This window comes from Erinaceus europaeus, chromosome X, assembly GCF_950295315.1.
Source record: "Erinaceus europaeus chromosome X, mEriEur2.1, whole genome shotgun sequence".
Lineage (NCBI taxonomy): Eukaryota > Metazoa > Chordata > Mammalia > Eulipotyphla > Erinaceidae > Erinaceus > Erinaceus europaeus.
The window spans coordinates 84,849,589-85,093,381 of record NC_080185.1 but is presented as its reverse complement, the minus strand read 5'-3'; the positions used below and the strand labels follow the sequence as shown (position 1 = coordinate 85,093,381).

Below are 243,793 nucleotides of genomic sequence, written 5' to 3'. Positions count from 1 at the left end.
TTGTGAATTAAAATATAAAGAAACTTAGTGAAATCTTAGTGACTATCATGGCTTATTTACAAGTATATAAAATAATTCAAATTTTCCCCAATAAAGAAATAAATAAAAAAAAATAATTCAAATTTTGTTGAAACTATGCATCATGAAGTAACACACAAGTCAGTTTGTTCATCCAGCATAATATATATTGCTGATTTTTCAAATGTGCTAAATTACATTTTGTAAATGAAGAACCAGATTATTGTAGTGACTATGACAGTATTTTAATAAGGAAACATATTCACTTTTACACAGTTTTTATTTTCTGTTTCAAAACGAGATTTCCAGGAAATAAAACACTTACAGTGGTTGGGTACAAATGAAATAAAAATCACAGCTTCAAAGAACTAAAATCAGACAACTGCTTAAAAGCTTACAAAATAAAGTTAATGTCAAGAGGGCTAAAATTAAATTTAACATCTTATATAATGGTATATTCCCCAATTAAGAAAGAAGAGTTCACGTACACAACTTCATTGTAAAGAAGTGGCTGAAATTCTGCATACTTTATAGTAAATTATGCATGAAAGTTTATTAATTTCATAAACTTCCTGAGTGGCTCCCATGCTGCACTAGGTCCACATGCTTAATATTCATATCAAACAAATTACAGCTTTAAGTGATTGAGCATGACAGACCTTGAACAACTGCACTTTCTGATCACTTTCCTGCTGAGGGTTTGTTCTGGACCACGAAACTCAATCTGAAATCTTAAGATATAGTAGAAACAAAATATAATTTTAAAAAAGAAAGACCACAAGTGCACAGTTAAGAGTTTTACACTGTCCCATTTCTCTCAGACCCCAGTTTCTCTCTTCCCTCTTGCTTGACTTCTAGACTTTTTTTTCTTTTTTATATGCTATTATTATTTTCTTTTTTTTTTTTTTAGAATTAAAAGAAAATCTCCCAGAATGGAAGCTATTGGTACCACACTCTTACATCAATCTCAGTTGAAAATAACTTCAGTGTAACCTAATTACTCTCTCAGGCCCCTACCTATGTTAGTTGTCAAAATTTATATTTATTCTTACACACAACAAACTATTTCCAGGGTAACCTAAAAGCATTTGTCTTTAAAAACTTTCATACTAATTTCCCTTCAAAATATTTGACCAAGATTGAGTGTTACCATTTATAGTTTAACTTTTCTTAAAATTCTAATTCCAGAAATTACATCTACCAAACCAATGACCAATGGACCTATGGTCCATTCCTCCCTTTCTGGTTCATCTTCTAAACAAGGGGGAGGTGAAGGTGTCTTCAATGTATTGATACTACAGAATGAAAAGAAAATCCATTTATTCTAGAAAATGTCCTGCACATTACCTCAAATATCTCACATATTACTGAACCAAACAGAAGAGCTGAATCCCAAAGTGATAACAAGTAAACCTCAGGAATGTACTGGTTTATGTTGCCTGAAATAAAATATTTACTGACATTAACTATTCTGTAGTGGTACATAGTAAACGTGTGAAACAAGGAACATGTGGTTTACAAACATTTGCTGAGTTCTGTGGAAAGAAAGGAATACATTATTTCCATCATTTAGAAAAGACAGTAAGTAAAGTTAATGCCTCCATAAACTTAAGAGATTGGATAGTTACCATCAACTACATTTCAACCAAAAGCATATAACTATCTTAAGTAACAAAATATCATTGCAAATACCTAGCAGTATGCTTATATGCTGAATCACAGGTCATTGCTGTAGGATTTGTCAAAGAGTTCACTGTGGTAGTTAAAGCAATTTCAACCCATAGCCCTTTAGGCACATAGAGGAGAAATGCATCTCTAATACAAGATGCAAAACAACAGGCACTAGACTGTCTAAATTAAATACTTTCTTACAGACTGTTTTACAACTAACTCCTACAATTATATCCTTATATTGCCACCAGATGGATTCATTTTTTTCTGTTCTCCACCCCCAAAACCCCCCAAACTATTTCATAGAGGCACATGGCTCTCATCACCTAAACACATATTGGTAGAAGAGTGATGATGCCTCTCATCTCAAACACATGATTAGCACTGGGGCAAGGAGGCCGGCTAGATTTATAACCTGAAAGAATATGGAGAATCAAGGCAAAAAAAAAGTGTCACAGTCAGTATTCACTTGTGCACCCCAAAACAGCACTGAAAACGAGGTAGATAAATAAAAGTAATTGGGCTAGAATTAAACCTGGGGCTCTAAAAAAGACAAGTCTCATCATAATGTACATAACACTTCACACTCAGTCAAAAATCACAGCAGAAAAGTGCCTTTTAAACTTTCACATATAATTTTGCTGTCGAACCATTAGAATCATGCTAGATATAAAACTGGCAAGAAAATGATGAAAAATGAATATTTGTTATATTATAGCAAATTACCTTAGAGATTCAAGATTGCTACAAATATACATAGGGTTATTTTCATTAGATTTACACCAATACTGGTTTCATATTCTTATGATGTTACACCCAAATCCACAAACATAGCAGCAGGTACTTCATGATGAAATGATCACATTGCCACATATGGAGAAAATGTACTATTCATCAGACTTGCACTTTGAGAAGTAAATATTGTGGTTGAACATACAAACTATTTCCGAATGAACTCTACAATCAATTATTTATTACAATGTTTTTCTCTTCTACAACAAGGACAATGAAAATGACAGTTTTGTGTTATGTTAAGAAATGGGTAGAAGGTCCTTTGTTATATAGTAAGTTCTTTGTTAAATAAAAAGGGAATTTCTGAACATTACCTCAAGAATTAATTATATGGGATGGGAAAGTACCTCAGTAAGGATGAAAACAGCGCTTTTTATAAGATCTAGCAAAATTATAAAATAATGCAAAACCCCGAGATAGAAAACGAGCCAATATTTACAAAGTGACTATAATCTGAATTAAACATGTAATGGGAAAATAAATTAAAACCACAGTAATGTAAATAATACTATTTTCTTCATTTCTGCACAAACTCACATTCTTCTGTATTTTTAAACTTATACATATTATATATACATAATGTATATGTAACATATATGTTAACCCAACTACTGCAGTCAGCATGAAGACAGCAGTATACCACTCACAATCTTCAAACTTTAGAAGACTACTTCTCTTTCCAGCAAAAAATCTGAAAAGATTTTAAATATTACAAGGCACTGCAAAAGTCTGCAGGCAAACAAATGGTGTATTATACATAAAAAAAAGTGGTGGCAAATGTGGGTCATAAGTAAAGCAGCTGTTATTAAAAGTAATTGTATGTGTCATCTATGGAGCTTATTTTCATCCTGGGGCACACTATTTAAAAAGACTGTGAGAAAAGAAGGGATCTTAAAACCTGTAGTATTTTAACTTTATAAGACTCAATGTAACTCAAAGCAACTAATATTGAAAAGCAAGCAGTTTCAGAGAGATGAATTTTAAAAACACTGCAGTGCAAGCATTTGCATTACACTAAAGTCCTAAATTCAATTTCAAACCAATACTGTAAAATAAATCTAAAGAATCTGTATATAATATCTAAAAAAAAAAAACCTCATCCAAATCAGAGTGTGTTTTGTAAAAAGAAACTGTGAGTCTTTAAACAGCAGTTTCAAAATGCTGTCGTAGATACTCCACATGATAATGACATAATCTTTGTGATGGTGAGTGTGATCCTCAGGTAAGCAAGATAACACTTTTTTTTTTTGTTTTTATTTTTGGAAAAAGGGTACTTGTATGTTATAGACTGCAAAAAAAAAAAAGATATACTCATTACATTTTCCTCATATGAGAATCTCATGGAGCACAATTTTTAGAGGACTGTGGGGAAAAATCTTAACAAATGTTGGGAAATAGTTTATAATGTTTACCAGTTGATAGAATTTATTACTATGTAAATGTGTACAAGAAATGACTTTGAAATCTTCAGAGTAGAAATTATTTAAGCATATATACGTAGTTATCAATAAATATCACTTAAGAATGTTCTTTGAGTTTCAAAGACTGTAACCAGCCTTTTAAGATTATTAGAGTTAACTATCTTGAAACCCAAAATGCATTTAGACATTGCCTCCCTTCCTCATAAAACTGGATAAAACCCAGTAAAGTGCAACTTGACAGTGGTCACTCTTGGAATCTAAAGTGGATGCCAAAATCTTCTAAGTTCTAAAAACATCTAAAATGCTATTGGTACTATCAAGAAATTATAACAAGTAAAACAATGACAATAAAGAAAGCTAAGGGCAACTTTAATAGTATACTTGAAGGTCCTACTATCTCACTGCAGTACAGTATATAGCCCACATCTCTTAGAACCCTGTAAAGCCAGTGTTTCATATGTAAGTCTCAAAACCTACAAAACCTACTGTGTCAAGTAAATTTCACTCCAGAAGAATGGATCAACAGAGGTGTAACTTGAATCCTCTTTGTTAGTAATACAAAGATTCACCCCCACATGAGATTCATATCAGTTGCAATATATCCCTTGCAAAAGAATGCAAACTGAACCAACGCCTCTCAGATGCTCATAAGACAATGTGCACATGAGAAACAAAGAGATAGCTGCCTTGAATTACTATCAAATTCTATAGCAGCTACATTATCTGCAGAATCAAGGAACTGTTACAGTTCTGTTTGTTTATTTTTTTTTTCCTTTCTCTCCGCCTCACCTAAAACAAGGCTTCACTCCTACTGCTGTGACGACGGGAAGAAAATCACATTAAAAAGGGTTCATGTTCTACACTGGTTGAAAATCTAATTTTATACACCAAAGCATTTCCTAAAGCAAGTTACCCTGCCTTCTGTGAAAGGTAAACCTAAGATAAACATGTGAAGACTCCCATAAGGCTCTAGCTTTTTGAGGGGGTCCTACTTTGTCCATGTTTGGGATTATCAACTTAAACAGTTTTTTATACGTTTTAAAGAAAACTATCATTTAACTGCAAATAGCAGCAGTAAAAAATAGGGGCTTTTCAGTAATGCATGGAAAGTGTTCTGGAAATGGTAATGCTCAACTTGAGCTTATTAAAGCAGTATTTTTTTTTTAAATCAAGTATCAAAGAGGATAGGATTTGAAGTGAAAAAGCATTCGGTGTGCAGTATTCTATGTACAAACTGCACAGAATAATTAGCTATATCAAATACCACATTGGAACACAAAAAAGTGGAAAGTAAATACAAATGAGGAAAAATATGGTAAAACTAATAAAGTTTAATATAGTAGGTGTCCTAAAAAAAATCCTCCCTTTCCTTCATCATCTACTCTGTTTCATTTGGGACCAGGAGGGATTGTGGATGGATTCTGTACTGGTGAAGCTGGAAATGCCTGCAAATTCATCCCTGGCTGAAATGGTCCCCCAGATTGAGTAGGAATTACTACGGATGGTTGTGGTGTTCCTGAAATTCCTGCCCACTGTACTGGATATCCTGGGGCCCCCACAGCATTATACTGACAAACATGGGGTATTCCATACGATGATAATGGCCCAGGAAATGAAGGATGTGGGAGTCCTTGTGGCAAAGAAGTTTGGACAGCTCCACGAATTTGGGTCAGAGAAGAAATCCATGGTGATGTGTAGCCCATAGTAGACGGAGAATTCTAGTGAAAACAAAAATAAAAACAAAACATCAGTTTATTTGGTAAATTATTTTATCCATCCAAACGCCTTACTATTCTTTTTTTAATATTTATTTATTTTCCCTTTTGTTGCTCTTGTTGTTTTTTTATTGTTGTTGTTACTGATGTCATTGTTGTTAGATGGGACAGAGAGAAATGGAGAGAGGAGGGGAACAGAGAGGGGGAGAGAAAGATAGACATCTGTAGACCTGCTTCACCGCCTATGAAGCGACCCTCCTGCAGATGGGGAGCTGGGGGCACGTCTCACTATCTTTTTGGCTTACTATACCCACTATTAATTACTACTTTGATTACATTTTACCACTCCTGGCCATTGCCAGGGCTTCAGCTCTCTAGCCCAACGTGTGTGTGTGTGTGTGTGTGTGTGTGTGTGTGTGAGAGAGAGAGAGAGAGAGAGAGAGAGACAGAGACAGAGAGACAGAGACAGAATAGGAATGATAAGACAGGACCGTAGACGCCTCCTCCAACGTGGTGGAGGCTGTGTTTGAACCTGAGTTATATGTATGGCAAAGCAAGCACACTATCCAAGAGAACTATTTTTCTGACCCCTTACTACATATTCATTTTTTAGAAATAAAGAACATGATTTATTGTGGCAATAAGGAAAGCTACCATAGATATTAAGTGCTCAATAAAGTTATATATATTGCCTCCAGGGTTATCACTAGGGATCAGTGCCTGAAGAATGAATCCGCCACTCCTAGTAGCCTTTTTTTTTTCTTATTTGATAGCACAGAGAGAAATAATGAGACAGAGAAGGAGAGAGACACCTGCAGTAATTTCTTCACCACTCATAATGCTTCCCCCAGCAGATGAGGAGTGGGAGCTTGAACCCAGATCCTTGGGCATGATAATGTGTGCTTAACTAGGTATGCCACCTCCTAGCCCCCTTTTTCTTTTATTTTCAAAAAGGCACTTTAAAAATTAGTTTATTTACATGAGACCAGAGCATTGTTCAGCTCTGGCATATGGTGGTGCTAGAGATCAGACCATGCAAGTCTTACCTTATCTTCCCAGCCATGGAGTGTGATATTTCTGCTTTATCAAGACAATTATACTCTTTATGGTATTGAGAAGAAATATTCCTGCTTCTTAGCATATCATATTGTGAATATGCAGATTACTAAGTCTATATACATGCTTCATGAGTGGCAAAGCAATGCTCCAGGTTTCTCTCTCTCTCTCTCCCCTCCCCACTCCTTGTCAATTTATCTCTGTCTCTATCAACAATAACAGCAACAAAAAATAATAAAGGAAGAAATTGCCTGTAAGGAGTAGTGGACTCCTTATGAAGGTACAAATACAAAGTCTCAGGGATAACTGGTGGGAAAAAAAAAAAAGACAATGTCTCTTGAGGTTAAAAAGAGAAAACATGGGAGTCGGGCGGTAGTGCAGCCTGTTAAGCACAGGTGGTGCAAAGCGCAAGGGCTGGCGTAAGGATGCCAGTTCAAGTCCCCGGCTCCCTACCTTCAGGAGAGTCACTTCCCAAGTGGTGAATCAGGTCTGCAGGTGTCTATCTTTCTCTCCCCCTCTCTGTCTTCCCCTCCTCTCTCTATTTCTCTCTGTCCTATCCAACAACCATGACAACAATAACTACAACAATGAAACAACAAGGGCAACAAAAGGGAATAAATAAATTTTGTAAAAAGAGAAAACATTTATTTAAAGGTTAAGGGGCTAGGACATGGCTTAGTGAGTAGAACACCCAGTTCCCACATGCATGAAGTAGTAGTTTTGATCCTCAGCACCATGTGGGACAATAACATCAACACAAAGGGAACTCCATGGATGGAGGAGTGGTGTTCTAATAGCCTTTCCTTTTCTTTCCCCCCATTTGTCTTTTCTCTCTCCTCTCCAAGTATATAGAATAAAATTTTAAAAATGTAACAAGAAGATCATTCAGAATATCAGGTACTTAGCTGGTGCCAGGCCCACATAAAATTCAACAAAATCCTGTTCATATTATTTTCATTCTGATAAAAGTAAAATTAATACGTCTCTTTTAAAAATAGCACATGTAGGGGTTCGGGCAGTAGCACAGTGGGTTAAGTGCACATGGCGCTAAGTACAAGGACTGGCATAGGATCCTGGTTCGAGCCCCTGGCTTCCCACCTGGGAGTCGTTCCGCAAGCAGTGAAATAGGTCTGCAGGTGTCTTTCTCTCTGTCTTCCCCTCCTCTCTCCATTTCTTTCTGTCCTATCCAACAATGATGGCATAAAAACAACAATAAAACAACAAGGGCAATAAAAGGGAAAAAAACAAATTTAAAAAAATTTTAAAAGAATTGAGCAGACAGAGGATCTAGTGGGGATTGTATTGTTATATGGAAAACTGGGAAATGCTATGCATGTACAAACTATTGTATTTACTGTTGAATGTAAAACATTAATTCCCCAATAAAGAAATTAAAAAAATAAAAGAATTGAGCAAAGGCAAGAGTCAAAATATTTTAAAAAATAGCACATGTAGCCTGACTACATATTTATGTTAGTTTTGTGTATCCATATATGAAGGCCTAAGAAGATAGCTGGAATGTATATATTTTAGGGTAATTTTATTTATTTATTTATTTATTTATTTATTTATTTATTTATTTATTACTGGAGAACTGCTCAGCTCTGGTTTATGGTGGTATGGGGGATTGAACCTGAGACTTTGGAGCCTCAGGCATGAGAATCTCTTTGCATGACCATTATGCTATCTACCCCCACCTGAGGGTAATGTTTTTTAAATTTCATTTTATACATTAAATTTTATAATGTGCAATGATTTTCATTATTCTTTTTATTCAGGCAATGCTAATTTACAAGACTGGATATTTTTAGGGATATAGCTTCATTTTTCTTCATATTGTGTATTAGTTACCACATCATGTGCCTAATGAAAATACTTATTTTACAAAAATAACAATACAATTCTCTCTTAGAACACACTGTCTGCTCATGTTTCAAAATGCAGTTACTGCTTCATCTTTCTTCAGATTGTGTACTAGTTACCACACCATGTTTCTAATGAATATAGTTATTTTATAAAAATAACAATGTGATTCTCTCCTAGAACACACTGTCTGCTCATGTTTCAAAATGCAGTTACTGCTTCATTTATCTTAGACTGTGTGCTAGTTACCACACCATGTGCCTAATGAATATATTTTACAAAAAATAACAATACGATTCTTTCTTAGAACACACTTTCTGCTCATGTTTCAAAATGTAGTTACTGATAAACTGGAATACTAGCCAGAAACCTAGTCTTGACACTTCTCACTGTCATTTTATTACTTAAAGATTTTTCAGAATCTGTTTTGCTCATCAGACCCAATGCTGAGCAGAAGATTTGCATACTGTAAAGGAGACCTGGAACACAATTGTGACAAAATTTTCTTTTTTTTTTTTTTTTCCTCCAGGGTTATTGCTGGGCTCGGTGCCTGCACCATAAATCCACCGCTCCTAGAGGCCATTTTTCCCCCTTTTTGTTGCCCTAGTTGTTGCAGCCTCGTTGCGGTTATTATTGCCATTGTTGACGTTGCTTTTATTGTTGGATAGGACAGAGAGAAATGGAGAGAGGAGGGGAAGACAGAGAGAGAGGGGAGAGAAAGATAGACACCTGCAGACCTGCTTCACCGCCCGTGAAGCGACTCCCCTGCAGGTGGGGAGCCGGGGGCTCCAACCGGGATCCTTAAGCTGGTCCCTGAGCTTTGCGCCACATGCACTTAACCCACTGCGCCACCGTCCGACTCCCTGTGACAAAATTTTCAAAGGCTATCCAACAAAAACATGCGAGAACATTAACTTTTACTTTACTCATACTTCATTTTCTTTTTTTTAAAAAAATTTTTTAAATTTATTTTTATTTATTCATTCCCTTTTGTTGCCCTTGTTGTTTTATTGTTGTAGTTATTATTGATGTCGTTGTTGTTGGATAGGACAGAGAGAAACGGAGAGAGGAGGGGAAGACAGAGAGGGGTAGAGAAAGACAGACACCTGCAGACCCGCTTCACCGCCTGTGAAGGGACCTGCCTGCAGGTGGGGAGCCGGGGGCTCGAACCGGGATCCTGATGCCGGTCCTGGAGCTTAGCGCCACCTGCCCTTAACCCGCTGTGCTACAGCCTGACTCCCCATACTTCATTTTCTACTTACTCTTTCTCCAAATACCCTCCATTATATAAATAAACCACCTTGTTGCTAATTAACAAAGGCCTCATTCATCACGGAGAACAGCTCAGTGACAGCACATAAATACATTCATGCTATGAATTTGCTTTTAGCTTTTATAATGGTGATGCTATCTATGTATAAATCAGTGCCAACAGTAAGAATACACAGTCTTTAAGCAGATGCCTTTACTGCTTACTAGTTTGGAAAGTCTGCCTAGATTTTCCAAACTAGTCTTTTAATATTGACAATAATCACGTCTTTTTTTAAAAAAAAATTTATATTTATTTTTTTATTTACTTATTCCCTTTTGTTGCCATTGTTTTTTTTTTGTTATAGTTTTTATTGTTATTGATATCGTTGTTGTTGGATAGGACAGAGAGAAACGGAGAGAGATGGGGAAGACAGAGAGGAGGAGGGAAAGACAGACACCTGCAGATCTGCTTCACCGCTTGTGAAGTGACGCCCCTGCAGGTGGGGAGCCAGGGGCTCGAACCGGGATCCTTAAGTCGGTCCTTGCGCTTCACGCCACCTGCACTTAACCCACTGCACTACCGCCTGACTCCCTATAATCACGTCTTTTAATATTGACAATAACTACATTTTCAGACTTTAAATACATACACACACAAACATAACACACAGGCATATATTTGTTAATTTTGAGACTTCAGAATCTAAATCCTGAATCACACTGAAATAGATTTGTTCTTTTTATAAAATACATACTGTAAAAATTCAAAGATAGAAAGGTACAAATAAAATAAGGCATAAATTCCACTATTCAGCAAACTGTTAGTGACTTCTCTGATTTTTACGTACATATTTCAAATTTACATACATTTGTATTGATATTATATATACTTTCTTTTTTTTTTTTTTCCTCCAGGGTTATTGCTGGGCTCGGTGCCTGCACCATGAATCCACCACTCCTGGAGGCCTTTTTTCCCCCTTTTTGTTGCCCTAGTTGTTGCAGCCTCGTTGCGGTTATTATTGCCATTGTTGGATAGGACAGAGAGAAATGGAGAGAGGAGGGGAAGACAGAGAGAGAGAGAGGAGAGAAAGATAGACACCTGCAGGCCTGCTTCACCGCCCGTGAAGCGACTCCTCTGCAGGTGGGGAGCCGGGGGCTCGAACCGGGATCCTTACGCCGGTCCCTGCGCTCTGCGCCGTGTGCGCTTAACCCACTGCGCCACCGCCCGACTCCCTATATATACTTTCTTATAAGCTGGCTTTCTTCCCATTCCAGAATGTATTGTGGACATATTTCTACATTTCAGTTACATGCATACCTAGTTAAGGACATATAAAGTTAACTAGGTGGAGGGGGTAGATAGCATAATGGTTATGCAAAGAGACTCTCATGCCTGAGGCTCCAAAGTCCCAGGTTCAATCTCCTACACCGCCATAAGCCAGAGCTAATCAGTGCTCTGGTAAAAAAAAAAAAAAAAAAAGGAAGGAAGAAAGAAAGGAAGAAAAAAAGTAATAATAGGGGCCGGGTGGTGGCGCACCTGGTTGAGCGCACATGTTATATTGCTCAAGGACCCAGGTTCAAGCCCCCAGTTCCCACTTGCAGGGGGAAAGCTTCACAAGTGATGAAGCAGTGCTGCTGGTGTCTCTCTGTCTCTCACTCTATCTCTTCCTTCCCTTTCAATTTCTGACTTGTCTCTATCCAGTAAATAAAGAAAAAATTTAAAAAGTAATAATAAAAGAACAACAAAAATATTAAAAAATTAACTAGGTATCTCATCCATAAACTTAAGATTTATGTTTATAATACTCAAGAGTTTTAAAATTCTGTTTCAATTTGAACAAGTATCTCATCTTACTTGTTCCAAGAATATTGATGCATGTGAGATATCTTTTCCTCAAAACTCAATTTTTTCCCTCAAATAAAACTCAAATTATTTTAACAACCACATTAGTAAACTGGTGCTTACTCCACATGCTTTCTGCTTTTTAAAAAAAATTTTATCTTTATTTATTTATTGGATATAAACAGACAGAAATCAAGAGGAAAAGGGGAATAGAAAGGAAGAGAGACAGACATGTGCAGCACTGCTTCACCACTTGTGAAGCTTTCCCCCTACAGGTATGCTTCCTGTTTTGATACCTGTTATTTTGTATTTCAAGTACATTAGTCTAAAACAAGTTTTTTTTTTCAAACCAAATTTTAATGGAATGAAGTCATGTCCATTCATCTGTGGCTATATTTGCACTACAATGACAGTGTTTCAATAGCATAGCTTCCAAGAATTAGCTTGCTGACCATAGTCTAACAAGTAATTTTCTAAGAGCCAGGGAGATGGCTTAGCTTTACAGCACCGAGCATGCATTACTGAGGGCTCTAGGCTTGATAACCATAACAAGCATAAGGCAGAGCTAAGTGGTACGCTGATGTATATGTCTGTCTCCTCTGTGTATCATAAAAATAAAATAATTCACTCAAAGATATAATGAATTGAAACCAAGATAAAAGTCTCAAGGTTCTCAAATCCCTCGTGTAAGCTAAGAGAATTATTTTTATTATTTTAGTTATCAGAAATAAAGGTGGTGGGGAACAAGCTACTTACTTCATGTACTTTATTCCAATTGTCTGTCTCCACTTTGTGTTGACTCTGTTTAAGTTGGTTTAAACTTGGCTTAACAAGAGAACTTCCTACTGTTTCCTTTGTCCAGTCATCTACCAGCTTGTGTAAGTCATCTGTGAACATTCCTTTTTTACTAGCTGGAGACTGCTGACATGATGCTGCATTACTCTCCACATGCACAGGATCTGCAAATAAAAATAAGGAAACCATCAAGAGGAATTATAGCTGATAAAGAAGCACTCTTATTTGGTTAACAGTATAGTTAACAGAAAAGCATATGGGATACAGATACTGTAATCAGACACCGTATTTTTCTGGGATACTCTTGGTTTGAAGTTGTTGTACTGGAGTTATTACAAGTAATACCCCTATCGCCATCACACATTTTCTCCTGCTTGAATAGCAAATTATATGGTCATCTTAGGTATAAGTCAAGTATAATAAATAGTATCTTTTTTTAAATGCATTAGTGATTTAATAATGGCTTATAAAACTATGAGATTTAAGGGGTATAGTTACACCTACCATCAAAGTTCTGTGCCCAACCCCACCACCACCACCCACATCCAAAAATAACCAACATATTTCTTTTTTTTTTTTTTTCTCCAGGGTTATTGCTGGGCTCGGTGCCTGCACCATGAATCCACTGCTCCTGGAGGCCATTTTTCCCCCTTTTGTTGCCCTTGTTGTTGTAGCCACGTTGTGGTTACTATTATCGCCATTGTTGATGTTGTTCATTGTTGGATAGGACAGAGATAAATGGAGAGAGGAGGGGAAGACAGAGAGGGGGAGAGAAAGACACCTGCAGACCTGCTTCACCACCTGTGAAGCGACTCCCCCACAGGTGGGGAGCCGGGGGCTCGAACTGGGATCCGTACGCCAGTCCCTGCACTTTGTGCCACATGCACTTAACCCACTGTGCCACCGCCGGACCCCCAACCAACATATTTCTTACAAAGTGCAAAGTAATATTCCATTAAATATATCTTCCACAACTTTTTAAAAGTTGTGATTAATAGTAAGTTATAAGATTGTAAGATTACAGTGTGTAGTTCTTTTAAAAAATATTTATTTATTCCCTTTTGTTGCCCTTATTGTTCTATTGTTGTAGATATAATTGTTGTTATTGTTGTTGATGTCATTGTTGTTGGGTAGGACAGAGAGAAATGGAGAGAGGAGGGGAAGACAGAGAGGGTGAGAGAAAGACACCTGCAGACCTGCTTCACCGCTTATTTATTGGTTGTAGACAGACAGAAACTGAGAGGGAAGAGGAAGGTAGAAGGGGAGGGAGAAAGAGAATCACCCACAGTATTGCTTCACTGCTTGTGAAACTTTCCCCCTGCATGTGGAGACCAGGAGCTTGGATTCTTTGGACACTGTAATGTGTGTGTGTTTAACTGGGTGTGCCACCAACTGATCCCTGATCCTGTCTGTTGATAGTTTTATGATGATGTGTCTTAGTGTAGTCTGTTTTGGATTCAGAAATTTGGTTGTTCTTTCAACTTCCTGTATGTCTCTGTTCTGAATATTGTCCAGATGTGAAAAATTTTCTGCTGTGATTTCTCTGAATATGGTCTCAGCTCCCATTTCCTCTCTTCTCCCTCTGGCAATCCTGTAAAACTCATATTTGTTTTTCTGTTTCATAGACAGCTGCTTAATTTTTCCTAAGCCTTTCTTTTCCATTCTTCAAATTCAAAGAATGTATTCACTGTATCCTCCAGTTCTAATATTCTCTCCTCTGTTTAACTAACCCTACTTCCTAGATTTGTCATTTGAGTGTGATATATATCAAGTATTCTGTGGATCCTGTGATAGTGTTTGGAATGTTTCTTGTATATTTTCTATTGCTTTACTGAGAAAATCACTCAAGTTGTGGATGTTTCTCTATCCTTGGTTGAGATTCTTAAATTAGTCATCATAAATTTTTCTAAATTACTTATCTCATAAGTCCTCCAGTTCTCTATATTTCTGAGTTTTTTTTAGCCATTCTTTCCAAGGCTTCAGCACCAGTCTTGTTTTGAGCAGTCAAAGTTTTCCCATAGTTTCTGCATTTAGCTAGGCGTGTGTGTGTCTACTATTGTTGACCCTGCAAGTGGCACTGTGTCTAGAGTGCTGTATTCCATTTCAGCTGGTATATTGAGGTGGGGGGAGTTTCACTATATTGATACTTGAGAGGTACATGACCTGTACTCAGAACTTCTATGGGGGGCCAGGCAGTGGCGCACCAGGTAAAGCGCACATAGTGTGAAGCACAGAGACCGGTGTAAAGGATCACAGTTCAAGCCCTTGGCTCCCCAACTGTAGACGGATCACTTCACAAGTGGTGAAGCAAGTCTGCAGGTGTCTATCTTTCTCTCTCTGTCTTCCTCTCCTGTCACAAATTTATCTCTGTCCTATACAATGGCAACAACAACAATAACAAAATTTTAAAAAAAGGCCACCAGGAGCAGTGGATTCATGGTGCAGGCACTGAGCCCTGGAGGCATATATATATGTGCTAGCCATATAGAAACTGTTATTTGTTTTCATGTGTACTCCTGGAAGCACAGCTCATTTTCTCAACCACTGTCTGGGCACAATATTCTGAGAATCTCCCTGGGGGTGGGAAGAATGGTATGATTTCACTGTCATTTCACATTTGAGTTAGTTCTCTGGAAAACTGGTGAGTCTCTTTGAGCAATACAGCATGTGATTCCCCTGAGGTCAGGGCTTAAGAGCCCAAAGATTTTCAGCTCTGCCACAATACTGTGCTGTACTGCATAACTATTCAGATTGTGCTGGCAGCTGGCAAACATACTTTTTTCCAAACTGGGACCCTCCTGTTTACTTTTTCTGTTCACTGGCCATATGTACACGAACCCACTATCAGCTATATAGTTTCTTTAGAAGTCTGAACTATAGTTTGATGAGACTTGGTGTGCTCTTTTGCTGGATTTCTACTTGTTTCACAGAGCTAGGAGGAATTTGTTGCTACTCCATGTTTGACTCCAGAAGTCAATACACTTTGTTATTAGCAAAACTAGTATTAATCCTCAATGTGCCAGTGCCCATGTTCAGTGAATAAGAGATTACAGAAGCTAGACGTTCTACAGTCTGCACCCCATAAAAATTTTTGGTCCAATGATCAGGCGGTGGCACACCTGGTTAAGTGTACACACTACAGTGCACAAGGACCCAGGTTCAAGCCCATGGTTCCATCTGCAGGTAAAAAGCTTCATGAGTGATGAAATAGAATAGTAGGTGAATTTCTATCCCCCCTTTCATTTTCTCTCTGTCTCTATCCAATAATAAATACATAAAAATTTAAAAAACTGGCTTTTATTTAAATAAATAGAATTTTGGTCCATACACCCAGAGGGGTAAATGTTAGCGAAAAATGAGCAGAGGGCTCTGAACTCCAATTCCATCAGGACACAGAGAGAGAAGAGGAGAGGGGAAAAAAAAGGACAATAGGTGTGACCTGGACTGGGTTTGGTGTATTGTACCCAAGTTAAAAGACTCTGGGGTGAGGGCAGCTTTCTGATTTACCATATGGGGGTCAGGGTGGGGAACAGTCCTTGGGTGATGGGAGTGTTGTGAAAGTGTACTCTTATTAACTTACGGTCTTTTTTTTTTCCTTTTTTTTTTTTTTTTTTTACCAGAGCACTGCTCATCTCTGATTCATGCTGGTGTGGGGGATTGAACCTGGGACTTTGGAACCTCGGGCATGAGTGTCTCTTTGCATAACCATTATGCTATCTACCCTCGCCCAAATTTAGAGTCTTACTTATAAATCACAATTGATTCAATAATCCAAGGGTAAATACATTGTGTATTTCAAGATCTATGACTGCCTATAATTTAATCTAAGTATATATTTATTTTTTTAAATATTTATTCCCTTTTGTTGCCCTTGTTTTATTGTTGTAGTTACTATTATTGTCATCATTGTTTGGATAGGACAGAGAGAAATGGAGAGAGGAGAGGAAGACAGAGGGGGAGAGAAAGAAAGACACCTGCAGACTTGCTTCACTGCTTGTGAAGCGACGACTCCCCTGCAGGTGGGGAGCCGAAGGCTCGAACCGGGATCCTTATGTCGGCCCTTGCACTAAGTATATATTTCTTTATTTTAAGTGTTTAATGTATAAAGTCTGTAAAATGATTGAATTCAAATCTCGGGCTTAAATTGTTTAAGCAGATTGAAATATAAGGTTTGTTTTTGTTGTTGATTTTTTTTTTAACATTAAGTTACCTACAATTTAGACCTGATAGATCAGGATTATTTGGGATTATTTGGTGCTGCCACTAACTAAAATATCATTGTCAGTAGATATCATTAAATGAAAAAGCATGATGTGGTCAAGCATAGTAAGGTAAATCCCAACCATGGAATTCTCAAAGAAAAACAAGCCCCCAACTAACTTGATTTTTATAATAACTATCTATTGCCTTTTTAAAATCCCAAGACTATAAGGAACCTTCCCCACTCTCTTTATTTTATTTTATTTTTACTAGAGCACTGATCACTTCTTGCTAATGGTGGTACCGGGGAATAAACCTGGGACTTTAGAGCCTCAGGCTTGAGAGTCTCTTTGCATAACCATTATGCTATCTACCCGCACCCATTCTTTTTTTTTTTAATTTTTTTTATTTAAGAAAGGATTAGTGAACAAAAACATAAGGTAGGAGGGGTACAACTCCACACAATTCCCACCACCCAATCCCCATAACCCACCCCCTCCCATGGTAGCTTTCCCATTCTCTAGCCCTCTGGGAGCATGGACCCAGGGTCGTTGAGGGTTGCAGAAGGTAGAAGGTCTGGCTTCTGTAATTGCTTCTCCGCTGAACATGGGCACCCATTCTTTTTAAGAGCAATCTGGGGGTATGGATTGACCTGCCAACGATATTTTAGATAGGGGGAGGGAAAGATAGACACCTGCAGACCTGCTTCACCGCTTGTGAAGCGACTTCCCTGCAGGTGGGGAGTCAGGGGCTGGAACCGGGATCCTTTCGCTGGTCCTTGCACTTTGTACCATGTGCGCTTAACCCGCTGCACTACCGCCCGATTCCCAGGAGCCAGACTTTTCATCTTCCGTACCCCATAAAGAATTTTGTTCCATATTCCCAGAGGGGTAAATGTTAGGGGAAGATGATCAAAATGCTCTGAACTCAAATTCTATCAGGACCCAAAGAGAGAAGGGGTGGGGAAAAGGACACTAAAAAATAGTAGGTGGACCTTAGAAAGGAAGAATATGCAGGACCACAGCAAAAATGGGCAACAGGGGGCTGGGTGGTGGCACACTCATTTGAGTGCACATGTCACAGTGTGCAAGGGCTCAGGTTCGAGCCCCCACTACCCACCTGCAGGGGAGAAGTTTCATGAGTGGTGAAGTAGTGTTGCAGGTGTCTCTCTGTATCTCTCTCTCTCTCTCTCTCTCTCATTCCCTTCCCTCTTGATTTCTGGCTGTCTCTATCCAATAAATAAAATACAGATAATTAAAAAGAATAACAAAAATAACCAACACTCTGAAGGGTGTCACTTGAGGAAGACTGATCCTGAAATTATTGCAGCCTAGAATGTTCCTAGCTGTGTCCATGGAATTGAGCTCAGACTGACAGGGATGCAGAGGTTACACAGGCTTTGTGCTAAATATGAATAGACATAGGCCCTAGGTTAGATCATTGGGGTTCACAGTTCATGGTATTTATATACTTTTCACATATTTTGGAGCTTCTCTCTGCCCTGACCCAGCTTTCTAGTCTTATTCCCAACTCTGACATCATCTTCCCAGACAGTACTCTTATCGCTCCTACATGTTAGCTATCAGACTCAGGCAAAAAATAGTAAAGTCATGGACTCCTTAGAATATACCTAAAATAGGGCAGGGGTAGAGAGCATAATGGTTATGCAAACAGACTGTCATGCCTGAGGCTTCGAAGTCCCAGGTTCAATCCCCTGCACCACCATAAACCAGAGCTGATCAGTGCTCTGGCAAAAAAAAAAAAAAAACCTAAAATAGACTTCCTAGCTTCTTCCAACATGAATACCCCAAATCTCATTTCCTATATTCTCACCTTTAAGTTCTTGATTATTAAACAAATGGTTCTGCTTTATATCTTAATGCTTTTCAGCCACCAAGGTGAAGATGCTAATACTAGGTTACCTCATCACATGGGGATCCTAATCAGGGAATCACTGGCTTTGCCTATTGATACTACAAGCCTAGGCCTCTAACAGATTCCTCTCTTAAATATTACTGGTAACTTTCACCAGAAGTGTCATCATATGCCCTTTTGTGGGCCTCTCCAGGACCTTACCCTCACTATACACTAGCAGTGGTAAAGACTGTCCCACTCTCCAAAGGGAGGCCACTCTCATCCTACTCTGCCACTCTAATAAGACTGATTCTGTAATGAGTGCAGCCTAGAAGGTTCCCAGCAGTGACCATGGACTGTGAGCTCAGACTGACAGGGACTTGGAGGTTTTTTATTTTTATTTTTATTTATAAAAAGGAAACATTGACAAAACCATAGGTTAAGGAGGTTTTTGTAGACACCTGTGCTAAATTGAATATATATGGTCCCTGGGTGAGGTCAGATCAATGCGGCTAATAATTGTATATATATATATATATATATATATATATATGTGTGTGTGTGTGTGTGTGTGTGTGTGTGTGTGTGTGTGTGTGCACGTGCGCGCGTGTGTGTGCGTGTGTATGTGTTTGTTTCAAATTTGGGAGATACTCTTAGGCCTAATCTGGCTTTCAAGTCCTACTCTCCACTCTTGACATCATCCTATACCAGACAATATACCAGTCCATCTTCACGTTAGCTATCAAGCTCAAGCAAAAATTATTGAAGTCCTGGGCCCCTAGGAACATACCTAAAATAGACATCCTAGTTCCTCCCCACCACCACAGGGTCCCTATTCTCATCTGCTCTACTCTTATTACTATTTAGTTTTAGTTTATTAAACATTTTGTCCTGCTTAATATCTTTTTTAAAAATTATCTTTATTTACTTATTGGATGGAGACAGCCAAAAATTGAGAAGAAAGGGGGAGATAGAGAGAGGGAGAGAGACAGAGAGACACCTGCAGCCCTGCTTCACCACTTATGAAGCTTCCCCTCTGCAGGGACTGAGGGCTCAAACCTGGGTCCTTGCACACTATAACATGTATGCTCAGCTAGGTGCACCACCGCCCAGCCCCTCCTGCTTAATATCTTACTGCCTTTCAGCCACCAAGGTACAAATGCTACTATGATTTCATACTGACCTCCCTGGTCAGATGACCTCGCCAACATGTCCTGGAAGCGCACCTTTCCAGATCCTTAACTGACTAGTGAAAGATAGAAACAGACTGGGGATATAGACTGATTTGCCAATGTCCATATGCAGTAGAGGAGCAATTACAGAAGTCAGGACTCCTTCCTTCTGCACGCCGAAAATAATTATGGTCCATACCCCCCAGAGGGGGAAAAGATAGGGGAAAATGACCAGAGGGCTCTGGACCTCAATTCCACTGGGAGATGAAACAACTGTCACAAGAAATCTTTGTTTTTATTCTATCACTGAAAATGAGGTAAATCTGGAAAACACCAGAGAAAGTCAGGAACTGTTTCTGCTTATCTGAGAAAGACGAAAAAGGAATGACATTAAGAAGTAGGATTAGTTCTGACTTAGAAAGTAAGTGAAGGCAAGACCACAGAAAAAATGGGCAAAAAATATAGATAGATGATAGATATAGATATAGAGTCAACCCATATCTGTGACCTTGGGAGAACTATTGCAATTTATGCTGGTAGATTATGGAGACACAAACTCTGGTGGTGGGAATGGTGTGGAATTAAATCCCTATTATCTTATAATTTTGTAAATCACTAATAAAAATTGAAAAAACTTATAAAAATAACAACGGGATGCCAATTTACACCTATGAAAATGTCATACACCAGAAAAGACAAAAACTGCAATTGTTGGAGAGCTGTGGAAGGAAAAAAAATCTCCTACCTTGGTAGTGGGAATGTAAATTGGTTCAAACCTTGTAGAAAACAGTATGGAGATTTCTCAGAACACCAGAAATGTATCTAACAATTTGTCCCCTGGGTATATACCCAAAGACAACAAAGACACCTATCCAAAAAGACTTTTATGCACACCTGTTTTCATAACAGCACAATTTGTAATAGCCCACATTTGGAAGCATACTAAATTATGAAAATTTTGGTGTATATATACACAATGGACACTGTAAGAAAATGATGTCATCTCCTTGGCCATATCTTGGACAGAACTTGAAGTTATGATGAGTGAAATAGTCATGATTAATTCAGAGATTGCTTATATGAATTTATGATTCTTTATGAATATAATACTACTGAAAACTAGATTTAAATAATAAAGAGATACTTAGTATGGAAATAGCTTGGGATTTTAGTGATAATTAATGGGAACATATTCACAGATACAAAAGAGTTTTATAAAAATATTTTCTTGGGAGTCTGTTGGTAGCTCAGTGGGTTAAGTGCGCGTGGCACAAAGCGCAAGGACCACCGTTAAGAATCCCGGTTCCAGCCCCCAGCTCCCCACCTGCAGGGGAGTCACTTCACAGGCGGTGAAGCAGGCCTGCAGGTCTGTATATTTCTCTCCCCCTCTCTGTCTTCCCCTTCTCTCTCTATTTCTCTCTGTCCTATCGAACAATGACAACGTCAACAATAATAAGTACAACAAGAAAAATAAGGACAAAAAAGGAAATAAATAAATATTTTGAAAATATATCATTTTCTTTTATTTATTTATTTTTCTTTTGACAAGACACTGCACAGCTCTGATTTATGAGTGCTGGAGATTGAATCTGGGACCTAAGAGCCTCAGGCATGAAAGTCTTTTGCATAACCATTATACACTCTCCCTAGCCCTAACATTTTCTTTTTCTTTTATTTTATTTTATTTATTTCAGATAGAGACAGAAGTTGAGAGGGGAGGGGGAGATAGATAGGCAGACAGACAGAATGATACCTGCAGCACTGTTTCACTACTTGTGAAGCTTCCCCCCTGCAGGTGAGGATGAGGGACTTAAACCTGGGTCCTTGTGTACTGCAATGTGTGGACTCTACAAGGTGCATCTGGCCCCTGAAAATAACATTTTCTTTTCTTTTCTTTTCTTTTCTTTTTCTTTTCTTTTCTTTTCTTTTCTTCCTTCCTTTTTTTTTTTTTTTTTTGCCTCCAGGGTTATTGCTGGGGCTCAGTGCCTGCACTATGAATCCCTGCTCCTGGAAGCCATTTTCCCCCCTTTTGTTGCTTTTGTTTTTGTAGCCTTGTTGTGGTTATTATTGTTGTTGTTGATGTCATTCGTTGTTGGATAGGACAGAGAGAAATGGAGAGAGGAAGGGAAGACAGAGAGGGGGAGAGAAAGGTAGACACCTGCAGACCTGCTTCACCACCTGTGAAGTGACTCCCCTACAGGTGGGGAGCCGGATCCTTATGCTGGTCCTTGCGCTTTGCGCGTGTGCTTAACCCAGCTGAGCTACCGCCTGACCCCGTGAAAATAACATTTTCTAATCTGGGATAAGCATAATGTACAGATCTTTTTGAAATTCTTATTTTTTCTGTTACCTCCAAATTCTAATGAGAAATGATTGACACACATAACTGCATATATAATATGCATGTATATACAACGGATAGGTGAAAAAATATATCCTTCATGTGACAACAGTAGAATTGCTATTTTCTTTTTCTATTTTTTGATAGGAGAGAGAAATTGAAGGGAAGGAGAAGGAGAGGGAGAAAGACACATTCAGCATTTGCTTTACTGCTCATGAAGTTTACCCCCTGCAAGGGAGGAGTGGGAGCTCAAACCTGGGCCCTTGCTTATGGTAACAAGTGTACTAAACTGGGTGCACCACCACCAGATTAGCACTGCACATATATTTTTAAGGGACAGAGACAGAGGGAGAGAAAACACAGCATCAAAGCTTCCTTCAGTACTCCCATGGGGTTCAGACCTGGTTCTCAGGCTTAGTAAAGCAAGGGCCTTCCCTGGTAAGCTATCTTGCCAAATTCTCTCTCTCTTTCCTTCCTTCCTTCCTTCCTTCCTTCCTTCCTTCCTTCCTTCCTTCCTTCCTTCCTTCCTTCCTTCCTTCCTTTCCTCCTTTTCTCTCTCCTCCCCCCCCAGTAAATAAAAACTCAAAGATACACAAAGTAAGTCAATGATAAAAATATCAACTTTTCACACTACCATCTGCACACATTCATCCAATTTTCTGGCAAATCCAGTGAGAAGACTAATAGTACAATAAAGTTGTGGGATACTTTGGAACTAAAGGCTGATTTGTATTTTTTGCTCTGGAAAAATGGCAACCACCAGAAGTAAAGAGAAGATAGCAAGCAATATACACATTATTTAGGCCAGCATTTTTTGCCTACTTAGCTTTTTTAAAAAAAATAGTATTTTTTCTCAGTTTCTAAAACATTTGTTCCACAGAGCTAAAATTAAATAGGCAGTCATTAATATTTCAGCACATTTTTGCATGAAGGTATTTTTGCACCAATACCAAGATTCTTCAGGTGTACAGCTCTCATGAAACAGCTAATCCTCAACAACTAATTGTCAATCAACAACAGGCGTTGCACTGGTGACACAAGAAACATCAGCTAATGGGAGAAGCAATTAATAAGCAAATACAAGTATTCACATGAAATAGGCTTAGGCAAGACTTCATCTAAGCAGACAACAGCTAGATGTACAAACATATCTCTTCCAAAATTGACAAAAAAACAATATACCATATGAAAAGGAAATGTTATTTAATGTTATTCAACTTTTGGGTGAGCAAAATACTTCCATCTTAATAGCATGCCTTATTTACAATGCATACAACCTAGGTTCAAGCCTGGTTACCACTACATTAAGGAAAGCTTAAGTGCTGTGGTATATCCCCTATCTCCCATCACCCTGCCTCTCTATCAGAAAAAGAAAGACCAGAGCAGTGAAGACCTGGCAACAACAACATAAAAAATTTTGAATGTACAAAGGGAAGGTTGAAACAAAATGTTTGTACTACTTTTTTTTTTTCTTTTACCATAAGCTCTGGCTTACGGTAGTGTGGGGGATTGAACCTGGGACCTTAGAGCCTCAGGCATGAGATAATGCTATCTCCCCCACTCTTTACTACAATTATATTACAGTGTTGTGTGTACTACTTTGGAAATAGGAAATAAAAGTTGTAATCTGCATAGGAGTTTTCCAACATCATTCTGATCAATTGACTCAGTTTCCATAGTGATAGGTCCTAAAGACAGAGTTGGGGAGAACTGCCCCATTTCCCACACTCAGTCTGTCAGAGTCTGCTCTTTTGCCAATCCGCAGAGCACTTGCAAACTCAAACTTCCTGTTATTACCTAGGTTTGGGCCACCTCTCTGTTTTAGTCTCAGCCAGGCAGATACGACTGCAAATCTAGTCACTGCCCAGGTCCACTCAAACAAAGACCACTGGGTCTGGTCCTCACAGATCATCAAACATAATGGAAAGGCAGAGGAAATAATTCACACTAATAGACAAAAACAGTTTCAATAATACCCAGAACTCAACATAACAATGCAAGCTTCTTAACAATAACTCAAGCTTCTTAACAATAACTCAACATAACAATGCAGGCTTCCCTGGACTGAAGACCCCACCAATGAGTCCCGGAGCTCAGCTTCCCCAGAGACCCACCCTACTAGGGAAAGAGAGAGGCAGACTGGGAGTATGGACCGACCAGTCAACGCCCATGTTCAGCGGGGAAGCAATTACAGAAGCCAGACCTTCCACCTTCTACAACCCACAATGACCCTGGGTCCATGCTCCCAGAGGGATAGAGAGTGGGAAAGCTATCAGGGGAGGGGGTGGGATATGGAGATTGGGTGGTGGGAATTGTGTGGAGTTGTACCCCTCCTACCCTATGGTTTTATTAATTAATCCTTTCTTAAATAAAATTTTAAAAATTCAGGGGCCGAGTTGTAGCACACCGGCTTAACTGCACATAGTACAAAGTACAAGGACCCAGGCAACGATCCTGGTTCCAGCCCCAAGCTACCTACCTGCAGGGGGGTCGCTTTGCAAGCATTGAAGCAGGGCTGCAGGTGTCTATTATTCTCTCACCCTCTGTATCTCCCCCATCTCTCTTAATTTCTCTCTGTCCTAACCAATAAAATGGGAAAAAAATGGCCTCCAGGAGCAGTGGATTCGCAGTTCTGGCACCAAGTCCCAGCGATAACCCTGGGGGCAAAAAAAAAAAAAAAAAAAAAGAAAGAAAGAAAAACTTCAAAGCTATGGTGGTAATGATGCGCATCAAAATAAAGAAATGTAGAAAAAAACTTCAACAAAGTCAGAGAAAGTATGATAGTGGTCACATAAATCAGAAAAATCAGAAAATGTTATAGAAATCATAATGCTAAAGAATAAGGTTATATGAACTAAAAATTATAATTGAGTGGGACATTTGCATAAAAACAGAAACCAAAGGTAAAAGTTTAAAACAGGTTTGAAGAATCCAATCCAGGGCCAGGTGGTGGAGCACTTGGTTGAGCATACATGTTATAGTGCGCAAGGACCCAGGTTCAAGTCCCCAGTCCCCACCTGCAGAGGGAAAACTTCACGAGTGGTGATGAAGGGTTGCAGGTGTCTCTCTGTCTCTCTCCCTACCCTGTTGATTTCTGGTTGTCTCTATCCAATAAATAAAGATAATAAAAAATTAAAAAACAATAAGAATACATAAAAAGTATCCAATCCCAAACACCAGCAACAAAATAAAACACAGATGAATTTAATAGAGTTACCACTGGGGTGAAAAAGGAGAAGAAAGGGATAAATCTTTTATTTATTTATTTTAAGATTTTATTTATTTATTAATGAGAAAGACGGGATGAGAGAGAGAAAGAACCAGACATCCCTTTGGTACATGTGCTGCTAGGGATTCAACTCAGGATTCCATGCTTTGCTTGTGAGTCCAATGCTTTATGCATTGTGCCATCTCCCGGACCATGGGATAAATCTTTTATTTGAAGAAATAATAGCTGACAATATCTCTATATTGAAGAAGGCCCTCAGATTCAGGAAGTTTTAAGACTTCTAGAAATACAAATCTAAACATAAACTCACCACGGCACATAATAAAAATGACTAAGACCAAAGAGGAAATATTAAAAACAGCTAGAGAAAAAGCAAAGAAAATTCATCTATAATGGAACTCTTAGTACTATCATCAGATTTCTATTTAGAAAATCTAGATACCAGAAAGGATTTAGCAATACATAGTCAAAATCTTTAATGGAAAATACATTCACCCAAGAACATTCAATCCAGCTAGGTTACCAACCAGGTTTGGGGGAATTTCTGACAAGCAACAATTAAAATACACTAACACAAAACTCATCCTGTAAGAAATAATAGGGGCTGGGTATGTGGCACACACAGTTTGAACACACATGTCCCATACATAAAGACCTGGGTTCATATCCTTGGTCCTCTCCTTAAGGGGGAAAGATTCACAAGTGGTGAAACACGGTTATAAGTTCCTCTCTGTCTTTTACCCTATCCTCTTCTTTCCTCCTTTTCTCCTTTCAGAGACAGAGAATTCTGTCTCTGACGTAAAAAAAAAAAAAAAAAAAAAAAGCGCCTTTTTTTTTTTTTTTTTTTGCCTCCAGGGTTATTGCTGGGGTTCAGTGCCTGCACTATGAACCCACTACTCCTGGAGGCCATTTACCCCTTTTGTTGCCCTTGTTTTATTGTTGTTGTTGTTATTATTGCTGTTACTGCTCTCACTATTGTTGGATAGGACAGAGAGAAATAGAGAGAGGAGGGTAAGACAGAGAGGAGGAGAGAAAGATAAAAGACACCTGTAGATCACTTCACCACTTGTGAAGTGACCCCCTGCAGGTGGGGAACCAGGGACTCGCATCCAGATACTTAAACCAGTTCTTGCGCTTGGCGCCATGTGCGCTTAACATGCAGTGCTATTGCCCGGCAGCCCCAAAAAGACACTTTTTGAATTAGGTACCATAAAGTACTTAATCAAATAGCTTTTACTCACATCTATATATCCTCCTCCCCTACTTCCTATTTCACTTCCCTCAATCACTCCAAGGCTAATCTTGTCAGACAAGGTAAGGACTACAATAGTTGGATAAGGGCAAGAGACTGGCATACTTTAATGATGGCTCTTTTGGTCATTACCAGGCCACCCCATCATCCAGGGCCCTAGTGAGGGAATCCTGGGATTCCCACATAGACATGCTAGGCCTAGACCTCTAACAGATCCCTCTCTCCATGGTCACTGATCATCTCCATCAGGAACAACATAGTGGACCCTCTTGTGGGCCTCTACGGGATCTTGCCTTTACTGTGGTCTCTAAAGGGAGGTTGGGTCAACATACTTTGTCACTCGAGGAAGAGCGGTCCTGCAAAGAGTACAGCCTAGAATGTTCCTAGCTGTGAGTACAGAATGCAAGTTCATCAGACTTACAGGGATGCAGAGGTTACACAGGCTCCTTTGCTGAATATGGGCTCCAGATAAAATCTATTGGGTTTACAATTAACAGTACTTATATACTTTTACCATAATTGGGAGCTCTTCTCTGCCCCGATCCAGCTTTCTAGTCCTATGTCCGACTCTGACACCATCTCCCCAGACAATACCTTTAGCCCATCTGCATGTTAGCTGTTGGGCTCAGGGAAAAATTAGTAAAGTCATAGGCCCCTTGGAATACTAGCTTTTTCTAAAATGGAGACACCAAATCTCATCTGCTATAGTCTTACCTTTAGATTCCTGGTTATTAAACATTTTTTCTGCTTTATATATTTTTCTTATATTTATTTATTTAATCCCTTTTGTTGCCCTTGTTGTTTAATTGTTGTAGTTATTATTGTTGCTGTCATTGTTGGATAGGAAAAAGAAAAATGGAAAGAGGAGGGGAAGACAGAGGAGGAGAGAAAGACACACTGCTTATGAAGCGACTCCCCTGCAGGGGGGGGGAGCCGGGGGCTCAAACTGGGATCTTTACGACAGTCCTTGCACTTTATGCCACCTGTGCTCAACCCACTGTGCTACCGCCTGGCTCCCCTGCTTTATATCTTAATGCCTTTTCAGCCACCAAGTTGCAGATGCTACCATGACTCCAACCTGACTGCACTGGACAGATGATCTCACTAATGTATTCTGGAACCCCACTTCTCCTGCCCCCTGCCCCACTAGGGAAAGATAGAAACAGGCTGGGAGTATGGATTGACCTGCCAACACCCATGTCCAGTGAAGAAGCAATTATAGAAGTCAGACCTTCCACTTTCTGCATCCGATAATGATACTGAGTCCTTGCTCCCAGTGGGATAAAGAACAGTAAAACTTCCAATGTAGGAAATACGATACAGAACTCTGGTGATGGGATTTGTGTGGAATTGTACCCCTCTTATTCTATGGTTTGTCAATCATTATTAAATCAATTAAAAAGCAAATAAATTAAAATTATTTAAAAAGAAACAATATAGGGTCTTATATAAAAGGTAAGTGCTTAATATTCTTTCTCACATAAATAAACAAATCAAGGGAAAACAAGTAAGGTCAAATAATGGCAGGATATTGGTACTTGCATGGGCAGGGTGTGTGTGTGTGTGCAAGTGCGATATAGTAACTCATTTTCAAGAGGTGAGAATTTGTACCTCTAAGACATAGTCTTATAAACCAAGGTGAACTCAAAAAAGAAATGAAACTATTATTCAAAAAATTAAAATGGGGCTAGTGAAATAGCTCAATTGGATTGTGCTCTGCTTTGCTATGTGTGAGGCCTAGGGACCCAGGTTCAAACCCCTGGTCTCCAGCTGCAGGGGCAAAGCTTCACGAGTGGTGAAGCAGGGCTGCAGGTGTCTCTCTGTCTTTCTCCCTCTCTATCTCCAACTTCCTCTCAGTCTCTCTATCCTATAATGAATAAATAAAAAGATTTCAAAGTATTAAATATATATATATATAAATATATTCCAAAATGGCCACATGAAGACAGATCTATTGTTGGCCTGTTTTGGAAATCTAGCAGCTGCCAAACTTGGCTCTCCTGACAAACTAGTTAAAGCAGCAATGAATCACCTAAAAACATAACCAATTTATACCTGTGACTTCTTTTTAAAATTTTATTTATAAAATGGAAATATTGACAAGACCATATGATAAGAAGGGTACAATTTCACACAATTCCCACCACCAGAACTCCGTATCCTATTCCCTCCCTTGATAGCTTTCCTATTCTTTAATCCTCTGCTAGTATGGAACCAGGGTCATTATAGGGTGAAGAAGGTGAAAGGTCTGGCTCTGTAATCACTTCCCTGCTGAACATGGGTGTTGACGGGTCGATCCTTATCCCCAGCCTCTCTTCCCTAGTGGGGCAGAGCTCTGGGGAGGTAGGGCTCCAGAACACATTGGTGGGGTTGTCTGCCCTGGGAAGTCCAGTTGGCATTATGGTAGCATCCGGGAACTGGTGGCTGAAAAAGAGTTAAAATAGTAATCAGAGCAACGTGTTGACTAATCATGAACCTAAAGACTGGGTGGAATATTGCAGATGAAGATCTGTGGTCTCTGTTTCAGAAAAAACTAATAGGTCTATTTTAGGTATATTCAAGGGGCCTATGGCCCTACTATTTTTTGCCTGTGCCTGACATCTAATATGCAGATGACCTAAGTTATTGTCGGGGGGAGATGGTATCATAGTTTGCAAAAGAACCAGAAAGCTGGATCAGGGAGGACAGTAGCTCCCAAATATGGGAAAAATATATAAATATTGTTGACTGTAAACCCCATCGATTTGATATGTAGCCTATAGTCAGTACAGGAACCCAAGTAACCTCTGAATCCCTGTAGGTCTGAGCTCACATTCTATGGTCACGGCTAGGAACATTTCAGGCTGCACCAATTTCAGGACCCATCATCCTCGGGTGTTAGGCAGAGTATGCTATCCAACTTCCCTTTGGAGAATGGCACACTCCCCACCCTTGTTGATCCACATTGAGGATCAGGTTCTATAAGGGCCCATTGAGGGATCCATTGTGTTGTTCCTGGTAGAGATGACCAGTAACAGTGGAGAGAGGGATCTGTTAGAGGTCTAGGCCCATCATGTCTATGTGGGAATCTCAGGACTCACTGCCTAGGGCCCCAGGTGATGGGTTGGCCTGATAGTGACTAAAGAGTCATCATTAAAGTATTCCAGTCTCTTCCCCTTATTCAGCTTTTGTAGTCTTTACTTTGTCTGACAAGGTTAGCTTTGGAGTGATTGTGGGAAGTGTAATAGAAGGTAGATGAGGAGGTCTAAGTATATAGGTCTAAGTAGAAACTTTTTCATTAAGTACTTTATGGTGTCTTTTTAGGTCTTTCTGTTTCCTTGCTACATTTAATGACTCACTGCAAATTACTGTGCATTTTTGCTTTAAGGTATATGTTTTTTCCCCAACTTCTGGATACAAGTACATATGCCCTATCTAATGGACCCTGGTCTATATCTAGATTTTGAGGTTTGTTATGAAGTGTACCACCTGAAATAGAACTAAGGAGTCCTATGAACTAGGAGAGGTCTCATCAGAATAATGAAGCTGGTGGCTTGATATTCTATGCCTATGCCAGACGTCTTTGGATACAGTCCAAAGTAAAACATGCCGAGATGGTACTGGTTGCATTGATTGGGCTGGGATCAGTACATGCAGTATCAGTTGGCATGAATTGGGAGAAGCATGCAGGAAAGTGAGTCTCACTCTAGAGGTTTCTGGACTGAGAGAAATATGGGCTTTATAGAGAAAAGGGGAGGTTTCTGCTGTCTTAGGGTTTAAGAAGGCAATAGAAAGTGGAAGGTCAGGCTTCTGTAATTGCTTCCCCACTGAACATGGGTGTTGACAGGTCGATCCACACTCTCAGCATGTCTCTTTCCTTAATGGAGCGGGGCTATGGGGAAGTGGGCTCCAGGACACATTGGTGGGGCCATCTGCTTCCACCTTCTGCACCCCACAGTGACCCTGGGTCCATATTCCTAGAGGGATAAAGAATAGGAAAGCTGGGAGTCGGGCGGTAGTGCAGCGGGTTGAGTGTATGTGGCACGAAGCGCAAAGACTGGCATAAGGATCCCGGTTCCAGCCCCCGGCTCCCCACCTGCAGGGGAGTCACTTCACAAGTGGTGAAGCAGGTCTGCAGGTGTCTGTCTTTCTCTCCTCTCTGTCTTACCCTCCTCTCTCCATTTCTCTCTGTCTTATCCAACAACAATGACATCAATAACAACTACAACAATAAAACAACAAGGGCAACAAAAGGGAATAAGTAAATAAATAAATATAAATAAAGAATAGGAAAGCTATCAGGGGAGGGGATGGGATACGGAGTTCTGGTGGGGGAACTGTATGGAGTTGTACCCCTCTTATCCTATGGTTTTGTCAGTGTTTCCTATTTATAAATAAAAAAAAGAAGGCAATAGATAGTTATAGCTATAACCAAATCATTTGGCAATTGGGTTAACTTTGAAAATCCCATTGTTAGGATTTATTGTAGCATACAAGACCTCACCTGTGACTTCTTAAGAAAATCAGTTAGTTCTCCCCAGAGCCATATACAAATTTAATGCAATACCAATCAAAGTTCCACCAAGCTTCTTTAAGAGAATAGAACAAACACTACAATCATTTATCTGGAACCTGAAAACACCTAGAATTGCCAAAACCATCTTAAGGAAAAGAAACAGAAATGGAGGCATTGGGAGTCGGGCTGTAGCACAGCAGGTTAAGCGCAGGTGGCGCAAAGCACAAGGACCGGCATAAGGATCCTGGTTCGAACCCCAGCTCCCCACCAGCAGGGGAGTCGCTTCACAGGCGGTGAAGCAGGTCTGCAGGTGTCTATCTTTCTCTCCTCCTCTCTGTCTTCCCCTCCTCTCTCCATTTCTCTCTGTCCTATCCAACAACGACGACAACAACAATAATAACTACAACAATAAAACAACAAGGGCAACAAAAGGGAATAAATAAATAAAATAAAATTTAAAAAAATATTTAAAAAAAAAGAAATGGAGGCATCACACTCCCAGACCTTAAACTATATTATAAAGCCATCATCATCAAAACAGCATGGTACTGGAACAAAAATAGGCACACAGACCAGTGGAACAGAATTGAAAGCCCAGAAGTAAATCCCAACACCTATGGGCATCTAATCTTTGATAAGGGGGCCCAAAGGATTAAATGGAAAAAGGAGGCTCTCTTCAAGAAATGGTGCTGGGAAAACTGGGTTGAAACATGCAGAAGAATGAAATTGAACCACTTTATCTCACCAGAAACAAAAATCAACTCCAAATGAATCAAAGACCTAGATGTCAGACCAGAAACAATCAAATACTTAGAGGAAAACATTGGTAAAACACTTTCCCACATACACCTCAAGGACATCTTTGATGAATCAAACCCAATTGCAAGGAAGACTAAAGCAGAAACAAACCAATAGGACTACATCAAATTTAAAAGCTTCTGCACATCCAAAGAAACTATTAAACAAACAGAGAGACGCCTCACAGAATGGGAGAAGATCTTCACATGCCAGACATCAGACAAGAAACTAATCACCAAAATATATAAAGAGCTCAGCAAACTTAGCACCAAAAAAGCAAATGACCCCATCCAAAAATGGGCAGAGGATATGAACAAAACATTCACCTCAGAGGAGATCCAAAAGGCTAACAAACATATGAAAAACTGCTCTAGGTCACTGATTGTCAGAGAAATGCAAATTAAGACAACACTAAGATACCACCTCACTCCTGTAAGAATGGCATACATCAAAAAGGACAGCAACAACAAATGCTGGAGAGGCTGTGGGGACAGAGGAACCCTTTTACATTGCTGGTGGGAATGTAAATTGGTACAGCCTCTGTGGAGAGCAGTCTGGAAAACTCTCAGAAGGCTAGAAATGGACCTTCCATATGATCCAGTAATTCCTCTCCTGGGGTTATACCCCAAGGACTCCATAACAACCAACCAAAAAGAGGTGTGTACTCCTATGTTCATAGCAGCACAATTCATAATAGCTAAAACCTGGAAGCAACCCAGGTGCCCAACAACAGATGAGTGGCTGAGAAACCTGTGGTATATATACACAATGGAATACTACGCAGCTATCAAAAACAATGAACCCACCTTCTCTGACCCATCTTGGACAGAGCTAGAAGGAATTATGTTAAGTGAACTAAGTCAGAAAGATAAAGATGAGTATGGGATGATCCCACTCATCAACAGAAGTTGATTAAGAAGATCTGAAAGGGAAACTAAAAGCAGGACCTGATCAAATTGTAAGTAGGGCACCAAAGTAAAAACCCAGTGGTGAGGGGTAGACATGCAGCTTCCTGGGCCAGTGGGGGGTGGGAGTGGGCGGGAGGGATGGGTCACAGTCCTTTGGTGGTGGGAATGGTGTTTATGCACACTCCTAGAAAAATGTAGACATATAAATCAGTAGTTAATTAATATGAGAGGGGGAAAATCAATTGTATGTCTCAAAGTTTCTCAAAACACAAACTGAATCCTTTTAATATATAGGCTGTGTATTTGATATGCGGACTCTCTCAAAAGCCCAGACCAAGTAGATTAGAAGCATCCAATAGCACAACTATATACAAGATACTGGATACTGTACAGCAAACCATCACAAAAGGACTTTTCAAAGTTAACCCAATTACCAAATAATGTGATGATAACATTAACTATTGATTGTCTTTTTGAACCCTAAGACAGCAGGAACCTCACATCTCCACTATAGAGCCCCTACTTCCCCCAGTCCTGGAACCCTTGGATAGGGCCCACTTTCCCGTATGCATCTCCCAATCCAAACCAAATAATATTGCATCTGCCGATCACAACCTAACCAATGCAACGATTGCCACCTCAACATGCTTCACCTCAGACTATGTCCAGAGACTTCACGTGTGGAATGACAACCCTTCAGCTTCATTACTCGGGTGAGACCTTTCCTTTTATAGTACACTCTAATTTCATCTCAGGTAGTTCACTTTCTAACAAAGTCCCATAACCTAGATATACATCAGTTTCTGTGAGAGAGAGCTTATGTGCACACGTATCCATAAACTACTGCAAAATATATACCTGAAAGCAGAAGTACACTAGAGTTTGCAGTGAGTACCCCCCTAATACTTCCTCTCCACTATTCCAAGCTTGGGATCCATGATTGCTCAACAAATTGTTTGGCTTCGTATGTTAACTCTCTTTTCAGTCACCAGGTTCCAGATGCCACCAGGATGCTGGCCAGGCTTCCCTGGATTGAAGACCCCACCAATGTGTCCTGGAGCTCAGCTTCCCAGAGACACACCTTACTAAGGAAAGAGAGAGGCAGACTGGGAGTATGGACCGACCAGTCAACGCCCATGTTCAGCGGGGAAGCAATTACAGAAGCCAGACCTTCTACCTTCTGCAACCCTCAACGACCCTGGGTCCATGCTCCCAGAGGGCTAGAGAATGGGAAAGCTATCATGGGAGGGTGTGGGTTATGGAGATTGGGTGGTGGGAATTGTGTGGAGTTGTACCCTTCCTACCTTATGTTTTTGTTCATTAATCCTTTCTTAAATAAATAATTAAAAAAAAAAAAGAAAATCAGTTAGGGGAGTTGCAGGTGCAAAGTGCAAGGAGTGGCGTAAGAACCCAGGTTCGAGCCCCCAGCTCCCCCCTGGCAGGGGAGTCGCTTCATAAGTGGTGAAGCAGGTCTGCAAGTGTCTCTCTTTCTCTCTCCCTCTCTGTCTTCCCCTCCTCTCTCCATTTCTCTCTGTCCTATCTAACAACTACGACATCAATAACAACAACAATAATAACTACAACAACAATAAAAAACAACAAGGGCAACAAAAGGGAAAATAAATAAAAATATAAAAAAAACAAAGGGCAACACAAGGGAATAAATAAATAAATAAATAAATAAATAAATAAATAAAATCTTTTAAAAAAGAAGATCAGTTAGGCACAAGTGGGTGCAGGTATTTGTGATCAGTGAATGGCAAAGGAAGGAAAAGTAAGATTCTTAAGAAATAAGCAAGATTTAAGAAACCATGCTTAGTAACAACTGTGCCATTTTGGTAATTACACACCAGAGCACATTTCTGTTGGCTGGAAGGCAGGGAATTCCTGGGAGCTTAACCTGTGAACCCAGGGATACACAAGTACTTAAGGGAAAGGCCTAGCTGAACACTAAAGCCATGTGGGCTGTTCCGGCCCCAACATTTTGCAAGGGAAACAAGTTCTTCTTGTTCTCTGAGAATTCAGGAGAAATAAAGTGTCTCATGTTGTTACACCATAGAGGCTGGAAACATGGCAGTGAGACCCTTTATTGACATTACAAGTACTAAACTGGCCTGGTGACAAGAATTTCTCCTCTGCCACCCCCCATCACAATATAAACAGAGAAATCCAACACAATAGCCACAGTGCCACATGTTGGCTCAATAACAAAAGCCAAGCTAAATGCATAAGCTTAGAAGCATCCAAACAGTGTTGTATGACTATAAATGGCCAAACAGACACAGAGTTGGAGAAAAAAAAGATATAATTCAGAAAATTCATCATGAAGGTACTTCAAGAAACAAAACTTGACATTTAAACACAAATTCTATAATGTAGAGATTATTTAACCCAACGGTTATAAAAACAGAGGTTAAAAAAAAAGCTCCACACAAAGGTGCAGGGTGTGGAGAGCACTTTGAATGCAGTACAGGCTTAGGTAACAGGTATGGGAAGTAGACTAAATCAGACTGAGGAGGGAATATTAATGCTAGGAGGCACAACCACAACATCTGGTGAATTTAAAGCTCTGGAAGAGTGAAAGTTTAGGAAAAATGAAGCAATTCTCTGTGTAATAGCAGACTTCATCATAAAGATATATGTGAGACTTATGAGGAAGAGAGAGAGAGAGAGAGGAGCTGAGAATATATTCAAAGAAATGATAGCAGACAGTTTTCCATACTTTGACAATGTTCAAAACATAGACATTCAGCAAGCTGAATGAAAAAGCTCCTAATTTCAAAAGACCAATGCACACCAATATTCATAGCAGCAAAGTTTGTAATAGTCTAAAACTGGAAGCAACTCAGATACTCAATGGCAGATGAATGGCAAAGAAACTGTTAAAAATGATGAGGTAAGCTCCTTTGCAATATTGTGGTAAGAACTTGAAGATATGTTGAGTGAGATAAGCCAGAAAGATAAAGACCAATACCAATGATATCAGATTATAGGTGTAACATAGGAATAAAGGACAGTAAGTAAGGACATAAAGTGACATTTGAACTGGGTGTGGCATATTGCACCAAAGCAAAAGACAATGGGAAAGAAACAATTAAGGGACACTGGGGTCATGGTGTGTCTCCTAAACACCAATCAAGGGAATATGAGAGGCTGTTCCTATATGTTAAAGACTATATTGTAAACCACTAATCCCCCCCAATAAAATAAAATAAATCAAGAATGAGAGACAGAAAATTACAACCAAATATGGGGAGATACAAAGAGTGATATGTAAAGATTTTGAACATATCTCTAAATAAATTGAACTACTTAAATGCAATGGATTCATTCATAGAATCATACCACCTGCCAAGCTTAACCCAAGAGAAGTAAATAACTTGAATAGGCCAATCTCTAGTATCAAAATGGAATTAGTAATGCAAAATCTTTGTAAGGCCCAGATGGCTTTACTAACAAATTCTATAATTTACCAGAGCACTGCTCTCACCTCTGGTTCATGGTGGTGTGGGGGGACTGAAATTGGGACTTTGGAGCCTCAGGCATGAAAGACTCTTTGCATAACCATTATGCCATCTACTTCTACTCAAGACTTTCAAAGAAGAACTAGCATCAAATATGGACATATCTGGGCCCTGGGTCAAATTGATAGGGTAAACAATTTTATGTATATTTTCCTTCTAGTTTAGGAGCTATTCTCTGCCCTAATCCAACTTTCTAGCCCTATTCTAAACTTTCATCAGACAGTATTTTAGTCCACCTCCATGTTAGCTAGCAATCTCAAGCAAAAATTACTTAAGTTATAGGCCCTTAGAAACATACCTAAAATAGACTTCGTAGCTTCCTTTCACCCTAAGATCCCTTATTCTCATCTGCTCTATATCTTACTGCCTTTTAGCCAGCAAGTTGCAGATGTTGACTTTTCTGGGGTGATGACCTCATTAATGTGTCCTGGAACCGTACCTCTCCACAGCTCTACTCCATTTGGGGTAGATAGAAACAGACTGGGTGTATGGACCAACCTGCCAATGTCGATGTCCAGGAGAGAAACAATTACAGAAGCCAGAACTCCCACCTTATGCACCCCATAAAGAATTTTGGTCTAGGGCTGGCTGATGCTGCACCTGGTTAAGCACACATATTACAATGCACAAGGACCCATGTTCAAGCCCCCAGTCCCCACCTGCAGGGGGAGAGCTTAGCAAGTGGTGAAGCAGTACTGCAGGTCTCTCTCTCTCTTCCCTCTTGTTTTCCAACTGTCTATATGCAATAAATAAATTAAGATAAAAATAAAACAATTTAAAAAATGTTGGTCTATATTCCCAGAGGGGAAGAAGTGATAAGGAAAGGGGAAGATGACCAAATGGCTCTGAACTCCAATTCCATCAGGAACCAGGGGTAAAATAGGAAAAGAAGGACACTTGGAAGTAGTAATAGGTGTAGATGTGACTTACAAAGGAAAAGGATGCAGGACACCAAAAAAATGTGCAAATATGCATAAGTATAGATGAGTAGTTACAGAAATAAGAATTAACCCGTATCTATGACCTTTGGAAAACTACCGATGTTTCCAATGGAGAGAATGGGACACAGAACTCTAGTGGTTGGAATGGTGTGGTACTACACCCCTGTTATCACATAGTTTTGCAAATCAATATTAAATCACCAATATTTAAAAAAAAAAAGAATAAGAAGGGGAGTTGGGCAGTAGCACAGCGGGTTAAGTGCAGGTGGCACAAAGCGCATAGGACCAGCATAAGGATCCCGGTTCGAGCCCCTGGCTCCCCACCTGCAAGGGAGTTTCTCTCCCCCCTCTGTCTTCCCCTCCCTCTCTCTATTTTTCTCTGTCCTATCCAACAACGATGACATCAATAACAACAACAACAATAAAACAAGGGCAACAATAATGGAATAAATAAATATTAAAAATAAATAAAAAGAATAAGAAAGGAGGAGGAAGAAGAAGGCGGAGGAGGCAAAGGAGGAGGAAGAAGACAGAGGAGGAAGAGGAGAAGGAGGAGGAGGAGAACTAGTATGGATTCTCCTCAAACTTTTCCAGAAAATTGAAGAGGAGAAACCACTCCCAAATGCATTCTATGAGGCTAGCATCACTCTGTAAAAGACTATGAAAAGATAAAACTATAGACCTATATCATTGATGAGCACTGATGCAAAGATCCTCAATAAAATCTTGGCAAATTTATCCAACAATAATCAATAGAATAATTTACTGAGGTCAAGTAGGATTCATCGCTGAGAAATTGGGATGGTTCAACATCTGAAAGTCAATCAATGTAATCTAATCTACCATTTCAACAAAAAGTAAGATAAAAATCACATGGTCATATCAATTGATGCTGAAAAGGCATTTGACAAGCTCTAGCATTCATTTTTGACAAAGCTTCTCCAGAAATTGGGGATAGTACAATTCCTCAACATAATAAAGACAATTTATGACAGATTCATAGCTAACATGATTCCCCTACCACCACCAAACCAATTTTCAGCTCTGGCTTATGGTGGGGCAGGGGGTTGAACCTGGGACTTTGGAGACTCAGGTAAGAGAGTCTCTTTGCATATTGCTAACAGAATTCTTAATGGGAAAATGCTGAAAGCTTTCCCCCAAAAGTCAGGATCCAGACTAGGATTTTCACTACCACCACCTTTATTCAACATAGTCCTTGATGTCATCACCACTGAATCAGACAAGAAAGAGATATCAAAGGTATACATATTGGAAAAGAAGAAAAATTACCACTATGTGCTGATGACATGATAATATACCTAGAGAACCCTAATACTCCACCAAAATTTACTAGAAATAATAAATCATGCAATGTAGAGAATACAAAATCAATATACCTAAGTCTATTAAAAACTAGGGGACAATAGTGAATAGATGTCAGTACATGGTAAGACGGGCTCTACATATTTATTAATTCATAGAGCTAGACAGAATGCATGAAATAGCTATCTGATAATTCTGAATAGTAAGTACTATCAGGTGACTAGGGAATAAGGTGGAAATACAAAGCAATATTAAAATGACAATGTTTTTTGTTTTTTTTTTTTACCATTTTCCCTCTCTGATAGCCCACAGTTAACCTAGTAGTAACCAGGGCTTGAGCCTCAAAATTATGTGTGACCATAAAGTATTAAATCTAATAGTTTTTACTTAGACCTAAACACCCTCCTCACTTAATTCCTATTTCATTTTCCTCAATCACTTCAAGGCTAACCTTGTCAGATAAAGTGTGGACTACAAAAGCTGGATAAAGGCAAGAGACCATCATATTTTATTATTTTAATATTTATTTATTACCTATTGTTGCCCTTGTTGTTTTATTGTTGTAGTTATTATTGTTGGTTTTATTGATGTCATTGTTGTTGGATAGGACAAAGAGAAATGGAGAGAGGAGGGGAAGACAGAGAGGGAGAGAGAAAGACAAACACTTGCAGACCTGCTTCACTGCTCGTGAAGCGACTCCCCTGCAGGTGGGGAGCCAGGGGCTAGAACCAGGATTCTTATATTGGTCCTTGCTTTTTGCGCCACCTGCACTTAACCCGCTGTACTGCTGCCCGACTCCCAAGACCGACATATTTTAATGATGGCTCTCTTGGTCACTACCAGACCATCCCATCATCCTGGGCTCTAGTTAGGGAATCCTGGGATTCCCACACAGATATGATGGGTCTAGACCTCTAACAGATCCCTCTCTCCACCATCAATGGTCATCTCCATCAGGAACATCATAAACCCTCTTGAGGGTCTCTACAGGACCTTGCCCTCAATGTGGAACAATAGAACAAAGTAGGGACTGCCCCACTCTCCAAAAGGAGGCTGGGTCAATATACTCTGCCACTCGAGGAAGATGGGTCCTAAAATGAGTGTAGCCTAGAATGTTCTTAACTATGACCATGGAATATGAACTCAGAAGTTACACAGGCTCTGGTGCTAAATATAGGCCCCAGATCAAATCAATGGGATTTACAGTTAACAATATTTATATATTTTTCCCATATTTGGGAGCTACTCTCTTCCCTGATCCAGCTTTTTATTCCTTTTTCCAACTATGACACCGTATCCCCAGACAATAACTTGGGTCCACCTGCATATTAGATATCAGGTTCAGGCAAAAACTAGTAAAGTCATAGGCCACCTGGAATACGCCCAAAATTAAATCACTTATAATCTTAGACCAGGGAGACCAGAAGCAACCAGTTTTGTCAGTAGATAAGATACAGTTATTTGTAAATAACATTAAATGATATAAATCATGGTAAGGTCTTGTATGGTACAATGTAGTTCTATGGCTATCTTTCAGGACAAATATTGTGGTTTTTATGGGAGCTCAGACTGACAGGGATACAGAAGTTACACAGACTCCTGTGCTGAACATGAACAGACATGGGTCCTAGGTCAGATTGATGGTGTTTACAGCTAATGGTATTTATTTACTTTTCCCATATTTGGGAGCTACTCTTCTCTCTGATCCAGCTTTCTAGTTCTATGTCCAACTCTGACATCATTTCCCCAGACAGTACCTTTATCCCACCTGCATGTTAGCTGTTGGACTTGGGCAAAAATTAGCCAGGTCATCGGCCCCTTGGAATATATCTAAAATAGACTTCCCAGTTTTTTCTAAAATGGAGACCCCAAATATCATCTCCTATTAAACAATTAGCAGATTAGGTTCCTGATTTTTAAACAATTTGTTCTGCTTTGTATCTTTTTTTCCCGATTTTTTTTTTGATAAGACAGAGAGAAGTTGAGAGGGGAGGGAAAGATAAAGAGGGAGAGATAAGACACCTGCAAACTTACTTCACTGCTTGTGAAGTGACTCCCTGCAGGTGGGGAGCCTGGGGCTGGAACCGGGATCTTTGTGCGAGTCCTTGAGCTTAACCCGGTGCACCACCACCTCCTCCTCCCCCCCCCACCCCCCGCTTTATATCTTAATGCCTTTAAGCCATCAAGTTGCAGATGCTTCCATGACAGCAACCTAACTTCTCTGGGAAGAAGACCTCACCCATGTGTCCTGGAACCTCACCTCTCCAGAGCCGTGCCCCACTATGGAAAGATAGAAACAGGTTGGTAGTATGGATCGACCTGCCAGCACCCAGCAGAGAAGCAAATACAGAAGGCAGACCTCCAATCTTCTGCACTCCATAATGATTCTGGGTCCATACTCCCCGAGGAATAAAGAATAGGAAAGCTTCCAATAGAGGGAATGGGATGTGGAATTCTGGTAGTGGAAATTGTGCCCCTCTTATCCAACAAACTTGTCTATCATTGTTAAATCAATAAAAATAAAAACATAATTAAAAATTGTGTGTGAGTGTCACAGCACTGGGTTAAGCTTCTGCTGTGTTGTTTCTCCTTTCCTTTCTATCTTTCTACCTGAATGAAATACCCCAGCCTTTAAACACCTGCAAGAGTTCTGGCTTTGGAAAAACAAAACAAAAACAAATCACAAACTACAAGAATTCATCCAGCAGGAAATGTACAACCTGTATAATCCTACAACTGTTATTAAAGAACCTGAAATTGTAGTTGACAACCTCTCCAAAAGAAATGTCTAGATGGTTTCATTGGAAAATTCTTCTAGTTATCAAAGGAATAAGTAATAATAATTTAGTATAAATTCTTCTCTAAATAAAAGATAATAAAAATTAAAAAGAAAAAGAAGAATTTCAAAAAACACAAAGTGAGGAATCTCAGGTGTGAGAGGATCTTTGCATAACCATTAACTCTTAAAACAATAAAAACATAGAAAAAAGAGGGTTGGGTGGTGGCATACTGGGTAGAGTATACACATCACCATGTGCAAGGGCCCAGATTCAAGCCCCTCATTCCCACCTACAGGTGGATGCTTCAGGAGCACATAAGCAATGCTGCAGTTGTCTCTCTTGATCTCTCCTACTTTATTTCCTCTTTCCCTCTCAAGTCTGCTCTGCCTCTATCAAATGGGAAAAATATGGATAAAACTAAAAGCAATCATTTCATAAGCCGGAAAAAACTAAAAGCAATCATTTCATAAGCTGGACAAAACTAAAAGCAATCATTTCATAAGCTGGACAAATATCCAAAGATAGAGAAAGAAAATAACAAAATAATTTATCCAACAAACACTACTAGTGGTCTGTGACATTTTAACTTGTGGCAATTTTCATTCCCTTTTTCTCTACAGCTCCGTAGCCAAAAGCTATGAGCACTACAGAAAATTAAGAGACCAGACAGGTGTTTTTTGAACACCTTTAAATAAATAAATCATCCTCAGAGGACTGCGGATATTTTGTCTAAACATGCAAGTACCCTTGAAAAAAAAATCTGTTCTCACAGTGTGGTGCATATTTGATTATACTCAGTTCTCAGCTCAGTTAGGGATGTGTGTGTGTGCGCGCGCGTGTTGATGTGAGAGCGGTGGTTAGTGTATTGCTAACATACTAAGAAGAATGATGACTTGCTATCAGAAGCCTAAGCTTCTAAGTTGAGGCAAACAAAACTCCAGTGCCCTCTGGTGGAAGGAGAGATGTTCTGGCACCCATCTTGGGGAGATGTGGAATTCACAACAACCCTGTGAATCAACATTTTCTCAAAAATAATAATAAGGTGATAGGGAGAGAGAGAGAAGAGAGAGGAGAGAAAGAGAGAGACAGAGAGATATGAGAATTTCAAAAGAACTCTAGGAGAACTAGATGACTATAGGTAACTTTGGAAATCTCTGACATATTCCTATGACTATAAATGTCTGGTATACCCAGGAAAGTCCTGAGAGAAAAGAAGGTACCAATCCTTCACTTATGGTTGAATTTGAGTTTTTGCAAAATCAGTTTAAAAAATCAAATAGATAGATTAACATTTGAAGGTGTGCCTTCTCAAGATTCCCTTAGGAAAAACATTCACACAAGAGATTTAATGAAATCTTCTGACCAATCTTTACTTCATTATTAACTGTAAAGAAGTAGACATGAATTTTAGGATAACAGATTTTTTTAAAAAAGCTAACAAAGTGGGTTTGGGAAATAGCTCAATTTGTAGAGTACACAAGTTACCATGTACAAGGACCCAGGTTTGAGTCTCTGGTTACCACACACGGAAGCATCATATAAAGGAGAAATTTCACAAGCACTGAAGTGATGCTGTGTTTACCTCACCTCTGTCTTTCCATATCTATATCTGGAAAGAAGGGGCAAAAAAGATTCTACTGGGATCAGTGGAATTATATTCAGCTAAGCCCTGGTAGGGAAAAAATACTAGCAAAGAACTCAATGATCATACACTGCAGGGAACACAGAATTAATACAGAAAAATCATTAGAAAAGCAAAAATCTAAGGAGTCAAACAAGATTATGCTATTTACCCCCATCTTGTACATGACAATCTGAAAGATTTGCTAACGATTTGCTAAAGATTTTTTCATTTTGGATTATTCACGAGCAGTGAATAATCCAAAATGAAAAAAAAACACACTTAAAGCATCAAAGTGAATAAAATATTTTAGTTGTTAGCTTTTGTTTTTAATAACTAGTTGTTTTGCCATCAGGGATCCACTAGGGCTTCATGCCTACACAATTCCACCACTCCTAATAATTTTCTTTTTTCTTTTTCCATATAAAGGGTGAATGACAAAGAAGAGATATACAGAAGGAGAGATGCCACAGCACTTGTGAAGTTTTTCCCTTAGATGGTGCTTCCATGTGGTGGTGGTGGTGGGGATTTTCACACATGGTACAGTGCATACTCCCAGGGCAGATGACCCCACCATGTGTCCTGGAGCCCCACCTCCCAGGATCCCTGCCCCACTAGGGAAAGAAAGAGACAGCTGAGAGTAGGGATCAACCTGTTCATTGTGGAAGCAATTACAGAAGCCAGACCTTCTATCTTCTGCACCCCATAATGAACCTGGGCCCATGTTACCCAAGGGTGAAAGAATAGGAAAGCTATCAGGGGAGGGAATAGGATATGGAGTTCCAGTGTCAGGAATTGCACGGAATTGTGCCCCTCTTAGCCTATGGTCTTGTCAGTGTTTCTATTTTATAAATAAAAACTTTAAAAAATGCAAATGGCAGAGAATATTCAAATTCGATAGACATACTTTCCAGTTTCCAAACATAATAAAAAGCTAAAGTAATCAAGCCATAGAGAGATTCATATAGGACAGGATAAAGAGATCAATGAAATAGAATTAAGAGTCTATAAGATATTCTTCCATCTATGATTTATTAATTATTATTATTTTTAACCAGAGCACTGTTCAGCTCTGGAGGTGCTGGTGGTGTGGGGACTGAATTTAGGGCTTTGAAACCCCAGACCCCAAATTTCTTTGCGTAACCATTATGCTATCTCCCTGCCTCAACTGATTTTTGATAATGGTCTCAAGACCATTCAGTGGGGGAAAGAATAGTCTCTTCAACAAACTGTGAAGAGACTATGTGTTTTGTGCTGGGACAAAGATACGTCCATACCTAAACCATTAAAACCCCTCTCTTAATAAAGATATTTTTAAAAGAAATGAAACTACAGAATAAAATCAGAAGAAAATGTAACTTTATGACTTTAGAGCAGAATTTTAGACATGATACCAAAAGCACAAGGAATTAAAGGAAATATAGCTTAGATTTCATGAAAATTCAAAACCTTAAAGCTTCAAAGGACACTATGAAGAAAGTAAAAAGACAATTCAAGGGGTCAGACAGTGGTATATCCAGTTAAGTGCACACATTACAGTGCACAAAGACCCAGGCTCAAGCCCCTGATCCCCACCTGCTGGAGAAAGCTTCATAGTTGGTGATGCAGTGCTGCAGTTATCTTTCTCTCCCCCTATCCCGCACTCCCCTGTCACTTTCTCTCTGCCTCTATCCAATAATAAAAAAGACAACTCAAGGTGAGATTATTTACAATGGTATGAAATTGGAGATTATTATGCTAAGTGAAATAAGAAAAAAAAGGTAACTACCAGGTCGTTTCACTCACATATGTAATATAAATCACTAAAACAACAAACTTGCTAACAAATATCAACGTCTCTTGAGACTGAAACATGGTGCTTATCAAAGGGAGGAGGAAGGAGGAAACTAGGAGGAAGGACATAGGCATTTTTGTGGTGACTGAAGTCAATTGTACACATATGTGTGTGTATGTGTATACATGTATAAGTGAGAGGACATACTCCTACAATCTTAAAAATATATAAGCCATTCATCAATAAACATTTTAATATGCAAGCCTAGAATGGGAGAAAATATTTGCAAAATTCATATCTAGTGAGGGCCTAGTACTAATGATAAACACCTATAATTCAAATTTCCCTTCATCTGCCTAATATTTGCTCTTGTCTTTCTTTTTTAAAATATTATTTATTTATTCCCTTTTGTTGCCCTTGTTGTTTTATTGTTGTAGTTATTATTGTTGTTGTTATTGATGTCGTCGTTTTTGGATAGGGCAGAGAGAAATGGAGAGAAGAGGGAAGACAGAGAAGGGGAAAGAAAGACACCTGCAGACCTGCTTCACCGCCTGTGAAGCGACTCCCCAGCAGGTGGGGAGTCGGGGGCTCGAATCGGGATCCTTATGCTGGTCCTTGCGCTTTGTGCCATGTAAGCTTAACCTGCTGCTATACTGCCTGACCCCCTGTCTTTTTTCTTATGACCACGATAGTGGGGCTGAAAGTATACCTCATTCTGCCTTTAATTCAATTTTTCTAATAACTAATTTTATAAAGCATATTTCCATATGCTTATTTAGCATCCATGTAATGTTTTGAAAATGTCTATTAAACTCCTTTGACTGTTTTAAAGTTGAGCTATTTATTTTTGAGCTTTTGTTTTTTAGATGTTGAACACATATATAGTGCAATAAGAATATAAACTTATGTAACTCCTTCAGAAAACAGACTTGTAATTCTCAAAAGATTCAACAGATTTCTTGTGTAATACATGATTTCTCTCCTGTATATCTACTGAAGAGAAAACACAAATGATCACAGAAGCGTTATATGTATCTAGTGCAAATTGAAAAATTAAACCATATGTACAAATACTGATGAATGGATAAGTAAAATATATATTTATACAATGTTATATTACTTGGAATACTTTATTCTACCCTACCACCCCGAGTATGTTTGCTCTTTATTACAGATGTGAATTTTTTTTTTTTGCCTCCATGGTTATTGCTGGGGCTCAGTGCTTGCAATAGGAATCCACTGTTCCTAGAGGCTATTTTTTCCCTTTTGTTGCCCTTGTTTTTTATCATAGCTACTGCTGTATTATTATTGTTGTCATTGCTGTCATTGTTGTTGGATAGGACAGAGAGAAATGGAGAGAGGAGGGGGAGAGAAGGACAGACGTCTGCAGACCTACTTTATCGCTTGTGAAGCGACTTCCCTGCAGGTGGGGAGCTGGGGGCTCGAACCAGGATCCTTACGCCCATCCTTGTGCTTCATGCCATGCGTGCTTAACCCGCTGCGCTACCGCCCGGCCCCCAGATGTGAATTTCTTAATGAAATAGACTTAATGAATAGACTGACCCTATATTTTTTTCACCTACCCAGTTCTGTGTAGTTTACTTACTGCCATTCTATTTTTGTTGTTGTTGTTGTTATTTAGTTCTTCTGTGATTTTCTTGTTTCTTTTCCCATTTGCCTCTGCCTGCCATTTTCTGTGGATGGTCTCTTGTTTTTGTCTGCTGTTATTTTCTGCTCCATATTTTGTTTTGTGGTTACCATTAAGTTGTACTCAACTTACTATATGCAAAACAAACTTTGAAAAATCATTTTATTGTAGAAATATTGATTCACATGTTTTTTGCCACAGAGGAGCAGATTCATCTCTATAAAATGGTGAAACAGACTTTTAAAAGATGGTCTTATCTAACTGTCATTTGATTGAAAGCTTTCTATCCATTCTGTCCTTTCATACTTTCTTATTGTCTTGTATAAATGTTGCTTATGTTTCTGGTTTTATTTCATTGTCACCTTGCTCAGGGTTTGTGTTTCCTTTATTTTTGTGGAGCTTCTTACAAAAATCATTATAAGGCAGGTTTGGTAGTGATAAACTCCATTAGCATTTGAGTGCCTATTAAAGTCTTTATCTCCTTCTCATATTAGAATAATTTTGCAAGGGAAAGTATTCCTAGCTGGCATTTCTTAACTTTAAGCACTTTGAATACATCATTCCTTTCTCTTCCAGCCTTTAGTATGTCTGCTGTATGTATAATCTAATATTGCTGCCTTATATGTCACTTTCTTCTTTTTTCTAGTAGTCTCAGTATTTTTCTTTGTCATTGGCCTTTAATAATCTTTTAGTGATTTGTCTTGGTGTAGGTAACTTCTGATTAATGAATTTGAGTATTCTCTCCATTTCTTGAATTTACATGTTCTAATAATTTATTTTTTTCTTTTTTTGCCACCAGGGTTATTGAAAGGGCTTCCTCTGTGCCTGTGTGTCTCCACTGCTCCAGGCAGCTATATTATTCCCCTTGAGACATATAAGAAACAGAGAAAAGGTGACATAATAGTCCTGCTCCACTACTTGTGTTATCCCCCTTAACCCCCACAGGTGCTGCCATGCTGTGGCCTGAGATTCAAACCTGGATCATTGAACATGTGTGCCCTACTGGGTTAGCCATATGTTAGCTACCTTATTTCTTTAAAAATGGTTTCTGTTTCTCTCCCCTCCCCCCCCGAATCCTATTACCTGTTTACTTTTCTGGTGGAATCTGATATTCTTCCTAGTTGTTTTATTTCCTAAACCTTATTTCTATATCTTCTTGCTTTGAAGGTTGTGGTCATTTTATCTTTTAATCCTAATATTTTCTCCTGCCTAAGTCTATTTCCCAAGCTTTCCAACTGAGCCTAAATCCCATTCAGAGCACTATTCTGTTTATTGAAGAACTCAAGAGTTTTGGTATGTTTTCATTAACCTGATTCTGTATATTGAGAATTTTAAATTTGTTTAAGAAAGAAAACCCTGAAGACTCCACCAAAAAAAACCACTGGTAGAAACAATAAATAAATTCAGTAAAGTGACAGTATACAAAATCAGTATGTATAAATATGTGACATTTCTATATACAAACAATGAATTAAAGGAAAGAAAAATCAAGGGAGCAATTCCATTTACAATTGCACCAAGAAAAGATAAAAGTATTTTGGAGTAAATATGATGACAGAGATGAAAGACTTTTAGACATAAACATACAGAAAGCTGAGCAAATACCCAAGTTCCTGAATCCAAAGTGATCTACACTAAGACACAGCATAGTAAAACTATCCAAAAGCAAGGACAAGGAAAAAATATTGTAGGCTGTTAGGAAAAGGAAGAAACTGACAGGTTTTGATCAGTTTCTCATCACAAACCCTAGAAGCAATGAGGGAACAGAATGATATATTCAAGATATTCAAAGATAAGATTTTTCATGTTATGAATACTTTATCCTGTCAGATTATCCTTCAAATATGAAGGAGAACTAAAGATTGTCTTTATCAACCAGAAGCTAAAGGAATTCACAATCACCAATCTTGCTTTGAAAGAATTGCTGAAAGGAGTCCCACTAGAAAAGAAGAGGCAAAGAAATTCAAATTCTAAGTGAAGTGAATAGTGGTAGAATAGAATTGGAAACACAAACAACAACAACAAAAAGTAAAACAAAATGGACAGAGCAATATACAGTCTAATGTTGGTGAATTAAGACCAATGTAAAAGTGACTGTCATAGATATTATCAGTTAGACACAACACATGGTAATCACAAAACAAAATATAGAACAGACCCATAGGAAGCATAAATACAGTAGATGATGTAATCATAGGAAACCATCCATATAAAATGATGGATAGAAGTAAACAGGCAAAAACAACAAGGGCAACACAAGGGAAATAAATAAAAAATAATAAAAAACCAGTAAACAGGCAAAAAAAAAAAAGAAGAAGAAGAAGAAGAAGAAAAAAAAACTTTTGTTTTGATCTCAAGAAAGTAGGGCCCAGAATCAGAAGAGAAGCTGATATGTAATATGTTTAAGGTATGGTCACTGTTGGCCTTATCTGATATGATTTTAAAAAGTGGTTTCCTATATGCTATATGTTGCTTTAAATATAGATTTAAATAAATAAGCAAAAGGTTTTAAATAGCTATGTAGAGTATGATGAAAATATTTTAAGAGCAGCAAAAATATTAGTATTAATGTAAAATTAATATAATATTAATACAATAGCTATTAATATAATATTGTGACAGTAAATATTTCATTATAATTCTAAAGCAAACACATTTAAAATACTAATTGCTAAAAAAGGAGGACTGGCAAAATAGCTTGCTTATTACACTACTTTGCTTATGTGCATGATTCAGGTTCAAGCACACCCTCCACTACATTAAAGGAGGTTTCAGTGTTGTGGCCTATTAGCAACCTTTCTTTTCCTTCCTCCTTTCCATCCTTCCTTCCTTCCTTCCTTCCTTCCTTCCTTCCAGAAAGTAAGACAGGGACTGGTAAGATAGCTCACCAAGAAGGGACCCTGATTGCCATGTCCTTGGTTCAGATTCATACCTCTAGCACAATATATGAGAATACTATATAGCATTGGGGATGAGCTTCTGTGAAATGGTATTTCTCCCTCTTTATCTATGTATATCTCCCTGAAAAAGTTGACCAAGAGTGGTGAGATTGCACATAAGGTGCCAAATATATATGTACATCTATATATCTATACCCATATCTATACCATCTATGTGTCTATATATGTATAAAAAGAAAAAATATGAAATGATTTTAAGTTCATTATTATTAGTACTATTATAAGTATCAATATCAGTACTATTATTTTGCTGTTGCTGAGTATTTGCCACTCTTGGCTGACTTTTTCAGATACAGAGACAGAAAAAGAAAGAAATACAGTATAAAAGTTTCTCCAGTGCAGTGGTGGCTGGAATTGAACCTGGGCTGTACAAAGCAGAACAAGCACCTTAAGTAAACTACCCTCCTGGTCCTAGTTCATTATAATTTCAGTACTCTTACAGAAATTTAAAAATCAAAATCAGTACCACCCTATCTGTAATACAAGAAAACAAAGTGGAAAAGAGACATTAACTGGCATTCTAAAAAGAATAAACTATCTTTAGCTATTCATAAATAGCATGAGGCTACATTATTAGACTAAATGTGCTGTAAAGAAATGTGACAGCAGATAAAGTGAGGACTACAAAAAGTAGATAAAAGCAAGAGACCAGAACACTTTAATGATGGGCCTTTTGGTCACTACCAGGTCACCCATCATCTGGTGCCCTAGTCAGGAAATACTGGGATTCCCACATAGAAATGATGGGCCTAGACCACTAACAGATCCCTCTCTATACTATCACTGGGCATCTCCCTTAGGAACAGTTATCATAAACCCTCTTATGGGCCTCTATAGGACCTTGCCCTCAATCCAGAACAACAATGGTAGAAACTGCTCCACTCTCTGAAGGGAGGTTGGGTCAACATACTCTGTCACTCATGGAAGACTGGTCCTGAAATGAGTGCAGCCTAGAATGTTCCTAGCTATGACCATGGAATGCGAGTTCAGACTGGTGGGAATGCAGAAGTTGCAAAGGCTAAATATGGATAGACATGGGTCCTAGGTCAGATCAATGGAGTTTATAGTTAGCGGTACTTAGATACTTTTCCCATATTTGAGAGCTACTCTGCCCTGATCCAGCTTTCTGGTCCTATTACCAACTTTGACACCACCTTCGTAGTCTACCTGCATCTTAGTTATTGGGCTCATAAAAACATTGTAAAGTCATGGTCATGACTTCCTAGCTTCTTCCAACATGAAGACCCCAAATCTCATCTGGTATACTTCTTCCTTTAGGTTTCTTACTAAACAATTTGTTCAGCTTTATGTCTTAATGATTTTCAGCCACTAAGTTGTAGATGCTACTGTGATGTCAACCTGACTTTAAAGGGTAGACAACTTCACCAATGACTCCCGGAACTCCACTTTCCCAGGGCCCTAACCCACTAGGGAAAGATAAGGTCAGGCTGAGTGAATGGATCGACCGGTCAATGCCCATGTCCTGTGAGAAAGCAATTATAGAAGCCAAACCTCCCACCTTCTGCACCCCATAAAGATCTTTGGTTCATATTCCCAGAGGGGTAAAGAATAGGGAAGCTTCCAATAGAGGGGATGGGATGTGAAATTCTGGAGGTGAGAATTGTACTCCTCTTATCCCACAATCTTCTCAATCATTATTAAATCACTAATAAAAAAAGAAATATGACATTTAGGGGGCCAGGCTGAGGTACACCCGGTTAAGTGCACATAAGTACTAAGCACAATGACCCACACAAGGATTCAAGCCCCTGACCTGAAAGGGGGAAGCTTCATAAGCAGTGAAACAGGTCTGTAGGTGCCTATCTTTCTCTCTCCTTTTCTATCTCCCTCTGCCCTCTCAATTTCTCTCTGTCCTGTCCAATAAAATGAAAAAAATTTGGCCACTGAGAGCCAAGTGCTGGCACAGAGCCCTAGCAATAACCCTGAAGGCAAAATAAAACAATATTAATTGTATATATAATACTAATGATATATATATATGACATTTAGAGTTGAAAAATAGCTTGCCTAGTAGAGAATGGACCTTGCTGTATGTGAGGCACTGGGTTTAAACCTTGGCACTACATGGGAGTATCATGGATGGTAAAGTTGTCTACTGTGATGTCTTTTCTCTCTATCTCCCCCTCAACTCTCTCCTTTTCTCAAAAAAAAATTGCACTGGGGAGGCTGCTCAGCGATATTGCCAATGCATGAGAGCTTGACTTTATTTGCCAGTACTACAAGTTAGGGGGAAAAAAGGTAAAATTAGTAAGCTAGGTGATGAGAATAACGTATTATACCCTTCCTGGACTTTAGTTCCAAATACATGTTCTGACCAAAAACAAACAAACAAACAAAAAACAGAAAAAAATCCTTCTACAATGTCAAAAAGGAAACCTACCAAATGGGAGAAAATATTTGACCATCACAGGTCTGACAGCGAGTTAATATAAAGAATATAGAAATAAATCATACACCTTGGGGCTGGGCATTGGCACACTTGGCTGAGTATACATGTTACCATGCAAAAGGACCCTGGCTCAAACACCTGGCTCCCACCTCCAGAGGGAAGTTTCATCAGTAGTGAAGTTAATGCTGCAGGTGTCTCTCCTCCACCCCCAATTTCTCTGTGCTATGAAATAAAATAAAACAAAGAAGAAAAAATGGCTGTCAGGAGAGGTGGATTTGTAGTGCAGGTACTGAGCCTCAGCAATAACCCTTGTGGCAATAAAAAAAAAGAAAGAAAACATACACCTCAGCAACGATAAAAATGAGTGAACAAATCAATTAAGAAGTGGGCAAACGTTAAAAGATATGAAGAGACAGTTCTATAAGGAAGACATACAGATGATTCACAGATACATAAAACAAAAAATCCAACTTAACTTGGTATTAGAGATAATGCAATTTAAAAACACAGTGGATACCACTTCACATCAGTGAAACTGCCTATATCAAAGAGATTGTGGCAAATGTTGTTTAGTACATTGAAGTAAAGGAACTTTGGCACACTTCTGGTGGCAGTGTAAATTCACAGGTCCTGTGGAAAATGGTATAAGAGTCCTTAAAAATGGAAATACTTCATGATCCTGTAATTCCACTCATATATATATGTATATATCCTATCCTCATGAAAATACTAATTCAAAAGGATTTATCACTCCTATATTTATAGGTGTACTATTCATAATAGCCAATGTACAAAGTTCACCCAAAGTACATCAACAAAGTACTGAACAAAGAAATAATGGCATAGTGGGTTAAGCTCAGGTAGTGCAAAGTGCAAGGACCAGTGTAAGGATCCCAGTTTGAGCCTCCGGCTCCGTACCTGAAGGGGGTTCACTTCACAAGTGGTGAAGCAGGTCTGCAGGTGCCTGTGTTTCGCTCTCCTTCTCTATCTACCCTCCTTTAATTTGTCTCTGTCCTATCCAAAAAATTGAAACAATGGCCACAAGAGTAGTGGATTCATGGTGCAGGCACCAAGCCCCAGTGATAACCCTGTTTGCGAAAGAAAGAAAGAAAGAGAGAGAGAGAGAGAGAGAGAGAGAGGGAGAAAGAAAGAAAGAAAGAAAGGAAGGAAGGAAGGAAGGAAGGAAGGAAGGAAGGAAGGAAGGAAGGAAGGAAAGGAAGGAAGGGAGGGATATATACTCACTGAAATACCACTTGGCCATCATAAAATATAACACTGCCATTTGGGACAAAGTGCATGGAAATCAAAATACAGTTTTTATTATTCTCATAAATAATAGAGATCTCTTAAATCAGATAAAATAAGATTAACTTTTTTAGCAACTAACTGTAAATATTATGCCAGCATTTCCCATGGACTACAAACATTCCAAAACCACTTTATTTGGGGTACTAAAATTGGACTTCCAGTGTTCTGTTTAAGTGACAATGCAAAACACACTTGATCTGTTTTCCATGATCTATCATCTAACCTTATTATTGTTACATAAAAGAACATTTGAAACCAAAAAATTAGAAAGAATGTTAAAATAAGGGATATTTCTTTTTTTTTTTCCCTCCAGGGTTATTGCTGGGCTCAGTGACTGCACCACGAATCCACCGTTCCTGGAGACCATTTTTCCCCCCTTTTTGTTGCCCTTGTTGTTGTAGCCTCGTTGTGGTTATTATTATTGCTATTGTTTATGTTGTTCATTGTTGGATAGGACAGAGAGAAATGGAGAGAGGAGGGGAAGGCAGGGAGAGGGAGAGAAAGATAGACACCTGCAGACCTGCTTCACTGCCTGTGAAGCGACTCCCCTGCAGGTGGGGAGCCGGGGGCTCGAATCGGAATCCTTACGCCAGTCCCTGCGCTTTGTGCCAGCCACATGCGCTTAACCCACTGGGCCACCACCCGACCCCCGGTATATTTCTTTATTCACAACTTTAAAAGCAAACTATATCATTCATTTTCTAATTTTGCTTATCCTTGATAACAGTTTTTAAACCACTTTTATGATTAATTTACCTGTAGCAGCTGTGCTATTGTCCACATGTGTCAGAGACTGAGGACGACTGCGAAGTTTACTTTTGAAAGACCTTGGTCTACGTGGTGATGCAGGTGGCAGAGGAATCTCTGATGATAAGGTTTTATTATCTTTAAGTGCCCGAAGGCGTTCGTAGAGCTCCTGTAGCTCCTTATTCTGCTGGGTTTGAAGATTTACCACTTCCTGAATGTGTCTGAATGAAAATCATACAGAAAATATTTTAGTGACATTGGGACCATAAAGATGACCCAATAAACTATACTACTACAAGTAAAGTTTAACAAGGTAAACAGTAATTTCACAATCTTTTAGTCATAAATACTTTGCACTTTTTGAGACAGAGACGGACAAAGAGAGAAAGAGGGAAAAACAACACAACGCTAAACCTTCCTCCAAGTAGGAGCCAGACTGAAACTTGTTTTGTGTACAAGGCAAAGCAGGTACACTATCCAAGTAAGTTATTTGCCATTCCTAATTTTACAACCTTAAAATGTGAAATTCCTTTTCAGTATAGCATTGAACTAATTAGATCCAAAGAGCAAGCTGAATGAGTAAATAAAAACAAATTTCTAAAAACTTCAATATAGTGAAAGACACTAAAATTTAAAGTTATGTAGTATTAATAATGCACTTTTATTTATTATATTTTTGCAAGTATAAACTGGAAGAATAATTCATATGAAAAATATATAGCTCCCAAAAATTAACAAGAAAAAAAGAAGCACCATATGAAAAAATGGGAAAGATTATTAAAAGACAAGAAGAGGAAATTCACATAGCAAATGCATAAAAATAATTTGTACAACTTTATTATTAAGAGAAAACAACTATTTTTTAACTCATTGAATAGACTCAAAACTAAAAGGATCAATAATATTGCAAAATTTGAAAACAGACATTTTCACTTTTTTTGGTTTTCTGTGTAAAATGCTATAACTACACTGTATTGTCATCAATTTTTTAAATATTTATTTATTTTTCCTTTTGTTGCCCTTGTTGTTTATTATTGTTGTAGTTATTATTGCTGCTGCTGTTGTCATCACTGTTGGATTGGACAGACAGAAATGGAGAGAGGAGGGGAAGACAGAGAAGGGGAGAGAAAGATAAGAATAAGACACCTGCAGACATGTTTCACTGCTTGTGAAGCGACTCCCCTGCAGGTGGGGAGCCGGGAGCTCGAACTGGGATTCTTATGCCGATCCTTGCGCTTCGCGCCATGTGCGCTTAACCCGCTGTGCTACCGCCCGACTCCCTATTGTCATCAATTTTAGCTGTGTCTAAAGCAGAATCAATTTACTTATTTATTTTAGATTTTTATTGGGGGATTAATGGTTTACAATCAACAGTAAATACAGTTGTTGGTACATGTGCAGAATTTCTCAGTTTTCTGCAAAGCACTCTAACCCCCACCTGTTAGCCCATAAACCCCACTTTTAGGCATCTATTCAACAAAAATACTAACACACATATGTAAAAATATAAAGATATGCAGTTCAACATTGCTTACATATGTAAAATGTGGGCTAAAACTGAAATACCCAGTAAGAAGGGAGCAAATAAGGAGCCTAGTGGTAGCGCAGTGAGTTAAGCGCATGTGGCACAAAGCGCAAGGACTGGACCGGCATAAGGATCCCGGTTCAAGCCCCTGGCTCCCCACCTGATGGGGAGTCGCTTCACAGGCAGTGAAGCAGGTGTCTATCTTTTTCTCCCCCTCTCTGTCTTCCCCTCCTCTCTCCATTTCTCACTGTTCTAACAACATCAACAACAATAACTACAAAAACAATGAAAAATAACAAGGGCAACAAAAGGGAAAATAAACAAATACAAAAAATTAAAAAAGGGAGCAAATAAAAAATTTAAAAGGAAAGCATAAGTAAAGTTTAAATGGCTACATATATCCCAATGTATATAAATTTATGTGAACATAAATTATAGTTAACACAACTCAAAATAGTCAAAAAACATGTATATGCTTTTATAAAAAGCAAAAGACATATATGCATAAAATATGACAAGTAAGATATATACCAAATGGTTCAGTGATGGCCTCTGAAAAATAGGGTAAGGGCATAAGAGACAGAATATAATTATTTATTTTTTACTGTTGTATTATTTTAATTTATAATAATATATTTTATCTTTGTTCTAGTTGCTAGCACTCAGTTCCTAAAATAAACTCTCATAATTTCTTGAGCAATAAAGAGCAATGGAATAATGTTATAATTTTGGTCCACCCTCAAATAGCTCTAAAGTAATAAAGGTGAAAGGGGTGTCTTGTTATTCATAACAAACTCCTTTAAATCACACCAGAGTTGTTAAAGAAGTGATAAGGATAGGGATAAGTTGCTAGAGCAGCCAATCACCTGGTTAGGAGGTGGCAACTTGCAGTATCTTTCTTCCCACATTTGGAGATGGTTGAAGGGCTAGAGACTGAAGTAATCAACTATCACTAGTGATTTAATCCAACAGGCCTGTCAAAATGAAGCCTCCATAAAAATTCCAGAACTACAGTGTTCAGGGTTTAGACAGTGGAGTGCTTGATGCTTATTAAACACATGGTGGTGCTGAAGAGTAGTAGTACTGAGAAGGCACAGCTCAGAAGCTCTATGGTTCTTCTCCTCCCTTTACTTTGCTACTTGGTCACTCCTCTGTTAAATCCTTTTATAATAAGCCAGCAATCTAGTAGGTAAACTGCTTTCCTGAGTTCTGCAAGCTGCTCTAGCAAATTATTCAAACCTATACTTGGTTGGCACCTGAAGAAAATTTTGTGGACTTGAGTACTATCACTCTGAGACATTTGGTGCTATGCATTTTTTCAAATATACAAAACTTTCAATTACTAAAACACCACAGGTATTAAACTATTAATCAAATACTTAGTCTGACAAGACCTAGAGAGTCAGATTTGCAACAAAAGAGAAAAAGTCCTTACTTTTCTCGTAATCTGTGAAGCTCTACCTTCAAGTCCTCATCCTCTATTTCTGACTCATCATCACTACTCATTGGAGAAGATGGGGAATAGAAGAGTGAACTTTGTGTTTGGGCACAGCCTTGCTCTTTACCAGGTGGTAAACACTGATCATTCTCTTGATGAGTCTTTGCCACTGACTTCCCTCTGACAGAGAAAGTGGCTGAAAATTTACTGTCAGAGCCATGCTGTTTTCCAATATTAAGTTTCTCTTTCTCTTTAAGGAACAGCTCAGATCCAGATTGCATATTTCTTGTGGCTGATTTTTCTTCCGGTTCCTTCTCTGGGGTGATTGATGATGCACTGGTACCACACACTGTGCTGAAAGGTAGGGAGTCACCTTTCTTGGGAATTCTTTTATCTTCATTAAAGGTTTTATGCAGAGCTTGTATCATCTGAGAAGAAAATAAAATCTGTGGACTATGTGCGGCTGGTTCCATTTCTACCAACTGAGATTTTGCAGTTTCAGTAAAACCTAGAACTTCTTCACTAGAATGGCTTGCCATTTCATTGAATTCTGGCACATGCTCTATTCCAATAGATGTCGCTTTCATTGACTGTTGCTGAGGAACTGTAATCACCTGAGATACAAAAAGACAAAGGTGGTTACTAACAAATAAGTAAATACACAAATAAATAAAGTTACTGGGATGGGAAAATAGCATAATGGTTATGCAAAGAGACTCTCCTGCTTGAGGTTCACCAGTCCCAGAATCAATCCCTCGTACCACCATAAGCCAGAGCTGAGCAGTGCTCCAATAAAAAGTTTTTTAAAAAAAACTAACAAAAAAGGTTATACAGTAGACAAGAGGATGTCTACTGTGGTGTACATGTATTAATAATAACAAAAGTTAGAAGTCACATCTGTACTATGCACATTCAAAGTTTTTTTTTGCCTCCAAGATTATAGCTGGGGTTTGGTTCCTGCACTATGAATCCACTGGTCCTGAAGGCTATTTTTTCCCTTTCGTTGCTCCTGGTGATTATCATTGTTGTTCTTCTTCTTATTGTTGTTATTGGATAGGACAGAGAGAAATTTAAAGAGGCGGGGAAGACAGAGGAGGAGAGAAAGATAGACACCCGCAGACCTACTTTACTGCCTGTGAAGTGATCCCCCTGCAAGTGGGGAGCTGGGGGCTTGAACCAGGATATTTACACTAGTCCCTGTGCTTCCTGCCATGTGCGCTTAACCTGCTGCACTACTGCTTGGACCCCTATTCAAAGTCTTTAAATTGGGTCTTCTGGGTGAAGACAATCACTTCATATTACTAAAAAAAAAAATTCCATATTTGAAAAAAAATCCACAATCAAAGTTACCAGAATCTAAAGGATGTGAAATTAGATTTTTAAGAAATATAATACAACTGCCCACCAAAATGATTACCCTCAAGGGGCAATGTGCTAGGTCACCAAGTAGATCATGTTTCTTTCCATGTATGACAGCCAGAGTTTGCACTCCAGTACCACATGCGAGTATCACAGATGGTAGAGCAGTGCTATAATATTAGTGTTCTCTTTCTTCATATCTCTCTCTCTCTCTCTCTCTCTCTCTCTCTATGTCTCTCTCCCCCTTAATGTCTTCCCCTCTGTGTTTCTTTCAAAAGAATAAGAAAATAGAAAAATTGGGCAGGAGGCTGTTGAGCAGTCATCACTCATGCACCAGGCCTGAAGTATATTCTCTGAGTAACAGTAACAAAATAAAAATAGATTTCTATGCTATTCGAGCTACTAAAATGTTCATTTGCTTAGACTCACATTTACTGGGATGCTTCAAAAGGTGAAGATATAGTATAATGATCTACACTGGAAACAAGTGTCATCTATAGACCATAATCTTCAATGCTGTTACCTTTAATAATGCCATTGTACATAAGGATTCAACCAAAGACACAAACCTGGAACCGACCCTGCTGAAAAGATCCACTCATTGATTTGCATCCAGATAAAGCCCTATTATCAGTTGTGGACTGTCCTGTCAGAGGAATGGGATCAGGAGCAACTGCCAACCTTATATCTTCTGTTTCCACCACAAGTTTGCCAAATTGTAAGCAGAAAAGAGAACATTGTTAAGACTAAATTTGTTTACATTACCAAATATGAAGAGAAGTAGAAAAACTTAACTCCTACTAAATAATTAAAAAAGTATTTCTGTAATAAGCAACATTGCAGAAGTCCCTAATTCTATATCAGCATGGCAAGATTTATTCTGAGACATAGTATGTATATGAAATGAATAACTATAAAATAAAATTAGTTACAAAAGGAAAATAAAATGGCAATGGCATTAATGGGACATGTCATATACATGAGCTAGGTGAAAAAAAAGTGGTAAGATATGTACATGAATAACAAAAAAAACAGAAGGAAATAAAAATGATGTTACCTAGTCTATGTCCCTCACTGTAAGCACACTACCTTGACGGACTTTTGATCTCTTGAAAAAGCTGGTTGACTGCCGTAGCCTGTATGCCCAGCTTTTTAATTTGCGACTCCAGGATTTCTTGCTAATAGGACTTTTGAGACTAGGACAAGTAAAGCTTAGGCCAAAATATCCACCTCCTGTCTGCAGATGAATGGCTCCATGGCTTGACACAGCAGCATGATAAGCCTCTGGATCTCCTGGAAGTGAAGCATCTGTGGACATCTCCTGATGGAGACAAAATAGGAAAATAAAAGGTAAGTTAGGTGAGGTGCAGCAGATATTATAACATTAGTTTTCTGTATGAACTTTTTGGTAAAGAAAGATAAGTGCTATAGGGATTGGGAGGTGGCGTACTTGGTAAAGTACACATGTGACCAAGCACAAAGATCTGGGTTATTGTTCCTTGCACTCCACCTGCAGGGGGTCTGCTTCATAAGTGGTGAAGCAGGTCTGTAGGTGCCTATCTTTCTCATCCTCTATCTCCCTGTTCTCTCTCAATGTCTCTCTGTCCTATCTAGAAAAATAAAAAAAAAAGGAAAGAAAGAAAGAAATGGCTGTTGGGAGCATGAGATTCATAGTGCTGGCACCATACCCCACCTAATAGCCCTGGTGGCAATAGAAGAAAAAAAAAAAGAATGTTACACTGGTAATACATCAAACTAAACCTGACGTATTCCATTAATAGGTTAATTGTTACTGAAAGTAACAGAGATCCAAAAGGCATATAGATTGGAAAGGAAAAAAAAATAAAACTATCACTATTTGCTGATGTCATGGTAATATACCTAGAGAACCCCAAAGACTTCACCAAAAAACTTCTAGAAATAATCAATAAATTCAACAAAGTATTAGGGTACAAAATTAATACACAAAATCTGTGACATTTCTCTATAAAAGAAGGCATAATAGGAAATGGACATAAAATAATTAATCATTGGGGTGAATCTTATGAAGGAGGCCAAAGGACTCTTACAGGGAAAACTATAGGACAATGTTAATGAAAAATAGAGACTGTCACACAAATAAAACAACATGCCTTGTTTCTAGATGGGAATAATAAATATTATTAAGGGTGGTGGTAGATAGCATAATGGTTATACAAAGAGACTCTCATCCTGAGGCTTCAAAGTCCCAGGTTCAATCCCCCACACCACCATAAGCCAGAGCTGAGCAGTGCTCTGGTAATAAATAAATAAATAAATAAATAAATAAATAAATAAATATTATTAAAATAGCCATTCTACCAAAAGCGATCTATATTTTCCATGCTAACCATATAAAGATCCCAATAGCATTTTTCAAGGAAACTACAACTTTTTCAAAAATTCATTTGGAGCTACAAAAACAAACAAAAATGAGTAGCTATAATTATTCTGACAAAAAAGAGGAAAAATCGAAGTATGCGCTCCAACTTCAGATTATATTACAAAGCAATAGTAATTAAAACAGCATGGTACTAGACTAAAAACGGACACTTGCTCAATGGAGCAGAATCAAAAGCTCAGAAATGAGCCTACACAGATATAGCCACCTAATATATGACAAAGAGGACAAAAACCACTCAATGGGGTAAAGAAGGTCCCATCAACAAATGGTACTGGGAAAATTGGATAGCCACATGTAGAGAAGTGAAACTAGAGCACCAACCTAATACTATATACCACAATCAAATCAAAATGAATCAAAGAACTGGATATTAGACCAGAAACTCTAAAGTTTATAGAAGAAAACCTTGGTGAAAAATTGCCTCCTCTTTATATCAAAGATGTATTTGAAGGCTCAACCCCATGGGAATGGGAAATGAATATAATAAATAAATGGGTTACATGAAACTAAAAACCTTCCACACATCAACAGCAAGCTACATAAGGCTAAGAAGGTAAACAAGTAAACAGGAAAATGTATTTACAATCCAACAAATGACTGATATCAAACATCTATAAAGAACTGGTACAGATCTACTGACACAAAGAAAATAAACATAACCCAGTAAAACATGGGCCAAAGACTAAACAGTTCTCTAAAGAAGTGATACACAAGATCCACAGACATATGGAAGAATGTTCCATTAGAGATGATGCAAATTAAAACTGCACTGAGATTCCATCTCAATTTTTTTTTTTTTTTTACCAGAACGCTAATCAGCTCTTGGCTTATGGTGCAGGAGACTGAACCTGGGACTTTGGAGCCTCAGGCATAACTATTATGCTATTTCCCCCACCCCCATGTCACACTTTTGAGAATAGCCTACATGAGCAAAACAGGAAATGGCAGGTTGTGTAGAAAAAGGAACTCTGCTACATTGCTAGTTGGAATGCAAACTGGTGCAAGCCCCTTTGAAAGACTGTTTGGACAGTCCCTAAATAAAAATGGAATGAACTTATGATTTAGCAATCTCACTCTTATGCAAAGGACACTCCAATACTAATTTGAAGGGACATAAGCATTCCTATGCTCACTGCAGCATTATACACAATAGCCAAAGATTGGAAGCAGCCTAAATGCCCATGGACAGATGACTGGCTAAAGAAATTATGGGATATATACTTCATGGAACACCACTGTGCAGTCAGAAAAGATGATTTTGTGTCTTTGGGACAAAATAGATGGAATTGAAGGTTAGTGAAATAAGTAGAGATAAAAGAAATCACTAGGTGATTTCACTCATATGTGAAATATAGAGAAATAATACACATGTGAACTTGCAAAACAGAACAAAACAAAACAGAAGCAAGCTAACTGTTCTAAAACTTGGGAGATGGGAGAGTGGGGACACAGAACTATGGTGGTCCGTGCAGTGTGGAACCATTCCCCTATAATATTTTTTTATTTATAAAAAGGAAACACTGACAAAATCATAGAATAAGAGGGGCACAACTCCACACACAATTACCACCACCAAAACTCCATATCTAAAATAGGCCTACTAACTATCTACAAAATGGAGACCCCCCTACCCTGACTCTTCATCTGCAATATTCCAGCCTTTAGGTTCATGATTAGTCAACAATTTGTTTGGCTTTATATGTTATCTTTCTTTTCAGCCACCAGATTCCAGATGCTAGCATGATGCCAACCAGACTTCCCTGGACAGACAACCCCACCAATATGTCCTAGAGCTCTGATTCCCCAGAATCCTGCCCACTAGGGAAAGAGAGGCAGGCTGGGAGTATGGATCAACCTGTCAATGCCCATGTTCAGCGGGGAAGCAATTACAGAAGCCAGACCTTCCACCTTCTGCATCCCACAATGACCTTGGGTCCATACTCCAAGAGGGCTAAAGAATAGAAAAGCGATCAAGGGAGGGGCAGGATATGGAGTTCTCCCATAATATTTTAATTTTGTAAACCATCATTAAATAACTAGTAAAATGTTATACTAATAAGAATAAAATAATGTTACACACACAAAGAGAATACTTCTACTTGTAATAAGTGAAAGGAGAATAGCAAATGGTGCTGCTTTATTAACTGGATATCCATATATAAAAGAATGATGCTGGGGGGGGGGAGACAGCTCAGCTTGTTACAGCACCAATTTGTATGCCTAAGATCCTAAAGGTCACAGGTTCAAACCTGGACACCATATCATGCCAGAGCTGTGTAGTGCTCTCATCCTCTCTCTTTCTCCCTCTTCCCTCATTCTCACCTATCAATAATATATATATTTATTATATATATATATGGTAGAGAAAGGAGAGAGTTAAAAGTATTTCCTTTCACTAAGCTTCCTTCAATGTGGTGGGGACCAGGCAGCAAATTATCCAAGAAAGCTATTTTGCTAGTCCAAAAATAATTGTTTAAAAAAAGTGAATCTGTACTCTTAATTGCCATATACACATATAACTTAAAATTGTACTACCATTGTACTTAGTCAGTCAAATGTGAAGTAAAGTAAAACCTTCTTGGGTAAGCCAAGAAGAACAAAAACAACAAACTAGTCACCCAGACAATTTAATCAAATATATTACTCATGGTAGCATTTCAGGGGAGAAGAAAAATAGATCAAGGACATCAGAAACAACAGCAGGTATGTATAATTTCAATGTAATTAAAATTATTACTCTTAGATACATCTCAGGGGGGAAGAATTTAAGGACATCAGCAATGGCAGCAGGTACACATGATTCAGCTTAAAAATTGATAACTTGGATCAAAATAATTCATTTGATCTTGTCACTAAGGTCTCCCTTAAGTAACAGTTAAATGACAAAGAACTACATTTCACTTTTATGGGATTAATAATCTTATGTAATCAATGAATAGCCCATATCATATAAATGCTGTTTATAGATTTTAATTCTTCAGCCTATAAACACAACTAATTAGGATGTGTATAGAAAATTAAAAAAAGAGGAAAGGGAAAATATAATAAGTTCTCACCCTTTATAGCAATGAATCAGTAGGTATTACCTAAAATTACTAAATAAAAACAGATGAATAAGTATCTTTTTTATAAGCTATAAATAGTAATGGCCACAAAAATTAAAACGGTGCCATAATAAAACAGTGTTTGGAGAGTAAGAGTAGTGTTGGGAGGGTGTTAGTACAACAATTTTCTATCCTGAACTGATTTTGTATTTATACATTAACTGCATAATTTAAAATAACCAGTTCATGAAAAATTTAATATTTAAATTATATCTACTCAATGAAATATTATGTTGTTGCTCTAAAAACTCAAGTAGAACTATGTAACTATATGGATACTCTCCACATGAAGGGAGAAATGCAGAATTTATGTATATAAAGAAGTACATGTCTATAAATACATAATATGTATATATTTGTAAATATACTATATATGCTGCAAAATGAGAAAATCAAATTATAGATCAATATGTATATAGCATAATCTTACTTTCAGAAATAAAATGTCATATGTATACAAGTATATTTGTGTAGGCTTAAGAAAATAAGAGCACCACCAATAGTGGACTGTGACCAGAAACTTCAGGTGTGGAATGACAAGCTTCATCACTCAGGTTAGACCTTTCCTTTCATAGTATTCTCTAATTCCATCCCAGGTGTTCCACTCCCCAGTAAAGTCCCCAAACCTAGATATAGTCCAGGTCCCCTGAGATGGAGCATAGGTTCACCTGTGCCCATAAACTAGGGGAAAAATATATACCTGAAAGCAGAAGTACACAAGAGCATGCAGGGAATACCCCCCCCAATACTTCATCTGCACTATTCCAGTCTTTAGGTCCATGATTGCTCAACAATTTGTTTGGCTTTGTATGTTAACTCTCTTTTCAGCCACCAGGTTCCGGATGCCAGCAAGATGCTGACCAGACTTCCCTGGACAGACGACCCCATCAATGTGTACTGGAGCTCCACTTCCTCAGAGCCCCACCCTACTAGGGAAAGAGAGAGGCAGACTGGGAGTATGGATCGACCAGTCAATGCCCATGTTCAGTGGGGAAGCAATTACAGAAGCTAGACCTTCCACCCTCTACAACCCACAATGACCCTGGATCCATACTCCCAGAGAGATAGAGAATGGGAAGGCTATCAGGAGAGGGGATGGGATATGGAGATCGGGTTATGGGAATTGTGCAGAATTGTAACCCTCTTATTCTATGGTTTTGTTAATGTCTCCTTTCTTAAATAAAAAAAAAGAAAAAAAAAGAAAATAAGAGCACCACCAATAGTGGATAGGAATGAGATAGTGTGATCACTTTGAAAAGCTAGAAAAGACAAATTAAATTCCTACATGATACAACTTTTGAACATACTATGAGGTTTTGTGTGAATTTTCTTTTTTTAAATTTTTTATTACTTTATTTATTAGATAGTCAAAAATCAAAAGGGAGGGGAAGATAGAAAGGAAGAGAGGAAGAGAGAGACAGAGAGACACCTGCGGCCCTGCTTTACCACTTGTGAAGATTTCCCCCTGCAGGTGGGGACTGGGGGCTTGAACCTGGGTCCTTGTGCACTGTAATGTGTACATTCAACCAGGTGCACCACCACCAGGCCCTTACTTTTATTTTCTTTCATTTGTTTTTCAAGTAAGTTAAACCCAAGGTTAAATTAAAACCATGAATTAGAAAAGGAAACTTAGCAGCCATTCTTAATTCTTTTCACCCATTATAAGTTAGTCAAGTTAGTCCAGTCTGTCATGAATACAAATATAGACATGCCCGGCAATTCCCTAGTGAATTCACTAGAGGGCTCTCTTACCAAAGAAAATTCTGTTGTCTCTACTGAGATGTTCTGAGGCCCTACATGGTCTTCATACACTCTTGTGGCTTCAGAGTATTATGACACATACAATTTCATTTCAAAATAGACTCTTAGAAAGAACAACATTTTTTTTTTTAAAAAAAAGGTAAATAAAAGATAAGGAATTGGTTAGAAAGAAGAATACTTACATGCAAACATAATTCACTGGGTACAGAAGTTATCATATTCAGGTCTCTTTTGAAGACTGATACATTAGCAGGCTGACTTACAGCCACACCGGACAGAATCTGAGAGCCTGTCTGTTGAAAATTAGGGGACTGTGCAGGACTATCTTGAATTCCACAATGACTGACAGCTAAGACGTCTGGCACCGGAAAGGAGAGGGTCTCTTCAGTAGAAGAAGAAAATGGAGAGTCTATGCTTTGGATATCCTTGTGACTCTCAGGAAAGATGCTAGATACACTATGTTCTTGATAGAGCAAGTTTCTTAATTTTTCATCCAGAGTTTTAATTCTGTTGTCTGTGAACTCCACTTTTGGAGGTCTTTCTCCATCTGATTCTAGGATAGTACTGGGTAGAAGAGTAGTTGATTCAAGGCATGGGGTCTTAATGGAAGTGACTGTCTTAGGAGAACTTACTTCATTGTCCACTGTGGTTTCTCCTTCTTGGGAAATAAACTCTGCATCCATAGTTGTATGCTTCACTGATAAGGACTGAGGCTTTTGATCAGACATAAATGCCACAGTTGTAATAGAGTTACTAGCAATTTGTGTTGACTCTCCAGGAGAAGCCATAGGTATATCAGCCTGACTGGCAGTTTGATGACATGGATACATAGGTAGGAATATGCCTGCTTGGTTGCTGAGTCCCTCACATTCAACTGGAACAACATGAATTGAAGTAGCAGTATAACTGGAACTACAAGCAGCTGATGACATTATCTGCCTGTCATCTTCCATTTGATAAAGTAGAGCTGGCTGCTTAGTTTCTTTACCAGCATAATCAGAAATCTTACCATCAACTACATCCTTTTGTTCCGATTTAGAGGTGAAAACTGTTTGTTGGCATGGAGCATTTTCTAGATTGAGCAGTGGATCCTGTGCTATTTCTTTATTACTTGTTTTTCTTGCACCTGAAATAATAACAAAGAATGGCTAAGAAGATATTAATAAGTGCATGCAAGGACTAATACCCAAGCACAAAAGGACCTGGAGCAAGAGGCAAACATGAACCTTTGTGAAAGTACTTTAGTAATTAAGACTCAAAAATACACATAAGTCAACCTTCCAAGGTAAAAAGACCAGCCAGCCAACCAACCAACCAACCAACCAACCAACCAACCAACCAACCAACCAACCAACGAAACAAACAAAGAAACCACTTCTCCCTATAAATATTAAATTCAAAATGGCTTCAGTTATACCCTCAAATTCTCATCAAAATGCTTATGAGGAACAGCTCTCCAGGAAGGGTTTATGCCTTCCCATGCTCATGGTACAAGACTCAATTCTGGTAACACCTGGAAAGTGTCATAGCACCAAGTGAAGCTCTGGCACTAAGGTTTTCCCCTCTCACTCTGTTTCTCTATATAAATGAAAAGGTTAACCAGAAATGGAGAAATCATGCATGTGGGAGGTCTCTACTTTGCAAAAGAAAGAAAGAAAGAGAGGGAGGGAGGGAAAGAGAAGGAAGAAAGGATGGAAAGAAAGAAGAAGGAAGTGAAAAGCTTATGAGAATTTTCATAAGAATGAAATACTCATGAGAATTACATCCCCATCCTCCACCTCTAGATAAGGCTGGCAGAGATTGAAAGCTTACTAGAAAGTGGATGTAGTCCAGGAACCAGAGTCATAGATTGCTGATGAGGAGGAGGAGACTGAGACTCACGGCTTCTTATTGTTTGATTGATACAGAATCGCCACCGACCAACTGGTGATGACTGAGTAACAGATTCATCTATAGAATGAATTAGAAAAATTAATACATTAAGCAAGTATCAAAATGTTTATCTCATTAAGTAAAGAAACCAAGTTAGTGTGTAAGAGATATGTCAGCAGGTAGAGTGCACGCCTTACCATGCATGGGGCCCTGCAGTCACTTCCTAGAACCACATGAGAGCACCTCAGGCAGCATCAAGAGAGATCTATGAATGGTATAGTGATGCTTTAGTGTTTTTCTTTCTCTCTCTCTTTCTAATGATATAGAATTATAATAAAAAAGAAACCAGATCAAAATACCATTTTACCTAATGACTTATGAAAAAACTAAGATGGTGAGGGTAGATAACATAATGTCTATGCAAAGAGACTCTCTGGCCTTTGTCCCAGATTCAATCCTTTGCACTACCACAAACCAGAGCTCTGGTAACAAAATACTTTAATAGAAAGATTCTAGTGGGCCCCTGCACCCCCAACCCTGCAGGGAGAAAACTTTACAAGTGTTGAAGCAGGGCTGCAGGTGTCTCTCTGTATATCTCCTTCTCTATTTCTTCTTCCCCTCTCAACTTCTTTCTGTCTCTTAGAAACAGAAAAAAAAAGACTTTTGGGGGTTGGGCAGTGAAAAATCTGGTTGAACACACATGTTACAATGTGCAAAAATCAAAGTTCAAGACCCCAGACCCCACCTGCAGGGGAGAAGCTTCACAAGCTATGAAATAGTACTGCAGGTGTCTCTCTATCTCTCTCTTTCGTCTCGGTTTCTGTCTCTATTAAAATAAGTAAATAGGGCCCACTTTCCCGTATGCCTCTCCCAATCCATATCAAATAATATTGCATCCGCCGATCACAACCTAACCAATGCAACGATTGCCACCTCAACATGCTTCACCTCTGACTGTGTCCAGAGACTTCATGTGTGGAATGACAACACTTCAGCTTCATTACTCGGGTGAGACCTTTCCTTTTATAGTACACTCTAATTTCATCTCAGGTGGTTCACTTTCTAACAAAGTCCCAAAACCTAGATATACACCAGTTTCTGTGAGAGAGAGCTTATGTTCACACGTATCCATAAACTACTGCAAAATATATACATGAAAGCAGAAGTACACTAGAGTTTGCAGTGAGTACCCCCTTAACACTTCCCCTCCACTATTCCAACCTGTGGATCCATGATTGCTCAACAATTTGTTTGGCTTTGTATGTTAACTCTCTTTTCAGCCACCAGGTGCCAGATGCCATCAGGATGCCGGCCAGGCTTCCCTGGACTGAAGACCCCACCAATATGTCCTGGAGCTCCGCTTCCCCAGAGACCCACCCTACTAGGGAAAGAGAGAGGCAGACTGGGAGTATGGACCGACCAGTCAACGCCCATGTTCAGCGGGGAAGCAATTACAGAAGCCAGACCTTCTACCTTCTGCAACCCACAATGACCCTGGGTCCATGCTCCCAGAGGGATAGAGAATGGGAAAGCTATCAGGGGAAGGGGTGGGATATGGAGATTGGGTGGTGCGAATTGTGTGGAGTTGTACCCCTCCTACCCTATGGTTTTGTTAATTAATCCTTTCTTAAATAAAAAAAGAATATATTCTTAAATAAAAAATAAGTAAATAGGGGGGAGATAGTATAGCATAATGGTTATACCAACAGACCCTCATGCCTGAGGCTCCAAAGTCCCAGGTTCAATCTCTCACAATACCATAAGCCAGAGCTGAACAGTGCTCTGGTGTCTCTCATTATATTTATCTCTCTCTATCTCTCAAAAATAAAATATTAAAAATAAATATAAAAAGTAAAATTTCAGATTTCACTGAAAAAAGCATTAATAGCAATTAAAAGATACTTTGGGGGGAGTGGGAAGGCCTTTTTTTTTTTTTATTAAAACCTACATCTCCTGTATCCTGGTAATAGTGATATTTAAACTCATATGAGTATTAAAAGTTGTAAATATACACACATACCTAAAGTTAATTTATTATACGGTAACTTAAAAATAAAGTATAATAAACACCTATGACTTTATTGTTAACTTTGTAAATGTACTCAATTGAGTAATTCTTATAAAACCTTCAACCTACATTGTCAGTCAGAAATTTGCTCAGGCTCCTATTTTTTCTTTATTTTTTATTGGGAGGTAATGGTTTACAGAATAGTTGTTGGCACATGGATATAATTTCTTTTCCTTTCTTTTTTTTGTGCGGGGTTATCATTACTGGGGCTCGGTGCTGTGGGACTACGGATTTACTGTTCCTGGTGGTTATTTATGCCCTTTTATTGGATAAGACAAAGAAAAATTGAAAGGGGGAGAGGGAGATAGAGAAAGAAAGAGAAAGACAGACACCTGCAGACCGATTTCACCACTTATGAAGTGACCCTCCTGCAGGTGGGGCACCGGGGGCTCAAACTGGGATCCTTGAGCTGGTCCTTGTACTTCATACATATGCTCTTAACCTGGTGTGCCACCACCCGGTCCCCCATGAGTATAATTTCTCGTTTCACTAAGATAGTTGTCTACAAAACACTCTCAGCCTCATATTAGGTCCATCATTGTATACCAGCACCTGAAAGTCCCCCTCCTCCCCCTCTCCTAGTGCTCCTCCCCCAGAGTCCTTTGCTTTCCCACAGATTAGTAAAAATAAATTTTCCAGGATTTTAGATTACTAGAAAAAAATTTTAAATCAGCCTAAGTTTTACTTTATGTTTCTTCTATCTGTTTTTGTTTCTAAAGTTCTGTACATAATGCACACACACACACACACACAGACAAAAACTCCAAATGGATCAAAGGTCTGGATGATACACCAGAAACCATAAAATATTTAGAGAAAAACATTGGCAGAACTCTTTTTTGATTTATGTTTTACAGGCATATAAAATGACTCAAATTCATTTGCAAGGATAACAAAAGTAGACTTCTGTTAACAAGAAAAGGAGGACAACCTTGAAATATTAATGTAGTCAAATCCTAACAAAGTCAAATGAAATTCCAGGGTAACAATATTTAACTCCATGACTCCCATGCCACAACTTAGCCATGCATGGTACCAGGGGAGCTCTTCACAAATAGTGGGGCAGTGTAATGATAACTCATCTCAACAATAATAACTGCACAATAAAACAAGGGCAACAAAAGGGAATAAATAAATAAATATTTAAAAATTAAACCTTTTAAAAAAGTAGTAGAAATAAAAGATGAATGAATGATACTAAACTGTTTTACCAACAGTTGTGTACTGTTTAACTATTCCCACAGGTTAGGAAAAATACATTTTCCAGGATTTTAGATTACTAGAAAAAAATAATAAAAATTTCATAAGAGAGGGAGAAAGGGAGAGAGGGAGAGGGGGAGAGGGGGAGAGGGAGAGAGGGAGAGAGGGAGAGAGGGAGAGAGGGAGAGAGGGAGAGAGGGAGCGAGAGAGAGAGACCAAAGCACTACTATGGCATATGAAATGCCAGGGATCTAGCCTGGGACCTCACTCAAGGAAGCCCTGAACTCATCCTTTTGAGCCATTTCCGTAGTCACGAGGCAAACTTAGAGCATAAAGATTTTAGTTAAGCAGTTTTACCCATTTCATTCCAGGTTTAAAAAAATCGTTAGTTAAGTAAATCTATTAAGGATCACCAGTAATCTGACTGCTTTTCCGATGACATATCATGTGGCAATATAGAAATAAATCAGTCAGATAAATAACCAACACTTGGGGGAAAAATGAACATTTTTTTCATTTAATAGTACTGGGCTATAAAGTCCTCTCAAAGTCTGGAAAACCTACATTCATTAACATTTTTTCAGTTCTCCTTACTGACTAACAACTTTCCCAATGAAGGTGTATAAATTGAAGCTTACAAATGTTTTGATTCAAAAAGTGAGGTGGCTCAATGATAGGATGTCTGCCTTGTTTGCGTAATTTCCTAGGTTGATCCTTAGCATCATATAAGAGCAGTAGATAAAAAGTTTTCACTGTGTTAGAAAAAGAAAAAGTGGATAATTTTATTAAATATACTTACTGCTCGTCTGCGTAGATGCACAATATATTTGACCTTGTTCAGAAGATCCTGTCTGAATTAAAAATGAATAGATAAATAAAGAAGTTCTTCATACATATGCAAAGAGACCTGTTTGCTAAATTATTATTCTTACTTGGTTACTGCTGGATTCAACAGAAATAGAGTCAATTCCAATGGGTCTTTCTGCAGTAGAATGGATATGAAGGATTTCCTGGGCTTGACCTACAATAGTCTTCAATTCTTCTACAAATTTTTCTTTCTCACTTTCCAGGACAAAGTTATCTTCAACCTGCCCAAGAGTAAAAATAAAACTATTCAAGGCAATCAGTTTAGTTTCTTTAGAATTATAATATTCCATTAATAGTGATTATCTTTGAAATTAAAATTTAAATATTTAAATCTAAATGCCAAAACAGAAGTAGTGAAAATCAGCAATAAAATGCCACATAATACCAGTACATTAGTCTATTTTGATATCACTAATATTTGATAGACTAGTATCATCTATCGGAGAAGCCAGAATTGAAAAAAAAAAAGGCATTCTAGAAACTTACTGTAAGACATAACTGAAGTGTAGTTTATGTTTAAAACTGGGCTGGGAGAAGGAACAAGATAGCTGAATAGAGAGGTTTTGTGTTTACCACCTCCAAGTATCAATAACAAAGCTACAAGAATGCAAGGAAAATTCAGCATAGAAATAGATTTTCCACAGCAAAGGGAAAATATTTTTTCAATATTCAAGAAGTAGAGGGGAGCAGTTGGTGGTGCACTCGATTAAGCACACATATCACCATGTGCAAAGATCAGGGCTCAAGTCCCCACTCTCCACCTGCAAGGGGGACGCTTCATGAATGGTGAAACAGTGTGCAGGTGTCTCTCTGTCTCTTTCCCTCTCTATATCCCCATTCCCTCTCAATTTCTCTTTTTTAAATTTTTATTTATTTATTTTTGGTTAGAGACAGAGAGATATTGAGAGGGGTGGGGGAGACAGAGAGGGAAAGACACAGAGAGACACTTAAAGACCTGCTTCAGTACTTGAGAAACTTTCCCCCTGAAGGTAGGGACCAGGGTCTTGATCCTGGGTCCTTGCACCCTAATGTGTGCCCTTAGCCACCACTTGGCCCACTAAATTTCTCTGTCCTGTCAAATAAAAATAAAATCAAAAGCAAAAAATATGGAAAAATGGCTACCAGAAGCAGAGGATTCTTAGTGCTGGCACTGAGCCCCAGCAATAACCCTGATGGAAACAAAAACAAAAACAAAGAGATATACACTCTCCCAAGCATAAAAAACAAAGTTCCTCTACAAAAGAAAAAAAACTTTAGTATGAAGTGAACTACGAAGTTTGAAACATTAATCTAGCAAGCAGGGGTCAGGCAATACCAAATGCCACTTCTCTTTCCCTTCCCTTTCCTCACAGCTCCCCCACAATCCATGCCTTTCCCTTCTTCCCCAGAGCCCTTTGCTTTGGTGCAATAAACCAAACACAGACAATGTTTTACTTTATATACTCTTCCTTTTCTCTCCTTCTTTTCTTTCTTTTTTAAAAAGAAACATTATTATTTATTTTTTTAAACTAAAAATATTTATTTGTTCCCTTTTGTTGCCCTTGTTGTTTTATTGTTGTAGTTATAATTGATGTCGTTGTTGTTGGATAGGACAGAGAAATGGTGAGAGGAGGGGAAGATAGGAGGAAAGAAAGAAATGGAGAGAAGAGGGAAGACAGAGAAGGGGAAAGAAAGACAGACACCTGCAGACCTGCTTCACCGCCTGTGAAGCGACTCCCCTGCAAGTGGGGTGCCGGGGGCTCTAACAGGGATCCTTACGCAGGTCCTTGCACTTCGCGCCACATGCGCTTAACCTGCTGCTACCCCCCATCCCCGAAACATTATTATTTTTATTTTTCCCTTTTGTTGTCCTTGTTTATCATCGTTGTTGTTGGTATTGCTGTTGTTGTTGTTGGATATGACAGAAAGAAATGGAGAGAGGAGGGGAAGACAGAAAGGAGGAAAGAAAGACACCTGCAGACCTGCTTCATCGCCTGTGAAGTGAACCCCCTGCAGGTGGGGACCGGGGGCTCTAACATGGATCCTGATGCCAGTCCATGAGCTTTCTGCCATGTGTGCTTATTCCGCTGCACCACCTCCTGGCTCCCTTTTTTCTTTCTTTTCTCTCTCTCTCTCTCTCTCTCTCTCTCTCTCTCTCTCTTTTTCTCCCTTCCTTTCTTCCTGGCTCCCTCTTTTCATTCTTTCCTTCTTTCTTTTTCCCTTCCCTTCCCTCCCCTCCCCTCCCCTCCCCTTTCCTTTGCCACCAGAGTAATCACTAGGGCTTGGTACCAGCACAACAGATCCACTTCTCCCAAAAACCTTATTTCGTTTTTTTCCCTTTCTGTTTTTATTAGAAAGAACAGGAAGAAATTGAGAAAGGAGGGTGAGATAGGGAGGGAGGGAGGGCAAGCCTGCAACACTGCTTCACTGTTTGTGAAGCTTCCCTCCCTGCAGGTAGAGAGTAGGGGTTTGAATCGTGGCCATTAGGCACGGTAACATATGTGCTCAACAGAGTGCATCACTGTCCCATTGCATCCTTGTTTCTTAAGTTTCTGGGGCACCAGGAGGTGGTACAGTGCCCATGCAAGGATCCAGGTTCTAGCCCCCAACTCCCCACTTACAGTTGGGGGACACTTCACACACAGTGAAGCAGGTCTGCAGGTGTCTCTCTCTTTCTCTCCCTCTCTATCTCCTCTTCCTCTCTCAATTTCTCTATGTTCTATCCAATAAAATGGGAAAAAATGGCCACCAGGAGCAGTGAATTCGTAGTATAGGCATTGAGCTACAGTGATAATCCTGGATGCAAAAAAAAAAAAGTTTCACCTATAAGTAAGGTCACCTGCTATTCAAGCTTCGCTCTCTGATTTATTTCACTTAGCATGACTCCTTCAAGCTCCATCCAACATGGAACAAAGCAGATGACTTCAACATTTTAACAGCTGAGTAAAATTCCAGAATAAAAATGAATTGCTAATCCATACCATGTGCAAAAGGTATTTTAAAGACTTGATTATAAAATATAAATAAAGTAAACAGAAAGAAATATAGACAATACTCTTCATAATAATTCCTCAGTAGTATCTCTAGAAATTTGATTCTAAACTCAGGGAAAACTAAAGTACAAGTAAAGAAATGGGGCTACATCAAATTAGAAATCTACTGCAAGTAAACTTATCACTGAAATTTCACATAAAGAGAGACAAAGAGAGAGAGAGAGATGTATTGGCAAGCGTGGAGAAAAATAACTCCTTGTACAATGTTGGTGGGAATGCAAATAGTCATCTGGGAGGAAAAGGGAGGGAGGACAGAACAAAAAATAAAGGAAGGTAAACAGGCATAGCCTCTATAGAAGAGCATGGAAGTTTCTCAAGATAGATCTAATATATTATCTAGAAATCCCAATCGTGAGTAACTAAGAGCTGGAAATATTATAAAAACACTTACTTGGCAAGAGAATGAATAAAGAAGATGTGGAGTATATGAAATGGAATACTATTTGGTTATAAAAGACAAAAATTGTTATTTACAGAAACATGAATGAAACTAGAAGGAATTATGCTAAGTAAAATAAGTCAGAGGAGAAAAGACAGATACTAGATGATTTTACTCATATGTGGGATATAAAGAAATGAAACAAAGAAACAAGAAAATTAAATTATTAGACTCTGACTATAAAACTGAGCATACTGGAGGGGAGATGAGATGAAAACAATGGGTTGAGAGGTTCTAATGAATTATGTGGAGGGTTATTGGTATTTTGGTGGCAGATATAGTATGTTAACATATATATATATATATATTTTTTCCTCCAGGGTTGTTGCTGGGCTCCGTGCCTACACCGCTCCTGGAGGCCTTTTTTTCCCCCTTTTGTTGTCCTTGTTGTAGCCTTGTTGTGGTTATTATTATTGCCATTGTTGATGTTGTTCATTGTTGGATAGGACAGAGAGAAATGGAGAGAGGAGGGGAAGACAGAGAGGGGGAGAGAAAGACAGACACCTGCAGACCTGCTTCACCGCCCGACCCCCGTTAACATATATTTTAAGAAGTTTGAACCTGTACTTCTAAAACATATGTACATGTAAACAAAAGTTACCTCATTTAAAAAAAAACTTGGTTTAGTGACTTACCATATAATCTACAATATCTTCTGGTGCATCACCATCAACATCAAACTTAAATGTAACCATCTTATTGTTGTGTGTCTCCAGCTGACACTCCACCATGTTGTCTCCAGAAGTTGATACCTGTACATAAATATTTTGCCAGTGGTAAGAATTGGTTTTAGTCTTCTTTGCAATGGATGCAGGGAATGTCTAGATGAGCTCACATGATATGTGGAATATATGGTTTAAATTGTTCAGAATCTGAAAAGATTCTGCTTTTCCCTTGTTGAAATATTACCCAAAGAGTCATTCTATAATGAATCTCAGACTACAGTTACCTATGGGAAAAAAAACAAATGTAATTCTGTGGAAAAGAAACTGGAACATATTTTGCTTTTACCAGAAAGTAATGAAATGATCTAAATGTTGTCATTCATTTCTAAAAATTTCATAATGACACAAATTGACCCTTCAAGCAAAAGAAAACACAACTAAAGAAAAGGCAAACTCCATCCTCGAAGGGAGGATGGACAACATACTCTATGCTACACCTGAGGAAGATGGGTCGATATTGGGGCAGCTTAGAATGTTCCTACTCATGACCAAAGAATGTGAGCTCAGATCTACAGGGATGCAGAGGTCACATAGACCCCTAAGCTGAATATGGACCCCAGATCAGATCACATCAAATCGATGGGGTTTACAGTCAACAATATTTATACCCTTTCCCCATATTAGGGAGCTACTCTATTCCCTGATCCAGATTTCTGGTCCTTTTTCCAACCATGACATCATCTCACCAGATAATAGCTTGGATCCACCTGCATATCAGATTTCAGGCTCAGGGGAAAAAAGAAAAAGAAAAAAAACTAGTATAGCCACAGGCCCTTTGTAATATAACTAAAACATACCTACTAGCTATGTACAAAATGGAGGACCCCCCAAATCTTCATCTGCACTACTCCAGCCTTTAGGTCCATGATTAGTCAACAATTTGTTTGGCTTTTTATGTTAACTATCTTTTCAACCACCAGGTTCCAGATGCTAGCATGATGCCAACCAGACTTCCCTAGACAGACAACCCCACCAATGTGTCCTGGAGCTCTGCTTCCCTAGAGCCCTTCCCCACTAGGGAAAGAGAGAGACAGGCTGGGAGTATGGATCGACCTGTCAATGCCTATGTTCAGTGGGGAAGCAATTACAGAAGCCAGACCTTCCACCTTCTGCATCCCACGATGACCTTGCGTCCATACTCCCAGAGGGTTAAAGAATAGGAAAGCTATCAGAGGAGGGGATGGGATACAGAGTTCTGGTGGTGATAACTGTGTGGAGTTGTACCCTTCTTATCCTACGGTTTAGTCTAATGTTTCCTTTTTATAAATAAAAAAAAATTTTAAAAAGGCAAACAGCAAAATTTTCTGGACAAAAATATAGTAACGTATGTTTTGACACGTCATTATTTCTTTGCTAATTCTAGTTCTAGAATCCTACCATAGTAATCAGGAACACATATAAAGATTTATGTCCAAAGATATTTACTATAGACAAATGGAGATGAATAGACAGACATAGAAAATTAGAAAAAGGACAGAAAGGCAGAAAGAAAGAAAATAATCAAATAATTATAGCATTATACATGAGACTATATAATGTATCCATTTAAATATATGTAATTAAAATCACTTAGTAGGAAGTATGAGTATGATTAAGCAGGTAGAAAATTCAACAAAAGAGCACACCAAATCTCATCAAGCAAGAACTTCTGGAAAAAATGTTTAGCCAAAGTTTGAATAAATATGTATGAGTAGATAGTGGGCACAGAAAGGAAGAGAGAATTTTCCAGTGTTGAAACCACAGTTCTTGTAATCTGCTGTTGCTATCTTGGTGAACACAGTACCAGGGCTCTTAATCCCTGCCCTCAGAAAATACCTCAAGGGAGACAGGACATTGAAATTCTCAAAATGTCCCACTGATGTGTAGAGAAGTTATCAAGGAAGTGGAACATATAGAGTCAATATATTGTATCTTCCCCTACCAAGGGAGAATTGCAGAATTGGAGCAGACACAGGTGGCAGCAGGCTAGTAAAGTCTGCCTTGCTGAATTAACTACAAAGTGGAAAATGGCTCTTACCTGGCTGGTTCACAGATATCTGGGTGCCAGCTAAAAGATTCCTCTAAGATGCTATATATCTTAGCAGAGCTAGGAGTCACAATGGATACACCTCCCCACCATGCCCATTACATATAAACTAAAGGGATGTCCAGAAATATAGATAGTGCCACCTGCTGGCTCAACAATAGAAATGATGGAACATTATCACCACATCAAAAGTAATAGCAGACATAAAGAAACAAAGGACACAGAAGAATTCTACAGAAGGACTTATCAGTGAAAGAATTCATAAAATTCATTGTGAAGGCAATTCAAGAATCTTAACATACTGAGACATCTTGAAGAACTTAAAGATAACTCACTAAGGAAACAGAAAACATGAAAGAAAATTTTCTAGACAGTTACGGGATGTGAAGGATACTTTGAATGTATTTCAGGATCATTGGAAAGCCTGGGAAGTAGACTTAACTATGCAGGAAATAATACTATGATTAGAGGACAAAATGAACATATCCTATGAATTCAGAATTAATGGAGAAAAAAGATTTAGAAAAAATGAAGCAACTACTTAAGAAATATTAGACTCCATTAACATTAGACAAGTGAATGGCAGTTATTGGAATTCACAGAGACAAGTGAAAGAAGGGAGAAGTGACCATGTTCAAGTAAATCATAACAGAAAAATTTCCATACCTGGGAAATGTTCATAAAATAAACATTAAATGAAAGAACGCTCAAATTCTTCAATCTAAAATAGACCACTAATAAGAAAAATGATCAAAAACAAAGATATTACAGGCTGCTAGAGAAATGAAGAAATGACATATAAATGCAAGGTTATCAGACTTTTATTATAAATTCTAGGAGCAAGAAGAGATTGGAAGGAGGTATTTGTACTAAGGCATAATAATTGCCACTTAAAAATACTCTTCCCGGGAGTCAGGCAGTAGCGCAGCAGGTTAAGCACAGGTGGTATAAAGTGCAAGAACTTGTCTAAGGATCCTGATTCGAGCCCCCAGCTCCCCATCTGCAGGGAAGTTGCTTTACAAGCGGTGAAGCAGGTCTGCAGGTGTCTATCTTTCTCTCCCCCTCTCTGTCTTCCCCTTCTCTGTCCATTTATGTCTGTCATATCCAACAACAATGACATCAACAACATCAATAAAAAAACAAGGGCAAGAAAAGGGAATAAATAAATATATAAAAAATACTCTGCCCTGCAAAATTATGATTCAAAGAAACGGAAAAATAAATGTCTTCTTAAAAACACAAAAGCTAAAGGAATTTGTTACCATATATCCTACCTTACAAGAATTACTGAGAGGAGTCCCAGAATAAAAATACAGAAAAAAATTCTGAGCAAGATCAATATAAAATACAAGCAAAAAAATTACTATTGCTGGGAATGCAAATTGGTACAGTTATTATAGAAAACAATATGGAGGGGGCTGGGCGGTAGCACAGTGGGTTAAGCACATGTGGAGCCAAGCGCAAGGACCAGTATAAGGATCCTAGTATGAGTCCCTGGCTCCCCACCTGCACGGGAGTCACTTTACAGGCAGTGAAGCAGGTGTGCAGGTGTCTATCTTTCTCTCGCTCTCTCTCTGTCTTCCCCTCCTCTCTCCATTTCTCTCTGTCCTATCCAACAACAACAACAACAACACTAATAACAAAAATAGTAATAACCACAACAATGATAAAACAACAAGGGCAACAAAAGGGGAAAGAATGGCCTCAAGGAGTAGGGGATTTGTGGTACAGGCACTGAGCCCCAGCAATAACCCTACAGGAAAAAAAAAAGAAAACAATATGCAGAGACCTTAGACCTTAAACACATGAAAATGGAAATACCTTGTGATATAGCAATACTACTTACTCCTAAATATAAACCCAAAGGGCATAAAAACACGAATTTGAAGAAATATATGTTTTCCTATATTTTTAGCTGCATTGTTCACAATAGTCAAGAAACAGAAGTAAACTAAATGCCCACTAATAGATGACAAAATAAAGAAGTTATTGGATATATATTTATTAGAATAGCATTCTGCAATTAAAAATGATACTATATCCTTTGGGGGAAAATGAATGAAACTGGAGGTGATTATGCTTTGAGAAGTAAGTAAGAAGGTAAAAGATAACTACCTAATGGTTTCACTTATAAGTGAAACACAGGGAATTGAAACACATGAACCTGGAAAAAAAAGGAGTAGCCAAACTAAGCTGTTGTAATAACTATGGAGTTACTGAGGGAGAAGGCACAGGATTTTGGTGATTGGTACACATAAGTAATCTTTTTTTTTTAGATTTATTATTGGATAGAAACAGAAAGAAATTGAGAGAGGAGGGGGAGATAGAGAAGGAGAGAAACAGAGACACCTGCAGCCCTACTTCACCACTTGTGAAACTTTCCCCTGCAGGTGGGGACCAGGGGCTTGAAGCTGGGTCCTTGTGCACTTTAATGTGAGCACTTGGTTAAGTGCACCACCGCCTGCCCCCCCAGATAAGTAATCTTACAGTTTTGTAAACCATAACTAAATCATAATTAATACAAATATTAAATTAATTTAAAAGAAAAAAAGACCTAGTGATACAGGAAAAAATAAAGTATATACTAATTTCTTAAAGATAGAATATAAAATTATATACATATTTAAATATTCATCTACAGCTTCTATCATATTAGTTAGATATATGCACTTTAAAGAATAATGGTGGTGGGTCAGTGGTGGTGCATCTGGTTGAGTGCACATGTTACAATGTGCAAGGACCTGGGCTTGATCCTCCAGTTCCCACCTGCAGGGGGAAAGCTCTATGAGTGGTGAAGCAGTGTTGCAGGTATCTCTTTGTTTCTCTTCCTCTCTACCTCCCCATTCCTTCTTGATTTCTGGCTGTAATTATCCAACAAATAAATAAATCTATTAAAATTATTTTAAAAGTTATAAAAAAGAATGATGTGAGTTCATTGTCACTTGCTAATTAAATGTCTTTAGGCAAATTATTATTTATCAAGACATTTTTATTTGTTATTAATAGTAGTTTACAAGATTGTAAGATTACAGGATACAGTTCCAAACTGCACCTACCACCAAAGTTATTGATGTGTGTCCGCATCAATAACCACCATAGTTCTTTTTTTAATTGTTGTAGTTATTATTGTCGTCGTTGTAGGATAGGAAAGAGAGAAATGGAGAGAGGAGGGGAAGACAGAGAAGGAGAGAGAAAGATAGACACCTGCAGACCTGCTTCACCGCTTGTGAAGCAACCCCCGGCAGGTGGGGAGCCAGGGGCTCAAACCAGGATCCTTTGTCGGTCCTTGCGCTTTGCGCCATGTATGCTTAACCCGCTGCACTACCACCTGACTCCCACCACCACAGTTCTTACAAAGTCATAGAAAGTTTATTTGCTTTTGTTTCATTTTTAAAAAATATATATATTTATTTATTTTCCCTTTTTGTTGCCCTTGTTGTTTCAACATTGTTGTGGTTATTGATGTCGTAGTTGTTGGATAGGACACAGAGAAATGGAGGGAAGAGGGGAAGACAGAGAGGGAGAGAGGAAGACAGACATCCGTAGACCTGCTTCACCGCTTGTGAATAGACATCCCTGCAGGTAGGAAGCCGGGACTCGAACCGGGATCCTTCGCGGGTCCTTGTGCTTTGTGCCACATGTGCTTAACCTGCTGTGCCACAGCCGACTCCCTCATTTTTTATTTTCGCAAGTTCATGTTCATCAGTTCTTGTGCATCTGAATTTCACATATGAGTGAAAACATCTTGTAGTTGTTTTTCTTTTTTTTTTTGTAGTTGTTTTTCATCTCCTTACTTATTTCAGTAAGAAATATCACTTCCCGTTCCATCCATTTTTTAAAATTCTTTATTGAGGAATTAATGTTTTACATTCAACAGTAAATACAATAGTTTGTACATGCATAACATTCCCCAGTTTCCCATTTAACAATACAACCCCACTATGTCATTTATCATCCTTCATGGATCTGTATTCTCCCCACCCACCCACCCCAGAGTCTTTTACTTGGGTACAATACGCCAATTCCATTTCAGGTTCTACTTGTGTTTCCTTTTCTGACCTTGTTTTTCAACTTCTGCCTGAGAGTGAGATAATCCCATATTCAGCCTTCTGTTTCTGACTTATTTCACTCAACATGATTTTTTCAAGGTCCATCCAAGATCGGCTGAAAATGGTGAAGTCACCATTTTTTACGGCTGAGTAGTATTCCATTGTGTATATATACCAGGTTTTCGTTATTACAAATTGTGCTGCCAAGAACATATGTGTACACAGATCTTTTTGTATGGATGTGTTGAGTTCCTTAGGATATATCCCCAGGAGAGGAATTGCAGGATCGTAGGGTAGGTCCATTTCTAGCTTTCTGAGAGTTCTCCAGACTGTTCTCCACAGAGGTTGGACCAATTTACATTCCCACCAGCAGTTCAGGAGGGTTCCTTTGACCCCACACCCTCTCCAGCATTTGCTGCTGTTACCTTTTCTGATGTATGACATTCTCACAGGAGTGAAGTGATATCTCATTGTTGTCTTGATTTGCATTTCTCTGACAATCAGAGACTTGGAGCATTTTTTCATGTGTTTCTCAGCCTTTTGGATCTCTTCCGTGGTGAATATTCTGTCCAAGTCCTCCCCCCATTTTTGGATGGGGTTATTTGTTGTCTTGTTGTTGAGTCTGGCAAGCTCTTTATATATGTTGGTTATTAAACTCTTGTCTGATGTATGGCATGTAAAGATCTTCTCCCATTCTGTGAGGGGTCTCTTGGTTTGGGTAGTGGTTTCTTTTGCTGTGAAGAAGCTTTTTAATTTGATGTAGTCCCATTGGTTTATACTTGCTTTAGTCTTCTTTGTAATTGGATTCGTTTCATTGAAAATGTCTTTAAAATTTATGTGGAAAAAAGTTCTGCCAATATTTTCCTCTAAGTATTTGATAGTTTGTGGTCTAACATCCAAGTCCTTGATCCACTTGGAATTTACTTTTGTATTTGGTGAAATACAGTGGTTGAGTTTCATTCTTTTGCATGTTTCAACCCATTGTTTCTAACACCACTTGTTGAAGAGACTCTGCATTCCCCCATGTAATAGTCTGGGCCCCTTTGTCAAAGATTAGATGTCCATAGGTGTGGGGCTCATTTCTGAACTCTCAATTCTATTCCACTGGTCAGTGTGTCTATTCATGTTCCAGTACCAAGCACTTTTGATGACAATGGCCCTATAATACAGTTTGAGATCTGGGAGTGTGATGCCTCTGGTTCTGTTCTTTTTTCTCAAGATTTTTTTTGGCAATTCTAGGTCTTTTCTGGTTCCAGATAAACATTTGTAGCATTTGTTCTATTCTCCTAAAAATGTGCTTGGGATCTTGATGGGGATAGCATTAAATTTGTAGGTGGCTCTGGGTAATATATTCATTTTGATGATGTTAATTCTTCCAACCCATGAACATGGAATATCTTTCCACTTCTTTGTGTCTTTTTCAATTGCTTTGAGTAGTGACTCATAATTTTCAGTATACAAGTCTTTCACTTCTTTGGTTAGGTTTACTCCTAGATATTTTATTGTTTTTGTTGCTATAGTAAAAGGAATTGATTTCTGGATTTCAATTTCTTCTAACTTAGTGTTTGCATAAAGGAATGCCACTGACTTTTGAATGTTAATTTTGTAGCCTGACACCTTACTGTATTGCCTGATGATTTCCAAAAGCTTCTTGCTGGATTCCTTAGGTTTTTCCATGTATACTATCATGTCATCTGCAAATAAGGAGAGTTTGACTTCTTCTCTTCCAATCTCTATGCCTTTAATTCCTTGGTCCTGCCTGATTGCTATGGCAAGAACTTCCAACACTATGTTGAATAGTAATGGTGATAGTGGGCAGCCCTGTCTAGTACCTGATCTGAGGGGAAATGCTTCCAGTTTTTCACCATTGAGTATGATGTTGGCTGTAGGTTTGCTATATATAGACTCCACTATCTTCAGGAATTTTCCATCTATTCCCATTTTTTGTAGTGTTTTGACCATAAAGGGATGTTGTATTTTGTCAAAGGCTTTCTCTGCATCTATTGATATGACCATGTGGTTTTTGGTCTTGCTTTTGTTGATGTGGTGGATCATATTGATTGATTTACATATATTAAACCAACCTTGCATGCCTGGGATAAACTCCACTTGGTCATGATGAGCAATCTTTTTGATATACTGCTGTTTCCGGTTGGCTAGAATTTTGTTCAATATTTTTGCATCTATGTTCATCAGAGATATTGGTCTGTAGTTTTCTTTTTTGGTTATGCCCCTGTCTGCTTTTGGTATCAGGGTGATATTGGCTTCATAGAAGCTGGCAGGGAGTATTCCAGTGTCTTCAATCTTCTGGAAGACTTTTAAAAGTAGAGGTATTAGTTCTTCTTTGAAGGTTTTGTAGAATTCATTTGTAAAACCATCTGGTCCAGGACTTTTATTTTTGGGGAGATTTTTGATAACTGTTTCAATTTCAGTAGCTGTGATGGGCCTGTTCATGTTATCCACTTCCTCTTTACTTGGTTTTTGAAGTTGGTAGGTATCTAGGAAATCGTCCATTTCTTCCAGGTTCTCTAGCTTGGTGGCATATAGTTGTTCATAGAAGCCTCGCATGATATGTTGAATTTATGCAGTGTCTGCTGTGATATCTCCTCTTTCATTTACTATCCGATTTATTTGGGTCTTCTCCCTTTTTTGTTTTGTGAGTCTGGCTAAAGGTTTGTCGATTTTGTTTACTCTTTCGAAGAACCAACATTTACTTTCGTTGATCTTTTTTATGGTTTTCCTATACTCAATGTTATTTATTTCTGCCCTAACTTTAGTAATTTCTGTCCTTTTGGTTTCTTTAGGGTTCCTTTGTTGTTCTTCTAGGTCTTTAAGGTGTGCAATCAGGCTGTTTATTTGTGCTTTTTCTTGTTTCCTAATGTGTGCTTGTATAGCTATGAACTTCCCTCTTAGGACTGCTTTAACTGTGTCCCAAATAGTTTGATAGCTTGTGTCTTCATTTTCATTGAACTCTCGAAACATTTTGATTTCTTCCTTGATTTCCTCTTTGACCCACAAGTTGTTAAGAAGTATACTGTTGAGCTTCCACATTTTGGGACTGTTACTAATCTTTTGTTAATTGTTAAGTGTTAGTTTAATTCCACTGTGGTATGAGAAGATGCTTGGGATGATTTCAGTGCTCTTGAATTGGCTGATGCTGTCTTTGTGGCCTAACATATGGTCTACCCTTGAGAATGATCCATGTGGATTTGAGTAAAATGTGTATTCCAGTTTCTTGGGATGAATGACTCTGAAAATGTCCAATAGCTCTAGTTTATCTATCTCTTCATTTAGCTCCCTTATGTCTTTACTGATTTTCTGCCTGGATGATCTGTCAAGTTGAGAGAGTGGGGTGTTGAAGTCCCCTACTATGATTGTGTTACTGTTAATATATTGCTGTAGCTCTTTCAGTAGAAGTTTGATGTATTTAGATGGCTTCTCATTGGGTGCATAGATGTTAATAATTGTTAAGTCCTCTTGATTGATCCTCTGAGCATTAAGTAGTGTCCATTCCTATCTTTTTTAATCTTATCTATTTTAAAGTCTATCATGTCAGATATGAGAATAGCTGTTCCTGCCCTTTTTTGTGGGCCATTGGCTTGTATGATAGTTTCCCATCCTTTCACTTTAAGTCTGTGTTTGTCTTGTTGAGTTTGGTGGGTTTCTTATAGACAGCATATTGTTGGGTTGTGTTTTCTGATCCATCTTCCTACTCTGTGTCTTTTAATAGGTGAATTCAGGCCATTGACATTTATTGATACCAAAGATTGAAGATATTTTAACGCCATTCTTGTAGAGTTTTAGAGTGTTTTGATATATGTCCTATTTGTGGTGGTCTGGTTGTTTATAGGAGACCTTTCAGAACTTCTTTCAGGGCAGGCTTGGTGATGGTTGCTTCCTTCAACTGTTGCTTGTCTGAGAAGGTTTTGATGCCTCCCTCTAGTCTGAATGACAGTCTAGCAGGATATAGTATTCTTGGCTGAAAGCCTTTCTCATTGAGCACTTGATAGATATCTTGCCATTCTCTTCTGGCCTGTAGTGTTTGTATGGAGAAGTCTGCTGCTAATCTTATGGGTTTTCCTTTGTAAGTGACTCTTTGTTTTTCTCTTGCAGCCTTGAGGATCCTTTCTTTATCCTTATTCCTTTCCATTCTAAGTATGACATATCTTGGTGTCTTTAGGTCTGGGTTAATTCTGTTTGGGACCCTCTGGGCTTCTTGAATCTTTATGTCTTTGATGTTGTCTAGAGTAGAGAAGTTTTCATCTATTATGGCCTGGAAAATGCTTTCTTCCTCTCCTTCTCTTTCTTCCTCTGGTATGCCAATAATGCGTAGATTGTTTCTTTTGAAGTCATCCCATAGGACTCTGTTGTTGTTTTCAGCATCTCTTAATCTCTTTTTGAGATCTCTTACTTCTTTTTTATTTGTCTCTAACTCATCCTCGATCTTGCTAATTCTGTCTTCAGCCTCATAGATTCTATTCTCTCTTCCCTCTACTGTTTTCTGGAGTTCATCTATTTTGTTGCCTTGCTCTGATACTGTTTTAGCTTGTTCAACTAGTTGCCTTCTTAGCTCAGCGATTTCAGCTTTCACCTCTCTAATAACCATGAGATAATTAGTATTTTCTTCCATATTCTCATTTGTTGTTCCTGCATTTTGATTACAATTTTTTTCAAATTCTTTACTTACTCCTGTTATTATTACTCCTGTTATTATAATATTTTTATACTTTTTCCATACTTGGAAGCTCCTCTCTGCCCTGATACAGCTTTCGAGTGTTATTTCCAACCATGTCATCATCTCCCCAGATAATACCTTGGGTCTCCCTGCATGTTAGCTCTCAGACTCAGGCCAAAACTAGCAAGGAACATTCTAGGCTGCACTCATTTTAGGACCTGTCTTCCTCGAGTGGCAAAGTGTTTTGACCCAACCTCCCTTTGGAGAATGGGGCAGTCCTTACCAATATTGACCCACACTGAGGGAAAGGTCCTGTAGGGGCCCACAAGAAGGTCCACTATGTTGTTCCTAATGGAGATGACCAGTGACAATGGAGAGAGGGATCTGGGAAGACATTTATAAAAATCACTATTTTAAGTTGTTTTCACTTTTTTTCTGTTTCATTTTTTTTTCATGGGCCCCCTGGAATATCTTTTTTCAAAATGGAGACCCTCAAATCTTCATCTGCAATATTCTTGCCTTTAGGTTTATGATTAGTCAGCATTTTGTTCTGCTTAATAATTTAACTCTTTTTTAGCCACCAGGTTCCAGATGCTACCATGATGCCAGCCTGACTTCCTGGGGCAGATGATTCTACCAATGTACCCTGGATCCCCACCTCTTCAGAGCCCTGACCCACTAGGGAAAGATATAAACAGGCTGGGAGTATGGATCAATCTGCCAAGCCAACACCCATGTCTGGCAGAGAAGTAATTACAGAAGCCAGGCCTCCCACCTTCTGCACCCCATAATGATCCTGGGTCCATGCTCCCAGAGGGATAAAGAATAGGAAAGCTTCTAATGGAGGGGATGGGTTACAGAACTCTGGTGGTGGGAATTTTACCCCTCTTATGCTGCGGTCTTGTAGATCATTATTAAATAAGTAATAAAAATAAATAAAATAAAATAAAAAATACCCCCGTCTTTCTAGAGTTCACCAATTATTATCTGACATTCATACCAGAAAAATATATTTTTTCTTTTTTAAAAATTATTTATTTATTTATTATTGGATAGAGACAGAGAGAAATTGAGATAGAGAGGGCAAGATATAGAGAGACACCTCTGCTTCACCACTTGTGAGACACCTGTAGCCTTGCTTCACCACCTGCTTCACACTTCCCTACAGGTGGGGACCAGGGGTTTGAACCTGGGTTCTTGTACACTATAATCGTGTGCATAACCAGGTGCAAGGCCCTGAGAAAATATTTTTTACAAGACTATTACTGTCACAGGCATACAGTTTCACATGTCTCCCACATAACTGCCAGAACATCTAACCCAATACTTAATTTCCACCTCTCCCTGACTCTTTTTCACTGTCCTTCTGTCTTCCCCATTTTGAATGAAGAATTCTGAAGTACTCTATACCACTCTGTAAACCTCTATGCTTCTGTAAGATTTTTTTCCCCATCAGTATTATCACTTGAGCTTGGTGTCTGCATGAACTTAATTGCCACTGTTTTTCTTTTACAAACCCAGGTACTGCTCAGCTCTGGCTTATGGTGTACCTGAAGACTGAACCACGGAACTGGCATGGATGTCTTTCTGCATAATGATTATTCTATCTGCCCAGCTCTGTCTTTTTTTTTTTTAATAGAGGGTGAGAGATAGAAAGAAATAGGAAGAGAAGTATAGATACCTTCAGCACTGCTCCACTGCTCATGCAGCTTTCTCCTTATAGGTAGGGAGCAGGGACCGAACCGAGTCCTTGTGCATGATAATGCATGTGTTCTACAGAGTGAGGCAATACCCAGTCCCCTCCACAGGCATTTTGAGCCAACTCATATTTATACACTGACCTGAAGGACAGTAAGTTGGAATTTGGTTCCCTTTTCTGGTCGAGGACAAGATGTTCTTCTCTGTTTGATCCGATCTTGTTTGCCATTTCCATTTGGGTTATCAGTCACATTGGTGTTTTCCTTCACAGTTGTTATATCATGATTCAAACTAGGAATAGAAAAGTAACTCCTATTAAATTCTCCAGAGTAGTTGTTATTATGTGATTCTCAATATTCAATACTTAATCCAAATCAAAATTAACACTTAGCATTCTTTTTCTATTTTGTAATTATTATGTTTTACCAAAGCACTTAGCTCTGGCTGATTGTGGTTGGGGTGATTGAACCTGGGATTTTGGAGCCTCAGACATGAGAATCTGTTTGCATAACCATTATGCTATCTTCTCGCCCAACAGCTAACATTCTTACTGGTGAGCTATCTCCTGGCTCCCAAGAAAGATACTGTACAAATTAATTTTATGTAAAATTCTTTATGGGGGCCAGGTGGTGGTGCACCGGGCTGAACGCACATGTTACAATGCAGACCCAGGTTCAAGCCCCAGGTCCACACTTGGAGGGAAGAGGCTTCTTGAGTGGAGAAGCAGGTTTGCAGGTGTCTGTCTCTTTCCCTCTCTATCACACCCTTCCTTCTGTTTCTGGCTGTCTCTATCTAATAAATAGATAAATATAATAATAAAAAAATAAAATTCTTTATGATGTACATATGGGAAATAATTTGCATAAATTGAACATCTTGTTATATAAAAAAGACATAAGAGTCTAACCAATAGGGTTATATCATTTGAATTTAAGGTTTACACAAGATGGCAGAATTTAAATCTCAATGTTCTTCCTTTAAGTAAAACTAAAAAAAAAAAAAAGGAAACAATACAGTTAGATAATCACAGAAAAGTAATGAAGGGTGAAAAGATGAATACAGATTGGCTAGGAATCCCAGAACTTGAAAGAAAATACTGTAGTTTGGTATCTCTGAATCAACCAGTGTGACAAAATTTGAAGATCATCACCAAGATCTGATCCTAGCATCTCATTATCCAGTTCTGAATCCCAGCCCCCAAATAAAGGCAACCATGCTCAATGTGACCCCCGGCCCAGATTCAGGTAGGGCACACCACTAGGAGAATATAACTTGGAGTGCTGACCTGGATCAGCAGGAATAAAGAAGTACTTGCCAAACTTGGTCCCTACGTGGGTTCGAGTGGTGAGAGCTGAATCAGACAACTCAGAATAGTGCTGTAAAAGCTCTGAAAATTATGCTGTCATTACAATCACACACCATAAAAGCAGACCAGGTGGCTAAGAAAAAGATATCCAGAAGAAAAAAAAATCCTACTTGGAGCTTGAACAAATCATGTTAAGTGAGATCAGCCAGAAAAAGAAGGAAGAATATGGGATGATCTCACATAGACAGAAGTTGACAAATAAGGACAGAAGGGAAAACACAAAGCAGAAATTGGATTGGAGTTGGTATACTGCACCAAAGCAAAAGATTCTGGGGTGGGGGAGAAGGTTCAGGTCCTGAAGCATAATGGCAGAGGAGGACCTAATGAGGGTTGAATTGTTACATGGAAAACTGGGAAATGTTACACATAAAATACAATGTTACATAAAATACAAACTACTGTATTTTACTGTTGACTGTAAACCATTAGTCCCCCAATAAAGAAATTTTTTAAAAAAATCCTGCCATACTGAAGCCAGGAAAATGACATACTAATTGTGAAAAGATAATTAGTCAAAGATGCCAATGCTAAAATGAATTAAATGTTGGAATTATCTCAAATAATACTAAAATAAAGTGGAAAATTATGAGGATATAGTATAGAGACAATATATCAAACATTCATGCATTAGGTACAGAGATCCCAGGTTTGGTATCTGGCACTACCATATGTTAGAGCTGAGCAGTGATTATTAAAGTAAACACACCTTTTTTGAAGACAAAAATCTCACAAGAACTAAAAGCAAAATTACTTAAGTAATGAAGGATAATCAGGAATTAAAAACCAATGGAATGCATACAGTATCAGAATAAGAAGTGCAAAAGAAAGTGCACTTGAAGATAAAACAGAAATATACCCAATCTGAACAATAGAGAAAAACATTATTGTGGGACTATAAAATTATAACATAATATATCTAGTTGCAGTTTATTTAAGTCAGCTGCTATTTTGCTCTAAATTACATTATTTTCATTTTTTACCCCTTTAAAGGTTTTCTTTAAAACAGATTATAAAAATTAGAAGAAATAATTAATAACTGTATAGTGCATATAATCCTTACTAACAAAAAAGTACAAATAATACTATTTTATTTAGTACACACAAATAAAAGAACAAAGAAACAAATTTCTCTAGTCATAACACACCAATCATCTAGTTAATGCAAATATTTCAATATATCCTTATAGTTTTAAGGTATTAATTTGAAATTCTCACCTTCTACCTAACTCTGGCTTTGGAACAGTTGATTGCTGTTCACCTCCAATAGGCTTGGATACAGGCTGTAATTAGTACAGAGATGAAACTTGTTATAACAATAATATTTAAGCTAAGAATATAATTTTCAGCTATTTAAAAAACATGATTTTTACATTTCACTTTTTGGATTCCTCACAAGCATATTTACACCTATTATTGATACTACTATCAATTATCAAGAAAAATAGAGCATAGTAGTATTCTTATTCATGAATATTTTTCATGAAAATTATAGTAATGATATGTAGCTTTACTTTTCAACATTGAATAGTGTTATTTATTTATTTATTTATAAAATGGAAATATTGGAAAAAACCATGGGATAAGAGGGGTACAATTCCATATAATTTCCACGACCAGAACTCCATATCCAATCCCTTTCCTTGAAAGCTTTCCTATTCTTTGTCCTTCTGGGAGTATTAATAGTGATATCAATGATTTAAATCATTGTTTTGTCTCTCTCTTTTTTTTTCTTCTTCTTCCTCTCACTTTTTTTTCACTAAACTGACATCTAAACTGATGAAGTGAAGTATCCAGTAGCTGTAATATTACCTTTTATGAGAAGAGTGTAAGGTCTCAGTGATAACTCTGTTGGAAAAACATTTCATTTCCTTTGCTTTAATTTGGAAACACAGTCAAAAGTCTAGGGAAAAAATATCTAGGGAGTTGGGTGGTAGTGCAGTGGGTTAAGCGCACATGGCGTGAAGCACAAGGACCGGAATAAGAATCCCGGTTCGAGCCCCCTGCTCTCCACCTGCAGGGGTGTCACTTCACAAGCAATGAAGCAGGTCTGCAGGTGTCTCTCTTTCTCTCCCCCTCTGTCTTCCCCTCCTCTCTCCAATTCTCTTTGTCCTATCCAACAACGATGACAACAACAAAAGCAACAATAATTACAATAATAAAAAATAAAACAAGGGCAACAAAAGGGAAATAAATAAATAAAATTTAAAAAATCTAGCAATTCTATTTCTAGAAACGTATCAAGGGACCGGGTGGTGCCGCACTTGGTTGAGTGCACATGTTACAACGTGCAAGGACCTGGATTCAAGCCCCCAGTCCCCACCTGCAGGGGGAAAACTTTGTGAGTGGTGAAGTAGTGTCACAGGTGTCTCTCTCCACCTCTATCACCCCCTTCCCTCTTGATTTCTGGCTATCTCTATCCAGTAAGTAAATAAAGAGAATAAAACAAAAATAGAAAAAAACAGTGTATCCCAAGGACATAACTAGGAGTGTATTCAAATATTCAGTTAGAGAATTTTCATTACAGAGAAGGGAAAGAGTATTATAGTTATGCAAAGTGACTTTCACACCTGAGGTTCCTAAGCGCCAGATTCAATCCTCAGCACCACCATAAGGCAGAGCTAAGTAAGGCTCTGGCATATATTAATTAGTTAATTAAGAAAAATGTGAATTATCAGGTCTCAAATCTAGTAAATTCAGATACAGCTCTTATTTAATATACAATGCTGCAGTAAGAAGAAGAAGAATGCTGCAGTACTTTCATTTTACAAAAGTGAAAATAAAGCAATTTGTCAAATGTGAAAGTTATCAGGAATAATATCTATTTATAAATGTTAGTGTTGAAACCAATACTTATATTTTTAAATAGATCTTAATTTGAATCTATCATATACACAGACAGATTAACCAACAATAACCCCGTTAATAATTACAGGTTGTTATAAAATATATCTCCAGGTTACTATCACAGCAAGTATATTGTTTCTCTTTAATTAATACATAGGATTTGCCTCCAGATTTATACATTAAGATACTGTATCATTGCTCCATCCTTCTGGACATCAATATAATTCTACCTTAAAATGTTTTAATACAAACATTTGTTAGTTGAATATGTATTATTGATTCTTGCATGTATAAAACTGAAGCCTCTTTGCCAAAACATTTGCTCTTAACAGTCTAAAGTGTAATCAAAGACCTAATTATCAAATCCATATTTTGAATGCCTACAGGGAACAGTGGAGCTGTGTAGGCACTGAGCCCCATAACCTTGCCATACCTTGGTGGCAAAAAGTGAAAAAAAAATGCAAAGATGGAAATACCCACCGTGGCCATCATTAAGAGAAGTATAGCTAAATATGCTGTCTTATTAATGTGAAATATGAGCAATTAAATAAAATCAAGTAAATAACACAGACATATTTCCAGGGCATACAACTGAGCAAAAACAGTACAAAGTGAGAGTATGATAGGATCTTTACTATGTAATTTAAAAACAACTAAAACCAAGCTAAAAGCAGAATTATCTACAGTGTAAAGGTACACATCTGTGTATGTAACTACACTGAACAAGATCTGAAAGGTTATATATCAAACTGATAACAGAATGGACAAGGAAATGAGGATATATATATATATATATATATATATATATTATTTATTTATTTATTTATCACAGCACTGCTCAGCTCTGGTTTATGGTGGTGTGGGGGATTAAACCTGGGACTTTGGAGCCTCAGGCATGACAGTCTCTTTGCATAACCATTATTCTACTCCTGCCCCATACAAACACTATTTTGAGTAGGAATTTAATTGAATATAGAATGCTGAGTTTTCCAAAAGCTGAAAATGAAACTATCTAAACAGATGTTTCATTAAACCACAATTCCATCAGAAAAGAAAGAATTCTTTACCACTAAAATTATTAATTCACTAGTACTAACTAATCACACAACAGGCAGTAAGGAATGCTGACCTTAGCAATAAAAACCAGAATCAGTGCTTTTCTAAATTGTTTAGAAACATAGTATTAGCTATAGTAGGCAGATATCTCAAGATTCACTTCCTCTTTTCTATTTAGCTTAGTCCATTGCTACATGGAGAAATAAGATGAGGAACTAAGAAACAGGTTAAACACACAAATTATAATATGTGCTTATGAGAGGGAAAACGGTGTGAACTGTGAAGCAGTGCTGCAGGTATCTCTATTTCTCTTTCCCTCTCTATCTTCCCCTTCTCTCTCAATTTATTTGTTTCTATCAAATAAATAAGTAAATAAACATTTTTAAATTACTGAATGAACATATATAAAAGGATAGGAAGCCCAACCAGAGGAAAAGAATTGTACTCCAGAGGCAAACTGCCAGCAAACCCAGGCCCAAATAGATCAACCCTTGAAGTTAACACTTTCAGATACATATTCTAAGTGAATGTCAGTGGCCGGAACTCAGCAATCAAAAGGCATAGTGCAGTGCTTGGGTCAGGAAAGAAGCTCTAATTCTGCTGCTTTCAGGAGAACACTGTGTTTCAATGGCAAACATGGATTCAGAGAAAAGGTTGAAAAAACATACTAATAGTACCTAAAATAGGGACGGTCACAATGGTATCAGACAAAATAGGCTTCATGCTAAAGAAAGGAACAATACAGTCACTATGTAACAATGACAGGGATATATCTATCATCAACATATATATGACAAATGAAGGAACATCAAACTATATAAAGTAAGTATTAAGTGACTTGGGGAGAGGCAGTGAGAGAAATATAATAAATAATTGGGGATTTTAACACCCATACCAGTAGATCAATTAGGGAGAATGATCAACAAGGTAACAAATATTAAATGAAAAGTTAGATCAAATGGGCTTACCTGACATTTATTTACAGGGCACTTTTACCCCTACCCCCCCCCAAAAAAAAAAAGAGGGTGGTGGTGAAGTGGTGGACTCTCAAGCATGAGAAGCTGATTTTTCCAACATCACAAGTGCCAGAGTGATGTTCTCATCTTCTCTCTTTCTCTCTCTCTCTCTCTATCTCTCCCTCTTTGCCTGCAGGGTAATTGCTGAGGCTCCATGCCTACACTACGAATTCACTGCTCCTGGAGGCTATTTTTCCCATTTTGTTGCCCTTGTTGTTGTGCTTGTTGTGTAGTTGTTATTGTTGTCATAGCTGTTGTTGTTGTTGGATAGAACAGAAAGAAATGGAGAGAGGAGGGAAAGACAGAGAGGAGGAGAGAAAGACAGACACCTGCAGACCTGCTTCACTGCTTGGGAAGTGACCTCCTGCAGGTGGGGAGCCAGGGGCTCGAATCGGGATCCTTACACTGGCCCTTGCGCTTTTGCACCATGTGCGCTTAACCCAACTCTCCTCTCTCTTTGTTATAAGTAAGTAAACAATTATTTAAAAAAAAATCAATATAAGAAGTTTAAGTTATGTGCAAAAATTTTCTGAAATGGATGAAGCACTAAAACTTAGAAGCAAAAACTTAAAGCCTAGACAAAAGCATATAGAATCTGCATGACACTGAATTAGGAAATGGCTTCTTAGATAAAACAATGTAAGCACAGAAAACATAGAAGAATACTTTTGCCATATTTTATATTCATTTTATTTATATTTAAAAAATCAACAGTCCAAAATTACATGCTCCTACTCCTCTAGCATTAATGAGGGATGATGAACACAATGACAGAGGATTTAATTTGCATTACTCTCTCACCAAAATATACAAAGAGCTAAGCAAGCTTAGCAACAAAAAATCAAATGACCCCATCCAAAAATGGGCAGAGGATATGAACAAAACATTCACTTCAGAGGAGATACAAAAGGCTAACAAACATGAAAAATGCAAATAAAGACAACATTGAGATACCACCTCACTCCTGTGAGAATGGCATATATCAAAAAGGACAGCAGCAACAAATGCTGGAGAGGCAGTGGGGACAGAGGAACCCTTCTGCACTGATGGTGGGAATGGAAACTGGTCCATCCTCTGTGGAGAGCAGTCTGGAAACCTCTCACAAGGCTAGACATGGACCTACCATATGACCCAGTAATTCCTCTCTTGGGGATATACTCCAAGGACTCCATAACAACCAACCAAAAAGATATCTGTACACCTATGTTCATAGCAGCACAATTCATAATAGCTAAAACCTGGAAGTAACCCAGGTGCCCAACAACAGATGAGTGGCTGAGAAAGCTGTGGTATATATACACAATGGAATACTATGCAGCTATCAAGAACAATGAACCCACCTTCTCTGACCCATCTTGGACAGAGCTAGAAGGAATTATGTTAAGTGAGCTAAGTCAGAAAGATAAAGATGAGTATGGGATGATCCCACTCATCAACAGAAGTTGAGTAAGAAGATCTGAAAGGGAAACTAAAAGCAGGACCTGACTAAATTGTAAGTAGGGCACCAAAGTAAAAACCCTGTGGTGAGGGGTAGACATGCAGCTTCCTGGGCCAGTGGGGAGTGGGAGTGGGTGGGAGGGGTGGGTCACAGACTTTTGTTGGTGGGAATGGTGTTTATGTACACTCCTAGTAAAGTATAGTCATATAAATCAGTAGTTAATTAATATGAGAGGGGGAAAATTAATTGTATGTCTCGAAGTTTTTAAAACACAGACTGAGTCTTATATACACAATGGAATACTACTCAGCTGTAAAAAATGGTGACTTCACCATTTTCTTGGATGGACCTTGAAAAATTCATGTTAAGTGAAATAAGTCAGAAACAGAAGGATGAATATGGGATGATCTCACTCCCAGGCAGAAGTTGAAAAATAAGATCAGAAGAAAAAAAAAAAAACACAAGTAGAACCTGAAATGGAATTGGCGTATCACACCAAAGTAAAAGGAAGGTCCAAGAAGGATGACAGAGGACCTAGTGGGGGTTGTATTCTTGTATGGGAAACTGGGAAATGTTATGCATGTACAAACTATTGTATTTACTGTTGAATGTAAAACATTAATTCCCCAATAAAGAAATAAAAAAAAAGAATAGCACAGTTGGTTGAAGAAACTTCATTTGCAAAGATCTCTATTAAGACTTGATCATTGCTCTCAGGCAAAAGCATGCTCTCACATCATAGTGGATTATAAATTTATGCCTTTATTATAAAGGAAATTTTATAAAACAGATAATAATTGAGGAAATTCCTGTTTAGAAAATAACTAGAAACTTCTTACAGTATAACCCATTTTTATATAAAAATCCCAAAGCATTTCACAGGACAAATTCAATAAATTTAGTATTTAAAAATATCTAAAACAGAAAGTAAGATTTAAGGAAAAAGAATAAACTGAACTCTCATTCCATCCATTATATAATTCAGTCAAATCCTCCATCCAACCTTATTAGATCACAGTGAAGCCTTAAGTTCTTTCTCTAGTTCTTAGAAGACAGCTATTTTACAAATAAGTCAGATGGTGTAATGATTAAGTATACAACCATCACAGCTAGGTAGTCTATGTTCAAAGCATGAGCTTCCCAATAAAACACTGGCAAAAATGCTTAACCTCTCTGATCTCAATTTTCTCACCAGTAACACAGGGGTAATGAAAGCTACTATTCACAGGATAATTGTTAGGGCAATATACCAAAAACAGAACAGTGTTGGAACTTAGGAATAAGTCAGCAGTATTAACTATTATAATATAAACATTTTATTATAAATAAATAATATAAGAGAAGTAAGGCTCCTAATCATTTTGGACCAACAGCTACAATAGCTTCCTCACTATTCTTTAAATACGACAGTCATACTTCTTTTAGGGACTTTGCACCAATTATTCCTTCATGGAATTTATACTGTATACTCACTCACTTTATTTTTTTAATTTTTAAAATTTATTTATTGCGCCGCCCCGTCATGACCACCAGAGAGACTGACAAAGTCATCTCCTCTGGACCTGCATTCAGACTTCAAAGAAGCTGGGCAGAAGGATGGGAATGGGTCGACGCATTCTTCCCCCGTTATTGCTACAAACAATTATACTGTCACAATTGATTAATAATGCTTTGGCAGTGCCTGGTGGAAATGGAGAGTCAGAAGCACCCCCTCTCCCTTACACAGGAGCATATTTGAAAGTTACATTATTGAATGTGGAGAAGGTGGGTCAGCATAGACGGACAAATCAAGTCATGTTATGACTTGCCCCTCATAGAAACAATACAGAGATTGAGGCCTCCCAGGTACAAGTTGACATATTGAAACAAAAGAAAGATTAATAGTTAAACTGTACCAGACCTAGATGAGCAGTGGTCCACGACTAGGCAAAGATCTGTACGCCCCCATAGAAGATTAATGGTAGAGATAGCCCTCAGCAAAAGTCTAAAACAATTCTGGGTATGACCTCCCCTGGGAACAGAACAATACAAAGTATTGTACCCATTCTTTACAGTTATGGGGGAATAACATGTAGCCTGCCAAAGCCACAAGACTATTGTTACTTCTTTATGAGCTGGTTGCTTAGACAACCTGAATGTAACCTGAAAAAAGTATAAAAGCTAATGCAGTTTCACTATTAAAACGAGTCCAGATTCACCCTCCAATAGAGTGTGGTGTCTATCTGTTCTCCCTCACTGACTCCTGACCCACCTGGGAGGTTGCCTTCAAGACCCCTGACCCTCCTGCTGCTTGTCCACTGAGTGGTCTGCGGCAATTTATGAGAAAGATAGGAGGAGAGAGAAAGAACCAGACATCACTCTGGCACATGTGCTGCTGGGGATCGAACTAAGGACCTCATGCTTGAGAGTCCAAAGCTTCATCACTGTGCCACCTCCCGGACCACGACTCCCTCACTTTCTGCAACTGTTTACTTAAATGTCACTTCTGAACTTGGGGAACAGCTCAGCAATAGAGCACAGGCCTTGTAAGTATTAGTTCCCTTGTTCAATCCTAAGTAAGGCATATGTCAGAACTGTGGGGTACTCTGGACTCTCTCTCTCATAGTTAGCTACATTGATATTTGTTAAATGAGCTCCAATATTATCACCATTATTTCTAAAAATTTAATATATTTCCTCCAAATTCATGTACCATATTGCAATTTACTTAAAGAAAGATTTAATTTCCCATGAGAGAGCTTCAAGTTGAGGGAAGGAGTGATAGGGAGGGAGGGAGACAGGGAAGGAGGAAGAGAGAAAATGAGAGAGAGAGAGAGAGAAAGAGAGAGAGGCTACCAATCTAGTGCTTGTAGCACTGGGGATAGAACCAGGAGCCTCAAGCATTCAAATCAAACTCCACTTTACGAGTCAAGAAGCCCCCATACCTATGAACATCAAATATTTGATAAAGGGGCCCAAATTATTAAATGGAGGAAGCAGGCTCTCTTCAATAAATGGTGCTGGGAAAACTGGGTTGAAACATGCAGAAGAATGAAATTGAACCACTTTATCTCACTAGAAACAAAAGACAACTCCAAATGGACCAAAGACTGGATGGTAGACCAGAAACTTAAATACTTAGAGGAAAGCATTGGTGTAACAGTGCCTGTCTAAACATCAAGGACATTTTCAATGATACAAACCCAATTGCTAGGAAGACTAAAACAAAAAATAATCAATGGGACTACATCAAATTGAAAAGCTTCTGCACAGCAATAGAAACTATCACCCAAACAAAAAGACCCCTCACAGAAAGGGAGAAGACCTTCACATCAGACAAAAAACTAATAGCAAAAATATATAAAGAGCTCACCAAATTTAGCAATAAAAAAGCAAATGATTCCATCCAAAAATGGGCAGAGGATATGAATAGAATATTCACTACAGAAGAGATCCAAAAGGCTAACAAACATAAAAAATTTCTCCAGGTCACTGCTTGTCAGAGAAATGCAAATAAAGACAACATTGAAATACCACCTGTGAGAATGTCATATACAAAAATAACAGCAGCAAAATAAATGCTAAAATACACTTATCATCAACTGGTCCAATTCCTTTACTTTATAGATAAAGAAACTTCAGAAAGATCTGAATCAAGGCCAATGTGTAAGAGAAGAAGTAGTAACTGACTCCCAGTTCAGTGTCACTTCTATAATTGCTAACAATCTCCTTGAATGTTGAATATTACACAAAAAACACAATCATTCACAAATTTACCCCCAGGAGGAATTATCTTTGGGATTTCTTGGCTTTCAGTGTACTTTGTATGGTCAAAATGCTGCTGTACCTGCAACACAGATTTGCTCTGAAAGTCAGTGGAAGACTTTGCTGCTGGCAGCAAGTATTTGTGCAAAGGAGGTGCACTCTGGACCAGGGCTGTAGGAACCTTTGGAATATCTGGCAGTAGCTGAATTTGATTGGGCAAATGAGGTATCTGTTGTTGGAAAGCAGCATTTTGACCATACAAAGTACACTGCTGATTTATGTTATCTTTTTGATCAAATGAGTTGTTTGCTGATGCTGAAGGAATACTGAGTAAGATGCCTGGCTTGCCTTTAGATATGACTGTGAAAGTTGTACTAAAAAGTGGAGGGTCTGTGTCTGGGCCTTTGAGAAGGCCTGTGAATGAAGGACATTTGTGTAGGGTGTTGAGGCTGTTTGTGTACAGCCCACTGAGATATGCTAGTTGACTGTCCTTTTACATGCTGCTGCCCAAAACTGACATCTGCTTGGAATGTAGCTGCTAAATACTGGCCATCAAATAAAGGCTTAGTAGAATTTGTATCTACGGTTAATGTTGGGGTCTGCTTGGCCCCGATCTAGGCCCAGCAGACATTCTGTAAGTCTGGCTCGAGTTTCGCTGATGGTCACTAACTTCCTCAGAGTGACACAGCATTTCCTATAGGCCGTGCCTAAATTCACCTCTGCACTCCAGCTGATGATGCGTAAAGAGCATAGGCCCCACTGACGGTGACGCCACCTCACACCACCTCTAACGTCATCTCACCCTACCTTTCCATCCCTGCCTCTTCCCCCTGCCTATAAAAAATGGCCTTTTCCTCAATAAAGCGAGTCACTGCCTTGACAGAACTCCCAACTTGGTGTGGTGTCTTTTCTCAAGTCGTCGACACTCTCCCTCCCGCTCAGCCCCAGAAGGGGGGTCCGGCTGGTCCAGATCTCCCTCCTCGCGACTACCTGTCGGGGAGAACCCCGACAGGTTGATATTAATTTTTTTGTTCTAATGTTGAGGGATCACTGCCTTGGGGTTGTGCTAAGTATACCTGTTTCTCAGAAGTTTGTGCTATACAAGGTGGGGCTGAGTACAATTCTTGATTTGCTGACCTCTTAACATGTACTTGTTTGTTACCAGGAAGGATTATTGTGCATATCTGTTGGGTTATAAAGGTTCCCAGTTCAGTTGTCTGAAAGGTATAAGCAGTTTATCCTAAATAAATTATATGTTCAAAAAACAGTGCCAGGTAAGAAAGCTGCTCCATAGGTTGCACAGGGAAAATTGTTTCAATTATATATGCTGGCTGTTATGGAAATGTGACTCAATTGGAGGTTGTGCTAGATAAGTAGGCAGTCCATGGGCTAAGGGATAAATAAGAGAACTGTGTGGACGATAGAATAGGATAAGAAGTCTTTATTAAATAGGTTGGCTGTGATGCTGTTGGATGTAGTGTGAAGAGGATGCTACAGAACTGGCACTGAATAAACAAGTTGTGTTGGACTTTGGATTTGGTAAATTGATTGTGGTGGGTAAGAAGCTTGTTCCTGGAGACACAACACAAAGGACAGCTGTTTAGGAGACCTTCAGTGTGAGAGATGGCAGTTCTGAAGGTAGTCCTTTGTAAGTGTGTTGATTAGAATAAGATGACAGCTCCAGGGGTGAATCACACTTCTAATCAATCTTTAGTTGATACTGGCTTGCAAGAGTTTCAGACTTGTGCAGGATATAATCCTGTTGAACAGTTTTTCGAGGTGGTGCCATAATGTTAGGTTGTGAAATTAGTGGCTGTTGTGGAATTGAGACTTGGAAAGTCATTTTATTCAAATATACTACCTGGCTTTGTGGCACTGAAGAACCTGGAATTACAGACTCTTGATATACCACTAGGTATGGTTTTGATACTAAATGCATCTTTTGTGAACACTGATAGTACCCTGAATGCCCTCCAATGGTATTAGAAGAGAGCTGAGTTATACCAGCAGCATCCTGTGTGCTGCTCACAGATTGAGAAGACTGATTATATAAAACTTGAGGGTGATTAACCAGTAATAAATTGGAAGTCTGACTGTTATCTGATGATTTGGCCAATGCCTGAATCCATTTCTAGGGCCAGACTCAAACTGAAGGCCAACTGTGGGATTCTGGGAAGTTATTTGTGCAGCAGGCAATGTCTAAGAAGAAACTGCAGAAAAAATGGTGTGGAACTCCAATAACTGACAAGTGTAAAGTCACAGGTTAGAATGAAGTCTGTCCATCTGCTTCAAAGGTCAGCTGCAAGGTGGTGCTAGTGCACAGAAAATTCAAACTGCATAAAACAATGGTGTGGAATTACGATAACTGACAAGTTTGAAGTCACAGCTTAGAGTGGTGTCTGCCCATCTGCTTCAAAGGTCGGCTGCAAGGTGGTGCTAGTGCACAGAAAATTCAAATTATATATGTATAGACCATACCCATTTTAATGGGACTGTCCCAGACAGAGTAATAGACCTAGAAATGTTATATTCTAAAACTTTTAGCAAGTTATCACAAGGTAGCTAGTGTAGCATTAATTAGTCCTATAGATACCCTAATCCCATGATTAAATGCTAACTGAATACACTAGGCAGCTGAGACCAGTACCAGCAATAAACAGCTCATGACTTCTCATTTATTTGCACTTAGCACATAACTCATTCAAACCCTGTCAGAAATTCAGAGTAACTGAATCCAGCACTTTCATATACCAGGCAGTGGAAGTCCCAACAGAAAGCCAGAAAGAATTCAATAGCATAAATAAAATGAATTTAATAATTATCTCAAGAGGAGAGAATCAGCTATAATAAATATATCCTAGAAGTTGAACTACACATGCACTCAAAACAGGATTCTAAAGGTCAAAGTGTATACTTAAACACTTTCTACATGTTAGGTGAAAAGGGCAGGCTACAAAATAGTATGTATCTAATACACAACTAGGCACATTAACAAAATTATATGTGTTATTTATGTATGTTAAAGAACAGACAAAACTACAAACTATACATGGAAATGAAAAACTAAATAGTTTCATTAATTTGGACCAATTGTAGATTGTTACAGGCTTCCTAGGATTTAGCATTCCTATTTATTCTACCAAAATCAAAAGTTTCTTGGGGAAGCATCCCAGCTCTTCTCATTGTTGGTTAATAAATCTTTCATATTGTTAACCTAAATTTTTACTTAGATATAAAGGTTCTCTTTAATTTACACATACACACACCCTAGATGGAAATTTTCAGTTCTGTATGATATTGATATTAATCCTTTCAAAATTGCTTGAAATTAAATGTTCTCACAACCACTGGCCACCTACTTTTCAGAGAACTGTCCTAGAATTGTTCATACATTGAAAGTAGCAAACATTGTTCTTCAAATTGGTAATGTGAGTAAAAGGCTTCTCTTCACCACCAGTGGCTTTTTACTTCTTTGTATATTTTAAGTTGCCATGTTGAAAGGATGTGGTCTTGAGAAGTAGACATTTATTTGGAATTAAAAAAAAATTGTAACTGCTTTAATGCTTTTTGCAACAGTGCTTCCTTGATTATTTGGGACCAAGAGAAACAATGCCTAGGTCCATACCTTCAGTCAAGGAGACTTTTGGTTTTTGTGTCTGCTATTGTTTTCCTTGAGCTCTCAAAGACCTGTGGCAAGCTATAAAAAAATTTGCCCAGGAATTAGGGAGACAGCATCTTTAGTAGACTCTAGAGGTTCCGGGTTCAGAGCAGTGAGGCAGAACAGTGCATTGGTTTTTCAAAAGTTGCCTGTTTCTAATTGTATCAACTTGTGCACTGTTGTCTAATAATGCAGTACTTTGAATAACTTCCTAGTTCTTGAGCAGTCATTGCCTGTATATGCTCAGTTCCTCCCTGTGTTCCTTCCATGAGCTCATCTGACAAGTATATAAAGCTGTTTGTCTTCCCTCTCTCTGTGTCAGTGTTCCAATTCATCCCAATGGTTTCTGAAATTACAGTAGACTTCCACAAGACTCACTAGCTCACTAGTTATTCTTAAAGCATTTTTGGTAGATTCGGCCTTCTTAGGATACTTGGTGTCACCTTTTTAACTTGAAAGCTGGTCCCTTCCCTGACGCTGTTAATTTCTTTCTTTCTTCCTTTCTTTCTTTCTTTCTTTCTTTCTTTCTTTCTTTCTTTCTTTCTTTCTTTCTTTCTCTCTTTCTCTCTTTCTCTCTTTCTTTCTCTTTCTTCTTCTTTTTTTTTTTGAAAACTTGATGCTGTTTCAGCTGAAAACTGGCAAGACAGTTATTAAGCAGTTGAGGGGAACTATTAAAGAACCTGAAGAGTAATTGCAACCAGCACTGGAAAATTGGAACTTTCAGTTATTTCTGTATCAGTTGAACTTTTGTGCTCTTTTCCCTGTGTATGCGGTGGTTCTCTTTTTCTCCAATAAAACTTTTATTTAAAAAAATTAAATAAATAGTCTCTAGCTGGAGGGAAAATAGGTGACGTTCATTGACTTCATAATTTTTTTGGAAGCACATTGTTAGATTTACATAAGTATACTTCTGTAGTTGACTCTAAGTTATTTGGTGTACCCATTCAACACACTATGTAGTATAGACTTAGAAAGATATACATTGGGAGGCGGAGCTATGAGCAGCAGATCGCTTTCTCTCCTCTCCTCTCCTCTCCTCTCCTCTCCTCTCCTCTCCTCTCCTCTCCTCTCCTCTCCTCTCCTCTCCTCTCCTCTCCTCTCCTCTCCTCTCCTCTCCTCTCCCGGATCAACTAGGAATACCAAAGGAGACCACCCGGACCGAAACAAGACAGGACTAGAATGACCACAGGAACCCAGTAAATCACCCATGAGTACAAACACGCGTGGCTGGTGACAGAGGGGAGAGAGGGGCCTAAGGAGAGATTAAGTGACTGCTAACAGTTCAACAGTTTATCAGTGGAGACACCACCTCCAGTCTGCTCCACAACAAGGGGACAGCTGAAGGGAGGAAAGGACTCCCCAGAGACTCACCAAGTACAACTCTGAGTCTCCATTGCTACTACCCTCAGAATCTGGAGCAGCAACAGGGAGGGACACCAGGGGACAGAGATCTAACCGGGAAACTCAGGAGAAGACCTATACCTCTGTGGCATAGCTGAGGGGCTGTGAAAGTCTCTTTGCATAACCACTGGATTATCTCTGCCACACCCTGCTTTATCTCTTGGTCAGGAGTCAGTGATTAAGCTAAGAAGCCTATTGATAGTTAAAAAGCCCTCAAGCTTCCACAACCTACAGGGAAGAAAAAAAAAAAGAGGCTTTGAAAAAACAGGGATTGAAAAAACTGTTAACTTCCACCACCGTAAACCCTTTAATTAAATTACTTAGATACAAGTCAATCCAGGCAATAGTAATCAATAATTTGAAAAGTACTGATAAAGGAAACTCATAACATAATATATAAAATGGTTAAAACAACAAGAAAAAATATTGGAGAATCCAACCAGGACAAGAGTCCAGCTAAAAGTCCTCCAGAGGGTGAAGCACAAAACAACGAGTTCAACATCCAAACAATAGCTAAGGAAATAATAACAGGAGTGAGTAAAGAATTTGAAAAAATTGTAATCAGAAATGCAGGAACAACAAATGAGAATATGGAAGAAAATACTAATTATCTCATGGTTATTAGAGAGCTGAAAGCTGAAATCGCTGAGCTAAGAAGGCAACTAGCTGAACAAGCTAAAACAGTATCAGAGCAGGGCAACAAAATAGATGAACTCCAGGAAGCAGTAGAGGACAGAGAGAATAGAATCTATGAGGCTGAAAACAGAATTAGCAAGATCGAGGATGAGTTAGAGACAACTAAAAAAGAAGTAAGAGATCTCAAAAAGAGATTAAGAGATGCTGAAAACAACAACAGAGTCCTATGGGATGACTTCAAAAGAAACAATATACGCATTATTGGTTTACCAGAGGAAGAAAGAGAAGGAGAGGAAGAAAGCATTTTCCAGGCCATAATAGCTGAAAATTTCTCTAGTCTAGACAACACCAAAGACATAAAGATTCAAGAAGCCCAGAGGGTCCCAAACAGAATTAACCCAGACCTAAAGACACCAAGACATGTCATACTTAGAATGGAAAGGAATAAGGATAAAGAAAGGATCCTCAAGGCTGCAAGAGAAAAACAAAGAGTCACCTACAAAGGAAAACCCATAAGATTAGCAGCAGACTTCTCCATACAAACACTACAGGCCAGAAGAGAATGGCAAGATATCTATCGAGTGCTCAATGAGAAAGGCTTTCAGCCAAGAATACTGTATCCTGCTAGACTGTCATTCAGACTAGAGGGAGGCATCAAAACCTTCTCAGACAAGCAACAGTTGAAGGAAGCAACCATCACCAAGCCTGCCCTGAAAGAAGTTCTGAAAGGTCTCCTATAAACAACCAGACCACCACAAATAGGACATATATCAAAACACTCTAAAACTCTACAAGAATGGCGTTAAAATATCTTCAATCTTTGGTATCAATAAATGTCAATGGCCTGAATTCACCTATTAAAAGACACAGAGTAGGAAGATGGATCAGAAAACACAACCCAACAATATGCTGTCTATAAGAAACCCACCAAACTCAACAAGACAAACACAGACTTAAAGTGAAAGGATGGGAAACTATCATACAAGCCAATGGCCCACAAAAAAGGGCAGGAACAGCTATTCTCATATCTGACATGATAGACTTTAAAATAGATAAGATTAAAAAAGATAGGAATGGACACTACTTAATGCTCAGAGGATCAGTCAATCAAGAGGACTTAACAATTATTAACATCTATGCACCCAATGAGAAGCCATCTAAATACATCAAACTTCTACTGAAAGAGCTACAGCAATATATTAACAGTAACACAATCATAGTAGGGGACTTCAACACCCCACTCTCTCAACTTGACAGATCATCCAGGCAGAAAATCAGTAAAGACATAAGGGAGCCAAATGAAGAGATAGATAAACTAGAACTATTGGACATTTTCAGAGTCATTCATCCCAAGAAACTGGAATACACATTTTACTCAAATCCACATGGATCATTCTCAAGGATAGACCATATGTTAGGCCACAGGATAGCATCAGCCAATTCAAGAGCACTGAAATCATCCCAAGCATCTTCTCATACCACAGTGGAATTAAACTAACACTTAACAATCAACAAAAGATTAGTAACAGTCCCAAAATGTGGAAGCTCAACAGTACACTTCTTAACAACTCGTGGGTCAAAGAGGAAATCAAAATGTTTCGAGAGTTCAATGAAAATGAAGACACAAGCTATCAAACTATTTGGGACACAGCTAAAGCAGTCCTAAGAGGGAAGTTCATAGCTATACAAGCACACATTAGGAAACAGGAAAAGGCACAAATAAACAGCCTGATTGCACATCTTAAAGACCTAGAAGAAGAACAACAAAGGAATCCTAAAGCAACGAGAAGGACGGAAATCACTAAAGTTAGGGCAGAAATAAATAACATTGAGAATAGGAAAACCATACAAAAGATCAATGAAAGTAAATGTTGGTTCTTCGAAAGAGTAAACAAAATCGACAAACCTTTAGCCAGACTCACAAAACAAAAAAGGGAGAAGACCCAAATAAATTGGATAGTAAATGAAAGAGGAGATATCACAACAGACACTGCATAAATTCAACATATCATGCGAGGCTTCTATGAACAACTATATGCCACCAAGCTAGAGAACCTGGAAGAAATGAATGATTTCCTAGATACCTACCAACTTCCAAAACTAAGTAAAGAGGAAGCGGATAACATGAACAGGCCCATCACAGCTAATGAAATTGAAACAGTTATCAAAAATCTTCCCCAAAATAAAAGTCCTGGACCAGATGGTTTTACAAATAAATTCTACAAAACTTTCAAAGAAGAACTAATACCTCTAGTTTTAAAAGTCTTCCAGAAGATTGAAGACACTGGAATACTCCCTGCCAGCTTCTATGAAGCCAACATCACCCTGATACCAAAAGCAGACAGGGACACAACCAAAAAAGAAAACTACAGACCAATATCTCTGATGAACATAGATGCAAAAATATTGAACAAAATTCTAGCCAACCGGATATAGCAGTATATCAAAAAGATTGTTCATCATGACCAAGTTGGGTTTATCCCAGGCATGCAAGGTTGGTTTAATATACGTAAATCAATCAGTGTGATCCACCACATCAACAAAAGCAAGACCAAAAACCACATGGTCGTATCAATAGATGCAGAGAAAGAAAGCCTTTGACAAAATACAACATCCCTTTATGATCAAAACACTACAAAAAATGGGAATAGATGGAAAATTCCTGAAGATAGTGGAGTCTATATATAGCAAACCTACAGCCAACATCATACTCAATGGTGAAAAACTGGAAGCATTTCACCTTAGATCAGGTACTAGACAGGGCTGCCCACTATCACCATTATTATTCAACATAGTGTTGGAAGTTCTTGCCATAGCAATCAGGCAGGACCAAGGAATTAAAGGCATAGAGATTGGAAGAGAAGAAGTCAAACTCTCCTTATTTGCAGATGACATGATAGTATACATGGAAAAACCTAAGGAATCCAGCAAGAAGCTTTTGGAAATCATCAGGCAATACAGTAAGGTGTCAGGCTACAAAATTAACATTCAAAAGTCAGTGGCATTCCTCTATGCAAACACTAAGTTAGAAGAAATTGAAATCCAGAAATCAATTCCTTTTACTATAGCAACAAAAACAATAAAATATCTAGGAGTAAACCTAACCAAAGAAGTGAAAGACTTGTATACTGAAAATTATGAGTCACTACTCAAAGCAATTGAAAAAGACACAAAGAAGTGGAAAGATATTCCATGTTCATGGGTTGGAAGAATTAACATCATCAAAATGAATATATTACCCAGAGCCATCTACAAATTTAATGCTATCCCCATCAATATCCCAAGCACATTTTTTAGGAGAATAGAAAAATTGCTACAAATGTTTATCTAGAACCAGAATAGACCTAGAATTGCCAAAACAATCTTGAGAAAAAAGAACAGAACCAGAGGCATCACACTCCCAGATCTCAAACTGTATTATAGGGCCATTGTCATCAAAACTGCTTGGTACTGGAATATGAACAGACACACTGACCAGTGGAATAGAATTGAGAGTCCAGAAACGAGCCCCACACCTATGGACATCTAATCTTTGACAAAGGGGCCCAGACTATTACATGGGGGAATGCAGAGTCTCTTCAACAAATGGTGTTGGAAACAATGGGTTGAAACATGCAGAAGAATGAAACTCAACCACTGTATTTCACCAAATACAAAAGTAAATTCCAAGTGGATCAAGGACTTGGATGTTAGACCACAAACTATCAAATACTTAGAGGAAAATATTGGCAGAACTTTTTTCCACATAAATTTTAAAGACATTTTCAATGAAACGAATCCAATTACAAAGAAGACTAAAGCAAGTATAAACCTATGGGACTACATCAAATTAAAAAGCTTCTTCACAGCAAAAGAAACCACTACCCAAACCAAGAGACCCCTCACAGAATGGGAGAAGATCTTTACATGCCATACATCAGACAAGAGTTTAATAACCAACATATATAAAGAGCTTGCCAGACTCAACAACAAGACAACAAATAACCCCATCCAAAAATGGGGGGAGGACTTGGACAGAATATTCACCACGGAAGAGATCCAAAAGGCTGAGAAACACATGAAAAAATGCTCCAAGTCTCTGATTGTCAGAGAAATGCAAATCAAGACAACAATGAGATATCACTTTACTCCTGTGAGAATGTCATACATCAGAAAAGGTAACAGCAGCAAATGCTGGAGAGGGTGTGGGGTCAAAGGAACCCTCCTGAACTGCTGGTGGGAATGTAAATTGGTCCAACCTCTGTGGAGAACAGTCTGGAGAACTCTCAGAAAGCTAGAAATGGACCTACCCTACGATCCTGCAATTCCTCTCCTGGGGATATATCCTAAGGAACCCAACACATCGATCCAAAAAGATCTGTGTACACATATGTTCTTGGCAGCACAATTTGTAATAGCCAAAACCTGGAAGCAACCCAGGTGTCCAACAACAGATGAGTGGCTGAGCAAGTTGTGGTATATATACTCAATGGAATACTACTCAGCTGTAAAAAAATGGTGACTTCACCGTTTTCAGCCGATCTTGGATGGACCTTGAAAAAATCATGTTGAGTGAAATAAGTCAGAAACAGAAGGCTGAATATGGGATGATCTCACTCTCAGGCCGAAGTTGAAAAACAAGATTAGAAAATAAAACATAAGTAGAACCTGAAACGGAATTGGTGTATTGCACCAAAGTAAACGACTCTGGGGTGGGTGGGTGGGGAGAATACAGGTCCATGAAAGATGATGAATGACATAGTGGGGGTTGTATTGTTAAATGGGAATCTGGGGAATGTTATGCATGTACAAACTAATGTATTTACTGTTGAATGTAAAACATTAATTCCCCGAAAAAAAAAAAAGATATACATTAAACCACACCATGAGTTTAATTCTGGATATGCACTATATTATCTGTAAATACTAACTAAATACTTGGATTATCAACTGTATCAGATTAAGTCTACATCTATCAGATTGTAAATGGACCTGGCACTTGTCAAGTATATCTATACAGTTACCTAGAAAACTTGGAGTTCCTTGAGAATAAGTCTCAAATATTCTTTTACTTTATATCCCCAGAGAATGTAATCACTAAAAGTTTGTTGATTAATTTCTTAAAAGAAACAGATGGTCAAGATAATTACTAAAGCGTATACAGGGGATGACTAGGAACTCAAACCATCCCACTACCCAAAGGAAAATCCACACAGGAGACTGTGGGGTTGGAGAAAGAAAGCAGGATCATAAGTGGTCTTGGAGGTTGTACAGTCAATAAAGTATTAGACTCTCAAACATGAGGTCCAGAGTTCAATTCCCAGCAGTACATGTACTAGAGTGATGTCTGATTTCTCTCTGTCTCTCCTCCTATCTTTTTTATTAATAAATAAATAAAATCTTAAAAAAAGGAAACAGGATAATATTAAGGAACTGTCCAATTTTGTGATCTGAGTTTATAGCTTATGGAACCAAGATATAGTCTTGATATACAAGCTGACATAAATATTCTTTGTTCAGAGTAAGAAATTAACTATACCAAAAATACACCTCATATATCTTAGAACAATAAATATAAAATTAAAAAGTAAAGAATTAAAATGCAAGTAAAAATAAAACTGTAAGTCTCCAAAATACTATTTCTAAATTTATTACGGGGCCGGTGATGGTGCACCTAGTTAAGCGCACACATTACAGTGCGCAAGGACCCAGGCTCAAGCCCCTGGTCCCCACCTGCAGGGGGAAAGCTTCACAAGTGGTGAAGCAGGACTGCAGGTGTCTGTTTCTCTCCCTCTCTACCTTCCCCTCCTCATTCAATTTCTGTCTCTATCCAACAATAAATAAATAAAATAAAAGATTTTTAAAAAGCATATATATATATATGGAAATGTTATACATGTACAAACTATTGTATTTTACTGTTGACTATAAACCATTAATACCCCCCCAATAAAAAAAAGCATATATTACTACATTCAAACCAGAGTGGAAAAGTTTGATACAAAGAACAAACCATCATCACCAAGAAAAAGAAAGCAGAGTTCTAAATAAATTATGGATATAATGAGATCTCAGTTTCTTTTCCCTTTATGATTATCAGTATATTAAGGTTCTAGTTATACAATGATAGGAACATCCTCAAGACAAATTCCTTAAATGAAGAAAGACATCGACAGTTTTACTTTACAAAAGCTGATGAATTTATAAAAGATAACCTTGTATTCCAGAAAATATGGCAGGCAGTATTAAATGTTTAAGTGAGTAGAGTCTCTTGAATGTATCTTACCATTACCTGTGAGAACTTCTGGACAGTTATTGGAGAAACCTGGGATTGTGGTACAACTGGAGATCCAACAGCATGTACAGGCAAAACAGTGGACTGACCTTGAACCAATGGCAAAATTGGGGGCTGAGTTAAATTTGGCTGCTGCTTCTGCAACTGTTAAATAAGAAAAAAGATTAAAGATATAATCTCTCCTATGTACAGTAAGTAGATTTATTATATATTGTTAAAATAGAACAGTTCATCTCACCCCTGAAATCTGCTGGTAATGTCCAACTAGTGGCTGGGATGGATAAATTTGCCCTGAAACATTTACTTCGGTCTGTGGGATGTTAGAAACCATCTGAGAGTCCATGATCTGGTCTAATGAATAGCCTGTATTAGGCTGATTTGATGTATCTGATTGCAGAACTGACCCGGCTCCTACCTCGGCCAAATTATCACCTATGGCAAAGAAAATAAGGAGCAGGAAAAACTAAAAAGCACAAAGTTCAAATGGCATAGAAAATTCTATTTCCTATATTTTTATTATTGTTCTGACAACCTAAGACACCTTACATAAAATATACATACAACAGAATAAAAAAATAAATAAAACTCTACACAGTGATTTTATTATATAACTAAATTTTTCTTATTAAATGTAATCTAGTAACAAAGTGCATAAAATCAATTACTTTTGCTGGATATTTCATATATACTTCTAGATAATCTATATTTGACATTAAGTTTTTAGTAAAATCATATTTAGTCAAAATTCTAGTAGATTTATTTGCATTCTCCTAGTACCTGGCTGAAAAATGTAACTGTCCTTTCCTGCATACTTCTTCCAATTCATACCAACTGATATTGCTCCTGCTGATCTCAACCTAATCAATGCAAGCAGTACCATCTCAGCATGTTTCACTTCGGACTGCATCCAGAGATGTCAGGTATGAAATGTGAACGTACCAGCTTCATCACTCTGGTGAGACCGTTTCGAGCTTATAGGACTCCTTAAATTCATTGTGGGGGGTACACTTCTTAACAAATCTCAAAATCTAGATATAGACCAGCGTCCATGAGATGGGGCATAAGTGGTGAAGCAGGTCTGCAGGTATCTATCCTTCTCTCTTCCTTTCTGTCTTCCCCTCCTCTCTCCATTTCTCCCTGTCCTATCCAACAATGATGACATCAGTAACAACAATAACTACAACAACAATAACTACAACAACAATAAAACAGCAAGGGCAACAAAAGGGAAAATAAATAATAAAAAATAAAAATAAAAAGGCTATTTTATTGCTTTCTTGAATAAAATAAAATGCCATATTATAATATTTATTAAACTATACAAATCTAGTACACTGCTTATATCACTTTATCTAACTAACAGTTTCTCAACTGAGAAATAGAGAATACTTTTGGTGTATTTCACCAAGTAAAATACTCTGTGTGTGTGTGTGGGGGGGGTACAGGTCCGAAAAGGATGGCAGAGGACCTAGTGAGGATTGTATTGTTATGTGGAAAAGTGAGAAATTTTATGCATGTAACAACTACTGTATTTACTGTCGAATGTAAAGCATTAATCCCCCAATAAAGAAATTAAAAAGAAAAAAGAAATAGAGAATGTTTTGCTCCCTTCAGGAGTTTGTAAAGGGGATGACAGATAACAGAATGCTTTCAAAATATGAACATTCTATCAAAGATAAAGCAATATAAATACATTCAGTTGTTCATATAAAATAATATTACCTGTAACAGAAGAGCAATGATGTGTTTTTTTTTGTAATTGTTGTTGAACATACTGATCAACTTCAGTTTCTTCACATTCAGCCCCAGTCTGCTGAGGAGGAGCAGAGGACAAAGTTATATTTTGGTGCTGAGGGAGCACATTCCCAATAGGCTTGCACTGGGAATTCCTGCGCTCTTCTGGACAGCCAGTTGGCTTCTTCTCCCTTGTCTTTATTATCAGAGTGACACGATCTCTAATGGACTTAGCAACAGCTTTAGAATCACTTTCATGGAAGAATCCAGATTTGACCTGCAAATAAAACAAAAAAGGTAAAATATATCTTTAACATTAAAGATTTTAACTTCTTTTACTAGCAGTTATTTCCTACCCCCAAATTCCAAATGCTTTTAAGTAACATTTAAACTGTCTTTACTGCCTTTCTTAATCAGTCACACATCAATGTCAGTCTTTAACCAAAATAAAGAAAACAATAATATTACAAAGCATTGTTGAAATATTTTAAACAACAGCAAAACCCCCAAAATGATATTTCAGCAAGGCAGTTTTATTACAAATAATTTCAGTGCCATTAATTATGTTTGTTTGTTTATTTATTTATTTATTTATTTTGCCTCCAGGGTTATTGCCGGGGCTCGGTGCCTGCATCACCAATCCACTGTTCCTGGAGGCCATTTTTTCCCTTTTGTTACCCTGGTTGTTTTACCACTGTTGTGGTTATTATTATCGTTGTTATTGATGTTGTTGCTGTTGGATAGGAGAGAGAGAAATGGAGAGAGGAGGGGAAGACAGAGAGGGGGAGAGAAAGACAGACACCTGCAGACCTGCTTCACCGCCTATGAAGCGACTCCCCTGCAGGTGGGGAGCCGGGGGCTTGAACCAGGATCCTTCCGCTGGTCCTTGTGCTGTGCACCCTGTGCGCTTAACCCACTGCGCTACCGCCTGACCCCCATAAGTTTTATTTTTTTATTATTTTAATTTTTTTTAAAATATTTATTTTATTTATTCCCTTTTGTTGCCCTTGTTGTTTTATTGTTGTAGTTATTATTGTTGTTGTCATTGTTGGATAGGACAGAGAGAAATGGAGAGAGGAGGGGAAGACAGAGAGGAGGAGAGAAAGATAGACACCTGCAGACCTGCTTCACCGCCTGTGAAGCGACTCCCCTGCAGGTGGGGAGCTGGGGTTCAAACTGGGATCCTTATTCCGGTCCTTGTGCTTTGCGCCACCTGCGCTTAACCCGTTGTGCTACAGCCCGACTCCCAAGTTTTATTTTTTTATGAGAGAGGGAAAGAAAGTCACATGCAGTGCAGGAAATCAAACCTGAAGTTTCAAATATGCAGAGTGTGTGATCTACAGCTAAGCACTTTGCGAATCACTGGCATTAAGTTTTACGAAAAAAATTTTTTAAATTCCTCATTAAGTGATGTTTAAGGTATACAACAGTGTAGTAACTAAGTTAACAAGAGAGGGGGTAAAAGTTAGTTTAAAATTAGGCAGAAATGAGCTGAGGCAAAATTCCTAAAGAAGCATATGTTTCTCTGGAGGAAATAGAGGAAGTGTCACAAAACCAGGCAAACTCTGACTGGGATTAAAATATAAAGGAAAGAAATTATGACCCAGTAATTTCTCTTCTAGGGGTATATCCTAAGAACTCTATAACATCCAACCAAAAAGATATGTGTACACCTATGTTCATAGCAGCACAATTCGTAATAGCTAAAACCTGGAAGCAATCCAGATGCCCAACAACAGATGAATGGCTGAGAAAGCTGTGGTATATACACAGTGGAATACTATGCAGCTATTAAGAACAATGAACCCATCTTCTCTGACCCACCTTTGATGGAGCTAGAAGGAATTATGTTAAGTGAGCTAAGTCAGAAAGACAAAGATGAGTATGGGATGATCCCATACTCTTAAACAGAAGTTGAGAGGAAGAACAGAAAGGGAAACTCAAAGCAGAATCTGACTGAGTGTGGAGTATGGAACCAAATTAAAAATCTTTGGGTAGAGGGTTAGGGTAGATGTTCAGCTTCATTGGTGTGGGGAGAGGGGCAGGGAGAGGGACACAGACCTGTGGTGGTGGGAATGGTGTTAATATACACTCCTATTAACTTATAGTCTCACAAATCACTATTTAATTAATATGAGAGGGGAAAATGGATAAAATATCTTGAACTTTTTGATGCACAGACCATAGCTCTGAGTATATGTTCCTTTAAGCACTTAAAACTTCAAATTGAGTTGAGCACACATGTTACGGTGCTCAGGCACCCAGGTTTGAGCCCCCAGTCCTCACCTGCAGGGGGAAAGCTTAGCAAGTGGTGAAGCAGTGCTGCAGGTGTCTCTCTGTCTCTCTCCCTCTCTATCATTCCCTTCCCTCTTGATGTCTGGCTGTCTCTGTCCAATAAATAAATAAAGATAATGCATAAAAATTTTTAAAAACTCCAAAAAAACCCTTCAAATTGGTAATCAGATTGAATTTTAACAGTGGGCTCAAATTGTTAATCCATTTCTAATAATGACTTGTCCTTTGAAATATTAAATCACCTATAATCTTAGACCAGGGAGAACAGAAGCAACAGATGGCGTTAAGATATAGCTATATATAAATAGCATAAAAGGACATAAATTATGATGAGGTCTTGTGTGATACAGAAAATCCTAACAATGGGATTTTCTAAGTTAACCCAATTGCCAAGTAATTTGGTTATAGCAATAACTATCTATTGCCCTCTTAAACCCTAAGATAGCAGGAACCTCCCCTTTTCTCTATAAAGCCTATACATCTCCAAGTCCTGGAACCTCTATGGTGGGGCTCACTTTCCTGCACGCTTCTTTCAAGTCATTCCATCCGATACTGCATCAGCTGACCCCAAATCAAGCAATACATCCAGTACCACCTCGGCATGTTTTACTTCGAATTATGTGCAGATGTCAGGTGTGAAATGCCAACCCTTCAGTTCCATTACTCTGCTGAGAACTTTCCTAGCTCATATGACTCCTTAATTCCATTTCGGGTGATGCACTTCTTAACAATACCTCAAAAGCTAGATATAGACCAGGGTCCATGAGATAGGGCATATGTACTTGTATCTAGAAGTTGGGGGAAAAACATATACCTTAAGGCAAAAGTACACAATAGTTTGCAGTGAATCAATAAATAAAGCAGGCAAGTAGAAAGACCTAAAAAGACACCATAAAGTACCTAATGAAATAGTTTTCACTTAGATCTAGATACCCTCCTCAGTCACTTCCTATTACATGTCCCCCAATCACTCCAAAGCTAATCTTGTCAGGCAAAGTAAGGACTACAAAAGCTGAATCAGGGCAAAAGACTGGAATACTTTAATGATGACTCTTTAGTCACTACCAGGTCACCCCCATCACCTGGGGCCTTAGTCAAGGAGTCCTGGAATTTCTACACAGACATGATGGGCCTAAACCTCTAACAGATTCCTCTCTCCACTGTCACTGGTCATCTCCACCAGGAACAACATAATGGACCCCTCTGTGGGCCCCTGTAGGACCTTGCCCTCAAATTGAATCAACAATGATGGGGACTGTTCCGTTCTTTGAAGGGAGATTGGACAACATACTCTACTACTCGAGAAAGATGGGTCCTGAAAGAGTGCATCCTGGAATGTTCCTAGCCATGACCACAGAATATGAGCTTAGAACTACAGGGATTCAGAGGTTATATAGGTTTTTGTGCTGAATAGGGGCCCCATATCAAATCGATGGGGTTTACAGTTAACACTATTTATATACTTTTCCCATATTTGTGAGCTACTCTCTTCCCTGATCCAGCTTTCTAGTCCTTTTTCCAGCTATGACACCATCTCCTCCCCAGACAATAGCTTGGGTCCACCTGCATGTTGGCTGTCAGGCTCAGGCAAAAACAGGTAAAGTAATGGGACCCTTGGAATATACCTAAAATAGATCTACTAGCTTTTTCCAAAACGGAAACCCCAAATCTTCATCTGCAATATTCTAGCTTTATATCTTAACTCTTTTTCAGCCACCAGTTTACAGATGCCAACCGGACTTGCTTGGGCAGATGACCCCAAAAACATCCCTGCCTCTCCAGAGCCCTGTCCCACTAGGGAAAGAAAGAGACAGGCTGGGAGTATGGATCGACTTGTCAATACCATGTTCAGTGGGGAAGCAATTACAGAAGCCAGACCTTCCACCTTCTGCACCCCATAATGATCCTGGGGTCCATACTCCTAGAGGAATAAAGAATAGGATGGCTATCAGGGGAGAAGATTGGATATGGATTTCTTGTTCTGTGGAATTGTACCCCTCTTATCCTATGATCTTGTCAATATTTCCATTTTATAAATAAAAATTTAAAAACAAAATGGAAAGGAGAGGTCTAGCAGTGTGGCCATGATGAAACAGTCACCTCAAATTCTGCTTGCCTAACAAAATAGCACACCAAACCTTATCAGACTACAGTTATGATTTCTGGAAAAAACATCATCAGGCTAAAAATGGGCATAAGCATGGCCAGCGGATAGAGAAGGGGAAAAAAGAAATATGTCAGGGCTGAATACACAGTACTACCAGAAACTAGTGTCATCTTGGAAGCCATCAGGTGGGATTCAGGAAAGTGAAGAGATTGTGGCTCTTTGTCCCGAATCCAGGGAATATCCCAAGAGCATTATGATATTAAGCTTCTCACAAAGATTCTAGTAAATGGGGGGGGGGGGGAAGAAAGCTACTCAACAACTGGCAGCTGAGTCATATAGACAGAGTCTGACCAGGTCTGTCATCACCCAAAAGAGAGCTATAGGAGATATTCAAGGTATCTATCCAAAGGACACAAAACCATTGACCTGAATAGAACTACATATATTTACATTCATGACACTTGTATTTGTAAAATTCAAGATTTGGAAACAATCCAAATGTCAAAAAACAGGTAAGTGATTACGTAAGTTGTGCTAAATATATGCAATATATACTACTTGTAATAAATGATGCAATAGTTACAGTGAAACACAGACTAGTTGTGGTGTATTGTAATAGATCCAAAGGTTTTAAAGTTGGAATATAGGAAGGAATTGATATTGATTGGAGACCCAGATGACTAGGGAGATGTCAATTGGTGATAGGGATAATATGCAGGTATCTATGATGGGGAGATAAACTTGTGATAATCTCTCTTTTGCAAATTATTATCTCAATAAAACAATTTAAAATATAGATTCATAGAAGAAAATAATATGAAAGTGATAGAATCATAGAGAAAAAACACCATATCACAACTCCTTGCACTCAATTCTTTCATCCACTTGCCACCATCTTTCCATGCTGCCCTAATGGTGCATATGAATGTCCTGGCTGATGCTGCAAGATCATCAACAATGCTAAAAAGAGAGGCAAATGCTAGGTTATTATGTGATTGTGCTCTAAAGTCATTGTCCAGTTTCTAATTGTGCTGATGAACTATTGGTGAATTTGAAGTCATTGACAATGATAGAGCGGAGAAAATTACAAACTTCATCAGAAGATTAAACAAGTGTGGAGTGATCAGCCACAGATTTGATGTGCAACTCAAAAGATTTAAAAATGGCTTAATAACCTGTTCCCATCCCATCTGTTTGGTTTCATTGTACTGACAACCTCAGCTGGCATCATGGATCATGAAGAAGACAAAATACATAGGAGGAAAAAACCTGGGATTTTTGTATATGGTTTAAATGATGGCCTATTCTCCTTTTTTTTTTTTTTTTCTTTTTAACATGTGGCTAGCCAGTTTTGCCAATACATTTGTTAAAGAAACTTTCTTGGGGATGAGTAGTGGCGCACCTGATGAGTGCACATGTTACAATGTACAAGGGGCCAGTTTCAAGTCCTGGGTCCCCACCTGCAGTACAGAAACTTCACAAGTTGTGAAGAGGTACTTCAGGTGTCTCTCTGTCTCACTCCCTCTCTACCTCTCCCTTTCTCCCAATTTCTGGCTATCTCTATCCTATAAATAATAACAAAAATAAATATTTTAAAAAGAAACTTTAATTTCTCAATTATACAAAAAATGGGATGAGGAGCACTTAAAAATAAAAATGTTCTCAGCAGAAAAGCATTTATAGAAGCCAGACCTTCCACCTTCTGTACCTCATAAAGAATTTTGGCCCATACTCCCAGAGGAATAAAGAATAGGGAATCTTGCAGAGGAGGGGATGGAATACAAAATTATAGTGCAGGGAATTCTATGGAATTATACACCTATTATCCTACAATCTTGTTAATCATTATTAAATCACTAATAAAATTTAAAAATAAATTTAAAAAATTTTAAACAACTGTCTTGTAAATCATCATATCTCTAATAAAACAGTAAAAACTCAAAGTAAAAAATAATTAAAACTGCCTACTGGACAAAAATAGTTAAAAAATTTTTAAAAAGAGGGAAACTCTCATGATCTTGCAATACCACACCTATGAATATATCCAAACAGACACAAGAACACTAACTTAAAAGTATGTGTACATTCTCTACAAAAATCAAAATATGGAGTCAATCTAAATACCCATCAAGATACAAATGGATAAGGAATTTTGACTATGCTCTTTTCAGCATCACATTTACAAAAACTGTAGTATTAAGAGTTTAGTTTAGCTTGGTCTATGCACAAGGATAACAAGCAAATTTGCAAACAATTCTATATATATTTCCTAAAAGTTATCATATATATATAGTTTCATTTATATTTTCTGGTTTGTTAATATTTACTTATTGCTACATTTCTGCTTTATGTTGAATAACAGAATAGTTTTTAGTATTCTAGTTTGTATCATCTGTTGTGTTTATAATGGTACTTTTATAAATTTAGTGGATACTTAGTCCATCAAGAATGAATATTATTACCGATACATGCACATTTAAATCTCTAATATATATTTTCTTTTTTTAAATAAATATTTTATATTTGGCTCTTCTGGCTTGCTATTGTTCATTTACTGCTACATTTGTTTTATATTGGGTTAACAAAATTGTTTTTAATATATATATGTATATATATATATATATACACATACATACATATATATATATTCCGCCACCCCCATCTTATCAAAGCACTGCTCAGCACTCAGGCTTCTAGTGGTGTGGGAGGTTGAACCTGAATATATATTTCTTAAACATTATCAAACATATCATATATATGACATACATGTGCTGTAAAATACTACTCTTCCGTTAAAAATTGACATGGTGTAATTCAGAATAAAACTATTTCATTAGGTACTTCATGGTATCTTTTTAGGTCTTTTTACTTGCTTGATGCATTTATTGACACACTGCAAACTACTGCACTTTTGCTTTAAGGTATATATTTGGCCCTAATTTATGGATACATGTGCACATATGCCCTATCTCATGGGACTTGGTCTATATCTAGGTATCCCCACCTCCCAAAGATAACCACCATAATTTTCATAAGTCTTACAGTTTGCTTGCTTCTGTTTTGTTTTAATTTTTTGGCAAGTTCATATAAATCAGATCTCTAGCTTCTACCTATGAGTGAAAATATCTGGTACTTGACTTTCATCTCTTTACTTATTACTAAGCATAATTACCTCCAGTTCCATCCATTTTGTCCCAAAGGACAAAATGTCTTTTTTTTAATTGCAGCTTAGTATTTCATAGAATATATATGCTGTATCTTCTTTACCTAGTTATCTGATGATGGGCAATTAGGATGATTCCACTTTTTCTAGCCCCTCTATTTCACTTTATCCCCCCCTCCTCTCAATTTCTTTCTATCCTATCTAAGAAAATAAAAGTGTGGGGGGGGAATGGCCACCAGGAGTGATGGATTTGCAGTGCTAGCACTAAGCCCCAGTGATAACCGCAGCAGCTATAGAAACAAATAGGAAAAAAGAAAGTCTGTCCAGGGTAGGGTAGATAGGATAATGATTATAGAAAAAAAATTGTATGCCTGAAATTTCAAAGTCTCAGGTTCAATCTAGTCACAACACCATAAACCAGAGCTAAGCAGTGCTCTGGTTAAAAAAAAAAAAAGTCCAAATTAAAAGTTTTCCCAGCAAAGAATAAAATAAAAATATGAAGGCAGAGATGGAAGATACACATCTGCCAAGTAAGAAGCCCTAAACTGGGGAAATAGATTGCAAATAGAAAGATACTTCAATGGGGGTCAGGTGGTAGCACAGTGGGTTAAGCGCACGTGGTGCAAAGTGCAAGGACTGGCATAAGGATCCCGGTTCGAGCCCCTGGCTCCCCACCTGAAGGGAGATGCTTCTCAGGTGGTGAAGCAGGTCTGCAGGTGTCTTTCTCTCCCCCTCTCTGTCTTCCCCTCCTCTCTCCATTTCTCTCTGTCCTATCCAACAACAACATCAACAACAACAATAATAATAACTACAACAACAAAACAAGGGCAACAAAAGGAAACATAAATAATAAAAAAAGATACTTCAAAAGTAGAGAACTTTACCATAAAGAATGGCACAGTTTTCTACAATTCCAGAATTATACTGGGTTGTTAGAAAAGTCATGACATATTTTTCTTCTTCTTCTTCTCCTTCTCCTCCTCCTTTTTAAAAAAAATTTTTTTAAATATTTATTTATTTTCCCTTTTGTTGCCCTTGTTGTTTAACATTGTTGTGGTTATTGATGTCATCGTTGTTGGCTAGGATAGAGAGAAATGGAGAGAGGAGGGGAAGACAGAGAGGAGGAGAGAAAGATAGACACCTGCAGACCTGCTTCACAGCCTGTGAAGCGACTCCCTTGCAGGTGGGGAGCCGGGGGCTCGAACCGGGATCCTTACGCTGGTCCTTGCGTTTTGCGCCATGTGCGCTTAACCCGCTGCACTACCGCCCGACTCCCTCTCCTTTTTTTTTTTTTTTTTTTTTTTTTTGTCTCTAAGGTTATCACTGGGGCTCGGTGCCTGCACTACAAATCCACTGTTCCTGGAGGCCTTTTTTTCCCTTTTCTTGCCCTTGTTGTTATTACTGTTGCTGTCATTGATGTTGGAATAGGACAGAGAGAAATGGAGAGAGGAGGGGAAGACAGAGAGGGGAAGAGAAAGATAGACACCTGCAGACCGGCTTCACCACTTGTGAAACGACCCCCCTGTAGGTGGGGAGCTGGGGACTTGGACCAGGATCTTTACGCTAGTCCTTGCGATTCACCATGTGCACTTAACCCACTGTGCTATTGCCCAGCCACCATGACATATTTTTATGCAAAAATCTATCATGACTTTTACAATAACCCAATAGTTAAAGGCATAATAGAAGGCGTAAAACTATAAGATTTACCTGGGTCCATACTCCCAGAGTGATAAAGAATAGAAAAGCGTCCAATGGAAGGGATGGGATATGAAACTCTGGTTGAGGTAATTGTGTGGAATTGGTACTCCTCTTATGCTATGGTCTTGTTGATCATTATTAAATCAATAATATAAAAAATAACTATATTTAAATATTTAAAATAGTATAAAAAGAACTATATTTTAATATATCTAAATCAGGACCATATTAAAATAAGAAGATGATAGATAAATTGATGGATGAATAGATGACAGGTAGATAGATGACAGATGATAAATAGATAGACAGATAGATGATAGATACGTGGATGGACAGATAGATAGTACATAGAGTTACAAATTTCTGGTATCTGTCATGTTGGTCAGTGCCAGTTATATGCCTGAGAATAACATGACCAATGCCACAATGATGATCTCCAGAGTAACAGACAATAAAGACAAATTTCAGGGAACTGTCAGAGAACCTATCTCCCGTAACCACTATATCTGTGACTCTTCTGGGAAGTGTATACCTACTCACTGCCTCAGTGTATTTCATGGGAAGTACATACCCTCTTTTAAAAACATTTTAATTTATTTACTTATTCCCTTTTGTTGCCTTTGTTGTTTTATTATTGTTGTTGTTATTGATGTCACTGTTGTTGGACTGGACAGAGAGAAATGGAAAGAGGAGGGGAAGATAGAGATGGGGAGAGAAAGACACCTGCAGACCTGCTTCACTGCTTGTGAAGTGACCCCCCTGCAGGTGGGGAGCTGGGGGTTCGAAATGGGATCCTTCAGCCTGTCCTTGTTCTTTGTGCCACCTGCACTTAACCCGCCGCGCTACCGCCCAACTCCCCAGTATATACCCTCTTATTGCTTCCTCTTGGCAAATTCCTGACCTAAACTTCATGGTATCTCTTTAAGGCTCACCTGTCAATTCTTGCCATTTACAAGAAGCATATCCATGACCTCTTCCTTGGAAACATGCCTTTGAAAGTCTCATAAATGCTAGAGAGGCTGTGGGAACAAAGGAACCCTTCTGCACTGATGGTGGGAATGTAAATGAGTCCAACCTCTGTGGAGAACACTCTGGAGAACTCTCACAAGGCTAGACATGGACCTACCATATGACCCAGTAATTCCTCTCTTGGGAATAGACCCCAAGGACTCCATAACAACCAACCAAAAAGATATCTGTACACCTATGTTCATAGCAGCACAATTCGTAATAGCTAATTTAGTCTCTGTGTCTTGCACGGGGACAAGTTGAATGGTCCTGAGAAGAGGAATGAGAGCTGAGGGGTAAGGCGGTCTGTGTGAAGGACACAGCAGCTTTATTTAGGACAATACATGTATATATACTTTACATCATCAGTCAAAGAATAAGCAAGCGGTTATAAAAGTTCAAGCAGTTCTTGTTATCAGAAAGCCTCTTCTATGTGTTTTGGTCTATTGAACAGCTAACAAAAACCCAAGGTTGAATCAAGATACACTTACCAATGTTCGTGACACAAATGGCCACAATCAGAGATGATGTGTGTACAATCAAAGGCCATGGTGTTTTTTTCTCATGTCACAACCTTGTTTTTCAAGGACCTAAGAGAGTGTTGCCTTTTGACTGTCTCCCACAAGCTAAAACCTGGAAGCAACCCACATGCCCAAAAACAGATGAAAGGCTGAGAAAGCTGTGGTATATATACACAATGGAATACCATGCAGCTATTAAGAACAATGAACCCACCTTCTCTGACTCATCTTGGATGGAGCTAGAAGGAATTATGTTCAGTGAGCTAAGTCAGAAAGACAAAGATGAGTGTGGGATGATCCCAGCCATTAACAGAAGTTGAGAAAGAAGAACAAAAGGGAAACTCAAAGCAGGATTTGACTGAATTTGGATTAGGGCACCAAAGTAAAAATCTCTGGGGTGAGTGTGAGGGTGAGGGTGAGGGTAGATGTTCGGCTTCACTGGATGGGGGGGTCGTATGGGACACAGTCTTTTGGTGGTGGGAATGGTGTTTATGTACACTCCTATTAACTTGTAGTCATATAAATCACTATTTAATTAATATGAGAGGGGGAAAATTGATTGAATGTTTCAAACTTTTCAATGCACAGACCACAGGCTGAGTCTTTGAAATGTTGACTCTCTTAAAAGATTAGACCAGGGAGAACAGAAGTAACCGATGACATTATTCTATAAGACATAATTATATACAAATAATGTCAAAGGACATAAATTATGGTTATGTTGTGGATGATACAGCAAAACCTTACAAAGTGATCTTTCAAAGTTAACCCAATTGCCAAATAATTTGATTACAGCAATAACTATCTATTGCCTTCTTAAACCATAAGAGAGCAGGAACCTCCTGCTTCCTCTATAGAGCCTTTATTTACCCCAGTCCTGGAACCTCTAGGGTGGGGCTCACTAACCTGCATGCTTCTGTCAATTCATACCAAATGATATTGCATCTGATGATCTCAACCTAACCAATACAATGAGTACCACCTCAGCAAGCTTCACTTCAGACTGTGTCCAGAGATATCAGGTGTGGAATTACTCATTACTCAGGTGAGACCTTTTCTCTCATAGGATTCTCTAATTCCATTTCAGTTTGTTCACTTCTTAACAAAGTCCCAAAACCTACATATAGACCAGGTCCCATGAGACAGGGCATATGTTCACATGCATCCATAAATTAGGGCAAAATATATACCTGAATGCAAAAGTGCACAATAGTCTGAAGTGAGTTAATATATGCAGCAAGCAAGTAGAAAGATCTAAAAAGATACTATAAAGTTCCTAATGAATAGTGTCTACTTAAACTTAGACAACCTCCTCACCTGCTTCCTATTATACTTCCTTCACTCACTCCAAAGCTAACCTTATCAAAGTAAGGACTACAAAAGTTGAATAAGGGCAAGAGACTGGCATACTTTAATGATGACTCTTTAGTCACTATCAGGCCACCCCAACAGCAGGGGCCCTAGTTGGGAAGTCCTGAGATTCCCAAACAGACATGATGGGCCTAGACCTCAAATAAATCCCTCTCTCCATTGTTACTGGTCATCTCTATCAGGAACAACAAAAAAGACCCCTTTGTGGGCCCCCCATAGGACCTTGCCCTCAACATGGATCAACAACGGTAGAGAATGTTCCATCCTCTGAAGGGAGGATGGACAACATACTCTGTGTTCCACCTGAGGAAGATGGGTTCTGAAATTGGGGCAGCTAGAACATTCCTACTCATGACCACAGAATGTGAGCTCACATCTACAGGCATGAAGAGGTCACATAGGCTCCTAAGCCGAATATGGGCCCCAGATCACATCAAATCTATGGGGTTTACAGTCAACAATATTTATACACCATTCCCATATTTGGGAGCTACTCTCTTCCCTGATCAGCTTTCTGGTCCTTTTTCCAGTCATGACATCATCTCCCCAGATACCAACTTTGGTCCACTTGCATATCAGATGTCAGGCTCCGGAAAAAAAGAAAAAAATAGGGAGTCAGGCAGTAGCACAGTGGGTTAAGCACAGGTGGTGAAGCAGTTTTTCAGGCGTCTATCTTTCTCTCCCCCTCTCTGTATTCCCCTCCTTTCTCCATTTCTCTCTGTCCTATCCAACAACAACAACATCAATAATAACTACAACAGTAAAAATAAAAGTTTTAAAAAAACTAGTATAGTCATGGGCCCTTTGGAATATAACTAAAATAGGCCTACTAACTATCTACAAAATGGAGACCCCCAAATCTTCATCTGCAATATTCTAACCTTTAGGTTCATGATTAGTCAGCAATTTGTTTTGCTTTATATGTTAACTCTTCTTTTAGCCACCAGGTTCCAGATGCTAACATGTCAACTGGACTTCCCTGGGTAGAGGACCCCACCAATATGTCTTCGAGCCCCGCTTCCCCAGAGCCCCACACCACTAGAGAAAGAGAGAGACAGGCTGGAAGTATGGATCGACATGTCAACACCCATGTTCAGTGGGGAAGCAATTATAGAAGCCAAACCTTCCACCTTCTGCACCCCACAATGACCGTGGGTATTCCCTGAGGGATAAAGAATAGGGAAGCTATCAGGGTAGGGAATGGGATATGGAGTTCTGGTGATGGGAACTGTGTGGAGTTGTACCTCTCTTATCCTATGGTTTTTGTCAGTGTTTCCTTTTTATAAAGAAAAATTATTTTAAAAAAGAAACCATCAAAGACATAAAGAAGCAGAAAAATATTAAGCACAGTGTAAATATCATCTTTGTGGCACTGATATTCTGCTAGAGAACTCTCTGGAACCATCAAAGAGATCTTGGGGACTGCTCAGTTTGCAGGTTACAATGTTGATAGTTGTCTCCCTCATGACATCATGTATGACATCATCAGTGGTGATGTTGAATGCCCAGCTAGCAAAAAATTACAAAAAAATTTGACAATGTAAAAAAAAAATCACATCAAGACTTTTCATAGGCTAGGCAGTGGTGCACCACTATTTGACCTACATGAGAGGGGAAGAAAAGATTGAATGACTTGAACATTTTGATGCATAGGCCCCAGAAATATATATTCTGAATATATATCCCTTCAATCTAAGCACCTAAACTGTTAAATTGGTAATCTGACTGAATTTTAACCGTGGGCTCAAATTGTTAATATATTTTTAATAATGATTTGTTGTTTGAAATATTAAATCACCTATAATCTTAGACCAGGGAGATCAGAAGAAACTGGTCTTATCAGAATATAAGATACAGTTATTTGTAAATAGCATTAAATGACATAAATCATGGTAAGGTCTTATAAGTTATAGTAAATCCTAGCCATGGGATTTTAAAAGTAAAACAAATTCCCAAGTAACTTGGTTATAATAATAACTATCTTCTTAAACTCTAAGAAAACAGGGACCTTCCCCATTCTCTATAAAACCCATAATCTCCAATTCTGGAACCTCTTGGGCTTTGCTCGTTTTCCTTCATGCTTCATACCATTTGATACAGCATCTACTGATCTCAAACAAATAAATGCAACCAGTACCACCTTGACATGTTTCACTTCGGAAGGTGTCCAGAGACACCAGCTCCATTACGCTGGTGAGTCCTTCCCTAGCTCATAGGACTCCTTAATCACATTCTGGGTGGTGAACTTCCTAACAAAGCTGCAGAACCTGAATATAGACCAGAGCCCATGAGATAAGAGTATATGTGCACATGCATTCATAAGTTAGGAGAAAATAAACACTTTAAAGTAAAAGTCCACAACAGTTTTCAGTGACTCAATAAGTGCAGCAAGCAAGTAAAAAGACCTTTAAAAAGACAGTCTTAAAAAAGGCAAGTACTTAATCAAAAAGTTTCTACTTAGACTTAGATACCCTCCTCACCTACTTCTTATTTCACTTCCCTCAGTCACTCTAAGCCTAACCTTGTCAGATAAAGTAAGGACTACAAAAACTGTATAAGGGCAAGTGACTGCCATATTTTAAAATTATTTATAAAAATGAAACACTGAAAAAACCATAGGATAAGAGGGGTACAACTCCACACAACTGCCACCACCAGAATTCCATATCCCATCCCCTCCCTTGATAGCTTTCCTATTCTTTAACAATCTGGCATATTTTATACTTTTTTTTTGCCTCCAGGGTTATTGCTGGTGTTCAGTGCCCGCACTATGAATCCACTGCTCCTGGAGGCCTTTCCCCCCACCCTTTTGTTGCCCTTGTTGTTGTAGCCTTGTTGTGGTTATTATTGTTATTGTTGTTGTTGATGTCGTTCGTTGTTGGATAGGACAGAGAGAAATGGAGAGAGGAGGGGAAGACAAAGGGGGAGAGAAAGACAGACACCTGCAGACCTGCTTCACCACCTGTGAAGTGACTCCCCTGCAGGTGGGGAGCCAGGGGCTCAAACCTGGATCCTTATGCTGATCCATGCGCTTTGAGCCATGTGCGCTTAACCCGCTGCACTAATGCCCAACCCCCCCAAAAAATATATATTAAAAAAATTATTCCCTTTTATTGCCCTTGTTTTAGTGTTGTAATTATTATTGTTGCTGTTATTGATGTCGTTGTTGGGCAGGACAGAGAGAAATGGAGAGAGAAGGGGAAGACAGAGAGGAGGAGAGAAAGATAGACACCTGCTTCACCGCCTGTAAAGCAACTACCCTACAGGTGGGAAGCCGGGGGCTCAAACCAGGACCCTTATTTGGGTCCTTGCATTTGCGCCACCTGCACTTAACCTGCTGTGCTACCGCCCAACTCCCACCCAATATTTTAATGATGGCTCTTTTGGTCACTACCAGGCCACCCCATCATCTGGAGCCCTAGTCAGGGAATCCTGGGATTCCCACATAGATATGATGGGCCTAGACCTCTAACAGATCCCTCTCTCTGCCATCACTGGTCATCTCCATCAGGAACAGCATCATGGACCCTCCTGTGGGCCTCTACAGGACCTTGCCCTCAATGTGGAACAATAGAACAATGGTAGGGACTGTCCCACTTCTCAAAGGGAGACTGGGTACTTTGTTTACTTTGTTAATAGATTTAACTCAGGAAGTTGCTTTAATTAAGTCTATCCTTTGTAAAACACAATCTTCATAATGTTCCCAAACTGATGCTGTTAAAAAGAATTCCCATCTTCCATTGCAAAACAAATAAAACAGTATGGTATTAGAACAAAAACAGCCAGCCATTTGGGGCAATGAAAGAGAATAGAGAAACCAGAAATGTAACTCACATACACCCATACAATAAAATCATAAACGTCTCTTCAAAAATGGTGTTGGGGACTGGGGAGAAACCAAAATTATTATGCAAAAGATTCTCATACTTGAAGCTCTGAGGTTCCAGGTTCAGTCCCAAGCACCACTGTAAGCAAGAGCTGAACAGTGCTAGGTAAGGATCCCTCCTCTCATTAATATTAAATGAACATCTTGTAAAATGGTGTCCAGAAAACTGAACTACCACATATAGTTAATTTCACCAAAACCAACACCTAACATCATACAACAAAATTAACTCAACATGAGTTGGTCCATTAATTGAAGATTTGCCTATTTTAGACATGAAACTTTAAAATATACACAAGGTAACACAGGTTAAAAAATTAAGAATTTTAACATCAGAGACATGTTGGACATTTAACCCCATTGGCACGGGAAACGAAAGCAAGAATATACGAAGTGTACTACATAAAATTAAAAAGCTTTTCACATAAAAGATACCCCCCATAAGTATAAAAAAAGCAGTCTATGGTCAGAAATTACTTGTACAGCAAACATATGACAAGGAATATATATATATATATATATATATATTCAATACAAAAGTTGATAAAAGATCAGAAAATTTTCTCAAAGAAGACATACAAATTGCACAGAAATATATGAAAAATGACTATGTTACTTATTATTAGACAAGCTTCTGGACATCTTTACCTAACAGTAACTTCAGGAGCCATCTAGTTGTAAGCTTGCCACCTAGGTTTCAAAACAAACAAACTAAAAACAATATACGCATTGTTTAGCTAAACTATAATGAAAAGCAAAAGAATGAGTGATATACAAGTCTGGACTGAGGAATGCAAATGTGAGGACAACACCAATGACTGAACTCAAAGGTACCAGCAGTTATCACTTTTTAAACAAATGTAACACATAATTTAATGTCCTTTATACTGCATATATAATTTTAAGATATTCTGTTGTAATTACATATTTTACAATAAAATAACAATTTAAATAAAGGAAAGGAGAAAATGAAAAGAAAGAACAGTGAGAAGGAAATAGGTATTAACCCTAAAATGAACTGGGAATAAGGTAGAGGGGGTTGCTGAGGGAATAGTGATAAGAATCACTTACCATTTCACATGCTACTTCTTCCGGTGTATCTGTTTCTAAATTGAAACTGAATTCAATAGCTTCGTTATCTTTATGCTTGCCTTTCAATTTTTTAGGGTCTTCAACCCACAGTCTTAAAGCCAGGGATGAATTTGAGCAATCACCTTCCTCTGCTAACTCCACCCTCAGTCCGGTATCCTCAGCAAAAAATGTGTGGTTTAGTAGGTCCCTGATAGACAACCTAGTAAACAAAACACATTATATCTCATTATCAAGTCTTTCAATATAAGCAAACTACAGATCCCTCCAAATATAAAATAAATTGTATTAAAGTAACAACTTTGACAGGGAGATGGGTCAGTGGATAAGAGTGCATATATCGTATATATATAATGGTACTACATATGCAAAAGTGCAGAGGTACTCTGGCTGCTTTCTCTCATAAAGTAAATGTATAATATTTTCAAATTATTCTTATTTTAAAATTTCTCTTGGCAGACTGGGAGTATGGACCGACCAGTCAATGCCCATGTTCAGCGGGGAAGCAATTACAGAAGCCAGACCTTCTACCTTCTGCAACCCACAATGACCCTGGGTCCATGCTCCCAGAGGGATAGAGAATGCTCAAAAGACAAGTAAATTTAAAAAATGAAATATTTGCTCATACTAAGTAGTTTTTAAAATATTTTATTTATTTATTCCCTTTTCTTGCCCTTGTTGTTTTATTGTTGTAGTTATTGTTATTGATGTAGCCATTGTTGGATAGGACAGAGAGAAATAGAGATAGGAGGGGAAGACAGAGAGGGGGAGAGAAAGATAGACACCTGCAGACCTGCTTCACCACCTGTGAACCGACTCCCCTGCAGGTGGGGAGCCAGGGGCTCGAACCCGGATCCTTACATAACCTCACACTTTGCGCCATGTGCGCTTAACCCGCTGCTCTACCACCCGACTTCCCCATACTAAGTAGTTTTAAGATGAAGGAAAGTTATGTTTAAGAAAACAAACCAAGTTATACCCACTGCCTTTAAATGAAAATTTTGCTGAAGTATTCTTACTAAGAAACACAGTAATAGCAACAGAACATACCATATAATAAACACTAGTTATTAAGTATTTTATAAGCTTCACTGTCTTTTTAACCAAACTGTTTTAAGGAGTAGCTAAGTAACTATAGTAATTCAACATTACACTGACTAGGTGTGAGTCTAGACTTGAATCTTAGTCTAATATTGAAGCCTATGTTCTTGGCATTATAATATGTCATGGATCCTTTTATTCCCAGTGTTATTTGGTAATATATTTTAATTAAAAATGTCTGCAAACAATGATCAGAATCCAAACAAAATGGCTTCTTCAACATAGTATTATTTGCCTCACTTAATAGATATTTATGTAAAGAAGATATGCAGATGGATCATTAATAATGAGGAAAATATTCACTATCTTTAATAATTAGGGTAATGCATATAAAATCACAATGAAATCCCATTTAACATCTATTAGAATGAATATTATAAAAAATAGAAACGAGTGCAGACAAGAACAATGAGAAATTAGAAGCCACGTGTGTGCATCTGGAATGCAAAATGGTGTGGTCACTGGAAAAAGCTTGGTGGTTCCACGGAAGATTAAATATGGGAGTCGGCCGGTAGCGCAGCGGGTTAAGCGCAGGTGGCACAAAGTGCAAGGTCCTGTGCAAGGGCCAGCGCAAGGATCGGCATAAAGATCCTGGTTCGAGATCCCGGCTCTCCACCTGCAGGGGGGGTCGCTTCACAGGCGGTGAAGCAGGTCGGCAGGTGTCTTTCTCTCCCCCTCCTTTCTCCATTTCTCTCTGTCCTATCCAACAATGACAACATCAATAACTACAACAATAAAACAACAAGGGCAATAAAATGGAATAAATAAATATTTTAAAAATTAAAAAAAAGACTAAATGCTGTACTACCACATGATTCAGTAGTTCTGCTCTAAGTTGTATAACAAAAAGTGGGGATAAACAGATATCAATGCTTATGCAGCACTAGTTACAATAGCCAAAAAGGTAGACGTAACCCACGTATACATCAAGAGATAAAGAAATACAGAAAAAGTGCTGTGTGGGAGTCGGGTGGTAGTGCAGCGGGATAAGTGAATGTGGCGCGATGTACAGGGGCAGCGTAAGGATCCCAGTTCGAGACCCTAGCTCCCCACTTGAAGAGGAGACGCTTCACAGGCAGTGAAGCAGGTCTACAGGTGTCTATCTTTCTCTCCCCCTCTGTCTTCCCCTCCTCTCTCCATTTCTCTCTGTCCTATCCAACAACGACATCAATAACAACAATAATAACTACAAGGGCAACAAAAGGGAAAATAAATAAATTTTAAAAATTAAATGTTTAAAAAAAAAGAAAAAGTGCTGTGTATATATACAATGACAAATTATTCAGCTTTCAAGAGAAAATTTCTGCTGCTGAGGAGATGTAGCGGCAGTAGCACATGGGATTTGCCTATAAAAAGACCCAAGAGGGATCCATGGCACCACCAGTAGTAAGAGTTCAACAGTGCTCTGGTAAGAAAAATAAACAAACAAAAAATAATAAAATAGACCTATGAGCTTTTTCCAAAATGAAGACCCCAAATCTTCACCTGCAATATTCTTGCTTTTAGGTTCATGATTAATCAGTAATTTGCTCTGCTTTCTATCTTAACTCTTTTTCAGTCACCAGTTTCCAGATGTTACCATGATGCCAACCTGACTTCCCTGGGAAGATGACCCCACCATGTGTCTTGGAGCCCCACCTCCCCATATCCTTGCCCCACTAGGGAAAGAGAGACAGGCTGGGAGTATGGATCTATTTGCCAATGCCCGTGTTCAATGGAGAAGCAATTACAAAAGAATTAACTTCCACCTTCTGCACCCTATAATGACCCTGGGTCCATACTCCCAAAGGGATAAAAAATAGGAAAGCTATCAGGGGAGGGGATTGGATATGAAGCTCTGGGGATGGGCACTGTGTAGAAATGTACCCCTCTTATCCTACAGTTTTGTCAATATTTCCATTTTATAAATAAAAATTAAAAAATAAAAAGGCAACTGTTATTGCCCTTAATAGAGAAAATAGTGAAGCATGTTCTACTGATGCACCTTTAAAAAATAGAGGCCAGGAAAAAGTGCACCTAATTAAGTGTATATTACAATGTGCAAAGACCCAGGTTCTAGCCCCTGTTCTCCACCCACAGAAGGAAAGTTTCATGAGTGGTGAAGCAGGGGTTCGGGTATCTCTCTTTCTCTTATTTATTTATTTATTTGTTTGTTTATTTATATATTTATTCATTTATTGGAAGGAGATAAAGAGGGAGAAATTGACACACCTGTAGCCCTGTTTCATCACTTGTGATTCACCAGTTGTGAAGCTTCCTCGCTACAGGTGGGGTCAGGGGACTTGAAGCAGGGTCCTTGCACATTATAACATGTGCTCTCAACTGAGCGCACCCCTTATCTTTCCCTCTCTCTTTCAATCTCCACCTCCATTCTCAATTTCACTCTGTCTCTACCCAATAATAAATAAATAAAAATATTAAAAAATATATAAATGCTAAAACAATAAACAACAATGCAATTATTAATGCCAATTAAAATAAGCCAATACAAAATAATAGATATTGTATGAATCCGCTCATATCAGGTACTTGGAGTAAGAAAATTCACAGAAACAAGAAGTAAGGTAGAGGTGACCAGGAAAGGAAAAGAGAATGGGAAGTTATTGCTTAGTTAGTACAGAGTTTGGAATAATAAAAAAATTAAAATAGCAGTAAAGCTTTATAACAAAATGAATGTAGTTAATGCTATTAAATAGTATACTTCAAATGATTAAATTTTTATCATAATTAAAAATATATAGCTAGATAGTTCCTTTTGAGATAAATAGTAAGAAAGTCCTATAATAAAGCTTCAATTAAAAAAAAGCTACAGGGAGTCGGGCAGTAGCGCAGCAGGTCTACAGGTGTCTATCTTTCTCTCCCCCTCTGTCTTCCCCTCCTCTCTCCATTTCTCTCTGTCCTACCTAACAATGATGGCATTAATAACAACAATAATAAAAAACAAGGGCAACAAAAGGGAAAATAAATTAATAAATATAAAACAATTTTAAAAAGGGGAAAAAGCTACAAATTATAGAAGCTAGACATTCTACCTCCTGCACCCCATAAAGAATGTTGGTCCATACTCCCAGAGGGATAAAGAATAGGGGTGTTTCCAATGGAAACTAATGGTGATGGCAACTGTATTATAACCCTGTTATCTTACAATCTTGTTAATCATTATTAAATTACTAATAAATAAATATAAAAAGCTACAATTAAGCATGTTTTACATTAGTGGCTTTATTTTCAGATGAGCAACATTAAACATAAAAAACGAATCAAAATGAGGCACAGTCAATTAGATATTAGTGGAAATAATAAGTATATAACTATACAACCTTCAAATGAAAGGGAAATATAAGCTAAAACAAAAGGAATTGTCCACAAGAAAAACACAGAGTGGGGGACTGGGTGGAGGAGCACCTAGTTAAGTGCAAGGACCCACTCAAGTATCCAGGTTTGAGCTTCTGCTAGTGGCAAAGCAGGTCTGCAAGTATCTAGGGGATGGACACTGACTGTTAAATTGATGGCTGAAGGTGACGAAAGCTAGTCACAACACACAGAAACATATCCAAGTAAATGCCATTTTGAGAGATATTCTTTTTTAAAATATTTAAATTTAAATTAACTTATTCACTTTTTTGTTGCCCTTGTTGTTTTATTGTTGTAGTTGTTGCTGTCATTGTTGGATAAGACAGAGAGAAATGGAGAGAGAAGGGGAAGACAGAGGGGGAGAGAAAGATAGACACCTGCAGACCTGCTTTACCGCTTGTGAAGCGACTCCTCCTGCAGGTGGGGAGCCGGGGGCTCGAACCGGGATCCTTATGCTGGTCCTTGCGCTTCGTGCCATGTACACTTAACCCGCTGTGCTACCGCCCGACTCCCCTTGAGAGATATTCTATACAGACTATCAAAGTCTAAATTGACAAATGAAAGGCACTTATAAACTTTGCTCTAGACAGAATGTTTTAGATTACACTCCAAAAGCCACACCCAGCATGATTCAAAGATCAGGAAACAGTCATGGATGCTTAACTGTCATTTCATTTGTACCCACCTTGCAGATTTGTTTTGACGAATACATCCTTCAATTATTTCTTTCACTTCAGGATCAGTAACTTTATTGAAACTGGCTGGTTTTATGCCCTGGGAGAAAAAAATCATTTTTAATCACAAATTAATCAACTGAAAATCCAAGTCAACATAACTTACTAAAATTTTTACAACCAAATCATGTTTTAAATGAAATATACAATGCTAAGTTTTAATAATCTCTTTGACAAGGATTTTGCTATAGCTTTACAAATAATTACCTAGATTCAGTAATATATATGCTGGTATTTTATAGGAACTATATATGTTTTGAAAGTAGTTAATACATGATGATTAATTTTCATATTTAATATTAAGTATTGGAAAAATGATATTCTAAAATGTATATACAATGCAAGACAATTAACAAAATATAATAAACATTTTTAGAATCATAAAAGCCAAATAATTAAAACTCTTGAACAAAATTCCAAATAAAAGTCAGTCTATGAAGAATATTCAAAATCAATACATTTCAAGGCTGTTTCCATAATAATTGTTCACTACCTGAATGTATTTGTTTTTCATACTTTTACAACTTATTACAAATTTCCTATTGAAAAGTAACCCAAGTAAGATCACTGTAGTGATTTTAATGGATATAATTTAATAGAAAAATATAGTGAAATAATTTTCATGGACTGAGGTAATATATGATACAGTTTTGGGCTTCCATAGTATCTTTCTGGATGTGAATTCAGAAAGCCCCAAATCATATACATCTGACTTTAAAGAGAGTTAGGGACAACAAACCCTCCTTAAACACACAATTTCTCCAGAACTTAATTACTTATAACCTGCTGCCAACTGGAAGCCCTACTTAAGAACATAAACCATTGATGAACACATTTTTATATTATGTGTATTATATACCATATTACAACAATGTAAACTGGAGAAAAGATAGTGTAAGGTAATCATAAAAGACAATATATTTACAGAACTGTACCATATCAATACTATAAATTTAACTTAACTGTTTACCATATAAATCCATCACTACATTAGTTTATATTTCTTCTGTGTGTTGCAGTGTTTGGCCTGTGTTTGTATGTATAAGTTTTGATAAAGTGTCACTTTTTTTCTGGTGCCATGTGCAATTTCACTACCCCTAGACCACATTTTAGTTCAGATAAAGAGACAGAGATATAAGGAGAGACAGAAGAGGTGATACCACAGCACAAGATCTTCTACTGGTGTTTGATGCACTCCCCTGTGATGTCTGAACTAGAACTTGGCTCATGTACATGGCAAGGAAGATCACCTACCACTGAGCTATTTATCTGGCCCTAAATATTCACTCTACAAAAGATTTAAGCATATCATTAATGTAGTAAATGGAAGAAAAAACCTATTATCTGCATATATTTTATGCATTCAAAATATACCTAACTTCTCTTAATAATTTCAATGTTTCTAGGCTATGTGGTTCAGCTGTAAATTTTTTTCAAGGTGTCACAATCATCTAAATTTACATGTAAGTGGATGTGTACAGTTCACACATGTGTTGTCTAAACCTGTGCTGCTGAGTGAAATATACTAGAAAATATGGAAAAATCAGGAGTCAAATTGGACACCAAATCCAAGCTTAAATCTATATGGAAATCTGAATTCTGATATGGCATTTTGTGATTTTAACAATAAGAAAGCAACACTTAAAATAGTGTTATGTTAATATACATACATATATACATATATACATATATATCACTCTTTGATATGTACACTGATCTCTTACTCTTTCACCAGTGTAGGGTAGCTACAGACTTTCTGTAGGGTCCTAGTTGAAAATAATCAGGATGCTGCAACTTAAGAAATCAAGTATAGGGAGTCAGGAGGTAGCGCAGCGAGTTAAGCACACATGGAGCGAAGGACAAGGACCAGCATTAGGATGCCGGTTCGAGCCCCCGGCTCCCCACCTGCAGGGGAGTCACTTCACAAGCGGTGAGGCAGGTCTGCAGGTGTCTATCTTTCTCTCCCCATCTCTGTCTTCCCGTCCGCTCTCCATTTCTCTCTGTCCTATCCAACAACAATGACATCAATAACAACAATAATAATAACAAAACAACAAAGGCAACAAAAGGGAATTAATAAATATTAAAAAAAGAAATCAAGAATAAACTTTTCTACATATACCTGTCCAAAACTAAGAAAATTATATAGCCATATATTTTTTTAAAATCTTAATTGGGAGTCAGGCGGTAGTGCAGTGGGTTAAGCGCAGGTGGCGCAATTGCAAGGACCTGCAAAAGGATCCCGGTTCAAGCCCCCGGCTCCCCACCTGCAGGGGTGTCACTTCACAGGCAGTGAAGCAGGTCTGCAGGTGTCTATCTTTCTGTCTTCCCTTCTCTGTCTTCCCCTCCTCTCTCCATTTCTCTCTGTCATATCCAACAACAATAAAAATAATAATAATTAAAAAATCTTAATTATACAAAATTCCAAATATACTCAAAAGTAAAACAATTGTAACAGATAAACGGCAGGAAGCTCCATTTTGTAAACTTTGTTTTAGCCATTACATATTATTTAATCCTGGAAAGTTCTGAACCTAATTCATTCATCTATCATTTAATCTATTTGTGACTAGATAGATATCATGTCATTACCCAACTTACAACAACAACCAAAAATTCCTTCTTATCATCTAAAATACAGTTCAAGTTCACATTTTCCAAATTTGTCTAACTGACACCTTAAGATTTGCTTAAAACAAAATTAAAGATTAAAACAAGGTTCACACATTACATGTATATTGCAGTAGAACAGGCTCAGGTCAGTTCCTTAGAGCCAATTATGCCTCCAGAGTTGGAGCCACAGAGGATTAGTCATCAGCAAATCACACTCCACTAAAATAACAATTTAAAACAATAAAAATGCCACATCACAGAAGATCACCACAGCACAGGTGAAACTGTCTGTAAGATACATCATTCTCTGAAGGTAGGTAGACACATGGGTGGTAAAGACTCAATGGTTACTAGTTACCACTACAGTAAAATACATGTTTTCATCCAGGAAAGAGAAGAGGCTGAGGGCTCAAAACTCCCAGGGAACTTCCCAAGGGAGTTAAGGTACTTAACTATCTACAAGAACTCACCTTTGTAGCAAAAAAGAAAGTCAGTTAGGACCTGCTAACTAAGTTCTATATAGACTGGTTAAGTGCCTCTCCTCTAAAGACATCTACCTGAGTAAAAAAATCAGAGTGCAAGATCGAGTATTTACCCAATTGAGCACTGATTGTGCTCTACTGCCAGCAATGGGGGTATGGAAACTCTGGGTAAATGGTGGAAATCTCCTGCTAGGCCAAGTACATTCCACACATATTACCACAATGCCTTGTGCTATTGATATAAAAGATTATCACTGTTCCTATTATCCTCTCCTCCACCAACAACAATCTCATAAACAAAGAAGAAATCCAACATTAAAGCCAAGAACAGAAGCCAAGCTAGTGTGTAAACACAGAAAAGTTTATAGGCATTTCTTTTTGCAAAATGTAGCAATTTCCTACAAAAAATAAGACCACAGTACAAATACATAAAGATGCAGCACTGGAACACTTATAGGATAAGGAATTTAGGAAATTTATGGGAGTCAGGCAGTAGCACAGCGGGTTAAGTGCACATGGAGCAAAGCTCAAGGACCGGCGTAAGGGTCCAAGGTCCAGCCCTCGGACCCCACCTGCAGGAGAGTCGCTTCACAAGCGGTGAAGCAGGTCTGCAGGTGTCTATCTTTCTCTCCCACTCTCTGTCCTCCCCTCCTCTCTCCATTTCTCTCTGTCCTATCCAACAACGATGACATCAACAACAACAACAATAATAACTACAACAGTAAAAAAAAAAAAGAATTTAGGAAATTTATCATGAAAACCATTAATGAAATCAGAAACTCTCATCTTAACACAGGAGCAAGATAGAGCTTTGAAGGAAAAATTCAAAACATACAGGGTGTGAAGATAAATTTCAATGATATTCAGGTCCAGTGGGAAAGCTTAATAAGTAGATTTAACCATGAAAGGTATAGGGGTTACAGGGTAACATGAACACAGTCACCAAAAGGAAAGAGGAGAAAGAAAGTTTAGGAAAAATAAAGCAACTGCACTAGAAAAGTAGATATAAGAGAATGTGAATTGCAGAAGGAAACGACAGAAGGGAGCAGAGATCACTGTTAAGGAAACAACAGCTAAAATACTAAAAAAAAAAAAAAATCTGGAAATTGACCAGAACATAGACATTCATGAAGTAAAGAGAAAACCCAAATAAAAAGGAAGAATGAAGTGCATAAATACAACACTATTAAGCTTTCATTAGACTTCTCATCTAAAATTCTATGAGCCAGGAGAACATAGACGTGCATATTCAAACTACTAAAAGATAAGAACTGCTAGCAAAGAATAGTTTGTCTTGAAAAATCATCTTTCAAATAGAAGGTAGAAGCAAAGGCTATTTCAGATACATAAAAATTAAAGGAGTTTGCCACTGCCAAACTGCCTTATAAAATTGATGAAGGCAGTTCCACAGAAAAGAACAGAAAAAAAGGTACTCAAACCAAGGAATAGATTCCAGAAATAAACTACATGTATGGGTATCTAATATGTCACACAGGTGCTAATTCTATGCAAAGGGAAAGGAACGTTCTTCAACAAATAGTGTTGGGAAAACTGGAGAGCAAGACATTAAACAACAAAACTACATTGTCAGGATATAACTTACCCACTAAGTCACACAGCACAACATGCAGGAAGACCCAGGATAAAGTCCCTGACACCACATCCAAGCACCATACAAACAGGAAGCTTGGGGAAAAGTGAAACAGTGTCATGGTATCTCTCTTGTTCCCCATCTCTCACCTGGTATCTGAGGTAAAAAGTATGCTGGGAGTGGCAGAATCGTGCAGGTATGAAATCATAAAAAAGACTAGATTGCAAATCAAAGAGAAATGAAAGCGTATTTAACACCATACACCCAAATTAACTCAAATGTAATAAACATTGGATTATTAGACCTGAAAGTATAAAATACTTAAATGAAAACATAGGTGGGGGGCTATGGAGTAGTGCAGCGGGTTAAGCACACGTGGCACAAAGCGCAAGGACCGGCATAAGGATCCCAGTTTGAGCCCCAGCTCCCCATGTGAAGGGGGGGGGGTCGCTTCACAAGCGGTGAAGCAGGTCTGCAGATGTCTATCTTTCTCTCCACCTCTCTGTCTTCCCCTCCTCTCTCAAGTTCTCTCTTTCCTATCCAACAACGATGACAGCAATAAGAACAATAATAACAACAATGATAAACAACTAGGGCAACAAAAGGGAAAATAGCCTCCAGGAGCAGTAGATACGAATAACCCTGGTGGAAGAAAGAGAGAGAAAAAAAATATGGAGGGAGGGAGGGAAGAAGGAAACACAGGTGAAACACTTCAGGATCTTAAATGTCAGAGATTATTTGAAGATTCAGTACCACTAACAAGGGAAATTAAATCAGGACTACACAAATGAGAAAGACATACAACAACAAAAAATTGCACCAACAAGTGTTAAGCGAAGATAAGGAGAAAAAGAAAAAGGAACTCTGGTACACTTTGGAAATAGAAGAAGTGATCCCCATAGTTTATCAGAAACCAAAAGAGACCCAGAATCACCAAATAAACTGAGAAAAAAACGGATGAGCCTCCATCACTGAGAGGGAAGAGGATTTGGGGAACAACTGAGAATGTAAGGAAAAAACGAAGCACACCTGGAAGTTGTAATACATATAGGTATGGTTTAGAAAGGAAGTGAAAATGGGTCCTTAAAAATAGATAAAAATGAGCATCATGGTAATCCTTCTTTTCCTAAATGCTCCACATGCTTCTCTAGTGCATGTCTTTTCATTTTCCTGACTAAAAGTTTAAAATATAGAGGAGGGGTGGAGAAACAACTCTATTATTAATACTTAAGAGTTAGGGGGAAATAACGCCTTTAATACTGGAATAAAATCCACTCATTTGAGGGCTGTAGAGACAGCATAATAGTTTTGCAAAAGACTTTCATGCTTGAGGCTCTGAGGTTCCAGTTTCAATCCCCATCATAAGCCAGAACTGAGCAGTGCTCTCTCTGGTCTTTCTGTCACTTTCTCTGATTAAAATAAAATAAAATAAAATAAAATATTTTTAAAACACTCATAAATGCACTCTTATAAATGCAAAAAAGAAGAAGAGGAGGAGGAGGAAGGGGAAGGGGAAAGAGAAGGGGGAGGAGGAGAAGCAATAGTAGTAGTATTCATGGAGAACTACTCAACAATTTGAAAGTATATATTGTTCCTTTGGGACAAAATGGATGGAACTGGTGGTGATTCTGCTTAGTGAAGTAAGGAAGTGAAGGACTGCTATAGGATGATTTTACTCATAAGTGAAATATAAAGAATTAAAGCACATGAACTTGAAAAAAAGAAAAAAATATATATATATCAACTTATATCTATGACCTTGGGTGTACTATGGTGTTTACCACTGGAGGGAGATGCATACACAGAACTTTAGTGGCTTCAGTGGTAGGAGTGGTGTAGAATTATACCCATATTCTGTCATCTTATAATCTTGTCACTAAGAAACCTTAATAAAAATTCAGTTAAAAATAATAGAGGAGGGAGTCAGGCGGTGGCGCAGTGGGTTAAGCGCACGTGGCGCAAAGCGCAGGGACCGGCGTCAGGATCCCGGTTCGAGACCCCGGCTCCCCACCTGCAGGGGAGTCGCTTCACGGGCGGTGAAACAGGTCTGCATGTGTATATCTTTCTCTCCCCTCTCTCTGTCTTCCCCTCCTCTCTCCATTTCTCTCTGTCCTATCCAACAACAAAGCAACGTCAACAATGGCAATAATAACCGCAACGAGGCTGCAACAACTAGGGCAACAAAAAAAGGGGAAAAAGATGGCCTCCAGGAGCGGTGGATTCATGGTGCAGGCACCGAGCCCAGCAATAACCCTGGAGGAAAAAAAAAAAATAGAAGAAACAACTGAGAGAAAATCTAAGATAATGAGATAGGACTACAAAAGTTGGATAGGGGCAAGAGACTAGCCCACTTAATAATGGCCTGCTTGGTCAATATCACACCACCTTATCATCTGGGGACCTAGTTAGGGAATCTTTGCATTCCCATACACATATGATGGCCTTTGAACTCTAAAAGGTTCCTCTCTCCACTACCACTGGTCACTTCCATAAGGAACAGCTTCTTGTGGGCCCTCTCAGGACCTTGGTTCTACCATAAAGCAATGACGGTAGGGATAGTCTCAGTGTCTGATGGGAGGCTGGGGGTATCCTACCCTACCACTCAAAAAAGACTGGTCCTGAAATGAATGCAGACTGCAATGCTCCTCAGATGTGACCATGAGCTATAAGCTCAGACCAATAGGGACTTAGAGGTTACGCAGGCTCTGGTGATATATATATATATATATGTATGTATGTATGTATATGCCCTGGAGCAGGTGGATGGAGGTATAAAGTTAATTTTAGTCACAGATTTTTTTAAATAAGAATGGGAGCTATTCCCTGCCCTAATCCAACTTTCTAGCCCTTTTCTCTACTCTGACACCATTCTATCAGACAATAAATATTCTCATCCAACTTCAGGCTAGCTACCAAACTTAAGCAAAACTACCGTAGTTGTATGCCCCCAGGAACATGCCTAAAATGGTTTTCCTAGCTTTCTTCTACCCTAAAATCCCTAATCTCATCTGCTCTAATCCTAATTTTTGGTTCCTGTTCATTAACCATCTTGTGTCAATCTAGAATCTAGGTCACGCTATCTTCTAGACACCAAGTTACAGATGCTACCATGACTCCATACTGACTTCTCTGGGCAGATGACCTCACCAATGTGTCCAGGACCCTCGCATTTCCAGAGCTCTGGTCCAGTAGGGAAAGATAGAAACAGGCTGGGGGTATGGATTGACTTGTCAATGCCCATGATCAGCAGAGAAGCAGATACAGAAGCCAGAACTCCTATCTTCTTCTCCCCATAAACAACCTTGATCTATACTCCCAGTGGGGGAGAAATGATAGGATGAAGATAAGAGGGCTCTGCACTCCAGCTTCATCAGCACCCAGAGAGAGATAAGGAAAAGGAGAGGGGCATATGAAGGTAGCTATGATGTTATGAATGGCTTAAAGGGGAAGAGATGATTGAATCAGAAAAAGAAGGGGCAACTATGTATGAATGTGGACAAATAGTTGTAGAGAAGATGGCTGGCCCATGTCTACAACTTTAGGGGAAATGCGGTGGATTGCAGTGGGGAGACTGAAGATTCAGAACTCTGGTGGTGGGAATGGTGTGGATTCAAACCCCTGTCAATATGTAATTCTGTAATATAAAAATAAATAAAAATAAATTTTAAAAGAATACAAAAGATAAAAAACAAAAAAAAACAATAGTCACTGTACTTCCTGATATACAACTATTTTAAAGACTGTGTGGTACTAGAACAAAGAAACACCCCAACTGGATACAAAGTGAAATAGAACTGAGAGACCAAAAATAAGGCCTCACACATCTTGATAGTTTGTTTGTTTGTTTGTTTATGTATTTGTTTGTTTAACCAGAGCACGGGGGACTGAACCTGTGACTTTGGAGCCTCAGGTATGACAGTCTGTTTGCATAACCATTATGTTATCTACCCCCTCTCGATAGTTATTTTTTACAAAGGGGTCTAGATAATTAAACAAAGAAAGGAGAGACTTTTCAATAAATGGTGCTTGAAACACTAGCAGTAGAATGAAACCTGACCACTACTTGTCACTATGTACAAAATTCAACTAAAAATAGATCAAACACTTAGTTATTGAACTGGAAACAAAAAGTTATGTAGAAGAAAACATTGTAAGGAACTCACAACATAATGTCTGTTTTGGAAATATCTTCAAAGATTTGAGTTCAACAGCAAGAGAAACAAAAGCAAAAATAAACTAAAGGGATAACATCAAACTGAAAAGCTCCTTCACAGCAAAAAGAATTATTACCCAAACAGAAAGACACTGTGCTGATTAAAAGAAGATATGTACATGCCATACATCAGACAAAAGGCTAATAACCAAAATATATAAAAATCTCACAAAACTAAGCAACAAAAATGACATCTTTAAAAGGTCTTGCCAAATTATTCCAGTTGAAGAGTTGACACCTTAGGCTTGGGGTCTCTGGATATAGTCTGAAGTAAAACATGGTGAGGAGGCACTAGTTCCATTTCAAATGGTGCATTCCCTAACAAAGCTACAGACTCTAGATCCAGAATAGGGCCTAAGGCACAGGGTGCATGTGCACATGTATCCATAAATTAGGGGAAAACATGTACCTCAAAGTAAAAGTACTCAGTAACCTACTCTAAGTAGACTTAGATTCAGTAAGTTCAGTAAGTTCAGCAAGCAAGTAGAAAGACCTAAAGAAGATACTATAAAGTACATAATCAATTATTTAATACTCAGGCCTAGAAACCTCCCTCTCCTACCCCCCCCCCCACTTTCCTCAATCACTTCAAGTCTAACATTGTCAGATAAAGTAAGGCTACAAAAACTTGGTTAGGGCAAAAGACTAGCACAGTTTAATGATGGCCTTTTTGGCCAATTCCAAACCACTCCAACAACTGGGGCTAGTCAGATAATTATTGGATTCTCACATTGATGTAGTGAGCCTATACCTCACTTCACCATCACTGGTCACTTCCATCAGGAATATCATCATAAGTCCTCTTGTGGGCCTTCTAGGTCCTTGCCCTCAGTGGAGAGCAGCAATTGTAGGGACTACCCAACTCTCTAAAGGAACTGGATTGGTCCCGAAATAAGTGCAGCCTAGAATGTTCCTAGCCATGACCATGGATTGTGAGCCTAGACTGACAGAGACTGAAGTTACACAGACTCTGGTGCTAAATATGAACAGAAATGGATGGGCCCTAGGTCAGATCAATGGGGTTAACAGTTAATGGTATTTATATACTCTTCTCATATTTGGGAAGTACTCTGCCCTGATCTAGTCCTATTTTCAACTCTGACATCATCTTCCTAGAAAATAGTTCACTCACATGCTAGCTATCAGGCTAAAGCAAAAATTACTAAAATCATAGGCCACATAGAATACACCTAAAAAAGACTTCCCAGCTTCCTCCCACATGAAGAACCCTAGTTTCATTTGCCTTACTCTCATCTTTGGATGTCTGTTTATTGAACAATTTTCTTTATATAATACTGCTTTGCAGCCACCAAGTTGCAGATACTACTATGATGCCATCCTGACCTCCCTGGACAGATGACCTCATCAATGTGTCCTGGAACCACACCTCTCCATGGCTCTACCCGACTAAGGAAAGACAGAAACATGTTGGGAGTATGGGTCGACCTCCAACATTCATGTTCAGTGGAGAGGCAATTACAGAAGCCAGACTTTCCACCTTCTACATACCATAAGGAATTTTGGTCCACACTCCCAGAGAGGGATAAAGAATAGTGAAGCTTCCAATAGAGGAGTGGGACATGGAACTCTGATGCTGGAAATTGTGTGAAAGTGTACCCCAGTTACCTTAAAATCTTGTTAATCATTATTAAATCACCAATAATTTTTTTAAAGTGTAGGAAAGGGAGCCAGGAGGTGGCACACTGAGTAAAGCACATATGCTACCATATGGAAGGACTCAGGTTAATGCCCCTAGTCCATGTCTGCAGGGGGAAGCTTCAGGAGCAGTGAAGTAAATGATTCTCCCTCTCTCTCTCTCTCTCTCTCTCTTTCCTCTCCATTTCTCTCTGTATTCAAAATAAACAAATACAATAATTTTTTAAAATGAAGGAAAGATCTGAAAATACTCTTCATGGAAGATCTTCAGATGGCTAAAAGGCATATAAAGTTCTCAAAGTCATTGATTATCAGAAAAACGCAAATCAAGACAACAACGCAATACGACCTTCTGTGAGAACAGCCTATATCAAAAAGTACAGAAACAGAACTGAGGAAAACAGCATAATGGTTATGCAAAAGACTGTCATGCCTGAGACTCTGAGGTTCAATCCCTAGCACCACCATAAGCCAGAGTTTAACAGCACTGTGGCCTCTCTTGCCCCTCTCTTTCAGTAGCTCTCTCATTAAAAAAAATAAATATGGGTGGGGGTTATAGCATAAGGATTATGCAAAAAGACTCTCATGCTTGAGGTTCCAAAGTCCCAGTTGAATTCCCCACACTACCATAAACCAGAGCTGTTTCTGTTTCTCTCTCTGCATCTCTCTCAAAAATAAAATAAATACAATCTTTTTTAAAAGTCAAAAATAAATATTTTTAAAAAGACAGAGACAGAATTTTATCTAGTATCATGGCATTCATATATGTTATACACATGACAAAGCACCAGCTTTACCAGGTAAATTATCTTCGAGGTCCTGAAAGACTTTTTTTTTTTAACCAGACCATGGCTCAGTTCTGTCTTATGGTGGTGCAGAGGACTAAACCTGGGTCTTGGGAGTCTCAGGCATGAGAGACTCTTTGCATAACCATTATGCTATCTACCCCTGCCCCGCCTAAAAGACTCTTAACAATTTCTCTCAAGCCTGCCTTCTGAACACAACTGGATACAGAGTAGCCTTCTTTTGAACAATTCTAGTATGTTGCCTTATTATACTTCAGCTTATTTTTATAGTTACTTGTGGATTTATATTATTTCCCAACTAAAAATGTAAGCTCTTTGTAGTTAGCAGACATTTCTTACTCATTTCTACATTTCTTCTAGTTCCTGTTTCTGACTATTTATGGCTTTGTTTCTTGACCAACCCTAGCTATAAATGTAGCTGAAGACTGAACCCAAGGCCTCTAACATATAAGTCTGGGTGTTACTGTTGTGCTATCAACTTCACCTCCTTGCAGTTTCTAACATCTACACAAAATACAATGGGGAAAACACTTAGATTATAGTAAACCACTATATCTAAGGAATGGTATTTTGAATGTCCTTTTATAATCAGGCTTTTATAAACATAAGAAAATTTCAAAAACCACTTAGTCAATTATTGAACTTAGGAAAACAAGATACATTTGATAAAACTTTTAAAATTATTTTTTAAAGAATTAATTTTTTTAGATTTACTTAATTTTATGAGGGGGTAAGAATGAGAGAGACCACAGTACCACTCCGTTCTGGTATATTGGTGCCAAGTATTCAACATGGGACCTCACACATAAAAGTCTTGTGCTCTATCCTCAAGCCACTTTTTCCTGGCTGATCTAAAATTCTTAAAAAAACAAATGGATATAGAAGCTAGAAGCTATAGCTGGATATTTTCCCAAGGATCCAAATATTATGAACCTAATGTAATAGTCATATAGCATAAATCAAACGGGTTTTATTACAATTATATTAAATTTAGCATTGTCACAGATCTAAACCAAGCTTAGGTTTGAATTAGTTGATTTTATCAACTCAGGCATGAAATATGGCAATCTATGAAATAAAAGTATAAAGTACTACCTACACTGGTTACTTTACGGTATATTTGAGCTGCATTCTGGCACTCAGAATAAGGGTACTCCGAAGTAGCCATCTCCAGCATACACATTCCAAAAGCATAGACATCTACAGACTCATCATAGTGCTCTTCATACATCTCTGGAGCCATAAACTCAGGAGTTCCTACAAAATAATAGCATAGACACATTTTAAATAAAAAATAAATGTATTTGCCAAGATCATACTCCCAAGATCATTGTCACATGGAATATTTAACTTACTTCTGCCTCTAAAACCAAATTTATACCCTCAACTTGGATGAACAAAGGTAGAGAATGTTCCATCCTCCAAAGAGAGGATGGACAACATACTCTATGCTATAGCTCAGGAAGATGGGTCAGTATTGGGACAGCTTGAACCTCTGTGGAGAACAGTCTGGAGAACTCTCAGAAGGCTAGAAATGGACCTAACCTATGATCCTGCAATTCCTCTCCTGGGGATATATCCTAAGGAACACAACATATCCATCCAAAAAGATCTGTGTACACATATGTTCTTGGCAGCACAATTTGTAATAGCCAAAACCTGGAAGCAACCCAGGTGTCCAACAACAGATGAGTGGCTGAGCAAGTGGTGGTATATATACACTACTCAGCTGTAAAAAACGGCGACTTCACTGTTTTCAGCCGATCTTGGATGGACCTTGAAAAAATCATGTTGAGTGAAATAAGTCAGAAACAGAAGGCTGAATATGGGATGATCTCACTCTCAGGCCGAAGTTGAAAAACAAGATCAGAAAAGAAAACACAAGTAGAACCTGAAATGGAATTGGTGTATCGCACCAAAGTAAAAGACTCTGGGGTAGGTGGGTGGGGAGAATACAGGTCCAAGAAGGATTCAGAGGACCTAGTGGGGGTTGTATTGTTATATAGGAAACTGGGGAATGTTATGCATGTACAAACTATTGTACTTACTGTTGAATGTAAAACATTAATTCCCCAATAATAAGTAAAAGTAAAAGAAAAATATATATATTGGGACAGCTTGGAATGTTCCTACTCATGACCACACAATGTGAGCTCAGATCTACAGGATGCAGAGGTCACATAGGCTCCTTAGCTGAATATGGGCCCCAGATCACATCAAACCGATGGGGTTTACAGTTAACAATATTTATACATCTTTCCCATATTAGGGAGCTACTCTCTTCCCTGGTCCAGCTTTCTGGTCCTTTTTCCAGCTATGGCATCATCTCCCCAGACAATAACTTGGATCCACCATCTGCATATCAGATTTCAGGTTCAGGGAGAAAAAAAAAAACTAGTATAGCCACAGGCCCTTTGGAATATAACTAAAATAGGCCTTCTAGCTATCTACAAAATGGACGACCCCCCCCACACACACACTCTTCATCTGTACTATTCCAGCCTGTAGGTTCATGATTGGTCAACAATTTGTTTGGCTTTGTATGTTAACTCTCTTTTCAGCCACCAGGTTCCATATGCTAGCATGATTCCAACCCGGACATCCCTGGACAGACAACCCCACCAATCCAATGTGTCCTGGAGCTCTGATTCCCCAAAGCCCTGCCCCACTAGGGAAAGAGAGAGGCAGGCTGGGAGTATGGATCAACCTGTCAATGCCCATGTTCAGTGGAGAAGCAATTACAGAAGCCAGACCTTCCAACTTTTGCATCCCACAATGACCTTGGGTCCATACTCCCAGAGGGTTAAAGAATAGGAAAGCTATCAGGGGAGGGGATGGGATATGGAACTCTGGTAGTGGGAATTGTGTGGACTTATACCCCTCTTATCCTATGGTTTTGTCAATGCTTCCTTTTTATAAATAAAAAAACCAAATTTGTAAAATAAAAAAAATTTGTTGACTGGTTGAATATCTACATAGCATTTTAATAATTTCCTTAATTTGCTGTAACGATAAAAGACAATTTGTAAGGTCCAAGACTCAGTAATGATTAGCAAAATTTGTCTTGATTTTGTCTTGTCTTAATCACGTTTTTCTTGAGTTGTCACAACCTTTAAATTTTTTAAGTAAATCTTAATTTTTATTTTATTTTTCAATTTTCTTGATAGAGAGTGAGAGTGAATGAGAGACAACCAAGAGACACCTGCAATATTGCTCTACCACTTGTGAAGTTTCCTCCCTGTATGTGGAGACTGGGGGGCTAAGAGGGATAAACCTAGGTCCATGTACATGATAATGTGTGCTCTACTAGGTGTACCACCACCCAGCCCCACAACATTTCAAACTTTAAAATATACCTTAAGATGTCCAACAACAGATGAGTGGCTGAGAAAGTTGAGGTATATATACACAATGGAATACTACTTAGCTATTAAAAATGGTGAATTAACCTTCTTCACCTCATTTTGGATTGAAGATTCTTTTGCTTGAAAGAATCCTGTTAAGTGAGTGAGGTAATTCAGAAAGAGAAGGGAGAATATAGAATGATCTCACTCATAGACAGAAGTTGAAAAATAAGAACAGAAAGGAAAACACAAAGCAGAGTTTGGACTGGAGTTGATGTATTGTACCAAAGTAAAAGACTCTGGGGTGAGGGGAGGGTTCAAGTCCTGGAACATGATGGTGGAGGAGGACTTAGTGGGGGTTGAATTGTTATGTGGAAAACTGGGAAATATTATACATGTACAGACTATTGTATTTTACTGTCAACAGTAAACCCTTAAGACCCCAATAAAGAAATAAAATAAAATATACCTTTTAAAAACTAAGATATCCTTAAATAAGTCACTCTATAGTATTCATTTCAAAGTAGATTCACAGTTTAGGTTAAGGTCAATCCTGGGCCACAGTATGATGATTACTTGTACTAGACATATATAATTAGCAAATCTCTCTTTACCCAACAAGTAAACTATAAAATGTAATCACCAATGACACTCTTAGCAAATGATGTTCGCATTAATGTAGCTAGTCCTAGATCACCAATCTTCACAGATCCGGTGGGTCCTGTGATGAAAATATTGTCACACTTCAGATCCCGGTGAATAATAGGAGGAGTCCTAGTGTGCAAGAACTGCAGCCCCTTTAAAATTTGCCTGCACCAGCTCCTTAAGACCTTTGGTTTCATGACTTTAAATCGTTTTAAGTACCTACATAAAAAAAAAAATACCACAGGTAAATCAACATTGCTAGCTTGCTATTTGAGTTCTAGTAGGAAATATCATGTAAACTAGCTTATACTACATTACTACAACTGCAATCACTGAGGTTTTTTGTGAAAAAATTTAAATCTAGTCTAAAGAAGACATCCTACACAAGTTTAGCATTTTTAATTCAAAACAAGAATTATTCCAATTAGAGTGGCCTTTTATAGAATGGTAGCACATTTTTTTAAAAGGAAGTCCTACTCTACTTCCTAATAAGTGCTTATATAGAGTCACTAGAGGGCTAAATTATATAAAATTTTAATGCCATGATGCTAGGAAACAAGAAATGTACATTCAACATTTAACAATTACAAAGAAGTGAATATACCATCAAATGAAAAACTGTATTCAGAAACAAAATAGACCATAATTACATAATATTGCTTACTAGATATAATACCCACGAGCTTTCAGTATCATTTACAAATGACATTATTTCTAATAAAAGCTTCTAATTATAAAATCTGTAATATCTCACAAATGTTAATTTCTCAACATTCCATTTTCTTAACAAGCTTCATTTAGCAACCTATATATTTTTTTTAACTATTTGAAACAAAGTTATTAGATTCAGAGTATTTTACAAGCAGCTCTTGAAACTCCTGAAATTATTTCCAAATAATATTTCATTGGTGCTATAGGTACATAAACTTACGTCTTTAAGGTTCCTGATGTCATAAGTTCAGTCACTAATACAATACATTTCTTTCCTTTTAATATAGACTCCCAAGAATCATAAAATCGAACAATATTGGGATGCTGGAGACCTTTTAACATCTCTGCTTCTTCTTTGAATCTTTGCTGTTCAGCTTTGGTTAATTTCCGATCCTGAAATGAAGGAAGACACTCCAAATTAAAGTGTAGGCATTTCCTTCTACATCGTTGACATCAACAAAATGAGTGTTCTATTTTACTGTATTTACATAGGAATATATTTCTTTTCACAAATTAATTTTTTCCTCAATTTTTAGTTACACTGACTCTTCCCAAAGAGGAATACATGAGTTGTAACATTTCATAACTCTGATAAAACTACTTGCACAATAAATCAGCATCATGAAAAACAGTATCTTGGATGTTAACTTTTTGTGGTAATCATGTCCCATATTACACATGTATGAAATCATTATGTTGTACTCCTTTAACTTTATATACATTGTTATATGTCAATTGTATAAAAATAAAACAGTAAAAACAAAAATTTTCCAGCAGGGATAAATAGCATAATGGTTCTGCAAAGAGACTCTCATGCCTAAAGTCCCAGGCCCAATCCCCTGCACCACCATAAAACAGAGCTGAGCAGTGCTCTGGAGATATATATATATATATATATATATATATATATATATGGGTTTTTTTTTGGTTGAAAAGAAAAGTATAAAAATGAGCAAAAGTAAGAATCAAAGGAGATAACAAGAAACTTTACCTAATAAATCCTTGAATTTCCATGTCCAAAGGATCTATGTTAACATAGTAGGAAAAATAAAAATTTAGTTACCTAGATAACTATTATGATTAAATATCTGAATTGCTGGCATATTTACAAAAAGAAATAAAATGTTACTAATCAATTAAGGACTTTGAAACAGGCACTGAACAACTAATCTACTATATGAAATGCTATAAATCAAAGGAGCAATGTTAACTGAATTCTAAGGGAAGACAATGATACTAAAATTCTAAATCTAGACAAGCTACCAATCAAGATAATATGGAGAATATACAGACTTTTCCATGAAAGCAAGGATATACCTTATACCCTGTCTGGAAAAATCAAATAACTTCAATAGAAATGTGACCAAATAAGCTCACCAGAAATCAAAGCTATAGAATACAACAAATAGGGAGTCAGGCGTTAGCAGGTGGCACAAAGTGCAAGTATGGGTGTAAGGATCCAGGTTTGAACCCCTGGCTCCACACCTGCAGGGGAATTGCTTCACAAGTGGTAAAGAAGGTCTGCAGGTGGTCTGCACCAATCACAGACAAAGAAATCGAAACCGTTATTAAGAAGTCCTGGACCAGATGGCTTCACAAATGAATTCTACAAAACCTTCAGGAAACAGTTAATACCCATACTTCTAATGCTTTCCCATAAGATCGAAGAAACAGGAACACTCCCTTCCACCTTCTATAAACCCAACATCACCCTGATAGCAAAAGCAGATAGGGACACAACAAAAAAGGAAAATTACAGACCAATATCTCTAATGAACATAGATGCCAAAATATTAAACAAGATCTTGGACAACCAGATACAGCAGTATATCAAAAAGATTGTTCATCACAACCAAGTGGGATTTATCCCAGGAATGCAAGGCTGGTTCATCATAAGTAAGCCAATCAATGTCATTCACCACATCAAAAAAAGCAAAGCCAAAAACCACATGATTATCTCAATAGATGCAAAGAAAGCCTTTGACAAAATTCAACACCCATTCATGCTCAAAACTCTACAAAAAATGGGAATAGACGGGAAATTCCTCAAGATAGTGGAATCCATATATAGCAAACCTACAGCCAACATCATACTCAATGGACAGAAGCTGAATGCATTCTCCCTCTGATTGGGGACTAGACAGGGCTGTTCACTATCACCATTACTCTTCAACATAGTGTTGGAAGTTCTTGCCATAGCAATCAAGCAAGAGAAAGAAATTAAAGGAATACAGATTGGAAGGGAAGAAGTCAAGCTCTCACTATTTGCAGATGATATGATAGTATACATAGAAAGACCTAAAGAATCCAGTAGAAAATTACTGGAAGTTATTAGGCAATATAGCAAGGTGTCAGTCTACAAAATCAATGTACAAAAATCAGTGGCATTTCTTTATGCAAACACTAAAACTGAAGAAGAAGATATCCAGAAATCACTCCCATTCACTATTGCAGCAAAATCAATAAAATACCTAGGAATAAAGCTGACCAAAGAAGTTAAAGACCTGTATACTGAAACCTATGAGTCACTATTCACAGAAATAGAAACTGATACCAAGAAATGGAAAGACATCCCATGCTCATGGATTGGAAGAATAAATATCATCAAAATGAATATTCTCCCCAGAGCCACATACAAATTTAATGCAATACCCATCAAGATTCCACCAAGTTTCTTTAAGAGAATGGAACAAAAACTACAATCATTTATCTGGAACCAGAAAACACCTAGAATTGCCAAAACAATCTTGAGGAAAAGAAACAGAACTGGAGGCATCACACTCCCATATCTCAAACGACATTATAAGGCCATCATCATCAGAACAGCCTGGTACTGGAACAAAACAGGCACACAGACCAATGGAACAAAATTGAAAGCCCAGAACTAACCCCTCACACCTATGAACATCTAATCTTTGATAAAGGGGCCCAAAATATTAAATGGAAGAAGGAGGCTCTCTTCAATAAATTGTGCTGGGAAAACTGGGTTGTAACATGCAGAAGAATGAAATTGAACCACCTTATATCACAAGAAACAAAAATCAACTCCAAAGGGGACCTGGATGTTAGACCAGAAACTATCAAATACTTACAGGAAAACATTGGTGGAACATTTCCCACCTAAACCTCAAGGACATCTTTGATGAAACAAACCCAATTGCAAGGAAGACTAAAGCACAAACAAACCAAGGGGCTACATCAGATTGAAAAGCTTCTGCAGAACCAAAGAAACTACCACACAAACAAAGAGAACCCTCACAGAATGGGAGAAGATCTTCACATGCCATACATTAGACAAGAGACTAATAACTAAAATATACAAAGAGCTCAGCAAACTTAGCACTAAAAAGCAAATGACCCCATCCAAAAATGGACAGAGGATATGAACAAGACATTCACTTCAGAGGAGATACAAAAAGGCTACCAAACATGAAAAACTGCTCCAGGTCGCTGATTGCCAGAGAAATGCAAATAAAGACAACATTGAGATACCACCTCATTCCTGTGAGAATGGCATACATCAAAAAGGACATCAGCAACAAATATTGGAGAGGCTGTGGGGACAGAGGAACCCTTCTGCACTGCTGGTGGGAATGTAAATTGGTCCAGCCTCTGTGGAGAACAGTCTGGAGAACTCTCACAAGGCTAGACATAGACCTTCCATATGACCCAGTAATTCCTTTCCTGGGGATATACCCCAAGGATTCCATAATGCCCAGCCAAAAAGATGTGTGTACTCCTATGTTCATAGCAGCACAATTCATAATAGTTAAAACGTGGAAGGAACCCAGGTGCCCAACAACAGATGAGTGGCTGAGAAAGCTGTGGTATATATACACAATGGAATACAGCTATATGCAGCTATTAAGAACAATGAACCCACCTTATCTGATACATCTCGGATGGAGCTAGAAAGAATTATTATAAGTGAGCTAAGTCAGAAAGACAAAGATGAGTATGGGATGATCCCACTCATCAACAGAAGTTGAGAAAGAAGAACAGAAGGGAAACTAAAGCAGGATCTAATTAAATCGAGAGTAGGGCACCAAACTAAAAACCCTGTGGTGAGGGGGAGGGTGGAGATTCGGCTTCCAGGGGCGGCGGGGGGTGGGTGGGATGGGACACAGTCTTTTGGTGGTGGGAATGGTGTTTATGTACACTCCTATTAAAGTGTTGTCATATAAACCACTATTTAATTAATATGAGAGGGGAAAATTGATCATATGTCTTGAACTTTTTAAAATACAGACTGAGGCTTTAGTACATAGGCTGAGTCTTTGATATAATGACTCTCTCAAAAGTCTAGACCAGGGAGAACAGAAGCAACCGGTGGCACTGCTATATACAAGATGCTGGGTATTATACAGCAAATCCTAACAAAGGGACTTTTCAAAGTTAACCCAATTACCAAATAATGTGATGATAACAAAAACTTCTTGAACCCTAAGATAGCAGGAACCTCACATTTCCCCTATAGAGCCTATATTTCCCCTAGTCCTGGAACCTTAGGGTGGGGCCCACTTTCCTGCATGCTGCTCTCAATTCAAATCAAATAATATTGCATCCTCGGATCACAACCTAATCAACGCAACGAGTGCCACCCCAGCATGCTTCACTTAAGACTGTGTCCAGAGACTTCAGGTGTGGAATGACAAGCCTTCAGCTTCATCACTCGGGTGAGACCTTTCCTTTCATAGTATTTTCTAATTCCATTCCAGATGTTCCACTCCCCAGTAAAGTCCCCAAACCTAGACATAGTCCAGGTCCCCTAAGATAGAGCGTATGTTCACACATGTCCATAAACCAGGGAAAAATATTTACCTGAAAGCAGAAGTACACAAGAGTCTGCAGAGAGTAAACCCCCCCCCAATACTTTATCTGAACTATTCCAGCCTTTAGGTCCATGACTGTTGAACAATTTGTTTGGCTGTGTATGTTAACTCTCTTTTCAGTCACCAGGTTCCAAATGCCAGCATGATGCCGACCAGACTTCCCTGTACTGACGACCCCACCAATGTGTCCTGGAGCTCTGCTTCCCCAGAGACCCACCTTACTAGGGAAAGAGAGAGGCAGACTGGGAGTATGGATCAACCAGTCAATGCCCATGTTCAGCGGGGAAGCAATTACAGAAGCCAGACTTTCCACCTTCTACAACCCACAACGACCCTGGGTCCATACTCCCAGAGGGATAGAGAATGGGAAAGCTATTAGGGGAGGGCATGGGATATGGAGATCAGGTGGTGGGAATTGTGTGGAGTTGTACCCCTCCTATCCTACAGTTTTGTTAATGTCTCCTTTCTTAAATAAATAATAAAAAGAGGTCTGCAGGTATCTATCTTTCTCTCCCCCTCTCTGTCTCCTCCTCCTCTCTCCATTTCTCTCTGTGCTATCCAACAATGACAACAACAATAATAACTATAACAATGAAACAATGGCAACAAAAGGGAATAAATAAATATTTAAAAAGAATACAATAAATAGTAAGAAATTACCAAGTAGTGTACATAGAGTTAAGCCTAAGTAATTTTGGCTAATCTAGTTAGTAAAGCTGAGTCATTTATTTTCTGCACAACAAAATAGAAGCTATGTGCTGGGGAGACAACATAATACTTATGCAAAAAGCCTTACATACCTGAGGCACCAATGGTCCCAGGTTCAATCCTCAGCACCACCATAAATCAGAGTTGAACAGTGCTCTTGTGAACAACACAATAGACCCCACTGTGGGCCCTCATAGGACCTTGCCCTCAACATGGATCAAGAATGTCAGAGAATGTTCTATCCTCCAAAGGGAGGCTGGACAACATACTCTACCTTCCACCTAAGGAAGATGAGTTCTGAAGCTGAGGCAGCTTGGAATGTTCCTACTCATCACCACAGAATGTGAGCTCAGATATACAGGGATTCAGAGAACACAGAGGCTCCTAAGCTGAATATGGGCCCCAGATCAGATCAAATAAATGAAGTTTACAGTCAACAATATTTATACACCTTTCCCATATTTGGGAGCTACTGTCTTCCCTGATCCAGCTTTCTGGTTCTTTTTCCAGCCATGGCATCATCTCCCCAGATACGAACTTGGGTCCGTCTGCATATCAGATGTCAGCCTCAGGAAAAAAAAAAAAGCAAAAAAACTAGTGTAGTCATGGGCCTTTTGGAATATAACTAAAATAGGCATACTAACTATCTACAAAATGGAGACCCCAAAAATATATACCAGAAAGCAAAAGTACACAATAGTCTACAGTGAGTCAGTATAAAGTTCCTAATGAATTAGTATCTATTTAGACTATTTAGACACCCTCCTCACCTACTTCCTATTACAGTTCTCTCACTCACTCCAAAGATAACCCTAGCAAAGCAAGGACTGCAAAAGCTGAATAAGGGCAAGAGACTGGCATACTTTAATGATGACTATTTAGTCACTATCAGACCACCCCATCAGCTGGGGCCCTATTCGGGGAGTCCTGAGAGTCTCAAAGAGACATGATGGGCCTAGACCTCAAATAAATCCCTCTCTCCATTGTTACAGGTCATCTCTATCAGGAACAACAAAAAAGACCCTTTGTGGGACCCCACAGAACCTTGCTTTCAACTTGGATCAACAATGGTAGAGAATGTTACATCCTCTGAAGGGAAGATGGACAACATACTCTATACTACACCTGAGAAAGATGGGTCAGTATTGGGACAGCTTGGAATGTTCCTACTCATGACCACAGAATGTGAGCTCAGATCTATAGGGATGCAGAGGTCACATAGGCTCCTTAGCTGAATATGGGCCCCAGACCAAATCAAATCGACGGGGTTTACAGTTAACAATATTTATACACCTTTCCCATATTAGGGAGCTACTCTCTTCCCTGATCCAGCTTTCTGTCCCTTTTTTATCCATGACATCACCTCCCCAGACAATAACTTGGATCCACCTGCATATCAGATTTCAGGCTCACAGAAAAAAAAAAAAACTAGAATAGCTACAGGCCCTTTGAAATATAACTAAAATATGCCTACTAGCTATCTACAAAATGGAAGACACCCCCCAACACTTCATCTGCACTATTCCAGCCTTTAGGCTCATGATTGTTCAACAATTTGTTTGGCTTTGTATGTTAACTCTCTTTTCAGCCACCAGGTTCCAGATAATAGCATGATGCCAACCAGACATCCCTGGATATACGTCCCCACCAATTTGTCCTAAAGCTCCACTTCTCCAGAGCCCCATCCTACTAGGGAAAGAGAGAGGCAGGCTGGGAGTATAGATCGACCAGTCAAGGCCCATGTTCAGCAGGGAAGCAATTACAGAAGCCAGACCTTCCACCTTCTGCATCCCACAATGACCTTGGGTCCATACTCCCAGAGGGTTAAAGAATAGGAAAGCTATCAGGGGAGGGGATAGGATACAGAGATCTGGTAGTGGGAATTATGTGGAATTGTACCCCTCTTATCCTATGGTATTGTTAATGTCTTTTGAAAATGAATTTTAAAAAAAGTCCTGGACCAGACGGTTTTACAAAAGAATTCTATAAAACCTTCAAAGAAGAACTAATACCTCTACTTGTAAAAGTCTTCCAGAAGATTGAAGACACTGGACTACTTACTTTCAGCTTCTATGAAGCCAACATCACTTTGATACCAAAAGCAGACAGGGACACAACCAAAAAAAGAAAACTATGGATCAATATCACTGATGAACATAGATGCTATAATATTGAACAAAATTCTACCAACCAGATATGGCAGTATATCAAAATGATTGTTCATCACGACCAAGTGGGGTTTATCCCAGGGATGCAAAGTTGGTTTAATATACATAAATCAATCAACGTGATCCACCACATCAATAAAAGCAAGAGCAAAAACTATATGGTCATATCAATAGATGCAGAGAAAGCCTTTGACAAAATACAACATCCCTTTATGATGAAAATGCTACAAAAATGGGAATAGATGGAAAATTCCTGAAGATAGTGGAGTCTATATATAGCAAACCTAGAGCCAACATCATACTCAATGGTGAAAAACTGTTAGCATTTCCCCCTCAGATCACGTACTAGACAGGGCTGCCCACTGTCACCATTACTATTCAACATAGTGTTGGAAGTTCTTGCCATAGCAATCAGGCAGGAGCAAGGAATTAAAAGGATACAGACTGGAAGAGAAGTCAAACTCTCCCTATCTGCAGATGACAAGATAGTATACCTTGGAAAAACTAAGGAATCCAGCAAGAAGCTTTTGTAAATCATCAGGCAATACAGTAAGGTGTCAGGCTACAAAATTAACATTCAAAAGTCAGTGGCATTCCTCTATGCAAACACTAAGTTAGAAGAAGATGAAATCCAGAAATCATTTCCTCTTATTATAGCAACAAAAACAATAAAATATCTAGGAATAAACCTAATCAAAGAAGTGAAAGACTTGTATACTGAAAAGTATGAGTCACTACTCAAGGAAATTGAAAAAGACACAAAGATACTCCATGCTCACGGGTTGGAAGAATTAACATCATCAAAATGAATATACTACCTTGAGCCATATACAAATTTAATGCTATCTCCATCAAGATCCCAACCACATTTTTTAGGAGAACAGAACAAATGCTATAAATGTTTATCTGTAATCAGAAAAGACCTAGAATTGCCAATCTTGAGAAGAAAGAACAAAACTGGAGGCATCACACTCCCAGATCTCAAACTGTATTATAGGGCCATTGTAATCAAAACTGCTTGGTACTGGAACATGAATAGACACACTGATTAGTGCAATAGAATTGAAAGCCCAGAATTAAGCCCCCTCACACCTATGGACATCTAATCTTTGACAAAGGTGCCCAGACTACTAAATGGGGAAGGCAAAGTCTCTTCAACAAATGGTGTTGGAAAAAATGGGCTGAAACATGCAGAAGAATGAAACTGAACCACTATAATTCACCAGATACAAAAATAAATTCCAAGTGGATCAAGGATTTGGATGTTAAGCCAGAAACTATCAGATACTTAGAGGAAAATATTGGCAGAACTCTTTTTTGCATATTTATACATATTTCTTTATTTATTTATTCCCTTTTGTTGTCCTTGTTGTTTTATTGTTGTAGTTATTTTGTCGTCATTGTTGGATAGGACAGAGAGAAATGGAGAGAGGAGGGGGAAGACAGAGAGGGGGAGAAAAAGATAGACATCTGCAGATCTGCTTCACTACTTGTGAAGCGACAGGAATTGGCATATTGCACAAAAGTAAAAGACTCTGGAGTAGGTGGGGGGTAGAATAACAGGTCCAAAAAGGATGACAGAGGACCTAGTGGGGGTTGTATTGTTATATGGAAAACTGGGAAATGTTATGCATAAACAAACTATTGTACTTACTGTCTAATGTAAAACATATATTCCCTAATAAAGAAATTAAAATTTAAAAAATAAAAATAAATAAATTAAATAAATAAATTCAGCAGGCCAGGTGGTGGCACTCCTGGTTGAGTTCATGTATTACAATGCTGAGGGACCCAAGGTTTGAGCCCCCGGTCCCCACCTGCAAGGGAAAAAGCTTTGCAAGTAGTGAAACAGTTCTGCAGGTGTCTCTCTGTTTCTCTCCCTCTCTGTCATCTCCTTCCCTCTTGATTTCTGGTTGTCTCTATGCAATAAATAAAGATAATAAAGTAAAATAAATAAATAAGCTCAGTGGCTAAACTATAATAGGCTCAATGGCAGAATGATATAAACCAAGGGTCAAATCATTGTGAGAGTGATATATATTCAGCAAAAAGAGATAAGAAAAAAGTGCACAAATGAAACAACATTGAGGGTTTATGTGATGATATCAAGAGGAACAATCTTTGCATTCCAGGAGTTTCAGAACAGAAGTTAAAAGGGGAAGAACTGTGGAATGACAACCCTTTAGCTTCATTACTCGGGTGAGACCTTTCCTTTAATAGTACACTCTAATTTCATCTCAGGTAGTTCACTTTCTAACAAAGTCCCATAACCTAGATATACACCAGTTTCTGTGAGAGAGAGCTTATGTGCACACGTATCCATAAACTACTGCAAAATATATACCTGAAAGCAGGATTACACTAGAGTTTGCAGTGAGTACCTCCCTAACACTCCCTCTCCACTATTCCAAGCTTGGGATCCATGATTGCTCAACAAATTGTTTGGCTTCATATGTTAACTCTCTTTTCAATCACCAGGTTCCAGATGCCACCAGGATGCTGGCTAGGCTTCCCTGGATTGAAGACCCCACCAATGTGTCCTGGAGCTCAGCTTCCCCAGAGACACACCCTACTAGGGAAAGAGAGAGGCAGACTGGGGGTATGGACCGACCAGTCAATGCCCATGTTCAGCGGGGAAGCAATTACAGAAGCCAGACCTTCTACCTTCTGCAGCCCTCAATGACCCTGGGTCCATGTTCCCAGAGGGCTAGAGAATGGGAAAGCTACCATGGGAGGGGGTGGGTTATGGGGATTGGGTGGTGGGAATTGTGTGGAGTTGTACCCCTCCTACCTTATGCTTTTGTTCACTAATCCTTTCTTAAATAAAAAATTTAAAAAAAGAAAAAAAAAGGGGAAGAACTTGTATGTGAAGAAATAAGAACTGAGACCTTTCCTAAACAAGGAAAGAACAGAGATATTCATATCTAGACTCTAGACTCAAAAAGGTATTTTTTAAAAAGCTGAAATTCTGCCATTTGCAGAAAAATAGAAGAAAATCAAAGGGATCACGTGAAATGAAATAAATCAGAAGGAAAGAGAGCTGGGTAATGTCACTATATGTGCAACATAAAGATACAAATTTAAGGATCAAACACAATGAAATAAAAATGTATCAGTTGATATTAACAATAGAACTAAATACCTGAGTGGAAGGAAGACAGTGAAGTATGGAAAAGGGACAGAGTGTTCAAGAGATATCTTGGCCTATCAGAGCACAAAACTGCATCCCTGACTTTGCACTGGATATAGGTTCAATACTTAGTATCACATTATATCAAAACTGAGCAATGCTCTGGTCCTCTCTCTTATGTCATAGTAATTTTTTTAAAGATATGTTGTGGCACATGAATTATATCAATAAGGTTGTTTGATTAGAAAAGAATGGAAGTAGAGGAAAAGGTATAGTAGGTGTGAAAGTCTTTATTTGGTAGGTAGGTATATGGGTAGGAAGGAAGGAAGAAAAGAAAGAAGAGAGAGTGGGAGGGTCAGAGAGACAGCTCACAGAGTATGGTATGTGCCTATTCAGGTTCAAGCCAGAACCATACGGGAGTGTCATAGCACACAGTGGAAGTACTATGAGTGTTTCTCCCTTTCTGTGTCTCTGGATGAAGAAAAAAAGTTGAACTGGGAGAAATGAAATCACAGATGTGCAAGACCTTGTGACTGTAAGAATAAAAGAAAAAAATAGACAAAAGCTGTACTAAAATTCACATGAACTCTTAATGGAGTGACTTCAAATAGCCAAAATAATCTTGCAAAAGAAATAAAAAACATTGTACTAATTTCAAAACTTAATACAAAGATATTGTAATCAAAACAGTGATTGTAATCAAAACATTATCAAAACAGTGTGATAATGGAATAAAGGCAGACATAAAGGTCACTGAAATTAGGGGAATGTTTAAGAATATACTTACAACCAGGAGGATAAAAAGTCATTCACTTGTGATAGATCTACTCTGCAGAATAATAAAGAAATTTTGATGATTTCTGATTAAATTAGTGGAATATAAGTCTTTCATGTGCCAAACTAAATTCCTTCCATAAATTCTTTGATGCCTTGAGTCAAAATTAGGCAGTATTAGTGAAGTAGTATATAGAAATAAATGACAACTACTTGTACCAGGCTTCTTTAGGGCATCTATAAATCTACCCTCCAGCTTCTGGCATTTATAAAAGTTCTGACAATTTTAAGCCATCTTCTGATATTTATAAGAGTCCTGACAGCTTTTAACCTTTTATGACCTCTGCCCATCTCTTAGTCCTTGTATACATAAATGTGAAGTGTTTGTCAATCTTTCTTTCTGTATAAAAGAGAAATCTTACTGAACATCAGGGCCAAGAAATATTACTATTAGCCGATTCTGGTCCCAATCAATAAAACTCTGTTTTCCTGCATCCTAGGTGTTGTGACTTTTGTTCTGATTTCTGGGTTTACATTAGGAGGAAAAAAAAAAAAAAACCTTACAAGTAGGAAACTTTAACACCCCACTATCCCAAATATAAAAATCTACCAACCAGGCAGGAAATAATAAGGAAATGCAAGCCCTAAATAAGATGGATAGATTGGACCTAGTAAATACCAATAGAACCTTCCCCCCAAGAAAGCAGAATATACATTTTACTTGAGACAATATGAAACATTTTCAAAGATTGATCATATGTTGGGCCACAAAATCAATATCAATAAATTAAAGCACTGAAATCACTTCAAGTATCTACACAGGCCACAGCATCAAGAAAGTAAAAAAAAAAAAAAAAAAAAAAAACTCAAAATATGAAGACTCAACAACATGCTTATAAAACAACTTCTGGGTCAAGGATGAAATCAAAGAGAACATTAAATGAAGACATAAGCTATCAGAATATATGGGAAAAGGAAAATCCATGTAAGAAAACAAGAAAAAGCTCAAATAAATAATCTAACCTCAAATAAATAATCTAATTTAACTTGAAAGATCTAGGAAAAGAGTAAAATAAATCCAAAAGTAAGTAGAAGGAGGGGAATAATTAAAAATTTGGGCAGAAATAAATAGCACTGAAAACAGGAAAACAATATAAAAGATCAATGAATCTAAGTGTTGGTTCTTTGAAATTGGTAAACAAAATTGACAAAAGAAAGTGAAGATCCTAATAAAAAGGACTGTAAATGAAAGGGAAAAAAATCATAGCAAATATCAACAAAAGTAAAAAGATTATGAGTGGTTTCTATAAACACTATATGCCACTAAACTGGACAATTTAAAAGTGAAGGATACATTCTTAGAATCACACAAACTTTCAAGACTAAATAAGGAGGACTTTGAAAAAGTAAACATACCAATTATAGTGAAATAAATTGCAACAGTAACCAAGAGTCTCCCAAAAATGAAAACTGCAGAGCCAGATAGTTTTACTAATGAGTTTTACAAAATCTTCATGGAGGACATTTTACTTATACTTTTCAAGCTCTTCAAAAATAATTGAAGATTCAGCAATATTTACTAAACACTTTCTATGAACCCAATATCAGTTTAATACCAACAGCTGACAAAGATACAGCAACAACAAAACTATAGACCCATATCTCTGATGAACCCAGATGCTAAGATTCTCAAAAAGTCTTAGCAGACCAGATCATTACCACATTTAAAAATTTGTATACCATGACCAAGTGAGATTTATCTCAGGATCAACATACATAAGTTGATCAATGTACTGAGTTGTCAGAAGAATCGTGATACCTTTTTGCACAAAAAAATAGAAAAATAGAAAAATATGTCATGACTTTAAACCAATAATTCACCATATAAACAACAGAAAGATGAAAAGTTACATAATTATTACAATAGATGCTGAGAACGTCTGCAGTGAGATTCAATATTCTTTTATGATTAAGACTTTTAAAAAAATTGGAGTTAAGGGAACATATCTAAATCTAGGAAAAGACATGTACCATAAACTCACTGGCGCACCTGGTTAAGCACACATGTGCAAGGATCAGGGATTGAGCCTCCCCTTCTCACTTGCAACAGGGAAGCTACACAAGTGGTGGAGTGAGTACCGCAGGTTTTCTCTGTCTCTCTCCCTCTCTCTGTTCCTCCCATCTACATTTCTCTGTCTTGTCAAATAAAGGAGGAAAAAAAGGACAAAATGGCCACTGGGAGCAGTGGATTCCTCCTGCAGGTACCTAGTCCCAGTGACAGCCCCACTGGCAATTCAAATGTCAAGAATTGCTCTAGGCATTAGGAAATTTACATAGAAGAAATCACACAGAAACCTTCCATTGTGGGGCAGAGGAGATAGCACAATGGTTATGAAACTATGGTACAGGGACAATAACAGACATTTCAAATCAATTGAATAGACTTGAGAATCCAGAAGTAAATCCTCACATTTATGGACAAGTGATCTACAACAAAAGAATCCAGAACACTAAATAGATGGATAGTACTTTACCTTTTCAGTTGTCTTGTTTGATTGTTTGATTTTTTGTTTGTTTGTTTTGGTTTAGGAAGGAAGGAACAGAGAGAATGTGAAAGGAACTACAGCATTAAAGCCGCAAAAACGTGTTTGGCAAAGCAACATACTATCCAAATAAGCTATTTCATTGGCCCTAGGTCACTGTAGTTTAAACAGTTGGATGCAGAGCTTTTAGAATCTATTATACACAACTTGAATAATTCATAATGAGAAGAAATGTCATCAAGAGGAAAAGAAGTAATAACATTTGTTGAATTGTGCATTTCAAATCAAACAATATATTCATACATACATTTATATATACATGTATATCATATTTTTTCCTATTTTTTTCCAGAGCACTTTTCAGCTTGGGCTTTTGATGGCACAGGGCATTAAATGACTCTGGGGGTTCAGAGTTTTAGACATGAAAGTATTTTTCATAAACATGCTATCTCCCCATCCCAAAAATAATATTTTTGAGAAAAAAAACTTTCTTCAGGTTAATAATGATAATCTCACTCATAGGTAAACTTTAAGAAATGAGGACAGGAAGGGAATACGCAAAGTAAAATTGGGTTGGGTATGATATATTGCACCAAAGAAAAGGAATCTGGGAAAGAAGTGTGGTGTCTGAAGCAGGATTTGGAGTCCTGGTGCATGATAGTGAAAAAGAACTTAAGTTGGGGGGGGGGTGGTATTTTGCAGATCCCTACCAAGAGGAGATAAGAAATTGTACCCATGTCAATAACTATATTGTAATCTATTATCTCCTCAGTAAAGTATAAAAATGAAAAAAAAAACTACTGAATGATGGGAGATTATGTAAGAGACAGTGTGCGAATAAAGTAAAATATCATTTACATAATGATGTCAATACAAAGCACATGACAAATTGATAACAAAAGTACACACCAAATATATATATACACAGAAAGAGACTGGGAAGAGTCTGCAATAACTTAAATATTTAAACTGTGCATGGGTACTTTCCTGTATATTATTAAACTACATAAAAAACAAAATTTTAGATGGAAAAATATGTATTGAAAGCACATAGTATTCATAATCTGAGGCCAGGCAATAGAACACCAGGTTAAATGCACATAGTATGAAGTGCAAGGACACCGGTTAGAGTCCCTGGCTCCCCACCTGCAGGGGGGGTCATTTCGCAAGCAGTGAAGCAGGTCTTCAGGTGTCTTTCTCTCCCCCTCTCTATCTCTCCCTCCTTTCTCAGTTTCTCTCTGTCCTATCCAATAAAATGAAGGAAAAAAAAAAAAAGCCTTCCAGGAGCAGTAGATTCATAGTGCCTGCATGAGCCCGTGATAACCTTGGATGCAAGTAACAACAACAACAACAACAATAACAACCTGAGGTGCGGTAGATACCATAACGGTTATGCAAAGAGACTCTCATACCTGAGGCTCCAAAGTCCCAGGTTCAATCCTCTATACCACCATAAACCAGAGCTGATTAGTGCTCTGGCAATAATTAATTAATTTAAAAAGATAATAACCTTACCTTACTAAAATCCCAAATAAGCTAATTTGTCTTCATTCTAAATATGGAGAAGATGAAATGGTGTCCAAAATTATATCTACAAAGTGCCCTAATTCTAACATCCCTTTAAAAATAGAAAATTGAAATGGCTGTTCTCTGTGTAAACTAAAATGCACTGTTTGCATTAATCACATTTGCTTCACATGAGAGATTCTCAAATTTGATTATGTAGGAAATCATGTGAAAAACTTTTTTAGAAGCTCTGGGCTCCATCTTCTGAGTATTCAAGTTGGAAAATCTGGAGTAGATAGAAGGAATCAGTATAAGGCTCATAAGGAGTTTTATTAAGGGAATTCTTCCTCTGATTCAATTACCTGTTGCAATTTTTAAGTACTTCAGAGCTCTTTTCAAATTCTGTGTACATGCAGTTATGCACAGGTGTTAGTTACTAAGAAGCAAATTTTGTTTCAATAGATCAAGAATGAGGTCTTGAAACTATAGGCTGAAGTAAACTTACAGGTAATGCCCAAGGAACAGATTTGTATGACTTTATGGAGAGGGGTCTTTCAATGATCCCATAGGTTAATGATGGAAAGCAATTCCCTAAAATATTCAAGTTTCATCTAAACATCTTTTATTATAGAACACATGACGTGCAAAATAATTGACACATATTGCCTACATACCTTTACTAAGTAAATGAAAATCTTCCTCCCATTTATAGAGTATCACTAAAAGATGAGTACTGCTAATGTCATAATGCAATGATGAAATTACAGTTTAAATAATCTGGGATAAGAGACAATTTACTAGGCAGGGCTCAAGTCTTCCCAAGGGTATAGTCCACTTAAGAGGTGCTAAGGTACTGGGGATAAGTTCCAGTGCTATTGTAGCTCCCTCCTATTTGTCTGAACAAAAAAGCAGCCTGGAGCTATGAACTCAAACATGTGTAAAGCCCTGACTCTGTAAAAAAAAAGTAATTTTATATAACTAAATATATATATGAGGGTGGAGAGATAGCATAATGGTTATGCAAAAGACTTTCATGCCTGAGGCTCCAAAAGTCCCAGGTTCAGTCTGCTGAACCACCATAAACTAGAGCTGAGCAGTGCTCTATATTTAAAAAAAAAAAGGGGGGTAGGGGGCTGGGGAGATATCATATTGGTTATATAAAATACTTTCATGCCTGAGGCTCTGAGGTCCTAGGTTCAATCCCCAGCACCACATTAAGCAGAACTGAGCAGTGCTCTGGAAGAAGCAACCACCAGGGAACCAGGTGGTGGTACACGTGATTAAGTGCTCACATTACAGAGCACAAGAACCCAGGTTCAAGCCCCTGGTGCCCATCTGTAGAACGCAAGCTTCATAGGTGGTGAAGCATGGCTGCAGGTGTCTTTCTGTCCCTCTCTGTCTCCTCCTCCCCTGTTTCTTCAATAATAAATAAATAAATAAATAAATAAATAAATAAATATTTTTAAAAAGAAACAAACTATATATGCAAAAAGCAGTAGTTGGCAGTGGATACTAGATCTGCTGTTCACTGAAAGGAAATGATGGAGTCACAGGAGAATGGCTTGCTTGATCTACCAGACTATGAGTACATGGAAGATGAAGCATTTCCTCCTTTTCCACTTCCAGCCTCATACTTTCAAAGAGAACAGTTAAAAGGAATATACTCAGTCTGGATGCTCAGATATTAATTTTAGAGAGAGGGCTTCTAATATTAAGGCATGTGTTTGATAAAGAAAAATTCAAAGGTAAAGGCCATGAGGCTGAAGACGTGAAGACTAATTCAGACACATGGAGCACTGGGCACACAGGCTATTCCCTAAGCTACAATTTGAGGATTTTATTGACAGAAATTGAAAGCCTGCGAAATAAAAGGAAGTACAGACATACTTAAGATGAATTCAACTCAATCTACCTATTAAGCATTAAGATTTTACTAGCATTAATGATGCAGTGGAGGAAATTGATGGCCATGATGGAACTGTGATCAAGTCCAATCCTTTTTTGATAAGCTCATCTGAAACTGAGACATTTGCTTTTGAGTCAAGTAGAAGCTTGGCTATAATAAAATATTGGGAGAAAAACCTAAGTGTCCAATAATAAATTATTAAATAATTTTGAGAAAACTTAATAATGAAATATTAGACCTCTAGTAAAACCAATACAGAGGTGGCCCTACAAGTGGTCTAGCTGGTAGTGTGCAGGACAGATATGTGGAAGTCCATGGACTCAATTCCCAGCATTGCATATGCCAGACCAGAGCTCTAACTTCTTTATCTTTCTCTCACTCACACACAAATATATCTTAAAACAAAAATAATAAGAGGACATACAATTATTGGTAATAAAATGTTTATAACAATAAAAATCTTATAATCTTATAATATATTATATATTATATTATCACTGGGACTCAGTGTCTGAACAATAAATCCACTGTTCATGGTAGCCTTTTAAAAGCTTTTTTTTTATTTTATAAGGTAAGACAGAAATTGAAGGGAAATAGAGAAGGGGAGAGAGGGAGTGAGGGAGTGAAAAGGAGAAAGGAGGCCTATAGCACTTGAATGCTGTGCAACTCACATTACAAATAATTGTCAAGGGAATTTCTACATTCAAAGCACTTTGCAGATTTGTTAATACTGCAGTCCTGAACCCTGTTCCAGATTTAATGGACCCAAATGTCTTTTGACAACAAACTCTGGAATCTACAAATAAAGGAAATACTGACTCTTACAAGACAGTAAAGTTTAGAAACCATAGTGTTAAAGCAAAAAGTTTCTTATAACTTTTTGAAGGACCTGGAGGAAATTTCATCTACTTAAATGGTAATCTACAAAAATCCCAGAAAGGGTGAAATATAGGAGGGAGGGTAGGAGGAAAGGAGAGGTACTCCCACTATAATTTGGACAAAAAAAATAAGCCTGTACTTAGGCATCAACAACGAAGCAACAAATAGTACATGGAGAAATACATAGAAATACTTTCTACAGTTGAGACAAAAAGTTCGACAACCAGGATGCAGGGGGGAAAAAAAGCCCTTTCCCAAGATGATAAAAAGCCTTCCCAATCTAACAACAAACCATGAGAGAAAGAGATCTATAAGGTATGGAGCTCTAGTCGAGTGAGTAGAGAGGGCAGGTTGTGCCAAATTCCCAACAGGAATTTAAAGCAGAAAAGACTCATAGAAAACCTGTCCATGACTAGCTACAAAAGCTTGCAAGAGCTCTAGTGGACATAATCACCTAGACACGCCTAGAACTTTAGAATATGTGTAGCAAGCACTGTCACTACCTAGAGATTTTGGTAACTATTTCCTCCACAGGCACTGAGAGAAAAGGAAAGAAAGGCACGGGACACTTTATATTAATAGAAGTCCTCAAAAAAGCAAGAAATTTTTTTTCTAAACAAAAGTAATGTAATAAATAAATAACATATCACAATCTCAAGTATTTAGTACAATTCATTTAGACAATTGAATTGAATTGAATTCATACGATTTAGTACAATTGTTAAATTTAGTACACAATCTCAAGTATTTAGTACAATTTAGTACAAATCTCAAGTATTTAGTACACATTTACAAGGTTTTCAAAATGAGTCATTAAGAGTTTGGGGGACTTTCTAAGACTACTAAAAACTTTCAGGGGGGAGGTAGAGAGTATAATGGTTATACAAAGAGACTTTCATGCCTGAGGATCCAAAGTCCCAGGTTCAATCCCTCACAGCACCATAAACCAGAGCTAAGCAGCGCTCTGGTTTAAAAAAAAAAAAAGTATTTCCTGGGGGTAGATAGCATAATTGTTATGCAAAGGGACTCTCATGCCTGAGGCTCCAATGTCCCAGGTTGAATCCCCTACACACTATAAAGCAGAGTTGAGCAGTGCTCTGGTAAAAAATAAATAAATAAATGATAAATAAAAAATAATAATAATAAATAAAATTAAAACTATTTCCCAAAGAAAATCACAATACACAGTTCCCCTTCAGAACAAAGGTGAAAAAAACAGGAAAAATAAAGATCAGTAGGAACTCCTGTGCCCACAAAATGGCTCATTTGAAGAAACTCCTAAGTAGATCTAGGAAAGAAAAGCAATTTTCAGGGAAGTAGGGGACAAACCTTTCATTTTGTTTTTATTCATAATATATTTTATCATGACCATTTAGAAGACCAGGCCAACTAAAACTGGAATTTATTAAAAACCAAGATTATATACCTACCTGCAGCTCACACCAAGCAACTTCAACCCATGTTTCAGTGTCTAGTCCTTTGTAAACTGTTTTAAATGCTCCTCTTCCCAGCTCTATGTCAAATTTCAGGAACCTGCCACTAGGAGAAGTAGCTACAGCTTTCATTTCTGCTTCTTCTTCCATTTCCTTTTCATTTTTCTCTTTGACACAATCTTTGGAGGGTTCTGAAGTTGCCTTTGAACATTGTTCATATTTAACTTCTTGTCCACCTCTTAGAACATTTGTAGGAACCTTTTCTATTTTTGTAATATTTGTAGCAGTCTTTATTCTCTCATCTTTGAAGGAAGATTCTCCAACTTTGTCATCTTCCATCATCTCAACACTCTTTCGGAAGAATCTTTTCCTTTCTATTTTTTCCCCTGAAGCAGAGATGGTACTTGTTTTCTCTTTTACTTTAGGCTCTACTGTCAAAGTTGCAGCAACCTGAGGAATTTGGTTTTCCAACGAAACTCCATCAGGTTTCTCAGAATCTTCTGTGCTAGCTGGCTCCCCTGAATCAGTAGCCATTGTAATTAAGGTTGGCACTATTTTTTCCCTGTTCCACTCTTCAGTACAGCTACATCTCACTATCACAATTATCAGAATGGACTTCCCTTTATGTAGTCATGTTTCCACAGCAACCTAAAGGGGAAAGAAAAGGATATTTTAAAATCACCCCACAAGGGAAATCATTAAGGAGACAAAGAAGTCATCTGATTGCTCAATCCTTTTTTTAAAATTATATATATATATATATGATTTTATTTATTTATTAATGAGAAAGATAGGAGGAGAGAGAAAAAGAACCAGATATCACTTTGGTACATGTGCTGCTGGGGATTGAACTCAGGACTTCATGCTTGAGAGTCCAATGCTTTATCCAATGTACTACCTCCTAGACCATAATCCTTTTTATCTTCATAAGAACTTTGTTCCTTTTTGCTGTTCATCATCTGCTGACTCTAGGGACAGTGTATTATGTTGTTTACCACTGAAACCTTCATTTCCTAACAGATAACTTTGCACATAGGTTAGTAAGTATTCACACTGTATGAATACTGATTAGGAACCTAGTTCTCAGACCCATCCATCAACACATCATACTCAAAGCAAATATCTAAACTTTGGACTTCAGTTCACTTAGTCACAAGGTGCCACACTAAATGAGACAAATATATAATTTCTCAGCATTTGGTTGCTGTCTAAAATTCTGGAATTATCTTGGGGGGGGAAGTGAAACTATACCCCTATGACAACAACAATCTTATAAATAAACATTTTCTCAATAAAGTAATATTGAAGTTGAAAAAGGAACACTCATAATTTATATGTAAAAATTTAAGATAATATCAAAATTAAGAGGAGTTTAGAAGTTCATTCCAACACTCATGGATGACTTTGAGGAGTTCAAGAGTTCGGTGGAGGAAATAAGTGCAGATGAGGTGGAAATAGCAAGATAACTATAATCAGAAATGAAACCCCAGGATAACTGGATTGTTGCAATATCATTAAAAAAGTGAACAGATAAACAGTTGCTTCTCACTGATGAACTAAGACTAGCTTCTTGAGATAGACTCTACTCCTTTGAAGATGCTGTGAACATCACTGGAGTGACAATAAAGAATCAGAACAGTACATATAGTTGATAACGCAGTGGCAGATTTTAAGAGAACTGACTCTAATTTTTAAAGAACCACTGTTGGTAAAATTGTATCAATCAGCATCATATGCCACAGAGGAATGCTTCATGAAAGGAAGAGTCCATCAATATAGCAACTTCAACTGTTATCCTAAGGAATTTTCAGTTAAATGTCATATATCAGAAACCATAGTAACAATAAATGTTGGAGAGGTTGTTGGAACAAAGGAACCCTTCTGCACTGCTGCTGGTGTAATTGGTTGTTCAAATCTTGTAGAGAGCAGTCTTGAAGAACTCTCAGAAAGCTAGAAGTAGACCTACCCTATAACCCTGCAATTCCTCCCTGGGGATTTATCCTAAGGAACCCAACACACCCATCCAAAAAGATCTGTGTATGCCTATGTTCATAGCAGCACAATTTATAATAGCCAAAATCTAGAAGCAATCCAGGTGTCCAAGAAGAAACGAGTGGCTGAGAAAGTTTATATATATATATATATATATATATATATATATATATATATATATATATGAATATTACTCAGCTTTTATGAATAATGAATTCACCTTTCATCTCATCATGGATGGAGCTTGAGGGAATCATGTTAAGTGAGATAAGCTAGAAATAGAAGGATAAATATGGGATGATCTCATTCACAGACAGAAGTTGAGAAATAAGCAGAACTTGGACTGAGTCTGGTGTATTGCACTAAAGTAAAGGACTGGGTCGGGTAGTATTCAGGCCCTTGTGCACAATGGTGAATGATGACCTAAGTGAGGGTGTAAAATATTTTGCAGGAAACTGAGAAATCCTACATACCAGCAACTGTATTTACTGTCAACTGTGAACCATCAATACCAATAATTTATTTTTAAAATTGTCACAGTCAACCACCATCATGATCAATTAGTAGCCATCACATTGAAGCAAGACGCTCTACCAGAAAAAATTGACTCACTGGAGGCTCAGATTGTGCTATTCAGCATCAAAGCATTTTAAATCTAAGGTATACATAATTTTGTATATAATAATATACTACATTATGAAAAATCAATAACTCTATTTACTAAAGTAATTCCCTCATAATCTAGAACTGAACCTGCAATATGTCCTTCAATTGCCTATATTTGAACTCAAGAGCAGGATGGGAGGATAGGAACCAGTGAGGCATGGAATTATTATGGAAGGGCAAATCAGAATGTGAATATTTATCTCTATTCTACAGTATGTGTGAATATAAACCCTCTCTTCTATCACATTATAGTATCATCAGTGAGTGTGTGTGGGTGCAGGTGTGAGGATGTGTGTTCATGTTATTTTGAGGTAACTTCAAGATGTGTGGAGTTCTGCATCCAGGTTGAGTTGGAACAAAAACAAATACCACAACAGAGTTAGTTTTGTAAGCTAAAGATTTCTGGCGTTGGATGGCAGCAATGGTTACAAAAGACAAGTAATGTACTCAGTATCTAATGCTACTTAACTGTATACTTATGAATATTCAAAACAATACATTTTGATAATACACTGCTTTGTCATGTGTGCCATCCAGGTACAAATCCAGCCTCCATCACACTGAATGAAGCTTCAGTGCTGTAATTTCTCGCTGTGTATGAGTCTCTACCTGAAAAAGTCAGTCCAGAGTTCCAAAGCCCCAGAGATGACAAAAAGAAACAGGCTCTGTAACTCTGGACTAACTTTTAGTATGTGGCTCTGTTATCCCAACTTCTTTGCCCCAGTAGCAGTTATGGGGTACAGGGGTTGTCTGTATGGTTATTCTTTTTCCCCATGCCCTTAAGATATTTGAGCTTAGAAATACAGAGGTAATGGAACTGAAGGACAATTCTTGTATAGTTATTATTGTTAAAATAATTTAATTTAATAAACATTTAAAAACTCTTTTTTCAGGATGACAGAGGATGTAGTGGGGGTTGTATTGTTATGTGGAAAACTGAGAAATGTACAAACTACTGTATTTACTGTTGACTGTAAAACATTAATCCCCCCAAAATAAATAAAAAGCTCTCTTTTTTTTCAATTTTATTTCTTTATTATTGGATAGAGAGAGAAATTGAGAGGGGGAGGAGAGATACAGGGAGAGAGACAGACACCTGCAGCACTGCTTCATCACCTGTGAAGCTTTCTGCCCGCAGGTGGGGATGGCGGGCTTGAACCCCCGTCCTTGTGTACTGCAGTATGTGCTTTAACCAGGTGTGCCACCACCTGGCCACAACAACTCTCTTCTGTACTTCTTACCTCTCACTGTTAAGGAGTCTGATATTCTCCTTTCAGTAAATACATCTCACTCTATCAAATTTACCCAATAAAAAGTCTACTTATGGGTCAACATACTTTCAAGACTGTGAAAGAACTATAGTGGTTATCTATGGGAGTAGGGATGGGGACACAGACCTTTGGTGACAGAAGTGATGAAAAATAAATGAATAAACAAATAAATTAGTAAATAAATAAATAAATAAAATATAAAAGACTCTACTTATGGGGCTGGGTGGTGGTGCACCCAATTGACTGCACATGTTACAATGCACAAGGACCTGGGTTAAAGTCCCCAGTCCCCACCAACAGGCGAAAAGTGAAGTGGAAGAGAAAAAGTAGCAGTAAAGAACATTAGTAAAAATACAGACACCAAAGATCAAAGTGAAGAGTAAGAAACATGGTAGAAAAAAAAATTGCAAAAACAGCAAAAACTACTAAAACAAATGAAAATACAGTAGAGTTATGGAACAGTGTCAAAAGGAGTATTTGTGTCATAGGGTACAAGAAAAGGAAGAAAGAGAAAAAGAGACAGAACTTATATTTGAAGAAATTTTACTTGAGAATTTCCCCCATATTAAAAAGGAGAAACCCACAGATCCGGGCGGCTCAACAAGCTCCAAGAAAAAATGAATCCAAACCTAAGTTCAACAAGGCACATAGTTAAACTGGTAAAGATTAAAGACAAAGAGATAATTCTGAAGGATACTTGAGAAAAACAAAGACTGTTAGCTGATTTCTTAACAGAAACTACAGGTTAGGAAAGTCTGGCAGGATATCTTCAAAGTTATGAGTGGAATAGATCTCCCTCAAAGAATATTTATTCCTTCTAGATTCAATCAGGATTGAAAGAGTTTTAAGGAGCTTTTCAAACAAGCAAGAGCTGAAGTAATTCATTGCCACTAAACCACTTACAAAAATTATTGAAGGAACTATATGAAATGAAAATACAGAATGACTTTATCTATAAGGAGAAAACAAACACAACCAGGAAAATGAACAAAACTCTATAGGGACTATGGATTGGTACAGAAAAAGTGAGTAACAAATGGTTGGAGTGATGGGGCTTCTGTGGGGAAAAGAGTGATTAAACGGACTTTGGTGGAGGGATATTGGTGAGTTGGAAGACATGGTGATGTAATAACACTTTGATAAAAAAAGATGGGGGTATAAACTGTATTTTACTGTCAACTGAAAACCATTAATCCCCTCAATAAAGAAGAGAGAGAGAGAGGGAGAGAGGGGGGGAGAGGGAGAGAGAGAGAGAGAGAGAGAGAGAGAGCACCAAAGTATCACTATGGCATATGCAATGCTGGGGACTCAACCTGGGACCTCTGGCTTGAGAGTCTAATGTTTTATTCACTGTGCTACCTCCTGAGCCACAGGGCAACACATTTTGAGTAGGTAAAAGTGGTTCTTCTGGAATAATTATAGGTTTGTAAACCAAGATTACCTCAGAAGTAAATAAAAACTGTTTTTAAATTTAAAAAAGGGGGGCCAGGCAGTGGCACACCTGGTTGAGTGCACATATTACAATGTACAAGGACCCAGGTTCAAGCCCCTGTTCCTCACCTGCTAGGGGGAAAGCTTCATGAGTAGTGAAGCAGGTCTTCAGGTATCTCTCTGTCTCTCTAACTCTCCCTCTCTCCCTCCCCTATCAATTTCTCTCTACCCATCCAATGATAAATGAATGTGTCCTGAAGCCCTGCTTCCCCAGAACCCCACCCCATTAGGGAAAGAGAGACACAGGCTAAGAGTACCTGCCAATGCCCATGTTCAGCAGGGAATCAATTACAGAAGCCAGACCTTCCACCTTCTCTACCCCACAGTGACCCTGGGTCCATGCTCCCGGAGGGTTAAAGAATAGGAAAGCTATCAGGGAGGGAATGGGATACGGAATTCTGGTGGTGGGAATTGTGTGAAACTGTACTCTTCTTATCTTATGGTTTTTGTCAGTGTTTCCTTTTTATAAATAAAAATCTTTTAAAAATTAAGGTATGTACACTATCCAGGTGAGGTATTTTGATGACCCTCAAATAGTATTTTTTTTTTAAAAAAAAGAAATATGTGACTGGGGAACATGGTACAACTGGTAGAGTATCAGACTTGTAAGTCTTAATTTCTCAGTTCAGTCCCTAACACAACATGTACCAGATTGGTTTCTGTTTCATGTGAAATTCTTTCATATGTAATAAATTAAATCTTTTTAAAAAATTTAAAGCAGAAGAGATAGCATAATGGTTATGCAAACAGTCTCTCATGCATGAGCCTCCTAGGTTCAATACTCCACATCACCATAAAGAAAACCTCATAAACATAAACAGGAAACCCAGCAACTGGGAGAACATATCCTCACACTATACTTCAGACAAGTGGATGATATCAAACATCTATAAAGAACTCATACAGATCAACAAAAAGAAAAAGAACAACCCAATAAAAATGTGGGCTGCAGATATGAATAGACAGTTCTCTAAAGAAGAGAGATGCATGGCCCACAGACATAAGCGGAAATGCTCCAATTCACTCATCGCCAGAGAAATGCAAATTAAAACCACATTTAGATACCACTTCATACCTGTAAGAATGGCCTCCATCAAAAAACAGAAGAAGATAAATGTTGGAAAAGATGTGGAGAGAAAGGAAGTCTATTACACTGCTAGTAGGAGTGCAAACTGGTACAACCACTAAGAACAGTATGGAGAATCCTTAAGCAAATATAGATGGAAATACCTTATGATGAAGAAAATCTACTGCTAAGCACTTATTGAAAAGAGATAATAACACTAATTTGAAGATCCAAGTACTAACCAGGTCCGAACCTGCTTAGCTTCCGAGATCAGACAAGATTGGGCGTTTTCAGAGTGGTATGGCCGTAGACAGATATCCTAAACTCTTTCTAAGACTATAAGAAATCCCTTGCATTCTCTTTAAGACCCTCATTTCTTCTAGTCCTGGTACCTCTAGGATTATGCCCATACTTCTTGATATTTCCTCTCTGTGATTCCTTATCGCCATACCACCTCTGTCAACCTCAATCAAATCACTACTGGTGTTGCCACCAGTCATCATGCTGCTATTAAATTATTACTGTGTACTATAACCAGAGATACCAAGCCTGAGAAGTCAATCTCGCAACTATTCAACTCTGGTGAGATATTTCCTAACACATGGTACTACCTACATCTACATCACTTAACTAAGTAACAGATACCAGATATAAGCTAGAATTTAGGCTACTGGTTATAGGTGTATGTGTAACAATAAGCAAGGGGAAATTATGTAACTCAAAATTAAAGAGCTGATCCTGATGGAAGATGGCGGACTGAGAAGCTGCTAGCAGCGTGTGCTCTGATCACATCTTCTGGAAACGGTAGGATTTTCTGCTTTTAGCAGGCCAGTCAAAAAGGGGTCCTAGTGGTGACACCAAAGAGGTGACTATAATTTAATTTGGGTTAAGAATTAGAGTAAAGGTGGCACGGACTAGCGGGCGGGCTGCTCCAGACTTCCCAGGCAGCGTCGGGCAAGGCGGGTGCGCTGGGCATTGTCCTCCGCCCGGGAAGGCGGTTCCTCCGCCGGTTGCAGAGCGCTGCTGGGCTGCCAGCAGAAGACCCGGAGGGAGCACTATAGCTCAGGGGCTTTCTCTTGAGAGTCTCCAGCGACCACCGCGACCCTGGCCCTCTCAACTTACATTGAAAATGGATTCCAGAAGACTTTAAAGACGGGTGCTGTCTTTGTTGATCTCACAGCAGCCTATGACACGGTCTGGCACCGTGGTCTCCTGGTCAAGATCTCAAGATGCCTGCCTCCATGGGTGGCCAACACTATATCGTTTCTTCTCCAAAACAGACGATTCCGGGTACATCTGGGTGACAAGTCTAGCAGATGGAGACTTGTCTCAAGTCGCCTCCCCCAGGGCTCTGTTCTTGCTCCTACGCTATTTAATATTTACATCAATGACCTCCCAGAAACTTCTTCAAGGAAGTTCATCTACGCCGATGACATCTGCTGTGCAACTCAGGCATCCAAGTTCGACATCCTCGAGGAAACACTCACGAAAGACATATCTCTGATATCTGATTACTGTAAAAAATGGCGACTAATTCCTAGCACTGCTAAAACGGTATCATCTGTTTTCCATCTACACCATGCCTCGGCCTCGCGTGAGCTTAATGTGCAGCTTGGTGATACGAGAATCCGGCATGAAGCCCAGCCAGTCTATCTTGGCGTTACTCTCGATCGCACTCTGTCATTTCACAAACATCTCATAAAAACTGCAGCAAAGGTGGGCGTGAGGAATAACATCATTGCAAGACTGGCCAGCTCCTCATGGGGCGCGAGTGCTTCCACACTACGATCATCATCTCTGGCATTATGCTATTCCACTGCAGAATACTGTGCCCCAGGATGGTTCCGTAGCCCCCATGTCCACTTGGTCAATTCCAAATTATATTCCTCCATGAGGATAATTTCTGGAACCATCCGTTCCACCCCGGTTCCATGGCTGCCAGTTCTTAGCAACATCGCCCCGCCAGATATTCATCAGGATGCAGCATCATCTAAGTTCATTTCCCACGTCTACGCTCGACCAGACCTGCCAATATACGTGGATATCTTCGCCCACCCTGTTCAACGCTTGACGTCTCGTCACCCATCTGGTCCCCTACGCCTACACTGAACTTCTCTGTTCCAGTCTCTTGGAAACAGAGTTGGCAGTCAGCTGAGGTAAAGAACAAACACCTCATCACAGACTCCTGCAAGCGTCAACCCGGCTTTGACCTAGCACGTTATGATTGGGCCCTCCTCAATCGCTATCGAACAGGCCATGGCTGGTGCGCCACTATGTTCCATCACTGGGGAGCCAGAGACGACCCAAACTGCCCCTGCGGCTACAGACAGACTATGACCCACATAGTCAACGACTGCCACCTCTCCAGATTCAAAGGAGGTCTCGAAACTTTACATCAGGCTCAACCTGATGCTGTTGACTGGCTACGGAAGAAGGGCAAACGCTAGAAGAAGAAGAACCGCGACCCTGAGGGCGGATCCAAAGACTTCTTAAGTATAGCTCTCATTGGATCAAAGGACTTGGAGCTAGTTTTCATTTTCGAGAAATCCTTTAAAAAAGTCTGGAGGGGGGGGGGTTTCCCGGAAGATGGCGGACTGAGAAGCTGCTAGCCGCTGAGCTCCGAACACATCTCCTGGAAACAGTAGGATTTTCTGCCTTTAGCAGGCCAGCCAATAAGGGGACATAGCAGTGACACCAAGGAGGTGACTACAACTTAATTTGGGTTAAGATTTAGAGTAGGGGGGAAAATTCTTTTTTCTTCCTTTTAATTTTCAAGCATACCTCCTTCCCCCCCCATAAGCAGTCCCTGGGGACCAGCTCCTAGCAGGATACCCCACACCACCAAACAGGGTGCTTTTTTGAATTCACTGATACACATTTGGGAATTTCCTTGCACTGCTCTTTAATTACAACTCGTTTTCTTATCTTCTCCCTTTTCTATCTCTTGTCTCTCTCTCTCTCTTTTTTTTAATCTTGTCATACACTTCTTCCTTTTTCTTTGCCTTTCTGAATTTGTGAATTATTTTGGGGAAGAAATCTGACTCAGAGTGGACTCTCTATGTGTGTATCTCTGCTCTAGATCCCTTTCCCCTCTTGTTACCCCTAGAATATACAGTGGATAGTAGATTTGCATAACTGTCTATTCTTGCTATCCTCTCTTTCTTTTCTCTTTCTTCACTGGGATTTGGTTACTATTTCTTCACGGACTGGAGAAATTGTTTGGCTAACTGGTAACGATTAAACTACTTCAATACTTACTTCAGTTGCTACTGTAATTCTGGAGGTTGGTGAGTGCAATTGTCATAAAGGTATTTAGTACAGTGTTACTTGTACTCAAGACACAACAACTGAGGAACAACAGAGCATAAAAAAAGAAACACATAAATAAAAAAATGGGTAGATCAAAAACAAATAAAACTGCTACTCCAATGAATGAAGACAAGAGCCCAGAAGAAACTACAAATCAGCTAGAAGTAACCATAGATAAGAAAAGTATGCAAGCAATAATAAACTTATTAATCACAGAAATGAAAACAACACTGGAGGAAAGGAATGGCAGTATTAGGGAAACAACAGTTGAGACCCCCAAGGAAAATACTGATTATCTTGAGGCAATTAGGGAACTGAAAGCTGAAATAGCTGTAATGAAGAAAGAAGCTGAGGCAAGGGAAAGCAGACTAATAGAAGCAGAAAACAAAATTAGTCAGACAGAGGATGAGTTAGAGAAAACAAAGAAAGAGGTGAAAGAGCTTAAAAAGAGATTGAGAGACACTGAAAACAACAACAGAGACATATGGGATGATCTCAAAAGAAGTAACATTCGTATAATTGGCCTGCCAGAGGAAGAAAGAGAGGAAGGGGAAGCAAACATTCTAGAGGAAATAATAGAAGAAAACTTCCCAAACCTGAATAACAGAAAGGATATCAAGGTTCAAGAGGCCCAGAGAGTACCAAACAGAATCAACCCAGACCTGAAGACACCAAGACACATCATAGTCACAATGAGAAGAAGTAAGGATAAAGAAAGGATCCTAAAGGCTGCAAGAGAGAAACAAAAAGTCACATACAAGGGAAAACCCATAAGATTATCTGCAGACTTCTCCACTCAAACTCTAAAAGCCAGAAGGGAGTGGCAAGATATCTATCAAGCCCTGAATGAAAAAGGGTTTCAACCAAGGATAATATATCCTGCTAGACTTTCATTCAAACTAGATGGAGGGATCAAAACCTTCTTAGATAAACAACAGTTAAAGGAGGCAACCATCACCAAGCCAGCCCTGAAAGAGGTACTAAAAGACCTCTTATAAACAAGAACATCACTATAATACTTGCAATATATCAGAACAAACAAATTTTTTAGAACAATGGCACTACAATACATTAAATCCATAATATCAATAAATGTCAATGGCTTAAACTCACCCATCAAAAGGCACAGGGTGGGGGGATGGATCAGAAAACATAACCCAACCATATGCTGCTTGCAAGAATCCCATCTGTCACAACAAGATAAACACAGACTTAAAGTGAAAAGATGGAAAACTATCATACAGGCTAACGGACCACAAAAAAGGGCAGGAACAGCCATTCTCATCTCAGACACGATAGATTTTAAGTTAAATAAATTAATAAAAGATAGGCAAGGACATTACATAATAATTAGAGGCTCAATCAGCCAAGAAGACTTAACAATTATTAACATCTTTGCACCCAACGAGGGACCACCTAAATACATTAAGCATCTACTGAAAGAATTTCAAAAATACATCAATAGCAATACAATAATAGTGGGAGACTTCAATACCCCACTCTCACACTTAGACAGATCAACAAAGCAGAGAACCAATAAAGATACAAGAGAATTGAATGAAGAGATAGAAAGACTAGACCTCTTGGACATTTTCAGACTCCTCCACCCCAAAAAACTGGAATACACCTTCTTTTCAAATCCACATAACACATACTCAAAGATAGACCACATGTTAGGCCACAAAGACAGCATCAATAAATTCAAGAGCACTGAAATCATCCCAAGTATCTTCTCAGACCACAGTGGAGTAAAACTAACATTTAACAACAAACGGAAAATTATTAAAAGACACAGAATTTGGAAACTAAACAACATGCTCCTTAAGAACCACTGGGTCAGAGACTCACTCAAACAGGAAATTCAAATGTTCCTGGAAACTAATGAAAATGAAGACACAACCTATAAAAATATTTGGGACACAGCTAAAGCAGTACTGAGAGGGAAAATTATAGCCATACAATCACATATTAAACACCAAGAAGAAGCTCAAATGAACGACCTTACTGCACACCTCAAGGACTTAGAGGAAGAGGAACAAAGGAACCCTAAAGCAACCAGAAGGTCAGAAATCACTAAAGTTCGAGCAGAAATAAACAACATCAAAAATAACTGAACCATACAAAAGATCAATGAAGCCAAATGTTGGTTCTTTGAAAGATTAAACAAAATTGACAAACCCCTAGCCAGACTCACCAAACAAAAAACAGAGAAGACTCAAATTAATAGAATTGTAAATGATGCAGGAGATATCACAACTGACACCACAGAAATCCAGAGAATCCTGCGAAACTTCTATAAAGAACTATATGCCACCAAGCTAGAGAATCTGGAAGAAATGGAAAAATTCCTAGAAACCTATGCAACTGAACCAAGAAGAACTACAAAATCTAAATGCACCAATCACAGACAAAGACATTGAAACCGTTATTAAGAATCTCCCCAACAACAAAAGTACTGGACCAGATGGCTTCACAAACGAATTCTACAAAATTTTCAGGAAACAGTTAATACCCATACTTCTTAAGCTATTCCATAAGATTGAAGAAACAGGAATACTCCCTTCCACCTTCTATGAAGCTAACATCACCCTGATACCAAAAGCTGATAGGGACAGAACAAAAAAGGAAAACTACAGACCAATATCTCTGATGAACATAGATGCTAAAATATTAAACAAGATCTTGGCCAACCGGATACAGCAACACATGAAAAAGATTGTTCATCATGACCAAGTGAGATTCATCCCAGGAATGCAAGGCTGGTTCAACATCCATAAGTCAATAAATGTCATTCACCACATCAATAAAAGCAAAGCCAAAAACCACATGATTATCTCAATAGATGCAGAGAAAGCCTTTGACAAAATCCAACACCTGTTCATGCTCAAAACTCTAAAAAAAATGTGAATAGATGGAAAATTCCTCAAGATAGTGGAGTCTATATATACCAAACCTACAGCCAACACCATACTCAATGGACAGAAGCTGAAAGCATTTCCCCTCAGATCGGGGACTAGACAGGGCTGTCCACTGTCACTGTTACTCTTCAACATAGTATTGGAAGTTCTTGCCATAGCAATCAGGCAAGAGAAAGGAATCAAAGGAATACAGATTGGAAGGGAAGAAGTCAAGCTCTCACTATTTGCAGATGATATGATAGTATACATAGAAAGACCTAAAGAATCCAGTAGAAAATTACTGGAAGTTATTAGGCAATATAGCAAGGTATCAGGCTACAAAATCAATGTACAAAAATCAGTGACATTTCTTTATGCAAACACTAAATCTGAAGAAGAAGACATCCAGAAATCACTCCCATTTACTGTTTCAACAAAATCAATCAAATACATAGGAATACAGTTGACCAAAGAAGTGAAAGACTTGTATGCTGAAAACTATGAGTCGCTACTCAAGGAAATAGAAACTGATACCAAGAAATGGAAAGATATCCCATGCTCATGGATTGGAAGAATAAATATCATCAAAATGAATATTCTCCCCAGAGCCATATACAAATTTAATGCAATACCCATCAAAGTTCCACCAAGCTTCTTTAAGAGAATAGAACAAACACTACAATCATTTATCTGGAACCTGAAAACACCTAGAATTGCCAAAACCATCTTAAGGAAAAGAAACAGAAATGGAGGCATCACACTCCCAGACCTTAAACTATATTATAAAGCCATCATCATCAAAACCGCATGGTACTGGAACAAAAATAGGCACACAGACCAGTGGAACAGAATTGAAAGCCCAGAAGTAAATCCCAACACCTATGGGCATCTAATCTTTGATAAGGGGGCCCAAAGGATTAAATGGAAAAAGGAGGCTCTCTTCAAGAAATGGTGCTGGGAAAACTGGGTTGAAACATGCAGAAGAATGAAATTGAACCACTTTATCTCACCAGAAACAAAAATCAACTCCAAATGGATCAAAGACCTAGATGTCAGACCAGAAACAATCAAGTACTTAGAGGAAAACATTGGTAAAACACTTTCCCACATACACCTCAAGGACATCTTTGATGAATCAAACCCAATTGCAAGGAAGACTAAAGCAGAAACAAACCAATGGGACTACATCAAATTGAAAAGCTTCTGCACATCCAAAGAAACTATTAAACAAACAGAGAGACCCCTCACAGAATGGGAGAAGATCTTCACATGGCAGACATCAGACAAGAAACTAATCACCAAAATATATAAAGAGCTCAGCATACTTAGCACCAAAAAAGCAATGACCCCATCCAAAAATGGGCAGAGGATATGAACAAAACATTCACCTCAGAGGAGATCCAAAAGGCTAACAAACATATGAAAAACTGCTCCAGGTCACTGATTGTCAGAGAAATGCAAATTAAGACAACACTAAGACACCACCTCACTCCTGTAAGAATGGCATACATCAAAAAGGACAGCAGCAACAAATGCTGGAGAGGATGTGGGGACAGAGGAACCCTTTTACATTGCTGGTGGGAATGTAAATTGGTACAGCCTCTATGGAGAGCAGTCTGGAAAACTCTCAGAAGGCTAGATATGGACCTTCCATATGATCCAGTAATTCCTCTCCTGGGGTTATACCCCAAGGACTCCATAACAACCAACCAAAAAGAGGTGTGTACTCCTATGTTGATAGCAGCACAATTCATAATAGCTAAAACCTGGAAGCAACCCAGGTGCCCAACAACAGATGAGTGGCTGAGAAAGCTGTGGTATATATACACAATGGAATACTATGCAGCTATCAAGAACAATGAACCCACCTTCTCTGACCCATCTTGGACAGAGCTAGAAGGAATTATGTTAAGTGAACTAAGTCAGAAAGATAAAGACGAGTATGGGATGATCCCACTCATCAACAGAAGTTGACTAAGAAGATCTGAAAGGGAAACCTAAAGCAGGACCTGATCAAATTGTAAGTAGGGCACCAAAGTAAAAACCCAGTGGTGAGTGGTAGACATGCAGCTTCCTGGGCCAGTGGGGGGTGGGAGTGGGTGGGAAGGATGGGTCACAGTCCTTTGGTGGTGGGAATGGTGTTTATGTACACTCCTAGCAAAATGTAGACATATATATCAGTAGTTAATTAATATGAGAGGGGGAAAATCAATTGTATGTCTCAAAGTTTCTCAAAACACAAACTGAATCTTTTTAATATATAGGCTGTGTATTTGATATGCAGACTCTCTCAAAAGCCTAGACCAAGTAGATTAGAAGCATCCAATAGCACAGCTATATACAAGATACTGGATACTGTACAGCAAACCATAACAAAAGGACTTTTCAAAGTTAACCCAATTAACAAATAATGTGATGATAACATTAACTATCGATTGTCTTTTTGAACCCTAAGACAGCAGGAACCTCACATCTCCACTATAGAGCCCCTATTTCCCCCAGTCCTGGAACCCTTGGATAGGGCCCACTTTCCCGTATGCATCTCCCAATCCAAACCAAATAATATTGCATCCGCCGATCACAACCTAACCAACGCAACGATTGCCACCTCAACATGCTCAGACTGTGTCCACAGACTTCACGTGTGGAATGACAACCCTTCAGCTTCATCACTCGGGTGAGACCTTTCCTTTTATAGTACACTCTAATTTCATCTCAGGTAGTTCACTTTCTAACAAAGTCCTATAACCTATATATACACCAGTTTCTGTGAGAGAGATCTTATGTTCACACGTACCCATAAACTACTGCAAAATATATACCTGAAAGCAGAAATACACTAGAATTTGCAGTGAGTACCTCCCTAACACTTCCTCTCCACTATTCCAAGCTTGGGATCCATGATTGCTCAACAAATTGTTTGGCTTCGTATGTTAACTCTCTTTTCAATCACCAGGTTCCAGATGCCACCAGGATGCTGGCCAGGCTTCCCTGGATTGAAGACCCCACCAATATGTCCTGGAGCTCAGCTTCCCCAGAGACACACCTTACTAGGGAAAGATAGAGGCAGACTGGGAGTATGGACCGACCAGTCAATGCCCATGTTCAGTGGGGAAGCAATTACAGAAGCCAGACCTTCTACCTTCTGCAATCCTCAAGGACTCTGGGTCCATGCTCCCAGAGGGCTAGAGAATGGTAAAGCTATCATGGGAGGGGGTGGGTTATGGAGATTGGGTGGTGGGAATTGTGTTGAGTTGTACCCCTCCTACCTTATGTTTTTGTTCATTAATCCTTTCTTAAATAAAAAATTTTTAAAAAACAACAAAATTAAAGAGCTCACTAATAGTTGAAATGCCTTAATAATGCAGCATACATTCTCTAATCAACTGGAATGAGATCAAATTAGATCAAATGGGGTAGCTTCGCAGAAAGGCCCAAAGAGGACAAGCTCCAAAAACCTAATTATGGTTGGGTTCAACAAATAACACTCAGTGCTTAAACAATTGGGAGAAAGTCTAAGGTCATCAGATAAAGAGAGGACTACAAAAGTTGGATAAGGGCAAGAGACTGGCCCACTTAATAATGGCCCTTTTGGTCAATAGCATACCACCTCATCATCTGGAGCCTTAGTTAGGGAATCCTTGGACTCCAACACAAATATGATGTGATTAGACCTCTAGTGGATCCCTTTTTCCACCACCACTGGTCATTTACATCAGGAACATCATACGCCCTCTTGTGGGCCCTCCCAGGACCTTGCCCTCACCATAATGCAGCAACGGTAGGGATAGCCATAGTCTCTGAAGGGAGGTTAATGGTATCCTGCCCTGCCACTCAAGGAAGACTGGTCCTGAAATGAGTGCAGCCTTCAATGTTCCCCAGATGTGACCATGAGCTGCAAGCTCAAACCAATAGGGACTCAGAAGTTACACAGGCTCTGGTGCCATATATATATGGAGAGAGACAGAAAGAGTCAGGTGGATGGCTGTAAATAGTTAATTGTATCCACAGAATTTTTTTCAAGAATGGGAGTTACTCACTGCCCTAATCTAACTTTATAGCCCTTTTCTCTACTCTGACACCATTTCTCAGACAATATTATCATCCAACTTCAGGCTAGCTATCATACTCAAGCAAAACTATCACTACTATGTACCCCAGGAACATACCTAAGATGGACTTTCTAGCTTTCTACATGTGCTGCCAAGGATTGAACTCAGGACCTCATGCTTGAAAGTCCAATGCTTTATCCACTAAGCTACCTTCCGGACCACTGAAATAAAATCTTTATAAATATAAAAGAACTGAAATCAAAGGATGTCCTTCTGTCACAAGTGATTTAAATTAAAGGGCCCAACAGTGAGGGTTGAGAGGTGGTTCACCCAACAGCAAGTTACATTTGAGCACTCAGCCTACATGGAGGAGCCTGCTGTGGAAAACTTCACAAGTGGTAGAGCAGAGCAGTGGTATCTCCCCTTCTTCTCTTTCTCTCTCCATCTCTCTCTGTCTCTCATCCTCTAGCTAAAAAGAGAAAATAAAAGGTCACTGGGAGTGGTGAAGGTTGAACCATACAGGCAATGACCCCAACCATAAACTTGGCAAATAAACAAGTAAAACTTAATTGCCATATATAAGCAACTTATTTTCTACAAAGAAACCAAGACCAATGAATGGGGAAAGAAGTTTTTTTTTAGGGTTAGCAACTGTAAACACACAGGAAGTTAGAATTCCTACCTCACATCATAGAAAAAATGAACTCAACATAGATCATAGACCTAAATATATGAATTAAAACTACAAAATTCTTGAAGAAAACACTGGAGTGAATCTTAGTGACTCTGGGTTAATAAACTATGACTTAGATACAATATCAAAAACATATACAATGAAAGAAAACTGACTATTGGGTGTGTTGACTTACATATGGGTATGGACTATAATCTTGAAATCTTCTAATTTTGTAAACCATTATCAAACTACTAATACTACAAGAGAGAACTAAGAAGTTGAACCTTACCAAAATTTAAATTGGGCAGGGGTAGACAGCATAATGGTTATGGAAAGAGACTGTCATGCCTAAGGCTTTAAAAAAATAGACGATTCTCTAATAAAGCTACAAAAATGAGCTTGTGGGGTGGAAGAAATGTTCTAAAATTATACTATACACTATAAGAGAGACTGTACAATTTTATAAACTTACTAAGTATCATAGACATTTATATTGGTAAATTTCACATCAATAAAATATCATGCCCCCTCTTAAGAATATATATATATGTATATATATATATATATATGATAAGACAGAGATAAATTGAGAGAAAAGGGGGAGATAGAGAGGGAGACAGAAACACATGCAGCACTGTTTCACTGCTCGTGAAGCTTCCTTTCTGCCAATGGACACCAGGGCATTGAACCAGGGTCTTTGTGCACTGTAATTTGTGCACTTAGCCAGATGTACCACACCAAGAATCCCCATAACCCACACCCTCACTTAAGAATCTTAAAGCAAAGCATTTTGACTAAAGTCAAAGTCATCATAAAATCAATTATGTCTTTTAAAAACTATACCTCCAACATTCTATTCTATCTACCATCCTTATCTTTGGGCTGGCCTCTCATGTTGAGAATCACTATTTTGAAGGGAAAAGGAATGACAAGGGGAGTCGGGCGGTAGCGCAGTGGGTTAATCGCACGTGGCGAAAAGCACAAGAACCAGCTTAAGGATCCTGGTTCGAGCCCCCGGTTCCCCACCTGCAGGGGAGTCGCTTCACAGGCGGTGAAGCAGGGCTGCAGGTGTCTGTCTTTCTCTCCCCCTCTCTGTCTTCCCCTCCTCTCTCCATTTCTCTCTGTCCTATCCAATAACAACAACATCAATCATAACTACAACAATAAAACAACAAGGGTAACAAAAGGGAATAAATAATAAATAAAAAAAGGAATGACAAAAGATGTAACAGCTAGTGGCTTAAGAGTAAACAATGAATCAGAAAAGGAAATGTTTTAAACTAGGCCATCAACACCACTCAGCACAGTATATCATGGACCATATTGTACAGAGTGCTGGAACAGTGATTGGTATGGAATGAGAAAAACCTATAATCAAATCTTGGTTCTGCTGCTCACAACTCAGGAGGTTTGAGAAAAATTACTTAAACCCATTCATTCTTGATTTAATTTGTGAAATCTCTAAGGACTGATATGAAACTATATACAAGCAATTTAGTACATTCATACAATGTGATAAGCAATGAGTGTAAGATTTTATTTTTCTATCTCTTAATATCCCTAGAATCAGCAGCACTATATTAAACCGTACTCAAAAATACTCAAGGAAAAATTAAATTATTTTCAGACTCTACTTTGTAAAGACAAAAAAGTATATAATGCCTTTTTCTAAAGCATTATAGCAAACAAAAAAAGTATGCTGATATTGCTACAGGCGTAGACTTCAATGATTAAGATAGTATCTCTTTTATATTCAGTAATGCAGAAACCTAGCTCACTGAAATATTGATATTACACAGACACCAGTTCTAAAACCTGGAATCTCTTACTGAATTCGCAGATTTAGTATAGCTCTTGTGTGAATATTTTTTCCTTCACACAATAATACACCGACTGAAGCCCTAGGAATAATAGACAACTACAAAAACACTTCTATAGAAATTAAAAATACATACAGTAGCCGCCAAGAGGCTAATAACAAAAACATATAAAGAGCTCACGAAACTCAACAAAAAAAAAAGGAAAAAGTGTTGTATGCTTTACGTTGGGTTGTTCTAGTTCTCCCCCGCCAAGAGAATTGGATCAGTCCAGTTAGTTTCGCGGGCCCACTTGGCCCCGCCCCTGGGAACCCCAAGGGAGGGTTCCAGAGTTCCAGAGTGGTAGAGTTGCAGAGTAAGAGAGAGTGCTTGCGCCGCTGCAAAGAGACAGCAGAGTTCTGTTTGGTGATTAGTTTGTCTTAGTTTATGAATCGTTGTTCCTGAATAAAGAAATACAGCTTCCCTGCCCAGCCGTATGTCTCTGGTCGTCTCTGTTACCTGCCCATGAAGCTAGCCCGGCCAGCTAGAGCCTCCGAATTTTAACAACAAAAAAGACCACATACAAAAATGAGGAGAGGATATGAACAGAATATTCACCAAACAAGAGATCCAAAAGGCGAACAAATATATACACCCATGCAAAAAGATCTGTGCATACCTATGTTCATGGCAGCAAAATTTGTGACAGCCAAAACCTGGATGCAACCCAGCTGACCAACAACAGATGAGTGTCTGAGAAATTTGTGGTATATATACTCAATGGAATACTACTTAGCTATTAAAAATAGTGAATTCGCTTTCTTCACCTCATCTTGGATGGAGCTTGAAGGAATCCTGTTATGTGAGATCAGCCAGAAAAAGAAGGATGAATAAGGGATGATCTCACTCATAGACAGAAGTTGAAAGATAAGAATAGAAGGTAAAATACAAAGCAGAACTTGGACTGGATTTGGTAAAGGATGCTGAGGTGGGGTAGGAGTGTTCAGGTACTAGAACAGGATGACAGAAGAGGACCTAGATGGGGGGGTGTTACAGTGTTATGTGGAAAACTGAGAACTATTGTATTTTACTGCTGACTGTCAACCATTAATCCCCCCAATAAAGAAAAACAAATAAAGAAGTAAAAATAAAAAATTAAAAATACAGGGAAAGGGTACCAACAGGTTATTCACTTAATACACAGGACACATTACTATATACAAGGACATGGGTTCAAGTCCTGATAACCAGATAGATGGAAGCATCTCTGGGACAGGGCAGGGGAGGAGTTTCGTAAGCAGGGGAGAGGTATCACAGTTAGTTTTCCCTTTCTCCCCTTCTCCCCTTCTATCTAGTGAAAAGAAAAAAGATATGGCCAGTTGAAATGGCGTGGCCATGCAGTGATCACTCTCGTGGAAAAAAGGAGCAGGTTGTGGCACATCTAGTAAAAAATATATATATGTGTGTGTGCGTGTGTGTGTGCGTGTGCGTGTGTGTGTTATGTGCAAGGACCCTGGTTCAAGATCCTGATCTCCACCTGCAGGCAGGGGATAGCTTCATAAGTGGCAAAGCAGTACTAAAGGTGTCTCTCTTTCTCCCACTCTAACTCCCATTCTCTACCCATTTCTGTGTCTCTTTGCAAAATGAATAATTAAAATAAAAACAAAAAGGTAAGGGAAAAATCTCACAAATTTGTTTCTTTTTTAATTTTTTTTTTCTTCTGCTTTCTTACTTTGGTGCCATACTCCAAACTCAGTCAATTTCTGCTTTGCGTTTCTACTTCTTTTTTTTTTTTTTACATGCATAACATTCCCCAGATTCCCATTTAACAATACAACCCCCACTATTTCATTCATCATTTTTCATGGACCTGTATTCTCCCCACCCACCCACCTACCCCAGAGTCTTTTACTTTGGTGTAATACTCCAATTCCATTTCAGGTTCAACTTGTGTTTTCTTTTTAATCTTGTTTTTCAACTTCTTTTTTAATTTTTTAAATTATCTTTTATTTATTAGATGGAGGCAGCCAGATATTGAGAGGAAGAGGGAGACAGATAGAGAGACAGAGAGACACCTATAGTACTACTTCACCACTTGTGAAGCTTTCCCTCTGCAGGTGGGGACTGGGGGCTAGAACCTGGATCCTTGAGCATTGTAATATATGTGCTCAACCAAGTGAGCCACCACCCAGCCCCAATCTCACAAATTTGTAACCTGCATCAGTCTCACAAATTTATAACCTGTATTAAAGCATCTGAGCAGAAAGTTCAAAATAATTTGCCCCTGTAGTTTACCATGGCTGTAAACATGAGTGATTCAACATAAATCAGTTCTTTGTCGATTATATACACGAAATTCCTTGAACTTTTGGAACCAGCAATTGAAAGAATGAAGACTTAAACAGTTCAAAATTACATAGCAAAATTTCTATTAAAATTCTCTTATATAAGGATGATTCATGGTGACAAATATTTACCAAGAACCACTGTCAGAGTCTAGGAATAAAAAAAGAAAGTTAGTCCTTGTTTTCTTGCCCTCAGAGTCTAGAGTTTATCCAAGTTTAAGATGAATTCTAGCAAGAATAGAAATGGAAACACAAAGCAGAATTTGACTGATTTTGGAGTATTGCACCAAAGTAAAAAACACTGTGGAGAGGGAAGGGTAGATTTTCAGTTCCACTGTAGGGGGGTAGAGGGAGTGACACAGACCTTTGGTGGCGGGAATGGTGTTAATATATATTTCTATTAACCTACAGTCTTACAAATCATTATTTTATAAATATGAGAGGGGGAAAATAGATTTTCTTGAGCTTTTTAATGCATATATTTCAGTTATGGGTGTATATTGCTTCAATATAAGCATTTAAGGTTTCAAATGAGTAAACTTTTTGAATTTTAACACTGGGCTTAAATTATTAATGCATTTCTAATAATAATATTTTTGAATATTAAATCACCTATAATATTAGACCAAGGGCACCAGAAGTAACCAGTCTTGCCAGTATCTAAGATATAGTTATTTATAAGTAGCACTAAATGGCACAAATCATGGTAAAGTCTCATATAGTACAGTAAATCCTAACCATGGGATTTTTCAAAGTAAATCAATTTCCCAAATAACTTGGTTATAACAATAATTATTTATTATCTTCTCAAACCTGAAGACAGCAAGGAACCTTCTTCATTCTCTATAAACCCCTATTTCTCCCAGTCCTGGAACCACTGGGACTTTGCTCATTTTCCTTCATATTTGATAGTGCATCTGCTAATCTCAACTGAGTCAGTGCAACCAGTACTACCTTGACATGTTTCACTTTGGACTGTGTCCAAACATGCCAATCCTGTGATGTCAACCCTCCAGCACCAATATTTTGGTGAGACCTTTCCTAGCTCATAAGACTCCTTAGCTCCCACCTGCAGGGGGGTCGCTTCACAAACAGTGAAGTAGGTCTGCAGGTGTCTATCTTTCTGTCCTCCTCTTTTTTTTTCTGTCCTCTCCTCTCTGTCTTCCCCTCCTCTCTCAATTTCTCTCTGTCCTATCCAAAAACAATGACAGTAACAACAACAATAATAATAACGACAACAATGATAAACAACAAGGGCAACAAAGGGGAAAAATAGCCTCCAGGAGCAGTGGATTCATAGTGCAGGCACCGAGCCCCATCAATAACCCTGGAGGTCAAAAAAAAAAAAAAAAAGACTCCTTAGTTCCATTTTAGGTGGTGCACTTCCTAACAAAGTTACAGAACCTAGATATAGACCAGGGTCCATGAGATAGGGCACAGGTGCACGTGTATCCATAATTTGGGGGAAATATATATACCTTAAAGTAAAAGGGCACAATAGTCTACAGTGACTCAGTAAATACAGCAAATGAGTAGAAAGACCTAAAAAATGCACCATAAGGTACTTAATCAAATAGTTTCTACGTAGAACTATACTACTTCATATTTCAATTCCCTCAATCACTGTATGACCAATTTTGTCAGATAAAATAAGGACTACAAAAGCTAGATAAGGGCAAGAAACGGACATACTTTAATGATGACCCTTTTGATCATTACCAGGCCACCCCATCATCCAGAGTCCTAGTCAGGGAATCCTGGAATTTCCATACAGATATGATGGGCCTAGACCTCTAACAGATCCCTCTCTCTTCCAGCATTTGGCATCTCCATTGGGAACAACTTCTTGTGGGTCTCCTCTCAATGTAGAACAACAATGGTAGAAACTGTGACACTCTGAAGGGAGGCTATTTCAACATACACTGACACTAGAGGAAGACTGGCCCTGAAATGAGTACAGCGTGGAATGTTCCTAGCTGTGACTATGAAATGTGAGCTCAGACTGACAGGGATGTAGAGGTTACATAGGTTCCTGTACTAAATATGAATAGACACGGGCCCTGGGACAAATTAATGGGGTTTACAGTTCACTGTATTTATATACTTCTCCCATATTTGGGAGCTTCTCTATGCCCTGATGGAGCTTTCTAGTCCTATCCTCAACTCTGATGCCATCTTCCTAGACAATACTCCTAGCCTGCCTGCATATGTTAGCTGTCAGGCTCAGGCAAAAATTAGTAAAGTCATGGGACCCTTGGATTGTACCTAAAATAGAATTCCTAGCTCCTTCCAACATGAAGACCACAAATTTCATCTGCTATACTTTTACCTTTAGGTTCCTGATTATTAAACAAATTGTTCTGTTTTACATCTTAATGCTTTTCAGCCACCAAGTTGAAGATACTACCAGGGCACCAACTTGACTTCTCTGGGCAGACGACCTCAACAATAAGTCCTAGAACATTCCCAAAGCCCTACACCACTAGGGAAAGATAGAAACAGACTGGGGGTGTGGATCAACCTGACAATGTCCATGTCCAGAGAAGAAGCAATTACATAAGCCATGCCTCCCACCTTCTGCACCCCATAAAGATCTTTGGTCCACTCTCCCAAAGGGATAAAGAGTAGGGAAACTTCCAATGGAGGGGAGAGGGTATGGAACTCTGGTGGTAGGAATTGTATGGAATTGTACCCTTTTTATACCACCATCTTGTTAATCATTATTAAATCACTAATAAAATAAAATAAGTAAAAAAAATCAGTGTTAGAGCATATTCTTAGCATGTGCGAGGTCCTGGTTTTGAGCTCTGGTACAAGGAATAAGGAAGAAAAGCCAGATGGAAAGGAAGGAAGGAGGGAAGGAGGAAAAAAGGAAGGAAAAGAAAGGGATGGTGATGGAAGGAAAAAGAAGGGGAGGAGAGAAAAGGGAAAAGAAAAGAAACTTATCTCTTAAATTTTCTATGACCCTGGAGAAGTTACGGTAAGAGTACAAATTAGAAGTCACAGACAGGGTGTATTGCACTAAAGTAAAGGACTTGCAGGTAAGGGGGAGGTTTCAGGTCCTGGAACATGATGGCAGATGAGGACCTAGTGGGAGCTGAATTGTTATATGGAAAACTGGGAAATGTTATGCATGTACAAACTACTGTATTTTACTGTCAACCATAAACCATTAATCTCTCAATAATGAAATTTAAAAAAGTCACAGACAGAAAAATGATATAGCAGAACCAGAAAGAACTCATTGTGTTAGAGCAGACATATACTAGAGTTGAGGAATACTCTAGGATCTCTCTCATAAATACATATCACACACACACACACACATACACACACAATGGGGGGCCACGCAGTGGTGCACCTTGTTACGTGTACATGTTACAATGTGAAAGGACCTGGGTTCTAGCCCCCACTCCCCACCTGCATGGGGGAAGCTTCATAAGTGATGAAGCAGGGCTATACGTGTTTCTTTGTCTCTATCTCCCCCTTCCCTCTCAATTTCTGTTTATACCCAATAATAAATAAATATTTTTAAAATCTTAAAAAGAAAGAAAAGAAAATGACACAGCATATATGTGATTACAACAATTTTGGGCAGACAGCAGACAGAAAAGAGCTGGAAAACATTTAAATATATAACAGAAAGGATTCTAACCTACGAGGAAGCGGTCTTTCAGGGTAAATGCCAGAGGGGCTTCACACCAAAAAACTGATCACAACAAGGGTCAGAGTGAGGGAAAAGGTGAAAACAGTAGCTGAAGTTCTGAATTATGACAGTTTATGGATCACTCCTGAAAAGAAGAAATCCTTGCATGCAGAATATCAAATACAACAAACTAGGACACCACAAATCAAAGTGCTCAGCCTGTCATTTGAACCCTCCAAGTGTAATAAGCCAGTTGCACACCCAAACACCTCAAAATAACATCTAACAGCTGTCAACACTGCCTAGATACACAGAACTCCCGGTCAGTCCTACTTGCCCATTCTTAAATACAAACAGAATCAGTAGACAGACGGTTGAAGAAAACGAATAACACATAAAAGTAAAACAATACACCTGCATGAGCTGAAATAATTCAAGAACCCATTTTAAAAGTCAAATTTAAAATATAATACAATCAGTAGACTAAAAAAATCAAAGGATTAACTCCCAGTCCTGTCTCCTATCCATTCAATCCCTACCACACCCTGACAGGGAAACAACATTACCTTTTGGTGCAGCCTCCAGAGTTTACAACAGATTTGCCAAGAACTGTGTTCTCTCTCTTTCTACCTTTCTACACAAATAGCAAGACTGTATTTACCAAGCATTTTCATAATCATAATAACTTAAATATATACTTTTCCCTGTTAATACATAATAGTCCCATATTCTTATTACATCTCATTATTCTTATTTTAACCTAATATATTCATCTATTTACTATGACAGAAAACTTTGTATATTTAATTTTGCATATATGTGCATGCTCACATATGTATATATACAGAAACTCACTGAAATGGGATTTCTGGATCAAAGTAAATGTACAAAAGTTATTTTAACTGTTATTAAAATTTACTAATATATCCATAAGACTACACATAATACATGTGTTCCTTTATATAGTGCTGTCAAACTATATTCCATGGACTCTGCACCAATTTAAAATTCCCACCTACAATGTGTGAGAGTGTCTGTTACCCCAAAGTCTTAACAACAAAAAAGGTGTTGTCAAACATTTTGATTTTTAACACTCTGCTAAATTTAAAAAATAATATTTGTGTGGTTTCATTAGCATTTATCTTATGGGGGAGGTTAAGTATTTTTAACATAAAGAATAAAGCTAGGAGTAAGTCAAGAATTCCTATTACAAAAAAATTCTATTGCTTAAGGAAATAAGACATATAAATATTGAAAAGTAGAAGACACCCCACACCTATGGAAACCTAATATTTAACTAAGGTGCCCAGATTATTAAATGGGGAGAGTCTCTTCAAAAAACAGTGTTTGAAAAACTGGGTTAAAACGTGCAAAAGAATGAAACTGAACCACTATATTTCACCAAACCAAAAAGTAAATTCCAAATGGATCAAAGACTTGGGTGTTAGACCAGAACCTATCAAATACTTAGAGGAAAATATTGGCTGAACTCTTTTCCATCAAAATTTTAAAGGCATCTTCTATCTATGATCAAATCATTAGGAAATAAATTACAATGCTGTGACAAAAAAATAAAGGAATCTTCAATGATATGAATCCAATTAAAAAGAAGACTAAAACAAAAATAAGCCAATGGGACTACAAATTTAAAATATTCTGCACAGCAAAAGAAAACAAATAGACCACTCAAACAAATAGACAGAAGTTGAAAAATAAGAATAGAAGGTAAAATACAAAGTAGAACTTGGACTGGATTTGGTAAAGGATGCTGAGGTGGGGTAGGAGTGTTCAGGTACTAGAACAGGATGACAGAAGAGGACCTAGATGGGGGGGGGTGTTACAGTGTTATGTGGAAAACTGAGAACTATTGTATTTTACTGCTGACTGTCAACCATTAATCCCCCCAATAAAGAAAAACAAATAAAGAAGTAAAAATAAAAAATCACTAATTCGAAGGGATATATGCATCCCCATGTTCATAGCCGCATTATCTACAATAACAAAAATTTGGAAGCGACAAAAATGTCCCTCCACAGATAATGGGTTAGAAAAGTTATGGGACATATACTCAATGGAATACTACTCAGCAATAAAAAGATGATTTTACATCCTTTGGAATAAAATGGATGAAACATTATGCTTAGTGAAATAAGAAATGAGGTTTAGGAAAACTATAGGATGGTCTCACTCATATATGTAATTTAGAGAACTAAATTCCCTTACATAAAATAAACAACCAGACACAACACAACCCCTATTTAAAGTTGGAGTGGTCCGGGAGGTGGTGCAGTGGATGGAGTATTGGACTCTCAAGCATGAGGTCCTGAGTTTGATCTCTGGCAGGACATGTGCCAGAGTGATGTCTGGTTCCTTCTCTCTCACTTATCTTTCTCATAAATAAATAAATAAATAAATAAATGAAATATTTTAATATGGGAATACTATTGTAGTTACCTACGGGGGAGGGGGAGGGCACAGACTTTCGGTGGCAGGGAAGATGTGAAACTCTAGTCTTATCACTATTTAGTCCTATAAATAGCAATACGACATGTGGGAGGAGTGGATAGATTTAATCTCAAATTCCCCAACTGCGTAGACTATACCCCTAAACACAAATACTTGCTCTTGCTAATATTTATCTTAGATTTGCAAAATGATCATACTCTGATAAAACGATTGTTTATGGATCTCTAAAAATATATCAGAAAACAAAACTCTGAAAACATCTAAATCAATTACAGCTTTAGGCCAGTTAGGTCAAGACCTTTTGACCTTGTATATTTAAAATACAAGGAGGTTTTGATACCACTAGAAGCGTTCAGATCATAGTGAAGTATAATAACAAAGATAATTAGCCTCACAACTAACCTGGCTATAATAATTATTGATATTTTAACTTTCTCTAAGACTGTAAGAAACTCCTTTCAACCTCTTTAAGACCTGCATTTCTCCTAGTCCTAGTACATCTAGGATATACCCATACTTCTTGAAATTCCTTTTCTTTGATTCCTTATCGCTATACCAACCCTGTCAACGTTAACCAAATTGCTACTGGCGCTGTCACCCCGCATTATGCTGCTATTGAAACCCTACTGTGGACTGTAACCTGAGATACGAGCCTGAGAAGTCAACCTAGCAACTCTTCAAATCTGGTGCTCCACTCTGACACCATTCTCTCAGACAACATTCTCATCCAACCTCAAGTTAGTTACCAAAGTCAAGCAAAACTATTATAGTTGTATGCCCCCAGGAACATGCCTAAAATGGTTTCCCTAGCATTCTTCTACCCTAAATTCCCTAATTCCATCTGCTCTGATCCTACTTTCTGGTTCCTGTTCATTATCCCTCGTCTCAACTTAGGTCATGCCACCTTCCAGATACCAGGCTGCAGATGCTACCAAGACTCCACCCCAACTTCTCTGGGCAAATGATCTCACCAGTGTGTCCTGAACACTCACATCTCCAGTGCTCTGGTCCAGTAGGGAAAGAAAGAAACAGGCTGGGCATGGATCAACCTGTCAACACCCATGATCAGTGGAGAAGCAGCTATAGAAGCCAGAACTCCTACCTCCTGCTCTCCATAAACAACCTTGATCCATACTCCCAGCGGGGGAGAAGTGATAGGATGAAGATAATTACTATAGCCAGGTTATGTTGTCCTGATATTGAGGCATCTTGGAAAATTCCTCCTCATGACCACAGAATGTGAGCTCAAGGATTCAGAGGTCACATAGGCTCCTAAGATGAATATTGGCTCCACATGAGATCAAATTGATGTGGTTTACAGTCAACAATATTTATACAACTTTCGCATATTTGGGAGCTACTTTCTTCCCTGGTCCAGCTTTCTGGTCCTTTTTCCAGCCATGACATCTCTCCAGACAATAATTTGGATCCACCTGCATATCAGATTTCAGGCTCAGGGAAATAAAAACTAGTCTAGTCACAGGCCCTTTGGAATATAACTGAAATGGGCCTACTAGCTATCAACAGAATGGAGGAATGGAGGACCCCCCCCCCCAACTCTTCATCTGCACTATTCCAGCCTTTAGTTCCATGACTGGTCAACAATTTGTTTGGATTTGTATGTTAACTCTCTTTTCAGCCACTAGGTTCCAGATGCTAGCAAGATGCCAGTCAGACTTTCCTGGACAGACAACCCACCAATGTGCACTGGAGCTCTTATTCTCCAGAGCCCCGACCCACTAAGAAAAGAGAGAAGCAGGCTGGGAGTATGGATCGACTTGTCAACGTCCATGATCAGCAGAGAAGCAATTACAGAAGCCAGACCTTCCACTTTCTGCATCCCATCATGACCCTGGGTCCATACTCCCAGAGGGTTAAAGAATAGGAGAGCTATCAAGGGAAGGGGTGGGATACAGAGTTTTGGTGGTGGGAATTGTGTGGAGTTGTACCCTCTTATTCTATGGTTTTGTCAGTGTTTCCTTTTTATAAATAAAATTTTTTTAAAAAGTAAGAAACCTGAGAACTGTTATGTATGTACCAACTATTGTATTTTACTCTTGAGTGTAAACCGTTAATTCTCAAATAAAGAAATTTAAAAAGAAGAAAAAATCGAAAACTTGAAGACCATATGATATCTATGTAGAAAATCTAAGCAAATAAACTAAAAATTATAATAGAGAAGGTAGGTTCACTGTTCTTAATAGCTGCATAGTATTCCATTGCCTATATATACCACAGCTTTCTCAGCCACTCATCTGTTGTTGGGCACCTGGGTTCCTTCCACGTTTTAACTATTATGAATTGTGCTGCTATGAACATTGGTGTACACATATCTTTTTGATTGGGCATTATAGAATCCTTGGGGTATATCCTCAGGAAACGAATTACTGGGTCATATGGAAGGTCTATGTCTAGCCTTGTGAGAGTTCTACAGACTGTTCTCCACAGAGGCTGGACCAATTTACATTCCCACCAGCAGTGCAGAAGGGTTCCTCTGTCCCCAAAGCCTCTCCAACATTTGTTGCTGCTGTCCTTTTTGATGTATGCCATTCTCACAGGAGTGAGGTGGTATCTCAGTGTTGTCTTTATTTGCATCTCTCTGACAATCAGAGACCTGGAGCAGTTTTTCATATGTTTGTTAGCCTTTTGGATCTACTCTGAAGTGAATGTCTTGTTCATATCCTCTGTCCATTTTTGGAAAGGGTCATTTGTTTTTTTGTTGCTAAGTTTGCTGAGCTCTTTGTATATTTTGGTGATTAGTCTGTTGTCTGATGTATGGCATGTGAAGATCTTCTCCCATTGTGTGACAGGTCTCTTTGTATGATAGTTTCTTTGGCTGTGCAGAAGCTTTTCTTCCCGAATAAAGTCCCCAAACCTAGGTATAGACTAGGTCCCCTGAGATAGAGCATATGTTCACACGTGTCCATAAACCAGGGAAAAATATTTACCTGAAAGCAGAAGTACACAAAAGTCTGCAGAGAGTACCCCACCAATACTTCATCTGCACTATTCCAGCCTTTAGGTCCATGATTGTTGAACAATTTGTTTGGCTTTGTAAGTTAACTCTCTTTTCAGCTACCAGGTTCCAAATGCCAGCATGATGCCGACCAGACTTGCCTGGACTGAGGACCTCACCAATGTGTCCTGGAGCTCCGCTTCCCCAGAGCCCAACCCTACTAGGGAAAGAGAGAGGCAGATTGGGAATATGGATCGACCAGTCAACGCCCATGTTCAGTGGGGAAGCAATTACAGAATCCAGACCTTCCACCTTCTGCAACCCACAACAACTCTGGGTCCATACTCTCAGAGGGATAGAGAATGGGAAAGCTATCAGAGAGGGGATGGGATATGGAGATCAGATGGTGGGAATTGTGTGGAGTTGTACCCCTCCTAACCTACAGTTTTGTTAATGTCTCCTTTCTTAAATAAATAAATAAATAACATTGTAATAGAAACTAACAAGAGCTCACCAGAAAAGTCAAAGGCAAGAAACAACAAGTGTAAATCAATACCTTTGTTATATATCATCAATAGTCAATTAGAAAGTATATTTTTCCATAATTCTCTCTGTCCTGGGACCTCTGGGATATTGCTTGTATTTCTTGAAACTTCTTCTTTTGATTCCTTACCCTGTGGTACTGCCTCTGATGACCTCAACTAAATCAGTGCAACCAGTGCCATTTCAATTTGGATGGTATCCAGAGACACCAAGCCTAAGATGTCAACTTTCCAAAACCAATAAAATGGTGAGATCTTTCCTGACACATGGGACTAACTTTGCAAGTGGTGAAGCAGTGCGTGCAGGTATCTCTCTGTCTCTCTCCCTCCCTATCACCCCCTTTCATCTCAATTTCTGTATATTTCTATCCAATACATAAAGATAACAAAATTAAAAAAAAATTAAATGAATTCTCCTTCTTTGCCCCATCTTGCATAGAGCTTGAAGAAATCATGTTAAGTGAGTTAAAACAGAAAGAGGATGATTATGGAAGACCCCACTCATAGACAGAAGCTGAGAAAGAAGAACATATAGGGAAACACAAAGCAGGACTTGGACTGAATTTGGAGTATTGCACCAAAGTAAAAAACTCTGGGAGCAGAGGAGGGTTTAATATCCACCATAGGGCGTTGGAGGTGGAGAAATAGTTCTTTAGTGGTGACAGAGGTGTTAAACTATACTCCCATTAACGTATAATCTTTTTTTTCCTTCATTGGAGTACTAATGTTTTTTTTTAATTTCTTTATTGGGGAATTAATGTTTTACATTCAAAAGTAAATACAATAGTTTGTACATGCATAACATTTCCCAATTTTCGATATAACAATACAACCCCCACTAGGTCCTCTATCATCCTTGGACCTCTATTCTCCCCCCCCCCCACCCCAGAGTCTGTTACTTTGGTGCAACATGCCAATTGCAGTTCAGGCTCTACTTGTGTTTTCTCTTCTAATCTTATTTTTCAACTTCTGACTGACAGTGAGATCATCCCATATTCATCCTTCTGTTTCTGACTTATTTCACTTAATATGAATTTTTCAAGGTCCATCCAAGATTGGCTGAAAATGGTGAAGTCACCATTTTTTATAGCTGAGTAGTAATCCATTGTGTATACCACAACTTGCTCAATATTTCATTGTGTATATATATATATATCACAACTTGCCCAGTATTCCATTGTGTATATTTACCACAACTTGCTCAGCCACTTATCTGTTGTTGGACACCTGGGTTGCTTCAACCAGGTTTTGGCTATTACAAATAGGTTTGGCTATTACAAATTGTGCTGGTAAGAACATATGTGTACACAGTTCTTTTTGGATGAGTGTGTTGGGTTCCTTAGGATATATCTCCAGGAGAGAAATTGCAGGATCATAGGGGGTCATTTGTTTTCTTGTTGTTGAGTTTGACAAGTTCTTTATATATTCTGGTTATTACCCTCTTGTCTGATGTATGGCATGTAAAGATCTTCTCCCATTCTGTGAGGGGTGTCTTAGGGTAGTGGTTTCTTTTGCTGTGCAGAGCTTTTTAATTCGATGTAGTCCCATAGGTTTAAGTTTGCCTTAGTCTTCTCTGTAATTGGATTCGTTTCATTGAAGATGTCTTTAAAATTTATGCAGACAATAATTCTGCCAATATTTTCCTCTAAGTATCTGATAGTTTCTGGTCTAACATCCAAGTCCTTGATCCACTTGGAATTAACTTTTTAAAAATATTTTATTTTATTTTGTTTATTTATTTAAGAAAGGAGACATTAATAAAACCATAGAATAAGAGGGGTACAATTCCGCACAATTCCCATAACCCGATCTCCATATCCCATCCCCTCCCCTGATAGCCTTCACATTCTCTGTCTCTCTGGGAGTATAGAACCAGGGTCGTTGTGGGTTGCAGAGGGTGGGAGGTCTGGCTTCTGTAATTGCTTCCCCGCTGAACATGGGCGTTGACTGGTCAATCCATACTCCCAGTCTGCCTCTCTTTCCCTAGTAGGGTTGGGCTCTGAGGAAGCGGGAGTTCCTGTTGGTATGCATGAGACTCCTTCTGTTTCATTTGGTTTAAATCCCCCCTGCTTAACACTATTCTATTTACATAACCACTTCATTCTATTTACATAACCACTGTTAACAAGTTCCACCCTCCCTCCAGGGCATTTGTGGTTCAGTGATAGGATTCTCGCCTAATCTGCCCCCTCTTTGTCACACTCTGATTTTCACCAGTTACTTTTCTCTCCACCCTCTCTATGTCACATCCTGTTTCCACCCTACTTGGCAAGTATATATAAAGACAGCATTGTGAGTTTTACAGTACCTTTAGTTTAGCTCAGCTCGGCTTAGATTGCGCTGCATCCTGCATGAATAAAGAGATACTGCCTACAGCTCAACCATGAGTCCCTGGTCGTCTGTTACCTGCCCGTGAAGCCAGCCCGGCGAAAACAACATAGCCCGTCGAAAACAACATATGGCGCCTGAACAGGGACTGAAATAAGCCCTGAAACATGGACCGGCATCAACGTGGGACCCTACCCACCCATCGTCCAGATAAGTAAACTTGGCTACCCATCCACCATGGGTTGCCTTTCTACTTATGAAGAGGTTTGCCAAAGCCTCTACTGTTTCATCATGAGACAGTTAGTCTGTCTCTGGAACATTTTACTCTGGGCCACATTTCGGTTCCCTGACCGGGAACTTTGGTTTCTTATGACCGGGATCATAGAGCTTGGGAGATGCACGGAGATTTCTCCTTGGACTTTCTGGATTCCCTCTCCCATGTTTCCTGAGGAAAAGGACTACATTTTGCTCCAGGCCACAGTTTGGTTCTTTATGACCGTGATCGCAGACCTTGGGATATGCATGGGGATTTCCACTGGGACTTTCTGGACTTCTTCTCGAATGTTTCCCATGGAGAAGGACTACTCTAGTTTGAGGAGCATTCTCCAGTACCCTGGCAGTTCCCAAGTATGGAGACACGTGGTTAGTTCTACTCTCCTGATTGGATTCTTTCTTCGATGGGAAGACGCTTTTAAAAATGGGTGCCTGAAGCAATCCAGCAGGAACGGTCAGAAACACCCTAAATGGAATTTCGAGGAGCTTTTTGGACTAGGACGCCCTCCGGGGATTCTTAATCCTACATTGTGAGATCTTGATAATCTGGTTCAAGTTGCATTTCATAAGAGAATGATTTGAATGACTGAATTTTTGTTTGACATTGACTTAAAAAAAAATGCTGGACGCAGCCATGATTTCTAGAGACATCCAGAAACAATCCAAAAAAGTTGTTTTTTCCCTCCTTTGATTTCTCTTTTACGTCTTGACATGAATCTGAAACGTTTAATCCTGGAAACCGTATGAGTTATGGGTGGGGCAGATAGTGCAATGATTATGTTAATTATTCTCATGCTTGAGGCTTTTAACCGTGGTTCTTCTGTTTACCTTTCCACATTTTATTGAGGTTAAACTGTTTAAACAACCTTAAAATCATACTAGAAAGGACTTCCAATTATAATGGAGTTATCAATTATAGTAAACTTCTAATCTGCTACAAGTTTTGTTTGACAAGTAAGTGAATTTCAGCTGTCAAGTCTTCACATGAAAAAGCATCTACTCAAATGAAAATTTCTGGAAATGCATTTGGACCCCTGTTCTCTGACATCGCCCACAAGATGGAATAACTACAACACACCCCCGGAAACCAATGATGAGACCTGGCACGACCTGAAGAAACAGATTCACAGACTCCAAAGCTCACTCTCTACAGAAAAGCAGAATTCTGGTGGCCGACATTCCCCATCGGGACAGAAGTGCAGCATTTCATCCTCTGGCATTTTCTTCTGTGGTCAGCTACTTTGGACTGACACCTCCATCGGACTTACTGGTACACGCTGCTGTGTTTCTCAAAGACTAACTTCAGCCAGTTGCCTTGAGACTTTATAGACCATGTCCCCTCGCCTGCAGGCTCTGTCCCAGAGGCAGAAAGCTCCCCCTCCTTATTAGGTTATGCCCACAGAGGCATGAAGCACCCCAAGAGGCAAGAGATGCCCACAGAGGCAGGAAACGCCCTTTGAGGCAAGAGATGCCCCCAGAGGCATGAAGTGTTCCCAGAGGCAAGAAATGCCCTTTCGCCTACTAGGCCTTGCCCTTTGAGGCAAGAAAAGCTCCCCTTGGCATCACACTGGTTATTGCTGCTCGCCTATTTTGTTTTCCATGTCTTATGCCAGTTCTTTTGAAAACGCCTGTACAATATAGGTTTCTGTTCACCCCACAATGGCCATTAGTTAAAAAGAAAGGGGGAATTGTTGGTATGCATGAAACTCCTTCTGTTTCATTTGGTTTAAATCCCCCCTGCTTAACACTATTCTATTTACATAATCACTTCATTCTATTTACATAACCACTGTTAACAAGTTCCACCCTCCCTCCAGGGCATTTGTGGTTCAGTGATAGGATTCTCGCCTAATCTTTGTCACACTCTGATTTTCACCAGTCACTTTTCTCTCCACCCTCTCTATGTCACATCCTGTTTCCACCCTACTTGGCAAGTATATATAAAGACAGCACTGTGAGTTTTACAGTACCTTTAGTTTAGCTCAGCTCGGCTTAGATTGCGCTGCGTGCTGCATGAATAAAGAGATACTGCCTACAGCTCAACCATGAGTCCCTGGTCGTCTGTTACCCGCCCGTGAAGCCAGCCCGGCGAAAACAACCTAACCCGTCGAAAACAACAGTTCCAGTAATCATTGATGGGGTCGTCAGTCCAGGGAAGTCTGGTCGGCATCTTGCTGGCATCCGGAACCTGGTAGCTGAAAAAAGAGTTAACATACAAAGCCAAACAAATTGTTGAACAATCAAGGACCTAAAGACTGGAATAGTGCAGATGAAGTGTTGGGGGGTATTCCCTGCATGCTCTTGTGTACTTCTGCTTCCAGGTATATATTTTTCCCCTAGTTTATGAGCACGTGTGAACATATACTCTATCTCAGGGGACTTGGACTATATCTAGGTTTTTGGGGACTTTATTGGGGAGTGGAATACCTGAAATGGAATTAGAGAATACTATGAAAGGAAAGGTCTCACCCGAGTGATGAAGCTGAAGGGTTGTCATTCCACACCTGAAGTCTCTGGTCACAGTCTGAAGTGAGGCATGCTGGGGTGGCACTCGTTGCATTGATTAGGTTGCGATCCGCAGATGCAATATTATTTGATTTGAATTAAGAACAGCATGCAGAAAAGTGGTCCCCACCTTAAGTTTCCAGGACTGGGGGAAATATAGGCTCTAGAGTGGAAATGTGAGGTTCCTTTTGTCTTAGGGTTCAAGAAGACAATGGATAGTTATTGTTATCATCACATTATTTGGTGATAGAGTTAACTTTGGAAAGTCCCTTTGTTAGGGTTTGGGTATAATACCCAGCATCTTGTATATAGCTGTGCTACTGGTTGCTTCTGTTCTCCCTGGTCTAGGCTTTTGGGAGAGACAACATATCAAAGACAGCCTATGTATTAAAAAGACTCAGTCTGTGTTTTAAGAAGTTCTAGACATATGATCAATTTTTTGCCTCTCATATTAATTAAATAGTGGTTTATATGTTTACACTTTAACAGGATTGTACATAAACACCACTCTCACCACCAAAAGACTGTGTCCCAGCACCCAACCCCCCGCCGTGCCGGGTAGCCCAATGGCCACCCTCCCCTTCACCACAGTATTTTTACATTGGTGTCCTGCTCTCGATTTAATCAGATCCTGCTTTTAGTTTCCTTTTCTGTTCTTCTTTCTCAACTTCTGTTGATGAGTGGGGACATCCCATACTCATCTTTATCTTTCTGACTTAGCTGACTTAACATATTTCCTTCTAGCTCTGTCCAAGATGGGTCAGATAAGGTGGGCTAATTGTTCTTAATAGCTGCATAGTATTCCATTGTGTATATGTACCACAGCTTTCTCAGCCACTCATCTGCTGCTGTTTTGGCAATTCTAGGTCTTTTCTGGTTACAAATAAAAATTTGTAGCATTTGTTCTATTCTCCTAAAAAATTGGCTGGCATCTTCATGGGGATAGCATTAAATTTGTATATGGCTCTAGGTAGTATATTCCTTTTAATGTTAATTCTTCCAACCCATGAGCATGGAATATCTTTCTACTTCTTTGTGTCTTTTGCAATTTCCTTGAGTAGTGACTCATGATTTTCAGTATACAAGTCTTTCACTTCCTTGGTTAGGTTTATCCCTAGATATTTTATTGTTTTAGTTGCTATAGTAAAGAGAGTTGATTTCTGGATTTGAACTTCTTCTAACTTAGCGTTTGCATAGAAGAATGTCACTGACTTTTGTATGTTAATTTTGTAGCCTGACACCTTACTGTATTGCCTGATGATTTCCAACCGCTTCTTGCTAGATTCCTTAGTTTTTTTCTAGGTATACTATCTTGTCATCTGCAAATAGGGAGAGTTTGATTTCTTCTCTTCCAATCTGTATCCCTTTAATTCCTTGCTCCTGCCTGATTGCTATGGCATCATTTGGGATACATTGGATCGACCTTCTCGTGGTGCATCCCGTGAGTACCCATTCATTGGGGAAACTGACGATCCTTCCTAGCCGACTGAATCCACATGGATCCCAGTCACTTTCAAAGTCAGCAACAAGCAGCTCCTGACAGCTTTCAACCTGACACTGTTGACTGGCTATGGAAGAAGGGCAAACGCTAGAAGAAAAAAAATTGCTATGGCAAGAACTTCCAACACTACGTTGAATAATAATGGTGATAGTGACCATTGAGTATGATGTTGGCTCTAGGTTTTCTATATATAGACTCCACTATCTTCAGGTATTTTCCATCTATTCCCATTTTTTGTACTGTTTTCATCATAAAGGGATGCTGTATTTTGCCAAAGGCTTTCTCTGCATCTAATGATATGACCATGTGGTTTTTGGTTTTGCTATTGTTGATGTGGTGGATCACGTTGATTAATTTACAAATATTAGACCAACCTTGCATGCCTGGGATAAACCCCACTTGTTCATGATAATATATTAATATATGCTGTGTCCGGTTGGCTAGAATTGTGTTCAATATTTGAGAATCTATGTTTATCAGAGATATTGGTCCTTAGTTTTCTTTTTTTGGTTGTGTCCCTGTCTGCTTTTGGTATCAAAGTAATGTTGGCTTCATAGAAGCTGGAAGGGAGTATAACAGTGTCTTCAATCTTCTGTAAGACTTTTTAACGTAGAGGTATTAGTTCTTCTTTGAAGATTTTGTAGAATTCATTTATAAAATCATCTGGTCCAGGACTTCTATTCTTGGGAAGATTTTTGATAATTGTTCCAATTTCATTAGCTGTGATGGGCCTGTTCATGTTATCTAGTTCCTCTTTACTTAATTTTGGAAATTTGTAGGTATCTAGGAAATTCTCCATTTCTTCTAGGTTCTCTAGCTTGGTGGCATATAGTTGTTCATAGAAGCCTCGCATGATATGTTGAATTTCTGCGGTGTCTGTTGTGATATCTCCTCTTTCATTTACTATCCGATTTATTTGGGTCTTCTCCCTTTTTAATTTTGTGAGTCTAGCTAAAGGTTTGTTGATTTTGTTCACTCTTTCAAAGAACTAACATTTATTTTCTTTGATCTTTTTTTTATGGTTTTCTTATTTTCAATATGGTGACACCTTTCCTTACACATGGGACTACCTAGTTCCATTTCAAATGAACACTCTAACAAAATACAGACCCTAGATATAGGCTATGGCCTAGGCAACTGGGAACTCGACAGATTATCCAGGCAGAAAAATCAATAAAGACATGAGGGAGCTAAATGAGGAAATAGATAAACTAGAACTATTGGACATTTTCAGAGTCATTCATCCCAAGAAACTGGCATATACTTTCTACTCAAGTCGACATGGGTCATTCTCAAGGATAGACCATATGTTAGGCCACCAAGATAGCACCAGCAAATTCAAGAGCATTGAAATCATCCCAAGCATCTTCTCAGACCACAGTGGAATTAAACTAACACTTAATAATCAACAGAAGATTAGTAATAGTCCCAAAATGTAGAAGCTCAACAGTACACTACTTAACAACTTCTAGGTCAAAGAGGAAATAAAGGAAGAAATCAAAATGTTTTGAGAGTTCAGTAAAATGAAGACACAAGCTATCAAAATATTTGGGACACAGCTAAGGCAGTACTGAGAAGGAAGTTAATAGCACACATTAAGAAACAAGAAAAAGCTCAAACAGCCTGATTGCCCATCTTAAAGCCCTAAAAAAAAAGAACAAAGGAACCCTAAAGCAATGAGAAGGACAGAAATCACTAAAGTTAGGGCAGAAATAAATAACATTGAAAATAAGAAAATCATAAAAAAGATCAAAGAAAGTAAATGTTGGTTCTTTGAAAGAGTGAACAAAATAAACAAACCTTTAGCCAGACTCACAAAACTAAAAAGGGAGAAGACCCAAATAAATCAGATTGTAAATGAAAGAGGAGATATCACAACAGATACTGCAGAAATTCAATATGTCATGCGGGGTTTCTATGAACAACTATATGCCATCAAGCTAGAGAACCTGGAAGAAATGGACAGTTTCCTAGGTACCTATGAACTTCCAAAATTAAATAAAGAGGAACTATATAATATGAACAGTCCCATCACTGCTAGTGTAATTGAAAAGTTATCAAAAACCTTCCCAGGCAAGAGACTGGCATAATTTAATGATGACTCTTTAGTCACTAGCAAACTACCCCATCAGCTGGGGCCCTGGTTAAGGAGTCCTGAGATTTCCAAACAGACCTGATGGGCCTAGATCTCAAATAAATCCCTCTCCATTGTTACCAGTCATCTTTATCAGGAACAACTCAATAGAGCCCTTTGTGGGCCTCCATAGGACCTTGCCCTCCACTTGGATCAACAATGGTAGAGAATGTTCTATCCTCAGAAGGTAGGATGGGAAGCATTCTCTATGCTACACCTGAGGAAGATGGGCCAATATTGGGGCAGCCTGGAATGTTCCTACTCATGACCACAGAATGTGAACTCAGATCTAGAGGGATGCAGAGGTCACATAGGCTCCAAAGCTGATTATGGGTCCCAGATCACATCAAATCGATGGTGTTTACAGTCAACAATATTTATACCCCTTTTCCATATTAAGGAGCTACTCTCTTCCCTGATCCAGCTCTCTGGTCCTTTTTCCAACCATGACATAATCGGCTCAGACAATAACTTGGATCCACCTGCATATCAGATTTCAGTCTCAGGAAAACAAACAAACAAACAAAAAAACAACAAACTAGTATAGCCACATGTCCTTTGGATTATAACTAAAATATGCTTACTAGCTACCTACAAAATGGAGGACACCCCCAAAACGCTTCATCTGCACTATTCCAGTCTTTAGGTCCATGATTGGTCAGAAATTTGTTTGGCTTTGTATGCTAACTCTCTTTTCAACCATCAGGTTCCAGATGCTACCATGATGCCAACCAGACTTCCCTAGACAGACAACCACACCAATGTGTCTTAGAGCGCCGCATCCCCAAAGCCCTTCCACACTAGGGAAAGAGAAAGACAGGATGGGAGTATGGATCAACCTGTCAATGCCCATGTTCAGCGGGGAAGCAATTACAGAAGCCAGACCTTCAACCTTCCACATCCCACAATAACTTTGGGTCCATACTCCCAGAGGGTTAAAGAATAGGAAAGCTATCAGGGGAGGGAATGAGACACAGAGTTCTGGTGGTGGGAATTGTGTGAAGTTGTATCCCTCTTATCCTATGGTTTATTCAATGTTTCATTTTTATAAACAAAAAATTTAAAAAAAAACCTTCCCAAGAATAAAAGTCTTGGACCAGATGATTTTACAAAGAATTCTACAAAATCTTCAAGGCAGAGTTAATACTTCTACTTTTAAAAGTCTTCCAGAAGATTCCAGCTTCTATGAAGCCAACATCACTCTGTACCAAAAGTAGACAGGGACACAACCAAAAAAGAAAACTACAGACCAATATCTCTGATGAACATAGATGCTAAAATATTGAATAAATTCTAGCCAACCAGATACAGCAGTATATTAAAAAGATTGTTCACCATGGCCAAGTGAAGTTTGGTTTAATATATGTAAATCAATCAACATGATCCACCACATCAATAAAAGCAAGACCAAAAACCACATGGTCATATCACTAGATGCAGAGAAAGAAAGCCTTTGGCAAAATACAAAATCCCTTTATGATCAAAATGCTATAAAAATGGGAATAGATGGAAAATTCTTCAAGATAGTAGAGTCTATATATAGAAAACCTACAGCCAACATCATACTCAATGGTGAAAAACTGGAAGCATTTCCACTCAGATCAGGTACTAGACAGGGCTGCCCATGATCATCATTATTATTCAGCATAGTGTTGGAAGTTCTTGCCATAGCAATAAGGCAGGAACAAGGAATTAAAGGGATACAGACTGGAAGAGAAGAAATCAAACTCTCCCTATTTGCAGATGACAAGATAGTATACCTAGAAAAAATTAAGGAATCCAGCAAGATGCTTTTGGATGTCATCAGGCAATACAGTAAGGTGTCAGGCTACAAAATTAACATTCAAAAGTCAGTGACATTCTTCTATGCAAATGCTAAGTTAGAAGAAGATGAAATCCAGAAATCAATTCCTCTTACTATAGCAACAAAAACAATAAAATATCTAGGAGTAAACCTAACCAAGGAAGTGAAAGACTTGTATACTGAAAATTATGAGTTACTACTCAAGGAAATTGAAAAAGACATAAAGAAGTGGAAAGATATTCCATGCTCACGGGTTGGAAGAATTAACATCATCAAAAGGAATATACTATCCAGAGCCATATACAAATTTAATGCTATCTCCATCAATATCCCAACCACATTTTTAGGAGAATAGAACAAATGCTACATATGTTTATCTGTAACCAGAAAAGACCTAGAATTGCCAAAACAATTTTGAGAAGAAAGAACAGAACTGGAGGCATCACACTCCCAGATCTCAAATTGTATTATAGGGCCATTGTCATCAAAACTGCTTGGTACTGGAACATGAATAAGCACATGCTGGGCTGAGCTTCATGGGTGGGAGACAGACGACTAGGGACTCATGGATGAGTGGTACGCAGTTCAGTCTTTATTCACGTGGAACGCAGCGCAATCTAAGCTATCTCTAATCACAGTCTTGTCCTCCTCTATCCTGATGCAGAAGAGTCAGGTCCGAAAAGGATGTACGTAGGATAGGGGGTGGGGAGAAAGAAAAAGTTCGAACCAGTGAGGATTAAACCAATGTCCTGGAGGCAGGGGGGTGCTCAGTCAACCAGTGGCTATGCAAATAGAATACAATGTTAAGCAGGGGGGATCAAACCAATGAAACAGAAGGGGTCTTAGAAACAGAATCCAGAAGCATACCAACAAGCACACTGATCAGTGGAATAGAATTGAGAGCCCAGAAGTAAGCCCCCACACCTATGGACATCTAATCTTTGACAAAGGTGCCCAGACTATTAAGTGGGGAAAGATGAGTCTCTTCAACAAATGGTGTTGGAAACAATGGGTTGAAACATGCAGAAGAATGAAACTGAACCACTATATTTCACCAAACACAAAAGTAAATTCCAAGTGGATCAAGGACTTGGATGTTAGACCAGAAACTGTCAGATACTTAGAGGAAAATACTGGCAGAACTCTTGTCTGCATAAATTTTAAAGACATCTTCAATGAAATGAATCCAATCCAAAGAAGACTAAGGCAAGTATAAACCCATAGGACTACATCAAATTAAAAAGCTTCCGCACAGCAAAAGAAACCACTACCAAAATCAAGACACCCCTCACAGAATGGGAGATCATTACATGCCATACATCAGACAAGAGTTTACTAACCAGAATATATAAAGAACTTGTCAAACTCAACAACAAGAAAACAAATGACCCCATCCAAAAATGGGGAGAGGACATGGACAGAACAGTCACCACAGAAGAGATCCAAAACCCCGAGAAACACGTTAAAAAAATTCTCCAAGTCTTTGATTGCCAGAGAAATGCAAATAAAGACAATAATGAGATACCACTTCACTCCTGTGAGAATGTCACACATCAGAAAAGGTAACAGCAGTAAATGCTGGGGAGGTTGTGGGGTCAAGGGAACCCTCCTGCACTGCTGGTGGGAATGTAAATTGGTCCAACCTCTGTGGAGGACAGTCTGGAGAAATCTGAGAAGGCTAGAAATGGACCTACCCTATGATCCTGCAATTCCTCCCCTGGGAATATACCCTAAGGAACCCAACACACCCATCCAAAAAGATTTGTGTATATCTATGTTTATAGTAGCACAATTTGTAATAGTCAAAACCTGGAAGCAACCCAAGTGTCCAACAACAGATGAGTGGCTGAACAAGTTGTGATATATATACACAATGGAATACTACTCAGCTATTAAAAATAGTGATATCACCATTTTCAACCCATCTTGAATGGAGCTTAAAGACATCATGTTAAGTGAAGTAAGTGAGAAACAGAAGGATGAATATGGGATGATGTCACTCACAGTCAGAAATTGAAAAACAGTACCAGAAGAGAAAACACAAGTAGGAGCTGAACTAGAGTTGGTGTATTGCACCAAAGTAAAAGACTCACGTGTGTATGTGGGTGGGGGGAGGGTACAGGTCCTGGAAAATGATGACAGAGGACTTAGAGGGCGTTGTATTATTATTTGGAAAACTGAGAAATGTTATACATATACAAACTACTGTATTTACTGTCGACTGTAAATCATTAATCCCCCAATAAATAAACTTAAAAAAATTATCCTAAGGTGAGGGCTCTGAAGGCAGATAATATCCCTGGGCTAAATACCCCAAGATGAGAATAGATCAGAGCAATATTAAAAATTATCATGCTCATACGTAGCAAAAAATAATAAAAGCTTGGGGGTCATATTGTTATGTGGAAAACTAAGAACTGTTATTCATGTACAAACTATTGTATTTACTGTCAAATGTAAAATATTAATCCCCCAATAACAGAAAAAATAATAAAAGCTATAATTGTTCAGGTCAGAAATGACAGGAAGTACCAAGAGGGACACAGACCCTGCTGCACCACAACAGAACATATGTTCCCCAGAACAGAAAATGGGAGTGGTAACAGTTGTGGCTTAGAAAAGTGAAGGTGGGGCTTGGATGTTTATAAGCTAGACCTATGGGTGTGGCTCTCTTCCTAGGTGATATGAGAGTAAAAGGTTCTCTCTCTCTCTATCTCTCCCTCTCCCTCTCCCTTCACTTCTCTCTCTCTCTCTCTCCCACTCCCTTAGGTGAACATATGAGTAAAGGGGCTCTTCTCTCTGTCTTTCTCTTTCTCTGTCTGTCTCTCTGGCCTAACATGTGTATGTTCTCAGTTTTCCTAAATAAAGTTTAAAATTCCTAAAAATCATTCTTTCTCCTCAATTCTTTGTTGCGATTACACGATGACCAAACATTTGGAGAACAAACTCAGCCTGTAGTTCCCTGCCAGTACATAATCATACACCAGGGTCTCAATGCCTCTTCATTACATCCCTTTCCCAGAGTCCTTTGCTTTGGTGTAATATGCCACACCCTGTGCAAGTTTCACTTTATGCTTTTCTTTACTGTCATTTTCCCCCTTACATTCCACTTATGAGTGAGATCATTATTGGTCCTTCTCTTTCTAGCTTATATCACTCAACATAACACCTTTAAGTTCTGGCCAAGATATTGCAAAGGACATTTTTAACAGATGAATAGTATCCCTTTTGTGTATATAACACACACACACACACACACACACACACACACACACACACACACACACACACAGAGTGAGAGAACCTAGGTTGGTAGAGTGAACGTATTTCATCAGGCACCTACCATGAGGACATGAGAAACTGTACCCATGCCAACATTTGTACTGTAAATCACTCAGTATCATAGAAACAAAAAAATAAATTGGTCAATTGATCTATACCGAGTTCTCTAAAGAAAACATGCAGATGGTCCACAGTTATATGGAAAACATGCTCCACTTATCAGTAATGCCCATCAACAGATGACCCAGTTAAAAAAAGAAAAAAACTAGTGGAATACAGTCTACGGAATACTACTTCTCAATTAGTAGATAATACTGGGGACCAAATGGTGGTCTGTATGAACACAGGCAACTGAAGCAAAATAACTTTCAAAATAAATAGTGGCCAAACTGTCTCTTATGACTTTGTGAAAACTACAGTGATTATCAAAGTGAAGGAGAGACCCAGAACACTGATGGTGGGTGTGGTAAGTGGAACATACATGTGTAAATGTGAAAAATGCTCCTGAAATCTTATAATTCTGTCACTGTTAAATCACTAATATTAAAATTAGTAAAGATTAATTTTCAGATAAATTTAAGAATTAAACATAAAAACGAAGCTATGTAACTAGTGAAAGAAAATATGGCAGAATATATTGGGTTGTCAGAAAAGTTATGGTGTATTTTTTTGTTTTATATGAAAAAATGTGTCATAACTTTTCCAACAACCCAGTATTTCCAAGCTGAATAAAGATTTTCTTAAAAAAAAATAAATGACAAATAGCAAAGAACTTTAACAAAAAAGAAAATACATCTAGCCACTTAACCATGAACAAAATCAAAAGGTAAACAACAGACTAGGGGAAAAAAAAGATTGGAAGTAAACATTTATAACACATTTAACAAAGCATAAATGCCCAGAGTACATAAAAACTAATATCAGGGAGTCGGGTGGTAGGGCAGCGGGTTAAGTGCACGTGGTGCAAAGCTCAAGGACCAGCTAAGGATCCCGATTGGAACCCCCGGCTCCCCCCGCTGCAGGGGAGTTGCTTCACAGGTGGTGAAGCAGGTCTGCAGGTGTCTTTCTCTCCCCCTCACTGTCTTCCCTTCTTCTATTCATTTCTCTCTGTCCTATCTAACAACAACAACATCAATTACAACAACAATAACTTCAACAATAAAACAAGGGCAACAAAAGGGAAATTAAATAAATATATATATATATAATTTAAAAAACTAATATCAAGCTGAAAGATAGTATTATGGTTATGCAAAAGAATTGCACACCTGAGCCTCTGAAGTCCAGGTTCAATCCCCAGCACCACAAGCCAAAACTGATTAATTAGTCCTCTGATCTCACTCTCTAACTCTATTTTATTAAAAAATAAAGTATTAAAAAAACTAAAATCTATGAGTAAGAAGTATAAAATGCCAATATATGTATACGTACTTCAGGAAGATGGCTACAGCTCTTCAGTATACAAATGCAAACAATTTAATATCACTTTAAATCCATTAACTGAACAAAAAAAATATCACATTTTGAGAAGTGTATGATAAATTCTCTGTACTGTTCGCAAATTAACTATAACAGCCTTTTATTATTTTCTCTTTCTATTGTCTATCATTCTGTTCTGTTTGTCATTTTTTTTAAATTTATTTATTCTTGTTTGTTGCCCTCTCGTTTTATTGCTGTAGTTATTATTGTTGAATAAGACAAGAGAGAAATGGAGAGAGGAGGGGAAGACAGAGAGGGGAAGAGAAAGACAGACACCTGCAGACCTGCTTCACCGCTTTTGAAGTGACTCCCCTGCAAGTGGGGAGCCCAGGGCTCGAACAGGGATCCTTACGCTGGCCCCACTTTGCACTACGTGTGCTTAACCTGCTGCATTACTGCCTGACTCCCTCTGTTTGTCATTCTATCCTTTCTCTCTTTTCTTTCTCCTCTTTCTAATCTATCTCACTCTTCTGTTTATTGTCTTTTTCTTTTCTTTTCTTTTCTTTTTGCCTCCAGGGTTATAACTCAGGCTCACTGCCTACATTACGAATCCACTGCTCCTGGAGGCTATTTTTTCCTTTTGTTGCCCTGGTTGTTTTATCGTTATTGTGGTTATTATTGTTGTTGTCGTTGTTGTTGGATAGGAACAAGAGAAATCAGGAGAGGAGAGGAAGACAGAGATGGGGAGAGAAAGATAGATACCTGCAGGCCTGCTTCACCACTTGTGAAGTGACCCCCCGGCAGGTGGGGACCTGGGGTCTCCAACCGGGATCTTAGAGCCAGTCCTTGCACTTTGTGCCATGTGTGCTTAACCTGCTGGCTGCCGCCGGACCCCCATTCTGTCTTTTTCTTATCTTTCTTACTTTTTCTGTCTTTCTCTCTTATCAGTCTCTTTCTTTTTAAAATCTTTTAATGCTTTTGTTATATTTATTTACTGGATAGAGACAATCAGAAATTGAGAAGGGGCAGTTAGAGAAAGAGGGACAGAGGGACACCTGCAACACTGCTTTACCACTTGCAAAGCTTTCCCCTTGCAGGTGGGGACTGAAGGCTTGAACCTGGGTCCTTGTGCATTGTAACATGTGTACTCAACCAGGTGTACCACCACCCGGCCCCTGTTTTAGTTTTTAATGAACACTGGAAATCTTCCTTTTCCTTGAAATCCCACTTAACATTCTTTACACCACAGACAAGGCAGGAGCAAAGCCTGCAGAGAGCATCCTGGAAACTCCTCTGCTTTCCTGACCCTCATCTCTAGTGCCCCTGTTCAACCCACATAAGAGAGTGTGGGCCACTAGGCCTGAAAGCAAGGGAGATTTTAGCTGGTGCTGGTGGGGTACCTGGAACTTCCCTGGGCAGATGACCTCACTAATGTGTCCTGGGACCCCCACCTCTTCACAGCCCTGCCACACTAGGGAAAGAGAGACAGGCTGGGAGTATGGATCGACCTGCCAATGCCCATGTTCCGTGGATAAGCAGTTATAGAAGCCAGACCTCTACCTTCTGCACCCCATTAATGATCCTGGTTCCATAATTCCAGGGGGATAAAGAATAGGAAAGCTATCAAGGGAAGGGATTGGATATGGAGTTCTGGTGTTGGGGATTGTGTGGAATTGTATCCCTCTTATCCTACAGTTTTGTCAATATTTCCATTTTATAAATAAAAATTTAAAAAAGAGGGAGTCAAGCGGTAGCGCAGCGGGTTAAACACACGTGGCACAAAACGCAAGGACTGGCATAAGGATCCTGGTTCCAGCCCCCAGCTCCCCACCTGCAGGGGAGTTGCTTCACAAGTGGTGAAGCAGGTTTGCAGGTGTCTTCTATCTTTCTCTCCCCCTCTCTGTCTTTCCCTCCTCTCTCCATTTCTCTATGTCCTATCCAACAACAACGACATAGATAATAGCTACAATAATAAAACTACAAGGGCTACAAAAAGGAATAAAAATAAATAATTAAAAAATTTAAAAAAGAAAGAGAAACAGAATGACTAAGGCAGAGCGGGAAAGACACCACAGCACCAAAGCTCCCTCCAGTGTTATATAGGCCTGGCTCAAACCAGGGTTGCATACGACAAAGCAAGCACCCTCCAGGTGAGCTGTTTCGGTGTTCCTGCTACAGCTCTTTTGGCCTCTCACTGTCCCCCAGGGGCTGTGTGGTCTTCCTCTCAAGCCTTCTCATGGGTCTCTGCTCCATTTTCCTTTCTCCCCCACCAGGGACCTCCAAGTCTAGCAGGAATGGGGGAGAGTTACAGAGACTTGGCATCCACATTGCTTATTCCATCCTGATACCCCAGGAACCACTAGCATTGAAGATTGTGGACCAAGCAATGTCAGGCTAATGGACCTGACTTTGACACTCCTCAGAGCCCTGCCCAAGAAACCACTGCCCATGTGCCCCATGGTAGACTATTTTAAAGGATAATATTATATCCTTTAGGGCAAAATGGGTGTAACTGGAGGTGATGGTTATGCTTAGTGAAGTAATTAAGGAGGTAAAAAAACAAATGTTTTCACAAAAGGTAAATAATTTCTATTTACTGCCTACCCACAAATCCCTAATTAAGACCTTACTATGTCTACCCTTTTCTAATAGCAGTGGCCAAACAGCTGTTAGAAACAGTGGCCTTTTCTAACAGTTCCTAGGCCAAACCTACCTCACTGTTTTTTCTATGTGAGAATTAGGAAAGGCTTTTACATTTTAAATGGTTAAAAAAATGCCTAGACCAAGTAGATTAGAAGCATCCAATAGCACAGCTATATACAAGATACTGGATACTGTACAGCAAACCATAACAAAAGGACTTTTCAAAGTTTACCCAATTAACAAATAATGTGATGATAACATTAACTATCGATTGTCTTTTTGAACCCTAAGACAGCAGGAACCTCACATCTCCACTATAGAGCCCCTACTTCCCCCAGTCCTGGAATCCTTGGATAGGGCCCACTTTCCCGTATGCATCTCCCAATCCAAACCAAATAATATTGCATCCGCCGATCACAACCTAACCAACGCAACGATTGCCAACTCAACATGCTTCACCTCAGACTGTGTCCAGAGACTTCACGTGTGGAATGACAACCCTTCAGCTTCATTACTCGGGTGAGACCTTTCTTTTTATAGTACACTCTAATTTCATCTCAGGTAGTTCACTTTCTAACAAAGTCTCATAACCTAGATATACACCAGTTTCTGTGAGAGAGAGCTTATGTGCGCACGTATCCATAAACTACTGCAAAATATATACCTGAAAGCAGAAATACACTAGAGTTTGCAGTGAGTACCTCCCTAAAACTTCCTCTCCACTATTCCAAGCTTGGGATCCATGATTGCTCAACAAATTGTTTGGCTTCGTATGTTAACTCTCTTTTCAATCACCAGGTTCCAGATGCCACCTGGATGCTGGCCAGGCTTCCCTGGATTGAAGACCCCACCAATGTGTCCTGGAGCTCAGCTTCCCCAGAGACACACCTTACTAGGGAAAGAGAGAGGCAGACTGGGAGTATGGACCGACCAGTCAACGCCCATGTTCAGTGGGGAAGCAATTACGGAAGCCAGACCTTCTACCTTCTGCAACCCTCAACGACCCTGGGTCCATGCTCCCAGAGGGCTAGAGAATGGGAAAGCTATCATGGGAAGGGGTGGGTTATGGAGATTGGGTGGTGCGAATTGTGTGGAGTTGTACCCCTCCTACCTTATGTTTTTGTTCATTAATCCTTTCTTAAATAAAAAATTAAAAAAAAAAAATCAAAGGAAGAATAGTACTTCATGACAAACATTATTTACAAATCATATTCCAGTGCCTATAAATAGTTTCATTGAAATCATAGCACTCATGAATTTACATATTACTTATGGCTGCTTATAACAAAACTGAATTGTTGCAACAGACTCCACAGCCAACAAAGCCTATTTTTTAACTGGTCTTTTATAGAAAACATTTGTCAGTACTTGCTTTATAGTTTTCAAAAGAACTTCATCTATGTAAGTCAATTATTCCTAACAACGGTACTGAGACCTATTTGGTATTAGCCTAAATTCTAAAAGTCACAGACTCAGAAAAGCTTAGTGTCACACACAAGTCACAGTGCCAATAAGTGAAAAGCAGAACTCTAGAACTACATTTTCTTTTTCTTTTCTTTTTTCTTTTTCTTTTTGCCTCCAGGATTATCTCTGGGACTCAATACCTGCACTACAAATCCATTGCTCCTGGAGGCCATTTTTTTCCCACTGTTGTTGGATAGGACAGAGAGAAGTTGACAGAGAGGAAGAGAGAGAGATAGGCACCCAATGACCTGCTTCACTGTTTGTGAAGTGATCCTCTTGCGGGGGGGGGGGGAGCAGGGGGCTTGAACAAGATCCTTGTGCCTGTCCTTGTTGTTTGCACTTTGTACACTTAACCCAGTGTGCTACCACCCGGCCCCCTAGAACTAGTTTCCCAGCACCAAATCCAACATACTCTCTACCATGCTATCATATTGTAAGAATGAAAGTATTCCTAATTAATCAATAAATTAAAATAGCGAGTGGCCCACCTGATGAACCACTCACATTGCAGTGTGCGTGGTCCCAGGTTCAAGCCCTGGTCCCCACCTGCAGGGGGAAAGCTTCATAAATGGTGAAGCAGGGCAGCAGGTGTCTGTCTCTCACCCTCATTACCTCCTATTCCCTCTCAATTTCTCTCGGTCTCTATCATATGTATATATGACATTTGGTGCCAAAATTTACCAGATGAGCAGAAATATAAAAACTGTAAGTTAACAGGAAAACATTTCTCCATTGAGAAACTTCCAGACACGTGGTCAGTGAGTTGGTGCGGAGTTCATCTCAGCATGCATGATTGCACTGGGATATATTCCTCCTCCTCTTCATCTGAGACAGGTCTGGGCTCAGTGGACCTGCAGTTGCAACATTTCATAGAGGTCAAAACTGAACTTTTGTTGGGAAAAGTGTATGGACAAGCCTAAGCCAAAGCTGGACAGTTGGGCTGAGGCCTGTTTTATGAAATGCATTAAGTGCTTCAGTGATACAAGTCAATGCCAAGCCAGTCTTCTCAGAAAGCCTTTCTGACTGATGTCAGCATCAACTCTTTGGAAGAATAAGGTAGTTGAAGAGTGAAAACTGATGAAAGGATAATTAAAGAAAAGGTTATGAGGGTGGGACATTGTCATCTAAAAAAGAACAAAGATTGGGCAGGGGTAGATAGCATAATGGTTATGCAAACAGACTTCCATGCCTGAGGCTCCAAAGTCCCAGGTTCAAACCCCTGCACCACCATAAGCCAGAGCTGAGCAAGTGCTCTGGTTAAAAAAAAAAATTGTGGAGTTGGGGTCCTGTGTGCACTTATTGTTTTTTTTTAATGCTAATCTTGTGAAACCAATTGACAGATAAATGGAAAACTCTACTAGATGCATATTACTGTATGTGAGACTATGTTTTTCTCATAATCCCATTAACTGCTTCCATTAATTTTGATAATGGCACTGCTTTCTGTGATTTGATAGTAGGATTACAAAGGTGAAATCTGGCACGAGTTCATTTCTGATTTCTGGAAAACTGATATGTATCTTCAGAAAAAGTAGCAGTAGGGGAAAAATAATTTGGTACTTTAGACTTTCTTGTCTAGTGTTTGGCTATTTGCTGGATCAAAAACCTGGAATGTTCATACAGTAGACCTTAGCTTCATAGTTTCTTTCCCATACTTTATCGTCTATATCAATGACGGCCTTGAGATAATTCAGGCAGTCTGAGAGTCTTAAGCCCTTTATTATAAAGGGCTCCAGACAGCGAACATAACTCTCACTACTAAACTGCCACAAGCAAGTTAACTCATAACCCTATATGACAGGGATCAAAAAAAAAAACTTTAAAGATGTGCTTGCATAAATTATAAAGCTTTGGACAGTAAAAAATTAACAAAAGTTTCAGGTAGTGGTGCATACCTAATGTTGATCAATTTAGATTCCATTTATTGCATTATTTTATTACTGAAATAAAAGCTAAAAAATTCAAAAAGAAAGAGAGACTGACTTCTGGGAGGCGTGGCTATGGACTAACAGTGAACAGCAAAGATTCTCCCTCCAAAACAATAAATATTGACAACCATCAAATCCACAAACCTCACTAAATTGCAGCTGGGACATCCACAGACACCAAAGCCTCAGGTGGATGGTGGTTATGTGTGGCCTGAGTGAGAGGGGGCACAGGATTGAACTCAAGGAAGCAATCGCATTTACAATTGAATCGAAAAGGATAAAACACGTAAGGATAAAGCTAACAAAGGAGGTGAAGGACCTTTTCAACAAAAACCACAAGGCATTGTTAAAAGAAATAGAGGATAACACAAAGAAAAGGAAAAATATCTCCTGTTCATGGATTAGAAAAATAAATATCATTAAAATGGCAATACTACCAAAAGCTATCTACAGATTCAATGCAATCCCTATGAAAATCCCAACGACATATTTCAAGGAAAATGAACAACTGACACAAAAATGTGTATGGAACTATATTAAAAAAACATGAATAGCAAAAGCTTTCCTGAGGAAAAAGAAAAAATGGAGGTATTGCAATTCCTGACTACAAAGCAATAGATAAAACAGTGTGGTATTGGAACAAAAATGGGCAGGATAGAGAGCCCAGAACTAAACCCACACATGTATAGGCACATTATGTACAATAAAGGACCAAAACTACCCAATGGTGTTGGGTGAATTGGACAATGGCATGTAGAAAAATGAAACTAGAGTGGTTTGGGAAGTGGCACATGGATAATATAGCATTGGATTCTCAAGCATGAAGTTTTGAGTTCAATCCACGACAGTACATGTATCAGAGTGATATCTGATTCATTCTCTCTCCCTCCCCACTCCTGTTCTTTATGAATAAATAAAATTAAATTTAAAAAAAGAAAAACAAATGAAACTAGACCATCACCGAACACTATGCACCAAATTTAACACAAAATAGATCAAAGATCTGGATATTAGACCTGAAACTATAAAATACATAGAAGAATACAATGGTGAAACATTTCAGGACCTTAACATTAAAGATGTATTTGGAGAGTACACAACCATGAGCAAGGAAAACAAAAACTAAAATGAACAAATGAGACTACATCAAAGTAAAAAGCTTCTACACATCAAAAGAAAATTTCAGAAGGAGTGGTCCAGGAGGTGGCACACTGGATAAAGCACTAGACTCTCAAGCATGAGGTCCTGAGTTCAATCCCCGGCAGCACATGTACCAGAGTGATGCCTGGTTCTCTCTCTCTCTCCTCCTTTCTCATAAATAAATAAAATCTTAAAAAAAGAAAAAGAAAATCCCAGAAGAATAAACAGGAAACCCAGAAAATGGGAAAAGATATTTGCACACTACATTTTAGACAAAGTAGTTGATATCAAACATCTATAAAAGAACTCATACAGGGTGGGGGGTAGAGAGCATAATGGTTATGCCTGAGGGTTGAAAGTCCAAAGGTTCAATCCCGTGCACCACCATAAGCCAGAGTTGATAAATGCCCTGGTAAAAAAACAAAACAACAACAACAACAAAACTCACACAGCTCAACAAAAAGAAAAAGAACCTAATAAAAAAGTGGGCAGAGGGGGCTGGGTGGTAGCGCAGTAGGTTAAGTGCACATGGCAAGGACTGGCACAAGGATCCTGGTTTGAGCCCCTGGCTCCCCACCTGCAGGGGGGTCACTTCACAAGATGCGAAACAGGTCTGCAGGTGTGTATCTTTCTCTCCCTCTCTTTGTCTTCCCCTCCTCTCTCCATTTCTCTCTGTCCTATCCAACAGGTCTGCAGGTGTGTATCTTTCTCTCCCTCTCTCTGTCTTCCCCTCCTCTCTCCATTTCTCTCTGTCCTATCCAACAACAACAATAATAATAACATAATAAATTCCACAATAATGATAAAAACAAGGGCAACAAAAGGGAAAAAAAAACAGCCTCCAGGAATCAGTGGATTCATAGTGCAGGCACTGAGTCCCAGAAATAACCCTGGAGGCAAAAAATTAAATAAATAAAAAGTGGGCAGAAGATATGAATAGATGGTTCTTCTCTATAGAAGTGATACACATGGCTCACAGACATATACAGAAATGTTACAACTTATTCACCATCAGAGAAATGCAGATTAAAACCACAGTAAGATTCCAACTCCTACCTGTGAGAATGGGCTCCATCAATAAAACAAGAGAAGATAAGTGTTGGAGAGGATGTGGGGAGAGAGGAACTCTACTACACTGCTGCTGGGAATGCAAACTGGCACAACCAGTATGGAGAATCCTTAAACAAAAACAAATACGGGAGTCTGGCTGTAGCGGAGCGGGTTAAGCGCAGGTGGCGCAAAGTGCAAGGATCCCGGTTCAAGCCCCCAGCTCCCCATCAGCAGGGGAGTCGCTTCACAGGCGGTGAAGCAGATCTGCAGGTATCTTTCACTCCCCCTCTGTCTTTCCTTCCTCTCTCCATTTCTCTCTGTCCTACCCAACAATGGCATCAATAACAATAATGATAACTACAATAGTAAGAAAAAAATACAAATTGAAATACCTTATGATCTAGCAAGAAGGAATATATGCACCCCCATGTACAGTGCAGCTTTATTCACAATAGCAAAAACTTGGAAGCAAAATGCCCTTCAGCAGATGACTGGGTAAAAAAATATGGAAAATATACTCAATGGATTATCATTCAGCAATAAAAAAGACTGCATTGTATCCTTTGGAATAAAGTACATGGAACTGGAGAATAATATGTTTAGTCAAGCAAGTAAGGAGGTGAAGGACAACTACAGAATTGTTTCACTCATATGTACAATACAAAGAATTGAACATACAAATGTGAAAAAAAATGTCAACCTATATCTAAGACTGTGGGAGAACTATAGTGGTTATATATATGGGTGAGGATGGGTACATTGACCTCTGGTGATGGGAGTAGTAAAAAATAAAAAAGACTATACTAGTCATGGGCTCTTTGGAATATAGAATAGGCCCACTAACTATCTATAAAATGGAGACCCCCAACTCTTCATCTGAACTATTCCAGCCTTTAGGTTCATGATTAGTCAACACCTTGTTTGGCTTTATATGTTAACTCTTTTTTCAGCCACCAGTTCCAGATGCTGCCAACCGGACTTCCCTGGACAGACAACCCCACCAATGTGTCCTGGAGACCCACTTCCCCAGAGCCCCACCCAACTAGGGAGAGAGACAAGCTGGGAATATGGGTCGACCTGTCAACGCTTATGTTCAGTGGGGAAGAAATTACAGAAGCCAGACTTTCCACCTTCTGCACCCCATAATGACCCTGGGTCCATACTACTAGAGTAATAAAGAGTAGGAAAGCTATCAGGGGAGGGGATGGGATGCGGAGTTCCGGTGGTGGGAACTGTGTGGAGTTGTACCCCTCTTATCCTGTGGTTTTTGTCAGTGTTTCCTTTTTATAAATAAAAATTTTTAAAAATTAAAAAAATAAAAGACTATATTGTAAGCCATTACTCAATAAATAAAGCTCTAAATAAAGAGAAACTTCCAGCTCCAAAAGTAAAATGAGAGACACTGCATTTTATATGTAGTTGTATAATATAAAAAGTATATTTTCTCATTTAATTAGTAAAGAAATTGTAAAATAGGCAGGGTTTTATTTTAATAACAAGTTTTTAAAAAGACACACACTTGCACAAGAATGCACTGAGGCAAAATTAGAACCCAAACTGACTCGGAACACAGAGCCATGTTACTCGGGCACTGTCTCTTCTCACAATAAACTAAGCTTGTCTTTTCCTAGAAACAATAATTTGTCCATGTTCAGTAGCAAGAAAGTACAATGTTATCTTAGCAGGGATAAATTAGCAATTTAACAAAATAATAGCATAAGATACATCTGCAGGAAGGTGAAATAATGACTAGACAGCCAGACTTCCAAGCATGAGGTCCTAAATTTGATCACCAGCACTGTATAAACCAGAGTGGTGCTTTAGTGTGTTCTTTGGTTTTGTCTCCCCCCCCCCCCTTCTTGCTCCTTACCATTCTCTTTCCCTCTCTCATCAGAATAAATAAATCTTTACTGGCCGGGTAGTGGCATACCGTTAAGCACACATAGTATAAAACATAAGGACCTGCTCAACAATCCATGTTCGAACCCCTACTCCCTACCCACAGAGGGAACGCTTCACTAGCAGTGAAGCAGGTCTTCAGGTGTCTTATCTTTCTGTCTCCCTCTATATCTCCCCCTCCTTTCTCAATTTCTCTATGTTATATCCAATAGAATGGAAATAATGGCTGCCAGGAGCAGTGGATTTGTAGTGCGGGCACCGAGTCCCAGTGATAAATCTGGAGGGAAAAAAAAAGAAAATCTTTAAAAAATAGAAGGAAGATAAAGCATGGCTGGTCCCTAAACATTTGAATTTCCATTCAAAATAAAGATAAAAAGGGCAGAATCATCGCATGCTTTGATTTTTTTTTAATGTATCCCCAACCCATCAACATCCCCTGCATGCTGGAGGAACACAAATATTTGTTGAATGAATAGCAGAGCCTACAACTACATTGTCTAAATCTTATTCTACACTTCCCTTGGGCTAGCCACTTCAGAGCAAATTTTCAGTGCATTTGAAAAAATGCCTTAGCAAACAAATCACATATAGAGTTATTTTTTTTTCCTCTTGTCAGAAACCTTCAAAGGCTAATTCTGAAAGAAAATGCCACAGCCTGACAAAGCAAAAATCATTCTTTGGGGGCTGTGTGGTAGTACTCTTAGTTAAGCATACAGTTACTATATGCAAGGTCCCAGATTCAAACCCCAATCCCTACCTATGCGGGGGGGGCTTCAGAAATGGTGAAGCAGTGCTTCAGGTTTCTTTCTCTCTCTCTCTCTCTCTCTTTGCCTATCTCCTCCTTCCATCTGTTTCTGTTTCTACCCAATAAATTGATAAAGAAAGCTCTTGAAATGTATATACTTTCCTCATATTTGGGAGCTACTCTCTGCCCTAATCCAGCTTTCTAGTCCTATTTTCAACTCTGACACCATCATCTCAGACAATACTTTGAGCCCACCTGCATGTTAGATATCAGGAATATACCTAAAATAGATTTCCTAGCTTCTTCCAACATAAAGACCCTTAGTTTCATTTCCTTTAGTCTTACCTTTTGGTTCCTGATTATTAAACAATTTGTTCTGCTTTATATCTTACCACTTTTCAGACACCAAGTTACAGATGTTACCATGATGCCATTCTGACTTCCTTGGGCAGACAACCTCAACAATTTGTCCTGGAACCTCACCTCCCCAGATCCCTATCCCACCACAGAAAGATAAAGGCTGGGGGTATGGATCGACCTGCCAACACCCATGTTCAGCAGAGAAGCAATTACAGAAGCCAGAACTTCCACATTCTGTGCCCCATAAAGAATTTTGGTCCATACTCCCAGAGAGGTGAAGATTAGGGAAGCTTCCAATGCAGGAAATGGGATACGAACTCTGGTGGTGAGAACTGTATGGAATTGTACCCCACTTGTCCTATAATATGATTAATCATTATTAAATCACTAACAAAAATTTAACAAAAAATTTATTCTCTAGGCCAGACACTATCATGATGCCAACCTGACTTCCCTGGGTAGATTACCCCACCAATGTATCCTGGAGCCCAATCTCCCCAGATCCCCACCCCACTAGGAAAAGATAGAGACAGGCTGGGAGTATGGATCAACCTGTCAATGCCAGTGTTCAGTGGGGAAGCAATTACAGAAGCCAGACCTTCCACCTTCTACACTCCATAATGATCCTGGGTCCATACTCCCAGAGGGACAAAGAATAGGAAAGCTTTCAAAGGAGGGGAGACAGAGCTGGTGGTGGGAATTACATGGAATTGTACCGCTCTTATCCTATGGTCTTGTCAATACTTCCATTATATAAATAAATAAATAAATAAATATTATTCTCTGTACAGCAGTGGAAATAAAGCTAAGCTATCATAGGTCTTGAGGCAGATGAAGTGAATTTTCCATTCTTGCATTAAGACATATCCACCAGTTTTTCAAAATATTCAAGTGAATTTCATTATTTTTTTTTAAATGTATCATTATTTTTAATTGTTTTTTTATTTCTAAAAAGGAAACACTGACAAAAACAATGGGATAAGAGGGATACAACTCCACACAGTTGCCACCACCAGAGCTCCGTATCCCTTCCCCTCCTGATAGCTTTCCTATTCTTTATCCCTCTGGGAGTATGGACCCAAAGTCATCATGGGGTGCAGAAGGTGGAAGGTCTGGCTTCTGTAATTGCTTCCCCACTGAACATGGGCATTGACAGGTCAATCCATACTCCCATCCTTTCTCTCTCTTTCCCTAGTGGGGCGGGGCTCTGGGGAAGCAGGACTCCAGGACACATTGGTGGGTTTGTCTGCCCAGGGAGGTCTGGTTGGCATCATGTTAGCATCTGGAACTGGTGGCGGAAAAAAGAGTTAACATATAAAGCCAAACAAGGTGTTGACTAATCATGAACCTAAAGGCTGGAATAGTTCAGACGAAGAGTTGGGGGGGTCTCCGTTTTGTAGATAGTTAGTGGGCCTCTTTTAGTTATATTTCAAAGGGCCCATGACTATACTAGTTTTTTGAGAAGGAGAAAAGAGAGAGAAAAAAGAACAGATGACTGCTCTGACATTTTCATATGGTTCTGGGGATCAAGTTTAGAGTCTCACACAGTCAAGGAATGTGCTCTACAACCAAGCCACTTCCCAGATCACAATAACTAAGAATTTTAATCATGCTTAACTATGTGTATTAATAGCAATTATGCCATGCCAAATTCAATTCTCATTTTACTAGTAACTTAAATAACCTAATATCATTCCCAAATAAATAGGATAAATACATCAAAGTATAATCTAAACCAAATAAAATTTTCCACTGATACATGTTCAGGTCAAGAAGCTGGTTCAAAATCATAAGCTATGTAATACATATATATGATTGCTTTTAGGGTAAATCTAATGCCAATTTCTGGCTAATTGTGTATTAAGTCCCCACTAATATTATTAACTTTAAGTGAAATTATGCATAATGAATAAAGTATTCAATATCAGTAAGTTCAACTAATGTGATCTTTTCCTCATCAACATCATAACTAAATGGCAAACTTAAATGAAGAGATATTATTTTAGAACCTGCTACAGAATGAATCTGTTCTACACTTGTTTTTTGTTTGTTTTGTTTTTGTTAGTTTTGCTTTGCTTTGCTTTTTTGGATAGAGACAGAGAAGGCAGAGCAGCAAAGAGAAAGTGAAAAAGACCAGAGCATTGAGAGCTGGGCGGTGGCGCAGCAGGTTAAGTGCACATAGCGCAAAGCGCAAGGACCAGCATAAGGATCCTAGTTCTAGCCCCCAACTTGCCACCTGCAGGGGAGTCACTTCACAGGCAGGGGAGTCGCTTCACAGGTGGTGAAGCAGGTATGCAGGTGTCTGTCTTTCTCTCCCCCTTTCTGTCTTCCCCTCCTCTCTCCATTTCTCTCTGCTCTATCCCACAACAATGACATCAATAACCACAACAATGTTAAACAACAAGGGCAACAAAAGGGAGAATAAAATAAATAAAAAGACCAGAGCATCAAAACTTCCTTCAGTGCAGTGGGGGCCAGACTCGAACCTGGGTCACGTACATGAAAAAGCAGCACACTATGCAAGTGAACTACTTCACCAGTCCCCTATTACTATCTTATTGTTGTTTACTTATTTATTTTTAAAATGTATCTTTTTTAATTGTTTAATATTTATTTTCCCTTTCATTGCCCTTATTTTTATTGTTGTTGTAGTTATTATTGTTGTTACTAATGTCATCATTGTTAGATAGGACAGAGAAATGGAAAGAGGAGGGGAAGACAGAGAGGGGTAGAGAAAGATAAACATCTAGAGACTAGAGACCTGCTTCACTACTTGTGAAGTGACTCCCCTGTAGGTGGGGAGCAACTCCCCTGTAGGTGGGGAGCTGGGGGCTTGAACCAGGATCATTATGCTGGTCCTTGCACTTAGCACCACATGTGCTTAACCCGCTGCGCTACTGCCCGACTTCCTGTTGTTTATTTTTAACAGACCACACTGCTCAGCTCTCCTATTAAGGGGAGAGGGAGGCGGGGAGATGTGCCTGGAATTTCCAGCATGCAAGTCCTGTGCTTTCACTGGACAGTCTCCCTAGTCTTTTTTCCTAGTTTTAATCAAAGATTCTATCCTACACAAAACATTTAAAAATGAAAACAATACTCTTCATGAAAAATTATCTTATCTAACTTAAGTATAAGAATTATCTATCTACTTAGTCATACTGAGGTTTCTTGATTATAAGATTCACTGACCTATAAAGACCTTTATAATATTCCCTCACACTTCAGATATAAGGACAAGGGGGGCTGGGTGGTGGTGCACCCATTTAAGCACACAGGACTAAGAGCAAGAACCTGTACAAGCATCCAGGTTCCAGCCCCTGGCTTCCCACCTGCAGAGGGGATGCTTCACCAGCAGTGAAGCAGGTCTGCAGATGCCTATCTTTCTCTCTCCCTATCTCCACCTCCCCTCTCAATTTCTCTCTGTTCTATCAAATAACTATTTTTAGAAAATAGAAAATAAAAAAAGGCCATAAGGAGCAGTGTATTTGTAGTGCCGGTACTGAACCCTAGCAATAACCCTGGAGGCAAAAAAAAAAAAAATACAAGGATGATCTTCAGAAATACATGAAGAGGAGCAGACTGGGGGAAATAGCTCAACTGGCAGAGTATCAGACTTTCATGCCTGAAGTACTCAGTACATATAGTACTGTGTTCTATGCTTTTTATAGTTTTATAATGTTTCAGATTAATCTACCTGCAAAGGTTGTAAACTGGACCCTGACCTTATATCATATGCAACAAAACTGACTCAAAATGAATCAAAGATACAAGTATTAAAGTTAAAACTCTTCAACGAAAACATAAGACTTCATTTTGACTTTGGATTTGACAAAGGTTTCTTAAATATAACACCAAAAGCATAAGCAACATAGGAAAAGGAGGAGGAGGAGAATACAAATTAGACTTCATCAGAGTTAAAAAAAAATGTGTGCATTAAAATACACTGCTAGGGCCAGGTGGTGGGGAATCTGGTTAAGCAATCGCATTACAGTGTACAAGGATCCAGGTTCAAGCCCCTGGGACTGCATGGGGAAAGCTTCATGAGTGGTGAAGCACGGTTGCAGGTGTTTCTCTGTCTCTCTCCCTCTCTAGCTCATCCTCCTCTCTCAATTTCCCTCTATCTCTATACAATAGTAAATAAATAAAAATATTTTTTAAAATAAATAAAATAAAATACACTACCAAAGGGGCCAGGTGGTGGCACACCTGGTTGAGTGCACATGTTAGAATGCTCAAGGACCCAGGTTCAAACCGCCACCCCCGCCTCATCCCCTCCTGCAGGGGGAAAGCTTTGCGAGTAGTGAAGCAGTACTGCGGGTGTCTCTTTGTCTCTCTCACTCTCTATCACCTCCTTCCCTCTCAATTTCTGACTGACTCTAATAAATAAATAAACGTAATAAAAAAAACACTACCAAGAGGTGGGGAGATAGCATAATTGTCATGCAAAAACTTTCATGCTTCATGCTTCAATATCCCAGGTTCAATCTCTGGCAACACTATAAACTAGAGTTCTCGTAAAACAAACAAAAACAGTGCAAAGAATTTTACAAAATAATGTGGTCTAGGAGGTAGCGTAGTGGATAAGGTACTGAACTCTCAACCATGAGGTCCTGAATTTGATCCCCAGCAACACATATACCAGAGTGATATCTAGTTCTTTCTCTTCCCTTCTCTCCCTCGCATTAGTAAATAACTAAAATATTTTTTAAAAATAATTTTAAAAGAGGGCTACATGGTGGCACACCTGGTTAAGCACACATGTTACCAAGTGCAAAGACCTTGACTCAAGCCCCCTGCAGAAGGGAAGCATCAGGAGCAGTGAGGCAGTGCTGCAGGTATCTCTGTCTGTATCTCTCTCTTCCCCTTCCTACCAAATATTTTTTGCCGTATCAAATAAAAATAATAAGTTTTATTTATTTATTTTAGTTTTTCTATTATCTTTATTTATTTGATGGAAACAGCCAGAAATTAAGAGGGAAGGGGGTGACAGGCAGAGAGACAGAGAGACACCTGCAACCCTGCTTCTCTACTTGAGAAGCTTTCCTCCTGCAGGTGGTGACCAGGGAGTACAACCCCGGTCCCTACGAATTGTAACATGTGTGTTCAACCAGGTGCACCTCTACCTGGGCCCCAAATAATAAATTTTAAAGATAATGTAAAAAGTTGGGAGTTGGGTGGTAGTGCAGTGGGTTAAGCACAGGTGGCCATGCAAAGCACAAGGATCCTGGTTCAAGCCCCCGGCTCCCCACCTGCAGGGGCGTCCCTTCACAAGCAGTGAAGCATGTCTGAAGGTGTCTATCTTTCTCTCCCCCTCTCTGTCTTCCTTTCCTCTCTCCATTTCTCTCTGTCCTATCCAACAACAACAATAAAACAATAAGGGCAACAAAAGGAAATAAAGAAAGAAAAAAAGAAAAAACAATCCAAAAAATGTAAAAAGTTAACTCACAGAATGGAGGAAAATATTTTCAAATCATATCTGAGCTGGGTCTAATATCCAGAAAATATTTTTAAACTTTTATAACTTGACATTAAAGTATAACCATTTTTTAGATGAAAAGAAAGCTTAAAAATACAGTTCTCCAAAGAAGATATGCAAATAGCCAATTACTCATTAATGCTCCTCACCACGAGTCACTAAGGAAATGGAAATCAAAGAGGCTGGTGGTGGCGCACCTGGTTAACTGCACACATTACAGTGTGCAAGGACCTGGGTTCAAGCCCCTAGTCTCCACATGCAGGGGAATGGTTCACGAGTGGTAAAGGAGGGCTGCAGGTGTCTTTCTGTCTCTTTCCCTCTGCTTCCCCATTCCTTTCTCTATTTCTCTGTCTCTATCTAATAATAAATTAACTCCTTAAAAGTCTGTTTAAAAAAAAAGAAATGCAAATCAGAGTCATAAAGAGACACAACTTTATACTCACTAGGATGGTCAAAAAACACAAAACAGGGGCATCAGGTTGAGCACATATGTTATCATGTTCAAGGACCTGAGTTTAAGTCCCCTGTCCCTACCAACAGGGGGGAAGCTTCGCATGCTTTGTAAGGGGTAAAGAAGTGCTCCAAATGTCTCACTGTCTCTCTCCCTCTCTATCTTCTCCTCCCCTCTCAATTTCTGTCTTTATCCAATAAATAAAGAAAATATTTTCTAAAAAGCATTATGTAAATGTTGGAAATAATTGGGAGAAATTGGAGCCCTTACTCATTGCAGTTGGAAATACAAAATGGTACAGTTACTGTGAAAAAAATAATAGATCCTTTAATAAGATAAACATAGAATTACCGTATGGCCAGTAATTCCAGACATACATACCCCAAAAGAACTGAAAATAGGCATTCAAACAAAAACTTGTACATGGTTACTCACACCACCATTATTCACAAAAGGCAAAAGATGAAGACATCCCAAATGTCCAAACTGATGAATACATAAGCAAAATGTAGGATTCCTATACACTGGAATATTATTTGGCCATAAAAAGAGTGAAATTCTGGCATAAACAACAAGGATGAGATTCAAAACACATTCAAAGTGAAAGAAGTCAGGCACAAAAGGCCACATATTCCATCATTCCATTGTTATAAAAATCCAGAATAGGCAAATCCATAAAAACAGGAGTGTAATGGTCACCAAGGTCTGGGAGTTGATGGGAGCAGGGTTTCTTTTAAGTAATAAAATGTTTTGGAATTAGTTGCACAAAATAATAAAATAAAATCTATGCATCTGAATTTTATGACAATAACAAAGTTACCAAGTTAAAACATAGGAAACAATGTTCTTCATTTCTACCTTTTGAGAAAGTTCTCCAGGTCAGGGAGGTAACATAGCAGAACACAGAACTTGAGATCATGGGTTCCCAAGTGCAATCCCCAGCACTGTTTATGCCAGGGTAATGCTCTAGTTATCCATCTCATGTTAATTAATGCATGCCTTGACCAAAAATAAATAAATAAATGAGGAGGTGGAGGAGGAGAAGGAAAGCAGTGCCACACCCAGTTGAGCATACTCATGCTCTAGGACCCAGATTCAAGCCCTGTGCTCCCCACCTGCAGAGGGGGTGCTTCACAAGTGAAGCAGGTCAGCAGATGTCTTTCTCTCAATTTCCTTTCCTCTCAATTTCTCTCAGTCCTATTATACCAAGTAAAAATAAAAATAAAAAGGCTGTCACTGGAGTGGTGGATTCATTGCACTGAGCCCATCAATAACCTTAGAGGCAATTTTAAAAAAGAAGAAGAAAGAGAAGGAGAAAAAGAAGGTTCACAAACAAATCTATATATTCCTGGAAGAATGGAACATTAGAATCCCATTGTGCAGAAAGTTCATCTCAACATTTTCTAAACCAAAGATCTCTAGACAAGGTTTACCTGCAAAATTAATGATACAAAATCCTACTTTTTTAAGTTTTAGAATTAATTCCTTCCTTCCTTCCTTCCTTCCTTCCTTCCTTCCTTCCTTCCTTCCTTCTACCAGAGCACTGCTCAGATCTGGCTTATGGTGAGCTGGGTATGGATTGAAACCTGGGGCTCTGAAATCTCTGGAATGAAAGTCTTCTTGCATAACCATTATGTTATCTCCCCAGACATGGAAATTTCTAAACAAATGACTTTATAGATGTCCTATACAGTCATAAAACATCTCTTAATAGTGCCACAAATGCTAAGATCATGAACAAAAAAGAAAAAAGACCAAACCCTCTTCAAGAATTCTGGCTTTTAGACAAGTATATCTGCAAATAGAACTGGTTTACTTATACTAAGACAGGAGACAGAAAAGAAGGGTTTGTTTTTCTCTTGGACACAATTCTTTCTCCCCACAAATACACGAAACTTGGGCTCTCTATGAGCTATTTTAAATTAGATTATCTGACTCAAATTCTGGTAGTAGTGTAACATTTCTCATTTTCTTTACTTCTGACTGCTATGGTCCTTTGTAGCTATTGGCTTTCTTACTAGGTAAGTAATGAATAATGTAATGATAATTAATTACTTTGTGGGACATAGTACCAATAATATTTAAATTAAACTCCTAAAATACTACAAAATAATCACATCAACAACTGTAGCATGTGATGTGAGGACCAGTATTGGTCTAGAAGTTAGAACTTCAATTCCTAGAACTTAACTTCCTAGGATAAGTCTTAATTTCTAAACTTTATTTTGTCTGAGGAATAAAAAGGGAAAGATCTTTCCTGTTTCTATCCAAAAAAGTACAGTAGTAAGACTGTGTACAAGTTGTGATGAACATCACTGGAGAGGAAGCTAACCAAAATTGGTGAAGGATTCTAGGAAAAGGGAAAAGGAGAGAGAAGCAAAGGTTTTCAGGAACAACTAATGACAGAGGGGAGTTAAAAAAGAAAAGTTTTTAAGTTCAATGTTGGGGGTGGTGGTGGGTAGAAAGCATTTCAGGTTGGAGGCAGAGACATCAGTAACAAAAGCAAAAAGATGAAAACACCGACAAAAACACTGCTATTTCCTTTTCTATAATCAAAGGTTCCTACCTCTGCAGAGTAGATCTATATTCCAGTCTCAATCTAAGAATTCAGTCTTATCTCATTCTTACTATACAAACGTCCCTTATATTTTCCTGCCACAAAACCTGAATGTTGTTCCACTCTAGGAACATCTAGTTCCTAGGTTTCACTCTATCACTTCATAGAGAATTCATCTCCATCTAAGAGAATATGAATAAAGCATTAACTTTTCTTTTCAATGTCTAGGTAACCAAAACAAGGACTGTACTCTTCTCAACGTCATAGCAGAATAAAAGAAAAGTGGCAAGAAAATGTTCTCAAATTTGCAATATTCCAAAAAAGAGGTGAAATACATGTCAACAAAGTTTTTAAAAATAATGACCAGTTGAAAATCCATAAACTACTAGAATCTTATTTCATAATAAAGAAAGACCATCATATGACACCCTTCCCAGAAGAAAACACATTCAGAGAACAAAACAGTCAAGTAACCTGCTGTAATTTAAACTCATACCAGAAAACAAATGTAAAATTTCAAAGCAAACTTAGAATGACATACATGTCTCTCTCTCTTTCTTTCTCTCTCTCTCTCTCTCTGTGTGTGTGTGTGTGTGTGTGTGTGTGTGTGTGTGTGTGGAGAGAGAAAGAGAGAGAGAAGTATTGGAGCATTCAAAATGAGCTATAGAGCATTATGAGTTAATAGAAAGCATCTTTTCCTTGGACAGTTGACTTTGAAAAATGTATTGATCTGGTGGTCCGGGAGGTGGCGCAGTGGATAAAGCATTGAATTCTCAAGCATGAGGTCCCAAGTTCAATCCCCAGAAGCACATGTACCAGAGTGATGTCTGGTTCTTTCTGTCTCTCCTCCTATCTTTCTCATAAATAACTTATTTTTTTAAAAAAGAAAAATGTATTAATCTCATCAACCTAAATGACGGAGACACCTGCTGCTCTGTCTCACTCTTCAAGAGTTTGCTTAGTATAGATGAAAAATAAGGGAAAATGTCTTCAAAGGTCGGCTGCAATGACTACTGCACACGAAATCTTCACAACTTAAGACTACTTAATCATATAATAGTTTCCATGAGCAGCAGAACTTAGTAAGGAATAGACATACCACTTGCTTCTATTTTGAGGGTTCAGTCATTTTAACCAGGTCTATCAATTCTCATGATATGAAGATAAACACATGTACAAGATTTCCACCCACATCCCACTACGTAAATATTTCACTCTTAACTAGTCAAACAAAATCTGTTTCAGTACAGTGAAATCATCTCACCATTTTTTTATCCTAACCCAATAACACATCCTCCACATCCCCTGTCAGTCACAACACACCTTTAAATTTCCTTGAACCTCAGTTATTCACAACCTGATATCAATATTCCTCACTGGGATCTAGTACTATCCACTTTCACACATGAACTCAATTTGTAAATTAAATCCAATTCCCAGACCCATCTACCCTCTGAAACTCAACCTCACAAATGCGAAGTGGTCTTTCTTTAGTCTTCACCACAGTTACAATAATCACTGAGTCCTTCATCAACTATCTCCCGCCCTGGGCCCCAGTCTATCTTTCTCACTTTCCCCATCTCACTAGTCAGTCAGGCCCTTAACTCCCGAAGTTGGCACCCCTCAACAGAAACAAAAAGCACACCTAACCCTCAAAATTCCCCTTCCCTGCTTTCACTCTCATACTGCTCTTCTCTGTCCATTAGCTCACACCTAGAACAGTTCCACAACTCCGAAGATCCAAGCTTGGCCTCATCCTACACCTCTTGGTGATGGAAATTACCCTACCATGGTCTAGGTGCCCCCCCACACCCCTAATTAGGGCGCTTACTCCAAAAAGACTCTGCTGCTGTAGGCACCCTCCATTCATCCCCAGCCCATTCATCTCTTAGCCGATCCCAGACACGCCCCCCCACCCCCACCCCCGCCTCCTCCCTCTCACCCAGCGCCCCAGCCGGCCAGTCTAGGACCCTCACCAGATCGGAGGCTCTCAGAGGAACTCGGGCTCTTTTTCGCTCTTCCCTCGCTCTCTTTCAAGCTGCAGCTCGCCCTCGACGACCCCACACCGTAGAGCCCAGACACACACACACACACACACACACACACACACACACACACACACACACACCACAGCCACACACACACACACACACACACACACACACACACACACACACACACACACACACACACACACACACACACACACACACACACACACCACAGCCTCCTCCTCCACAGACTCTAGCTTTTCCTCCGATGCTTCTTACTCCCCTCCTCGGTGGCTCAAGCTCTGCTGACCGGGTGTGTGCGCGTGCGCGTGCCTGGCGTTCCCCCGCGAACCCACTCGGTAAAGGCAGAGGAGAGCCGGTAGGATGCGGGGAGCGAGATGAAGAGCTTAAGCTCGCACACGCTCTGGAGCTGTGGAGGCGCACGCGTACCTCAGCCAGGGAATTCAGGAGAGGAGAGGGGGACTGGGAAGGGAGGGTAAGAAAGGAGAGGGGGAGGGGCGGAGAGAGCTGAAGGAGCAGCCCCAATTCCTGAGGGCCCCTATCGCTGAGAGGTGCCCAGTGGTTAGCCAACGAGAGCCTGCGCACTCTTCCCCCGCCCTCTTCAACGCACAGGGAGAGAGGGATGCGCGTCGAGGAGAAAGGCTTTTTTTTTTTTCTCTTTCCAGAGAGAAAACCTCGGTGAGGCACGCGTGACATCTCCGGTGTGTTTAAAAGCTCCACTCTGCCCACTGATGTTTTACACCCCACCACTACCAAAAGTTCAAGTACATACTACTTCCTAGCCACCCACCAACCACTGTCAGTTTTCTGTCAACCTTTCTGTCACTGGATCTGAGGAGATGCGCTACCCACCGGCATCTTTACGCCTGCCAACCCCTAACTCCTTTTTTTTTTCTCGAACTCACGGCTTTTCTCGCGAGACCCATACCTGCCAATTTAGGGATTACAAGTCGAAGCACAGTTTTACAAATACCGGTCTCCGGGTTACGTTGCGAGGGCAACGGCCACGGCATTCCTCCCCCCTCCCCTCAGGACCGCAGTGCGCGCGCGCGGGGCCAGGGCGACAACGAAAGTGGGGGTGGCAAAGGGAAGCTATGAAATGGATTTTTGACGGCACATAACAGCAAGGCCTGGGCACGTGGCCTGTGCCTCGCGGGCGGATGCGGTGTTCCCTGGGAATTGTAGTTCTAGTTCCACTACCAGTCACACTCCCACCCTTGCCTTACTTAGGCCTCTTGGTCAGGAATGGGGGCTACCGACGCCATTTTGCCAGGAACAATGGCTCTCGCTCTAGCGGTGGCAGATGGGGAAGGAAAATTTAAGGGTTCCTTTAACCTCCCTGCCCCCCCCCACCCCGGTACCATAGCAACCACTTTAGAAATCTTGCTCCGCCCCCTTGCCGCTCTGCTGGGCTCCTAAGACAGCATGCCGAAAGGCTACCCCACCAAACTCACCTATCACCTCTCAGAGCTTCTACATGGTGCTTAATACCATCTTTAAGCATTCTCCACATGTTAACACCAATACACCTTAGTGGTGCGTGTGGGTTGTATATGAGAGAAAGAAACTATAGTTCTAGAATTTCAGAATATCGTAAGCCAATGTTAAGACATTAAAGACATTTCTGAAAATATCAATTTTTGCACTGCATCTAGCACAATATAAAATTATTTCTGTCATCCTCACATGAACAATTCTGCTTCCACAAAGGAGGCAACTGGGCCTCAGAAATTAAAATACACATGATTTGTGCAAGGTCATATAGCTATGCATAGAGAAATCAAAACTTTGATCTATGTGTGCTCACTCCAGAGAACATGTTTTTATCAATACACCACACACACACACACACACACACACACACACACACACACACACACTCCCTCTCCTTTGAGCACACAATCTCAGAATAAAAGCGCCCGAAGGGCAGAGTTTCCAAATGTCCCCAAGCCTTGAAGGAAGAGGCTACATGGAAAATGTCAAGATAATATCAGTTGGCCAATCTCAGGGTTATACAAGCACTATTCTCTCCACTGTTATTTTTTCATTTCCTTTTCCCACTGTAGACCTCAGAACCTCAGCATTTTTTGCATTGTTAATGAGACATCAAAAACTTTAACTGGTTTCTAGTATCTAAATGGAATGGAATGATAGGAGAGCTTATAGCCCTGTTTTCTTGTACTACAGTCTTTATCATAAGAGTAGCTTGTTACATTGCCAAAACATTGAGAAATTAGACCAAACCCTTAATAACTTCAAACCTTCATCTTCCAATTCGGGGAAAGGACTGAGAGACTGAGGACTAACTTCAGAGCTATTATGTCCAGCTATTCCATTCTGTCCAGCATTTCCATCAGAGAAGCTATTCCCTCCTAGCTAAATTTGGAAAAGCAGTGTGTGTCTTCCATAAAGAGTGCCACCACTCTACTTTATCAGCCTCTGCCAGACAATACCTGGGATAGACAAAGCAATCCTGAGAGTAAAGACTAATAATGGAGACATTATGCTTCCTGACTTCAAAACATACTACAGGTCCACTGTGATCAAAATGGTTTAGTACTAGAACAAAAATAGACACACAGACCAGTGGAATAGAAAAAAGAGCATTAAAATCAGCCCCCACATCTACGGTCAATTAATTTTTGACGACGGAGCCCAAAACATCAAATGGGAAAAGGAAAGCCTATTCAAGAAATGGTGTTGGGAAGACAGGGTTTTAAGATGCAGAAGAATGAACCTGGATCACCACATATAATCATATACAAAAGTTAACTCCAAATGGATCAAAAATTTAGAAGTTAGGCTAGAAATCATCAAATACTTAGAGAAAAACATGGGCAGAACTCTCTTGCATATCAGTTTTTGCAACATCGCCACCAATTCAAATCCAATTGCACAAAAGAAAGCAAAAGCAAAAATAGACCAAATGAGACTACATCAACTTGAAAAACTTCTGTAGGGCAAAGGGAGTTACCAACATAACAAACAGACACCCCATAGAATGGGAGGAAATCTTTATATACCATACATGGGACAAAGCACTGATAACCAAAACACACAAAGAAGTCACTAAATTCAATTCTTCTAGTGTTTGCCAGAAGAAAACAATAGACCAAATGAGACTACATCAACTAAATTCAATAATAAAAGACAACTCCATTGAAAACTGGGGGGGGGGGGAATGAGCAGAATCTTCTCCAAAGAAGAGATCCAAAGGACCAACAGATACATGAGATGCTCAAAATCAATGGGGATCAGAGAAATGCAAAAAACAACAAGATATTACTTTACAACTATGAGAATGTCATACATTAGAAAAAACAGAAACACCAACTGTTGGAGAGGATGTGAGGGGAAAGAGACTTTTCCTTATTTAATTACTTACTGCTGTGGGAAAAAACAGGGAATATAGTCAAATAACCACTGAGAGGTTATTTCAAAGATTATCAAGTTAATTCTAAGTCTTTGGAGGTTTAGACTCTGACTGGAAATTTATGCCTACCATTTTTATTTCTCTATGTCACACTACTTCCACCACCACCACACACATCCTACTTTAGAACCAGTTGTAGCATGGTTACTTTTTCTTAGTCTATGATACTGATGACATTATCAATACAGAGCAATACATGGAAATGTTACCCTGCTTTAACCCACTCAGATATGAAATCTTCCAAGAAGTCCCTCTAAACAATGAAATATTTTAAAAATATTTATTTATTCCCTTTTGTTGCCCTTGTTGTTGTTTTATTGTTGTAGTCATTACTGTTGTCATCATTGTTGGATAGTACAGAGACAAATAGAGAGAGGAAGGGAAGACAGAGATGGGGAGAGAAAGACACCTGCAGACCTGCTTCACTGCTTGTGAAGTGATTCCCCTACAGGTGAGGATCCAGGGGCTCGAACTGGGATTCTTATGCTGGTCCTTGCTCTTAGTGCCACCTGCACTTAACCCGCTGCACTATCACCTTACTTCCAAACAATGAAATACTTGCTAAATAGCAAATAAACAGTGTGACTTTTATAACTTCAAAAATAAGAAAATCAAACAAGCCTTCTCATTCCTCATCCAAGTAAGGGCGCTTTTCAATTTGGACCTATTATTGACATATGGGCTCTTCTACTTGAAAAACCCTGTCTACCGTACAGTATAAATGCCATTATAAGCAGGAAGGGCAATGACCTGTTATAACGAGTTCATATTGTATGAAAGGGAACATTTCCTTCTTACTCATTGGTTTCTA

General features: G+C 38.7%; 1 protein-coding gene and 1 pseudogene across 2 annotated transcripts; one reads left to right on the top strand and one right to left on the bottom strand.

The window, feature by feature from the left end:
- Positions 1 to 247: 247 nt before the first annotated feature.
- WNK3 (WNK lysine deficient protein kinase 3) lies at positions 248 to 172,051 on the bottom strand. Of its 2 annotated transcripts, XM_060183423.1 has the most exons (22): positions 171,405 to 172,051; positions 151,749 to 151,921; positions 150,816 to 151,036; positions 147,928 to 148,085; positions 135,419 to 135,507; positions 130,261 to 130,480; positions 113,126 to 113,414; positions 111,642 to 111,835; positions 111,401 to 111,547; positions 90,552 to 90,616; positions 88,114 to 88,261; positions 75,433 to 75,549; positions 71,392 to 71,547; positions 71,259 to 71,310; positions 67,132 to 67,269; positions 65,502 to 66,445; positions 59,263 to 59,353; positions 58,602 to 58,723; positions 56,671 to 57,287; positions 53,720 to 53,931; positions 12,387 to 12,589; positions 248 to 5,620 (listed from the first exon to the last, which is right to left on the bottom strand). In XM_060183423.1, the coding sequence occupies exons 1-22, from the start codon at positions 171,939 to 171,941 to the stop codon at positions 5,291 to 5,293; spliced, it is 5,223 nt and encodes a 1,740-aa protein (XP_060039406.1). In that variant the 5' UTR covers positions 171,942 to 172,051; the 3' UTR covers positions 248 to 5,290. The 2 variants fall into 2 exon arrangements, with proteins under 2 accessions (XP_060039406.1, XP_060039407.1); XM_060183424.1 differs by lacking the exon at positions 67,132 to 67,269.
- LOC132535888 (TIMELESS-interacting protein-like) lies at positions 168,728 to 169,286 on the top strand (annotated as a pseudogene).
- Positions 172,052 to 243,793: the final 71,742 nt, after the last annotated feature.

What these genes read in the sequence shown, in the direction of transcription:
- WNK3 (XM_060183423.1), bottom strand. Translation starts at nt 171,941, where the DNA reads ATGGCTACTGATTCAGGGGAGCCAGCTAGCACAGAAGATTCTGAGAAA. An exon ending in TGCATCTACGCAGACGAGCA is followed by an intron (nt 67,270 to 71,258) that starts GTAAGTATATTT and finishes TTCATTCTATAG; the next exon opens with ATGAATCTGTTACTCAGTCA. An exon ending in CAATAGCACAGCTGCTACAG is followed by an intron (nt 12,590 to 53,719) that starts GTAAATTAATCA and finishes TTTTATTTGCAG; the next exon opens with ATCCTGTGCATGTGGAGAGT.